Below are 243,778 nucleotides of genomic sequence, written 5' to 3' on the forward strand. Positions count from 1 at the left end.
CCTGCTGGTTGCTGTGAGGGCAGCAGGCAGGCTGCCTTCGGCGGCTTGCCTCTGGGAGGTCCACCGGTCCTGCGGATTCGGCGGCAGGTACACCGAATCCACAAGACTGGCAGACCTCCTGCAGGCGCATCGCTGAATCTGCAGGACTGGGGACCTCCCGCAGGCGTGCCACCAAAGGCAGCCTGCCTGCCATGCTTGGGGTGGCAAGAAAGCTAGAGCCGCCCCTGGTTGGGAAGGGCCATATTGGCTCATTTTAAGACATTCCTTTTGTCTTATCTAAACCCATCTGCAATCACCCCTATTGGTCAGAAGTCTTCTTTGTAGAAACTTCCCCTTATCTCACTATCTTTGAACAAGACATCCTCCCTACTTCATTCCTTCTGGCCTTGTAATTTATAATTTTCAAGGCCTTTTGTCTACTTGCTAGTCAGGACCTTTGTTTACAACACATATATATTTCCTTACCAAACTAAGATAACTAATTTTTTAATTTCATATTTAATATTTATCCTACACCTCCTGTCCATGTTGCTGTTAGTTTGTACTTGTAAAGTGCTTTAAATTTATAAAGCTCCATGTGGTGTTACTTCATGTAGGCTATTAAGTGAGAAATAAACTGGGGATGCACATTAGTAGGAGGGATGTATAATTGCAATATAATAAATTAGTTTTTAAAGAACAGTTATCACCCAGCATTTAACCTCTTCTCGTATTATAGAGTAACCATTAGATGTAATCATAGTTTATTGACTATTCATGGATTAACTGAGATGGAAAAAGCATGCTGACTAAGATTCCATAAGGAACAGATGACTTGGAGATAGTTATTTTGTAAAGGGAAAAGTTCTATCATACTGCATTACAATTAGAATAATAAATCCTTTTTGACTGTGTTTTATAACTAGTATAAATAGAGATTATGTTAACATTGTCCCTGGATATCACTAGAGAGAGATGCCTAACTATGATGAGCTCTATAATATATTATTTCACGCCTTTTGATGTTGGATAAATGGATTACATTTTTAAGGTGTGATCAACCCGTGCAGAAAGAAGAACCTAAGACTAATTGTAGATTATTGTTCAGAAATTGTCACATTAGAGTAGGAGGAATAGAACTGACCTAATCCTCCTAAGATATCACAATGACACATCTCCATGTTTACAACCTGACCCTGTATTCCATTGTACAGTCACCAGTCTGTTGCGAGTGGATCCAATCCCATATGCTTTCATGCCAACTGGGTTTGGGTCTGGTCTAGTTACTGTTGCTAGCTCTGAAACAGTAGAACACACTCCCAGGCTCAGACATCTTGTATGACACTCTTCTTTAGGATGTGGGGCACTGCCAGCTAGTCACAGTAGACTCCAAAATCAGTGTCTGAGACCTTCCAGGGTGCTTCCCCTGAGCTCAATTTAGGCTGTGGGCACTCAGTGCTTTTAGTTTAACCTCTTTGGAGACAACATGCCAGAAGGCAAAGGTTAGTGCCTTAGCAAAAGGAATTTCTTAATCACAGTAACAATACTCTTAAAGCACTTGAGAGTCATAGCTCTTTGAAAACAAGAAAAGTCCTGAGATGCATGCCGTGTCTGATCTCACACCTTCTGTGAGTTGGAGGTTTGTCATCATTTGAGCCTGGGTAGAGCCCCCCCTTCTCCTGAAAGTCCTTCTTCATTTGGTGATGGTCAGATACCCCTGCATAAAGCACAGCCCTGCTCTTAAATAGGGTGTCTCCTCTGTGTCATGTGCTTAGATGAGAAGCTCCAACCTCCCCACACCCCCTCTTCCAATATTGCCATATTTTCCCCATCTGTGGGGTCCCAGTGTAGGAAGCTGTTGTTTGGCAGAAGTAGGCCAGCGGTTGAGAGGCAGTCAAAGTTGATGGCTCCAGATTGCTGTCTTGATGGCATCTCAGTGATAGTCCTTCAGTGAGGTCAAGCACGTTTCCTGGGCAACACAGCTGTCTGGTATGCAGTACAATACGTTGACTGAGGGCTTGTGTTCAACACATAGTACAAACTGGACTTCATAATTAAATACAGATGTATCCCACTCTGTCACATGAGGCTCAGAATCCTTGATGGCAAATCAGATTCTTTCTTTTATCTAGCTTGTTTGTGGGGGTTTGTTTGTTTTAAACAAGCTGCATTAAATCAAACCCCTTAATTTCTTAAAAGTTAGCCACTAGGTGGCTCAAGACCACAGATATTTAGTTCTTCCAGAGCTGTTAACTGCCAGTAAATATATTGTATCCTGCAGAAATACACAAACTACATGGAAAAATTTATACAATTTAAAAATAAAACCAGAAAAAATTGAGAAGTCAGGTGATCCATACGTGAACAATAGTGAATGTGTTCAGATCCAGATCTAAGAAAGTTGCTTGTTATAGCTGGTCCACCACAGAATAAAATGGTTAAAATCCTGAAGTGTCTATGTAGCTGTTGTTCATAGATAGTACCAATGTACTGTAAATGTGATTTTGGCAAGAAGGGCAGCTATAATTAGAATTGTTCAAATTATTGGTTAATAAATTTTCAAATTGGTTGGAAACAGAAGATAATTTCTGCTAATGTATTCATTACTTGTAAGTATTCACCAACATTCAACCTATGGGTTATTCATGAAGTATTAATTTCAACTATTCCCTATTCATGTGGTGTGAGTTGTAACCCAGCTACATTGTATTTATTGGTCCATGACTAGATGGCAGACATTTAAAACAGAATGACAAACAGCTGGCTCCAAAATGTTCTTATTGGTGCAGTAATACACTGGTTCACATCCAAACAGGAGTATTAATATTAGCCATCTCCAAGCATTCTCAATTCTCAGCATTAATCAAATGTTTGAACATACCTGAATTAAACAGCACTTTGGAATTTGAAAACAGTTTTGCAGTACTCAACTAGTTCTAGCTGTGATATGATAATTTGAGCATAGAACATGAGAAGGTATGTCTTCTGTCTTAACTACTTTCAAAGGAGATGTAAAACCAAGGTCCTGACAACTTATAGCCACTAAAGGGCCCATGTATCAGAGGGGTAGCCGTGTTAGTCTGGATCTGTAAAAGCAGCAAAGAATCCTGTGGCACCTTATAGACTAACAGACGTTTTGGAGCATGAGCTTTCGTGGGTGAAAGCTCATGCTCCAAAACGTCTGTTAGTCTATAAGGTGCCACAGCATTCTTTGCTGCTTTTAAAGGGCCCATGGAACTGCTTGCAAAGGTGGGGGGTGATAATGTCTCAATCGTGGCCAAATTCCATGTCTGTCTGTCTGCTATAGTTTCCCCAGCAATTTTAACTGGATACAGTGTTCTTAGTTTGATTTACAGTTCTAAACTGTTGTGTAGTGCATGTTTTGCACTGTTCAATAACTGCATCTCAACTCCAGCTGGATTTTGGTGATGGGTAATGTGAGCTCTTTGTCCCTTAACACTATCTCAGAGCAATTTGTGAGGCTTAATATCAGTAATATTTTGCACTTAGCACTTTTTATCCTTACATTTAAAAAAATATCTTCTTCACAAGGGTGGATAATTATTACCATTTTACAGCTGAGGAAACTGAAGTAGAATAGACAGAAGAGACTTACCTAAAGTTGAGCACAATGTCAGCTGTAGAGGTGGGACAGAACCTATATCTCCTGTCTCCTATCAGCTGGCCTACACTGCCTCCTTGCAATTACATGAGCACAGGTGGAGATCCCCGGTGCTTGTGCAGAATCCCCATTGAAGTCAGTGGTTTTCTATATAGGCACAGGGGTCCATGTGTCCACCTCTCATTGCATGATTTCAGATCTGTCTTGGAAACATACTCTGAGCATCACATGTAAACTCAAGGTGGAACATTTTGTTTAGCATAAGTAGTTGTTACATATTTCAAGGGACCATTCAAAGTGAAGTGGCCCATTAACACCCTGCCAATCATAGGTGGAAAGTTAGGGAGGAAGGCAGTTGGAGCGGGGGTTGTTAGTGGGATACGGAACAATGTTATGTGGAGGTGAATGAAGGAGAATCATTATGAAATACTCAGCTGCCGTTGTTAAAGTTTCACTTGTCTGATCACCACACTTCAAACTGTTATGCAGCAGTAGCTGCCTCTGTAGTCCACAGATGATGGGAGAGGCAGACATAAAATCAGTGCTGGTGTTAGCCCACTGGGGACCCTAAGCAAAATTATTCTGACCCACCCCCAACACATGCTCATAGGAGGTGCGCTTGAGATGGTCAGGGCCTAAGCAATTACCAATCTGCGTATGGCTGGTGCCTGCTCTGTGTACAATTGCCTATGGCAGTGGTCCCCAACCTTTTTGGGGCCAGGAGCACATTCATGTTTTCAGAAGATTGTGGCGGATGCCAACAATTTTTCAAGGCTTATTCTGTATTTGTACATTAAAATAATACGACAGTCTCTACAGAAAAGGATAAATGGACACAAATCAGATATTAGGAATGGCAATATACAAAAACCTGTAGGAGAACACTTCAACCTCCCTGGCCACACAATAGCAGATCTTAAGGTGGCCATCCTGGAGCAAAAAACTTCAGGACTAGACTTCAAAGAGAAACTGCTGAGCTTCAGTTCATCTGCAAATTTGAAACCATCAGCTCAGGATTAAACAAAGACTTTGAATGGCTTACCAACTACAAAACCAGTTTCTCCTCCCTTCGTTTTCACACCTCAACTGCTAGAAGAGGGCCTCATCCTCCTTGATTAAACTAACCGTGTTATCTCTAGCCTGCTTCTGGCTTGCATATATATACCTGCCCCTGGAAATTTCCACTACATGCATCCGACGGAAGCGGTTATTCACTCACGGAAACTCATGCTCCTAAAGGTCTGTTAGTCTATAAGGTGCCATAGGACTCTTTGCTGCTTTTACAGATCCAGACTAACACAGCTACCTCTCTGATACTTGACATCATATTTAATATTACATAATATATTAATCCAGAGAGAAGCTGTGAGGACAGAGAACACTAGCGTCCGCAGCCTGCAGCCCTGGAGTTATCTGTCCCTGGCAGGCGCAGGGCTGCAGCTTGTCTCCCCTGCTGGGCACTAGGTGGGTCCAGCACCTGCGCCGAACAGAGAACACCGCACCCGCAGCCTGAGTTCTCCATCCCCGTCAGGTGTGGGGCCACAGCTTCTCTCCCCTGCTGGGCACTAGGTGGGTGCACATAAATGCCCCAGCGGGTGCCATGGCGCCCGTGGGCACCACGTTGGGGACCACTGGCCGATGGTAGCAGGGAGATCTGCCGCAATCCCAAATGTGTACACGTGCTAGCAGCCGTGGTGTCCTGTCCACGGTTCACCCCTCACAATACAAAAGCGGACCTGTTCTCACACGCAGCGTGATCACTACCACAGGAGGGGCATAAAAGACCTGCTTGAAAACGAAAGCCGTAGCCTCTGCGGTAGAAAGGCTCCTGCCATTAAGGCCTGGCCCGCCTCAACCACAGTGCCTGGTGTATTTTATACCCATATGCACGGCTCATGCAGTCCCGGACAGTGGGCCCCGGGGAATCCCCGCTCCGACCTCGGCAACAGCCCTGGGCGCGGCTGCGCTGGCCAGTGACGGCGGGGACCAGCCCAGCTGCCCTTGTTTTACCATCGCTCTCTGCAGCGGCCACACAACGCACCAGCCTTGTCCCGATTGGGGCAGGGGAAGCCGAACCCGCCCCGGGGCGGGACGCGCGAGGTCCCTCCCGCCAGGGGGCTGCGCTGGGCGGCGGGACCGCGCCCGCCAATCCTATGGCGCTGGGGACAGCGGGGAGCCCCGGTAGCCGGGCAGCAGCTAGAGCGCGGGGTGGTCGGGCTGCTGCGGGCAGCGATGTGAGCCGGGGCGCGGGCAGCGGCGTCTCCCCCCCGGGGCTGAGGCGGGACATGGCGAATGTCAAGGTGGCCGTCCGGATTCGGCCTCTAAGCAAAAGGTACGGGGGGCTGGGGGGCAAAGCCGGGCCGAGCTGGGCTCCGTGTGCACAGCGGGCGCCCCAGGGTGGGGCTGGGGCTGGGGCTGGGGCTGGGCTGCACGCGTGAGCCGCGGCGTTGTGCCTGTCCCACGCAGGTGTGCGCTACGCGGGTGGTCCGTGTGTCTTCTGTCTTCTCTAACCGGGTACGCCTCGGCCGTACTGCTTGCGCCGGCGGAGAGCGGTTGGGGCCCCTGTACCAAGGCGAGAGATTTGTCGGAGGCACTTCAGCCGTGTAGGTGTGTACGCTGTGTCTGTGTCTGCACGTGTGTGTGTGCTGCTTAAGTGCTTACCAACAGTGGGTGTATATGGCGTGTGTACGTAGATGCACAGTACTGTATAAATAGCAGAGGGAAGCAACCATATAGATCCAACAAGTTAAGAAGGAATTGAGAGAGGGTCCACGGGAAAGCGTGAGAGTGTTTAAGAGAGATGCTGTGCACCTGAATGTCCAAATAATACTGCTTCAGGCTGGTAGGAAGGGGGATGATGAGCGTGAAGGTGGAGACCATTTCTTCCACCCCCCGCCCCGCGCTGGCTCCTTCTCTGGCTGTGAGGCTCTGCTAGCCAGTCCAACTCATGAAATGCGTGTCCCGCTCCTCTCATTTATATGTGCTGTATTGTATTTCTTCTCCGTTGTACTGTTTGCTAATTACCCAGTGACATGGCAGCTCGGTAGCTTTTCTGGGTTTTGGCACTTTGAGGATGTTAACAGATACATCACTGATATTTTTATATTCAGTGTGGGTAGTGGCTGAAGGGGCAGTATTCGACTATGATTCATTTGCTTGTGTCTGAAGAAAAGAAATCCGGTTTTGAAAAGTTAGATGTAAGGCGACAAGGAAGATGACTGAAATAGTCCTGTTCAGATCACCAGGTCCCTGGAAGGTCGTCTTAAACAAACAAAAGTGGTGCTGTTTATTTGACTTGTTCCCAACAGAAATGGGGCAATGGTCAGTCTCTGTAAGACGCCTCCCTCTTCCATTTCTTCCTCCCTCCCCGCTTTGTTGTTGTTCTTTTTTTCCCCCGGTAGGCTGAAGCCGGATGTTCAGAATGTCACTCATTCCCTAGGGCTTGTTTGCTTCCAGAAGAATTCTTATAACCTCACTCAATACTGTGATTGCAAGTTTGTTTCCCACAAACGTGAAGATGCTGTAGTTAGAACAGATTTCTAACGCGACCTATGTGTATAATACACAGTATAATCAAAACCATGTGTACTGTGGAAATTTTGGGAGGAGGGGAAAGAGAGCAAGAAAGCACTGAAGCTGTGTGAAGTATGGGTGGCTAGTAACTTACTCTGTGTCAGGAGAAGGGGGAAAAGCAATATAGCATAGCAGAAAACTGGAAAACTGCCATGAGCTCCCTCTCTGAGTCTTTGTTTTGATGATGCCTTTTTTTTTTTTTTTTAAACTTGAGTCTGTCATGTTGTCTCTTGGCTTCATTGACCTGTAATAAATAACCCTTTTATGTTGTAGACAAGATTTTTTTCTGGAAGAGTTTCCCATCCTGAGAATTAATCCATTCATTTTATATACAATATAGTAGTACATCTTGCACACTTACATTCATGGAAGAGTTGCCATGGCCTTGATACGTTTAGTTTGAGTTTATAACTTAATTTAAAAACTTGCTCTCAGTTTCAGCTAATGCAAAAGGAAGTCCTTTCTCTACATCAGTGATGTGTCAGGGAGGGAAAAGGTAGGTAAAAATAAGATTTGAATAAAACAAGGTTAGCAGTTTTTGTTTAAGTTGTAGTCATCTTCCCTCCCCCCTTGCACAAACTTACAAGTTTTTTGGGTGCATTTTTGTCTTTATCTCAAAAGCAACTGTCATGTGAAATCCTTCCTGTTTAAAATCAAATTAAAATAAATGTCCAAATAACATTATAATCCTGACATTAATTCATGCTGTTATACTGTGGGGAAAACTGCAGTAGCAGGAGAAGGCCAATTATGACTTTTTGAATTATTTAGCATTGTTTTAATGTTACTGAGAGGTTCTTTGTATTTGCTATTTCTTTGGTGTTCAGACACTTTCCAAAAATGAAAAGTAAGGGCCAAGTAACCGTAGCAGTTGGTAATAACTGAAAGGCTCCAATCTGTAACATTTTAGTTTAAATCATGCCCAGATTGTTTGGAAACTATTTTCACTCTGCATCTTACCATATCTGTCATTGTACTTCGTTGTGTGATATATCACACATTTGTATCTTGCATAATGAATATTCCAAAAAGACTGCCAAACCTCTGTTACGATTTGGTGTTATCCCAGCTGCTTGTGGATATCAGTGACAATTAGCACCATTGTGTGTGTGTGTGTGTGTGTGTGTGTGTGTGTGTGTGATAGTTTGGAAAGAGACACCAAGGAATGGATGGGCAGGGGCTGTGATCTTCCCCTCTTACCAGGGTGTAGCAATGGGAGAAATCTTGCACTTCCCTTGTCTGTGCTGTTTCTGACTTTATGGGTGGAGGATTTAATTCAGTTGTGCTCTTGATCTGGCATCTTTCCTAAACCCTACGTTAATGTAGGAAAAAGAATTCTATCAGAGTGTACAAGGATTTTTTTTTTTCTGGGTGTTCCTTAGTGCAGGGGTTCGTGAGGTTATTACATGGGGGATCGCAAGCTGTCACCCTCCACTCCAAACTCTGCTTTGCCTCCTGCGTTTATAATGGTATTAAATATATTTAAAAGTATTTTTAATTTATAAGGGAAGGGTGGTCACACTCAGAGACTTGCTATGTGAAATGGGTTGCCAGTACAAAAGTTTGAGAACCACTGCCTTAATGCAAGTTCAGTTGTGGTTTTTACCAGTTCATTCATCATTACTCTCATCAAATAATTGCAAAGTCTTCCATTGGGAGATCTGTCATAGATTAATTATAGTTCCTCACCCATCCTTCCAGTTTTTAAGGCAATGATAGTGGAGATCAACAAATAATGCATGCTAAAAGTGTGAGGAAGTTGGAATTCATATACAATGTAAATAACTTTGTGTGTGTGTGGTTTAGAGTAACTTTAAAGGTTGGGAAAAGCTCCTAGTGAGGGGAATACAGGGCGTTGTAAAGTAAAAGGAGAAAGTGAGTCTGCAACCCTTAAGGGGGAAAGAAAACCATGATAAAAATTCATTTATTTCAAAGCTACCTGTTTAAACAATATTACTTAGAGTATGTCTACACTGGCAGAATTTCGGCACTGGGAGTTACAGCACTGCTCAGAGAGAGCTGAACGGAAACCGCTGTTGTGTGTTCATACTGTCAGCTGCCTGCACAATAGTGTATTCACACTTGCGGCACTTGCAGCAGTATTTGGAGCGGTGCATTCTGGACCACTATCCCACAGAGCATTTCTTCTTCTTCTGCCACTAAGAGTTGTGGGAAGATCAAGGGGGTCATGGGACATCCTGGGTCCTGTCACAATGTCCATAATAGCAGCAAAGAATCCTGTGGCACCTTATAGACTAACAGACGTTTTGGAGCATGAGCTTTCGTGGGTGAATACCCACTTCCTCAGATGCATGTAATGGAAATATCCAGGGGCAGGTATATATATGTGTGCTAGCAAGCAAGCTAGAGATAACGAGGTCAATTCAATCAGGGAGGATGAGGCCCTGTTCTAGCAGTTGAGGTGTGAAAACCAAGAGAGGAGAAACTGGTTCTGTAATTGGCAAGCCATTCACAGTCTTTGTTCAATCCTGAGCTGATGGTGTCAAATTTGCAGATGAACTGAAGCTCAGCAGTTTCTCTTTGAAGTCTGGTCCTGAAGTTTTTTTGCTGCAGGATGGCCACCTTAAGGCCATCCTGCAGCAAAAAAACTTCAGGACCAGACTTCAAAGAGAAACTGCTGAGCTTCAGTTCATCTGCAAATTTGACACCATCAGCTCAGGATTGAACAAAGACTGTGAATGGCTTGCCAATTACAGAACCAGTTTCTCCTCTCTTGGTTTTCACACCTCAACTGCTAGAACAGGGCCTCATCCTCCCTGATTGAATTGACCTCGTTATCTCTAGCTTGCTTGCTAGCACACATATATATACCTGCCCCTGGATATTTCCATTACATGCATCTGAGGAAGTGGGTATTCACCCACGAAAGCTCATGCTCCAAAACGTCTGTTAGTCTATAAGGTGCCACAGGATTCTTTGCTGCTTTTACAGATCCAGACTAACACGGCTACCCTCTGATACTTAATGTCCATAATGTATTGCTTTGCATCCCAGGAATCCCCGTTCTTCCATCTGCATTTGGTGCATCTTTCAATGGGTTGTGTACTGCATGCTCTGTCTCTTCGGACTGCAGGAATAGATCCCTAACTGTTGACCAGTATGCGGCTCGCTCTGACCAACACATCACGAGTGGCAGTGGAGTTATTCCTTAAACTACAAAGGCAAGAGGAGTGCGACATTGATCTCGCCATCCTTAGTAGCTACAACATGCGATTGCTGTGGCATTCATGCGGGTGCTGACCACACTGGAATGCCGCTTTTGGGCTCGGGGTAACAAGCACTGAGTGGTGGGATCACATCAGGATGCACATCTGGGATGATGAGCAGTGGCTGCAGAACTTTCGGATGAGGAAAGCCATATTCATGGGACTGTGTGATGAGCTCGCCTCAGCCCTGTGGTGCAAGGACACGAGAATGAGAGCTGCCCTGCTGTTGAAACGTGTGGCAATTGCATTGTGGAAGCTGGCTAGTCCAGACTGCTCCAAGCGGGGGATTGCCTGGTCTGTGGAGCAGGCATGGCCATCTGGAAAGATGCTCTGAGACCACTGCACGCATCACTGAGAAAACAGGAAGGGGACTTTAAAATTCCAAAGGAATTTACGGGGTGGGGATGACGATTAGTCACCTGAGGGCAGAGCAGTAGAGTTCAAACCAATGACCAGGAAGGGGAGAACAGGTATTATGGGACACCTCCCGGAGGCCAGCTGCAGTGCTGTAATCTACCACAGTGTCTACACTGACACCACAGCGCTGTAGCCCTGGCACAGAAAGCTCTATGCTTTTTGGTGGTTGGTATGTTTTTGTTGGGTATTTTTTCAGAGCGCTGCAACTGCACTGTTTCTGCATACTAAGTGGCTTGGCAGTGTGTACACCTTGGGAGTTACAACCCAGAAAGCTGTTTTACTGTGCAGAAACTTGCCAATGTAGACAGGGCCTTAATTAATTAATGCAGATCCTACGGAAGCCTTGTCTGATGTCCTACTCTATACGCAGGACATTATGTAGCATGTACAAATCAAACAAATATATGAGAAACAATTTATTATTGCCTTCATGAGATTTTGATTGTACGGTATATGGCAGCATATTCCCACACAGCAACATGTAATTTTAAAATATCAGTGTTCAAAGTTCTAATGCTTTTAAGTATAATATAGTGAAAGAAAAGAAGCTGCATTACACTTAGAAAACATTTTATTGGCACTTTTGGAAAACTTCAGTGAGGCCATAAACTATGTGGAGGAATTATTTTGTACTGTGAGATCTGGAGAGTCCGAATATGAAATGAGTAGATTCCTTTTACTAGTCTCTGGAATTTAGGTCTCTGAATGAGCCGCAGTAGGTGAGTCCCTCATTTTTCTTCGAGCAGCTTCTGCTGCTACAGCTGGCTCATCCATTATGGTGATATAGAGTAATAAGAAGGAAAATGAGACAGTCATCTGGGGGTGGACTCTGAACTTCCAAAACCAGCTAAGTAAAATTATTGCTGTTTTGTTTTTTTTTAAGACCAAGATTGATCTTCCCTGAAAACGGAGGGTCAAGGTGACTAGACGAGTGATTTAGTAATGAGTAAACAAACAAAGCCACAATAATAAGATCTCTCCTGCATCCCACTCCCTTCTCTATTGTGGGAAGCAAACCATCATTTGTCTGCATTTGCCTTGTGGCAACAGGGGTGTTTCAAACTGCAGCAATTCCCAGTCTAGTTCTCCATACATTATGCAATGGCAGAGAAATAATCTGATCAGAGGTGTGTTTGCCAGACAGTGGCAGGACACAGTATTTTTTGTTCTGTTTTTCCCTTGAGGGTTGGGTGACTTGAGTTTCTTTTTGCCCTTTCCTGTTACCCGTGGCTACACTATGGGCCATACCTATGCATCTTTTTAAAATTTATATTTGTGTGTGCGTGTGTGCGTGCGTGCGTGCGTGCCGAACAACATGAACAATTATTTTAAAAAGTTTACAAAGTTAATCTTGCCTGCTGCTGATTTCAGGCTGAGGGTATGTCTACATCTACAATTTTGTAGCGCTGGTTGTTACAGCTGTATTAGTACAGCTGTATAGGGCCAGCGCTGCAGAGTGGTCACACTTACAGCAACCAGCGCTGCAAGTGGTGTTAGATGTGGCCACACTGCAGTGCTGTTGGGCGGCTTCAAGGGGGGTTCGGGGAACGCGAGAGCAAACCGCGGGAAAGCAGGTCTCCTTCCCCGGTTTTGCTCCAGTGTTCCCCGAACCCCCGAGCAAGCAGGTCTCCTTCCCCGCGGTTTGTTCTCACGTTCCCCGAACCCCCGTGCAAGCAGGTCTCCTTCCCTGCGGTTTGCTCTCGCATTCCCCGAACCCCCCTGAAAACGGCGGGGAAGGAGACCTGCTTGCTCGGGGGTGCGGGGAAGTAGACCTGCTTGCACGGGGGTTCGGGGAACGCGAGAGCAAACCGAGGAAGGAGACCTGCTTCCCCGCGGTTTGCTCTCGCATTCCACGAACCCCCGAGCAAGCTGATCCCCTTCCCTGCGGTTTGCTCTCACATTCCACGAACCCCCCTGCAAACGGCGGGGAAGGAGACCTGCTTGCTCGGGGGTGCGGGGAAGTAGACCTGCTTGCACGGGGGTTCGGGGAACGCGAGAGCAAACCGAGGAAGGAGACCTGCTTCCCCGCGGTTTGCTCTCGCGTTCCCCAAACCCCCGAGCAAGCTGATCTCCTTCCCCGCGGTTTGCTCTCGCGTTCCCCGAGCCCCCGAGCAAGCAGATCTCCTTCCCCGCGGTTTGCTCTCACGTTCCCCGAACCCCCCTGCAAACGGCGGGGAAGGAGACCTGCTTGCTCGGGGGTGCGGGGAAGGAGACCTACTTGCACGGGGGTTCGGGGAATGCGAGAGCAAACCGGGGAAGGAGACCTGCTTCCTCGCGGTTTGCTCTCGCGTTCCCCGAACCCCCCTGCAAACCGCTGGGAAGGAGACCCGCTTGGGGGGGGATTCGGAGAACACCGGAGCAAACCGCGGGGAAGGATACCTGCTTGATTACCAGAGAGGCTTCCTCAGGTATGCTGGGATACCTGCTTATTCCACGGAGGTCAAGAAAAGCGCTGGTAAGTGTCTACACTTGATTACCAGCGCTGGATCATCAGCGCGGGATCCTCTACACCCGAGACAAAACGGGAGTACGGCCAGCGCTGCAAACAGGGAGTTGCAGCGCTGGTGATGCCCTGCAGATGTGTACACCTCCTAAGTTGCAGCGCTGCAACCCCCTCACCAGCGCTGCAACTTTGTGATGTAGACAAGCCCTGAGTTGCTGCAGCAGTTGGTTGAGCCAGAGGCGTAGGGATGTAGATGAAGAGGGTAGATAACTGGGGGAAATGTGGTGATAAGGACATCAGGAGGGAAGTGGACTGGATGTAGACTTCTCAAGTGTCTCAGATTTTGTGATACATCTCAAACTTTAAAAGACTCAGACTCCCTGTTGTACAGTATTACCAAGCCAAGAGGTGTTCCCAGGTGGCAGGGTAGTAAGAGATTCACTGTCCAAATACTCTTTGGCTGAGAGTATGGTGCCAGGAAGTTGTATTCTAAATTCACCCCTTCCACTGTTTATATTTCTATGTATTTCAAAATCTGTACTATTGAGTAAGGCTTCATACTCCATACCATCGGAGAAAGGTAAGTTTCATCCCCTACCCCCTTCCATTTTGCAAATAGATCAGAAATTGCCCAAAGTCATTTGTAGCAGAAATGAGAATGAAACCCAGGTCTCTGATATGACCGATCCAAGTCTCAGCCACACTGCTTTCAGATTGAATATGCCGAATTTATGTACTTGGTTACCCCATCTGCAATCACTAGACCAGGGGTTCTTAAACTTCATTGCACCCTGACCCCCTTCTGACTACAAAAATTACTACATGACCCCAGGAGGGGGAGCCCAGCCAAGCCCCCTCCGTCCTGGGTGGGGTGGGCCAAAGCCCAAGCCCCACCACCTTCGGCAGGAGTCCAAAACCCAAGCCCAAGGGCTTCAGCCCCAGGCAGGGGCCTGTAACCTGAGCCCCACCATCCAGGGCTGAAACCCTTGGGCTTTGCTGGAGCGGAATCCTGATCCTAACATTCTATTGCTGTCTGCCAAATGGTTACTGAACTATTTGCTAAAATGTGTTACTGGCTGGTCTAGTACTTTGGATCCGTGTCCTTCCTGGCTGGTGAAGGCTAGTATGGAAGTACTAGTCTTTTATTTGGAGAAACTGTCAACACCTTAAAGGACAGACTGCATTTTGCTTTGAAGGAATCAGTTGTGTGGCCTTGCTCATTAAATCATTGCTGGATGCTGACAATCTTGCAAATTATCTACCAGTGTTGAATCTTTCTCTTTTTTTGGGAAAGATTGTGGTGAGAAACTCAGTGTCTAGATGCTATTGATCTCCCTTGTCCGTCTGTGTATAGACCTGACTATGGCACTGAGACTGTATACATCAATGATCTCCTGACAGTGGATGAAGACCAGGTGTCCATGCTGGTATTATTAGGTCTATTTGCAGTCTTCAGTACTATTGATCACAAGGTGCTGGTGATTTGCCTGCAAACCATGGCTGGAGTATACAGGGCTGCTCTTCTGTGTTCTCTTGGAGAGATCTCAACAGATAATTGTGGGGAATTGCTTCTCTTCCTAAAGAGCTCTCAAGTGTGCTGTGCTGCAGGATGCCATTCTGTCACCTCTCCTGATAAACTTGTATATGAGGCCGGTAGGACAGTTAGTAAGGAGGCATGGGGTGCAGTGTTGTCAGCATGTTGAGTACAACCTACTGTATGTTTATATCTTTTCTGATTCGGATGATACAGTTTAGCACATCAGCCAGTGTTTAGTTGAGATTGGGGTAAAATGAGAATGAAGTAGCTGAAGCTCAACTCAGATAAGAGTGATGTAGTGATGGTGGGTTGGGAGAAGCAACTGGAGGAGATGGCAGAGGTAGTATTGAAACCTTTGATTGTTTGAGTACATCTACTATTAGTTAATAGTGTTTGCAATTTATGGTGATTTGAGACCCACAGCTGCTGTTTGACAATCATATTACAGCAGTGATCCAGTCAGCTTTTTACTATCTGTGTCTGGTTAGGAGTTTGCAACCAGATTAGACTACTGCAATGCACACACTACATGGGGCTACACCATTGGAGATTGAAGTTGGTGCAGAAATTTCACACCTTAAAATTCACAGAATATGCGAAGTTAAAAAAATAAGGTACTGGGAGATCATAAGATCCTGCTTGGTATTCAAAAAAATGATTTTAAATATAGTATAATATTAGCCTACTACTGTTTTTTTTTTTTTTTTGGTTAGTTGCTAAATAGTAGCTTTTTTGGGCCAGGGACCATCTTTTTGTCATGTTTCTAAAGTGAATAATTAATTACATAATAATTAATAATTAAATACTGAATGTACCGTATATACTCGTTCACAAGCTGAATTTTTGTAGTAAAAAGGGGAAGCACCAGAGAAGGGAGTTGGCTTATGAACGCGTATAGAGAGGGAGAGGTGAGACACAGCCCCTCCCCCTAACAGAGAGAGCAAGGAGAGGCAGCAGAGCTAAAAAGGAAGAAGTGGGCCAGAGTCTCTCCACTTCTGGCCATGCTGCTCTCCCCCCAGCCTCCAAAGCAGCTGCAGCTCTGGGGCTGGCAGGCTGTGGCCATGCTGCCTGGCCCGGCCCGCTGGGGCAGGCTGCGACCGCACCAGAGACATCCCCCCTGGCCCTCCCCAGATAAGGTGGGAAGAGATGGGATGGGGAGAGTGTGGGAGTCCCGGGTTAGGGGTGGGGTCATGTGGGGGTGGTCACAGGGGTTACTCCTCTGACCCCCAGCTTCTACCCTCCAAAACATCTCCCCACCAGTTGCTGTCTTGCCTTGAAGGGTAAGCAGCTGGCATGCTGGGACACTTCATTTACTTAGGTTTACCTCCATGCCTGCGGATGCTCAAGGTAAAGAAACCACGTTGGCCCACCAGCAGCTTATCCTGATGGCCCGGGAGCCAAAGTTTGCTGACCCCTGAATTATAGGGTCGCCTTATGAATGGGTCATAAAAATTTTCCATTTTTACTTATCCATCGGGGGAGGGGGAGTCGGCTTATAAACGAACTGGCTTATGATTGAGTACATATTTTAAAATTTCTATGTGCCCTTGCAGAAACCTAAGCCAGTTTATAATCAACATATTTTAGAACAGCAAAGGGATTCATCATTCTAATTCTGTTAATGAAATTATTCTTTGGTACCAAAATATTATCCGAGGAGAAAACTTAAAGAATGCTGATGTAACTTAACGTGCCCTGGAACTAGGTTTTTGTTTTCAAAATATAATAAGTTATATTAAAAAATGTTTATAACAATTATACCTGAGTACACCTCTAACACTGTATTTCCTTTTTAGAACAAAATTAGGAGGCAGACAAGTTGAGTAGGCAGTGTAAGTTGGAACGGTGATAGCTAATGTTGAAGCATTATATGGCTGGAGGAACTGTTGAAATCTTAATTTTTCCAGACATTCTGAGATTGGGATTTTTTTTTAGCGGTGTAGAACTTTTATAAAGGAAGGGAAATATTATTTTATTTATTATTAGCTGGATACCATTGAAACACGCTTTCAGTCTTAACTAAGTACTGTACTTCTTCTTTTGTGCTCAGTGAGTGGTTTAACCTTCTGCAAGGTTCTCTGATATCAGAGTAGGGCTTAGTGAACCAAGGCAGTAGCTGGGTTTCCTAAAATAAGTGGGCACAAGCACCCTGTTGATAAGCATGTTATTTGGAGAGAATAAGGTCCCTTTCTGTCCAAACAAGTAATGCCAGGTCTCCTCAGCACCATGATATCATGCACCCTGCTGGTGCATCCAGCGCTGATGCATCCAGCATTGGTGATCATAAACTTTGCCTTTATGGTCATCAAAGGCCTGCGTAATGCTTGAGTGGTATCCTTTGCCATTGACATATTCATGTGCTCCCCTGGTGGGCAAACAATGGGCACGTGGTCGCCGTCAGTGGTCACAGTGCAGTTTGGTAACCCCATTCTCTCAAATCCTGCTATTATTTCAGACACATAGTAGGTATGTTCAATGCCTGGGGGTAGACCAAAGCAGTCATTGTCTCACAAACCTCCGCTGCTACTACAGTATTGTCTATTAACTTGCTCCCATCAAACTGTTTAGTTACAGACCTGTAGCAATCAGGTGTAGCCAGTTTCCAGATGGCAGTAGCAAATAGCTTCTGGACTGGTATGGCCTCTGTCAAGGTTCCTTCCCCACTCTGAACCTTAGGGTACAAATGTGGGGACCTGCGTGGACATTTCTAAGCTTAATTACTAGCTTAGATCTGGTAACTCTGCCACCATCCAGAACTTTCAGTGTCTGGAGCACTTCTTGTCTCCCCCCCAAAACCTTTCCCTCCCTGGGCAGCCTTGAGAGGCTTCACCAGTTCCCTGGTGAACACAGATCCAAACCCCTTGGATCTTAAAACAAGGAGAAATTAACCATCCCTCCTCCTTTCCCCCCACCAATCCCCGGTGAGTCCAGGTCCAATCCCCTTGGATCTTAAAACAAGGAAAAATCAATCAGGTTCTTAAAAAGAAAGCTTTTAATTAAAGAAAGAAAAGTAAAAAAATCATCTCTGTAAAATCAGGATGGAAAATACTTTACAGGGTAATCAGATTAATATAGCCCAGAGGAACCCCCTCTAGCCTTAGGTTCAAAGTTACAGCAAGTAGAGGTAAAATCCTCTCAGCAAAAAAAGAACATTTACAAGTTGAGAAAACAAAAATAAAACTAATCTGCCTTGCCTGGCTGTTACTTAAATTTTGAAACATGAGAGACTGATTCAGAAAGATTTGGAGAGCCTGGATTGACATCTGGTCCCTCTTAGTCCTAAGAGTGAACAACACCCAAAACAAAGAGCACAAACAAAGACTTCCTTCCACCAAGATTTGAAAGTATCTTGTCCCCTTATTGGTCCTCTGGTCAGGTGTCAGCCAGGTTTACTGAGCTTCTTAACCCTTTACAGGTAAAAGAGGCATTAACCCTTAACTATCTGTTTATGACAGCCTCCTTTATTGGTGTGTCCTGATGCTGAAGGGTTGGGGCTAGCTCTGTATTGGCATTTACCTTTCTGCAACACATCGGTCTCTGCTGGAGAACTGGCAGGGTTTAGAGGACAGGGTGGTAGAGCAGCTCTGAAGATGGACAGGACTACTCCGGTGCCTCTGAGGGAGGGCACTCATGCTCAGTCAGGTAGTCTTGTCCATGCTCTGGCATCGGCTCAACGCCCCGGCCCCGGATTTCTGTAGTTTTTTTTGGCCAGGACTGCACTGGGTCTCTGTGGGGGTCCTCCACCTACTCCTGGAGGAGGAAGGACAGGGCTTGAAGTGCCTGCACACTCAGGTCCTCGTCTTTCACCTCCAGGCCCTGCAGAGGCTCCTTTATGGTGCAGGTAGTCCTACGTGTAGCGTATTGGCACACGCCTTCCTCCGCCGCCTCCGTGGGCTCTGATATGACCGGCAGCTCCTTTATCTCCATCGGAGTGGTCTTCCGCGAGACCTCTCTGGGCTGTCGGTCTTCTACCAGGACCTCCTCCGGACCTGGAAACTGGTTTTGGCCACCAGGTCCGTGGCGGCCGCCAAGGGGGCAGATCTCCTTGCGGAGCCCCTGCTACACCACACCCAGCTTTGTGTGCAGGTGACGGAGTCCCCCTCGGTGTGCCAGAGGTTGGTCCTGGCAGAAGTCACCAGAGTCAGAGACCTCCTGAACTACGACCAGGGAGACTGGCTGGATCCCCTGACACTCGCTCAGTGCGTGGGGCTCTCCAGACCTTGTACTCCCTGGTGTGTACTTCAGGAGGTGAGGGCTGCTTTACCACCCACTGCTCAGGTCTTCCTCGACCGGGTCCCACCCACCCTCCACCCCAGGCACTCCTGACCTTTTCATCGGGCCCCTGCCCTGGGGACTTGCCAGGCTATCCTACCCCATTACCGTGAGCTATCTGCACGAGTTGCATCCGGTCCAGTTCCAGACCGCGCCACGAAAACATTTGTACATTCTCGTGCTCAACACCCCTCATGTCCTCACCCTCGCGTCCCATCCCACGAAGTGGTGGGACTTTCTGCCACCTCTGGAGAGTGAGGAGCCTCGGTGGGCCAGCCTATATTCCACCCTGGTTCTGAGGCCCACCGGGGACGTCAACTGGCAGATCCTTCAAGGAGCTGTGAGCTTGGGTGTGTACTTGGCATGGTTCACTCCCCTTTCGGACACCTGCCCCTTTTGCGACGTGAGGGAGACCCTGGCGCACATATACGTGGAATGCGCCAGGTTGCAGCCCCTATTCCGGCTCCTTTTGGATATATTACATTTTTAGTTGCACTTTTCCCCTCACCTGTTCATCTACACACTCCCCATCCGTGGCCCCACAAAGTTGCGGGTCCTCCTTGTCAACCTCCTCCTAGCCCTGGCTAAAATGGCCATCTACAAAACCAGGGAGAGGAGGTTGGCCGAAGGAGTTTCCTGCGACTGTGGGGCCTATTTCCGCTCCTCGTCTGTTCACGCGTCTGGGCAGAGTTCCTCTGGGCAGTGTCCGCTGGTTCCCTTGACACCTTTGAGGAGCAGTGGGCACTGTCCGGGGCTCTCTGCTCAGTGTCCTTGTCCGGTTCCCTTCGTTTAGCCCTGTGTCCTCACTCCCATTCCTGTTATTTCATTGTCCCCATCAATTATTTGGTATCACGGACCTGTGGATCCTCCCCTTAGGCTGAAGGGAGGTCCTTTAGCAGTGGGCAGGCTCCTCTCACCTACTTTCTGGATACCAACAGGACGAGGTGATCAGGTCCTTCGTGGGCCCCCTGCTGGAGGCCCTGTGGTCCTACCACACCCTGACCCAGGAAAGGAGCAGCAAAGGTGGGTTCTCTAGGTCTATCTAGAGAGGCTGCCTAGAACCAGCTAATTAAAGCCCAGCAGGCTCAGAAAAAAGGAGCTGCAGGGCCTGCGAGCACTCAGTTTGTGGCTGAGGCCAGAGTGCAAAGTAGGGGTTCTGCTGTGGCCACCGGTGTGTGACAGGCTGCACTTACTGCTGGGAGGGAGAGGACCTGGGAACTGTAACCCTAAGGTAGTGGATGAAGAGAAAGGGACAATGGGGATGAGGGGGAAAGACCCAGGGAAGAGCAGGAGAGAACTAAAGGCAGCGGTACATACCTGCTGTTTACAGTGTCCCTGACTTGGGGCCTGGAGTAGCGGGCATGCATGGATTCCCCCAAAAGCCAGTGCTGGAGTGGCCTAAGCCCCAGAAAGGGGGTACAGCTTGTTTAAAAGCCTGAGAAAGGGGCCAGATTCAAAGGGCCCAGAGACAGGGTTGAAGACACTAACAAGGGCACATGATGGTCCTTGTCAGGGCTTAAATTCTCAGAGAGAATCTCCCGGAGCCCCCACGCTGCCCCCAATAATTTATAAAAACTCCAGAGAGTTTGACTTTTTTTTTAACTGGAGCTCTGTTCTGAACAGCTCTGGTCCTCTTTGGACCTTTGTTAACCCCGGAGGGGCGTTAATAGTTGACTATGTGGCTGGGCTAGAGGGCTGAGCCTGCCAAATGAAGTGAACAACCTACAGGGGATGCCAGGAGGAAAAAAGATTGAAGTGCCCCACACGGCCCTTAGAGGAGGCATGCAGGAGAACTGAATGCCCATGTCACACCCCCTCATTTCTAGACCAGTTTTTAATTTTTTGTCTGCCAGGTCTGTTTGCCTTCATTAAACAAACTTTGTTCTTGTAATCCTTAAGATGCAAAGACAGCTAAAAACCCAACAACCATATCTTAAACAGAACTGGGAACAAACAAGTATCATTTAGCCTTTCTGTTCCTGTCTCCTTCCACAGTTGTCAAATTATTGCCTGTTATTCAAAGTTGTTTCCAGGTGGCATATTATTTAGGTGAATAACTGGTTAAGAAGTTAAAACTGGTTAAGTCTTAGCACAGTTCTCTAGAGACTGCTGACCATCATTTGAGTAAAGATTACCTCCGATGTAATAGTGGCTAAGAGGACTATGTTAATATTAAAATCCTCATTACCAGATTAGTCTGTCTACCTGAGTGACAAAAAGATAGAAGGGAGCAGCTAATTAATTCCATATTGAGGTTACTACTAGTTGGAGAAATTCAGTTTTAATGTAGAATAATTGCAGTTTCGTTTTTCACATTCTAATATCTTTAAAATGGCTGTCTGGAATGTTGCAAACAAAACAGAACCCCCTCACCTCCCCAATACCCTACCTCTGAACTGTGAAAGGGATAAACAGTGAGGTGGCAAAGTTTGCAGATGATACTAAACTGCTCAAGATAGTTAAGACCAAAGCAGACTGTGAAGAACTTCAAAAAGATCTCACAAAACTAAATGATTGGGCAACAAAATGGTAAATGAAATTTAATGTGGATAAATTTGAAGTAATGCACATTGGAAAATATAGCTCCCAGCATATTGTGTATATATAGTTGGGGTTAATTTAGCTACAACTAATCAGGAAGAGATCTTGGAGTCATTGTGGATAGTTCTCTGAAGACGTCCACGCAGTGTGCAGCGGAAGTCAAAAAAGCAAACAGGATGTTAGGAATCATTTAAAAAGGAATAGAGCAAAAGATGGAGAATGTCTTATTGCCTATTTATAAATCCATGGTATGCCCACATCTTGAATACTGTATACAGATGTGGTCTCCTCATCCCAAAAAAGTTATATAGGCATTAGAAAAAGTTCAGAGAGAGGCAACTAAAATGATTAGGGGTTGGAACAGGTCCCATTTGAGGAGAGATTAAAGAGGCTAGGAGTTTTCAGCTTGGAAAAGAGGAGACTAAGGGGGATATGATAGAGGTATATAAAATCATGAGTGGTATGGAGAAAGTGAATAAGGAAAAGTTATTTTCTTGTTCCAATAATATAAGAATTACGGGCCACCAAATGAAATTAATGGGCATCAGGTTTAAAACAAATAAAACGTTCCTCATCACACAGTGCAGTCAACCTGTGGAACTCCTTGCCTGAGGAGGTTGTGAAGGCTAGGACTATAACAGGGTTTAAAAGAGAACTAGATAAGTTCATAGAGGTTAAGTCCATTAATGGCTATTAGCCAGGATGGGTAAGGAATGGTGTCGCTAGCCTCTGTTTGTTTGTTACCTGTTAGATTCACTCCCTCTGGGACACCTGGCATTGGCCACTGTCGGTAGACAGCATACTGGGCTGGATGGATCTTTGGTCTAACCCAGTATGGCCATTCTTATGTGAACAAACATAAGAAATCATGCACAGGCTGACTTCTTTAGAAGTGCCTGAAACATGGGGTCTGAAAAAACCTGCTTAGCTTCAACTAGTAATTCTACTAGGTGCACAGAAATAGTGATTTCGCTGTAACCCCACAACCTTTTTAATTCTACAGTAGTAGTAACTTAAGGATGGCAGACATTGCCTGTACTTGGACACAACTCCCATTGAAGTGAATGGGAGTTTTCCTTGAGTATCAAACAACCGTGTTTGACCCCTAGCAATTTAAACTGTTTCTCCCTGATGAAGCATCCTAACCTGTTGAAAAAAAAAAAGTCCTGAAATGTAATGTAAATGACCTTTTGGACACAGCTGTCAATTTGGGATTGTATGGTAAAAATAAAACAGCACAATAACTCTCTCAAAATACAATTGGATCAACTTTTATAAGAACATCTGATTTACAGATATTCTGGCCATAAAACTTTCAATGTATTGATACTTGACTGCATTTTTCAGTGGATCTTTCAGCAGTTATATGAAGTGCCTGCTTATAATTAAAAAATATATATATTAAATGTATCAACTTGTTTGCTTCTAAAGTAAGGTTCTCCAGTTATGTGAGCTGTGGATTGTCACTTAAAAAAAAATGGAAGTGAACTAAATTCCAAACAGTGTAAAATACTTATTTTCTTAGCTGTGGTTTTTAAGATTTATGCTGAAACATTTTCATGAGTCTGGTGCTCTTTGCTACTTTTTCTGACTGTAAAGACACTAGACTACAGAGCTACAAAGATTTCTTGCTGCCATGAGGGAGTTTTTATAAATTGAATTGTCTGTCAGTGTTAGACTTAATCATACAAGTTGCTCTTAAGGTTTGTATTAAATATTAGATTTATGAGCTTGCAGTACTACAGTTTAGTGGTTTTCTGTATTTTAACTGATTTTTTTTATCTGTTTCCAGAGAGAATGCAGAAGGGGGAAGAATAATTGTAGAAGTTGATGAAAAAGTGGCAAAAGTCAGAAACATAAAGGTAAGGGTTTTTTTGTTTTTTGTTTTTGTTTCTGCTTCTCAAACTCTGATGGTTCTAGAACAGGGGTGGGCAAACTTTTTAGCCTGAGGGCCACACTGGGGAATAGAAATTGTATGGCGGGCCATGAATGCTCACAAAATTGGGGTTGGGGTGTGGGAGGGGGTGAGGGCTCTGAGGTGGGGCTGGGATGAGAAGTTTTGAGTGTAGGAGGGTGCTCTGGGCTAGGACTGAGGGTTTCAGAGAGGGATCAGGGCTGGGACAGGGGTGCAGGTTCTGGCTGGAGGTGTGGGCTCTGGGGTGGGCCTGGGGATGAGAGGTTTGGGGTGCAGGAGGGTACTCTGGTCTGGGATCAAGGAGTTTGGAGAGCGGGAGGGGGATCAGGGCTGGGGCAGGGGGTTGGGGCATGGGGAGAGACTCAGGTATGCAAGCTCCAAGCAATGTTTACCTCAAGCAGCTCCCAGTAGCAGTGGCATGTCCCTTCCCCGGCCCCTACGCATGGAGTGGCCCCAACCTTTGGAACGGGGCCATGCCGTGTTTTCCGAAAGCCGTGTGGTGCGGCCCAGGACCCGGCTGGAGTCCCGGAGCGGGGCCATGCCACATGGTGCAGCCCCCAACCTGGTGCCCCGACTGGAGCGCCGGAGCGGGGCTACGCTGCGTGGTATGGCCCTTGACCTGGTATCCCGGCTTCAGCTCACGGGCCGGTTTAAAATGGCCGATCCGGCCCACGGTTCGTAGTTTGCCCACTCCTGTTCTAGAATAATGATGAAATTCTGTGGGATTGTATAGCTGTATTTTTATTTGGCCATTGGATCATCCAAAAAGCAAGCTTACAAATAAAACAGGAAGGAAATATGAAGAAAGAATCTTTAATTAGCACAGATACTGTGTTGTTTTAGAGTTTCCATGAACATCTGTGTTCTTTGTAAGATAAACAAAGAACATGTAGCTGTTCTTCTCTTGCTTTCTGTATCTATCAAAGCTTCAGTACTGTGGCTGCATGCCATGATTCAAGGCTGTCAGTAAATTGTTAGTAACAGTAAGATAATCACAAAATCCCAAACATCTGGAAACTTTCTCTCTTTCCTTTTCTTCTTTCTCCCACCATTTGCACTCAGATGCAATTGCAACTAATGTGTGAAATTGAGCAAAATGTATTCAGCCACAGTTAAGGCTTTGATGGGTGACTGGGAACACTGAAAATTGACATACTGCACCCTCCTTCCTTTCCCTTTGGGATTCTTGGAGGCTACCTGCATGGGACGTGAACCAGAGCTGTGTTTAACACACTGAGGCTCTTTAATGCTGCTATGCTACTCAGTAAATTAGTAAAATGGGACCAAAGTCTGTGTTTCCATGCTCTTTCCGCTTCAAAAGGCAAATGAATGAAATGTAGAATAGTCTAGATAACTGGGGAAATTCTAAAGGACCCATGTTTTCTTTATTTCTTACTTGCTTTTTTGTTTATATCTGCATGTCAGCCCAATTATTTTAGATGACTTGTTCAAGAAAACTAGTATTTTAAATTCCTTAGGAGGAAGCTTGGCACAGATGAGATGAATAGATTTGTGCCTTTTATCCTCTTGTTCTGGCTGCTAATCTGGGCTTTATCCTGTTACGGTAGCAGTTGATAGTGCTCAGCAATGCCAGAGATGCTTTTTTCTTCTCTCTCGCAGGTGTGAAGGGGAAAGGTACTTCTCAACTGCTGTATAATTCCTTTCTTCATGTATAATATTATGGCCCCAATCCTGTAAATTGTTCCGTATGGTCCAACCTTGAGTCAGTTTGGCTCTGTGCAGTTGCAGGGCTCTCCCCTTGTGGAACAGTTTGCATGATTAGGGCCTAGGGACCTATGGAAGTATTTCCTTTTGCAATACTTTAAAGCTTTGCACCTAAAACTGACATAGGAGAAGACAGTAAGACTGTAATTCTAATTTAAATATTTGAATAACCATTGCTCCTCTACCCTCTAAAATAAATAAGGTCAGATTAAGATTTCCTGGTCTACTTATCTAGGGACACAGAGACCTAGAACTGAAGCAAATTGAGCTAATGTTAGTAGTCTAACATTTGTTTCAACAATAGAGTTCTGGTACCTTACAAAGATTTGGTTCCCTTTGTCATGCCCATTTGACAATAAGTGAGAAATTATACTGGTAATTTCATAAGGTAATTAAAGTAAATGTACGGACAGAGCAAATCTGAGGTCACAATAAGATGACAGAAATGTTGAGTTTGCAGAGATCAGGTGGTTCTTGGTAGTTTTTGTATTTTAATTGTTTTACTAATGGTTATATGCATCAAAGGTGTTCCAGAGTAGCCTTACAGTTCCATCTTCAAGAAGAATCTGAAGTGTGTGTCACAAATTTAGAGTCTTAGCGAAAGGATTCCTCTGGAATAAGCCTAGAGCATAGATAGATTGTAAAATGGATGACGAGTTTAGCAGGTTATAATGCTCAGCTAGGCTACAGCATAGTTAACAATCAGTATATTTAATATTAGGTCATTTTAGAGAGGTTTTCCGTATATATGTTGTGTGTATTTCTGTGTGTCAGAGAAAAGGCAGAAATGACCTTAAAGCTTAGCATGTGCACTCATAGTAATCCATGTAAACAACTTCTATGGTACAGAATTATCTGGTGATATGAGAAGAATATCTTTTGAAGGCAGAAAATATGCTACAGATCAGACAGTAAATATCACAGCAGTCAGATTAAGCTACTAGGCCAGGATTTCCAGAAGTGACTACAAAGTTTGTGTGCCCAACTTGAAACAACTGAAAGAGGACGGATGTGCAGCGTGCAGGTGCTCAGCCCTTTCTCAAGCATGCAAGAAAAATGGGAGCTTCCTTACCACATGCCTCACTTGTGTGGTGAGTTGTTCCGATGGTCCCTTTTCTCCCCAGCCATCATGTCTTTTTGCATTCTTGGGGGAATCTCTGACAATCAGGATAGTGTTGTGGGGATTTGGGGATTAACCTAGTCTAGATTTGCTGCTTGGGTTTATCAAGTCCATCTGGGAGTCCCTCCCTGAAATGATAGTAACTAGGAAGAAGCCATCTGTAGGCTTCAGATGTGCCACTGAACCTAGTTAGACTGACCTTTTGAGAGAGAGCCATGAAAGAAGTACTTTGCTTAGGAACAGAGGGATAGAGGGGCTTGCTTACTTCCTCTGGCAGGGAGTTCTGGAGCCATAAGAGCTGACCTGTTATATTTTGTTTGATATTTCAAGACTATTAAGTTTTATGAAGGAAGAGACGTTGCCTTGTCTACATACCAGTTTTACTGCTTGTAAATATACCAGTATGTTAAAGTGGTACAACCCCCAATACGGATAGTTATCAGTATAAAAAGTGCTTTATGCCAGCAAGCTATTCCTGTGCAGGAGGAGAATAAGCTATAAGTACATAAAGCACCTATACAGCAGCATAACCATTTCTACACTAGGGTTGTACCAGTATAATAATTCAAGTTTGGGGGGAAGAAAAAAAAACCCAATGTACCCCTAATGAAAATAATTATACCAGTGCACAAACTGTGTAGCTGAAACCTTTACGTTAATAGAGATTTCTTTTGTAGCCTGTCACTTTAATTATAAAATTGAATTTGCAGAGATAAAGTACCGTATTCATTTTATCTTGTTGCAATAGGCAGTCAGGGCTCCTAGTTAGCCACAATCAGCTACGGCAGAAAACAATGGAGAGTTCTCTTTTAGGTTACAGCACTTATAAGGCTTCTGAATAAACCTCATTTATTGAAGATAATCCTTTTGAATTAACTGATCAATAGACTAGCTTACATTTTAACACTAGCCAAAGGAAACATCAGTTGGAGTTAATTCAACATGACCAGTTTAGAATCATGTGGGTTTCTCCATACATGAGGTCCTTTTTAACAGCAAAGAGGCTCTTTTAGATGGGCTTGTATAACAATTTCCCCAGTAATCTCCATAAATTATGATAATACTTACCATTTACAGTGCTTTTCATTCATAGATCTTAAAGGTAGCTAAGTGTTATCACCGTTTTTCAGCAATAGTGGCTAAGTGGCTTGTTAATGAGATATTTACTGTTCTAATTAATACTGAATTTAACTATTTTTGTTTTCTACTTATGCTATTGCCAGATGTCAAGTTTGCTAATTCTGTTGCTGCTAATGTCAGTGTTACAATATGGATCCAGCTATTTCTGGCTCATGTGTGACTCAAGGTTTCCTCCTTTTGATTTGGGAAGGAGAAGTGTTTGGGTGTTTGGAAAATGCCTTGCTCGCTTGCTGTATCTGTTTGCACTCAGCATCTTGTTTAGAATCAAACAATGACTTGTGTAGGAAGATCTGTTTGATTTCCTTAACTTCTTGAGTCACCTTTGTAAAAATAATAATTTTCATGAAAGCCATAGGCATACATGGCACTTCACAGCTCAAATAAAAAGACAAGCTCCTGCCCTTAAAAGTTTATGATCATAAATATTAGACCTGATTCTGCAGTCCTTATTCATAGGAGTAGTGTCATTGACTCTTTAATAAAACTTTACTAAATCCTTTAAACAGCTTTTTCTAATATCAAGAGACTGACCTCATCTTCAAACCCTCCCCCTGGAAGAATCTGGATATGGGAAGTGTGTTTAAAAACAGATTAAAAAATTCTAGTAGCGTGTTATCCCATTCTTTGCACAGATTAATTTAATGTATGGCATCAGACTTCTTAGAATCAGCGATGAAAGCTGAAATAATTAATAAGGTTAAAATATGTATATATATTTTTGGAAATTATGTACATTATAAAGTAGCACTGGGAAATTTTGTTTTAATAACTGATGGCTGTTTAAACTAGAGCTGTATAGACCAATAATGGGTATGTCTTCACTGCAGAGTTAGCCTTGCCCCAACTCCCTTCCTGTCTACACACAAACTTCTCACTTGTATTTAGTCGTGCTTTCAACCTGGGCTAATTGGCATGTCTCTGGGTATGGATTAAAACTTTGTAGTGAGAACTCTAAGATAAACCACTCAGGAGCTGATAGTCGTCCAGTGCCTTCCCAGAATTCCCCATGTGTGCCTGGAAGGGACAGACAGGTTCTTCTACAACTTAATGTGAAAGAATAGTAGAGCCATGGGATATGTCCCTACAAATCCTAATGACACATACAGATGAGTGCAGCACTAGTGAGGTTGTAGTAATTCAGGTATGGCTTTGCAGTGTGGCTACCGACACATGGGCTAGGCCAACTTAGGTGCTCAGACCTGAGTGCCAGTCACCCAAGCTATATTTTTAGTGAAGACATATATCCTAAGTGAAATATTTGAGTAAGGAAAAGAAGTAGCTCCAACCTATGCTATGTCTGGAGGGTTTGGTCATGATTACTGGTTAATCAAAACTCAGGATTTGCTATGGCACTTTGTAATCCATAACACACGGAGGAAGGAGAACTGATAAACTGTTAATACAACAAGGTACAGAAGGAGAGTAGATAGATTTGTGGTTAAAAGTAATACTTGGAGTTGGGAGGTGTGGTTCATATTTCTGGCTCTACCATAAACATAGCCATTTAACCTCTAGGATTCAGTTTCTCCATTTGTAAAACAGGGATAATGCTTTCTCACCTAAAATGGATGCTGTGGATTAACTCAGTAATGCTTGTAAAATGCTTGGAGATCATTGGATGGAAAACTGTTAAGTGCACTGTACTTTTATTGAAGCAGGAGAGAAGTGGTGAATGAACTGCTCAGTGAAAGTTTTACCCTTGCAGCTTTGTGATGGATTCATCCATATTTTTTCTTTGATTTTTGTGCAAGAAAATGAAAACAGGATGAACTTGGAGCCATGAATATTTGTGTTGTGAGAAGGGGAAAAGTATATCCTGGACAGACTTTTAAAATGATGCTCTTTGGTAATCCTCAAATTCAAGTGCTCTTTCTATCTCTTCCCCTCTCACCCCCCACTCAGGTAGACAATAGGCTTGAGGGCCCATGGGACACAACAGAGAAGATTGTGGCTTTTGGCTTTGATTTCTGCTATTGGTCAGTTGATCCTGAGGATCCTAAATATGCATCTCAGGAAGTGGTGAGTAATGTTTCAATTCTCCATGTGTGTCGTTTTTTGTCCTTTATTATTGTGTTTGGTGAGAAGGTGAGGAGGATATAAACCCTCAGTAACCAAGTTTGAGATTCTAGTATTTGATTTATTTTTCCTAGGATCATCTTTTTCTTATCCTGTTGATGATATAGCAGTACTGTATCCCCACTGTGGTAACATCACAGTCGTTAATTTAAAATAAAAAGTACTGGAGTACTCTTTGTACTAGTTGATAGACATCACTTTGACTGTGTCATCAGCTTTCTGATAAGTGCTCATGATCTGAAAAGACAAGAAGCCCAAGGGACTCCAGTTAAAGCAATGAAAAATAATTGGGGTCAAATTCTGGAGGGAGAAAATGATGGTACTCTATATAAGTGCTGAACACAATCCCAAACTTAGTCCACAGAATCAGAGTAGCTCGATGTTTCTACTGAAATGATCAGCATTGAAGTGACATTTTAAACGGCAGCATTAAACTTCAATGTTAACACCACATTGTTCTGAACAATACCAGATTAACTCTGAGCTTTTAATTAGAGAATCAGAGATCTGTTATACCAACCAGCACTTTTCCTAGTTTGATAGTCCAAGATTTGTTTGGTTAAATACAAAGGTCATAGGAGTATGTGTATTAAAAAAAACAAAAAATGATACGGTTCACTTTCTTTTTTTCAGTAACCCAGAGGTTCTTGTAAAATGACAAGTAATTATGGGACAACAGCCCCTGCTTTCCCCAGACGTGCATTCAGTGCTATCTGCGCACAGTAGTGATTAAAACATGTTTTTACTGCTCTTTGCTACTGATAGACTTGAAGAGCCAACACATCTAAGAGGTTGCTGTATCTATTTGATCTTGTCCATCAGTAGAATTGTTTAGTAAATTCCAATCATTATACCTGTGCAGGTCAGTTGAAGACAATGGAGTCACACAGGTGTCACTGAGGACCAAATTAGCCCTGCAGAACCTATTCTATTGGTGATGATGTGCACAGTACCTAGCTTTACTCTGAGTCTATGCTGAATTTGCCAGGTGGCAGTTATAAAAAATTATGGATCTGCCAAGGAGAAACCTAGCACAACAGGGTGGGAGGAGGCTATTGGATATTTCGTTACAGCTCCTTGATTCTCTGGGTGGCCCTGTGCTGGCTGCAGCTCTAACCCAAATTGGAGCACCGTGACGATTGTGCCAATCTTTGTCAGCTTGCATTAGTCCCCAAAGAACTGTAATACAGCTAAAGATAGCCAGAGTGCCATGCCTCTAACATTCTCCCTATCCACTTGCTACAATCATAGAATCATAGGACTGGAAGGGACCTTGAGATGTCATCTAGTCCAGTCCCCTGCACTCATGGTAGGACTAAGTATTATCTAGACCAATGGTTCTCAACCAGGGGTTGGCTGTGAGCTGCTTTCAGGGGGCCACAGGCTGAAGCCTGGCACCCCAAGTCCTGGCACTGAAACCAGGAGTGGAGCTGCAGGGTGCCCTGACCCCCAGTGACCCCCACCCCTCCAACTGGGGCTAAAATTCCGAGCCTGGCACCCCCCATGGTGCTGAAGCCTGAAATGTGGGGCTGAAGCCCTGAGCCCTGGCATCTCGGCGGGTCAGAAGCTGGGAGCATAGCCATGGGGCTGAAGGCCAGAGCCCTGGTTCCCTTGTGAATCTAAAGCCCAGAGTCCCAGCGTCCTGCAGGGCAGAAACCTTAGCTCCCCCACAGCCCTGACACCCTGTGAGGCTGGAGCCCTGAGCTCCCCTCCACCCCAGCACCCTGCGGGACTGAAGCTCTCAGTTCCTCCCCACAGCCCCGTCACCTCCCACCTGGTGGCTGAAGTCTGGAGCTCTGAGGCCTACCTTCCCCTTTGGCTGAAACCATGAGTCCTAAGGTCGTCTTCCCCTCCCCCCCCGTGCCATGAAATTTTTAGGGGCGGGGCGCTGGGGCTCAGAAAGATATGGGTTGAGAACCCCTGATCTAGACCATTGCACAACCTCCTTAGGCAATTTATTGCAGTAGTTAACCACCTTGACAGCTAGGAAATTTTTCATAATGTCCAACCAAACTGTCCTTGCTGCAATTTAAGCCCATTGTTTATTTCCTCAAAAGTTAAGGAGAACAATGTATCTTCCTCCTCATTGTAACAACCTTTTTATGTGCTTGAAAACTGTTATGTCCCTGAAAACTGTTATGTCCCCTCTTAGTCTTCTGGTCTTCAGACTAAACAAACCCAATTTTTTCAATATTTCCTCATAGGTCTTGTTTTCTAGGCCTTTAATAATTTTTGTTGCTCTTCTCTGGACTTTCTCCAATTTGTCCACATCTTTCCTGAAATGTGGCACCCAGAACTGTACACACTATTCCAGGTGAGGCCTGAGTAAAGTGGAAGAATTACTTCTTGTGTCTTGCTTACAACTCTCCTGCTAATACATCCCAAAATGATGTTTGCTTTTTTTGCCAGTGTTACACTCTTGACTCATATTTAGTTTGTGATTCACTCTGAGCCCCTGATCCCTTTCTGCAGTACTCCTTCCTAGGCAGTCATTTACCATTTTGTATGTGTGCAACTGAAGGTTCCTTCCTAAGTGGAGTACTTTACATTTGCCCTTATTGAATTTCATCCTATTAACTTCAGACCATTTCTCCAGTTTGTCCAGATCATTTTTAATATTAATCCTATCTTCCAAAGCACCTGCAATCCCCCCGGTATCGTCCTTAAACTTTATAAGTGTACTCTCTATGCCCTTATTTGGGGTTAAGTGGTGAGTTGGAGCAAGAGCTGGGTCAGCTGACCGCATGCCACTATTTTCCAGGGTGTTTGCTCTATCAGAGCAGTGTTGATGGGCAGAAATGCACCAGAGAATCTGACTCTTAATCTTTTTCTGTTTGAATTAAGCACTTGATATAGATAGACAGACAGCAAACAAAGCATCCAGGATGCCCTTTTACAACATCACTATTCAGAATAGAGCCACACTTTAATTATTGTTAGGGGAAAGATTTAAATATGAAGGAATTTAGAACTGCTGGGGTGTTGTCTAGGTTATAGTCCCCAGATCTGACCCTTGGCACAGCTGCTGTAATGTAGTGCTCTTAATGTATTCTCATATTAGACTCCCAATCCTAATTATATTAGGAACTGTCTGTGGACTCATTGAAACTTTGCCCTTACTTGCAAATGGAATGGGAGATGGAGTCAGTTCAACATGCCTTCCCACAGATAGGGAAATTAAGCCATTAAGAGTCCCCTTACTCTTTCTCCTGAGAGGCTGGGTGTTGAAGGCAGCTACCATTCTGCTCCTAAAGAGGAGAAAGCCCAGTCAAAGGTTTCTACTGAAGATCTGTAATCAAAGTAGGGCATTTTGGCAGCTGAGGAAGTGTGGAGGCAATACAAGCAAAAGGTCTTCTACATCTGCCCTTTTCTCTAAAATGAATTTTAAGCGACCTTTGTTTCTACTTTAAAAGTTAAAATTTGATGAGAGATGTCTCATTTGTTAATGTTGTTGTTTTTTCCCCTTAAAATTGACCTCTCCAACAATTATACTGGGCAGGAAGGAGTTTCTTTTCTGTGTGCCTTGCTGTGAACACTGACTTCTGTTTCCTCTCATCTTTATAACAATACAATAAGAAACATTTTCTTGCTTAGAACTGTTATCAGTGTAGTTGGCTTTACATCTAGGATGCTTTTGCATAAGCATTGATAAATACAACCCACTATGTCCTCTTTATCTCCACTGGTGAAAGTTTGCCACATGAATTCAGAATTGGCTAGGGCAATAAAGTACTCTTCATTTTTCTAAAACAATATTACAAATAAAGGAGAGTTTAAAATGTACCATAAAGTGCCCTTGTGTAGTCACTGAATGTACCTGATACTCAGGGTTAAATAGATATTGGCAGGGCCATCCCTAACCATTTGGGTGCCCTATGCAGCCCCCCTTCCACGGGCCGAGGCATAGGACTGGTCACCGGAGCTGATGCTGCCACATATGCAGCACGCAGCTGCCTAGGGCACCAGGAAATTGGGGGCAATTTGGTGCCCCCAATTTCATGGTGCCCTGCGCGGCGGCGTATGCTGCATATGCCTAAAGATGGCTCTGGATTTTGGGTGCTGCTCCATGTACCTGTTATGTCACTTGCAAACCAGTGGAATGCCTGGCTTTTAAAAGAACAACACTGTATTCAGCAGCAAGGAAATGCAAAATGAATGGGTTTAAAGATGGGTTGGTGCTCTGAGGGACTTGGGACAGTGAGTGAATTTCTGTCACTAATTTCCCCAATGGTTTTAGGATGTTTGTAGCACATGTAATATATAGTTCATAAACAGGTGCTGGAGAAACGTGCTTACTTTTGTGAGTTTCAGACCCCTAATATTGTTGAATGAAGTTCTTTGTATTTAATTCCATGTTTTAAATTAATACTGTATCACTGAGTACATACAGATTTGGTTTCGTAGCAGCTTCCTTATTTTAGTGATATTATCAGCTACTAAAGGAATTAAATAACACTGCCATACAGTAAAGCTTTCTTTTATAAGTTTGCCTGCAGTCACTGTATTTCCTTACAGTGAAGTCTTGTTGTGCCAACTGTTATCTCAGGGGCTTGTTTTATTAGCTGAACGATGAAAATACTCTACTTTCAGGCATCTTTCCTGAGAATACTGTCTCTAAAAAAGCGGTGTCCCTTCTTGTCTTCCAGATGAGGTGTCAAAACAAGTTCCTAACAGCATCTAGTCATTATAGAGATCCAATGGCAATGATAAGTGTAGGGGTATACGTCCCTGTATCTAGGCCAAATTCCAACTCTTTCCATTTATAATCTACCTCTGTAAATTTCTCCTGCTGTTACCCTTGTATGCGGTATTCATTTCAGGTTCTGTAGTATTAAACAATTGCTGTGTTGTGCTCCAGAGATGGCTACACTTCATAGTATTATTATATTATCCCTGTATCCTTTACTTTCTTCAAAGGTGGTTTTGAGAGACTTAAGGTGTGTCTACACTTCCATCTGGAGTGTGTGATTTCTAGCGTGTGGAGACATACTCATGCTAGCTTTCATGGAGCTAGTGTGCTAAAATTAGAATGCAGCTGCAGTAGCGTGAGCTGTGGGAGGGGCTAGCTGCCCCAAGTGCATTCCCATCAGAGATGCTAGGTATGGATTTAAGGTGACTAACCCCTCTTGCTGCTTGTGCTGCCACAGCTACAGTCTATTTTAAGGTGTCAGAGTGGTAACCGTGTTAGTCTGTATCAGCAAAAACAACAAAGAGTCCTTGTGGCAGCTTAGAGACTAACTATTTGCGCATAAGCTTTCGTGAGCTAGAACCCACTTCATCAGATGCATGCAGTGGAAAATACAGTAGCAGGTATAAATACACAGCACATGAAAAGATGAGTTGCCTTACTAAGTGGGAGGTCAGTCTAATGAGACAATTCAATTAACAGTGGGATACCAAGGGAGGAAAAATCACTTTTGTAGTGGGAATGAGAGTGGCCCATTTTAAACAGTTGACAAAAAGGTGTGAGTAACTTGCTTACTATTTTTAGCACGCTAGCACAAGGTTGGTCAAACTACAGCCCTCAGCTCACACCAAGGAGTGGGATCAGGGGCTTGCCCCACTCTGCGCGGCTCCCAGGAAGCAGCCGGCATGATCCCCCCTCCGGTTCCTATGTAGTACGCGGCTCTGTGCACTGCCCTGTCTCAGGTGCCGCCTCTGTTCCTCCCAGCCAATAGGAGCTAAGGGGGCAGTGCCTGCGGACAGGGCAGTGCGCGCAGAACTGCCTGGCTGCGCCTCTGTGTAGGAGCCAGAGTGGGGACATGCTTCCAGGAATTGCTTGAGATATGCACTGCTGAGAGCCTGCCCCACTGCAACCCAATTGCTTGCTCCAGCCCTGATCTCCCCCCCCCACTCACCGAACCCCTTGATCCCAGTCCGTAGACTCGTCTTGTACCCCAAACCTCTTATCCCTGGCCCCATCCCAAAGCCTGCACCCCCAGGCAAAGCCCTCACCCCCTGCCATACTCCAACAGCCTGCCTGATCCCAATGCCCCTCCTGCCCTCTGAGGCCCTCTGTCCTGGCCCAGAGCACCCTTCTGCACCCCAAATCCTTCATCTCCAGCCCCACCCCAGAGCCCGCACCCCCAGCTGGAAACCCCCCCCACACACACCAGCTCCCTGCCCCAGTCCTAATCCCCCTCCCACCTTCCGAACCTCTTTGTCCCAGCTTGGAGCACTCTCCTGCACCCCAAAGCCCTCATCCCAGTGCAGGCCCAGCTCCAGGTTTTTTGCTGCCCCAAGCAAGAAAAAAAAAAAAGGAATGGGACAGAGTGCCACCGCTGAAGCAAAAAAAAAAAAAAAAAAACAAGCCAGAGTGAATGCCTCCCCTTGAAAAGGGCCGCCCCAAGCAGATGCTTGGAACATTGGTGCCTAGAGCCAGCCCTGCCCCATCCCAGAGTCTGCACCCTCAGCCAGAGCCCTCCCTCATGCCCTAACCCCCTGCCTCAGCCTGGAGCCCTCTTCCTCACCCTGAACTCCTCATTTCTGGCCCCACCCCAGAGCCTGCACCCCCAGCCGGAGCCCTCACCCCCTCCTGCACTCCTACCCTGAATTTCATGAGCATTCATGGCCAGCCATACAATTTTCATACCCTGATGTGGCCTTCAGGCCAGAAAGTTTGCCCACCCCTGTGCTAGCTCGATGAAAGCTATCTTGGGTGTCTCCTCAAGCTAGGAATCCCCACCCACACACACACACTCCAAGTGTATACATAAGCATTATCTAATTAAGGGTATGTCAAGTGCTATAAAAACCTTGGATGACAGTTGCTAGAAAGTGTAAACTTGTTATTTGAAAAACACTCTCAGCTGGGTTCCTTTCCTGACTTGCATTTGTTACCACCTGAGCTGGAACTAACCAGGATTGTACCAGGTGAAAGGATTGGGCCCAGATTAAGACAGAGTCTAGTCTGTGAAAGAAGCTTGTTGGAACATCTCTGAGGGCGAGATTTACCTGTATTCAGTTTCTTAAATGTATTAGGCTTAAACTTGCATGTTTTTGCTTTATTTTGCTTGGTGACTTACTTTATTCTGTCAGTTATTACTTGAAACCACTTAAATCCTACTTTTTATACTTAATAAAATCACTTTTGTTTATTAATTAACCCAGAGTAAGTGATTAATACCTGGGGGAGCAAATAGCTGTTCATCTCTCTCTATCAGTGTTATAGAAGGTGGACAGTTTGAGTTTACCCCATATAAGCTTTATACAGAGTAAAACAGATTTATTGGGGTTGGGATCCCATTGGGAACTGGGTGTCTGGGTGCTGGACATAGGTGACTTGCTGAGCAGTTTTTGGTTAAAGTTTGCAACTTTGTGGACGTGGACCAGACCTGGGTCTGTGTTGCAGCAGACTAGTGTCCTAGCTAGTCCTGAGTCCTAAGCTAACAGGAAAAACAGGCTCAGAGGTAGTTTCAGCACATCAGGTAACAATCCCAAGGGGGTCTCTGTGACCAAACCTGTCACAATGGGGAAAGACTAAACTATGATTTCATCAGTAATTGGGCATCACTTGTGGATTTGATAGCAATATTTTGAACTCTGTAGCTCGCTCCTCCTTTAGGAGGATATCAAAGTGCTTTACAAAAAATAAGCTTCACAAAAGTCTTTTGCGGTATATCAATACTGTGTTACCTTTACAGATGGCTTAACAAACAAAAATGGTCTGCAATTTTGGTTGCTTCAGTTTTCGAGTGGCCAGTTTGAGGCGTGATTTTTTGAGGTGCTGAGTGTCTGCAGCCACCACTGATTTCGGTTTGAGTTGAAGGTTTCCAGCTACTTTTACAGATGGTTAAGGCACAGGTTCAATTCTTGTTGCTGCCTTAGACGTTGCAAAAAAGAGTCAGAATGCTTGGAAAAGCAGGAGCCATGGTGACTACTATTTCTAGGGACTGTTCCTGTGTAAGAGGAGGAGAAGACCCAAGAGCTATCCTCTGAGATGAGCCACCAGTGGGGAGCAGGAAAGGAGACGTTCCTATGTCCATTATGCTGGAGGGTATCTGGAGAAAAGGACGAGGTCTCTGGGCAGCATGTCCAGAGAAGAGTCTGTCAATAGTCTATCTGAGAGTGAGCCTCCCCACCCCTATGGCCACAGGCTCAGTGGGGCTTGCCCTGGTATGCTAAAAATAGCTGTGTAAATACTGCTTTGATGTTGCAACTAAGGTTGGAGGTCAGGCTCTTAAATCTGGGGGCTGGGCTCAGTATCTTGCTCCCACAAATGTGTAGACATACTCTAAAGGTATGGAAGCATGAACAGGGGGAGAGGAGGACCAGAAATGAAAAATAAAGGGAAACCTATTTTTCTTTTTCAAAAAATGTGATTAAAAACAGCTAAAATACATGCATACTTTCCTCATCTTACACTGCCATATAAACAATTGCTGTAGCTGCCACAGGGATATTGTGCAGTTGTAAGTGGGAGATGTCTTTTGAGATGTGGTTATACTGTGGAAAAAGTTTGAGAACCCCGTTTCTAACCAATACCACATTCCTTCTCCTTCTATGCCTATTCTGATATTGCTCACCTGGGGCAGACCATGTTTCTCTCTTCTCTTTGGGCTCAGTAAGCCTTGATAGCTGCAGACTTAGTGTGATTGCATGTGGGAGGAGCCTACATAGAGGCTTGGCACCCCTGGGTAGAGAAGCACAGTTCCACAAGGTCTCCCTGCATTCCCATGTGAAGGAATTATTTGGGAATAGTCCAAGGATGATGATTCATGACTATGTGGATCCAACAGCCAAAGCCCCTTCCAGCATAGGGGGAAGTAACAGCTGGAACAGCTACTGCCCATTCTTTGTCAACCTCTGTAAACCTCCCAAGCATGCAACTTGAATAACCAGGTTGTGCGTTGCATTCAGGCTTGACTATTGGAGTAAGAGAGGAAATAAGCTAACTGATAGAGAACTCTCTAAAGAGAGGTAAAAGGTGTTCTCAGAAAACTCCCATCCTTGCATTCCATTCCAAACAAGGAGGGGATGAGGTTTTTAGGCTCTTCTGTGGTGGATAACACCAAAAATTCAGCCATCATTGGTAACTGTGTAATGATTAGGGTTGTCACTTAATAGGAACAAATCATGTACTGTACCTTCCATTTTCTAATGAAAACACATGCAACCTTATGTAGTAATAACTTACTGTTTACGTTCTGATGTCTTTGTAACGGAGTCTGACAAGTATTATGGACAAATGCTTGTAGTCCCTCTTTGTCCGATACTTTACACAAGCAAGTTCAGGCTTGCTGCTTAATTTTTATTGTTTAGCAATGAGTACTTTCAGACCTAAATTTTAAATATTTGTTTACAAGACACCTTTTTAACAGTGGTATTTAAATTGTAATGGATGTCTATGCTAGTAGAGAGAACGGTGCTTAAGTCTCATGGCTTTCATTTAAAGCTCTAGCAATGAGGAATAATGAATGTTTCCTCACATGCATCATAGCTCAGTGAGGGCAGGGAAAACACTTAACAGTTGGGTAACTTCTGTAAAAGCCTATTTATGCACAGACTGCAGAAAGTGACATCCAGCTTGGTCATATGCCAGGCCATTTTTTTTTTTGGTTTAAAGAAACAACAGGATTATACTAAAGACATGTTGTAGATGTGCAAGGGGATAAGAAGCAGTTTCTCTTAGGTATTCCTGGGAATTGGGAAGCTCTAGATCCTGAGACAGAGGCTGCCTATGGGCAAAGACCAAGTAGGATCCCAACTGGGAATCTGTTAATGAAAGTCAGGTTACTGTAGTCATTGTTATATCCAAAATTGATGATCAAGACACCATTATTAACTGTGCTGAGGGATATGGAGCAATGTGTTTTTCTGTCAAGAGAACAAGATTTAAATTTTTTTTGTCTGGCTTACTGTCCAATTATCCATAACCATCAGAGGAGAATAGAGCCAACTTCGTAGAAAGACAAGTAAGAGGAATAAGTTGGAAGCAAGATGTAGCAGGGTGGTTACCCCGCTCCTGCCCTGAAGGGCTTAAAACAGCCCTGGGCGAGGGCTGGGGCACGGGAAAAGCTGGGCTGATTGGCAGAGCAGCCGCAGCTGGGCTACGCCCCAATCAGGCCACAGCTGAGCCAGAGGCCCAAGAGGAGTCTCTCTCTAGGCTGGGAGAGAGCAGGGCCTCACTGCCTGCAGAAAGGGTACTGGAACTGAAGCAGGGCTGGGGAGAGACAGAGAAGCAGGGGAGCTCCAGGCTGGCAACTGCCTAGCCTGCAGGGTCTGGTGCAAGGCCCGTAGAGGTACTGGGAGGCAGAGGAAGGCAGCAGGTCCAAACCCAACCTTGCCTGTGATGAGTAGCTTATACTGCAGTGTGCCCCAGGGAGCGGGGGCTAGTTGGTGACCGGCAGTAGCCTATGACTGAGGTGAGGTGGGGATAGAGGGTGGGGGTTCCCTGGGGAGGGGAGACCCTAAGAGTGAGGGGATAACGGGGCACCTGAGTCCAGGGAGGGACGTGGGGGCCAAGCAGCTGCGAGACACCGGCCTGCAGAGGGTGCTTCTGGGTCAAAGAACTAATTCCCAGGACGACCAACAGGAAGCGCCGCAGCAGTGAGTCCCATACCTTTACAAAGGGATATTGTACATGCCTAAATTGGAGGTTATTTAAAGACAAAAGGCAGATTTGGGGGTATCATTACCTTATCAATATTCCTGGAGAAGTCAGAGATGGAGTGCTGCTCCTGAAAATCCTAATGTGTAAAGGAATTGAGTAACTTGTTTGTTATCAGGCAAGACAAGTTTTGAGTTTCCTGGGTGGTATTTCTTTCTTGTATTTTCTTCTAAAACTTTTGTGTCTTACATCTTTTACCGTGTTTGAAAGTAGAAAGATATATTTACAATATCTCGCCAATAAATGTAATTCTCTGGGTTAGTCATTGCAAGTAGAGAAATATTTGAACAGATATTTGAGGGTGAATATTTTAAACCATTTTAAAAATGAGGAGCTTACTGTGACCTGATAAAATCTATATTCCCGACTTAAAAAGCTTGCAGGGTCGTAGAGCAAAACCAATATTTTTTTTGTTAAAAGGAAGTTGTTTGGATGACTAGCATCAGAGAGGAAGGATGATCTAGAGCAGTGGTTCCCAAACTTTAACATCCTATGAACCACTTTCATTAAAATGTCACGTCTCAAGAACCCTCTTCTAAAAATGAATATTTACAGGGATTTTTTCCTTTACCTCAGTATAAATTATAAAAGCAGTGATCTTGGAAATATAAAATTTGTTTTATGACATGCTTATTACATACTATTTATTAATAATTACCATTTGTCATTACAGTATTTTTATTACATTATGAAAACGGCAACACTCTACTAAAGTCTCACTTTTGTAGTTTGTATCACTTTGAATAAGCCTGTTAGAAGACAAGGCTCCTGTCATAAACAGACAGTTAAGGGTTAATGGAACAGGAGTACTTCATGTCTCTTTTGCCTGTAAAGGGTTAACAAGTTCAGTGAGCCTGGCTGTCACCTGACCAGAGGACCAGTCAGGGGACAGGATACTTTCAAATCTTGAGGGAGGGAAGTTTTTGTGTGTGCTGTTAATTTTTGGTTGTTGTTCACTCGGGGGGCTCAGAGGGACCAGACGTGCAACCAGGTTTCTCTCCAATCTCTTTGATACAGTCTCTTATATGTCCAGAATAATGAGTACTAGGTAGATAAGGTGAGTTAGGCTTATGTTTGTTTTCTTTATTTGCAAATGTGTATTTGGCTGGAAGGAGATCAAATTTGTATTTTGCTGAAAGGATTTTACTTTGGTACTTGTATACTTAGGCTGGGAGGGTGTTCCCAGTGTCTATAGCTGAAAGACCCTGAAACATATTCCACCTTAAATTTACAAGGATCATTTTTACTGTTTTTTCTTTCTTTAATTAAAAGCTTTTCTTGTTTAAGAACCTAATTGTTTTTTTTATTCTGGTGAGACCCCAGGGGACTGGGTCTGGATCCACCAGGGAATTGGTAGGGAGAAAGGTTAATTTTCTCTCGGTGTTAGGATTACTTTCTCTCTCAGGGAGAGTCTGGGAGGGGGAGAGAGAAGGAGGGGGGAAGGTGAATTTTTCTCTCTGTTTTAAGATTCAAGGAGTTTGAATCACAGTGATCTTCCAGGGTAACCCAGGGAGGGGAAGTCTGGGAGAGGCAATGGTGAGGGAAAGGGTTTACTTTCCTTGTGTTAAGATCCAGAGGGTCTGGGTCTTGGGGTTCCCGGGCAAGGTTTTGGGGGGACCAGAGTGTACCAGGCACTGGAATTCCTGGTTGGTGGCAGCGCTACAAGTACTGAGCTGGTAATTGAGCTTAGAGGAATTCATGCTGGTCCCCCATCTTTTGGACGCTAAGGTTCAGAGTGGGGGTTTATACCATGACAGCTCCTTTGTTTCATCAAGGAGTATTGGATGTGTAACAGCATGAAGGTATTTAAGAAGCCAACTCAGAGTTCCTCCTACTCAAGCATTCAGGTCTTGAGCAGTCCAGGCAAACAACTCACGTTACAACTAAGCTTAAAGTTGTTGTTCTTAATAATTTTAAAAACAATACTAGCTGCCTATTTAATTTTAAAAACAGCAAAAAATATCCACCTCCCTTTCCATTTCTTATAAGAAGTCTTCAAGTTTAAATCTTCTCAGTGTGATAGATATGCTTGCTTTGATCTGTTTAGCTCTTGGAAGTCCAGGGGCTCCAGGCTGCTGGCCCCATGCTGCCCGGGGTCCCTAGGGACAGCTGTCCGCCATTAGGCAATTTTTTCCCAAGAACCCCCATAACATTTTGTGAACCCCCAGGGGTTCACGAACGCCAGTTTGGGAACCACTGATCTAGAGAGGAATAGCGGCCTTGTGGTTAAGGTGCAGGTTCAGTTCTTGTCTCTGGACTTCCTGTGGGACTTTGAACAAATCCAGTCACTGGGTCTCAGTTCTCTGTCTGTATAATGGGGATATGTTTTCCGCATCCTTTCTGTCTTAGTTATGTGGATAGGAATGTTCCCTTACTGTGTACTTGTATGGAATCTACCACAGTAGGGCCCTAATTTTGTTTGGGGCGTCCAAGGTACTATTGTAATAAGTCCTTGGCTGCCTTTGAGTGAAGTGGAGGAGAGGAAATTGACAAAGCACAAATTTAATATGATACTACTACAGTAGAATCTCAGAGTTACGAACCCTTTGGGAATGGAGGTTGTTCCTAATTCTGAACAAAATGTCACGGTGGCTTTTTCAGAAGTTTACAACTGAACATTGATTGATTTAATACAGCTTTGAAACTTTACTATGCAGAAGAAAAATGCTGCTTTCCCTTAATTTTTTTAGTAGTTTAACACAGTACTGTATTTGCTTTTTTTTTTTTTTTTTTCTTCATTTTCTTTTGTCTCTGCTGCTGCCTGATTGTGTACTTCGAATTCCAAATGAGGTGTGTGGTTGACTGGTCTGTTCGTAACTCTGAGGTTCTACTGTATAATTTACAAATAATTGGATGATATTGTAGGTTTAAGGATCTTTTTCAAACGGATGATATTCTTTTGTAACTCAGAAGGTATATTCCTATCTAAAAGACCAATATTACTGTCAAAGTTCCTGAGATATGGCCAGTCTATTATAATGTATAGTGTGTGTGTGTGGGGGGGGGAGGGAGTATAGTCTGATAAGAGGCTATTCTTTTAGCATCTGAGAAATAGCAAGGATATAAAAGTAGTTGGACTACAAGGGCCAGTGCTTACCTCTGGTTTCTTAGAAGCAAAGTGCCTTTTTTCTGAAACAGATTCCTTCACATGAAGGAAAATGATGCAATCTCCTTCCCCCCCTCACCTCCCTTAGGCCGCTGAAAGACTCATGTTGTTATCGTCATGAAAAAGGAGTTCCATTTTGTTCCTGTCCTTTCTTCTGTCCCCCTCTACTCCCTACCCAACTCTTTCCCTCCCTCTCTCCCCGTGAACCAGTGAGGATTTTACAGAAGGCACCTGCTGGTAGTCCATAGCTCACTTGAGGTATGCCTTCACTGTAGAGTCAACTTGGGTAATAGGCACCTGATCTGAGCACCCAGGATCTGAGCCTGTCTTGAGTTTGAGCGGCAGCAGTGCCAAGCCACACTCTAGTTACTGCCTCTACATGCTGCACTCTACTCATGTGGAGTGCTAGGTCTTTGGGGAGTCCTTTGTGCTGCACTAAGCTGAGCTGCTCTGATTCTTTCCCACTGAATAGTGAGAACGTATGTGTGTTTCTGAGCACACATGGAGAATCACGGGAAGGCACTGGAGGACTCCCAGCACTTGTGTGCTTTAGCTAGCATCCTTGTCGCAAAGCGGGTGTATTACCAGCCCAGGAATTAGCAGCATGAAGGCTTTAGCCCAGCAGTGGACAAACTGTTTGGCCCAAGAGCCACATCTGGGTGGGGAAATTGCATGCAGGGCCTTGAATGCAGGGCTGGACCAGAGGGTTGGGGCGCAGGAGGGGGCTATGGGCAGGGGATTGGGGTGTAGGAGGGGGTGTGGAGTGAGGGGATGTGGAGTGAGGCAGGGGGCTAGGGGGCTCAGGGCAGGGGGTTGAGGCACAAGAGAGGTGCGGCAGTGAGCTCAGGGCAGAGGATTGGGGTGTGGGGTGCAAGAGGTGTTCGAGGTGTGGGCTCCAGCTCGGTGCCGCTTGCCTTGAGTGGCTCTAGGGTGGCAACAGCACAATGTGGGGCTAAGGCAGGCTCCCTGCCTGCCCTGGTCCCACAACACTCGTGGAAGCAGCCAGGACCGCGTCCCTGTGGCCCCGGCAGCGGAGTGGGGGGGCAAAGGTCTCCATGCACTGCCCTCGCCTTCGGGTACCTCCCCTGAAGCTCCCATTGGCCACAGTTCCCCATTCCCAGCCAACGGGAGCTGAGGGGCGTGGTCCCTGCCGGCGGGGGCAACACACAGAGCCTTCTGCCCACCCCTCCCCCAGAGGCTGCAGGGACATGGTGCCGGGGGCAGGCATTTAGCCCCTCTGAGCCATGGGGCTGGCAATCCAGCTGGCTGGATCCAAAGCCCTGACAGGCTGGATCTGGCCCGCGGGCTGTAGTTTTCCCACTGCTGCTTTATACTGTGCTTCAGGATGGACCATCTGGCTCTGGTGTAAAGCAATACCACCCATGGGTGGACATGGTTTTGTATGTGAATAGGAGTCTGATTAGGGAAATATGCAGTTAAGGGCCCAAGTTAACTCTGCAGTAAAGACAAGCCCTTGTGGATTCTCAGTTGGTGGTTACCCCAACATATTTCCAGATAGAATGGTAATCTCTCTCTTTTGGTCAACACTTTTGTGGCCTTCAGAATTTTGTTTTTAAGGTGGAGTATGCAGAATATAAGAATTTGTTAACCTTTAATATTACATTTCTAAGTAATGAACACTCCATCCTCCCTTGAATTATACTGAGAATGAACTTGGCCCACACAAGATAACTACTAGAAATATTTAAGTGTTATGTTTTTAATGGTTATTGGTGATTATAAGTAAGGCTACGTTTTAGTCACAGGTATTTTTAGTAAAAGTCATGGACAGGTGTCATAAACAGATAGCTAAGGGTTAATGTCTCTTTCACCTGAAGCACCTGACCAGAGGACCAATCAGGAAACCGGATTTTTTCAACTTTGGGTGGAGGGAATTTTGTGTCTGAGGTCTTTGTTGTCTGTCTGCCTGTTTTCTCTGAGCTTTGGAGAAGTAGTTTCTGCTTTCTACTCTTCTGTTTCTAAGTGTAAGGACAAAGAGATCAGATAGTAAGTTATATGGTTTCTTTTCTTTGGTATTTGCATGAATATAAGTGCTGGAGTGCTTTGATTTGTATTCTTTTTGAATAAGGCTGTTTATTCAATGTTCTTTTAAGAAATTGACCCTGTATTTTGTCACCTTAATACAGAGAGACCATTTGTATGTATTTTCTTTCTTTTTATATAAAGCTTTCTTTTTTAGACCTGTTGGAGTTTTCTTTTCTGGGAAATTTCAGGGAAATTGAGTCTGTACTCACCAGGGAATTGGTGGGAGGAAGAAATCAGGGGGAGATCTGTGTGTGTTGGATTTGCTAGCCTGATTTTGCATTCCCTCTGGGTGAAGAGGAAAGTGCTTTTGTTTCCAGGACTGGAAACGGAGAGGGGGAGTCACTCTGTTTGGATTCACAGAGCTTGTGTCTGTGTATCTCTCCAGGAGCACCTGGAGGGGGGAAGGGAAAAAGGATTATTTCCCTTTGTTGTGAGACTCAAGGGATTTGGGTCTTGGGGTCCCCAGGGAAGGTTTTTCAGGGGGACCAGAGTGCCCCAAAACACTCTAATTTTTTGGGTGGTGGCAGCAAGTACCAGGTCCAAGCTGGTAACTAAGCTTGGAGATTTTCATGCTAACCCCCATATTTTGGACGCTAAGGTCCAAATCTGGGACTAAAGTTATGACAACAGGTTACAGGCAGTAAACAAAAATTCATGTCCCGTGACCTGTGCATGACCTTTACTATATGCTCCTAACTAAAATGTGGGCTGGGGGGCAGTGAGAGCTCGGGGGGTTGGGGACTGGCCGGGGAGTGGTGGGCCAAGACCCTCACAGGTATGTGGGGGAGGTGGGCTGCAGCATGCAGCCCAGGATCTCCGCTGGAACTGGAGAGGTGTGGGCAGTGGCACACAGCCTGGGACCCCTGCTGGTGCTGGGGGGGGGGGGGGCGTGGTCCCCTGCTGTTGGTGGGGAGCAGTTGGTGGGGCTGGCAGGTTCCCTACCTGGCTTTGACCAGCATGTCCCTACAGCTCCTGGGCGGGCAAAGGAACTCCACACACTTCTCCCGCCACAAGCGCTAGCCCCGTAGCTCCCAGTGGCTGGGAACCACGGCCAATGGGAGCTGTAGGGGCGGCGCGCAGAGCCCCTCCACCGTGGAACTGTAGGGATATGCTGGGGGCAGCCAGCACCAGCTGCTGCAGAAGTCATGGCAAGTCATGGAATCCGGGACTTCTGTGACTGACACGCAGCCTTAATTATAGGCCATATTCTTGCCATTGTGATTTTACCACTCCCCAAACCTGTGTACTAGCACACTCCAAAAGCTGTGCTAATGTGCAGCTATCATCTGTATGGAGGCTAATTGAAGCAAGACTATTCCTGCTAGGAGCTAGAATATCTGCATAGGGTTCTTTGTCCTTATGTGAGATATACTAACAAATGTGGAATTTGTCATTTGATTGGTAGCCCCTGCTCATTCAGTTGCAGCTGTACCGGAGTGTTTGAGGTGTCGTCTCTTTTTGAGTTTGAGGGAGCCAGAGTTGGGAAGATTATGTTCCCCCCCTGTGCACTTGCAACTACTGGTGGGCATCCCTAAACAGCGTGTGCCAAAATATAGTCCTACACTTGTAAAGCAGCTCTGCTAGAATCCTATTAACTAGCTGTTGTTAGTAAAATTTACTGTTAGAAAATGTTGCCTCGTGTTCTGGTTTCTACTATTGTCTTACAACTCACCAAAATGTACACATGAAACACCTAATAGTGACTTGACTTGTGTTCGGACAATAATGAAAACACTACAGTTAAAAGAGGTGGCCTGCATTGTGCAGGAGGTCAGACTTAGATGATCATAATGGTCCCTTCTGACCTTAAAGTCTTTGATTCTAAGAACAAAGGAAGCCATGTTTAATTTTTAATGGGACACTAAACTTCATTTGGCAGTTTATACTATCTGTCCTTTTCTGTACAAAGTTTGGGCGGTGGGGGCAGGAAAGCACCCACTGATACACAATTATCTATCTAATGGAGTACATTATTGATGTGTTTGTTTTTAAATTGTTCATTGAAGATTTGTTTTATTTTGCACCCAAAGGACAGAAATGGCCATTACTGAAGGCAGGCACATAGTGATTCAGCACAGATTATATATGAAAACAAAGAAATCATACAAACATTTGTGAAAGTTAGTTTGAGATTTTTACGCTCCTCATTCTGTTTTAAAATGATTGTGCTAGTTTTGACCAAACTTCACATGCCCAAAAAGCACGGCTTGGTTTTGTGTCCTAATTCTAGCTAAGCAAGTGGTGGGGGCAGGAGGCAAGATAATTCTGCTCCCTTCCCTCCAACGCATAATTGAAGCCTGAACAGAAGAGATGCTGTTTGCCTCACAAACCCTCCTATTTGAAGCCATGTACAAGACGTTCATTGATATAGCAGGATCTTTTACACTGCTACAGTTTAGATATAACTTGCATATTGAAAGAATGTAGAAAGTTAAAAATAATATCTGGAAAACACACTGATTTGTTTAATATTGTCGTCCATCCTCAATAGTAGGTCACTAATCAGTTTTTGTTTTTGTCATGACACCACACTCGTGCTTATATGGAACTCTCATTGAGAAATTTTTCACTTCTGAATAAGTTATGAGGTTTTTTTATCCATCCTTTCATTCTGTGTAAAATGCACCTTTGTAGTTCTTGTAAAATCTTAAGATTAAAATGCATGTCCTCTCTGATTTGTGCTTTTAAAACTACAAATTGTATCAGAAATCAAGAGCTTTCAAATCCTTCTGTTTTGGGGGGTGAGGAGAGGAAGAGAGAAAAGAGTGGACTGTGGGTGTAAATGGCATTTTCACATGAAATATTTGCAAAGCAGTGAGCATTCTATTCCTGGCATAGTTTTGGTTGGGGGAAACAAACAGAAGTGAAAAGGAGAGCATGATATAAGAAAAGGGCTTTTTGTGGAATAATTGGATCAGTATGTAATGAATTGCATTGGAGGGAGGGAAATCACCACCATGAGAATTTTAGTTATGTCTCCTCTGCCAACAATACAGCTGCTGCGTTCAATAGTCATTTTATATGGCTTGGATTTTAGAGGAATAAGGTCAATCTTCTGGCTATATCAAGCTGTCTTCCCTCTCCAGAAAATTTAATTGAGAATTTTAATGAATAATCTTGAAATTCAGAGAAGATTTCATGAAGGACAAAAGCCTTTTTGTAATTTAGTATCAGGGTGACAGTATTTCGGGGTTATGAAAGGAGGGAGAAATACAAATGGAAAAACATTTAGTTGCAAACAGTTTATGAAGCTATTAAAAGAGGAAACAATCACATGGAAGTTTGCATACAAATAGAAATAAAATGCATGCATTTCAAGATATGAAGTATAAAAAGGGGAAATGGGGGTATGGAGTATAAAAGGGGAACAAATAGAGAATCAAACTGTCATATCATCAGTGATATGAATATTCAGAAAAAATGGTCTAATACTGCAGTATTTGCATACAAATACAAGTATTTACAGGCACTGACTATTGATTATTGGATGCCTAGATTAAGCCAGATGCATAGATTACACATAGGAGAAAAAGTCAATAATGGAGTTTTTCCTGCTGCTTCCAGTTCTAGGCAAATCACCTTACCTCCCTATGCCTCAGTTTCTGATCTAGAAAACACTGACACACACTTATTTCATGGGTGTTTGTGAAGATGAATTAGTTAATATTTACAGAACACTTTGAACCTGTGAAGCACTATAAGTGCTATATGTTATTCGTAACTTTTTTTTTTGTCAGCTGGACATTACAGTATTGTCCACAGATGTGAAACGGTTGCTTTTGTCACCAGCCTCCATTTTCTGAAAAGTGTGAGTGGTAGTTGTTTGTGTTGCTGTAATATATGAGAGTTGAGGCAAGATTGTACTAGGGCCTGTAAAAGCATACAACAAAATCATGATTCTTGCCCCGTAGAATTTATAGTCTAAGTATCAGCATTCAGCTGACTGGAGAGAGAGAGAGCAGAAAAAGAGTATCTAAGAAGGAAATCAGGTGAGGAGAAGGCACAGAGAGGTGGAAATAGGTGAAGGGGGGCATCACTATAATGAAATCTACATCATCTTGTCTGTCCATAACAGGTAGATGCATAATAGAACAATCCTACTGAAACTAACTTCTGCAGCCTGACCAATTTACAGTCTGAATAGGTCAGTGGAAAACTGGAGAAACCTGCTCCCTAAAAGGCACAACATTACAGGGACTACAACTTGAAGTAATTAGGTATTTGGCTTCCTCACCTAAAGTTGTATTCCAGACAAAGTATATATAAGATTCAAGACAGGTTACAGTGAGTCCATTTCTGTAAAATACCAGAAGAGATTCATCATCTCAGATTTCAGTGTATGATACATTCCCTGTAACAGGGTGGTAGGATTGTTTTGTTGACCCACTGTGTTACCAGGTAGTAGAACCCTGCATAAAGCTGTAGGAGTTCTGCTGAGACATTGTGGCCCATTTGGAGTATTAAGTCTACCCTGACATAAGGGAGGTGTGAGAGTGGCTGTCTACACAGAGAAAGCAAGCAAGCTAGCATAGGAGGTTGTAGAGGAGAATCCAAGTGCAGCCAAGCTTGTGGAAGATTGTGTGTGATTAAACTGAGGGGTTTTTTTTGTTGTTGTGGTGATATTTTGAGTTGCCGGTCAGGCTAAACTCCAGGAAGGAGATGAGCTGGGCATCACAGTGGGGCTGTGCACTCTGTTGAGGAGTGGATAGGCCTATTCACAATGACCAGCCTTGATTAGTAATTTCTCTTTAAAATAGCTTCCTGAATTCTACCCTCTTCCTTCCCAGGTAGTTTTCATTTACAAATATAACCCAGGGGCAGGGGGAGGGTGAAGCCAACAGTACCAACTGAAGGTAAGTCTGCTACTGCTTTAAACCTGAGAAGCCTGAAGAAGATGAGAGCAGTGGATGAGTGAGAAGTGGCAGCCATTCCCCTTACTAGCCACCTGTTAGCCTACAGGTCAGGGAGAAAGCACGGTGACGCTTCCAAAACAAATGGAAAGCTGGGGGAGAGGAACAGGGTAGCAGACAGATAATAAAGGTAGCCAATTGCTGAGCTCTCTCCCAATCCTCTTGCAGAGATTGGAGCAGTTGCCAGGGCTGACTCTGCTTTTCCTGTTCAGCCCTTTGATCTGCTGCCAGTAGGAAACCCTAGCAATCCCTTCCCTCACACAAGGCAAAACTGTAAATGGCTTTGGGATAGTCAGCCAAGCACGTCAGCTACCTACTACTGAAGGGTTCTCTATCTGCCTGTGGGTACATGAAATGAGAGCGACTAGAGCGGGAATTGTAGGATTTCTTTATTGCAAGTTGTTTTGTATGAACTTCAGCTATATCACTAAGCCCCATAAATATCTGCCTATGCTAGTTACTGGTTAGTATTTTAAAAGTATTGTATAAAGTACTGGCTTGAATGTAGAGTTAATTGCATGAGCCTTCTAGCCTATTGGGGATGCACTACTGATGGGATTTTACAAGTAAACTGCCAGTCTTTTTTCTTTTTGGGCAGCTGGTTTATGAAAGGTCCTGTTGGACAGGTCTATGTTAACATTGAATAATGGAAGACATTTATTGTAACAGCTGCAGTCTAGTTCAATACAGCCATTTTGTTCAGTTCTGAAAATGTGCTGTGTTTCTGGCATGTTGCAGACATGAGACTGGACTTGAATGAATAAGTAATCAAAACTGTAGAGACCCAGATGGTGCTGCAGATATTGTGTGACTGCTTATCAAAGTGTCAGGGTACGAACAGCAAATATTTGAATATATTTAACGAATACCAAAACTCACTTTTATAGTTACTTGCACGTATTTTTTTTCCAGTAGCTATTTCCCTACACACCTTTTCTTTGCCTAAAATTGTTTTGCCTCTGACTGAAATATGTGTGTGGCCTTGGAGACTGAGTGAATCATCTTTTTTGTAGGGCCTCACAGCCATTGTGACCCAAGTCCATGGTGTTTCTGATCCAATAAAAGTTTGGTAAAAAGTAAAATTGACTTGCATCTTTTTAGTGAAAATTGATTCTGTTTGTGATGCCTCTGAATAGCATAGAAAGGAGGAGTGAAGATAAATAAAATTCATTCTTTTAAGTGTCCAGTTATACTAGAGAGGTTAACTATATGGAATAGCATTTTATAACTTCAAATTTTTGAATGTACTGTTTCCTGATAAATTGTGTTGTGTTTTTTTCCCCTAAATTTGCTTTCTATTATGGAAAGCTCTCACTGTTTAATATTGGAAAAGTGAGGAATTCATTATTTGTGTTAATAAGGTCATAGATTAAGACCAGCAAGCACCACAGTGATCATCTAGTTTGATCTCCTGCATAACATAGGCCATAGAACAGGGGTGGGCAAACTTTTTGGCCTGAGGGCCGCATCAGGCTATGGAAATTGTATGGCTGGCCATGAATGCTCACGGAATTGGGGGTTGGGATGCGGGAGGGAGTGAAGGCTCCGGTTGGAGGTGCAGGCTCTGGGATGGGGCTAGATGTGAGGAGTTCAGGGTGTGGGAGAGACCTCCGGCCTGGGGTACGGGGTTGGGATGTGGGAGGAGGTGAGGGCTCTGGGGTGGGGCTAGGGGTGAGGGGTGCAGAAGGGGTCTGCGGGTGGAGCAGAGGAGTTCAGAGTATGGGAGGGGCTCCAGGCTGAGGCAGGTGGTTGGGATGTGGGCTCTGGGCTAGGGATGCGGGTTCCAGGGTGGGGCCAGATATGAGGGGTTCAGGGTGCGGGTGGGAGCTCCGGGCTGGGGCAGGGTTTGGGATGCAGGGGAGGGTGAGGACTCTGGCTGGGGGTGCAGGAGGGTGCTCCAGGCAGGGACCGAGGGGTTCAGAGGGTGAGGGGGGGATCAGGGCTTGGACAGCCTGTTGGGGCATGGGAGGAGGTCAGGGGTGCAGGCTCTGGGCAGTGGTTACCTCAAGCAGCTTCCAGAAGCAGCGGCATGTCCCCCATCCGGATCCTACTTGGAGCCATGGCCAGGCGGCCTTGTGCACTGCCTCGTCCTCATGTGCCACCCCTGCAGCTCCTGTTGGCCATGGTTCCCAGCCAATGGGAACTGCAGTGCCAGTATTTGGTGTGGGGGCAGCATGTGGAGCCCCCTGGCTGCCCCTATGCATAGGAGCTGGAGGGGAGAAATGCCACTGCTTCCATTTGCTGTGCAAAGTGGGGCAGGCCCTCGACCCTGCTCCCTGGCAGGAGCTCAAGGGTCGGATTAAAAGGACTGATAGGCTGGATGCATCTCATGGGCTGTAGTTTGCCCACCCCTGCCATAGAATGTCCCTGCAATGATTCTTGTTTGAATATAACATATATTTTAGGAAAACATCCAACCGTGATTTAAACATTGCCAGTGGTGGAGAATATGCCATAATCCTTGGTAATTTTTTCCAGTGGTTAATTACCCTTACTATTAAAAATGTAGACCATATTTCCAGTCTGAATTTGTATAACTTCAACTGACAGCCATGAGATCTTGCCTGCTGATTGATCAATACATTCTCAAATGTTTGTTCCTCAAGTAGGTACTTACAGACTGTGATTAAATCAACCTTTAACCCTCTCTTCATTAAGCTAAATAGATTGAGCTCCTTGAATGTTTCACTATGTGGCTTGTCTGCTAATCCTTTAATTATTCTCCTGACTCTTCTCTGAAACCTCCAAATAAACATCTTTCAATTATGTACACAAGAACTGGACACAGTACTCTCGCAGTGGTTGTTCCTGAGACAGACAGACTCAAAAAATCTTATTCTATAATGCATTCTATTCACTAGTCTGAAAGGTAAAATATACTATTATACTTAAGGTTGTCGAGCCTCTTTGGAGGTTCACACATCTGTTGTATACAGTTCAATAATTTGAGAAGAACCATTATTGTTTAGGAATCTACTTGATAATCGTGCTTTGGTTGATTAGTTTGTATTTCTGAGATGCTGGACGGTAGCTACCAAAGAAAAGGGAAAATCTTGCTGGCCACTTTGTGGCCTCCTTTCTTAGGAAAAGGTCTCTGCAGAGAGATGTCTTGCCTTGTAGTCTAAAAGGTGAGATGTGAACTTATTCCGATCTCTGCTCCAAGGGAGTTCTAAGATCAAAGGTTCTCCAATGAAAATGTCTTTCTTCCAAAGTTTGAGAACATAATTAGGTTATGTCAGCAGAAGCACTCTGTGCTCGTAGTAGTCTTTGTGGGTTTTGTGTGGAGAGGAATCTCTGAGGTAGCCAGGTCCTAGTCCTTTAGTGGGACTGAAAATGAAAAATAGGGCCCTGTGACAGTGCGGACTAGGCCCAGACTCCCACTGCTGGAAGTCTCAGGCCTGATCTATACTATGATTTTTAGGTTGAATTTAGCAGCGTTGCCTCAATTTAAGCCTGGACCCGTCCACACGACAAAGCCCTTTTTTCGACTTAAAGGGCTCTTTAAATCAATTTCTTTACTCCACCTCTGACGAGGGGATTAGCGCTGAAATCAGCCTTGCTGGGTCGAATTTGGGGTGGTGTGGACACAATTTGACAGTATTGGCCTCCGGGAGCTATCCCAGAGTGCTCTATTGTGACCGCTCTGGACAGCTTTCTCAACTCAGATTCACTGGCCAGGTAAACAGGAAAAGGCCCACAAACTTTTGAATCTCATTTCCTGTTTGGCCAGCATGGCAAGGTGCAGGTGAGTGCAGATCTCATCAGCAGAGGTGACCATGATGGAGTCCCAGGATGACAAAAGAGCTCCAGCATGGACCGAACAGGAGGTATGGGATCTGTTTGCCGTATGGGGAGATGAATCTGTGTAAGCTGAACTCTGTTCCAGTAAACGAAATGCCAGAACATTAGAAAAAGTCTCAAAGGGCATGAAGGACAGAGGCCATAACAGGGACACAAAGCAGTGCTGCATGAAAATTAAGGAGCTAAGGCAAGCCTACATAAAAACCAGAGAGGTAAACAGCCGCTCTGGATCAGAGCCCTGAACATGCTGCTTCTGTGATGAGCTGCATGCCATGCTAAGGTGTGCAACCACCACTACCCCAACCCTGTGCTTTGACTCCGTCAATGGAGAATCACGCAACATGGAAGCAGGTTTTGGGGAACAAGGACGATAGCTCACAGCAAGGAAGCAGAGAAACCATTTTCCCCAACAGCCAAGATATGTTTCACCCTGGACCTGGAGCCAGTAACTCCCGAACCCACCCAAGGTGTGCTCCTGTACCCTGAAGGTGGAGAAGGGACCTCTGGTCAGCGTACCTTTTGTAAATATTACGCATGGTTTAAAAGCAAATGTGTTTAATGATTAATTTGCCCTGGCATTTGCGGCCAGTACAGCTACTGGAAAAATCTGTTAACATGTGTGGGGTTGGAGCAGAAATCCTCCAGGGACATCTCCATAAAGCTCTCCTGAATGTACTCCCAAAGCCTTTGCAAAAGGTTTCTGGGGAGGGTGGCCTTATTCCGTCCGCCATGGTAGGACACTTTACCACACCAGGCCAGTAGCACATAGTCTGGAATCATTGCATAAGAAAGCGTGGCAGTGTATGGTACCCTTGTTTGCTGGCATTCAAACAACATCCGTTCTTTATCTCACTGTGTTAGCCTCAGGAGAGTGATATCATTCATGGTCACCTGGTTGAAATAGAGTGCTTTTATTAAAGGGACATTCAGAGGTGCCCGTTCCCGCTCAGCTGTTTGGCTGTAGCTGAACAGAAATGTTCCCCACTGTTAGCCACATGGTGGGGGGAGAAGTGAGGCGTGAGTGATCTCTCACACCAAACGGGCAAGCCCTCAATACAAGAGGCAAAATGCAACCTTGTAACGAAAGCACATGTGCTGTGTAATATGAACAGCAAGGTTTAACGTGAAAGAGTGTACACATTGTTCTCTAAAAATGTGTCTTTTTAACCACTCTCCCTTTTCCTCCACCAGCTACAAATGTTTCTCCTTTGCAGAGGCTAGTGAAGATTAGAAGGTGAAAAAAATGCACTTGGGATGAAATGTTCTCTGAGCTCCTGCTGTCCTCCTACACTGGCAGAGCACAGCAGAATGCGTAGAGGCAGACAATGTCAGAGTGCAGGAAAGCACAATATGAACTCAGGGAGAGGTGGCGGGCTGAAGAGAGTAAGTGGTGGGCTGAAGATGATAGGTGGCGTCAGCTTGCCGACAGAAGGCAAGAGTCGATGCTCAGGCTGCTGGAAGATCAAACTCATATGCTCCAGCATGTTGTTGAGCTGCAGGAAAGGCAGCAGGAGCACAGACCGCCGCTACAGCCCCTGTGTAACCAACAGCCCTCCTCCCCAGTTCCATTGCCTCCTCACCCAGACGCCCACGAACGCAGTGGGGGGGCCTCTGGCCACCCAGCCACTCCTCCACAGAGGATTGCCCAAGCAACAGAAGGCTGGCCTTCACTAAGTTTTAACTTTTTTTAAGTTTTAAAGTGCAGTGTGGCCTTGTCCTTCTCTCCTCCCCCACCCCACCTGGTGCTTACCTCCTCCCCCACCCCTCCTGGGCTACCTTGGCAGTTATCTCCCTATTTGTGTGATGAATTAATAAAGAATACGTAAATGTGAAGGAACAATGACTTTATTGCCTCTGCAAGCGGTGATCGAAGTGGGGAGGGGAGGATGGATAGCTTACAGGGAAATAGAGTGAACCAAGGAGGTAGGAGGGGATTCATCAAGGAGAAACAAATGGAACTTTCACACCGTAGCCTGGCCAGTCATGAAACTGGTTTTCAAAGCTTCGCTGATGCACACCACACCCTCCTGTACTCTTCAAACTGCTCTGGTGTCTGGCTGCGCGTAATCAGCAGCCAGATGATTTGCCTCAGCTTCCCACCTTGCCATAAATGTCTCCCCACTTACACTCACAGATATTGTGGAGTGCACAGCAAGCAGTAATAACAATGGGAATATTGGTTTCACTGAGGTCTATCCGAGTCAGTAAATTGCACCAGCGTGCTTTTAAACGTCCAAATGCACATTCTACCACCATTCTGCTCCTGCTCAGCCTGGAGTTGAACAGCTCCTGACTACAGTCCAGGCTGTCTGTGTATGGCTTCATGAGCCATGGTATTAGGGGTAGGCTGAGTCCCCAAGGATAACTATAAGCATTTGAACATCGCCAATGGTTATTTTCTGGTCTGGGAAGAAAGGCCCTTCCTGCAGCTTTTGAAACAGACCAGAGTTCCTGAAGACGTGAGTGTCATGTACCTTTCCTGGCCATCCCATGTTGATGTTAGTGAAACATCCCTTGTGATCCACCAGTGCTTGCAGCACCATTAAAAAGTACCCCTTGCGGTTTATGTACTCGCTGGCTTGGTGCTCCGGTGCCAAGATAGGGATTTGGGTTCCGTCTGCCCCACCACAGTTAGAGAATCCCATTTCAGCAAAGCCATCCACTATGACCTGCACATTTCCCAGAGTCACTACCCTTGATATCAGCAGCTCTTTGATTGTGTTGGCTAATTGGATCACAGCAGCCCCCACAGTAGATTTGCCCACGACAAATTGATGCTTGAATGACTGGTAACTGTCTGGGATTGCAAGCTTCCACAGGGCTATCGCCACTCACTTCTCAGCTGTGAGGGCTGCTCTCCTCTTGGTATTCTGACGCTTCAGGGCAGGGAAAAGCAAGTGACAAAGTTCCATGAAAGTGCCCTTATGCATGCAAAAGTTTCGCAGCTACTGGGAATCATCCTAGACCCACAACGCTATGCGGTCCCACCAGTCTGTGTCTGTTTCCTGGGCCTAGAATGGACGTTCCACAGCATGAATCTGCCCCATTAACACCATGATGTGCATGTTGCTGGAGCGCATACTTTGTGAGAAGTCTGTGTCCATGTCTATGTCCTCATCACTCTTGTCACCACACTGCCCTCGCTGCCTCGCCTGGTTTTGCTTTGGCAGGTTCTAGTTCTGCATGTACTCCAGGATAATGCGCATGGTGTTTACAGTGCCCATAATTGCCACAGTGATCTGAGCGGGCTCCATGATCCCAGTGCTATGGCATCTGGGCTGAAAAATGGCATGAAATGATTGTCTGCTCTATTGGAAGGAGGGGTGACTGATGACATGGCTTACAGGTGATTAAAATCCACAATGGGGGTGGCTTTGCATCAAAGAGAAACACAAACAACTGTCACACAGAATGGCCCCCTCAAGGATCGAACTCAAAACCCTGGGTTTAGCAGGTCATTGATTTCACGGAGGGAGGAAGCATATGAGTACAAAACAAATCTGGTCTATTTCTTGTTTTGATCCACTCCATCTATCTTTTACATCTTTAGGCTGGCAGCAGACAGTGCAGTTTGACTGCTAGCCATCATCTCCTGGGTGCTCGGCAGAAGATGCTGTATTACGACTGCTAGCCATTATCATCTGGATGCTCGCCAGAAGACAGTGCAGTAGGACTGCTAGCCATCATCATCTCCTGGGTGCTTGGCAGAAGATGGGAATGACCTGGCTGAGTCACTCCCACGTCTGCCCAGGCGCCCCTGACCGACCTCACCAAGGTTGGCTAAAAGAGCACCCAGGAGTACGATGACGATGGCTACCGGTCATAACGCACTGTCTGCTGCCAAAAGGCAATGAGCTGCTGCTGTGTAGTAATGCAGTCCCACGTCTGCCAGCATCCAGGAAACTTATGGTGACGGTCAGCCGTGCAGGCTCCATGCTTGCCGTGGTATGGCATCTGCACAGGTAACCAAGGAAAAAAGGCTCGGAACGATTGTCTGCCGTTGCTTTCACAGAGGGAGGGGGGAAAAAGGGGAGCCTGATGACATGTACTTGGAGCCACCCGTGACACTGTTTTTGCCCTATCAGGCATTGAGAACTCAACCTAGAATTCCAATGGGTGGCGGAGACTGCGGGAACTGTGGGATAGCTACTCACAGTGCAATGCTCCGACAGTTGATGCTAGCCTCGGTACTGTGGACGCAGTCCGACGACTTAATGCACTTAGAGCATTTTTTGTGGGGATCCACACAATCGACTATAAAAAGGATTTCTGAAAAAACGACTTCTATAAATTTGACCTAATTTCGTAGTGTAGACATACCCTCGGTGTCCTGCAACATTCATCCCAGAGAAGAGCAGAAGAGAAGTTCTCCAAGTGGCTGGGAGTGCAGACTCAGAGGGTGGGGCTGGGAGTTTGGGTTGCAGCAGGGGGCTCAGGGCTGAGGCAGAGGGTTCTGGGGTGGGGCCGGGGATGAAGGGTTTTGGGTGCAGGCTGCCCCAGGGCTGTGATGGGGAGAGAGGACTCCCTTGCAGCCCTCTCTCGCTGCAGCGGGCTGGGGGAGAGGTGCTTCTCCCTGCCTGTGCAGCCCTTGATAGAATGTCACACAGCTGTGCGGCCACACAGCTTAGCGGGAACTTAGTTGGACAGCAGTAAATCCCCAGAAGGGGACTGAACTGTCAGAAGGCCCAGCTGGAGAACAGACTAAGAGGGTGAAACCATTGCCTCCAGGCAAGAAGTCCTGGGAGTGTGACCCGATATCAGCTGGGACTGGTTTAAAGACTGTAGACACCCAGCCAGAAGAGAGCGCTCATGAGAGGTGGGTGGCACACCGCTACAGGACCTAAAGTGAAGCTTGCATTTTGTGGCGATGCAGTACAGAGCACTGGTGTGATGTCGTGTTGCTGATCTGTTCCAGTCAGGAGATGAACTTTTTCATATGGGCCCTCTCAGCACAAGGGTATGGACACAACACACAGTCAGCCTGTGGAACTCCTTGCCAGAGGTTGTTGTGAAGGCCAAAACAGGATTCAAAAAAGAATTAGATAAATTCATGGAGGATAGGTCCATTAATGGCTATTAGCCAGGATGGGCAGGGATGGTGTCCCTAGACTCTGCCGGAATCTAGGAATAGGCAACAGGGGATGGATCACTGGATGATTACCTGTTCTGTTCATTCCCTCTGGGGCACCTGGCATGGCCACTGTTGGTAGACAGGATACTAGGCTAGAGGGACCTTTGGTCTGACCCAGTATGGCTGTTCTTATGTTCTTGAGATCCCTTCCATCCCTACAGTCCTATAATTCTATATTCAACCAGTAGAAGTTTTCATGTTGCCCTATGGTTCCTGTTTTCGATGTAATTGTCATAATTTATCTTGAGGTAACAACAGTGGCTGTTGTAGCTAAATGGGCATTAGTCCGTTATCACAAAAAGTGGCATAGTTTCTTTAATAGCAAGTGGAAGAACGTATTCATGGGCAGTGCTGCTATCTGGAAATCTAGTTGTAGAGATAAGTTAAGGAGGACTCCAGAGCTGTTACTTTTCAATCAAAGGGCATTAGATTGGGGGTGGGGGAGGGTGTCATGGTTTCTGCCAATTAATCAAAATGCTTTCGGTTTTCTCCCACCTTTACTCCAGTCTGCCTTAGTTAGGCCTGCTTTTTACTTGTGCATTTATTTATTTATACAGACGGTGGGGTAACTGGGTGACACCATTAGGCAAATAGTATGTTTTGCCAATTGTATTCCTTTTAGGCAGATCCTTACTGTGTTTCTGCCTAAGTTTTATCTTAGCATTTGCATCTCCCATCCTCAGTTAAGATTAAAGACGTTAAAATCAAGCTAAAATGGGCTAAAATCAAGGATAGCCTCAATTCTGATTCATTCTTTTGGGAGATTATATATACTGCATTTTCATTTCAAATACATACTTGAAAAGGAACTGCTGTCCAGTCTTCCTCGACTTTTAATTATTAGTGGTATGTTTTGTTTTTGGAATATGACTAAAAAGAAGAGGAGCTCAACCTATTACTGCAATGTTTTGGGTTTTAGTTTTTTAATGCCTTTTTGACTAGTAGCTTAAATCTTCTAAAATCATGGCTTTCTTGAGGATCCTGACAGATCTGTTAACTTGAACAAAGGACCCTTTACAATGTATTTGGATTGCATCTCTTTGGAACAACATGCAGAAAAGAGATTACCGCTTTGAAAGCGGTACAACAGGTGGCTTTTCTTGTATTCCGTTGGCTCATGTTATCTTTGGTGCTGGCAATAAATGGACTTTCTGTCAACTTATATTCCTGTCAGTAGTTGACACTTTCTTTTTTTTTTTTTTCCAGTGAGTCAAAAGTATGAAAAGAGCAAAAGCTTCATAAATTCCAGTAATATTTGTTCTCTTCCTCCACCCTGGAAGAGAGATCTTTCCTAGCTGATCACTTTACCTCCAGAAGCCAAACAGCAAGAGGAAAATCATTATCTCATTCGATTTTTTTTTGCATGCACAGGCTCTTGCAAGCCTCTCTCTGTACCACTGAATACACTGCTGGTGTTTAACAATTAAAAATAAGATCTACAGTAATTTATGTGTGTGACTTATTCTTCCTTCTGTGTTTTTGTTTTTGTTTTATTGCATGTTCTATCTTGTTTTCTAATATCATACCAGTTGCGCTTCTGAGCTGTCAGTTACCTGAATTCACTAACCAGTTGACTGGTTAAAGTATTTTCAAACATTTTTTCTCTTACCCTTCATATTTTTCTTTTAGCTGTGGTGGTGGTTTTTAACCAAGAATATTTTTGCAAAGTTACTTTTGAACAAAAACTCTGGTGGTCTGATGTCTTTCACCTAGAGTACTAATGAATATGAACATAAGTGGCTGATTTCTCTCTGGTCTGCAGAACAATCCTTTTTTTTTTTTTTAATTAAATGATAGTGATCACTGGAACCTAACCAGAATTTTAAAGCCAAAATCTTGTCACTTCTGTAATCGGGAAATCTCCTTTTCATCTGTAGAGTAGAAATAACTGATATTTTATTTTTTTGTTTGGCCCATTAATTTTATGCAATCTTTACCCTTTTAATCAATGTGTTTCTATATAAGACATAGCATAAAAACAAGAAAATGATAGGTTTCAGAGTGTTAGTCTGTATTAGCAAAAACAACGAGGAGTCCTTGTGGCACCTGACAGACTAACAAATTTATTTGGGCATAAGCTTTTGTGGGCTAGAGCCACTTCATCAGATGCATGAAGTGAAAAATACAGGAGCAGTTATAAATACATGAAAGGATGGGGGTTGGTTTACTAAGTGTGAGCTCAGTCTAACGAGATACATCAATTAACAGCAGGATACCAAGGGAGGAAAAATAACTTTTATAGTAGTAAGAGAGTGGCCATTGCAGGCAGTTGATAAGAAGGTGTGAGTAACAGTAGGGAGAAATTAGTAATCGGGAAATTAAGTTTAGGTTTTGTAGTGACCCAACCACTCCCAGTCTTTATTCAGGCCTCATCTGATGGTATCCAGTTTGCAAATTAATTCCAGTTCTGTATCTTCACGTTGGAGTCTGTTCTGGAAGTTTTTTTTGTTGAAGAATTGCCACTTAGAGGTCTGTTATTGAGTGACCAGAGAGATTGAAGTGTTCTCCTACTGGTTTTTTAATGTTATGATTCCTGATGTCAGATTTTTGTCCATTTATTCTTTTGCATAGAGACTGTCTGGTTTGGCCAGTGTACATGGCAGAGGGGCATTGCTGGCACATGATAGCGAGCCTTCAAGTAATACTGTATTTGAGCAACATATGGTATTTCTTCTAAATTTCTTTCAAATTCTCTGGAATTTAGAAATAGAAACTGGGGTGATTTAAGTGGCTTATATATCTTCAAGTGTAATTAGAGTCTATCAATCCAATAGTAGCTCAAAAGAACTACTAAAAAATATAGCTGCATTTACTGAACAGCATAAAGATTTCAGACTATAAAACTAGGCTTGTTTCAGTTCCTCCCATTGCCTTCCTTCACTCTTAGCCTTGCCATTTCTGTCTCTCTGACTTATTTTTTTTTTTGCTCAGCATAGCACAATGCAGTAATTGTTTCACATCCTACTGTGTGTAATTTGCATAAATTTATTCCCTGATTACAGTATATGGAATGTAATCTTTTCTGTTCCATTGGATATGAATTTGAAAGGCTTTCTGCAATTGAATGTCATGGGGAAGGAGGGGGTGGGAAATGGAGCAAAAAAGTCAAAAGATCCTTCGTTACCCATCAGCTCACTAATTTGGAATTAATAGGTGTTTCCTTTCCTCAACTGAAGGATTATTTTTGTAATAATAATAATAATAATAATAATTAATAAAAAATAATAGTAGTTCTGTAGCAAAGCTCATCATTGATCTCAGAGTATTTTTAAAAACAAGCCTCATAATGCCTCTTCGGAGGTACTTAGGAGGTCTTTAGGCCTGATTTTGCTGACCACTGTAATGCATGCCAATGTGGGGTAGAATACAGTTGCTGTTCAGCAGTGTACAATGCTACGTAATACTTTAGGGACAGGGAGTGCAGAAGAATAGTGTTCCCAAATGACACATCAGAGGGAATTTAGATGGACAGAATGTAACTATCCGAATTGGAATGTGGCCTTGACACAGAGATAAAACTCTTACTCAGAAAAGCACCGTTTTTGTTTTTTATAATAACAAGGCCTTGGTTTTTTTTTTTATATATCATCCAAAAAACAGCATCTCTATCAGCAGAATGCATCCAAACATTGCACTGGTGCACTGACTCACAGGAATTAAGGGCTTGTCTACACGAACAATTAGTTTGCAGCAAACTGGGTGTAAATCTACCCCATGCTAGCCTGCCATGTGCTATCTGTCCCACCTACATAGTCTCTGTCATTGTGGACAGAAACTGGAGAAAATCAGCAATGATTGCAGCCTCCGTTTTTATTTGTAGAGCCCCTAAGTAGTTGCCTTGTGACTGAGAATTGCAGCCTATAAGAACCATCCATTAATATGTTAGTTTCCCAATTCTTTCATATTGGGAATGCAAGAAAGCAGCTGACCTGGCTAAGGAGTAGGATTAGCAGTTTACTAAAACATTGGTTCTGGCAAACTTTGTTATGCATTAAAAAACCAAAAGTTCTCTTCATGAACTCACAAGTGACCTCGAATTACTTCTTGTTTTGACTCAGATTCTACAAGAAACTGCTTAAATCATATTAGTTAGAAAAGTCCTTATTCTCAAGGAGCCTACCGAGCTTCAAAGCAATTTTTCATTAAGCGTGTGGGAAATAATGTGGAATGTTTGCTTTTTTACATAGTAACAACAGTGAATTGCAAAACAGTAATATAACAAAAGTCTTAAAGTGTTAAACCAGACTGCAAAAGAATATCCTGCTTAGCAGCTTGGCTGCTGCTTCTATCGACTAGATGTTGGATGTCTCTTTGAACCAGGGGCCATGGATTCTTCCTAAAAGTGTGGGCGGATGAGGCCTGCCCGCAGCCAGACTGATGCCTGGGTGGGGAGCCCAGGCCCCTTCACCTCCCTGGCTGGGGGGATGAAGAGCAGTACCTGTCCTGTGTCCCTTCCCTCCAGTCCTCCCACGCTGCGGGGAGAGAGGGTGGGCCGCTGCCCAGGCAGCTCTTTCAAGGCCAGGCTGAAAACTGGAACCACATCAGGGTAAGAGCCATGTGGGCAGCTGTGCGGGGCTGCGGACCCTCCACCTGCCCTGGGTGCGAGGTCTGGAGGACAGGGACATGGGCCAGGGGGCTGCTCTCGGGCCCTCCTACTCCAGGCTTGTGGAGGGTCTGCAATCCCCATAGTTGCCTGGGCTCCCTTGCCACTCTTACCTGGGCCAGGCTCCAACTTCTGGCCTGACCAGGGGGCAGGACCTTGGGGGAAGAGGTGGGGCGGGGGGGGGCCATGCTAAAAAGTGGATAGGCTAGGCTGTTTATCAATTCATGTCTCTCCTCCCATTCCAACACTCCTTCCCTGTCCCCATTCAGGGACCCTTATCATGAGAACCTACTTCATCAGGAAATATATCATTTGTTATGCATTGGGGTCATTGAACCAGTCCTGGTGCAACTCAGGAGGAAGGAGTATTACTTTCATTATTTCCTGATCCCCCTAGGCAAAGTGAGGATGGAGGCCCATTCTAGATCTAAGGCCATTAAACAAATACAGGAAGATGCAGACATTCAAGATGGTTACATTAGTAGCCATTATTCCAGCTCTAGAGCTAGGAGATTGATTTCCAGACCGCAACCTAGAAGATGTCTACTTCCATATCTCAATACAACCATCTTACAGGACATTTCCTACGGTTTACCTTTGGGGCAGGATCATTATCAGTACAGACTGCTTCACCCAGGGTTTTCTCCAAAGTTTTCTTCATTGTAGTGGTGCACTAATCCCAATACAGCAACTGGAGTTTATCAGCACCAACCTTGATGCAATTGCAAGCACACATATTCCTCCAGCTACACAGACTCACCACCGTGGGGTGGATGCCTCCCTAATAGGCTGGGGAGCTCACCTACACAACCACAAGGTTCAGGGCAAATGGCCTTCCACAGAAGTGACCTTCCATATCACTCTTTTGGAGCTATCCGGAAGGGAGTTGGGGTTTGGGAGGAGGCTCAGGGCTTGGGCAGGGCGTTAGGGTGTGGGAGGGAGCTTGGGGTGTGGGCTCCAGGTGGTGCTTACCTCAGGTGGTTCCCGTGAAGCAGTGACATGTCCCTCTTGCTCCTTGGCACAGGGGCGGCCTGGGGGCTCCACGCACTGACCCCTCCTGCAGGTGCCACCCCCAAAGCTCCCATTGGCTGTGGTTCCCAGCAAATGGAAGCTGTAGAGCTGGTGCTTAGGGCAGTGCCTGCACCGCAGGCAGGGGCAGCGTACAGAGCCCCCTTGGCTGCCCCTATGCATAGCCACTTCTGGGTGTCAGCTACTGCGGCCAACTGGACTTTTAATGGGCCCAGTCAGCAGTACTGACTGGAGCCGCCAGAATCCAGATGTCTGGCCACTCTAGTGGGCCAACAATTTTTACCCAAAGACACTTAATCTTCAACTGTCAGCAACTCTCCTCAAAGATACATGTAAAAATCACACAGTAAAAGGAATTGCTTACAGGTGATCTGAAATGCTTTTTTAATAAAAAAGCAATAAAAAACTGTTAAGATCCTAGATTATAAACAGAGTACATGCCTAAACTTAAATCACGAGAAAGCATATTGCAGAATACAGTTGAAAACCAGTCCTTCCTTTAACTGAGCCGTCAATACCTGAATCAAAGAATATGACTTCCTCTTGAAAAAGCTGATGTATGACCAAGTGGAAAGCCGTACATGGCAAACAGCTGACTTGCTAGCGATGTCTTCAACTGTTGCATGAAAAACACATAACCATGAATCATAAACTTGGTAAATAAAAAGGTTTTCATTTCACCTTGACGACACAAGTATTTGTATCTTTTTAAAAGGGTCACCAACTTAAATTGTGCTGCAAACAAAAACTTTTTTTACATCTCCTGTTAATAATACCTTAAATTATTAAAACTGAAAATTGAAAAGTACTTCTTTATTTTATATATTTCTTTAAGCTTAAATAATGAAATCCATGAAGTTCAGTTTCATTTTGATTTACAGGCAGGTTAACCTTTAGTCACTTAGTTCTGCACTGTTTGGGTTATTACACTCTGCAGAGGAATATTTATTTGTTTATTAACAACTTTTTTACTGGAATTAAAAAAAAATTATTGAACACTTCTGTTTGTTTTAGCTTGCTATTTTACATTTTGGGCCAACTTTAGGTTAGGCTGACATTATTCTCCATGTAATGGAAATTTCCAGAGGGAGGTATAAATATGCAGGCAAGAATCAGTCTAGAGATAAGGAGGTTAGTTCAATCAGGGAGGATGAGGCCCTCTTCTAGCAGTTGAGGTGTGAACACCAAGGAGGAGAAACTGCTTTTGTAGTTGGCTAGCCATTCACAGTCTTTGTTTAATTCTGAGCTGATGGTGTCAAGTTTGCAAATGAACTGAAGCTCATCAGTTTCTCTTTGAAGTCTGGTCCTGAAGTTTTTTTGCTGCAGGATGTCTATCTTTAAATCTGCTATTGTGGATACAGGGAGATTGAAGTGTTCTCCTACAGGTTTTTGTATATTGCCATTCCTAATATCTGACTTGTATCCATTTATTCCTTTACGTAGGGACTGTCCAGTTTGGCTGATGTACGTAGCAGAGGGTCATTGCTGGCACATGATGGCATATATTACATTGGTGGATGTGCAGGTGAATGAACCGGTGATGATGTGGCTGATCTGGTTAGGTCCTGTGGCGTAGATATGTGGGCAGAGTTGGCATCAAGGTTTTTTGCATGGATTGGTTCCTGAGTTAGAGTTACTATGGTGCAGTGTGTGGTTTTTTGCATAGATTGGTTCCTGAGTTAGAGTTACTATGGTGCAGTGTGTGGTTGCTGGTGAGAATATACTTAAGGTTGGCAAGTTGTCTGTAGGCGAGGACTGGCCTGCCTCCCAAGTTACTTCTATACCTCCCTCAAACTATTGGCTGAGGCCATGTCTACATCTAAAATTTTGCAGCGCTGGTTGTTACAGCTGTATTAGTACAGCTGTATAGGGCCAGCGCTGCAGAGTGGCCACACTTACAGCAACCAGCGCTGCAAGTGGTGTTAGATGTGGCCACACTGCAGCGCTGTTGGGCGGCTTCAAGGGGGGTTCCGGGAACGCGAGAGCAAACCGGGAAAGGAGACCAGCTTCGCCGCGGTTTGCTCTCGCGTTCCCCGAACCACCCTGCAAACCGCAGGGAAGGAGACCTGCTTGCTCGGGGTTCCGGGAACGAGAGAGCAAACCGGGAAAGGAGACCAGCTTCGCCGCGGTTTGCTCTCGCGTTCCCCGAACCACCCTGCAAACCGCAGGGAAGGAGACCTGCTTGCTCGGGGTTCCGGGAACGCGAGAGCAAGCCGGGGAAGGAGACCAGCTTGATTACCAGAGGCTTCCTCCTTCCACGGAGGTCAAGAAAAGCGCTGGTAAGTGTCTACATTGGATTACCAGCGCTGGATCACCAGCGCTGGATCCTCTACACCCGAGACAAAACGGGAGTATGGCCAGCGCTGCAAACAGGGAGTTGCAGCGCTGGTGATGCCCTGCAGATGTGTACACCTTCAAAGTTGCAGCGCTGTAACTCCCTCACCAGCGCTGCAACTTTCTGATGTAGACAAGCCCTCAGTTGGGGTATGCCAAAGTGTAGAACTTGATGTGCATTCGAGTTCTTATGAAGTATGTACAGCACCCTCAAGAGGCCCATTCAGACTAAACAATGCCAAACACAGGAAATTCACTTCCAGCAGTGTGAGCTGGAGCAAACTTGTTTCTGCTCCAAATAGACAAGAACTGTGCTACAACTATTAAATTTAAAAATGGAAACCCTGTCTCATAGGACTTCCTTACTATTGTTTGTTAAGACTTGTTTACGTGACAGTGTTTTTTGTAATCCTCTCTTCTCCTTTTTCTACATCTTACATATCTTATTTCTTTACAGCAGTGCCAGCTGATCTAGTTTGAAGGGGGAGAAGCCAGTTTGTAACTATGAATGTATATTTTATAGGGTTAAGAGGTTTTTGAGTGCGGTAATCTTGCATCATCTGAGTAAGGAAAAAAATTCACTATTGACAACTGAAGTAAAAAAAAAGCTAAAATGGGGTTATTAGTTTGATGATAATATGCTGAATGGTGCTCTGCTGTTGCTTGAGGATTACGGATTGTTCAGATATTTACAAAGGATAAATATTTGAACAGTTTGGATTAGTATATTTTTGTAACAAAGTTAAGGAATTATTAGTTTTTCCAACAAAAGTAGCACACAGTGATTTGATTATGGTGTTTTATTTTTAGCTAGCTCTGTTATGTTTGTTTAGTTTTATATATGCTTGCTTATGTTTATTAATAAAATATATAAAAAGTCCATCTAAATTTCAACGGAGTCATGAAGCTCTTCCTTAAGTTATGATCTATGGGCTTGTCTCTAGCTGATGGTGAGACATGTTTTCTTTTTTTCTTTGTTCACTTTGTGAAAATTAACATGAACATTTATAATGGAATTTGAGGAATTACGAGTTTTCTAACTTTTGATTTATGGAGCTGGTCTTGTCTGTCATGTGGTGAAAAGCCAGTTATTGATCCCTTAAGCCATTTAAACCCATTTTTCCTCCCTTTATAAAAATAAACACAATTGCTTGAGATGTTTTTGAAAAGTATTCTATTTATGGAAGTGATTACTTACATCATTTCCCTGTTACTTTAACTTGTATAAGGTCATATTGCTCCCCTAATTTAAGCCTAAATTTTTATAGAAGAAGCAGGTTGCTTTCAGCAAGTTACTCACCACTATTACTGTTTACAGAATACATAAGTGGACCAGCAGTGACTTTTTAAAAACTGATCAAAATTTTGACTCTCACCTCTCACCGAGTATGTTACACATAAGTTCATTGCCTCTTTGAAATGTCTGCAGTTTGTGAGGTAGATTAATTTAGTGCACTAGTGAGATGTCCTGAAATTCTCATTGTATCAGGTGCCTGACAATAAGTTAGGGCTGATCCCGGCAAAATGCTAAGTTGTACTTTAAGCAAAATAGAAGTATAATTTACCATAGATAACATGGAGTTAAAACAATCCTGATTGCTCATAGTATTCCCCTGGATCTGCAAACTTGGTTTTCAACACTGTCTCTAAAGATCTACTACATTTTTCTTCCATGATGTTATTCTGAGATTTTTGGCTTATATTTGGGTATGATACTTTGAGATACATACAGAGCACCTGACATACAAACCATTTTTTTTCCAAGAGACTAGCTATTGTAGTTTAAAGCACTTGGCTCTTTTCCCTTTTGTAATTCCAATAATCTGCTTTTAAAGATCTAGTTGAGTCAGGAAAGAAAAGATCAGCTGTCTCATGGTTTTAAAACTCATACTATCAAGACTGGATACACTACTTAGTATCAATCATCCTATTAAATTGGCCAAGAATTACTTCAGTTCATTTTAATACAATGAAAAGTGAGAGGATATAGACTACAGAAGTTATTCATACATTGCTGGCTTACTAGTAATCAAGACCACAGTAAAGACAGAGTGATGCCTCATAATATGGCAGGATAGTGGGAAAATATAATTATCCAGCAAATGTTTACAACACATGTTTACAAAGTTAAAGTAAACATTCAAATTTTGTGGGTATTTTAATGAAGAAAAGCAGCCTAAACATCTTAAGGCTAGGCAAAGGCCTCAGTAGAAAAATACAAGTGTCCCACTTGCTCTCAAATTATTAGGGTTGGTCTACACTGGGGGGGGCTATCGATCTAAGATAGGCAACTTCAGCTACGTGAATAGTGTAGCTGAAGTCGAAGTATCTTAGATTGATTTACTTCCGGGCCTCACGGCGCGGGATTGTCGTCCGCGGCTCCCCGTGTCGACTCTGCTACCACCGCTCGCTCCGGTGGTGTTCTGGAGTCGACAGGACCCGCCGATACAGATCGCTACCTGCCGATACAGCAGGAAGTCTGGACATATCCTTACTCTTAACATTAAATGTCTATAACTTTTTGATGTCGGATTGGACACTCTCCATCCTAGATTCCATGTCTTCTAGGCACCATTCCAAAAATATATTGATACGCATTGCAGAAGAGAATACAAACATGTTCATTATATAAATACTTAAGTTTTGCATGATAGAGAATGCCATGTTCCAAAGCCAAACATCAGTGTGTTTCTTAGTATCTTGAAAACTCGTTGCTTTTTTTTTGTTTGTTTTTTAAAGAAAGTCATAGTATAGTCACTATAAATCTGGATTTTAAATCCACTGCAAGAAATTTTCAAGACCTTGCCTCCTTGGAAGATTTTTAATTCTCTTGTCTAGAGTGGAAAAAGAACAATAAATGAGTTTTGTGCCCCTTTTTGACTATCCATTTTCTAGACGTAAAGGTGCCTTGTTAATTTTAGGCTCAGATGGTTTGGAGAATTTTATAATCCCAGTTTCCAAAAGTGACATCTGTGTCATACAAGTGTTCTAAATGTATAGAGCCAAATTAATTCCCTGGTTCCACCAAAAGCAACCTTGGTCTACGGTGAAAGCTTCTGCTGGCATTCACTTGGGAATTATTATTTTTTAGCCAGTTGGAGTGAGTATAAGTAAAGTGTCCTGGTACCAAATTCTGTATCAGTGCTTTTGTGTCCTGCACCAATGAGAGAGTGCACTTGCAATCAAGAAATTCAATTTGTTCACTTAGGTCCAACTGTGGTAAATTTTGTGAAGCTTTGTTGCTTTTAATATCAGTGGAAGTCAAAAGGCTAAAACTCGTGCCTTTGTTGTGAAAAGGTTCCAAAAACTTTGCTTCAAATTTTCTTCTATTTCTTCAATTTAATTTTTACTTTTCAAGTAGTACTGTTAACGAATCCAGATCCTTTTACCAAGACCAGTTTGATGTGAGAAGATCAGTTATGCTCAGACTGTGGTTTGTGTTCCAAGTTTCACTGCATTTTGTAGTCCCTCATTTCAGACTCAGCAGAGATTTAGGCATCCTTTTTATAATGGAGCATCATACAGACTTGCAATATGTTTGTATTCAGAAGGATGGCTTTATGCATACAGTACAATGCATTTTTTAGCCTTCCCTTTTAAAGAGGAGTAGCTCAGCAGTATATCATTAGGCCTCATCAAATTAGTCATGTTTTTTAAATTAATTTGCAGAAAGAACAGCAATGGAAGCCTGTACTGGCCTAATTTTAATTAATTGTTTAAATACAAACAGAAAGTTCTATAGTTTTGGGATGATTTATCCTCCGTTCTTTGAATATGAATTATATACATGAATTATGTTCAGCAGTGTGAAGAATATGTTTACAGCTCTAATATTCATGTGAACTTCCTTGCATGGTTTTCCTTCATTATTTGGGCAGGTGAATTAAATGTGCCAGGGCAAAATGTATTTATAATGCACCAAAACCAACCAAACAAACAAAGCCCTGGGATACCCTGGCGTAAAAAGAGTACAAAGAGGAACTGAAAAAAAGAGATGATAACCTAAATTAATAGGCATCAGGAAAGAGGAGGCACAGATGAAATATTTAGGGCCATTTCCTGCAGTCACAGTTCAGGTTAAAATTTCAATGACGAGATTAGGCATTTTGCATGCATAATCTAGTCTCTGTATGGCAATGTATTTAAGATATTTTACAATACTGTTGAGTAATACAAAAGAGTCTTAGTGTCAGGTTACTTATGTATAAAAGGGAGACAAACAGATTAAGAGGCAATTTTAAAAGGTGCAAAAAGGAGTAGTGGGGCCTAACTTTTCTGTCTTCAAGAAAATTCCTTTGAAAGTCTGCTGATGATATTTTGATTAACTGGACCAAGAGGTAGTTACTGCATGCCTGAAAGTCAGAGAGGTTAAAATTGTCCTTTTAGATGTCTTTAAGATTCTCCTACATATATGTGAAAAGGAGTTTCCAGGCACATTAGCTAGTCAGAATTCAAGATAAACAGTGACATAGGATTTGATTTTGCTTTAATGATTGGCTGACATCAGCATCTGTTGTTCTCATTAGTATTTGGGAAATGGCTCCTGGAAAGAGATTTTTGCCTAAAAAATGTGCTTTTAATATGTGCAAATTATTATATTCTAGATCGATTATAGTTTGGCATTTCTCAAACTGGGGTCTGTGGACCCCTGGGGTTCCCCTAGGGTACTCCAGGGGGTCTGTGGGCCTCGCTGATCAGGGCCTCCCCCTCCCTCAACTTCTCCCTCTCCTTCTATCTCTTGGCGGCTACTGAAGCCAAACTGGGAGATTTTAGGGGCTAAAAGTCTGGCAGCGTAGCGGGACTAAGGTAGGCTCCCTACCTGTCCTGGCCCCACGCCAGTCCTGGAAGCAGCCGGCACATCCCTATGGCCCCAGGAACTGCAGCCTATGGGAGCTGCAGGGGCAGCACGTTGAGGGACCCTGGTCCACCCACCTAGGAGCCACTGCCGGAGAGATGTGCTGGTCACTTTTAGGAGCCGCTTAAGGTAAGTGCTGCCTGGCTGAAGCCTGCACCCCTCCCCCTCCACCTTTGTCCCAGCCCAGAGCCCACACCCAAACTTCCTCCCAGAGCCCTCACCCCCTCCTGCACCAGAACCCCCTGACCCAGCCTGGTGAAAGTGAGTGAGGGTGGAGGGGAGCGAGTGATGGAGGGAGGGAGGATGGAGTGAGCAGGAGGCAGGAAGGAGTGGGGCCTTGGAGGAAGGGATGGAGTGGGGGCAGGGCCTGGGGCTGAGCAGAGGGCTTTGGGGGTCCCCAAAATTTTTAAAATCAAAATGGGGGTCCTCAGGTTGCTAAAGTTTGAGAATCACTGTTACAGATGATAAAACTGATTGAAAAAATCGTCCAGTTGATGACAGTTTCAAGTAACATCAATTGGGCCAAATTTTTCTTAGTAACATCAGTTCTAATGGAGTTACTATGAATTTACTCAAGACTGGATGTCTTTCTGCAAGCTGCGCTCTAGCTCAACCAAAAGTTATGGACTTCATGTCTGAAATTACTTGGTGAAATTCTGTGGCCTGTGCCATGCATGAGGTCAAGACTAGATAATCATAATGGTCCCTTCTGGTCTTAAAATTAATGGATCTATGAATACCCTGGTGTAACTGAATGCAGAATTAGTTAATTTGTGTCTTGATTTTAAAGTTGCCCTGGAGCTGCTTTTTTTTCTAATATCTATGCCAGTGTGTTTAACAGTAGATAGCAATAGTTCAACTGTGAGATAAATTTAACAGGAAGGAATATTCTTCAAAGCAGCAACTACTGTTTATACTTGCTTGTTTAACATCTTGTGAGCATGTGTGAAAATGAGAAGAAAAGAAAAACAAATCTTAACAGAAATATAAGAAAAGGGCAGAAAACAGTTTGAGAAGCTGGAGAGAGACTAGCATGCAGATCAAGGGGGAAGAGGCAACATAAATTAAGAAAGGGAGCAAATTCATCTCAGGTGTAGCTACTGAAGTAGATAGTTTCAAGTTATGAATTTGGCCCTGTATTTTGAACACAAAGTGCTGGATTTCAGCTTCAAAAATTCTATTAAGGAATTCTTTGTCTTTAAACCTTGTATGTTGAGTTGAGAATATACTCCTTAAATCGAGTTAAAAGCAAGTTTTCTTTACTGGTCAAAGTTTCCCAAAAAATATTGTACAGTTATGACAACTGTTGTGATGTGTTCAAACCTCTTTGGTTAGAAGTTTCAACAAATATCAGCCACTGATGTAGGGAATTCTAACACAAGATATATTTTCTATTTAGCAATGTTCCCCCCTCAAAAATGATCATTATTTGTAATATGTTATTCACAAAATAGTTATTTTATAATCCTGGATAGCTACTGTGATTTTTTTTTCATGAAAACATAAGATTTAAGTTTGTAAAGAGCCATTTTATTTGGACTATATTTGATGAGAATTAATAGCCAATATATAAATAAATCCACTTGTGAACTGTAAATCTGTTTGAAAAGAGAAACAAGATATTTAACTTATCCTTTCATTGTTGAATAATATTTAGCAACACAGTTGCAAACATATATGCCAGGGCTGTTATCACTAACTAAACTTACTGCTTATGAACCACTTGACTTAAAATTATTGTTGGTGTCTGATGAACCTTGCGTCTGATACTACAGAATTAGGAGAGATTCTTTGGTCTTGTAGTGGTTGTTTATTGGAACAACTTATCTGAAGAGAAGTGACACTAAAGAGAGGTGTGTGTTTTTTTTTTTAATTTGTTTCTGTGATAACTGTCTGAGGGTGGGTTTTAGTCCTTTCAAAGTTAACAGGCAAAGTGTTCATATCTATGCAAGCTCAGGATAATTTGCTAAATTGGAACTCTGACAAATGGCACACTTAATTGAATACCTTTGTTTTCTACATTAACCCCACCCTCCTTTTTAAATTTTGGGTAATAGGTAAAAACTAGCTGTTTGTAGTGGCAAACACAGACTACTTATAGAAAAGAACACTGTGTTTATATTTCACTTGAGAAATTACTAATATTTATTGTTTTTATATAATTTATACAGTATCTAAATGATGCTGGTCATTTTTTACACAACATTGGAAGGAAATGTCCACTGCTGCAAAGCCTATAATCTAAGGACAGACCAAACATTACAAACTAAAGAAGATTAGAGGAATATGTGGAGAGGAATTGTGACCACAGGCTTATGGGGTGGTATTTCTTAAACTTTCAATTTATTTTAAAAAATAAATATTATGAGTCAGAGCAAGCGGAAAAACGAGGGGTGAGCTAAAAAATGGCAGGAGAAAAAGATGGAAGGACAGAAAGGAATACAATGAATAAGAGGGGGCAATGATGGATGTGGGTAGAACACTGGGAAGGTATGCATGGTGACTGACATGATGTAGAGTATGCAGGTCCCAGAATATTAGAGAGAGAAGGTGGATGAGGTAATATCTTCTATTGTATCAACTTCTGTTGGTGAGAGAAACAAGCATTCGAGCTTACTGTAACCTCAAAAGCTTGTCTTTCACCAACAGAAGGTTTGTCCAATGAAAGATATTACCTCATTCACCTTGCCCTATGATATAAAGTGTAAGATGAAAAATCCAAAGCATTCATTGGATTCTGCCACAACAGTCAGGTGAGTGCTGCTCCAGACAAAAATTTTATATTCCCCCCCCCCAAAAAGAATGTTGAATAATATTTTTGTCATGATCCACGCTTCACCATATTAGTTAACATTTTTATACCGTGCCATAAGTGTGCATGTTGCTTTTCATAACAAAGACACAGTCTTTGTGCTGACTTACCTACCATCTTAACAGTATAATTCCTATAATCTGCAAAGAAATGTAGATTTTGCAAGTCAGAAGAATAGTGCCGTAGAAACTTAGGGTACTGAATCACCCCAGTTAACTCTCTAGCATCTTGAGGGCCCACCTGTCTGCAGGTCTAGGGAGAGAGAGAGAGAGTGGTTCTGGCTTCTGGTAGGTGGGGCTAGCTTTGGACTCTTGGGAGGAACTAGGTCCATCCAGTTTGCACCAATTTCTCCTTCCATCCCAGGTTGTGGCCCTGACATGACCCAACCTCCCAAATCAGGAACTAGCAGAGGGAAGGTATTAAGATCTGAAACTGGGAATGAACCACGTGGAGGCAGCAGATTCTGCAGGCACAAATACAAGCACAAGAGGTTTGTGTGGAATAAGCTCGAGTGTGAATTTAAAGTGCAATAGCTATTCGACCCTAACTCTTCACGTGGACACTTTTATGCTGCACTAAAAGTATCTTTGTGTACTTTAGCTTAGTTCACTTTCTGACTGCTTGGGAGGCATGATCTGTTGCTCAGTGGGAGGTTGTGTAAAGGTTAAGTTGGCAAGAGAGGACTTGTTTAGAAAACGGGAAAAACAATGAAGAGTGGAGAAATGGGTCTTGCTGTGAAGGGAGGAGGAGAGAAAGAGACAAGATTGTTCTTTCTAAGTGTAGTGGGAAACAGTGCATGTTAAAAATTCAATCCACACTCTTGAGTGACGTAGTTATACCGACCTAACTCCTATATGATCTAACAGGAGGGCTTCTCCCATCAACATAGCTACTGCCCCTTGAGGAGGTAGAGTATCTACACCCACATGAGATGCTTTCCTGTGAGCGTAGGTAGCATCTTCACTGAAGGGCTATAGTGGCGCAGCTGTGCTGCTGCAGCCTTGTAAGTATAGACAAGCCACTAGTTAAACTGATGCAGACCCCTAATGTAAACACACATATACTACTTAAACAAGATGTAGATTTAAGTTTAAAATGGTATATCTTTCTAGCATAGACAAGGACAATTACTTATAACTCTCTCCCAGCAGGTGGTTAGTGTGTCCGGGTTTCTGGTTGTATGCTAAGTTAACAGCTAAGAAGACTGGTGGCTGCTTTAAGCCTTTCTGTGTAATAGAGTTTGTGCAGTCAGGTTGTCCTTTTGTTTTCTTAAGGGCTGTTGCAGTCTTACTCTCTGTTTCTTGGGAGCAGTATAACTTCACACATAAGCTTTCATCGTGAGGATCACAAGATTTACCTGGTATTCAAATATTTAAAGTTTCATCTTGTTTTGTACTTTCAAATAGGGCCTGGAGGCTTTTGAGATGTTTAGATAATCGGTTCTTATGCCACTCAGTAAAACATCAACAACTCTTACTTCAGCTCTCAACCCTGGGTATCTTCAGAGTTTGACAGGGCCTTGACATTGCTGTAGAAGCAGCACATTCAACCCCTAGGAAGGAGAATATCATTTTTGACCAACACTTTGTGGTCAGTATAAAGTGAGCTCTTCCCCAGGCCATGTTCACCATTCCTTGTTTGGAAGGACAAATTTCCCCTAAACTAGACCTCAAAATGGGGGTGGGCAAGAGCAGATACATAAGAAGAAAAAGATTGGGGGGAAGGGGAGGAATCCCAAAAAGATCTCTGTTATTTTACCTGTCAATAAAAAATCAAACCAGACCCATATTTCCATTAGCAAGGATATGGAGGATTGCTAAATGTGATGGGCAAGAGTGGAAATAGGGTGTGCTTCCCAGATATTTAACACTTGGTCAGTGTATAATTTTAGTACAAAAGGTTAAGCACATTTTGACCTTGTGAGATTGATCTATAGGCCCTGTCACATCAAGGAGCCTGCATTAATTTCCTACCATGATGACTCAGGCCTAGAATCACAAATATTATGGGTTGACTTGTGATCATTAAAACTCAGATGCTACAAATAATTGTAACTTTTTAGGGAAAAAATGGCCTAATTTGTATTGTGCTGATGTAATGAGTCTACAAACATGGAGCCAAATTCTTCCTTCAGTGCTTGACAGAAATAATGAGATTACAACAGAGCATCTTAGAGAAGAATTTGGTTTACAGACTTTTTTAGTCAGCTTGTTTAATAAATAGCCTGCCTGAGATTGATCACTGTGCTCTAAAGCAGAGGTAGCTAACAGTAAATCAAACATTCTATGCTGCCATGATCCCAAGTCAGTTACTTCCAAGTACTTCTTTAATTAGAACACTGTTGGAGCTGTTGCTGAGCAATTAGACCTAAATACAGTGATTCTCAGTTCAGAAAACACTTTGGTGAAATCTAGAACTATTTTAGAACACAATAGGGATACATTTCGCATCAACCACTTTCTAAGCTGCAACAGCACTATGGTTAAAGAAACAAAAACATGTCACAGTTGTCAAAGCACAGCAGGACTATCAGTCAGCAACTATTGCTATATCAGAGTTTTGGGAGACTTGAAGTACTTTTCTATTAGTAAACTATTGTTCCCTGAAGCACATACAGGGCTCAGTTCTGCATTCCTTACTCTTGAGCAGTCCCCTTGAAGTTCATAGAACTGACAGTGCGAGGTAAGAACTGCAGGATCAGACCCATATTCTGATTTGATATTTATTTAATTATATTTAGAAGAGCATTGCCTTTTCCATAGAAACCAGCGAGTTAAATAAAAAACAGATGTTGAAACACTAGTACAAAGCAACTTCCAAGAATACTCTAACCTCAAACCAAACCCCTCCCGTTATATTTTCCCACACCTCAAAGAAGGCCTCATGGGCAAAATACTGCCTGTGATCTTATTTTATGTTTCAAGTGTGTGTGATTGATTACAAGGAGCAAATTTTTGAAAAGCCTAGTGGTGTCTGGGTTCTTTTAGGAGAGAACAGTGCTACAAGAGAACAGTTTCCCAGTGCCCTGAGAGAATATGAAGTTGTAACTGCATTCTGCTGGGCAAAAAGAAAATATATTTTTAATAGAGGAAAGGATAATCATTAATAACATTTATACATCAGTGTTTTTTACAGACATCAACAGAATGCGTTCTCTGCCCCGAATAATTTACAATCTTTATTTAATAAAAAAAAAGTGCAGGATAAGAGACAGGACAGCAGTACATGAGTGGGTGAAATCCTGTCAATTAAGTCACTGGGTAAAATGTCCATTGACTTTAGTGGCACCAAGATTTCACCTTCTAAGCAGGAAGAAGACATGGAGCAGAGACTGGAAAAGGAGGCTAAGGGAATGGGAACAAAAAGGGAAGGAAGAAAAAATTAGAGCAGAGATTACAGAGGGTCTTGTAGGTGAGGATAAGGAGTTTGCATTTGATGTGGCAATGGGTAAAAAAAACATGCCGTTTCAGCCTACTGGATGACGGCAACCTGTTCAGCATAGCTGTCTTGTCCATCATATTAAAGTGTCTGCCTGTGTTTTCACTATGCTAGGTTGGTATATGTTGGTAAAGGTGTTATATGTTGTTAGGCAGGTCTGTCTTCCTATTTACATTGTACCATGTTTGAACCTTCCAGCGGCTGTCATTCCTGACATAAAATACTTTTATTAGACATACTGCCATTTATCCACCAACGATGAGCTGACATTTGACTTCTGGCTCAGATGGTTTATTATCAGAGAACACAAATAGCCAAGTTGTTCTTGATTAATGAAATGTGTGTATATAGTCTCAGCCTTCAGTGGAGTTGGAACTATAATGAATTTTCTGCAAAAAATTGGCATCTGTTGTGATTTGAACTGCAAATTAAGTCTCAAGAGTTTATTTTTGATAGCTCTGATTGTTACCCTTGCTTGGGATTGGGGTAAATTGATGTGTTCCCTGCAGTATATTTGTCGTCTTTATTCACCATTGCTAAATTTAGTACATATACCTGTCTGTGAAAGAAACAAAGGTTGGCTGAGTCTTTGCAGAGTATGGTATGTAACTGTGTGTATATACAGGTTAACTTTCTACCTGAATAGAAAATATTTTTATGCTTATAATATTTTCTTTGAAAGACTTCAGCCGTACTGAGTTCATTTATCCTGTGCTGGAGGGCTTAGCAGTTGACAACCAATACAGAGGGGACTCCATAGCCCAGCGTACTCAACAGAGGAGATTACTACTCTTTACACTGCTGTGGAGTGGGTGTTTGGTATGTTGGAGATAGGGTCAGGGGTTTTGGGCGCAGTCCAGTCCAAAAAGGAAAGAAACAAAGTAGGAACCGAGCAAAAGGTAACATCTGCTACTTTCTGCCATGCCTAGCAATGGCCAGCTTTTGGCCTTGAGGAATGTGATGCCCAGCTCCTTTATTAATTTATTTGTATTGCTGTAGTGCCTTGGAGCTCTAGTCATGATCCAGGACACCATTGTGCTAGGTGCTTCACAAACACAGCACAAAAAGACAGTCCCTGTCCCAACAAGCTTACAATCTAAGTATAAAACAAGAGATAACAGATTGGGGAAACAAGGGGAATTCAACCTTACCCAAAGAGCAGTTAGCAGTGGTTCACTGTCACACTGGCTGGGTCCTGCAGGGATCTGTCCTGGGTCTGGTACTAGTCAATATTTTTACTAATTACTTTGATAGTGGAGTGGAGAGTATGGTTTTAAAATTTGCAGATGACCCCAAGCTAGGAGCAGTTGCAAGCACTTTGGAGGACAGGATTAGAATTCAAAATGACCATGACAAATTGGTTGAAAATGAGAGACAAAATTCAATAAAGACAAGTGCACTTAGGAAGGAAGACCGAAATGGACAGTTACAAACTGTCTCTGTTGTAATACTGCAGAAAAGGATCTGAGGTTAGCGGATCGCAAGTTGAATGAGTCAATGTGACACAGATGCATAAAAGGCTAATATTCTGGGGCATATTAACAAGAGTGTCATATGTAGAACACGGGATGTAATTGTCCTGCTCTGTTTGTCACTGGTGAGGCCTCGGCTGGAGTATGGTATCCAGTTTTGGGCAGCACGCTTTAAGAAAGATTTGAGCAAATTGGAGAGAATCCAGAGGAGAGCAACAAAAATGTTTTAGAAAACGTTTCGAAACCTATCCTGTGAGGAAAGGTTAAAATAAGTGGGCATGTTTAGTCTTGAGAAAAGGAGGTGGGGGTGGGCGCTGGTTACAGTCTACCTTTTTTATCTTGTCCACTTTCCACATGTTTATTAGTCCCATGAAATAAGTCGATACACTAATGGGATAGAATTTCTTATCATTTTAGACTTGTGAAAAAAAGACTAAATAATGTTTGAATGGCAGTGCGTGTTTCCAAGGAGGGAATGACTCACTGAGTGCATTTTTTCTTTTGATCGTTCCAGGTTTTCCAGGACCTCGGCACCTCAGTGCTATCTGGTGCTTTTAAGGGGTACAACATCTGTCTTTTTGCATATGGACAGACGGGTTCAGGAAAAACGTACACGATGATGGGAACTCCAGTGAGTCATAGCCTTGATTACACTCTTTTTTTTTTTTTAAATCTGTTTGTTAAATTGAAGTTCCTGATTAAGATCCTAATTAAGCAAAATGTTTAAGCACATTTTACTAGGGATTACTTGTGCTTAAAATTAAGCACATGCTTAAGTACATAGCTAAATAATGTAGCACAAGCTAAAATCATAAAAGTATGGATGTGTGTATGTATATATGTATAAAAAATAAAATTCCTTTTGTAAACTGTGCTCTTTGGATGTTGCATATGTGTGGTTTACCTTTTAATCCAAAGAAAACAAGTTTTCCACCATGAACACTTATTGTTCTTTGTAGCAGTCAGCCTGCCCTATACAAAATATTTTAATGTCACTTTCTTTGACAATCAGACAACCATGTTGAAGTTAAATTAATTTTACTAATTAAAATTTTGAATAATTATTTGTGCAGTCTTTTCTGCTGCATTTTTGTGAGAAGACTTTGCTGTCAATTAGGGAACAGTCTGAGGTGACCATACTTGCTTCATTTCCAATTACTAAATGAATTTGAATGGAAGTTTTGGGGGTGAAACATTAGCATGTGCTCCTCAAAGCCAGTCAGTTCTAAGATATTTGTTTATGGGGCCCCACTTAGTGTGCCTTTATATGTTAAAGCATCCAAACCAGTAAGTGCTTTGAAAGGGTTACTGACTTTGCTGATCCAGAGGGAAAGGTAGATAATCTCTCTGAAAACCTATCTAAATCGAAGGGGAGTGAATTGTCTCTAAAGCAGTGATTCTCAACCTATTTACCATTGTGGGCCGCATATGTGTTGTGCGGGCTGCATCCAATACTACCTGTATGGCCCTAAGGATGTTACATGGGCCACAGCTCTGTGCTGAATGGGCTGCAGTCTGAGAATCACTGCAAAAGAGAGAACCATTTTTCAAGGAGACAGCAAGAGCAAGTCACTACTTCCTGCCCCCTGAGAGGACCACTGATTCAGGTAAAGGATGGGGAGAGAGAGATACTCTTCAAATAAAATTTTTTTAACCTATAAAAATGGTTAAAGTTTGGTCTGAAATTTGATTACAGTTTCTATTTGGTTCTTATTTTTACTCAACTGGTTCTCCTGTCCCTAGAATGACCGTATTAACTTACTAAAGGCACCACCTGACAGGCATCTGCAGGGAGATTTTGCCCATCTGATATCTTAAGACCTGATTCTCTTCCTGTTTTAAATCAAGACTATTGCCATGGAAGTCAAAAGAATTATACTGATGTAAAACTAATGTAAGTGAGAGGAGAATCAGGTCACTGGTGTCTGATTATCTTGGAAGTATAATAGCAGTTTATAATGACCATATCTTAAAAATCATTACTAATTCCTATGGCACTTTCATTGTAGTAATGTTGCTGCTGGATTCTTTGGTAAGAGTGATTTGTGCGACAGGAAGAGTCCCACTTTGATCCACTACTTAATAATTTTCATTTATTGTACTACATTATTAGCATTGTTAATAGCTAGAATATCAGCCTGCTTGGTCTGTAGAGAACTTCCACATTTACAAAAAATGCATTTATTTAGGGAAAGCTGTTTTGTTTTTGTTTTTTTTCCCCCTTAATTTGTTCCATTTCAAATATACCTTCTAAAAATCTTTGCATCCTACTGCAAAGAGATTCCGAGTGGGAGGGGCTGAGCCTGAAGGTAGCTCCAAGTCTTTATGTAAGCCATGTGCTGTAGCAAGTGGAGTCATCTTAGCCTTGAACTCTTCAGCATCCACTGCCTATGAAAAATGCCCTATGATGACTTCCAGTGAGGGTAAGATTGACAGTTATGGGTACAGTCACCATTCTAGCCAGAGTATATCATCCCTTTAAGTCAGGGGTTCTCAGACTGGGGGTTGGGACCCCTCAGGGGGTCGTGAGGTTATTACATTGGGGGTCGAGAGTTGTCACCCTCGACCACAAACCCTGCTTTGCCTCCAGCATTTATAATGGTGTTAAATATATAAAAAGGTGTTCTTAATGCATAAGAGGGGGGTCACATTCAGAGGCTTGCTATGTGAAAGGGGTGACCGGTACAAAAGTCTGAGAACCCCTGCTTTAAGTGATTACTTCTAGAGATGCTGCAACTGGAATAGTTGAGTTTTCAGATCTAACACTGAGAATGCTCCAGGACAGATTGTGTTGTGATCTCCACAATTACTGCTTGTGTCTCTTTCCATGTTTTAGTGGGAAGTTGATACTGGAATAGTTGGGAATTCCCCATAGTTTTGTTTATATTTATTAAAATGACTTCTTACAAGAGAAACTGGGACTGTGATCATATCATGTAATTGTTCTTTTGTTTGTTTTTCTTTTGTTTAAAGGCATCCATTGGGTTGACACCTCGTATATGTGAGGTATTTCTTTTATGAACTTGAAATTATTTAAACTGTTCTTAATTTTCTTTTCTTTTTTATTTTTTAAGAGAAAAATATTAACTTTTGGTTTATGCAGGGCATTTTTTCAAGGGAGGATGATTATTCAGAGCAGCCAGCATCTTGCAGAGTAGAAGTCAGGTAGGAGTGTTTTATTATTTTTGGCCATATGTTTCTAAATACTTTCAAATTTGTATTTCCGTAGCAAAAGCACACAAATGTTATTTGATAAGTTTATTTCTCTTTCTCAGGGCTGTCCATAATTTTGCTGGGGTGTGAAAAATCTTGCAGTTCGGTTTTCAATCCAAGTATAGTTCCTTGGGTGCTGTTTGTTCACTGTTAGATCCCAAAGAATATGCATCTAAATAATAGTGGGTTAAGAGTCCATGTCTTGCTTGTTTAACTGTTCAAAATTTGGACCCTATACTGCATTCAGTTCTTATTCATAAACAGCATTAATTTTGTGGAGTTTTGTGCTCTGAACAGTTGAAGAGTTGGGAACAACATTAATTAAAAGTGCAGGAAATAACGCTGTGTTGGCAATACAGATGATTTATTGTCAGCACTATTTTGAACCAGCCAGCAGCAGGGGACAGCTGTTTTCTTGCCTCATGACAATTGATTGCTTCTCAGCTCCTTTCTAAGTGTCTGTACACACAACATGTAAGAAGAGGTAATTTGAGAGGTAATGAAGATGAATGCTTTAGTTTTTGATGTGGAATATCTGTGCCAGGCTGCAGGTGCAAATTTTCATTATCCAAAGAACAACTTTAAATAATTTTTTTTTGTGAATAGCGGATGCCAGAAAGACAACATTTTATTTGCTTTTCTTCAGTTTCCTTGAAATCTATAATGAGCGTGTCCGAGATTTGTTAAAGCAATCAAACCAGAAGAAACCTTATACGCTTCGTGTCCGAGAGCATCCTGAGACAGGTCCATATGTGCAAGGTGAGAGTGAGTTTCTGCATGGGTTATAGAGGAATGCCTATGTGCCTATTCTGAATGTTCACTTGCATTCCTAACATGCTCTTTATTATTTCCACTCTTTCCAGTTGTTAAACAGCCAACATGAAATGTGTAGTTTGAGGAACTCAAAATCCTCCCAGCAAAAATATATGGCAGAACATGGAATCTAATTCTTAATATACGAAGAGGGCGAAATTCTAGAGGAAGGACTCATTTCGTGTGTGTAGTGAATGTATTAAATAAAAATATAGAGTATAAGTTTTGCTGTATTGGATCAGGCCATTCATCTGTCTAGCCTGATAATCTGCCCCCCAACAATGGCTGCAATGAATGTTTCATGAGAATGTAAAACCATACTGCTAAAAGCAGAAAGAAATCTCTTTCCTATTAAGCATAGCAGAAAACAGGAGTAACCCCTTTTCCCCCTACTAACATGGCCTTTTAGTTGATAGCAATTTGCCTGTAAATCCTCAGAAGCTTCAGATTCCTGTCAGAAACTTTTTGTGAAACAATGTACTTGTTTCCACTGGAATTACTAGATTAGAGACTTCTAATCTGCCGACTTTCACATGGATGTTTGCTGTAGTTATAAAAACATTCTAATGCAGTTTTACTTTGTTTCCAAATTTACATCTTTCTGTAAAATTGTTTCTTCCATTCTGTTTTCCTCTTTTCAGTCCTCATCTTTTCTCTTACCTGTTTTTGCCTTTCCAATGTTTCCTCTCCCTTTTTTCTTTCCCTTCCCCTTTGCCTCTGCCCTTTGTCAGAAGTGTAACATCATTTTAAAGTAAACTCTCTCAGTTGTCGGTGCTTAAGTCATTTGATAGTGCATTATACTGAGTTTGCCCTCTGAAAAACAATACATTTGGTCAGTGATTGACAGAAAGTGGTTTCTACAGAATCAGCGCACTACAGGCATAGAAGTAACTGAGTAAGTGATTTTAAAAAACTATAAAACATATTAATGGTCAGGAATGAAAGAAAAGATCTTTCCAAACTGATGCAAACTTTAAATATGGGTGGGTTTGTCTGGAAAGTAAATACACCCATTTCCTTTTTAATGTGCTGCTAAACACTATGTCTACACATTGGGCAGGACTCCAAATTGCCTCTGGAATTACTGACAGTGCCAACTCTTGTCTATTGGCCAAGTGGATTGTAACATGTTTGACACCTACAAAGTATTCCTTTGATGTGTAAAATGCACATAAGACAGAATTGTATTGGTGGTGTCATGTCAGATCAAATATTAGCTTGTTCTGCTTTTAAAACATCTCCATTCCGTTTTGTAAATTTCCTTTGTTCTCCTCTACCCCTCCACCGCTGTTTGCCATTATCGTGCCACCTGGCTTATTCAGGTGTTGTTGTTTTTTTTAGGAGAGGGAGGGAAAGGGAAAATCAAGATAAATACTGTGGCTGGATTTTTGAAAGCTGGATAATTTTAGAACTATTAACTTTTGTAGTCAATTAACTTGGCTTTACAAGATATAATAATAGTACATAACATTCTTCATCCAAGAATCTCAAAATGCTTCACAAACATAAGTTAAGTCTCTCAAAAGCTCTGAGAAATATATAAATGGTATTCATAATTTACTGATAGTGAAACTGAAGAGAAGAGAGGTTAAGTGACTTGCCCAGGTTTATCCAGTGACAGAGCCAAGTAAAAGAAACATGAAATCCCGATGCCTAGTTCCCCGCTAATCAATATGTCCTGTAATATTGCATTTAGCACCTGATCATTGTTTTCAGTTTTCATGTCTCAGAGAATAAACTGATCACCAGCAGAGCCAATAGATTTTACACACAAACCTCCTACACAGGATTGGCCAGGTAGCATTCTGGTTATTTTAACTATGACTTTCTATACCACCAGCATCCTACTAAATTCAGGATTGGAAAATAAATGAATTGATGGTCTGATCCAGTATGGCAAACCTGTAATCCTTTGAAAACTAGGAGAAGCATACACATTTGGCCTTCACTCTGGCCCTTTCTGGGTTCCTTCCCTGGCTCCCTCTCAGCTGTTAACCTCATTACAGATCTGACCCAGAGCCTAGTTACTGCAGAGCCCCACAAGGAGTTGCTGCTTTTTCCTGATCATTGCCCAGATTGAGAAGAGTGCCGCAGACCAGTGCTTCTCAAGCTATCTGATGTGGGGGACTGGCAATTTTTTTTTCCAATGTGCCAGGGACCTGTGCCATATTATTATCCTATTCAACACTTGTACGAGGAAACTCACTGCGGACCGGCTGCTGATGGCTTGCGGACTGGCACTGGTCCACGGACCACCACGTTGAGAAGCACTGCTTTAGACTGTTTCATTCTCTATTTGCTGTGCTGTCAGGCATACACCTCCAGTGATTCCTAGGCTACAAATCCCAGAATTTTCTTGATCTGGGAGGAAACCACGTCAGATCTGGGACGTAAATCTCTTAATGTCCCAACTCAGCCTGTGATACTGTGGTAGGAAGTTATGCAGTTGTTCCCAGATAAACTCATTTATCTCATGAGGAACTGTCTTCTAGTTCTGATATTATTTTATATTTATTGTTAGTTCTTTAAAGAAGAATTCAATACCCAGATGTTACCTAGAATATTGTTTGTAATTAAGATAGTGACGTTATAATGTTGCAGTTCTGTGTGCCATTTCAGGTCACATGAGAAAATCCAACTTGGACATTCTGTTAGCCTTACTCCTGCCATTTTTGTCCCATGACAAACACATACATTCCTATAAAAATCTCTGCAAGGAACTTGCAGCTCTTCTTATAATAAGTAACATGATTCAAAATTTTAGAAAGAAATGGCTGGATGAGTTAAAAATGAAATAGCTACTTGTCTGAAGTGTCATGTGATATCATTACAGTGCTGTTGTTGTACCACATGAATAGAATTGATACTGATGAATCAGTGTCATGGGGTCTGTAGTCAGATGACATAATTCTGTATGTGTATGATACTATGTGTGTTGTGTGTTTAACAACTATAACCATTTATGTCAAATGTATTGCATTTGTGTATGTGGTTTGTTTCTTTTTGGGAGGTGGCATTATTTTATTTTTCTGGTAGGAGATTGATAGAGGAGCTGATCACATGGATTCCCGCAGAAGTGTGCTTATTTGTTAGCTCACATGTCAGATGAAGGGTGAGAGAGTTCAAACATTTTTCATGCTGCAGATCAGTACAGGTGGCTTGTTTTAAAGAACTTCTAACTCAGAAGATAAAGTGGTTTACACCTCTGTGGCTGCTTACAGTGTATTGCTGAAACCAATAATTGCTGAGTTCAGTAATGTACTGTATGATCCTGCAGTCTTTCTATGTGAGCCCTTGTCCTTTGAAATCCACAGAAGTTTTGCATGTGGAGTCTCTGCAGGATCATGCCCTAGGAATCCTGTTACTGATAGCTGGATGGCCATGTGCCACAGAGTGAGCACAGACTCTCCCACTTTTGTGCCTGCACCCTGTGTTTAGGCTGGTTTAATAAAGAGCGTTCACTCTCTCTTTTGTTGAATCACTCCAGTGTCTTTATCTACAGTGCTCATGCAGTGCCTAGATCCCCCAACAGTTAGTGCCCCATTGACCCTCCCCAGGGTCTCCTGGCCCTTGAGACTTCCTTATTGGCAAGGAGACAGAGATACTGCCCTCCTGTCTCCTTCCAGGCTAGTCTCCCCACTGAGGTTTGCCCAAGGCTTTTACAGCCTTCTCTTGCTTCAGCCCAGCTGTCACTACTTAGCCCAGCAGGTTCATCTGAGCCAGCCCTCCTTAGGGCTTGCAGCTGGGCTCCCTGTTGAGTACCTGCATCTCTACCCCTGGCCTACCGGCCAGAAAGCAGACTATAGCCAGCATTTTGGCAGGGCTTTAAAGGGGTTTTACCCCTGCCCTGCCACACCATGTTTTCTGAATTACATCCATATAATTATAGCCTGTAGTTGCATAGGAGGATGGTTTACTTTGCACCCCTCTACCAGGCAATTTGCTCCATGGGGAACAAGTGAGTATTGTTAAACTGATGAATATAGGCAAAGTTCCGAGATTTCCCATTATCTCACAGCACATTGCAATATGTCAGTATTTGCATCTGTACTTGTTGCGCATGAGCAGTCACCAGTTTAGGGGTAACAAAAAAATTTGACTGTTGGGGAAGGGCTCCCTTGTATACTGAACTTGTCACTTCCATAGTTTGTTTCAATAGTCTCTAGTGTATAGAAGCCAATACTTGGTTGAAAAATAGACAAGGCGGAGAACCAAAGAGGAAACCCTTTAGTGTTGCCTAGTTACTTTCATATTAGAGGTAATGTATTTTCCATTTGCAAGTCCAGTCAGGAAATCCAAGCACTAAGTATTTTGAATAGTTTCCAGACTATCATTTTTTGGATGCAAAGGTTGCACGTTTCTAGCATTTAAAATGCTGAAAGTGTTTCAGTGCTTCAGTTTGGAATGGTTTCAAAATTCTCTCTTCCAGATGGTTGCACTGTTAAGGAATCAGCCTCTTTTAAATCAGGAAATGATGCAATCTATATTGTTACTCTGAGACAGATTGCTGAGGCAGATTCTGTCTTAGTTTGAGATAGATTTCTGTTCCAGACACAGGTTTTTTGTGATCTTTCTGTGATCCTTGAAAACAGACTTTCTTTTTCCAAGTAGCAGAGAGAGCACTTAATGGCATTCCTTTTCCAACAGCATTAATAATTTTTCTTTTGCCTTTTTATAATAAACCTTTGTGTGTTGTGATCAACTAGTTACTATTGCCTCCAGTATAGAATCAGTAATAACATAGATGTAATGGTTAAGAACTGTGGAAACTTTATAATAAATATAACTGTGCCTTCCCATCACATAGCTAGTTTTATATTCACAAGATTACAAACCCTTGAAAGTGAGTTAGAGAAACAATATAAGGCGCTTTTTCCATACTCTGTAGATTTGCAGATGCTGGTACTGTTTGAACAGTAATTGGCTATTGTTTTTCAGACAGGAAAATGTCATTACATCTTTTGGAGTTCAATGTATAGCTAATACAATGTCAAACAGTAGAATAAATGCTTTGCTTTGTAAACTATCTGTAGTTTTGCATGTTTTTAGGCCACAGCTGAGGCCTGGTCCACACTATGCAGTTAAATCGATTTTAACGTTACTCCTCTCGTTGGGGAGGAGTACAGAAATCGATTTTAAGAGCCCTTAAAATCGATTTAAAGTGCATTGTAGTGTGGACGGGTACAGCGTTAAATCGATTTAACGCTGTACCCGTCCACACTACAATGCACTTTAAATCGATTTTAAGGGCTCTTAAAATCGATTTCTGTACTCCTCCCCAACGAGAGGAGTAACGCTAAAATCGATATTACTATATCGATTTAGGGTTAGTGTGGCTGCAAATCGAAGTTATTGGCCTCCGGGCGGTATCCCACAGTGCACCAGTGGCCGCTCTGGACAGGTAACTGAACTCTAATGCACTGGCCAGGTATACAGGAAAAGCCCTGCGAACTTTTGAATTTCATTTCCTGTTTGGCCAGCGTGGAGCTCTCATCAGCACAGGTGACCATGCAGAGCTCATCAGCACAGGTAACTGCAGTCTCCTGAGAATAGAAAAAGAGCACCCGCATGGACCGCACGAGAGGTACTGGATCTTATTGCTATATGGGGAGAGGATTCAGTGCTATCAGAACTGCATTCCAAAAGACGAAATGAAAAAACTTTTGAAAAAATTTCCAGTACCATGAGGGAGAGAGGCCACACCAGGGACTCAGTGCAGTGCAGAGTGAAAGTGAAGGAGCTCAGACAAGCCTACCAGAAAACCAAAGCAGCAAACGGCAGATCCGGATCAGGGCCAAAAACATGCCGCTTCTACGCTGAGCTGCATACAATTTTAGGGGGCTGTGCCACCACTGTCCCCCCCCCCCCCCGTGGATTCGAGGTGGGGGTTATAATCTCAACCATGGATGAGGATTCAGCGGAGGGGGAAGATGACGAGGAGGAAGAGGAAGAAGAGCTTGCAGAGAGCACACAGCACTCCATTCTCCCCAACAGCCAGGAGCTTTTTGTGACCCAGACGGAATTACCGTCCCTGCCCTCCCAAGCCACTAGCCCAGACAGTGAAGCCATGGAAGCGACCTCTGGTGAGTGTACCTTTGTAAATATAAAACATAGTTTAAAAGCAAGCTTTTTTTAATGATTAATTTGCCATGAGTGTTTGGCATGCATTAGCAGGCATTAAAGCTACTGGAACAGTTTGTTAACATGTCTGGGGATGGAGCGGAAATCCTCCAGGGATGTCTCCATGAAGCGCTCCTGGAGGTACTCCAAAAGCCTTTGCAGAAGGTTTCTGGGCAAGGCAGCCTTGTTCCGTCCACCATGGTAGGACACTTTACCACGCCATGCATGTAGCAAGTAATCTGGTATCATTAAATGACAAAGCCTTGCTGCGTAAGGTCCCGGTGATTGCACGCATTCAAGAAACATCCGTTCTTTATCTCGTTCTGTTATCCTCAGCAGAGTGATATCGTTCATGGTAACCTGGTTGAAATTAAGCTATTTTATTAAGGGGACAGAGCTGGCCATTCCTACTGGGCTGTTTGCCTGTTGCTTAAAAGAAATCCTTCCTTGCAGGTAGCCAAGCGGTGGGAGGGGAGGGGAGTTAATGGCGCTGAGCTTTTTAGCATTTGGCCAGCAGGAATCTTTCCAGCTACCAGCCACGCGGTGGGGGGGGGGGGGAAGGAGAAAGGGGGAGTGATTAGCAGTGATCTGCCATTAAACCAGCCATGCGGTGGGGGGAGGGGTAAAGCAATTCCAGCGTTAGGGTTAGGGTTTGGCATCTGCTGCTCCTTGTAAAAGCAGCAGCACAGGGAGAAGCTGTATGCCTTACCATGACCGCATGCAAGCTGAATTGTGATACCCGGACCTGCGTCTGTGTTGATCTGTTACACCACAGCCTCAGGCACTCAATTCTAAAAGAATCCAAATGCGACGTTGTAGTGAAATCACATGTGCTATGTAAGGTGAATAGTGTAGTTCACTGTGAAAGAGTATAACCATTGTTCTGTGAAATGTATCTTTTAAAATCCTTCTATCACTATTTTCCCCACTCATGCAGCTGCAAATTTTTCAAGCCTCCCTACTCCATCCCGAAGGCTAGTTCAGATAAGGCGGAGGAAGAAGAGGGCACGAGATGAAATGTTCACAGAAATCATGGCAGTAACCCACAATGAAAGAGCTCATCTGGGGGAGTGGAAGGACGTGGTAGCAAAGTACAGGAAAGATGCCAGTGAACGTGAGGACAGGAGGGACCAACGTGAGAATAGGAGAGACACTCGAGATGAGAGGTGGCGGCAGGAAGATCAGCGGTGGTGGGATGCAACGCTGGAGCTGCTGCGTGATCAAACTGACATCCTCCGACGTCTGGTGGATCTTCAGGAAGAGCAGCGGGGTCACAGAGTGCCGCTCCAGCCCATGTTTAACCACCCTCAGTACTCACCATGTTCCATATCTTCCACACCCAGACGTGTAAGAATGTGTGGGGAAAGGCTTTCTGCACCCGCCCACTCCACCCCCATGGGCAGTCCAACCAAAAGGCTGTCATTACATTGAAATGTCCTTAATGGCCTTTTTCTTCCCTCTTATCCTCCTCCCAAACCACACCCGGGATACCTTGTTAATTCTCTGCCTCTTTTTATAATTTACATGCTTCTTAAACGATAGTAACTTTATTTCCATAAGCAAGCTGTAATCGAAGGGGGAGGGTGGGTTGCTTACAGGGAATGACTTTTAATAAAGAATACATGCTTTTTAAACGATAGTAACTTCATTTCCAGAAGCAAGCTGTAATCAAAGGGGGAGGGTGGGTTGCTTACAGGGAATGGCTTTTAATAAAGTATACATGCTTTTTAGATGATAGTAACTTCATTTCCAGAAGCAAGCTGTAATCAAAGCGGGAGGGTGGGTTGCTTACAGGAGGAGTCAATAAAGGGGGGGAGGTTCATGAAGGGGAAACAAACACAACAGTCACACCGTACCCTGGCCTGTGATGAAACTCATTTTCAAGGCTTCTCTGATGCACACCGCTTCCTGGTGAGCTCTTCTAATCGCCCTGGTGTCTGGCTGCGCATAATCAGCGGCCAGGTGATTTGCCTCAGCATCCCACCCCGCCATAAAGGTCTCCCCCTTACTTTCACAGAGATTGTGGAGCACGCAGCAAGCAGCAATAACAAAGGGGACATTGGTTTGGCTGAGGTCTGAGCGACTGAGTAACGTTCTCCAGCGGGCTTTTAAACAGCCAAATGCACATTCTACCACCATTCTGTACTTGCTCAGCCTGTAGTTAAACAGCTCCTGACCACTGTCCAGGCTGCCTGTGTATGGCTTCATGAGCCATGGCATCAAAGGGTAGGCTGGGTCCCCCAGGATAACTACAGGCATTTCAACATCCCCAACTGTTATTTTCTGGTGCGGGAAGTAAGTCCCTTGCTGCAGCCGTTTAAACAGAGCAGTGCTTCTGAAGATGCGAGCGTCATGAACCCTTCCTGGCCATCCCACGTGGATGTTGGTGAAACGTCCCTTGTGATCCACCAGTGCTTGCAGCACCACTGAAAAGTAACCCTTGCGGTTTATGTACTGGGTGCCCTGGTGCTCCGGTGCCAAGATAGGGATATGGGTTCCATCTGTCACCTCCCCACAGGTAGGGAATCCCATTGCAGCAAAGCCATCCACTATGACCGGCACGTTTCCCAGAGTCATAACCTTTCGTAGCAGCAGCTTAATGATTGCTTTGGCTACTTGCAACACAGCAGCCCCCACAGTAGATTTTCCCACTCCAAATTGATTCCCGACTGACCGGTAGCTGTCTGGCGTTTCAAGCTTCCAGAGGGCTATTGCCACTCGCTTCTCCACTGTGAGGGCTGCTCTCATTCTGGTATTATGGCGTTTCAGGGCAGGGGAAAGCAAGTCACAAAGTTCAAAGAAAGTGCTCTTACGCATGCGAAAGTTCCGCAGCCACTGCGAATCGTCCCACATCTGCAAAACTATGCGGTCCCACCAGTCTGTGCTTGTTTCCCGGGCCCAAAATCGGCGTTCAATGGGTAGAACCTCCCCCATTACCATCAGGAGCTCCAAAGCGCGGGGGCCCGCGGTTAGGGAGAAATCAGTGTCCAGGTCCTCATCACTCTCGTCGCCGCGCTGCCGTAGCTGTCTCCTCCTCTCCTGCGTTTGCAGTTCATGGTTCACCATAGACAGCACGAGAATGCGTGAGGTGTTTACAACGTCCATGATCGTGCTACTGAGCTGAACAGGGTCCATGCTTGCTGTGCTATGGCGTTTGCTCAGTTCACCCAGTAAAAAACGCGCGAAATGGCTGTCTGCTGCTTTCAGGAAGGGAGGGATGAGGCTGTACCCAGAACCACCCGCGACAATGATTTTTGTCCCATCAGGCACTGGGGTAGTAACCCAGAATTCCAAGGGTCAGGGAAGACTGCGGGAACTATGGGATAGCTACGGGATAGCTACCCACAGTGCAACGCTCCGGAAATCGATGGTAGCCTATGACCATGGACGCACACTGCCGAATTAATGTGCCTAGTGTGGATGCATAAAATCGACTTTATAATATCGGTTTTATAAACCCGGTTTAAGTTAATTCGAAATTATGCTGTAGTGTAGACGTACCCTGAGATTCTTTTAGTTTGGGTGAATGTGAAGGTGGTGTGAGACTTTGTTTTCTTTGGGTCAGATATTAAAGGGCTAAAACAAATCACCTATCTTTGGGCTAAATTCTGACCTCATTCACAGTCTGTTTATCTACTAGTATCTAAGGACAGACTCTGTCCCACTATCTCTGAAATAACCCTTTGAGTCTTGCTGAGCTTTTAAATTATTGACTAGGGTAAGCAATTGATATTAACTTGATAGTTGATAGGAAAATCATTTTAATGAGAAAAATTAGACCTTTTAGAAGGGTGTCTCTTTAGAACGTGTGGAATTAGGTGTTGATACCTATCACTGAAAGTCTTTGTTTCCTGCAGATAAGATGTTCCAGTGGAACTATATACTGTTTGTTTTTCATGGTGCCAACAGGTGTGTATCTGTAAATTTGCTAGCATATTTAAATTAGTCTTAAGAAACGATATTCTTACCATAAATTATTTTCTGGTAACAAAGTATACCTTTTCCTCACTTCCTCTCCCTCTCTTCCCCTCCCCTCCCATACACATTCCTATGGCACATATTAAAAAGAAAACATGTTTCTTTTGAAATACTAGTGAAATACAAAAAAACTGTGAGGAGCACTTCATTCTACCCCAATTTAAGAAAAGAATATTTTCTATAGCGCCTTGTACAGTTGCCACCCATGATACTAGAACTGCCAAAAGTAAGAGAGTAAACGTGAAGTCAATTTCATCCCAGGAGTAAGTCCATTGAAGCCAACTAAGGGCTAGTATACACTGGCAATGCTAAAGCACTGCCGTGGCAGCGCTTTAACATGCCTTGTGTGGTCACGGTGCAACACTGGGAGAGCTTTCCCAGTGCTCTAAAATACCTCCACCTCTGCGAGATGGGTGTAGCTCCCAGCGTGCTCCCAGCACTGATGCATTGTCTACACTGGCACTTTACAGGATGGAAACTTGCTCCACTCGGGGTGTGTGTGTTTTTTTACACCCTTGAGCCAGAAAGTTGCAGCGCTGTAAATTGCCAGTGTAGACAAGCCCTGAGTGTGTGTGCTACAAATTTACATTTTATAAGATGCTAGTAATGAAGTTACACCATAGCACATACTGCCCTCTAGTGGGGGCCACATTAGTCACTGCCACTCATTTGCTCCAGTTGTTTCTGCAATGCAGGATCTCTTTCATTCCTGTCTAGTGGACTCCTCCCCCCTTCATCCCTTTTGTTTTGTTTTGTTTCCTCAGGGCAGCTACATTAATGCTTGATTCTTTCTAGGATCTAATCAGGATGCACTTTGGCGTGGAGTAGGGCACAGAATTTTATACAGGGTTTAGTTTACAGATAAATGTCACAGGTTCACAGTATGGTATTTAGCTCATGAAGTGTGCATCACAGACTCCAGACAGAGGACTTCCTCATTCTCTGATTCATTTGGACTGAACCTTATACTTTACATCTGCAGAATCAATGGCTGAAGGATTGTCTACACACAAAAATTGTATACCTTTAACTATGATTGTGTAGTTAAAGTGACAAAAAATCAACCTCATGGGGATGCAGTTATATTGGTATAAAAATGTTTATGCCACTCTAAATTATTCGCATATGGGAAGAGGAATAAACTAGACTGGTATAGGACATTTTTATACCAATATTACTGCTTCCACACTAGGGGTTGTACCCGTATAATTAGTTTGGTTTCAAAACAAAACAAAACAAAAACCCCACTGCTAATCAGAATAGTTATACTGATACAAAATGTGTGTGTAGACCAGGTCTAAGTCTCAGACAGAATGTTTGTACTCTCCAGTTGTAGTAGTAACCCTATTGCATAGTTGAACCAAGAGACTAGAGTGAAACAATATTTCCTGAGTAAAACCTGTTTTTTTTAATCATCTCTCTTTCACTTTTTAAACCTCTGACAGGATTGTCTCAGCATTTAGTTACAGACTACAAACAAGCCATAGGACTTCTAGAAGAAGGAATAGCCAACAGGTATTTTTTTTTAATCAACCTTTTTTCTGTATCTGCTGTTTTTCCCAGTTTTGACAGCACAAATACTGATTTTTCTGGCAATGTTACATGTTTGTCATTTAACTTTAAACAGAAATGAAGAATGATCTATGTGATGACATCAGGCTTCCAAACTACTCTCTGAAAAAAACTATATATAATAACTTAGCTCTTAAATCGTTGTTACAAGGGCTCATTAAAAGATTATTTGCATAGATATTACTACAAAACTGATTGTATCCTGACTTACACATAGTATATGCATAATATTACTTTGATATAGGATCAAAAGTGAACCACAGGGAGATGTTTTGCTCTAACCAAGTAAATCTGTATGCTGCATATACTCCATTCTTCAGATGGTATAGTTTTCAATTGAATTTCAGCATAGCTTAGTTTGTGACTACTGAAATCAAAACACATTTGTGCTTTACTACAAACTGTTTGATGTATGTTTATCATGTGGTTCAGGCTGACTCCAGGGTAGAACTATTGTAAAAACAGGCCAGAAGCCATTTGTGCCATCCTTTCCTATGGGAAACACCTAATAAAAACAGCAGAAACTTAAAATTATGTTGGGTTAATGTCTTTAATATAAAGGGACACATTTTCAAAGGTCCTTAAACTAGCCTCTAAAATTATGATGCAGTGTTTGTAGACAAATCAAGCAGCTAGGTGTAATTACCTGATTTGGGAGAAAACTCTGGAACTTTTGCATGCAAAAAAATAGTCATAGCAACATTTTCAAGCAAAACTGTAGGTGCACAGAATTGTGTCTGCAAAAATCCTAGGTGTATAAAAATGTACCCACAATTTCTTGCTGAAATGTTTCCATAACCGTAGGGTGAATTTCACCGCTGTGCAGAGACCACAGCTAGCCTATATACCACATAAATTGTATTTTGAGGGTTTAATTGGGATTTAATTGGTGTCTAGGCTAGGGTTCTTTGCATGCAGCTGTTTTTCACCCATAGTGCATAAATAATACAAAGCTAAGTGCGTTTTTTTTGTTGTTTTTGCACAGGATTTTTATTTATTTATTGGGTGGGGTGCAGGGGATAAGGTGAGGCTTGGTTAATATTGCTACTTCAACTTACTGAAGTCAGTGGTTCATTAAAGTTAATTGGGCCTGGATCCAACCACTGGTGGCTGCATTTGAGAAACACTGGGCTAAAACATCAAGGACATTGCACACACTTTAAGCACTGTAAATAAAAAATTTAAAAAGGATATTACTGAGCCAAAGAATGTGCAGTGGAATTTAATTTTGCCGCTCAAGACTTGTAGTAAGCATTAGATATCATTTCATGATCAAAAGGAAATTTCCCAAATAAATCTTCAATGAAATTCCATTGTATGTATTTATCAATGCAATCAGAGCATAGTCTCACCATTGCAGAAACACAAATAAAACATTGTACTAATAAATATATTTAATAAATTGTGCTAATAAAAATGTAACTTGAATGCAAAAAAGAGAATTTACTGCTAAATTTAAAAAATAAAACAGCTAAAATTGTCTGTCAAAAAAATTAAATGTAACAATAAGCTTACTCTAAAGTCCTAAATATCTAAAATGCAATTTTATAAAATAATCAGCAGTAAAACATAATGTTCTTCTTCGAGTGATTGTTCACATCTATTTCAGTTGGGTATGTTGTGCCACATGTACACACATCGTAAACTTTTCCCTTAGCAGTTCCTGTAGGAACAGCAGGGGAGCCCTCTAGAGTGGCACCCTTATGGCGGTGTATATATTACCGTGCCGGCCCAACCCTCCTTGAGTTCCTTCTTGCTGTCTGTGGCAGCGTTGGAACGTTCTCTCTCTCTCTTGCTTGCGAGTGATGCCTTAGCCTTTCAGTCTTCTAGTTAGAGTTGTTCTTAGATAATTATCAGTTAGTTAAATACTATTGTATTCAGGTGTCTAGAAGCTAGTTCCAGCACCAGCCTTGGGCTGTGGGGCATGCCGCAAGCCCAGGGTTTCAAAGCTTGTGCCACATGCCGCAAGCCTGTGCCTAACAGCAACCCCCATGACTCCTGTCTCTGGTGTCTGGGAGAATCTCATCAGGCAGAGCGCTGCAAAATCTGCAAGACCTTCAAGCCACGGACTAAGAAAGAGACTTTCGCCTTAAGCAGTTGCTCATGGAGGCTGCATTGCAACCACCAGCACTTGACCGACTGGCACCGGCTTCCTCGGAGTGAAGTGCCCCAGCATCTGTGTGCGACCCGGCACCACCCAGGCACCGCAATCACTGGCACCAAGATGGGATGACCAACCTCGGCGCCGGTTGGCCTCTCTGGCACCAAGTGTCACAAGAAAGAAAGAGGGCGCTTTCCCGAAGAGCTACTAAGCTGCTCAAAGAAGCCCCCAGCATGTAAAGACAGATTGCAGACCCGAGCCAAGAACTGGCACCATCGACTCCAGCGCCACAGGCTCCATTGAGTCCGGTACCCAGCGGATTCAGTGCCGACGAGTGTCTGGAGGAGGTCCTTGAACACCCCTCCATGCCCGACACTTTCGAGGCAGCAAAAGATCTCATTGAGTCGTTAGCGCCAAACCCCCTCCCATGCAGGGAGAAGCCTCCAGCACCACCCAAAAGGGTGCCATCCAGAGGGAAGCCGGCAATAGTGCGCTGCTCGAGGTCACCATCTTGGCACCGCTCCCGTTAGAGCTCGGTGTTCAGATATTCCCTGGAAGCCGTGACCCAGTGTAAGGTTATGGCACTGGAGGTGAACCCACCAGTGGCACCCGCAGCAACTGCTCGCCAGTCCATGACACCATTGGTCGCCCAGCACCAGAGTACAGCACCAAAAACCTCACCAGCACTGAGTGTGAGACACCGGTCCTGGTCCCAAGATTCCTGGTACTGTTCACGGTCCCAGCCAGCCAGGTACCACTCCCCAGCACCCTGTGGCCGCTCTACGCTCAGCACCGCCCTGGTCCTCTCTGTCGGCATCATCCGGCTCCGAGGCTGACTCAAGTCAGTCTAGCTACAGCAGACATCGAACCATAGCCAGCAGAGAATCCCAACCAGCATGGCAGCCACAATAGCCTCCTCCAGGCCAGTGTGTCTTCTGGACCCTATGGGCCTACCACCAGCAACAGATCATGTCCTCCAGAGCTTCTAGGTACAGGCAATCTATGCAACACCATTCCAGGTCGCCACACAGGCACACATCAAGGACAAGGGAGGCTACTTTCTCTAGGCCGCCCCTGGACCACCAAGAGCAACTGGTGCTCTCAGGCCCAATACCTGAGGCAGTGCCAAGCACTGCGACACCCCAAGAGGTGACCCAGGCATATGGGGACACACAGGAGGCTCTAGATGAGGGCAACCTACAGCACCTCACTTCCTCCTCTTCCCCAGATGAGAGTGGCAGGCAGATCAGTTTTAGGACCGCCACCAGTTGACCACAGGGCTCACCAGGAGCTACTCCACAGGATCACCCTCAATATGGGCCTCCAGGCGGAAGAAATGGTTGAGCACGAGGATCCGATGGTGGACATCTTGATGCCAGAAGATCCCTCCAGGATCACGCTCCCTCTCTTAAAGACCATACAAACGAATTACAACACTGTATGGAAGACCCCAGCCTCTATCACGCTGACGGCCAGGGGGGTAGAAGGGAAATACTTTGCTCCTTCCCAGGGCCACGAGTTCTTGTTCTGACATCCAAATCCCTGTCCCCTAGTTGTTTCAGCAGTCAATGAAAAGGAACGAGAGGGCCAACAAGCCTCAGCCCCAACGGCCAAGGATGCCAAGCATTCAGACCTCTTTGGTAGGAAAGTCTACTCCTCCGGAGGCCTCCAGCTACGCATAGCCAACCAGGAGGCGATTCTTTAATAGATATAACTTCAACTCTTGGATGGCCGTGTCCAAGTTCAAGGATCGCCTGCCCCAGGACTCTCACTCTAAGTTTGCGACTTTAATTGAGGAAGGAAAGGCGGTGGCTAAGACTTCGCTACAAGCCTCCCTCGATTCAGCTGACTCTGTGGCCAGAACCATTGCCTTGGGGGTAGTCATGCAATGCTCAGTGTGGCTCCAGGCACTGGGCCTCCCTCCAGAGGTACAGAATACCCTCCAAGACATTTCCTTTGAGGGCTCAGGCCTTTTCTTGGAGCAAACAGACTCCAGGCTGCATGGCCTTAAGGATTCTAGGGCCACCTTGAAGTCACTAGGGATGCATATGCCGGCAACCCAGAGAAAGCCCTTCAGGCCTCAGCCTCCACAGCAGAGGCAGTATCAGCCCCGCCTCAGGCAGGAGCCATGTCTTAGGCGGGGCAGAAATAACAGATGTAAACAGAAAAATGCACCTAACAAGGCCAGAATAAACCCCAGCCTGGAAACAAGCAAGGAGTTTGAAGGCACACCTGAGGAATGCGTACCAACCCAGTTCCCGGATCCATCCCCACGGTTTTTAAACTGGCTATCTCACTTCTACTGTGTGCGGTCCCATATAACATTGGACCGCTGGGTCCTATGCACAGTACAGGTGGCAGAGGCCCTGGAGGTTTTTCGCCTTCCTCTGCAGCGTGGGGCATGGGTCACTTGCTGGTGGATTCTCTGCAGCTTGAGGTCTTCAAACCACAATTTGAAGACTTCAATAACTCGGACATAGGTTAGGGGTTTGTTATAGAAGTGGATGGGTAGGGTTCTGTGGCCTGCTTTGTGCAGGAGGTCAGACTAGATGATCACATTGGTCCCTTCTGACCCTAAAGTCTATGAGGTGGGATAGTTTTTCCAGTTCTCCTCCTTCCCTCCCTCCCCTGCACCTTCCCCATCCCTCTTCAGGGACCCTTCTCACGAGCAACTCCTTATGCAGGAGGTTCGTTCACACCTTGAGAAAGGTGCGGTGGAGGAGGTTCTACAGGAGCTAAGGGGAAAGGGGTTTTACTCTTTGTCATCAAGAGCAACAGACAGTGCCCTCAGTTCTGCTCATTCCAAAACCACAGTCCAGGCTCCATTGCTGATGCATTCTTAATACCATGGGGCAAGGGTCTGAAGTATGCCTTCCCTCCTATCCCGTTCGTCCACTGGGTCCTCCTCAAATTCGCAGAGATAAGGTGACAGTAATCACGATCTCCTCATCTTGGCCCTGACAGCATTGGTACACAACCCTCCTAGAGCTGTCTGTAGATGCCCCAATTGCCCTGCCCCTCCATCTGGATCTGATCATGCAGGACCAAAGGCGCCTCCATCACCCGAGCCTGCAATCTCTCTGCATCTCATGGTGTGGAAACTCCATGGCTAAATCCCATGGAGAGCCAGTGATCTCAGTCAATGAGACGTTCTCCTCGGCAGTAGGAAACCTTCCACTTGGGCTACCTACCTGGCAAAACAGAAAAGGTTTTCCTGTTTGGTGTGAATCCAGGTGCCTTCAGCTACTCCAGGCTCCCATCCCAGTTATTTTAGACTAACTCCTACACCTTAAGCATCAGGATCTATCTCTTTCCTCCATCAGAGTACACCTGGCAGCCATTTCAGCTTTCCATTCAGGGGAGTCTGGGCGCTCGGTGTTTTCTAATCCCATCATGGGGCGATCCCTCAAAGGGCTGGAGAGGGTGTTCCCATATTCTTGCCCGCTAGTCCCAACCTGGAACCTGAACTTGGTCCTCTTCAAACTCATGAGCCCACCGTTTGAGCCCCTGGCCACTTGTTCCTCCTCTACCTTTCTTGGAAGGTGGCGTTCATGGTGCCATTACATCAGCAAGGAGGGTGTCCGAACCACCGAACTCACCTGCGAACCACCTTACATGGTGTTTCGTAAGGACAAGGTGCAGCTTAGACCACAGCCTAAATTTCTCCCCAAGGTGGTCTCCCAATTCCACATGGGACAGGACATTTGCTTACTGGTATTCTTTCCAAAACCCCACACAAGCCCAAGACACCGCAGTGTACACACGCTGGGTGTCCGGAGAGCTTTGGCGTTCTACATAGAACGCACGAAATCTTTCTGCAAGTTGACCAAATTTTTCGTCGTCATAGCTGAGAGAATGAAGGGCCTTCCTCTCTCTGTGCAAGGTATATTGTCCTGGACCACAGACTGCATTCGTACCTGCCACGAGCTGGCCAAGGTCCCAGCTCCAGCGATTATGGCCCATTCAACCAGAACACTTGCATTGAGCATTGGCCTGCTAAACCCAGGGTTGTGAGCTCAATCCCTGAGGGGGCCATTTGGGGATTGGCCCTGCTTTGAGCAGGGGGTTGGACTAGATAATCTCCTGAGGTCCCTTCCAACACTGATAATCTATGATCTATGATCTTCTGGTTCAGGTCCCTATCCAGGAGATCTGTAAAGCAGCCACCTGGTCTTCAGTGCACACATTTACAGCCCACTAGCTGTTAACCATCAGGCCAGAGATGATGCAGCAGTCGGGGCAGAGCTGTTCTTCAGTTAATTGTTCCATGACTCCTACCTCCTCCAATGGTAAGCTTGGAAGTCACCTAATTGAAATGGACGTGAACAATCACTCAAAGAAGGAAGAACCGTTACTTACCTCTTATAACTGTTCTTTGAGATGTGTTGTTCTCGTCCATTACAATACCCACCCCCCTTCCCCTCTGTCGGAGTCAACGGCAAGAAGGAACCGAAGGGGGGACGGGCCGGCAGGGTAATATATACACTGCCATGAGGGTGCCACTCTAGGGGGCTCCCCTGCCATCCCGATGGGAGCTGCCAAGGGAAAAGTTTCTGATGTCTGTGCACGCGGCATGCGCACACCTAATTGTAATGGATGTGAACAACACATCTCAAAGAACAACAGTTCAGAGAGGTAAGTAACAGTCTTTTGCTAAAATATGGCAACTGCCAAAGCCCAGGTCAAAAAAGTTCTCACCTGTTTAAAAAAAAAATACACCAAAAACACTTCTTCAAGCTTTCATATAGAAATAAATATTGAAGTTTTAAAATGTGAGCAACTTAAATACATCAGCTGCTCATAACTTGCAATTTAAAAAAAAAAATCTTCCAAAAGTATAAAACCGATTAAAAAACATTCAAAAGCTCAGAAAGCAAAGCTAAGCCAAGCAACTTTAAAATATTTTAGTCTCTTGTAATAAACTATTTACAACATAACAAAAAACCCACAAAATTAAAAACAATAAGAAAATGTATGGATAAAATAAATTAGCTTTAAAAAAAATCCACTAAAAATCCATCTAAATCTTCAATTCAAAACTGCAAAGCTAACACACATACTTTTTGGGCAGCAGCCATCGTCTTGTGGCAGTCTTAACTTTTATGCAGTGTAGTTGTAGCTATGTTGGCCCAAGGACATTAGAAAGACAAGGTGAATGAGGTAATAATATCTTTTATTGGATCAACTTCTGTTGGTGATAGAGACAAGCTTTTGAGCGTCTGAATGTCTGGCTTTTGAAGGTCTGAAGAAGAGCTCTCAGTGGTTCAAAAACTTCTCTCTCTCCAACAAATCTGATCCAATAAAAGATTTTTACCTCACCCATCTTGTCAGTCTTAACTTTGTTAGTTAACCTTTTGAGTGTCTCAGTGCTTTTACAAAGTTTAAACATTTAAAAAAATTAATTATAAATATTAAATAATAAATAAAAACCCAACATACTAAAAAAAACCATTTCCCTTTTCATTAATAAAACAGCTAAAAAAGCTACAAAAATATTAATATATCATTAAGTAAATGTAACAAATGTAATATTATAATGAAGGCTCTATTTGATCACTTCGCTAAGTGGGCTAAGGCAAATGAGGCTATGAATGTTGCCTTTCTAGTTGTCATCATTTTAGCCAGAAAAGGAGGTGAACCAGGGGCCTTTTGGCTGATCCTCCTTGCACTATCTTCCATAGAGACAAAGTTTCCCTTTAATTATACCCAAAATTCACCCCCCAGAGTAATCTTGGAATTTCATCACAGACGACTCACTTACCTGTGTTCTTCCTGAAGTTATGTGCCACCACTGAGATTAGGAAACTTCACTGTCTGGATATCTGTCATGCTCAGACATTTCACCTGCAAAGGACAGAATCCTTTAGGAAACCACCTAGTCTATTTGAATCCTTTGTGGAATGTATGAGAGGGGAAGAGCTCTCTTCTCAGAGACTTTTCCAAATGGATTTCAGGGTGCACGTTGCTTTGTTATGAGTTATCAATGACCCCTCCCCCACAAGGTTTCAGGGTCCACTCAACTAGACCTCAGGCTGCAGCAATAGTCTCACTTCAAGATGTGTCTCTCCTGAAAATCTGTAAGGCAGCATCATAGGGCTCTGTTCACACTTTTGCAAAACTTAATATCCTGGTTCAAGCTTCTACAGCTGATGCATTCTTCAGAAGAGCAGTCCTCCGATCATTGATCCAGCATGGTTCCTTACACCCTCCTTCTCAACGAATATTGCTTGTGAATCACCCACAGTGGAATACAGATAGGGACCATCGCTTAAAGAAGAAAGGAAGATTATTTACCTTGTGCAGTAACTGGAGCTCTTTGATATGTGTGGTCTCTATCTGTATTCCACTATCCGGCTGCCTCCTCCTCTGCCACGGAGCCTGTGTTATGGCTATTTGTGGTAGAAAGGTAACTGGAGAGGCGATTGGTCTGCACCTCCCCATATGCCCAGGAGAAGGAGCAGGGTGCAGGTGTGGACCAATGGATACTGCTATCAAGAATCTTCCAGTCTCAAGCACCTGTAGCACATGCATACCTCACACTGGAATATACATAGGGATTACACATCTTGAAGAATTTCAGTTACAGTACAGGGGAGTAACCTTGCTTTATACTTTCAAGCTGTAATCCGCTCTTATTTAACACCATAAAGATGTACTTGAAGACTGTTCTAATTTATGTCCCTCAACTGCCCCCTGGATCAAAATGCAAAGGTGGATTTAATTCACTTTTGCCCTCCACCTTCTCAGGTGCTGTACTGGGCACAGTTTGGCCAGATCTAAGAATCTGGCCACTGTATTTAAAGCTACAATTCTTTAATCTTAGCCTTCATTAATCAGTTGAATCTTGTATTTGTACTTCAGAAACATGAACTGTCCCAACTGAACGTTTTTTGTGCACTTTTTTATGTAGAATCACAGCAGCTACTCATGTTCATGATGCCAGCAGCAGATCCCATGCCATCTTCACCATTCAGTACACTCAGGTTAGCTAAAAATTCCAATCTGCTTTTTTTCCCTCTCCCAAAGAACATTGTTTAGCATACTGTACGGAGTTTGTTCTGCTTTCAGTAACCTTGGTAGAAATTATGCTACTTAATTCCTTTGGATCATACTGCAAATTTTGTTTCACTTCTTACATCAACTTGAAGGCTTTGTACTTGTTGAAGTTATCTTGTTTCCTTGTGCTATCTTATGGTTAGGAGTGAAGCCAAAGGCTCCTCATGAAAGGAAAAAATAAATAAATTGAAAACTGATCTTTATATTGCAATACCACTCCAACAATGTTGTGAAAATTCCTGTGTGGTAATGTTGGCAGTTCCACTACCTTTTGTACTCTGTAGTTACTACTTACCGATTAGGATCTTAATATAGAGAGTAGCATTTTAATGACTCCTCTGCATTATGATCTTTCTGGGATTTCTGTATTCACTTCCTAAGCACCTTGGTGCATAGTGTGCTGTATCTGATATAATACATCCTTTTTCTGGGGGACTGTATCCTATACTGTCAGGAAGATGGTCTCCAATGATCCAATAGATCTTTTCCATCTCACTCTTCTAACATCCTGTAATTTTAGAACATTCAAGATATTTTTCAGTAGTTGCACAAAAGAACCTTGGAATACAGTAATAGTGATTTTGTCAGGTCTAGAAGAAAATCTTTTCATACAGTCATGAGTGAGTGACATTTGCTCAAGAGAAAATGATCATAAGAGTGGGCTTTGCATGTAAGTTAAGAGAACTACTGGGTTGATGTTTGACTGTACTGTATGGCCCAAGGTCACATAATAAGTAGAAGTGCCAGAAATACAACTCTTCAATAGAACCCGTAGCCTCTTGTATTTTCATAAGTTTGAATTAAAAATTTTTGATTTATTTTTCCTTCAGGCTATACTGGAGAACAATCTCCCCTCTGAAATTGCAAGCAAGATCAACCTGGTGGACCTTGCAGGCAGGTAATAATGAACTGAGGGGGAAAAGCTCTATTAAAATATTAACTGCTATGTTCCATACGATTGATGATACTGATGATTTAAAAAAAGGAAATTACGTTTAAAAAACTACATTAAAATAATGCGAAGTATGACTTCTGTATAGGAAAACAAGGAGGATATTGAGCTAAAGTTATCAATCTGTCATGTATCATTTTGTTTTGGGAGTAGAGTTTCACTGGACCGATATCCATTACGAGCAATGCATTCACCAAAACCATATGCAATAACGGTGAACTAAGACCAGTATTCTCCCCACTACCACACAGCACAGAAGGGAGAAAAAGAGGAAGTTACTCACCTTGTGCAGTAATGAGAGTTCTTCAAGATGTGTGTCCCCCTGTGGGTGCTTCACGTCAGGTGTCTGTGTGTCTGCACCGCAGATGGGAGATTTTTGGTAGCAGTGCTCAGTCGGGGCATGTGTGCCCAGTAGTAGTCTCGCAGTGCTGTTGGCACCTCATGTAGCACGCGCACGACCTCAACTGTCCTCGGCTGCAGACAGAGCTCCATGGCAGTGCTGCCTCTTTGTTTTATTCTCTATAGAAATAACTAAATTAATTGTAGTTTAGTAAGTCTCGTTTTCTTAGATAGATACTCTTTCTCCCCTCCCACCCCAAAATTCTTTAATTGTTCTCTTCCTCCCCCTTTTCCCGGTTGGGAAACTTCTATCAGCTGCGATGTCTGGCTCGCCTGACTTTAAACGCTGTGACTCTTGCTGTGAGGCAGTGCCAGTCTCTGACAGCCACTCGTCATGTATCTGTTGTTTGGGGGAGACTCCTATCCCTCAGAAGTGTGCCTGCTGTAATAATCTGAAAGCCAGGGCTCAGCGTGACAGAGATCTCTGCCTCAAGATGATTTTAATAGAAAGGTCCCTTCAGCGTACTTCTCAAGGACCAAAATCAACACCAGCAGATGGTTCCCCAAGCAAAACCTCTGCTAATGGGAGTGCTCAGTCTTCCAAAACTTCCAGGAAGCAAGCCACTACTTCGTCATAGGGACACTCAGAAAAAGAAGAGGTCCCCGGCGAGGTCACTATCCTCAGTGGCTCAGTGCCAAACAGGGTTGCAGGATGCACTGAGGGAACAAGAAAGTATGTTCTATGTTTCTCCACCACTAGCCACTTGCAGCGCCATTGTTCTGTTTCTATCTCTGCTGAGCTCTGCATTTAAAAAGGGTACATGTGGATGTGGTGAGAGTGGAACTTTGAATTGCTGCCCTTTAAGAAGTAGCATAAGAGAAATGTATTTTCTATAAAATGCTCAAAGCATATACTGTTTACTTCTGAGGCTTTAATTCCTCCATTCTTGTACCTGAGGAGAACATGTTCTCGCTCAGGCCCATTGTGGTATGTGTTAAATATTAAGTATAGTCACACAGTTTGTATTTTTTTTTCCTGATATATGTCTTAGTGAAAGAGCTGATCCCAGTTATTGCAAAGATCGAATTACAGAAGGTGCCAACATTAACAAGTCATTGGTTACTCTGGGAATTGTCATCTCCACCTTAGGTACGTGTAATAAAAATAATATTTTTTTAATTTTGGAAGATAGTTATGCACAGTACCACAAGACCCCTTATTGTGTGCTGTATTTGAAAATTGTGTTAGATTCAGAATACTGAGCTGAGGAGAACAGCTCTGTCGCCCCTTCATGTACAAATTTGACATTATAGAATGAAAATAGCCATCATTAGAAAAAATGTAGTGATATGTAAACTGATTTCTAGAAAAGCGTTTTCGAATATACAATTGATAATGATTTAAATACGTTAATATCAGAGGAGAGCCAGCAGGATAGTGTAAAATACAATACTAATTATATTTTTATTATCTCAGCCAATTGGGATGCAGAATTGAGAGTAGTAAAGACACACCAAATGCAGAAGACAAGAAATTACTATCTGAGCCCATTGAAGAAAATGTCTATTGTATTACCTACAGCACAAAATTCTCAGATGTTCAGCAGCTGCCAGAGCATAAACAGCATAACTAGTGAAGGGGACAACCATGCGAGCAGTCACTCTCCAGGCAGTGTCAGCGGGACTAGGCGTCAGGCTTATATCCCGTACCGTGACTCCATTCTCACCTGGCTTCTGAAGGACAGTCTAGGGGGCAACTCCAAGACCATCATGATCGCCAGTGAGTTCAGCTCTCTGTTCGCTTTATATGTGGTATGGCGTACTGAAAAATAAGCCACTACTGTGGTGTGAGGTCCATTGCATCATTTGGGCCCATGCTTAATTTCATGCGCAGGGAGTAATCTCATTGAAGGAGGTCAGTGGAACTAAATTTAAGCTTGAATATGTATCTTTCTAAGATTGGGACTTTGATCAGCACTATTATAGGATGTGTTTATAAATTAAGGGATTTTGAAAGTCATTCTCTGTGAACTTGAGATAAGTCCCTAAAGATATTTTAAGTTTTTAATAAATTTACTCTCTTTATAAAAACAGTAATCTCTTTAAATCAGTTTTTGTTCTTCATTTAAAGCCATCTCTCCTGCTAGCTCCAGCTACAATGAGACTATGAGTACTTTGAGATATGCCTCAAATGCTAAAAACATTATTAACAAGCCCCGGGTGAATGAGGTGAGACACCGACTTCTGATTTTATTTCATTTTTATATATGTTTTAAATGTATTCAGCATATCCCTCCCCCAATAGAAAATCTCAATTTTATTTTAATGTCCTTTCTGAGGAGTTGCTTTGAAATAACCATCTGTAAGGAAAGTCGTTGTCTTCTTTTACTAGATTATTATTTTTAAGTATGATTAATAATCATCTCTAAATGTTTCAGGATGCAAATGTAAAACTGATTAGAGAACTACGAGAGGAAATAGATAGATTAAAAACTATGCTGATGAGCTTTGAACTGGTATGTATGAATTCTTATCTACGTGAACCCTCAGTAGTGCTTTTGCTAGCTATATAAACATAATTTTATCTTTTACACCTTTCTTTACATTTGTTGAATGAGACTGGGAGGGAATGAATCTATTAATTCTTTGAGTGTCTTTATCATGGTTTTGCACCAGCTGCACCTCTGCCAAAAAGGCTACACTCTCTGGTATTGTTTCTTAATGACCCTTAAGCGTAAGCTGTTAAGCAATTATTAGAAAGGGCCTCCTCTCTATCTCTAGGATGGATAGGCTGACTTGGCTACCCACGCAGACCCCTATGGTGAAATATACATTCCATTATACAGTACAGGAGCACCAAGCTAGTAACAAAATCAGGTACAATATTAATAAAGAGCACCCCACACTTGTCATCGTACTTTTCTAAGGAAGTGACTAATAGGCCTTGAGTAGTTTAGGGTTAGAACGTAGCCTGCACTCCCTGAGAGACAATGGGAGTGAACTCTGAGACATAATATACAGCTAGCATTCTTAGTTTTCCTTCATATTTCCTGCTTTATTTGGACCAGCTGTGAGCTTTAGCACATTTGTGTCTCTACTCCTCTTGCAAGTAGAGGCCAAGACTACACTAGCCCTAAGCTTCCTCACACAGAGATGGGGTAGTGCAAAAGCAATATTAAACTATTCTCTCACAGTATCATACAAGCAGTATCTAGCTAGAAGGTATTTCCTGAGTAAATTTGAAGGGTAAAATCAAATGTCTGCCTAGATTATCTTTACTTCTCTTGCTTCACTTCTCTGAAATCAGAGTATTTGACAAAACTTGCCTGCCTGAGTTGTGAGTAAGAAAACACAGAGATGTCTGTAATATTTGTTTGTACAGAGGAATTCTAGCCCTTCTTGGAGTGATGACAGAGATGGAAATCTGACAGAATTGGTTCTTCAGAATGAAATGAAGGTGGGTATATTTTATTAGTCTCCCCTCACACACACTTTGATAGGGACACTGACACATTTTTTTAAACAACAGTGAAAATGTTCCCATATTAATGCTTTCATGCCTGCTGGTGGAATGTTCATATTTTTCAGCAACAGTCTTTCATAAAACTTCCATTCTACTGAATGGCAGGTATAGTGCATCAATTTACAACAAGCATTTAAAATGTCCTTAATAGTACATTGTATATTTTTCATATCTCTGTAATCTGGCCATTTTAGAGTTTTCTGTAGCACCCATCACTGTAGTAACAATGTGCTTCTCAGGTAAATTAGATGTATGAGTTGAGGTACCAAGTGGACTTCAAGGAGAGTTTTCTACCCTTCTCTCTGAAGTGGTTAGGAAGACAGAAACAATGAAAAGTGAGAATTTTGTTGTCGGGGGCTGGGAAGGAGGGGAGTCAGACCCTCTCTCCCCTGCTGTGGCCTTCCCCAACCTGGAGCTGGGAAGGAGGGGGGTCTCAGCTTGGAAGGAGGGCCCTCTTTCCCCAGCAGCCCTGGAGTTGGGGAAAGTCACCTCTTTCTCTCGCCGCTGCAGCCCTGCACATCCCAAATTCCCTCCCCCACCTCCTATTCTCACCCCATTTCCACCTACCCTCTATGCCTCCCAAGGCGGCCACTCACTGTACATGTGCGTCTTCTCCAGGGTCCAGGTGGCTCCACTAATTAGATGGGTGGCCCTTCATTCTCTTGTGTGCGCCTGCCCAGGTGCGCACCTTAGAGGGAACTATCCATGGACTACCTGAATGGAGCTTGCAGACCACTGGTAGTCCACGGACCACAGTTTGAGAACCTCTGAGCTAAGTCCCAGCTTCCCCTTGGAGTGGTGCAACGTGCACCTGCATTTTTGCACACCTGAAATACATTGCAGGTGCAATTCTAATTGCATGTCTAGTTATGTGCTTTTCACCTAGAATTGGAAGTATCCAGGTTTTCATCTACAATTCAGTGGAAGATAGAAATTTTGCAAGAGTAAATTGCATCTGCAAAAAGGAAGCTGTCCTTTTGGGAAAAAAATGATTTTTGAGATATACCTAACTTGCTATGTAAATAAAATCTTTAGTGTTAACTTCCTTTTCTGACCTTCCTTAAGATTGAACAGCTAACCAAAGACTGGAGCGATAAGTGGACTGACAGAAAAGTCATAATGGAAGAATACAGTGTGGACATCAACAAAGAAAAAGCTGGAGTAACAATAGATTCCAATTTACCTCATTTAATGGCAGTGAATGATGATATCCTCAGTACTGGAGTTGTGTTTTATCATCTCAGGGTGAGACATAATCACTTGTTTCATTTTGTCTGACTTTCAATAGGTGTCTTTTCTTTGGGAGTAGAGAACCAGATTGGGTGGCATTATAAGAGCAATTATCAAACAGCAAAAAGCTGTATTGCGAGTCACACACCAAAAACTCTACAAAAAGTCAGTCACATTGGTAACAGGACAACAGTAAAAAAAACAAAGGGGAAACCATCTGTTCTCCACAATCTGTACAAAGCAAGATGCGTTCAGCTGAATATTAAGATGACCTTTATCAGTGCATATACAAAACTTACTGAAAAATGTATGTGCATGCATGCAAAAGCAAACTAGATGTCCAGCTGCCCAAATATGCATACAAGTAACGGTTTGCACACACAGAATGGGTGCCTTTCACTCTTTGTGGGCTCAGTCGCAGTTCAGGGCAACTGCTCTTGTATTCTCCCTCCATGGTCCAGCATGGGCACCCATTCTAGGCTCCAGGCTCCTCAAACTGTCACCTCTCTTGGACAGAGACCCATGCTTCTCTCCCTCTTGACCAGTTTTTTTTCCAGGCTGCACAGTTTCCTGCCTGCATTGTGATATCCCCAGCAAGTCAGACTGCCTAAACAAGCCAACATCTGCATTTTAGCATAATTGCCAGCAGTTATAAGCTATCACACAGCCCCTTTTAAGGAAGCACTTTTATTCTTAAGGTGAAAGTGTTATCAAAAAAACATATAGAAAAGAATAAAAGTTCTTGTGTGTGTGCTAAAAGCTTTCCAGAGGTTAGCCATCAGTTTTATGGGACCTTAGTACGCCAAAGTCCTTCCCGTTTTTCCCAGGGATTGGACCCCCTGGAGTAGAAGGTTCTGTCCATTTGCTGGATCAGAACAAACCCCTGAGTCAGTCTGAACTCAGGCTATTTATTCAAAAGTCTCTTCTTTGTTTATGGGTCTCTGCAGAATCAACTTTTGAAATACTTTATATGCCCCTGTCCGGATGTTGGTACTTCTCTGGAGTGAATTTGCCTAATCACCCTCCACTGTACTTAGTTTCTGGAAGGCAGTAGTCACCCTCCCCCATGGTATTACATACAATCCCTGGTGCACAATGATCCATAAGCTTAATACAATAAGATTTCCCTAAAACATTGCAGGAAATTGCCATATCTGTCACAGGATTAATTGTTTGCATCAAAGTATGCATGCAGAAGCTTAAAATTTGCCCAGCTGTTCTAATATAAACATGTTATTACAGCCTTTACATGGAATGAGTGATGTGTAGTAGCCAAGAGCACCGGAACCTGTATAGAAGTAGGAGTAGGTGGTACCAGTGCTAGAACTGTGGTCCACCACCAGCACCTCCTCTTCTTCCTGAGGCCCTACCCTCTGGCTAGGCTGGAAGCCAGAGCCAGGCTGTGGTAAGAGCTGCGCAGGGAGCCCAGGACTTTGCTTTGGAGCAAAGTCTCACTGCAAGTCCTCCCAGTAGAAAACATTTTTTAAAATGGGACTTAAGCTTCTAGGTCACTCAGGTCAGATTTTGAAAAGTATTTAGGCACCTAAACGGACAGATAAGCGTCTGGTGGGACTTTCAAAGTGCCTAGCACCTAGCTGCCATTGACTTTTATGATTTCCCATTGAAACCAATGAGAGTTATCTACCTGGCTGCTTTTGAAAATCCCACTGCATCTTTAGGTCTTAAATATCTCTAAAAATCTGATCTATAGGCACTTCTGAAAATTTTACCCAGTCTTTTAGACACCTGTTTTTTTGGCTGCAGCATGCCACTTTGTTTGATGCCACAAGCTAGTACTGGCATGCAATGACATGGCACATCTAGCTTGCCTGCTATAGACAAAAAGCCGGTTTGCAACATGCATTTGTTTTACTGTCATTTATCTTTATGACATAAAATGCTGCAAATCCTCCTCCTTTTTAAGAATCCTAACTCTTTTTTTTGTGACAGTAAACGTGACTTGGAGATCAAGGCAGCACAATGATCACAATTATTGACCAGGGCAATGTTTTTTCCTTTGTGTGACGTTGTGGAGAATATTGTCTGGGATAATTCATCCTTAGAACAGCCTGTCAGGTTATCTGTTAACCTGGTTTTCCAGCACAAACAAAAGTGTGTTTGAGGGAAGCGTTACTGGCTCTCTTGTCCTTTAATGTTATCTCTGTGGTCTAAATATTTTGCTCCGTAACACTAGTTTTATGTCTCCCTCTCTTTGATTTCAACCATCTAAAACTGAAATTCAAAACCAAGCATTATGGTAACTGCAGTTGTTGTTATGGGAAACAATGGTGTAGACTTTGAACTGTCATTCAAATTACTTATTTATTACATGATTTCTTTTCTTATTAAATGTATTAATCCAGTTGTCAAGTCCAGCAACTGTCCCTGAGAGCTCCCATAAAAGAGTGCTGTATGCTGGGATTCAGTTCAGGAACAGTGTGCAATATCTGTATTAACAATTCCTATGAGCAATGTATTTTTCTTCTTCCTTTTCTAAACTAACTCCTTCATTGTCTTAAACTAGCTTGTGATCAACAGGCCATTTCAAATGGCTAGAACATTTTGTAGAGGCAAGGTGGGTGAGGTAATATCTTTTATTGGACCAACTTCTGCTGGTGAGAAAGACAAACTTTTGATCCACAAAGAGCTCTTCTGACGGTCTGAAGATAGCTCTGTGTTGTTCAAAAGCTTGTGTCTCTCACCAGCAGAAGTTGATCCAATAAAAGATATTACCTCACTCACCTTGTCTCTCGGATATCCTAGGACCAACACAGTTACTATTTCACCACATAGAACATTTTGTGTCATTCACATACTGTGAATGCAATTATGCTGTGCTGCTGTGTGTGTTAATTGCCATGGAGGAAGAATATATTGCTCCACTGGAGCAAAAACCTGCTTTAGATGCCTATGAAACTTGTTTCAGAAAACAGAAAAGTACTGTTAGTTTAAAATGTGATTTTGACTTAAAAATAGTATAGTTTTTAACTAGAGCTGTAAATTAACTGCCATTAATGCACAGCGCAATTAATGCGTTAATTTTTTCAATGCATGTTAATCGCACACCCTCTGGGTGGGAAGGCAGCATGAGCTGCTCCGAAGAACCTGTCTGGTCAGGTGCAGTAACACAAGCTGCCACCAGAGGGCGGGAAGAGGCGGCTTAGAAAGTAAGGTAGTTCTCATCCCTGCGTTTTTAAAGTAAAAACAGGACGGCCAGGGGCTTGCTGGAGCGGCCCCCGGGCTTGCAGGGCTCACCTGAAACGCCCTCCCCATGCCTCCCGGGGCTGGAGCACGATTAATTGCGAGTAATTTTTTTAATCGCTTGACAGCCCTACTTTTAACATCATCAGAGCCATAGAAGGCATCAGGTCGCACCTCTGGTGGAGTTCCTGAGGAGTTCAAAATTTGTATTAGGTGAGATTGCAGTTGCTCAAAGTAACTGTAACTTCAGTTACTCTAAGTATAGGACAACTGAAAAAGTGGCCAGAACTGGCTAGAAAGGGAGCCTGGTCAGGGCAGCCAGTGTGTGCTCTGATTCTGCGCCTCCAATCAGCTTTGCATTGATGGACTGGTGATGGAAATTAAAGCTGCCCCATGCAGAAACCCTACAAAGACAACAGTATAAACAGTGCCTGCACTCCACAGGGGTAAATTACTCATGAGGCACAAAGGGGTATAGTTGGTGCAAGGAGGTATAACTTACCACTTTCTCTGCCAACTTTTTTTTATATTTGGCCCCTGATTGTAGTTGCAAGACGGTTTAGGTTAGTATGTTGTTGTTCAGCATGAGTCCTGCATTTAATGGCCATGCCCTCTCTGCACAGTGTTCTTTGTGGAACAAATTCAGATATCAAAGACCAAATATTTAAATTACCTTTATATGTGAGCCTGCAAATACCGAACAGATACATACAGATCAGGTAGTTACATGGAGTTTTGTATTCAATTTGCAGGTGTAGGTTTGGGGCCCTTTTGAAAAATTGGTCTAGGAGATTTCTTTCTTGCAAAGGTACATCTTTCAAGATTTCTTGTTCTTTGCTTTGACATTTTTCTTATTTGGAAATAGTAGCATTTGGAATTTGTGCTTGTAGATCTTTTTAGTGATTCATTCTCACATTTGGTCTGAAGTGCCTGATTTTCTGGCTGAATGCTTTTATTTGAACTAAATATGTAGACATAACCCTCTCTTTCATAGTTTAAAAAAAATGGTAAATTGCATATCCGCAACTTTGGTGCTGCAGTCCAAAGGCTGAGTTTTATTACTGCTATGAAGGTGCATTACCAGTGAGGTGAATGCAACTAAAGGTCCCCTCCACTGAGTGGCATAGAATACATAGATATTGTCACTGGCACGTAGTCTATGGAATTATTTTTGTTAGCCATTTCAAAATAAAGTATTAGTGATGCAGCTGTAAATGTCAGTGTTAGTAGACAATCATGTTGAATTTTGACATTAATCTCAACTGTATATAGAAAGTAGTCACTACTACTGAAAGCACACTTTTTTTAAAGCTAGTCCTTCCATATTATTATATACTGATTTGCAAACAGTGGAGTATTTCACATGCTACTTTTGACAAAACCTAAAATGGTTAACAGAACTCCATTTTAATGGAGAAAAGCTAGTCGGAAGGCTCACTGATAGGACTCATATAAAGCCTCTTATTAAGTTTGTTTCACTTACACTAACATCTTTGTCCCCTCTTTCTTTGCTCCTAGATGCTGCCTTTTCTTTTCTTTGTGCTTTGCCTCTTTTAGGCTCTGGTGTCTGTTACTTCCATCTGAACAACAAGAAGGTAAAATTTAGTGTTCCTTATGTTTTTGTGCTACAGCATTGCACTATCATTCTGTACTTTTTGAAGGGAAGGAAAAGGCAGCCAATTTTGAATCATATTATGCATGCAGTGTGTTATCCATTATTCTCTTCTTGTGTCCTACTTCATATACTTTTCATATACAGTAGATTTTACAACAGCTCAGCGACATATTGTTACAGCCTTTTTTGTGAAGAGTCTTTCCTCTTGATTTCAATAGCTCATTAGTGTCTGAAGTTTCAATTGATGGATTTATTTGTATTGGTGTAAAAAGGATTAGTCCATTTGTGTAGTAAAGTGTTTTGAGAGATGATGTGTTTTCAAAACTGAAGTGCAAAAATATATTCCCGAATACAGTAAAAGCTGTGTTATCCGGTACTTTACCAGCCAGAAAACTCTATAAACTGGCATTTCTGATCTTCATTCAAAGTCTGGCTTGTAGTCTGGTTGGCGTGGGGCCGGCAGGCTCCCTACCTGGTTCCGTGTGGCTCCCCAGAAGTGGCGACATGTCCCTGTTGCTCCTAGGCGGAGGAACGGCCACAAGGGGTTCTGAGTGCTGGAGGAGATGTGGGGCATGGGCTGTTGGAGGGAGTTTGGGTGCGGGAGGGGGCTCAAGGCAGGGGGTTGGGGCAGTGTTCCCTCTAATTTTTTCCATCCATATGCGGAATGAATGTGCATCATATCGAGGTAATATGCGAATGTGCACCACCAGTAGAAACCAAAAGCCTAGATATAATATGTGTTTTTTAAAAGTTACCGTAGGGATAATTACTCCAACAGGACAGGTTAGGCATTTTAGAACTCACTATTCAAAGAATTAAATTTAAGCGTAAGAGAAATAAAAATTATGAAATGCATAGACTAGTAAAAAAAACCTAAAACAACACACTTTGAAAGAAGTATCAAGAAATAATAACAATGCAAGTATGTGTTGGGAAGTGAGTGTGAAAGATAGTGTGCGCGCGCGACGGAGACGTGCTGTGGGCGCGCATATTGCCCCTTGAAATATACTGACTCCACTTTAAGTAGATCAGTTGCCCTTTTAAGTAGGTCAGCAAGTAGATCAGATGATTGGAAAAAGGCTAATGTAGTGCCCATATTTTAAAAAGGGGAGAAAGAGAACCTGGGGAGCTACAGACCTGTCTGCCTCACTTCAGTCCCCAGCAAAATCATGGAGCAGGTCCTCAAGGAATCCATTTTGAAGCACTTGGAGGAGAGGAAGGTGATCGGGAATGGTCAACATGGATTCATCAAGAGCAAGTCATGCCTGACCAACCTGATATCTCATCATAGAAGGCAAACTGGCTTTGTGAATAAGGGGAATGCGGTGGATGAGATAGATCTTGACTTTAGCAAAGCTTTTGATATGGTCTCCTACAGTATTCTTGCCAGCAACTTAAAGAAGTATGGATTAGATGAATGGACTATAAGGTGTATAGAAAGCTGGCTAGATATCTAGTTGGCAGCCGGTATCAAATGGAGTGCCCCAGCGGTCGTTCCTGGGGCTGGTTTTGTTCAACATCTTTATTAATGATCTGGATGATGGGATGAATTGCACCCTCAGCAAGTTCGCAGATGACACTAAGCTTGGGGGAGAGGTAGATATGCTTGAGGGTAGGGATAGGGTCCCCCACACCTGCACAGCAAGTAGGAGGCTTCTGGGAGCAGCTCCAAGGCAGAAGGCAAGAGCAACATGCGGCAGTGGGTGGAGGGACACCTGAACTGCGCAACACTTGATAGCCTGCTTGTAGCTTACAGGGAATTTAGGGTTGGGTGGCTGGCCATGGGGGCTGCCCCAGCAGCAGCTGGTGTGGCTGTGGAAGTCATGGAGGTCCTGGAAAGTCACGGAATCCGTGACCTCCGTGACAGACTCTCAGGCTTGCTTATAGCTTCTTCTCACAGAAAACAAGCTGACAGGGTCACTACCCAAGTGGGCTCTTTCTTTAATGAAGGAGAGTGAGGAATAAATTCAGAGTCTTTGACTGCCAGTTGTCATGCACAATGACCACTTGCTTTGAAATTAGCACTTCATTTGCATTCCACACGGCTTCTTTCTCATTTGATGGGTTATTTAGTTACAGGTGTGTACACAATGGGATATAGATAAGTGAAAAAAATTAAAGTAACATCCCATTCGTTTTCATGACGTTTAAACACCTGATTATTGTCATTGCCCTTCTCTGCACTTTTTCCAAATCTAATGCATCTTTTTTTGAGATGGAGTAACCAGAACTGCACTCAGTATTCAAGCATGGATTTATATAGTGCCATTATGATATTTTCTGTTTTATTATCTATCCCCTTCTTACTGGTTATATCACTCTGTTAGCTTTTGTGACTGCTGCTGCATGTTGAGTGGACATTTTCAGAGAACTATCCAGGGTGACTCCAAGATCTCTTTCTTGATTGGCAACAAGTAATTTAGACCCCATCATTTTATATGCATAGTTGGAGTGATTTTTTCCAATGTGCATTACTTTGCATTTACCAACATTGAATTTCATCTGCCATTTTGTTGCCCAATCACCCAGTTTTATGAGGTCCCTTTGTAAATCTCACCTGTCAGTCTTGAACATTGTATCATCTATACCAGGGGTAGGCAACCTATGGCACATGTGCCAAAGTGGCATTCACACTGCCCAGGTCCTGGCCACTGGTCTGGGAGGCTCTGCATTTTAATTTAATTTTATAGGAACAGTTCCAATTTTGGGGTCTTTTTCTTATATAGGCTCCTATTACCCCCATCTCCTGTCCCGATTTTTCACACTTGCTATCTGGTCACCCTAGGAGAGGCTGATTTAATTGATAGGTTACATACTAGAATTAGTAGTTCTACAATTTCATAGTTCAGTTTCTTCAGAACTCTTGTGTGAATACCATCTGGTCTTGGTGACTTATTACTATTTAGTTTATCATTTTGTTCCACCTTTACTAATGCCTTAGCCTGGAACAGTTTCTGTTATTTGTCGCCTTAAAAAAAATGGCTTGGGGATTTCTCCCACATCCCATGCAGTGAAGACAGATGCAAAGAATTAATTTAGCTTTTCCACAATGGCTTTGTCTTCCTTGAGTGTTTCCTTAGCACCCGGATTGTCCAATGTCCCACTTGGACTATTTGGCAGGCTTCCTGCTTCAGATGTACTTAAAATATTTTTTGCTGTTAGTTTGTCTCTTTAACTAGTTGCCCTTTGCATTCTTTCTTGGTCTGCCTTATTATACTTTTACACTCGATTTGCCACAGTTTGTTCCTTTATATTTTCCTCCATAGGATTTGATTTTTAAAGGGTTTCTTTTTGTCTCTAACCACCTTTTTTACTCTGTTTAGCCTGGGAAGAGAGTTCTCTCACTGCAAATAGTACCTCCTTGTGGCTGCTCTGGGGATCAGCTCTCACCCAGTCTGGTGAGAGCTTCCTTCATCAGTTACTCAAGTTGTGACCCCTCTCTCTCTCTCTCTTTCTCTCTCTGTTTATGACTCAGCCCTCCAGCCAGATCACTATGTACTCCTCCCCTTCTGGATAGCCAAGTCTCTCTAAACCAGCTGTCTGGTTGGCACCTCTCACAATCCTGTGCCACTTCCCAGTGACTGTTAAGGGAACTCAGGCACGCCCTCTACACTGGGTTCCAGCCCAGGAACCCTGTAACAAGCACTCAGGGTCTGCCCCATCCTATCCCTTGCTGCTGTTTCCCTGGACTTTTTCCTACCTTGCCCTCTCAGGCTTCCTTTCGCTATAACTCTTGGAATCTGCCGCCCCAAGCATGAGCTTGCTCGGCTGGTGCCTGGAGCCGGCTCTGCCTCGAAGGAATGCCTCTCTCAACTCCCTCGCAAAACTCCTCTTCGCTGCTCCTCTTCACTAGCTCCTTTGGTTGCTTAGTAGCTGGCCTTTTAAACCCCTTTTCTCCCTGAGGAGAGAGCCTTCAATCTCTCAGCAGAGGGCTTTGTGTATGAGCTTCACCCCCTCTCAGCCACCCAAGTATAAGGTTGTGCTGGGTTGGCAGTTTGGAATTGTTACCCAACCCCTGTGTACAGGGACCCAAGCTGAGATTGTCATCCCCGAGATATAAGAACTTGGGCATCCAAGATGATCCTGGGCCTATAAAATTGGACAGCTGGCAGTATGTACTGAGCACCTTTACAGATTTCCTGGGAGAGCTACCTCAAAAAAGGAAAGTTCCTAGAAAAACTGCGCAGATGGCAACCCTATCTCAGCTCCCTGGGGTGAGAGTGACAATCACCCCTCCCCATCAGATGCTGGGAGACTAGTAAGACATGCTCATGGTTACATGTAATTCATTATTACCCCTTAAGTAACCTTGTCATCTTATTATAAACCTCATCCTTCCTTTTTCTGCCCTTATGGATTGTTGCTTTCTCATGTTGCTTCGTGTTTAGAATTAAATTGTATGCTATTTGGGGCGAGGACCATATTTTATAGACTCATAGACTCTAGGACTGGAAGGGACCTCGAGAGGTCATCGAGTCCAGTCCCCTGCCCTCATGGCAGGACCAAATACTGTCTAGACCATCCCTGATAGACATTTATCTAACCTACTCTTAAATATCTCCAGCGATGGAGATTCCACAACTTCCCTAGGCAATCTATTCCAGTGTTTAACTACCCTGACAGTTAGGAACTTTTTCCTAATGTCCAACCTAAATCTCCCTTGCTGCAGTTTAAGCCCATTGCTTCTTGTTCTATCATTGGAGGCTAAGGTGAACAACTTTTCTCCCTCCTCCTGATGACACCCTTTTAGATACCTGAAAACTGCTATCAGGTCCCCTCTCAGTCTTCTCTTTTCCAAACTAAACAAACCCAATTCCTTCAGCCTTCCTTCATAGGTCATGTTCTCAAGACCTTTAATCATTCTCGTTGCTCTTCTCTGGACCCTCTCCAATTTCTCCACATCTTTCTTGAAATGCGGTGCCCAGAACTGGACACAATACTCCAGTTGAGGCCTAACCAGCGCAGAGTAAAGCGGAAGAATGACTTCTCGTGTCTTGTTTACAACACACCTGTTAATGTATCCCAGAATCATGTTTGCTTTTTTTGCAACAGTATCACACTGTTGACTCATATTAAGCTTGTGGTCCACTATGACCCCTAGATCTCTTTCTGCCATACTCCTTCCTAGACAGTCTCTTCCCATTCTGTATGTGTGAAACTGATTGTTCCTTTCTAAGCGGAGCACTTTGCATTTATCTTTATTGAACTTCATCCTGTTTACCTCAGACCATTTCTCCAACTTGTCCAGATCATTTTGAATTTTGACCCTGTCCTCCAAAGCAGTTGCAATCCCTCCCAGTTTGGTATCGTCCGCAAACTTAGTAAGCGTACTTTCTATGCCAACATCTAAATCGTTGATGAAGATATTGAACAGAACCGGTCCCAAAACAGACCCCTGCAGAACCCCACTTGTTATACCTCTCCAGCAGGATTGGGAGCCATCAACAACTACTCTCTGAGTACGGTTATCCAGCCAGTTATGCACCCACCTTATAGTAGCCCCATCTAAATTGTACTTTCCTAGCTTATCTATAAGAATATCATGCGAAACTGTATCAAATGCCTTACTAAAGTCTAGGTATATCACATCCACCGCTTCTCCCTTATCCACAAGGCTCGTTATCCTATCAAAGAACGCTATCAGATTAGTTTGACACGATTTGTTCTTTACAAATCCATGCTGGCTATTCCCTATCACCTTACCACCTTCCAAGTGTTTGCAGATGATTTCTTTGATTACCTGCTCCATTATCTTCCCTGGCACAGAAGTTAAACTAACTGGTCTGTAGTTTCCTGGGTCGTTTTTATTTCCCTTTTTATAGATGGGCACTATATTTGCCCCCTTCCAGTCTTCTGGAATCTCCCCTGTCTCCCATGATTTCCCAAAGATAATAGCTAGAGGCTCAGATATCTCCTCTATTAACTCCTTGAGTATTCTAGGATGCATTTCATCAGGCCCTGGTGACTTGCAGGCATCTAACTTTTCTAAGTGATTTTTTACTTGCTCTTTCCTTATTTTCTCTTCTAAACCTACCCTCTTCCTGTAAGCATTCACTATACTAGACATTCCTTCAAACTTCTCAGTGAAGACCGAAACAAAGAAGTCATTAAGCATCTCTGCCATTTCCAAGTCTCCCGTTACTGTTACCCCCTCCTCATTGAGCAGTGGGCCTACCCTGTCCTTAGTCTTCCTCTTGCTTCTAATGTATTGATAAAAAGTCTTCTTGTTTCCCTTTATTCCCATAGCTAGTTTGAGTTCATTTTGTGCCTTTGCTTTTCTAATCTTGCCTCTGCATTCCTGTGTTATTTGCTTATATTCATCCTTCGTGATCTGACCTAGTTTCCATTTTTTATATGACGCCTTTTTATTTTGTAGGTCACGCAAGATCTCAAGGGTAAGCCAAGGTGGTCTTTTGCCACATTTTCTATCTTTCCTAACCATCGGAATAACTTGCTTTTGGGCCCTTAATAGCGTCCCTTTGAAAAACTGCCAACTTTCCTCAGTTGTTTTTCCCCTCAGTCTTAATTCCCATGGGACCTTGCCTATCAGCTCTCTGAGCTTACCAAAATCCGCCTTCCTGAAATCCATTGTCTCTATTCTGCTGTACTCCCTTCTACCCTTCCTTAGAATTGCAAATTCTATGATTTCATGGTCACTTTCACCCAAGCTTCCTTCTACTTTTAAATTCTCAACAAGTTCCTCCCTATTGGTTAAAATCAAGTCTAGAACAGCTTCCCCCCTAGTAGCTTTTTCAACTTTCTGAAATAAAAAGTTGTCTGCAATGCAGTCCAGGAACTTATTGGATAGTCTGTGCCCCGCGGTGTTATTTTCCCAACATATATCTGAATAGTTGAAGTCCCCCATCACCACCAAATCTTGGGCTTTGGATGATTTTGTTAGTTGTTTAAAAAAAGCCTCATCCACCTCTTCCGCCTGATTAGGTGGCCTGTAGTAGACTCCCAGCACGACATCACCTGTGTTTTTTACCCCTTTTAGCCTAACCCAGAGACTCTCCACCCTTCCGTCTCCTATGTCCATCTCCACCTCAGTCCAAGTGTGTACATTTTTAATATATAAGGCAACACCTCCTCCCTTTTTCCCCTGTCTATCCTTCCTGAGCAAACTATACCCATCCACACCAACATTCCAGTCGTGTGTATTATCCCACCAAGTTTCAGTAATGCCAATAATGTCATAGTTGTATTTATTTATTAGCACTTCCAGTTCTTCCTGCTTATTACCCATACTTCTTGCATTTGTATAAAGGCATCTAAGATACTGGTTTGATCTTGCCTCCCAGCTTTGCCCTGACCCTCCTTCCTCTCTGCCATTATAGCCCGTGCTCCCTCCTGTTTCCAACCCATCTCCCAGGTCTTGTTCCCCACTTACCTGTGGGCTTTGCTCACCTGTCCCCGTCGAACCTAGTTTAAAGCCCTCCTTACTAGGTTAGCCAGTCTGTGCGCAAATAAGGCCTTTCCCCGCTTTGAAAGGTGAACGCCATCTGTTCCTAGCAGTCCTTCCTCAAATAGCATCCCGTGGTCGAGGAAGCCAAAGCCCTCCTGGCGACACCATCTTCGCAGCCAGGCATTCACCTCCAAATTTTCATTTGTTCTGGTTGGACCACAGAAAACTTCAGATACTGTACAAATAATAATAATTAACTTTTATATAATCTAAACTGCTGATTATCAAGATGTGATTGTGTTTTAATATATTTTTTAAATAATCTTGGTACAAATCAGCTTACTGAACAATTGAAACATAGTGCTAGAAGTAAATAGATATTGTGCCTTGTCAGAACTAAGACATGTCCTGACTTTGTTTTCCTGAGGAATAATACAAGGAACAAAATGGACAGGATGTGAGTCCACTGCCTTTATTGCTAGTTTACATATTCAGAATATTGATTGGCGACCTTATGTTTTATTGACATTTCCTTTGTCAAAATATAATAAATATTAACTCACTTCCATAACTGTACCAAAATTTATTTTTTGAACTGGATGGCCCTGAGAATTTTTTTATGTAACACTTTGTTCTTTCTTTTTTCAAAATTGTGAGTGTATATAATATTTGTTTATATATAGGGACACAAACTTTAATAATCAACAAGAATATTGATTTATTAGAACTTATTCATCCATGGAAAATTTACATATACAGATTACTCTCTGATTGTAGTGAGTTTACTGCATCTGTACTTTGTGTCCAACTCCTTTCAAAGGTTGGGATTATGTCTGTCTGTCTGTCTATCATCTCTCTCTCTCCTTGAAGATTTACATTCTGGGCTATGTTTTCAAAACTGGCTTCTTATTTTGTGCATACAGCTATTTGTGCACGCAGTTATCATAATTACCTACTCAGATTGGGTCACTGGGCATCTGAGTAGCCCATTTGAAAAACTCAGATACCAGTGTGCATGTTTAAATACAGTAATTGTGTATGAGAGCAGCCATGCAAGCAAAACATCTAACTCAAGCAACTTAAAAAAAAATTATCCAGCTGGTTGCAGCATCTGCTTAAGTAACAACAGAGGAAGTACTAAGTGTGATTCGTAGCAATTACAAAGCTGAGGGCAGTTGAGGGTTAATACTCCATACACATTACAACTAATAGCTAAAGTCTGTTCTAATGAACCCAGGAAGGGATAGCTTGTCTGAAATATTTACCTAGATACTGTAGCAGAATTAATGAGAACTTTTATGCATTTTTCATTTTCAATAGTTTACTTTTAATTTACCTCATTTACAATAGTTATTTCCCTCTTTTAGGAAGGAACAACCAAAATTGGAAGATGTGATTCAGACCAGGAGCAGGATATTGGTAAGAGACTGAGATTACAGAGGATTTTATAATGTGTTCTGTCAACCCAGGTGCTTTTGCTTGTCTAGCATAACAGTCTAATAGTCATTTTTCTTCACCAGCAGTCTCCATGTGAGAAGTTGAGAAGAGAATAACTGCTTGTAGGTTTGCTATATAATAAAGTGTTGCTGCTATTTATTGGGTCAAGAAACACCATGAAAGTAATTGAGAATCTACTTAAGTTTTTCCGCAGTAGGGTAAATTTACATTAGGGATTGAAAATTATTGTGGTTCAAAGCCCAGAACTTGCTGTATTCATTCCAGTTTTAACCCTTCCCCCCCAATAAATAAATAAATAAAAATAAAATAAAATAAAAATTAAAAAGTTATAGAGAAGGAAACTAGCAAACTGGCTTTCCTGTGGTTCAATATATTTCTTTCCAGCTATCCTGGGTCATGGATGTTGGATCTTAAAATTGCTTAGTTTTCATTGTCTCCCCCTCCCCCCTTTCGTTTCTGATGTGATTTTTTTTTAGCAGCCACAATTTCAAGAAGCACCAAAACTAGTAGAAACTGACTTTTAATACTGAAATTGGAAACAGCTTGGAATCTCATCTTTGATTAAATCATCAGTCTCTAGTTCTAGTAATTAGTGAAATATCAGCTATTAAAATGTCACAGTTAAAATAGAAAATATAGCATGATTACAGGTCCTGATAGCTTACAACTTGGTAGGGATAGAAACCTTTTGGAAGAACAGTACAAATACTTTCAGACCAGTAAACTTTTCCAAAAACCGATCCTGAACTAGTAATCAGAGGAGAAATTTAGGTTTCTATATGGTGCATAGGATTGTTCTTTGACCATAGTACCGTGTAGTTAGTATACTTACCTGCCCTGGAAGCTTTTGTTCTAAAGCAAATGTGGAAAAGAGTTTTTAAAATAAACCTAAAATATCCAGTAAAAATGACCTACAATTTTTAGTTCTGCAGGGTCAGTGGATTGAAAGGAACCATTGTATTATAGACAACAAATGTGGGATTGTGACACTGCGGCCAGTCCAGGGAGCATATTGTACTGTAAATGGACAGGAAGTCACTGGTGCTTGTCGTCTGTCACAAGGTGAGTCTTACGGTTCCTTTTTGTGGCGTTGATGTAATGATACAAGTATCAGCAGGTGAATACAGTAAAATACTGAGAGAGTTAATACTGTAAATCCATTACTCAGCATTCCTTAGGGTGGAACAATACAACCTAATGACCCTCTGAGTTCAGAAACTAGGATCTACTGAAGTCATACATCTCTGCTAAATGGATGGGCGTACGTGTTATGTTAAAATGAAAGTGTTATGGTAATGTTAAGATTAATTTTAGCTGCAGTAATTCTTATTTCTCTGAAAACGGAAGGCTTATTCAGGATTACTCCTGACCAGTAAGGTAATGGGTTAGGTAGAACTCCTGTAACATGTCCACTGCAAAAGCCATAAGGGCTTGGCTTTCTGTGGTCTGTACTAGAATGGTTGAACTATCTTAGACTTCATTTCTCATTGGAATCAGATTTTTGTCAAAATTGTAGATGTTGAGCTACAGAGTACAGGGGAGTGTCTCTGAATTCAAAGTTAGGGTTAGAGATTTAAGGCAGGGTTTACAAAAGCACCTAACAAACTCTATTGATGTTGGTGGAACAGGCCCTTGTTGTGGTTTCAAAAGCAAACACTGGAAAGCCACTTTTCTTGGCTGCCCAGATCTTCTGCTGTTAGGAGATGCTGCTTCTTTCACACACCACCACCAGACAGTCTTATTCAGCTTACTAGGACAAGTCTTTTATTGGCACTTTTTTTCAGTTATACTTCAAAGTTCCAAGATCATGATGCTGTGGGATTAAAATATGGCTCTATGTAGGGGCGTTTCTAAATTATTCTTTGAATTTTTTTTTTTTTACTTAGTTTGTGCTTTGGATTTTTTTCTCACTTTTTGTAGCATTTTCACTTTAAAGATTTTTGAGTATCTTAATTACTGAGCACTAGGACTTGAAAACTTTCTCTTATGTGCTCCTTGTCATTAGTTTTACAAAAGGTAGATCGTGCCAAACCAACCTGATCTCCTTCTTTGAGAAGGTAACAGATTTTTTAGACAAAGGAAACGCAGTGGATCTAATTTACCTCAGTTTCAGTAAGGCATTTGATATGGTTCCACATAGGGAATTATTAGTTAAATTGGAAAAGATGGGGATCAATATGAAAATTGAAAGGTGGATAAGGAACTGGTTAAAGGGGAGACTACAACGGGTTGTACTGAAAGGTGAACTGTCAGGCTGGAAGGAGGTTACTAGTGGAGTTCCTCAGGGATCAGTTTTGGGATCAATCTTATTTAATCTTTTTATTACTGACCTTGGCACAAAAAGTGGGAATGTGCTAATAAAGTTTGCGGATGACACAAAGCTGGGAGGTATTGCTAACACAGAGAAGGACCGGGATATCCTACAGGAAGATCTGGATGACCTTGTAAACTGGAGTAATAGTAATAGGATGAAATTTAATAGTGAAAAGTGCAAGGTCATGCATTTAGGGATTAATAACAAGAATTTTAGTTATAAATTGGGGACACATCAGCTGGAAGTAACGGAGGAGGAGAAGGACCTCGGAGTATTGATTGATTACAGGATGACTATGAGCTGCCAATGGATATGGCCATTAAAAAAGCTAATGCAGTTTTAGGATGCATCAGGCAAGGTATTTCCAGCAAAGATAAGGAGGTGTTAGTACCGTTATACAAGGCATTGGTGAGACCTCATCTGGAATACTGTGTGCAGTTCTGGTCTCCCATGTTTAAGAAGGATGAATTCAAACTGGAACAGGTTCAGAGACGCGCTGCTAGGATGATCTGAGGAATGGAAAACCTGTTTTATGAAAGGAGACTCAAAGAGCTTGGCTTGTTTAGCCTAGCCAAAATAAGGTTGAGGGGGGATATGACTGCTCTTTATAAATATATCAGAGGGATAAATATTAGGGAGGGAGAGGAATTATTTAAGCTTAGTACCAATGTGGACACAAGAACAAATGGATATAAACTGGACACTAGGAAGTTTAGACTTGAAATTAGATGAAGGTTTCTCACTATTAGAGGAGTGAAGTTCTGGAGCAGCCTTCCAAGGGGAGTAGTGGGGGCAAAAGACATATCTGGCTTTAAGACTAAGCTTGATAAGTTTATGGAGGGGATGGTATGATGGGATAGCCTAATTTTGGCAATTAATTTGGCAATTGATCTTTGATTATCAGCAGGTAAGTTGCCCAGTGGTTTGTGATGGGATGTTAGATGGGATGGGATCTGAGTTACTACAGAGAATTCTTTCCTGGGTGCTGGCTGGTGAGTCTTGCCCACATGCTCAGGGTTTAATTAATCGTCATATTTGGGGTCGGGAAGGAATTTTCCTCCAGGGCAGATTGGCAGAGGCCCTGAAGGTTTTTCGCCTTCCTCTGCAGCGTGGGGCACAGATCACTTGCTGGAGGATTCTCTGCAGCTTGAGGTCTTCAAACCACAATTTGAGGACTTCAATAACTCAGGCATAGGTTAGGAGTGTGTTATTGAAGTGGATGGGTGAGATTCTGTGGCCTGCATTGTGCAGGAGGTCAGACTAGATGATGATAATGGTCCCTTCTGACCTTAAAGTCTATGAGATGGAGGATTCAGAATAAAAAGAAATTTCCAGTAGTGGATTTGCCCCTGACCTCCAGGGTTTAAGTTTTTTTATAAAGCACTGACTGTTGCTGCCAGCATTACTGTGAAGTGTTACTAGGAGTGGTTTACATTGTATGTATCATGGATACACATCAAATTCCAGATGTTTGATAAAATTTATCTTCATAGTTTCCTTTTGTGTTTTGTTTTTTTTTTGAAACAGGAGGTCTTGTTGTCCTGGGCAAGGCTCATAAATTTAGGTTCAACCACCCAGCAGAGGCTGCCGTTTTAAGACAAAGAAGATTGGTAAGTTTTGAGACTTCATATTTTTCTTTCCTAAATTTCTTCATTGGTGACCAACCTCCTTATTTCATTTTAAAAGCAAATATGAAACGTATAATGTTTCTTCATATCTACTTATTTACTTGCCTCATTTCCTCCTTCTTATGGTCTGTAGTAACACTAAACCATTGTGGATAGACACCGGTGCTGTTTGCAGAGTTGCTTAGCAAAAGAAAATGCAGATCCTCTTCAATCATTTAACATGTCCTTGTTTTCTAGTCATGACTTCACTGGGGTTGAAACAATATAACTAAAGGCAGAATACTAAAGTGGAAAGACAATTTAAAAACTTTCCACGATCAATAATATTCTGAGTTATCCTCTTTATGGTATTAGCTCACCGTTCCGCATTAAATACACTAAAAACCATTTTAGATGGCGAAATTATAGAATTAGTATATTGAGTGCCCCAGTATGATTATCCATGTAGGTGTTGTTACAAGTATCAGAGTTAGAGATTGAAATTAAAAATTGATAAAAGGAAATACTTTTTATATGGTGTATAAAAAGGGAACTCACTACTGCAAGATATTATTTAGAAAATAGTTTATTCAGATTTCCAAACAGACGTAGACATCTGTAAGGTCACTGGGACAAGGACCATGCCTCTATTCTGAGGCACATATTAACAGCAGCAATAATAAGCTGAAACCTACTAGGTTGTTTTAATAATCCTTCCTCCTGCTCCCATCTTGTTTTTTTAATAGATTAGTGAAGCCTCCCCCATACTGAGCAGCAAATATTTGGAATGGTTGGACTTGGGTGGAGATTTCACTCCTTCCCTTCCCTATATCTTTTCTCCACTTGAAAAAGAAAGGTAAGTTTAAAAGAAGTATTCACTGGAATGGAACTTCCCTGGCGCCTGGGTTCATTTCATAGAGAAGTGGAATGCATAGGTCCCATCATATTTTATTTACTTCTTTAGATTTAAATTATAATGATGAGTGGAACAGCTCAGTCAGGAGAGATTGAGAGAGAACCACTCTGGTGGTCAGGGCACTCACCTGGGCTATAAAAGACCCAAGTTCAAGTCCTTCAAATCAGGCAGAGTAAGGATTTGAAAACAGGTCTCCTACATTCCAGATGAGTGCCTTAAGCATGGGCTATTGCGTATCCTGGAATACACACACCACCAGTCCCCCAAATATGCTCTATATGGTCACCCCCAACAGTCTTTTGTATGAGGCCAAATCTGATACGCATGCTTGGAGAACACCTACTGGACTGAGCCCTGCAGGTGAGATAGGTGGGTAATGTTCTAAAATCTTTCTGGGGGTTAGGCATGATCTAGGATGCTGAACTGATTAGCAGCGTCAGGACTTCAGTGACTTTGCACATGCTCAAAGCCAGAAACGTAGGCATATTTTCACCAGAAATTTAGTCTTCTAGGGAATTTAGGTACCTCCAGGGAGAGGTAGCAGCTGAGCAGAAATCTTACTTGCTCCTAAATTCCTTTGTGGGTCTAGCCCAAAGAGATTAAGGTCAAAAGATCCCACTGATTTTGGGTGCCCAATCTGAGATGACTAGAATCTGATTTTTCAGAATACTTAGCATAGGTTAGTACATTACATGTTCAAATCACAGATCCCATTGACTTTAGTTGCTACTGTGAGTTCTCAGCACTTCTGCAAATCAGACCCCTGCAGGGTCTCAACTCAGGTGCCCAGAAAATGAGGAACATACAGTTAGTGACAACCAGGGAAGAGTTTGGTTTAAGTGATTTGCTCATCATCGCATACAAACTCTGTGGCACAGGCAGGGATTGAATCCAATTTTCAGGGCATTCAACTTTCTTAACCATGAAACTATCCTTTCTTTTCCTCCAATCCCCTTCCTCATTCACCACATGCCTTCCAACTTCTGCAACAAAGGGGTCCTACACACAGCAGCCTCGTTTACTACACACTTTCGATTCATCCCCAGAGCATGTCTATCGTGTGCGCTGAATAAAGCGGTGGAAAATATAGTATGTGATTGTGAAATTAAAGACTATAATGCATTACAAACAAGGGGGCTGAATTAATGCTGCACAGGCAACTTTAATCCTGGCATTTCCTAACTTTTGAGTCCTTAACTTTGCAACTTTAATGTTCTTTTAAGCTAATGTTCTTTTAAGCTGAGTGTAATTTCAGTTATAAAGAGGATGCAATTTGGTGTATTTATAAAATGGAATATAACCATTTACTACTACTGCTTGAAGAGCTGTCTTGCAATGGTGATTTGTATTTACTTGTTGGGGAAAGAACCAACTGCTTCCATAGTTCACCTCAAGTATCAACCCATTTCTTTGCTAGTGTTATTCTAATGGAATAGCAAAATTCAGCATCTTTTAAATTCTCTTGGAATGTTTTTCCTTCTTATATTTATGAACACGAAGCATTCATCCTTGTACAGTATTTGTGCACTCTTTCTGTGTTACTGGCTCCAGGTGTGCACTGTGTGCTCTTCTTCTCTCAGGATAACATCCTTAGATCCTCGTAAGCTATTTCTTTTAATTTTATACAGAGATACCTTTCTTTAGTATTTATTTGTTTTGTACCATGTATCATACCAGGTCATGTCACTTTTATCTCCCTTCCCCCCAGAATGGAAAAGTTTACAAATAAGACTTTGCTAATGATCTACATGATGCCAAGAGACTCACTACACAGTTTTGAATATAAAAGAGGTAGAAACTTTTGTTGTAGGCTCTCAGTGCTGGGTATCAGATATTGCACACATCTCAAGGCATATAGGATTGTACATCGCTATTTTTTTTTTTTTTTAGCGAGTGTTTGAGTTGCCCTCATAAACCAAACAGGATTGAGGACTATTTCTGACTGATTTCCCGATTATGTATAGATGATAGATTCCTTTAGGACGGGAATATGCTATATTATAGTGTATAATGTTTTCCATTTTGCCATGATTATCTTAAACCGTTACTCTGAAAATGAAACTTTTTGGTGTCCTGCTCGTTTGAATTTTTATTAATGACTATCTGTTACTGAGATGAGATATAATGTGCATGTAGTTTTTATTAGCTGTGTTTTACCTGAAGAAATCCAGCAATCTTTTCTTTTCTGTAGTCTTTCCACAAAGTTAAACAATTTTTTTTCTTTTTCTTCCCTTGCACTAAGTGATTAAGTGTGTCTCTTATTCCAGGTAAGTGGATTTGCTCATATGATTGAAATGTTTCCCCCTAAGAGGGTCAGCACAGCACAAAGGTCTATAATATAGGGCTAAAATGGGACTGAAGTGGTCTGTAGATGTTTCATAGGCCCTCTCTACAGAGCAAATCAATGTCACCTAGTAGAAGTGTATCTGAAATACAGTACTGACTGTAATATATTTCTTCTTTTTTCCACAGTCAAAAGCATGTAGGCCATGAGGAGTGCAAACATTCAGCTGAAATGATGAGGTAAGAGACTAGCTTGAAGTTAGTATACCTCTATCTCAATATAACGCGACCTGATATAACACAAATTCAGATATAATGCAGTAAGAGCAGTGCTCCGGGGGGGCAGGGCTGCGCACTCCAGCAGATCAAAGCAAGTTCGATATACTGCGGTTTCACCTATAACGCGGTAAGATTTTTTGGCTCCTGAGGACAGCGTTATATCGAGGTGAAGGTGTATGTGATAGTACCTTTCATCATGACATTTCTTGCACAGTTTTCCAATCTTTGCAAATGAGTATGCATCCTCATGCAAACTTTGGGAATTACAGATATGTGAGGCTTGGGAAATTGATACTGGTGCAAAGATGCAGTCAGTTCCTTCCTCTGTAATCATTAGGTCTTCATCTCACACAGAATTTCATAGAGCAATAATGTAGTTTAATTGCTTAATTTTCTAGGCTTTCTCAGCTATGACTATCACAAGTTAGAATTATTAGGATCGTGTCAAAACCATGCTGATTTTCTGGCCTCTCTAGCCCTTCCTTTCCTTGTTAGCCACTGTGGGAGGAGGCAGTCTGGACCATGATAATACAAGTGCATTTCATCACATTGAAGTGTAAGAATGGCAAATTTCAGTTGAAGTACAGATGAGACCCTGTTTCTTGCTGCTATGATGCTATTCTTATTTCACATTTGATGCTTTTTTTGCTTTAGTAGCTTGCCAAGCTATTAAATTCAAGTCCCAAGTGAGACCAACCTAACATTCTAATGGATCTAGCCTTAAAGCTGCACTGACCAATCGTTGTGTGTTTTTAATATTGTAAGTGCAATTTAACAAATGGATTGCAAATGACCCTGCAAAGCTTCTTTATCTCATCTCAGGGTCTTTTTTCAGTCAAACTGTAAGTGTGAAAATGCTGCTTTTGAGGGGATAGAATGCTATAAGTCAAATGCTGCAGTTGGAAGGAGCTGTGGAGCAATTGTTGACTAACTACCAACATTATTCCAGCTGACATAGGACTGAATAGTGTCAAAAACATTCAGGATGGGTGAAATTCACACCTGTGCAAAGAGTCAGCACCCTTGTGCTTTCTAAGTAGGGCTTAAACATGACTCAAGCAGAACTCGATGTGTAAGCCATATGCTGGCTTTCTGCCCAGGGCTGAATTTCGCCCATTTGGAATATATAAACACATAAAGAACATCATGCCATTTTCACTTATAATTGTAATATTTTTATGAGTGTCAATTTGGTAAAGTGTTCTCATAAATTCATTTTAGACTTTTATGTGTAATCAGGTCAAGCCTGTACTTTTTGTTCCCTTGATAAGAATAGAATAAGTACAAACATTCACAGTGAAATAATATTAAGGCTCTAACTCAGTCTGACAAAGGCAGGTAATTAAAATGTAATGCCAGATGTGTTTGTCCTTATGTACTGGGCCCAATTTAGCAAACTTTATTCTTGTAAGTAGTCCTTACTCACGAAAGGTAGTTCCACTGACTTGTATGGGACTAATTGCATGTGCAAGGACTAATTATATGATTAATGTTTTGTAGAATTGGGCCCTATGTCTGGTGGTTCTAGGGATCTCCAAACTGTATAGGGTCTGGTACAATATCTGCTCATACTAGGTGAATACTGTGATGGGTTATATCCCAGAAACTCATTGGGAACTGCCACCTGATGTTCCAAGACTAATTCTGCGCCTGCTTTCCTGCCCTGGCAGCCTAGGACTCCAGCACCCTGTCTTGTTGAGCCAGACATGCCTGTCTGCTCCAACACAGAACCAGGGTCTGAACCACATTTCCCAGAGCTGCAGACTTAAACTGAAAGCAACATACAGAAGTGTTCCTGTCTTTAGCACTCACATGCCCAACTCCTAGTGGGGTCTAAACCGCAAATAAATCTGTTTTACCATGGATAAAGCATGTACAGCAGTGGGTCTGAAACTTTTTTACTGGTGACCCCTTTCACATAGCAAGCCTCTGAGTGCGATTCCCCCCAATAAATTAAAAACACTTTTTAATATATTTAACACCATTATAAATGCTGGCGCCAAAGCGGGGTTTCGGGCAGAGGTTGAAAGCTCACAACCCCCCATGTAGTAACCTCGCGACCCGCCTGAGGGGTCCCGACCCCCAGTTTGAGAACCCCGATACACAGGGTAAAATCATAAACAGTTTGCCCTCTATAACACTGATAGAGAGAGATGCACAGCTGTTTGCCTGCCCAGGTATTAATACATCCTCTGGGTTAATTAATAAGTAAGAAGTGATTTTATTAAATACAGAAAGTAGGATTTAAGTGGTTCCAAGTAATAGCAGACAGAACAAAGTGAATTACCAAGTAAAATAAAATGGAACACGCAATTCTATGTCTAAGAAACTAAATACAAATAAAACCTCACCAGTTCCAGTAAGCTTCCTTTTACAGAATAGTCTCCTGCTAGTCTGGGTCCAGCAATCACTCACACCCCCTGTAGTTACTGTCCTTTTGTTCCAGTTTCTTTTAGGTATCCTTGGGGGTGGAAAGGCTCTCTCTTTAACCAAATGAAGACAAAATGGAGGGGTCTCCTGGGGGTTTAAGAAGACTTTCTCTTGTGTGTGGAGACTCCCTCCTTACTCCTATGCAAAGTCCAGCTCCAAGATGGAGTTTTGGAGTCACATGGGCAGTCACATGTCCATGCATGACTCAGTTTTTACCAGCTATGCCACATTCCTGGGAAGGCTCAGATGTGGATTGGCATCTTCAAGTTCATTGTTGGTTTAAGTGGTTTTTGATTGGGCACTTAATTTGCACCTTTCTCAAGATGCTGACCAAATGCTCTACTAGGCTAGTTAAAATCAAGCCAGTACACAGCCAACATTCATAATTTCGAGTACAAAAAATGTACATGCATACAAATAGGATGAATATATTCGGTAGATCATAACCTTTACACAGAAATGTTACATGGCATATGTAGCCTAAAACATATTCTAGTTATGTCACATATACAATCATAAGCATATTCCATAAAGCCATATCGGGGCACCGTCACAAATACTGGTTGAACTACCAATACAATACATATAAAAGTTAAATCCTGGTGCCACTGAAGTTAGAGAGAGTTTTACCATTGACTTCAGTAAGGCCAGGATTTCACTGAAAGAGAAAGAAAGCATGTTACTTTTTTACTAAGAAAGGGCCATAGGAAAGCAAGTCAGTCTGTTTTTAAAACCCTAATAAAAAGTAGCTTCAGAATAATGCATTACATAAATACTGTGTATCAGAATTAATGGATTTAAAACAAAATCTATGCTTTATCATTAGGGGTCTCAGATATTCAGATAATCACAATATATCCCAAATTTCCTTGATAAATTGTGCTCTGTTTTGATGAGGAAGGGATGGCATTATAGAATAAAGTGTTTAAGAAGTCCAACTGTTTAAGATCAAAATCAGATCCATTTAAAAAAAATACAAAAAACTAGACAGTGAAAGAAGCAGCATCCCAGAAATATACACTGAAGTTGCATTTTAGTTTCTTGGAGAAATAATCAACTTTTATATAACACCTCCAAGCTTCGTCCTTTCTCTTTCTTCCCCTCCTCTGCCTCCCGCCTCCGTTTTTTTAATTACAATGGTGGTGTTTTTTCATCCAGTTTAAAAGAATTAAAAAAATTGTTTATTTATAGCTATTGGAAGACATTGTAATTCATGTTAACATACTTAATCCATTGCAATATGGTGAACATGGAGAATTTCCTCGTAATAGTCTCATAATACTATTTTAAAATTCTAACAATGGCTCCCATTTGGACATCTCAGAGCTTTATAGTTCTGAAGTACGTAATGGATCACTTCACCCACCTGTGAAATACTGTCACATCTAGGGTGGGATACAGCAGCTGAGTAACAGTGCACAGCAACATTATATAGCACTTCAGCACACGAACTGAAGAATGCTATATTCAGTTGAAATCACAGGCAGTAGTTGAGATAGAGTATAATTCCAGCTGAGCTGGAATTTTGCAGAGATACCACTGTCTTCTGTGGAGCATATGTTGTGTGTTGACTTACAGGAGTCTTGTTCTGGCCTAGGGAAAGGACTGTACATTTGTTCTCCTGATTGTTCTCCTGAGGCAGTGTGTGTATGTCTCGTTGCTGGTCAGAGGGGTAGGGCTGTCTTATAGAGATGCTCAGATGCGTTGTCGGTATGTCACTCCTGGCTGGTGGTGTTGTGTCTGCATATTTAGGCAGTAGGAGGAGTTGGTCATACTCTTAAGAGGAGAACCTAAGACAACTGAACAATCGCACTAGTCAGCACACTTTTTTTTTCTTTTAAGCACATCAGCTTGTCAAAGAGCTAAATGCTTGTCTTGCAGGATGATGATTTCCCTTCTCTAACCTTTAGGGATTTCCCTTTATGTGCTTGTTTTCAAAGGTCACATACGGCTCTACTACCATTTTTAATTCATTTTCTTTCTGTATATAATTGTATAACTTGCAGTATCTCAAGAGACTAAGGAAGGAGATAACACAAAATGTTCATAGCCATTTTATCACTTTTCCCTTAAGAGCTAGTAAGTTTTTTTTAATTCTGTGATTTGAGTAGATAGATAACTAGTTTCCTAGGGTGGTCCTGTGCAGTTGCTGTAATCCTCTACTTGCTCTGTGTTACTCTGAGGCTATGGTGTGGTGTGGGACAGGAGCCTTCTGATTGGACAAATGTGCTGGGGAGGGAATATAGTAGAGAAAAATGCAAATCAGTTGATGGGCTAGAAACCTGGACTTGTAGTTGCTTTTATTGCCAGCCTGTCTTGCTTTGCAAACATGCAGTGAAAAAAAAAATCTCCTTTTGGTTTGTATGTTTGTTTTTTTTAATTTAAATAATAAAGAAAAATTTAACTGGAATCTAGATCGGCAGTAAGAAGGGAGAAAACAGTCTGATTTGAGTGATGGTTTTTCTGTTTTTAAATCAGTAAAACTGGTGTTAAGGGGCAGTATTTTTTTTTCTTTTTCTTTTGTAATACTACTTTGCTTGAGTTTCTTGTTTTGAGCCTTAATATTAAGTTGCAGGAAGCACTCTGCTTCATTACAGGGCTGTCGCTGCCATAGTTACTGAAAACTGCATTATGCTGTAGAAGCCTCCAGCCTCTGCATCAGCCTTGGAAGTGTTTGGGGAAGAGGGGAGGGGAATTACACAATAGGACTCCAGAAAGCTGACGACAAAACAGGCTGGAGAAAATGCGGATCTATAGCAGGTTCATTTAGTGTGCCTAATGCAAACTTTGTGGATAGAAAGATGAGATGAAAAACAATCCAGCTTTGTTACAATATGAAGATTTTCTCAGAAATTTATTAAATTTAGGTTAAGGTTGGTATTTTTTTTTTTTTGGCTGCTTACTCTAATTGTTTTAAATGTTTACTTGGAGGAAGAGGAACTGTTAATATTTCTATTGTATTTGGCAAATCTGGGGTGTGTCAGTGTGTGTACAATTCTACAAAGGGAAACCGCTGTCATTTATTCTGAGCTTGCTTTTTGACATGCTGTGCACCACTAAATGCTGGTGTTGTCTATCTGGGTTTCTGTTTCAGAGATAGATGCTCAGCTCTGCAGAATTTAAACTGCTTACCCATGCCTGTCCTGATGTTAAATTATTTTATTTCCTAATAGTGCTGTGTGAACTGTTTATATATGCATGTGCATTTGGGAGAGAAGGGGGGATGCAAGCAATAGAGGGAACTGATCCCTGCTTGAAATACATAGATTTGGAATATCTGAAACAAGATGAAATCTTACTGGAGTGTCCAGTTCAGGGTGTGTTTCAGTGGACCAATGAAACAAACACCTGTACTTATCTCCAAATGTGCTAATTTGTTTTTGTAACATAAGATGACCTTCATTTTAGTTAATCATTCAAATGTATTTTGAACATATTAATTGGTCTTTAAATCGTCTGTTTGGAAAATTCAGCTACCAAATATGTTAGCATTTTATTTTCTTGTTTGCTAATGTCACTCATTTGTAACTTCACTTTACTCTATCATGTTCACAAACCAGCAAGGATAATTCGAGGTGACTGTAAAACGTTCAAAAAGTAAATGGGAAACATTTTGCATTCATATCATTGTTTTTAATCACTGAATGCGAACTGACAGATTTGAATCCCAAATCCAAGCTAATCATATTATACTCAAGATCACAAGCCTCATTGTCAGTGGAAAAATACTCCATGTTCTGCCATACCTGTATTATGTAAGCAGCAGTCTGTGAATTTTCATTATCTTTTTTCTCCTCCTCTTCCTCAGAGAAACTGTTGTCAAGCTGTAAATGTGTAAAGACTGGTTGGTGCTCAGTCCTAGCCTGCACATGGGTACTCAGGCCTTTCTTCATTGCCATGTCTGACTTTTATCTTATACTACTAAAAACAGAGAGAGAAGGCAGAGACACCAATATAGCAACAGAATTGTAACTAGCATGTATGTCTTGCTCTTTTAGCAATAATAGGACAGTATTCCCTTCCACTATTACAGAAACAATAACCTCAGAGAGGTAAAGAGCCATAGCTATTTGTCCACATAATGAAAACATAGGATTTTAACAGTATGATAACAATTGTAGTCATGGTGTTTTCTAAGTGTTGCAAAGCATTTTTTAATGCAGTGGGGTATGGGTATACTTCTGTGTACTGTGTCTTTCAGGGACGTATTCCTAGTACAGAGCTTTCAATAGTGTAAGTAGGTTTGGCTAGTATTGTCCTGCTGAATGTGCAAACTCAAAATGGTTAGCGTTGGGCAGGATCAGTAGCTTCATGCCAATTCAGCAAAAACAAACTCATGTGAGGGGATATGCTAGTGCTGCTGGTACAGCAAAACTATCACTACATAAAACTTTTAAAATGTTTTCATTGGGGGGCATCAAAGGCTCTTTAAAGCTTTACAGTTTCCTTTAAAGAGAGCAAAAATGTCAATCTTAGAAATGGAGGTCTGGCAGGGACTTTTAAAAGTTATCCAGTTCAGCCCCCTGTACTGAGGCAGGACCAAGTAAACCTAGACAATACCCAACAGCTGTTTGTCCAACCTGTTCGTACAAACCTTCTGTGATGGAAATTCTACAATCTCTCTTGGAAGCCTGTCCCAGGGCTTAACTGCCCTTTATAGTCAGAAAGTTTTTCCTGATATCTTACCTAAATCTCCTTTGATGCTTGTCCTATATTCAGTGGGCATGGAGAACAATTGATCACAGTTCTTTTTATAACAGTCCTTAGTATGTTTGAAGACTTATCAGTCACTCCTGCCCCCCAGTCTTCTTTTCTCAAAACTAAACATGCCCAGTTTTTTTAACCTTTTGTCACAGGTCAGGTTTTCTAAACCATTGATCATTTTTCCTGAAGTGTAGTGCCCAGAATTGGACACAGCACTCTAGCTGAGGCCTCATCTGTGCTGAATAGAGCAGGACAATTACCTCCAGTCTTACGTACAAGACTCCTGTTAATGTACTCCAGAATGATATTGACCTGTTTCACAACTGCATCATATTGTTGACTCATTATCAATTTGTCATCCACTATGACCTCCAGATCCTTTTTAGCTTTACTGCCACCTAACCAATTATTCCTCATTTATAGCGGTGCATTTGATTTTTCCTTTCTAAGTGTAGCACATCTCACTTGTCTTTTTTGAATTTCATCTTGTTGATTTCAGACCAACTCTCCAATTTGTCAAGATAATTTTGAATTCTAATTCTGTCCTCCAAAGTGCTAACACCTTCCAGTTTTGTGTAATCTGCAAATTTTATAAGCATACTCTCCACTTCATTATCTGAGTCATTAGTGAAAATACTGAATAGTACCAGACGCAGGCCTCACCGCTACAGAGTCCTTCTAGATACACCCTCCTAGTTTGACAGCGAGCCATTGATAATTATTCTTTGAGTATGATCTCTCACCTTATAGTAATTTAATCTAGAGCACAATTCCCTAGTTTGCTTTTAAGAATGTCATATGGGACTGTCTAAAAAGTCTTACTAAAATCAAGATATATAATATCTACTGTTTCCCCTCTCCCCCCACAATCCACCTGGCCAGTAACCCTGTCAAAGAAGGAAATTAGGGATGGTTTGTCATGATTTGTTCTTGACAAATACCTGTTGGCTATTCCTTATAATCCTCTTATCCTCTAGGTGCTTACAAATTGACTGTTAAATAATTTGTTCCAGTATCTTTCCAGGTATCAAAATTAGGCTGACTGGTCTATAATTGCCAGTTTCTCCTTTGTAACCCTTATTGAAAATAAGTACTATGTTTGCATTTCTCCAGCTCTCGGACATAACATCCTCCCAGCACCCTCAACGATAATTGTTAACAGTTCCAAGATTGCTTCAGTTAGTTCCTTAAGTGCTCTAGGATGTATTTCATGAGGCCCTGCAGACCTGAATACATCTAACTAATCTAAATATTTTTAACCTGTTTCTTCCCTATTTTGACTTGTGTTCCTTCACCCTTGTGGCTAATATTAATTGTATTGTATCTGGTCACCATTAACCTTTTTAGTGAAGACTGAAGCAAAATAGGCATTAAACAGCTCAACCTTCTTGATGTCATCAGTTATTCACTCTCCTTCCCCATTAAATAGAGGACCTACACTTTTCTTCATCTTTTTCTTGTTCCTAGTGTATTTAAACAATTTCATCTTAGTCCATTTCATGTCCCTTGCTACGTGTAACTCATTTTGTGTCTTAGCCTCTCTGATTTTGTCCCTGCCTGCTTGTGCTTTTCTTTTGTACTCCTCTTTAGCACTTTGTCCATGTTTCCACTTTTTGTAGGATTCCTTTTTGGTTTTCAGGTCATTAAAGAGCTCCTGATGGAGCCATATTGGGCTCTTACTATTCTTCCTATTTTCCTTCGCATCAGGATAGTTTTCAGTTGTGCCTCTAATACTGTCCCCTTTAGAAACTGCCAGCTCTTCTGAACACATTTTTCCCATAGATTTTCTTCCCAAGGGACTTTACCTGCCAGTTCTCTGAGTTTGTTTAAAGCAGGGGTAGGCAACCTATGGCATGGGTGCCAAAGGCGGCACGCAAACTGATTTTCAGTGGCACACTCACTGCCCAGGTCCTGGCCACCAGTCCGGGGGGCTCTGCATTTTAATTTAATTTTAAATGAAGCTTCTTAAACATTTAAAAAACCTTATTTACTTTACATACAACAATAGTTTAGTTATATATTATAGATTTATAGAAAGAGACCTTCTAAAAATGTTAAAATGTATTACTGGCATATGAAACTTTAAATTACAGTGAATAAAGGAAGACTTGGCACATCACTTCTGAAAGGTTGCTGACCCCTGGTTTAAAGTCTGCTTTTTTTGAAGACCATTGTCCTTATTCTGTCACTCTCGCTCCTTCTTTCCTATCTATCGTTTAATGAACACTTTCACCCAAATTGCTGTCCACCTTCCTATTCACTGCCAATTCATCCCTTTTGGTCAGAATCAAGTCTAAAATGGTTAAATTAGCTATAGTTTTGTAAATAAAAGTTTTAGTCTTTCCTAAAATGAATCTGTAAAAATGGCATTTTCCGTATTTATTCTTTTTCAATGTTTTACACATTTAATTTGCTAAGTTTACAAGTAAAAAATGTCAAGTATCAGAGGGTAGCCGTGTTAGTCTGGATCTGTAAAAGCAGCAAAGAATCCCACGAAAGCTCATGCTCCAAAACGTCTGTTAGTCTATAAGTAAAAAATGGTTTTCAAAAGCAAAAATCCAAATGTGGTTCATGTATCATTCCTGTAAATATTCTGCAGTTGAACCTTTATTGTTAATTGTATTGTTGATGGACAAACCAGAATGGAATCCAGCTCCCTCTTTCATAACTATGAGTGGCTTGACAGTACTAATGTAAGTGAAAGTAGTAAAAAAATATTTTGGCATATCTTGAAATGCACTCTGAAGAAGAAGTGTTCATGTGTTTTGTTTAACACAGTCACCTTTTTGGCCATAACTGCACTTAAAATATAGAAGAAGCAACCTTATCTAGTGGTTAGAGCAGAGAATTTGGTGACAAGATCTGGGCTCTTATGTTGACTCTATTAGCGACTGATTGTGTAACCTTGGGTTACTTGCTTAACCTCCCTAGGTTTCAGGGGGGTTTTGGCCTGTAACAAGAGAATAATAATAACTTGCCACTTTTGCAAAGTACTTCGAAATCTTCAGTTGAAAGGCGCACAGCATGAAAAGTATTTTTACATATTTAAAAGAAAAGGATCTCCTTATAGGATGACTTTAAACAAAAATGATCAGTGACAATATTAACAAATTACCTTTGCTATTAACTTTCTAATGATGGGATCTTCTGTTTTACCATGAGAAACCTCATGTGTGGTAGCTTTTACTGATTTATATGGGATTGTGACATATTATGTATGACATCACATATGCAATTCCCTTAGCACCATACGATCTTGGCATAATTTTCTAGCTCTTGAATGTGTTTGATTGTACACACAAATAGCTTGAATTTTGTCTGATTTAAGGATCTAACATAAAGAAACGTGTCTTAACAAAAAATTATTGTTTGTTTCTTGGTTTAAAATCATTGTCAACATTTCTAACAGCAGAGAGAGAGATTCTGTGCACGAAGAGTACAAGCAGAAGCTGAGAGATCAGGAAGCTTTCCACAGGGAACACATTCAACAGCAGCAGCTCTACATTGAGGATTTAAAGCAGCAGATCCTGTCAGGACAGATCAAAGCAGAGCGGGAACTAGAATATGACCAGGCACTAATCAACCAGCAGATCAGAGAAAGTGGGTGTAATTCTCTCTTTCTCTCTCACTTCCCTTCTTTTACTGCATTCCTTCATTGCTGTTTTCATTTTTCTCCCCTTTTTACATTTTTGGACCATTGGTGGAGTCTTTGATAGTTAACTAGTTTTCTCCTATAATTGTCCTCCTTATGAGGACAGTTATCAAATTTTTGCTAACAGAGGACGAAATGGAGTTCATTAGCACCTTGTCTGCAGCAGTGGTTTATTAGCTTTGGGGTTCACTGCTGAGTGGTGGAAGTACTACTATTCCTAGGGGAATTCTGTGCTGCTGTGCACTACAGAATTTGCATAGAAATTACTATTCTGCGCAGAATTTCCTTTTCCCTCATAGAAATGGACTGCTGTTGGACCCTGCAGAGCCCAGCTCGCAGATACAGTAGAAGACACTGCCTGGGGGAGGGGAAGGGAGCTGCAAGGTTCCAGGCAGCTGCAGTTCCCAGCATGTCCTGAAGGAAGGAGGCAGCATGCAGGAAACTCCACAGAAGCCCAGCACCCAGCATCAGGCTGGTCTCCCTCTTGATCTCTGGGAGAGTGTCGGCTGGACTCTGAGGAGTTGAGTGTGTGTGTCTGGGTGGGAGGTGGAGGAGGAGGCATGGCTGGTCTCTGTGGGGGGTAGGGGATGCGAGTGTCTAGGCTGAAGGGGTGGCTGTAGCTGGGTTTGGCCCACAGCTGGGCTCTGGGTGTGTAGGGGATGAGAATATCTGGGTTGTGGGGGTGCCCCACAGCTGGGCTCTGAGAAGAGGGGATGTGGGTGTCTGGCCCTGTAGCTGGGCTTGGGGAGGGGGGAGGGGCAGAGAAACAGGAACTTGGTTGTCATAGGGGTTTCTTTAACTCTCTGCTCATGGGTTTTGGTTTTTCTTTTGTTTGTTTTTTGGTCTGTATTGTTGGGAGGTATTTTGAAATGAATTACCAAAATAATTGAAACTGGCATGCTTATATAGCAGGGGTAGCCAAACGGTAACTCGCGAGCCACGTGCAAGTCTTTTGCCATTAAAGTGTGGCTTGTGGTGCCCCCCATACCTCCCCCATTCTCCAGGTACCAGTCTGGGCCTGGGGTGGGGGGGGGAGCTCGGGACCTCTGCTTTCCAGTGCAGTGGTGGGGTAGGGTCTTCTGCCCAGCAGGGAGGAGGGGTCTCAGGACTTCAGCCCTGGGGGGTGTACCTGCCAGGGCTCAGGGCTTTAGTAGGAGTGAGGCTGAAACCCCAACCCCTGGCTCCTGGCAGATGTGCCCCAACGCTCAAGCTTCTAAAGATTGGCATATGTGGCTTGGCAGGCCAGTAATTTGCAGAATTTTAAAATATTGTGTGCAGATTTTATAATTTTTTGGCACAGAATTCCCCACAGGAGTAGTACTACTTGCTTTATGGCATGGAGCTGAATGCCTCTCCTGATACTTCTGGTCACTGTTTGTCTTGCATGGCTCTATTTAAGAATTTAACTCAAGTGCCCCTTATGGCAGTGTGGAATGACTTGGCTATCTGGGCTTTTTTCTTTTTTTAAATGTCTACCTGCTATCTCTTGAATTTATCCTGGGAAGTTGAAACCCAAGAAGGCCTTTCAAGGCTGAGATAATTCCTGATGAAAGGCATGTGGGGAGTTACCCTTTGGAGATAGACAGTTATACACACCAACACACACTAATGCAACAACTCATGCTTGCAACTGCAGTAAAGATCTGTGGGTGTTGTATCCCTGCTCACTTTGCCAGCGGTATCACCTGTAAAATGGCATAGATCATATTCACCCACTCATAGTCAATTTCACTCTCAAACTGATGTTCACAGTAAAATGTTGTGTATAGGCCCATGGCACTGATTGAAATCATCTGCGAATTCCGTGTGAAACCTAAACAATGAAACCAATTAAATACAGAGAGAACCAAAAATGACAAGAGGGACAAACATGAAAAAGAAGGGAGACAATTTGTTTAAAATCTAGGTCAACACATAATATATAATACGAAATTTACAAGGGACACTCGAGTTTAGGGGGAAGATCATGGCCCTGCTGAAGTAAAAGTGAGTTTTGCCATTGACTTCAGTGGGACAAGAATTTCACCTAGGTTTCAAAAATTTGCTTGATGGCTGCTCTGTACAATAATTCATTTTGTTGGACTCTAAAATTATTAATTTTGACCTTCTCTAAATGTGATTGATGCCTTCCAGCCAAATGCTTTCATATCTTTGTCAGTACTGAGCAAGAAGTGTCTTGCAGTAGTTAAAGCAGAGTCTAATTAATTATAGGTTAAAACTGCAACATTACGGTCTCTTCTCCGTCTGTACATTCAAATGGAAACTACAATGGAAGAACTCAGTTTTTTAGGGTCTTGATTTACGGATCTTCAAAGATGGCCTGGTGGTCTGTAATCATAGAATCACAGAATATCAGAGTTGGAAGGGACCTCAGGAGGTCATCTAGTCCAACCCCCTGCTCAAAGTAGGACCAGTCCCCACACAGATTTGTACCCTAGTTCCCTAAATGGCCCCCTCAAGGATTGAACTCACAACTCTGGGTTTAAGCAGGCCAATGCTCAAACCACTGAGCTATCCCTCCCTACTGCATACATGGCATATAAGCCAGCCTGAGAGAGAGACTGTTACAGGAATATCACCATTTCTGTTCTGTTCATCAGGTGAAAGTGATTTGTTGACTGGAGGATATTTTACTGATGAAACTGCTCTGAGCGTATTCACAACTATCCCTAAATGACATGTCAATGATGTGGACTGGGAAGAAGCTGGTTGTTGAAGACAGACCTAGGTTTTCTGGCCTTGTTGACAAATTAGAATAAGCGGTGGTGAAGACACAAAAAAGTTGAAAAAGGGTATTTGAAAAACAAAGAGATGGGCAAACATCCCTGAGGTGTTTATAATGCTGAGGTTCTGCTGTATTATCAGACACAAACCAGGTTGTGGTGATCTACCCATTTGTAAACTCCGGGGTTGATTATTGCAATTCATCATATTGGAAATGATGCCACACACCCTGAAATAGCTTCAGCTGATACAGAATGCTGAAATCCTGTCTGCTGAATAACACATCAACTGAGTGCTCTGTTTTGGTTCTCCATTGAATACAAAATTCATGATCTCTGTTCTGATATTCAAAGGCCTCTATTGGAGTGTCCTCTAGCCACCTGTAAGATTGCCTCTCCCTTTGCAACCATAGACTCATAGGAGTGGAAGGGAACTCGAGAGGTCTTCTAGTCCAGTCCCCTGCACTCAAGGCAGGGCTAAGTATCATCTAGACCATCCCTGATAGATATTTCTCTAACATGCTCTTAAAAATCTCCAATGATGGACATTCCAAAGTCTCTCTAGACAATCTATTCCAGTGCTTAACCTCCCTGACATGAAGTTTTTCCTAATGTCCAACCTAAACTGTCCTTGCTGCAATTTAAGCCCATTGTTTCTTGTCCTATCCTCAGAAGTTAAAGAACAATTTTTCTCCCTCCTCCTTGTAACAACCTTTTATGTACTTGAAAACTTATGTCCCCTCAGTCTTCTCTTCTCTGGGCTAAACAAACCCAGTGTTTTCAATCTTCTCTCATAGGTCATGTTTAAGGCTACCATTTAGGCATGAGTATTTTTAGTAAAAGTCACAGACAGGTAACGGGCAATAACCAAAAAGTCACAGCCAGTGACCTGTCCATAACTTTTATTAAAAATACCCATGCCTAAATCTTAGGTGCTGGGGGCAGGTAGGTTCTCTGGCAGTCACTGCTGCTCGTGTGGGTAGGGTTAGCCTAGGGCCCCGCCACCACTACTGCTCCAGGTGGGGGGTGGCTCATGCTTCACAGCCTTAGTTATGTTTTCTAGCTCTTTATTCATTTTTGTTGCTCTTCTCTGGACTTTCTCCTATTTGTCCACGTCTTTCCTGAAATGTGATGCCCAGAACTGGACACAATATTCCAGCTGTGGCCTAATAAGCGCAGAGTAGAATGAAAGAATTACCTGTCTTGCTTACAACATTCCTGCTAATACATCCCAGAATGATGTTTTCTTTTTTTTCTACAGTGTTACAATGTTGACTCATATTTAGCTTGTGGTCCACTATGACCCCCAGATCCCTTTCTGTAGCACTCCTTCCTAGGCAGTCATTTCCTATTCTGTGTGTGTGACTGATTGTTCCTTCCTGCATTTGTCCTTATTGAATTTCATCCTATTTACTTCAGACCATTTCTCCAGTTTTTCCAGATCATTTTGAATTTAATCCTACCCTAAAAGCACTTGCAACCCCTCCCAGCTTTCGTATCATCCACAGACTTTGTAAGTGTACTCTCTGTGCCATTATCTAAATCACTGATGAAGATATTGAACCGAACTGGACCCAGAACTGATCCCTGCGGACGTCACATGACAGATACGTTCCACAGGGACAATGAAGCAGTTGACTTATGAGCACAGGAGACAGAACTTTCAGATCTGGAACTAGTTTATGAAACTCATAAAAGATAAGAATGACCATGGAACTAACCACTTTCAGAGCTAAATGCAAAATCCATTTTACTGACTTAGCTTTCCCTCACTTTAGATGCACATACACGTCAGCATAAATGAGCAAAACAAAACCAAGAAATATAATACATACATTAATTAAGTTGTTTCTGCTACAGGTTGGGAAAGAAAGGAGAATATAGAGAACTATTATTTTCTCTATTTTTAAATAATTTCAAAGCACTCAAATACTATGGGGATATGGACTATAGACAGAGGAGCTAGAGAGTTCGTTTGTTTAAATGCATATACTTTCAATGGAGTCACTAAAAATCCAGGAAATTACTAGTTAAGACAAGTCAACATGTAAGCAAAACTCAATTCCCATATCTTACTAGCCAAAATGTATCACCCAAATGCTTTGATGGGCTGATGGGCACCCTGGCTCCAGAACACACTGCCTTTCAGTTCCATCGTCTATCTACCCACAATGCACATTTTCAGTTCCTTAAAATCACACATACAAACCATAATCTGATCTCAGAAATTTTGGTAGAAGTATAGGAAGTTTCTTCCATTTTGAAAGACAGTACTGTTGACGACATACACATTAAATGAGGAATACCAGTAGAACTTGGTAACACCTCTCAAACCAGCAGGAAACGTTAAGTGTATTCACTGCATTTTAAGGTCAAAGTTTGAATGATTTTTTAGGACTCAGATGTGTAGATGCTTATCCATATAGAAGTTACTTGCCATTGCAGCTTCTTGCTAGAGAAACCTTATCCTATCAGCTCCCTTAGTTTTAAAACCAACTCCACCACTGATGCAGCATACTTGTACTCAGCTTTCCAACTCTTATCCCAGATGGAGGTCTCTCCATTACTAATTCAGCACAATGCTGCTGCTAGAGGGGATGTGACATATCCACTTTCTCTAGCTTCATTTTGGATCATGAGTATCCTCCATTGGTATCCAGGAAGTACAAATCAGAGAATGCCTTTTGTCTGGTTGCCTGCTTCTGTCTTTAATCTGGCTACCTGCTTCTGTCCCATCTGTATACCATTTAGACTTCATATCCTCTACCTTAGAGAAGGAAGGGATCTTAGAATTAAGAAAAGCAGTGGGGGTAGGCCAACAATATACTGAGGCAAAACAGAAGAGATATCTGATAGCAGCCATTTTAAATATTCTGGTCTGGTTTAAATAATTCATATGAAGTCTTAATGTATAATTGATTACACTCTTCAAGTGAGTCTTTGCTGCTGATTGAAATTAGGAACAGGATAATAATGACATTTTCTAATATTTTTCTTTTATGATTTTGCTTATAGACCAACAGTGGCTTATTAATGAGAAGAAACGACTGGCTTCCCTCCAGCCGCAGCAGAGGGAGTTTGCTGTGCAGACAGAATCTAAGTCATATGCAGAAGCTGAAGTGCAAAATACTGTGGATTTGGAGATCTGTCCTTCCCTGGTAGAGCAGAACAGGAAGAGATTGGTACAACTGGAGCTTTTGCGGAGATACTCTTTAAAGAAAGCTGAAAGAAACATAGGGCGGAAAAAGGTCAAGTTCCAGTTGGAGAGGATTGTCAAGAAGCAAAAATTATTGGAAGCCAAGAGAAACCTAGAGCAGCTAGAGGCCAGCTACTGGCTCAGTGAGGATAACCTGAAACAGTCCCAAGTCCTGAACCAAAATACCACAATTACCTCCTGGGATTACAAGTTGCAGAGGAGAAGGAAGTCATTGGGTTCAAGTTCCTTGCAACACAGAAGGCATTCTTTTTGTAATCTTTACCCACCACATGTACCTATTTACAGGTAAGTAAACTTTTATAGAATTTTCCATATTTGTTCCAAGTTTAAGAAATATTTGCTGCCCTAGTATCAGGTAATGTACTACAAACATTTTTATAAGGGTATATTAACCCAAACTTTGTATAAGTCAAAACCTGTTCCATTTTATAAAAGCAGTTGCACCACTATCACTTCCCTTTAAGTCTCCAGACTTATTTTATGACATATTTTCAAGCGGTTTGTCCTTGTTTTTAAGCCACTGCACCCCGCCTAAATCTTTGACCTAATTTTCTTTCACATCGCCCCTGCCTCCAGGGCTGCCCAGAGAGGGTGGCAAGTGGGGCAGTTTGCCCCAGCCCCCCACAAACTATATTCTATAGTATTGCAACTTTTTTTTATGGAAGAGGCCCCCGAAATTGCTTTGTCCCAGGCCCCCTGTGTCCTCTGGGCAGCCCTGCCTGCCTCCTTGATACCCCTTTCACTGGCTCTCACACATGCCTCTACACCTTTTTCATACGTTAGAATCCCTTTCCTGGACTCTTGGTCAGAACTCCATTTTTGCCTGATTCAAACCACTCCTAAAAACTCACTTCTGCAGTGTCACCTTAAAAGATGAGTAAGGGTACCCTTAATCACTCCCAACACACTCACAACATTTGAACCACCAAAATGTATATATGCTTAAATTGATTAATCACAGTTAACTAACGTGATTAACTCAACAAAATTAATCTTGATTTAAATAATTTATCGTGATTAATCACAGTTTTAATCGCGCTGTTAAACAATAGAATACCAAATGAAATGTATTAAATATTTTGGATGTTTTTTACATATTCATATATATTGTATTTTGTGTTCTAATTGAAATCAAAGTGTATATTTTTTTTACAAATATTTGCACTGTAAAAATGATGAGTATTTTTCAATTCATCTCGTACAAGTACTGTAGTGCAATCTCTTTGTCGTGAAAGTGCAGCTTACAAATATAGAATTTTTTTGTTGCATAACTTCACTCCAATCGCTAAGACAAACAACTTTGTTTACATTTACAGGAGATAATACTGCCCTCTTCTTATTTACAATGTTTCCAGAAAATGAGAACAGATATTCAGCATTGCCAGGTATTTATGTGCCAGATATGCTAAACATTGGTATACCTCTTCATGCTTTGGCCACCATTCCAGGGGACATACTTCATGCTGATGACACTCGTTAAAAAAAAATGTGTTAATTAAAATTGTGACTGAACTCCTTGGGAGAGAATTTTATGTTGCCTGCTCTGTTTTTTACCTGCATTCTGCCATATATTTCATGTTATAGCAGTCTTGGAGGATGACCCAGCACATGTTCATTTTAAGAACACTTTCGCTGTAGATTTGACAAAACACAAAGTAGGTACCAATGTGAGATCTCCAAAAATAGCTACCGCACTCAACCCAAGGTTTAAGAATCTTCCAAAATCTGAGAGGGATGAGGTGTGGAGCTTGCTTTCAGAAGTTTTAAAAGAGCAACACTCCAACGTGGAAACTACAGAACCCGAACCACCAAAACAGAAAATCAATCTTCTACCGGTGGCATCTGACTCCGATAATGAAAATGAACATGTGTCGGTCCGCAGTGCTTTGGATTGTTATCAAGCAGGACCTGTCTTCAGCATGGACGCATGTCCCCTGGAATGGTGGTTGAAGCATGAAGGGACATATGAATCTTTAGTGCATCTGGCACATAAATATCTTCCGATGCCAGCATCTATAGTGCCATGAGAATGCCCATTCTCAGTTTCAGATGACACTGTAAACAAGAAACGGGCAGCATTATCTCCTGCAAATGTAAACAAACTTGTTTGTCTGAGCGATTGGCTGAACAAGAAGTAGGACTGAGTGGACTTGCAGGCTCTAAAATTTTACATTGTTTTATGCTTGAAAGCAATTGTGTTTTTTGTTGTTGTTTTTGTTTTTGTTTTATTACACATAATTCTACATTTGTGAGTTCAACTTTCATGATAGAGATTGCACTACAGTACTTGTATTAGGTAAATTGAAAAATACTATTTCTTCTGGGTTTTTTACAGTGCCAAGTACTTCTAATCAAAAATATAGAGTGAGCACTATACACTTTTGTATTGTGTTGTAACTGAAATCAATATATTTGAAAATGTAGAAAACATCCAAAAATATGTAAATAAATGGTATTCTATTGTTTAACAGTGCGATTAATCGCGATTAATTATTTTAATCACTTGACAGCCCTAATATATACATATGCAATCTGATTGTACATATAACCCTGCATCATTCCCTTTTCCTTGATATTTTAACTTGATTGAGAAGTCTCTCACTAGACTGTACGCTCTAGAGTTCAGGGACTTGTCTTCTGTTTGTTTTCCTATGAAGCACCCAGCACTCTTGTGGGCATTCTGAAATAATTTATTAATAGTAACAGCATTGCTTTTTGCCCATCACTGACTAAAGTGCTGTATCTGGCTCAGATTTTGAAGCTGGCCAGCCATTACTAAACTAGCTGGGAATCTCCTAAGAGGGCTCTCTGAAATTTGGGAACCACAGGGTAAGGGTAGGGGGCATGACTAGACTTGTGTTAAGTGGATTTCAGTAACTCAGGGCTATAGTGTGATTAACAGTGATTACAGCTACTGAGTCTCCATGGGCCAAGGACATAATATATACTTATATAGTCACACAGTGTATGATAGCCTCTGATTTTTTGTCTTGGATTATTTTCACAGCTCTTTCCTGAAGAGGGAAACCACCTCTGAATCATCTACCTCACCAAATACCTATAAATGGCATGAAGGCAATGCACCACGGAAAACGCTGTCTCTAGAATATCTACCCAGAACAATTAAAGACAATTCCAGGAGAGATGACCGTAATGATGAGAGGTATAGGTCCTTCACAACACAGAGACAGCTAACTAAAAAACAAAAGACATCACTGTTTGGAAATGAAAAAGGACCAGAAAAAGACTGTAATGATCCCGTTATCATATTACATATCAACAAAGATAATAAAAAAATGGAAAAATTAGATGATAGACTAGTACAAACTGAACCTCAAAGCCAGACCTCTAGGAACCTCTCTCCCAATCAGCTTAAGAAGAAAGGTGAACTTGAAACCTTTATTACAGGGACACAAGTGACCAAAGTGAAGGTATTAGGAGATTCAAGTCAGCCTACAGGGAAACAGCTAGAAGAAAGTGAAGCCCAGGCATCTCATAAAAAGTCTAGAATGGATTTAAGAGGAGAGCGCCAAGATTCACTTCCAGAAAACTTTATTAAGGAAGTGAAAAAATCAATAGTGCTTGGAAAGCCACCATCAGGTTATCTAAGTCAAACAGCAAGGAACTTGAAAAGAGAGCCAAAGTCATCCTTGCCAAGTCATGATAGGCAGTTAGTGGAAAAGCAGGAGTTTCTCATGACAGCTACTTCAGTAGGGAACCTTAATAAGATAAACATCCAGACACCACTCCGTTACATTGAAAAAAAATGGCACAGTGCTGAGGTGTTGAGTGTTGGAATCTCAAAAACAGCCACAGATCTGCTAGGGAACTGGCAAGAGGATGATGAAAATGACTTTTCTGATACTGATAGTTCCTACTCTGTGGATTCTCTCTCCTGTGCTTATGCAAAAGCCTTGACCGAGCAACTGAAACAGGAAGATTCAGACAGGAATAAATGTATCACCAACCCAGAAGATTCCGAAAGTGATGATAGTCAGATGTCTCAAGACTCTCTGATAGAAAAAGAAAATCAAGCCAAAAAACGAAGTAAAAAACGTTTTCACAAATTAATGGTTCACCAAGAGCCAGTTAAGTTTTACAAAGGCAGATATGACCACCATATCTCACCTTTGGTGACCTCATCCACATCACGCAGTGGATTGGGAAAGACTGAAAGAAGCTTTTCTCTGGATAGCTTAGCCGATGCAGAAGAGGTGTCAGCAGAAGATCTGGTAGAAGAATCCAAATCTGATTCATCCGATGAAGTGCCTGCAGAGATATTTTGGAGGCTGCAGAGTCCTAGGTCCCCAGCCATACAGACTGAGGAATACCAGAAGCCTGGAACCTGTGACACAGATGTAAAAGGAACAAATTATGATCTAAAACAGAGCAGTTCTTTTTATCTGGATACTCAAACACAGTCCATTTGCAATAAGACTTGCAAACAGCCATTGAAAGAGATGGTTTGTTTTCTAGAGCAAGAAGGGTCTGTTGATCAAAGACTTAATTCCACAGGTGGAAACCCTTTGACGCTCACTGATGCTTTGTCTTCATATGACCCAAAAAGTGAAATCAGCAGCCCCAGAATAGCTGTACCTTCTTTTCATAAAAATTTACGATTTCGTGGTGCTCATCTGAGCAAGCTGGAATGTTGGCTGAAGAAAGATGACCTAAAGCAGTCAGCTGCTGAAGTATCTTTTGTCTCTGGCTATAAGCAGTTACATAGTATTTCTCATGTATCACATGGCGTAAATGAGATAAATGCAACTTTCTCCTCTGATGGATCAGAAATACCATTACCAGAAACAACACATTTTGAGATAGATGAAAACAAAGTTCCTGAGAGTGGATCTTTATTAAGTAAGATGGTCAAAGAAAATGCAAATTCTGATGAAAATTCTGTCTTAGAATCTCAAGGTGTTAGGTCATTGTTTGTCAGTTCAATAGGACCGAGCACTTCATGTGTTCCCATTTCAACATTTTCAGCAAAACATGGTTATTATGATGTCAAGTCAGTTCATCCTAAACACAAACAGCTTACTGTATCATCTACTTATGGATCTACTGTTGAATACACACAGCAGTATAGCTGTTTGAAAAAAACCTCCATGACAGATTGTTTGTTACCAGTATCTGGAACAGAAGAGGGCTCTCTCCCTACAATTTATCCTGAACTGCCCAAGGATCAGGATTCTAAAAAAATATCATTAATTTCAATACCATCTACATATGTTTTACAGCAGAGAAATGATCATGGAAATTCTGATTTAGAAGATAATGATTGTGATAATTTGATAATGGAATCAAAAACAATAGATTCAAACACTAGAGATGCATCTGTCAATGCAGCTACCAGTGGATTGTCTAAAGGGCTGTCTCCTGATTCAACTTCAATACCCACAGTAGGAACGTCTTCAGAAAAACAGGGAATATATGAAAAATATGGCCACCTCTTTGCAAAAGAGGGAACATCAACATCCCATGATGAGAGTTTCTTTCTCAGTGACCTGTCAAACAAGAATAGGAATACTGGTATAAAAAAAAGTTACACACTTCAGACTTCTGTTGAACAAGGAGAAAATTCTGCTGGTAAAGTAGGTCTACTCAGTTACAGGGGGAATAATTTTGAATCTGTGCAGAAGATGGATTACCAACAGTTATCTGCAGGAGAAATAACCATAGACAAAGATTTTTCTTCTGAAAGAAAACCCTGTCACACTGGTTCTGCAACCTTTCCCCAGGATGCTAATTATGACCAATTCACAATATCAATAGACACTTTTCAGAAGGAGTTGGTCTGTAATACAACAAGTAGAGATATCCTAATTGAAACTGCCTTGGAGGCCCCTTCATTCAGAGATACTGAAGAATATGAACAGAATACAGAAGAAAATCCGTGTTCACAAAATAATTGTGAAATTCAAAGGAAAGTTGTTTTAAAGAAGGATTTTCTTGAAAGTTTACAGGCTGACAATCCTGAAAGTTGCTTATCCCTACAGGTTTTGGGAAACACCACATTATGTCCTGAGACTATAAGAAAAGAAAGCAGAGAAAGTAAAGAAGAACATAATTTGAGTTCTCACCCTGTAGGCCAGGAAAGGTCTTCATCCAAATATAGAAATTTGGTGGTAGATGAATTAAGATATCTTAATGTGAATTTAAATGGAAAAAACACTGCACTCTCAGCTGCAGCTACTTGTGAAATTAGAGATGAATCCACCTCACAGTCCAACTCAAATGAATTTTACCATGACACAGCAAAAACTAATCTTTTCCTACATGCTTCTGAAACTGAGAAATATAATACACAACTGCAGGATCTTACAGCGATTAATGAAATTTGTGATACCAGATCTAATCTCAGTATAGAAAACAATGTTGAAAAAAGTTGTTGTTCTGGTACTAATTCTAATTGCCTCTGCACAATGTGCTACTTAAAATCTGAAGAGCAGAAAAACAATATGTATAAAAAGGCTGAAGGTTTTGTGGGATATGATGCAGCCGTTCTCTCTGATGATACCCAGACCAAGAACAAATCCTTTCCTGAATCAAGAGGAGAGAGTGAAACTGCTTTTTCTTGTATGGTTCGTAGTGAAAGTGATTTCTCAGGAGAGGTTTTGTTTGTTGGAGGAACCAGTAATTATGTAAAGACAAACTTTGGAAAAGTGCTTGAACACAATACAGTTATATCAGACACTGCTTTCCAAGAAGGGAGTCCAAGTGTGAATAACAAATCTGAATGCCCAAAGAAGGCATCTGATCCTGAAGATGAAATTATCCTGGAAGAGACTCTGGTTCCCTATCAGAGTAAAAAAGTAAACACCACTGAGGAAATTGCTAAACTGGTTAACAGTGTCATCAAGTTGGAAAGCAATATTTTGGAAATTAAAGCTAGACAGACTGAAACCGTACATAACTACTCAGTAGTTGAAGCCCAATGTGATATTGGAGAAAGGAGCAGAAATAATTTGGAAAACAGTAGTCTAGTTCAGAGATCAAAAGAGCCCAGTGATCTTGTGGCTTGCAAAGATCACCATGAGTTTTACAAAAAGCTGCACACAACCGTACTGCGTGAAGAGGCAGAGAAAGAAGAATCAGGTGTATATAGTGGTGGTGGTATAGGACACACTGTTGAATCAAAAACAGAGGAGATTTCTGACAGCTGCATTCAGAAAAGTAGCTTTCATGAAAATAAAAGGAAAGCAAACATGAAAATAAATTATTGTTCAACAGAGACTGAAGCTGCTTCTAAAAGCATTCCTTCATCAGTGTGTTCCAGCTCTTCACATTTCTCTGAGAATACTATAGGCTTCCTTGATACTTATGAGGAGTTGAAGCAGACTAACAGAATAATAGAAAATGTGTTGAATACTAAGAGTATAGCCAGAACAATATCAGGTAGTTCTGGAGAAGAGAACTCTTTAGAAAACGGTGAAAAGGAACAAAAAAATGCTTCTAGTGATACAAGTGAAATTTGTATAACAGACTGCTTGGTGATGGCCCATGAGAACTTTTTTCAAGAAAACAGAGTTGATAGAAGCATAACTAACTCCAAAATGATTGAGAGTGAGGACCAAACTAATGTAAAAGACCGTGAGATGTTGGTTAGCACGGGGAGAGGTGAACTGCACACAAATGTAAATGTTTCATTTACGCAAGAGATTCCAGCTCTAGATCAGATGTATTCTGACAGAGACAACAGTGAAAAATTTATAATTGAATCTGAGATCCCAGAAAGATACTTTACAGCTTCCAACTTAGAAGAACAAGATGTTTTGTCAGTTGATACTTCAGGATTGACAGGAGGTAGCCATGATGCAATTGAAAAGAAGGGCAAGACAGATCTAATGAATAAATTGGTGGAAGACATCAATAACTGTTGCAGTTCAGTTGATGATAGGGCAGTAATTGAGAAAAATGTAATCAGAGGAAAATCTGGAAGACTTATTAAAGAGAATAGCAATACAGATAAGAGTTCTTATTCCGAGTATGGGGTGTCTGAAGATTTGGATGTAAATTTTATTGGAAACAGACCTGATAATTTTGAATCTGATCCAGTGTGCTTCATAGCACAAGAGAAGGAGAAAACACATCAGATAAAACTGGAACAAATGGCTAAAGCAGATATAATAAATGAAAGTTTGAAAACATACAATGCATCTGTTTTTAGAACAGATAAAGAAAGGAAGGCTTTCAAAGAAAACATTGAGAGTCGAGAACTGACTGCTTCACAAAATCAAAATGAAGTTCCACCTGAAAACAAAGGCAGCCACCAACTGGCAAATAATAAATTAAATGAGATTTTAAAAGAAAGTCATTGGGTATCTAAAGATTGTTCTAGAAATGATGCCAGTGTTTCCTCAGTACCTAATAAACAACCGCATACCCCAGAAACTAAAAAGTCTTCTGAAGAAACTCAACAGTGTTTGCTTAAAGTCTTTCCATGTCAGTATTTAAATCATCCTTTATATTTTGGAATAAATAACAGCACAGAAGTTGTGCAGAATGATCCCACTGTGTTAAGAGGACATGTAAAGTCATTTAATAGCAATGCTGGTACGGGAGTTGTTCTTCCTTATTATGAAACATTAATGGAGAATGATGTGCATGTTGGAGCACCCAGTACACTTATCAAAGAGAGAAGAGATGAATCATTGTCTGACAAAATGCAAAATAAAGACCGTGATTTTCTGCTAACGATGGTCATGCAGAACAAGCAGAGGGAAGGACACTTTGTATTAAACAACACATCTAAGTATGCTGTATCTGGGCAATTTCCTGATAGGGATGACATAAATTCAACTTCCTCTATTGCAGAGTGTCATGAATCCATAATTGTTACACCTAGTCAAGGCGCAAGAAATAATTCAGTTTCCCTGGGAGGGTTAGATTCTCCTGAAGATATAATTCAAAACGTGAGCAATTCTGATGCAGAGCACAGCTTAAGCACAGGCTTAAGTGTGGGAGGAAAATCAAAAGTTCGTTTTAATTCCTTAGATGATATAGTTCAAGAAGGAAGTATGGCTGCATCAATGGATGTGTCTGGTCCACAGACTTCAGATAATGAAAATCTGCTTTCCTCTTCAATGTTGAAAGATAATGCTATGAGAGAGAAAAGAAAGCAATCACTACCAGAGGTCTGTTCTCAGAAAGGTTTTCAAAATATTAATATAAGTCAGAAAGAATTAGCACAATGCAATCAGACAGAGAAATGTTCAGCTGCAGACTATATTAAAACAGACTGTACAAGTAATAGTGAAAGGATTCCTGATGTATTTGGATATCAAACTGAACCCAGTGAGATTCAGGCATATGGGGCTTCTAGAGATCTCTGTGTGGGATATCCAGACAACTCTGCAGTTGTTTCTGAGACCCTTTTAGAAAGTATTAATCAGCCCTTGTGGAAAAATGCTCATTATGATGAACACTCTGCAAGATATAATATGAATTCTTGTGTTTCTAAATATTCTGCTGGTCTGCTGAAGAATAGCCCTGCTACACTTGCAAATGCGTTGGTAGACAGCAGAGAAGACAAATGTAAAATTGATGCTGTTTGTTTTGGAAAAACAAAATACTTTGAAAGTGAATCAGTAGATTTGGATGTGCCTATACTTGTTTCTGATGATCTCTCTGTAAATCAGAAAGATGATGAAAGCAAAATTTGTTCTGCAGTTGGAGAGAGAGAGAGAACAGACACACAGCATGATGAAATCACTAAAGAGGTAGTTGGAGTAGATCAAAAGCAAGAACAAAGTCAAAATTCTTTCCAGATTTGCCATGGTATAAAAGAAAAAATATTGTGTTTATACCCAGAAGACTATATTGGTAGCTCTGGCATGAAACTACCAGAGAAGAGCTTGCTTACTTATCAAAGTCTTGAACAAATTAGCAATAAGGAAACAAAATCTCTTACCTTATGCACTGTGGAAGATGTTCCAGCTTATTCAACATTTAAAAGTTCCAACAAGCTTAGTACCTTTGAAACCTCTAATTTGCCAGAAGATTCAAAATCTCTGAAATTTAGGCATCTTGATAACTCATTGCAAGACATTTCTTTGACTGACCGGTTGTCATCTACTTTTACAAATCCTCATTCTCTACAAGAAAATCAAGAGAGAGAGTTTCCTCGAGCATTTCCAAAAGTTTCTTACCCATCATTAAAAATGTTTTCAGAATATCCTCTTACTGCTGACATTGGTTACAGTGAAACTAGCAGATACGATGTTTCACATACAACTACTTCAAACTGTTCTGCATTTGATGTAGTACAAATGCAAGAGAGTCAATCTGATGATGCTGTGATATTTGACCAGCAGCCATCTGCTTCAACCAGTATTGTAGTTTCTCTTACAAATGAAAAGGGACATTTCCCAGTACCTGATACAAAATCTACCTCTCAAAGATATCCTGCTGAAGATGGAAAATCAAAAAATAAAAGTAACTCTGAACAACTCAACAATGAAACAGAAGTTGATAAACAACCCTGGGATAAAGTTTCGCTACAACAAGCATTTTTAGAAAACTTAGGGAAAGTAGAAGATGGTGTTTCTATGTCATCATCATTAGCTGTTGGGGATGCTAGAAGAGCAACTCTTAATAAACAAGAAAATATGAGAGAGAGAATTAGCAGAAATGAGAAGGAATTGCATTCAAACATAGAGAAGGTACTTCCTGCAACAGACAGGAAGCAGAGAAGAACATTTTTAAGAAAAGATCCTGTTGAAAATCAAGCCATAGCGCCATCAGTTTTTGCCAATGAGTTAATGGACCCACAAATTACAATATCGCAAAACCCATGTTCAGGAAACATTGGTGTGGATTCCAGGTACATGTACAATCTGTACGGGGGAGTATGTCCCACAAATAACAATGCTGCGGATCCCAAAGAAACATATTACACTGCCTCAAATTTTGAAATAAATTCTTGTGCAGATTTACAAGACAATTGGCAGGTTGGGCATGCCAGGGAAAAAGATCAAAGGAGAGCAAATGTAAGCAGTGGAAAAGATATGGTACATTGCAAAAATAATGCATGTTCAAATGTTGATAGTCCTGACAATTTTCAGATAGTAGCAGATAATATAATGAAGATTAAGCAAAAGACTTCAAAATCAGAAAGGCAAAATCTTTCTGTCATGAAAAATGAGAATATGTCCTTCAAAATTTTACCAGAAAACAGTTCTTTGCCTCCACAGGAACCCAAGTTGGTATTACTTAGGAATGAAAAATCATACTTTACTGCACAAAATACAAAGCATTGCAAACAAGATGAGCAAAGAAATTGTTTACAGAATCACATATTGTCAGCCCCAGCTATTTCTGCAATCCCTGATCTTGAATACACTTCCGAAGTTTCATCTAAGGCACATCTTTCTTTGTATCTTGCCTCTAAATCTTTACAAGAATTGAATATGAGTGTTGAACCTCCATCTCCAACTGAAGATGATCTTCATGGAATTGAAAGATTTTCAAAATTGGAGTCAGATAATTTCATACTGGCTAAATATAAACCTAGATTGCAGCAAAGATTGGTACAAACTCAGAGACTTGCTAATTATGATCCAAAAAGCTCACAAAATTATGGGGAGAGAAGCCGAGGCAGCAATTCCTTAGAGCCCTCTGCTATTCACTATTCAACTGCTTTGGCACATAGAGCTGGTCGTTCCATGGATATAGAAGCAAAAAAACATTCAAATAATACTACTTTACCACAGTGCAATGAAGAGACAATTGAAGAATTGAGAGATCAACCAGAAGAAACAGATTTATTTTTACAGGACAATAAAGATGCAATGCATTTTAGTTCAAGTGATATCAATCCATACATTCATCCATGGCAGCAAGATGGACTCTGCAAGATTGGTGGAAGCAATATGTTTTGGTAGTGCAAGTGATGTCTCTTGCAGTCAGCCTCCTGTAAGCCTGGATAATCATAAGGTTATGAGATGCTCCAGTGTGGATAATGGACTGAACTCTCAAAACTCCCCTTTTCACTCTCATCTCAGTTCTTATGCTAATGCAAAAGTACTATCAAGCACTTTAAGCAGCATTGAAGACCCCCAGGGATGGGATGATGCGAGACAGGGTTTTGAATCTACATATTCAAGTGACAACAGCAAGCATTATGTAAATGTATCCAGTGAGATACTTGAAACAAACCCCCAAACCAGAATTTCAAAATTTGAGAATCCTTCTGAGCAACCTGGAAACACCTTCCATGCAATTTGACGAAATTGTACTCCTCTACCTTCTGAGTCAGAAACAGCCTCCAAAAAACACAAGGCATTACTTGTGAGCAGGGAACACAAACAATGGCTACAGGAAGGTATAAAAGACAGAAAGGCACCGGAGAAGTTATACAGATGTTTCTGCAAGAAAAACAAGATGCAAGTAGGAGTTCATTTCAGCGACCTTCTTCTTGGGCGAGCATGCAGAATCTGTCCATGCACCTATCGCAGCTTCTTCATAACACTTCCGAGCTGCTGGGAAACCTCTCCCAACAGAATGTTCTAGATAACGAGCAGAATGCCAAAATCAATCAAAGAGGAATTGCTGAAGAGATTGCAAGGGCTGCTGTTCAGACAGTTGTACTCAAACTACGGAGATGTAGGCATTCAAGCTGATATTTCAGAAACATCCACAAAGCAAAAAACAAGAAAATCTATTGCAGGCAAAAATTGAAAATGAATTGATGAAAACTCAGGAAGTGAATGTGATTGTGAAAGTGGTAGGTTCAGATACTGTATGTAAGTCTCAGGAAAAGAAAGATGTAGGTCTGACTGTTCAAGCGAGAACTCCAGAAAGCATTGAAATGAGAATGCAGAGCATGCCTGACTTCAGTGATTCTGCTGCTAATATTTTGGGAGATTCCTTTATGCATCTGCCTTCGTTAGCCAGAGCCTCCACTCCTATCTTAGATTTTCAGAAACCACCATTCAGCGCACAGCAGAATGTTGCTTTTGGCAGTCCCAGAGTTTCTCCTGTTGTATCATCTTCACTGAGTTCAGGACAAGATGAATCTTCATGCACAGTAGTTAGCAGCTCTACTTCTAGTACGTCACAATCTCCAGCACATTACACTCAGGATAAGAGAACTGTTGATGAATCTGATATTGCAGTAGAAAGGAAGCTATGTTATAAAAACACCTTATTAGTTGACAGAGCCTCTTCCCCTATTCTGACACTTAGTGCAAAACCAAGCAACCAGGTTACCTCTAGGAAGTCCATTTGTTCTATCAAGGGATCTGTGGAACATCCTCTTGATACTTCAAGTTTGCTTAGTAATCAGAAAAAGCAAGGATCACGTTCATGTTCTGGCTTTGGCACCTTGGAGCCTCATGTAGACAATTCTTCACAAACAGAAACAGACAATGAATCTACCACTTCTAGAAATAGCAAGGAAATGAGCAAGAAATCCGGAAGTTTCTCAGATAAGAACATAGCTAAAGAGTTCTTAGGAATAGGTGTTTCAAAAGAATTGAAAGAAAAGCACAGATTCACTGTTGACGCACACACTACAATTCGTGCAAAAAGACTGTATCATTCAAGTAGTACTTTAGAGGTTTCTGGCCATGGGGAATATTTAGTTGATGATCTCAAAGAGCATGTTCCAATGGAACGTTCACTACATTGTATGTATGTCACCAGAAGAGGAAGAGGCTCTTCAGGAAGAATCAGATGTGACAAAACCAGTGGAAGTTCTGATGCCTCTTTGATTAAAAACCACTCTCAGACTTCTTTTGTTGAGGAATGTAGACATTCCCCTCCAAATTCTGACTTGCTTTTTAATCAAGAAATTAGCACATGTTGGTCAAGCAAGACAAATGCTGATGGATCTCCAGAACATCAGATACAAGCCTCTTCTGCACAGTTCCACCATTCCTTTTGGAAAAAATCAAAATAGTCGCCTTTTTCCGCTTTCTAAAATGAGTGACATGCATGTATCCCTTCAAGATGACGATGCAGCATCGGCTTCTGCAAGTGAATGTAATACTGAAATTTTACTAAACGAGAATGCCTCCTTAGTGAAGACACACAGGCCACAAAGCTATAGTCTTCGTGACTTGCCCGTACACAATAAATTTATCAACTGGTGTGGAGTGAAGGGCAGTCCTCCGTCCTCAATAATTAGCTTGACTGGCAGTGCTGCTGATTTACAAAATCAAATGGAAAAGAAGCCAGTCAGCAAACAAGGAACTGGAAACAGAAGGGAAATCCGAGCCTTGGGAAAGTAAAACAAGAGAAATTGAGAGACTTCGAAGAGAGCGTGCCCCAGATTATGTCTGGCATACATCTGGATATGAGCAGCACCCTCTTACTGTAGAGCTTACTGAAGCAAAGCTGAATTATGGAATTGGAGAAACAGATGCACTGCTGAGAATTCTTCAGAATGGAACAGGGGAGGATCTGACTTCAGTTCCCATAAAGCAGCAACTTTATGAAAGGTAAATTACTTAAAATAGTTTTGTGTGGAATCTCATGCATTTTAAATACACTTTAATAATAAGCATAACAAGTGTTAAATATTCAGTTTATTAAGAGATCTTAACTGGAAAACAGAAAAATTTGTGTGAACAAGTGTAACATTAAGATTCTCTTACCCATAGTAAATGATAATTAAGAACAAGGCTTTTGCTGTAATAATGGAAATAGGAAGAAGTACAAGCTACAGATTATTCAGGTCTAACCTCCTCCTCCTACTAAGTTAACCAAAATCATTAGCAGCTCTGAGAATCACACGCACATATCTCTGCACTGTGAGCCATCAGAGTAGGATTCTGCTGAGTTACTGCAGTGTAAAAAATTTGACACCTCAGTATTTTTATAACAATATTTCATTCTTGTTTCTGTTAGCAAATACTGCTATGTGAAGGTGGCAAAAACAAATAATAAAAAGACGATGGTGGAGAAACTAGGAAAAATTAAGCCCTTTTTATAGGATTCTTATAATAGGGAAATATTTGTATTGAAAATCAGGAAGTTATTATAATCTATAAGTTTAAGACCAGTATTGAGCTTATCTCTTGATTTTCCCCCTTCTCTCTGGTTCTTAAAAACATGAAAGTGAGTTCTAATTCTTTGTACTCATTTCTTACTATTTTAATGGTTTAGCATTTCTGCAGCTCCTGTGATCATGTCACTGAGAGGGGCTGTGCAGGAGTCCTGTGCAGTGGAATGTATCACTCTGGAAAACTGAGCTTTGTAACTTTACCAGGTGCATACCTTGTAACTCTGACCTTGTACCCTTTAATAGGCACATGAAGACAATTGATGCCCTGAGAAAGCAGAGAGAGGAAAGGCTTCAGAGCTTTAGGAGAACCCGTAGTCTCAGTCCACAAAAGCATCTGAGCCTGATGCAGACGTTGGACACAAACCAGCGGGATCTGGATCTCCCCAGCAAACGCCGAAAGTACTTGCAGCAACTGAGAAGAAATGTAGTAGAAAATACTAGGTAGGGACACACAAACTTCAGTTTTGGGAACCCGTGCTGCTCTCAGGTGTACATGCGCAACTCCCATTTTATTCAGTAAGGTGGACAGTCATGTGTCTGTGGTAGAATGAACACACAGATTCTCATATGGAATGCCAGATGTAGAAGAAGTGAACTTTGGGGCAGGAGAGTTGTTTATTATTTTGTTCTAGAGAAGGCAAAAACTTCCTGTATAAGTTTTGGTCAATTTGATTTCACTTTTCAAACTATTAACCTAGAAAATATTCTCAGAACTTAGGGAAAACTAAGATTCCCCACTCCAAATAAAATGCCGCATAGTTCATATCTACATAGTTTTAATTGATAGTCTAAAGTAGTAAACCATGGACTTATTTTTGCACATATACAATGTGTAGCAAAAGACTTTCTTAGAAGCAAAAGCAAGATGGCACCCCACTTATTATAAATTACTCACCAACCTCTCCTTTTACTCCCCACCCAAAGGGACAAGGAAGAGAGATGAGATTTGCATTATGCTCTAAATATCAACAAACTTGGACTCTGTCAGACCAGTGAGAGAAGTGAATTCCACGGTCTAAGGGCTGTCTGCTGGGAACCCCAGCCCCAAGTTGTTTGAATTTAGAAACTTCCCCAGCTGAACTTTGCAGCCCTAGTGGTAGATGGGGAGAGAGGCAGTCTAATAGATAATTGGGACCCTTGTTTTATTGAGCTTAATAGATCAAAATCAGCATCTTAAGTTGCTCCTATATGTTAATAGGATGTCACAGAGGTGTAAGTATTCTCACTGTGGTGAATACCAGACATGCACCCTGAATCCAATTTTCAAGTTCAGTGCAAAGGAGATGTGAATGTGGTGATTGTACAGGCTGGGAACTGGGGATAGCAGGTGGGAAAGGATAAGTGATGCAACTCATGCCAAGGCTTTCCAGGTCCCTGTGAGAAGATCATGTCAGGGGTAGTCATTGAATTGACTCACCGTGGGAGTTCCATGCTGCCCATTAAGAGAGAGAGTGAAAGAATTAGAGGCATGTGTTTGGGGGAGAAGGGGTGGGAGTGAGGGGTTAACCAAGAAGCAAGAGGGGGCATAGTGGGGTGATGAGATGGGGCTGTTTCAGTAGAACATGTATTGGTGAGTTTCGTTACTGCTGCAGATACAATTCTTCTTCACACATAATCATACATATTGAAGATATTGTATTTAAATAAAGCCTGAGGTGACCATGTGCGCATTTTTCTTTAAATGTTCAGCAGGGTGGAGAGAAGCGAGGTGGCTATTCAGAAGCTCTTCCGTGAAGCAGGGAGAGACTATATTTTGTAGGAATAATCCTGTTTTCCTTATTATGAAGTTCCTTGTTCAGTGTTGGAAGAAAGCAACTCTTTCTGTGATTCTTTACCATTGTCCCATGGCATTGTATCAGACATTTCTTAGTGTGTCTCTTTCCCACTCCCAATCTTTAGAGTCCAAGAACCAAAGAGGAGGATTGCCCAGTATCCTTCAGAGATTGAACTACTACTTCGAGACTATCAGAGGGCACGAGAGGAGGCCAAGACTGAAATTGCAAGAGCAAGGGACAAACTTCGGGAGAGAGCTGAGCAAGAAAAGAGACGTATACGAGAGCAAATATTTTCTCATCTACAGAAGGTGAGCATTAAATTACTGTAGTTACTGAACTGTTCTGCATGACTCATGTTAATGCAATTTCTTTCTTTCTTTCTTTTTTTTTTTAAGTAACCCTGATGGTGATTAAGCCCAAGGCAGATCTTTTATCTTTAATTTTGTCTATTAAGGAGGTAAAGGTAGTAAGGAATAATCTTGTTAACTTGTATTTAAAAACAAACAACCCCATACTGATTCACTGGTGGTGGTTCTGGCCTACCTTTGTGCAATAGTGTCATTTTATTGACAATCAGTATGCCAAGTCCCCTAAGCTTCACTCACTGTATGAGCAGATGTCTTTAAGCCCCGAGTGCTGGATATGAATGCATGTAGTGACTCTACTGATACAGGCTTAATGTGGTTGAATTCTGTACGTTAAAATGACAAGATAAAAAGAAAATCTTTTGCCATCCTTTTTAGTCTGCTTCTCTCTTTCTCCTTAGTCTGGTGTGTGTGTGTGTGTGTGTGTGTGTGTGTGTGTGATCCAGGGGCTGTGTGTGTGTGTGTGTGTGTGTGTGTGTGTGTGTGTGTGTGTGTGATCCAGGGGCTGTGTGTGTGTGTGTGTGTGTGTGCCTCTTCCATTTGTTTTGTATTTTGTCACCCTTATTGTACACGTGAGAGTTTTGCTGGGGTGTTTTGTCTGACTTTGGAATGGTACCATGTTACCTTCAGGTCACTCTGCCTAATTTGTGACCATATTTTCCTATAGCAACTGTTTTGTCACCTCTTCTGAGCAGAAGCTGCAGTAACTCTCTGAGATGTTCCCCAGGGTACAATCTGGACTGCTGAGCAGTAGTGTTTCCTTAATTCTCTAACCTGGGGTGCCTTTTACACTGCTTTGGGGTCGGAACAGCCACCCCTGGCCTGCTCACACATCCTTCAGCATGTAAATTCACTCCCAGCGAAATACATGAGCACTCTGACCAGTCACTCATGAATTACATACAAAGCAACACCTGCAAGCTCTCCAGTCTCAGTCTTGTTCCCCTAGAAATGTGTATCTTGTACTGTCCAGCACACTACTGACCAATGCATGCTCATAGAAGGCCCATCATTTTATCAAAGGAAAATGGTATATGCACCAGCCTTGTTATCCCAAGTGGAGTTTTCCACACACTTGAATTCAAATGCTCTGGTTAAGATAAAGCAACAAGATAAATTTATTAACTACAGAAAGATTTTAAGTGGTTACAAGTGATGATGCATAAAAGTCAGGATTGGTTACAAAAGAAAATAAGAGTAATAGTCAAGCTAATACCTAACTTAACAAGCTAGGTGAACTTAAAAGCAAAGATTTTGTGTCACCGTACACTGTTGTAAATTTCATAAGCTAGGTCTCCTTTCAGCCTGGAACCACTCCCTCCTTAGCTTAGTTCTTTGAGAGTCGCTGATGTCATGAGCAGAGATGAGAGAAGGAGAGGTGAAGTCAAGTGTTTTTCTCTCCCTTTATAATTCAGTTTCTTGTGCTAGAAGCGTCCTTGCTGAGTCATGGTGACACACAGTTCATTGTGGATGTGAGGTTTGAGTCATCCCTGTGATGAAATGTAAACTTGTTGTTTACATCTTCCCTACCAGTGTGTTGTGTCAAGGCAGGGACTCACTTGAAGAGATGCAAAGAGGAACAATTGGAATTTCAAGGAAACTGTTTTTTCTCTTTTCCCCCCGCCCGCCCGCCACACTCTTGACCTAGAGTGTCCACATGAATGGTTTTTATGGTCATTCAGTCTCCATAATCCATACAGTCTTGGACTTTCTGCTGAATTTGCCAACTTAAAGAGTAGTTTTCAATGGTATGCTGTCAAACTGGGGAAACTGGGTGCTGCACGGGTTCGTCCCGAGTCCCATACTAATCAATATTTTCATTAATGACTTGGATAATGGAGTGGAGAGTATGCTTATAAAATTTGCTGGATGACACCAAACTGAGAGCGATTGCTAGCTCGTTGGAGGATAAAAATGACCTTGACAAATTGGAGACTTGGTCTGAAATCAACTAGACGAAATTCAGTAAAGACAAGTGCAAAGTACTACATGTAGGCAGGAAAAGTCAGATTCACAGCTATAAAACAGAATAACTGGCTAGGTGGTAGTACAGTTGAAAAGGATCGGGGGCGGAGGGATGTTATAGTGGATCACAAATTGAAAATGGGTCAACAATGTGATGCAGTTGTGAAAAAGGCCAATGTCGTTCTGGGGTGTATGAAGAGGAGTGTTGTGCGTGAGACACGAGAGGTAATTGTCCAGCTCAACTCAGCACTGGTCAGGCTTGGCTGGAGTACTGTGTCCCGTTCTGGGCACCACACTTCCAGAAAGATGTGAACAAATTGGAGAGAATCAAAATAAAAGTAACAAAAAATGATAAAAGGTTTAGAAAACCTGACCTGTGAGGAAAGGTTAACAAAAACGTAGCATGTATAGTCTTGAGAAGACTGACTGAAGGGGGCGGGGGGGCAGGAGTGTGTGGGGAGACTTGATAGTCTTTAAATAGGTTAAGAGCTGTTTATTAAGAGGACTGTAATCAATTGTTCTCCATGTCCAGTGCAGATAGAACAAGAAGCAATAGGCTTAGTCTGCAGCAAGGGAGATTTAGGTTAGATATTAGGAAAAACTTTTGTACTATAAGGATAGTTAAGCACTGCCATTGCAGGGGTCTCAAACATTGGTGCACCTCCCCTCCCTCCTGTTCTCTGCCTGTGGCACATAACAGTCTAGTCTCCAGTGGGCTATAATACTGTGGTCTCATTTCAGCTGTTGAATTTACTGTGTGGGTGGTGCTGGTGGCCTGTGATACACAGGAGGTCCCTTCTGGGCTAAAACTCTTGACTGTGACACTGGAATAGGCTTCCAAGGGAGGTTGTGGAATCCCCATCATTGGAGACTAGGCTAGACCAGTGGTGGGCAACCTGTGGGCCACGCACAGCCAGGCCACGAGACAGTTTGTTTACATTGACCATCCGCAAGCACAGACGCTTGCAGCTCCCAGTGGCTGCAGTTTGCCATTCCTAGCCAATGGGAGCTGCAGGGACATGCTTCCCATTGGCCGGGAACGGCAAACTGTGGCCACTGGGAGCTGCAGGCGGCCGTGCCTGCAGACGGTCAATGTAAACAAACTGTCTCACGGCCTGCCTGACGGGCCGCAGGTTTCCCACCACTGGGCTAGACAAACATCTGCTGCGCAGGGGGTTGGATTTGATGACCACTTGAGGTCCCTTCCAGCCTTACATTTCTATGCTTCTAAGAATCAGGGTGCTTGTTAGTGTTAGGAGTAGTCATATTTTTTGTAATGTGAACCATCACCCACAGAGCATTGGATTTAAATCACCAAATAAGATCACTCTTATTTCATTTTGCAGAGCTACTGTACACTTGTTTATTTGGCTAGATGCTAGTGAAGGTAGACAACTCCTACTTTCTAGTATGTTTTTAACACTGTGGCATCCTTCACAGGAAGAAGCAAAGCTGAAGACACTTGTAAGCACAAGCACTTTATGTACAGATTCCAGCCTCAGTCTTTCCTCTGGCCCAACATCTGGTTATAACAGCAGCAATGCTGCTACTTATGCTGCAAGTAAACTCAGCAAACAGGAAGCACTGGTGAGAGCAGATTGCTGACGGGTTGTCAATGAGGGTAATGCCTTTCTGATTCTTTGGTGGTGAGAGGAGGGATGCAATAGTAGGTGGCTTTGTTTTGGGGAAGGTTAATGGTCAATCAGGGATCTCAACCTGTCGAGGTCCAAGTGTGTGCCATGCTCCGAAGATGTTAAATGCAGGTCACCACATTATAACTGCAGAGGAAAATGACTGAAATGATAGTCTTCACTTCTTTAATATGACCCAAGATTTGTATAACTTTGATTTCAAGACACTGCATTACACTGTTAACAACTCTAACAATTTTAGCTAAAAGTTAGGTAACCAGAGCATTCTCAGAGCAAAGTGGAAGGAAAGGGTCTCCCTAAACTAATATGTAGATACCAGCTTTGTAAGAAGGTTTTCAGGCTACAAGCATAGTACTTGTTTAATTAGGTAGTTTAATTTCTTTTCCTAGTCCTCACTACAAACTATTTTTGCCCTCTTTTGAATAACAGATTTCTCCTGGAAGTGCAGAGCTCCCAAGAGGAGATACAAGAGGTCGCTCAGCTGTTAGAAATAGTCAACTTTATGTGTTAGAGCAACTAGAAAAGAAATCAGAATGTGGTAAGTAGAAAAAATACATGCTTAAACTGGGATTCACATCATAAATCTGTGTGGCTTTATTATCTGTGCAATCATCCAATTTTGATTTGATTCTAGCTTTTTGAAGCTGTCTTGCTACTATGCATCTTCAGAAAAATCTTGACTATCAGTGTCCAGAGTCTAAAGTGAAATTCATTGAAAACTGCAATAGGATGTATTATTATTACTTTATTTATGTATTTACATTTCACGTAGAAGTTAGGAGCCCCAGTGAGGGGACCAGAATCTCATTTTGCTAGGCACTGTACAAACAGTTCCCATGTTAGTACTTGGATATAGGTAACAACGCAACATATTCAGATAGGAGGACCAGAGTATAAATGCCTTGAAACAAAGAAGTTTGAGGCTATATTTTCAAGTGTAGACTTGCAAATTGCATTATACACACACTGACTTGTGTGCATAGCTATTTTGCGTATATATGTATCGATACCCTTTAACCAAACTAGCAACTTAATTATGAGTGGGTGGTCTTATGGGCAGAGATGATACAAACAAGATGTGCATCAGTAGTTCTTGCAATCCCTCCTATCTTGCCTTGCTACATTTATGGAATGAGTGGTTAGAGATTAAGAGTTAAATGGGTTCTGTTCTCAGTTCTGTTCCTGATTTACCTCTTCTTCTTCAATCTACCTATTTGCACAATGGACCTAATAATACTTATCTTAATAATACATACCGGTATCACAAGAAGCTCTATTTTAGTGAAAAGTATTAATAGCCTTTTGGTTATTTCTAAGTTATCAGCCCTTCTTGATTTTTAGCCCTTCTGAGTTATCAGCCCTTCTTCAGTTACTGATTTTGATGGACATTCTCCAGTTCAGATTTAATCCTCTCCTCTTTGAAAAGCTGCAGGGAATGAAATCTTTTTCCCTAGCATGCTGTCTTACCTTGTTAGTTTCCAGTATTCAACTGAGGTTTGAAAAAATCTGCAACTAAGGCCTACACAACTAAAGGAGAACATGCAGATGTCAACACACATATTTTAAAAGAAGTGAAGTCTAATGTGGGCTAAACTTTTTGTAGTAGAATTCTGCTTTAGTGTATCTGCCAGCTCATGAGTAGCTCTGCCCGCTACTTATTTCTTTAAATATTTTCAGCAGCATTAGGAGTGCATTACGCACAGTCAGTGAAACCAGCACAAAATAGGTGAGATCATCCAAGAAAATCCTGACATATTAGGCCATAGCCTTAGTTTGGACTAAATTAACAGAGTGCAAATCGGGGTGGTGTGGAGAGGAGCCTTAAATTCTTCCTTGACACTGCCCAGGTCCTGGTGTTGTCTCTCCATGGTGACAGCCCCTGTGCTGTTCTAGAGCATCATGAGGGCTATTCTAATTTACATCTACCTTTAACAGCTGCAGGTGGATCAACATACAACCCAAGATTCTAAGAGTGGTCATTTAAGAATAATGTCATTGAATATATATGTGGAGTGAATCATGTGACGGACGTTTCAGAACTGGATAGATATCAAGGTAGTCAGTTTTAAGGCACAGTTCCCTTTGCAGTCTCTCTTTTTTTTTTTTTAAAGAGTATTTTTGTGCCTTTCATAACTTGTAGCGAAGTATACATCTTGTTGCTATAGGAAGTGAGATGCTGAAGAACCACCACCTTCCCCATCCCTTTTGTGTTCCAAGAGTAAGATGCACTTCTTTGCCATTGCTGATATAAACACATCGCACAGCACTCAGATTATTTTGAAATATCTACATTCAATTTTCCCCTTGAGAAAGCTGCACATGATAGTAGTCACATTGCTGAATGTATTACTGTGAGGTACTTGGGTACCACGGTGATGGAGATGGTATAGTAGCCTGAATAGAATATTTTTTTCCTCTCCATTTCAAAGACGTCTCCTTTAACTTCTTCACTTTCCACAGAGAGCAGCAGAGTTCAGCCACCACTTCCATCTGCTAGCATCAGCCATAGGTTCAGTCCTGGACTAACTCTTTCAGTCAGCTCCTCTCCTACAAAAGAATACCAGGATTTGTCCAAACACATTTTGGTTAATGCCATCACTGAGGTGAGTAAATGAGCATGGTCATTATCATTCTGTATTTCCTAACAGAGTGTGCGGCAGGTTTCCAACAACACACTCTCTGGAACATCTGTTGCACTCCTTGCTCAGCTATCTAGAAAGCTGATTTGACCATGACAGCTCACTGTGGCCTGCCCTTTTTTATTGGTCAATTGTATATAAGGATGCGCAGATAAATTGAAATGGCAGAAGTGAAGCAAGCCAGGTTGCAGCCATGGGGTTCTGACTGTTGTGTATTATTTAGAATTTTAAAATAACAACCACCAGCCTACATTGGTGAGCACCATAATGGTGAAGGTTTGGCGAGGGCAACAGGCTGTAGTCTTACAGATTTTGTAACATGCTTGTTCTCAATCATTCCAGGCAATTGTACAAGTTTACCAGACTTAAACTTCATTGTAGCACTGTAGCTGACCATTTCAACATTACTGGGATGGGGATTTTAAACTAATGCTTTTCTCCCCAAATTTCAGTTAAGTTTTAACACTGTGCAAAGGATACATACAGTAATACTAGATCCAAGGAATTTCTGTCTATCCATCTTGGACTCTTCTCTGAAAGCGTTCTGCTTTCTGCCTAATGCTTCCTGGCTTATTGACCAGGCTGTATCCAGCATGACTGGAATATGCATGCGTGCACGTGCATGCAGAGGGTGGGAGAGCCAAACTTGACATACCTCTGTTTGGAATCACACTGGGAGAACATCAGCTGTGCTCCAAGTGGAGGGGCAGTTATATACTGTCCTGTCAACCCTCCCACAATAGGCAATGGGGAGGTGTGGTCTTACTACTGTGGCATGACTGGTTGTATACACTTAATTCACACGCAAACAGTTAAGACTTGCTCTTCAGTCTGGCTGAGGCAAACTGCTGTGCTGCAAGACAGATGAACACAATTTATAGATCAGGCACTTTCCCTTGATTACATCTCTGAATTGTAATTTTTAAGGTTATGGCAGCCTGTTCAAATAACCTGAGGAACTTTTACAAATGCCAGGCAGCAGCTGGTTGGAAGTAAGTATATGCCAGATGTTTTCCTTTTTGGGGTACTTGGACACATTTCTATGTTGTCTTTAGTGCAAATACCTGAAGCGTGTCTTTTTTCTTTAGATACCAGTGTACAGAAAAAGAGGTACTGGTTTATTACAAAGTCTTCCCATCAGCAACTAAGCATGGGTTTTTGGGAGCTGGAGTGATTGAAAGACCCCTTCCCAATGTGTGGTGCATGGTGAAAGACCCTGACAAAAGGCATCTATATGACAAAACCATTAACACAGCTCAAGTACATAAGAAAGTAATGAGCCATATTCAGCTGGGTGAGTTATCAATTGGGATTGTTGTGTGTAAGGGGAACTTTATGGCAATTGGTTCATAGCTGTCTCTGTCCTCTGAAGAAAGTTATCAATTCCCATTGCTAGCCATTTTATCAGAAGAGATGAGGTTGAAAAGTCAAAGAATAAATGTAACCTACTGTAGTGAAAACCACATCATAAACTGAACAACAGACACATGAAGTGAGATGCTTTTGGTAAATACCCACTCTGATGCTGTACATGTAGGGCCAGATCCTCAGATGGTGTCAATTTGATGTAGCACCATTGATTCATAGAGACCCAGGACCTTTTGAACCCACCTCTTAGAGATCATAGAAGCTCAATAAATAAAGGAGACAGATTCACCCTTATCTCAGACCCTCTGTAATGAAGAATTTCAAAGCCAGAACCTACGTGTTACTTTAGAATGTTACTTGTGTTTTAAAAAGTTCATCATATGCTCAGTGTGCCCAGAATATTCACTATTTTATTGACCCACTGTAACATACTGGCTTCTATAGAAACAATGAGCTGTTTGGAAAACAAATGTTTTGCTACTTTTAAAAATACATATTATTACCTCTTGGAAGATCCTTGGAACTATTATTATTAAATATTCATCTATAGTACTACTGGTGTGCATGGCTTTTGACAGAAAAAATAAAGACATGGGCTTGAAAGTTATGAGAATAAATATGTAACAAGGGGCTTTTTAAATAGCTGATTTGACTCATTACAGTTTCATGTCACCAACTCCTTAAGGAGCTGGCTTTCCCCTCAGTTCTAATCCATAGATATGTCTCAACATTTCTGTTGGACAGAGTTCTGAACTCAGTCAGCAGTGGCAGAAACTGTAGAAATTGGGTGCAATAGGTTGTCTTTTGCACTAGTCTATGCTGCTTTTCAGCGTGGACAAGTTAATATACAGGCATTTGTAAGTTTTGAAGGCAGTGGAGAATTGTACAGATGAGGAATAAGTTTCTTCTAAAGAGGAAACATTCAAAAGCACGTAGCCATGTATAGTTGCTGTAGTGTGATTTTTTTTTTCCTTTCACCCCCCTCAATTTCTTACAGTATATTTGGTGAGTGATACTTCATTGTGTTACCTAAAGCAACCACGGGATTTCTGCTGCATCACCGTAGAGGCCAAAGAGGTAAATTTATCAGTATTTTCCAAGATGTAGCGTGCCGGTAATCTAAATTGTTTAAGATTACTGTTCAAGAAAAAGATGGGGTATGGGGAAGAGGGTCCACAGTTGTACACCCTTATGAATTAGGTGCGAAGACAGATTTGCTTGTGCTCCTGGAGTCCTTATTGGTGTTGAGAGTTCAGATGCTGATTCTCAAATTCTAACCTGATTCCTTATATTACAAGGTAGATTTATCAGAACATAAGAATAAAATAACTCGGGTTGCATCCTGAACAGCGGGTATGGCCGGTGCCTTGTAAAGTTGTCTGTAGAATACAAGAGGGAAGATTTTTCCAGACATATTTGCTGATGCACAATGTAAAATGCTTTGGCAACAAACCGCTCTGGTATTCATCTGGAAGGGGTGAGCAGAGCATGGAGGTGCTGCTTATTGGCCCAGCACAAAGATTTTATACTTCTATTGATATGGGAGCATGGTTTGTGGAATAACCCAGCATAGCGAGGATGCCAGAGCAAAGATGCAAGCAGAAGTATTGCCATTAGGATTGTTAAAGAATCGTAGTTCAAAAAGCTTCAGTATTCACACATGAAAATAATGCATCAGTAAAGAGAGCAGTGTATAATATTTGGAACTACAGCAGATTTTATCTCACACCACATTTGGAGTAAGGAATGCCTGAACAATGACCCTTAGGCCATTAGAATAAATAAATATGAAAAAAGTAAACTAAGCATCTAGTAACATTTCATAGATTCCGAGGCCAGAAGGGACCATTGGTTATGTTATCAGCTGCCCATATAATGTCTCTCAGGAACTTACTGAATTTCAGGTTATTTAGTTAAAGCATAGACTTAAGATACCTTAAATTTTATTAGTGAAAATACAATTTAAAAACACAGAAGTGTATATGATGCTGTTTACAAACTTAAATAAATGAAACTTGATACAAGTCCTTTTATCAATTAGCATTCAAGTAACTTATTTTTATATGCACTTGATTTACTAGGGCCTCAACAAATGCAATTTTAAATTTAGGTAATAGCTTAAAATGGAAATGTCAGTTCAAAATGGCCTTCCTAGATTATTCATAGCCATGGTTCCTCTTTAAAGACTCACACACTAATACCAAGTATGCACTTAGGCTGCAGTCCAGCACCACATTTAAGCACAGGAGCAGTCCCATTGACTTCAGTTGGGCTACTCAAATGCTAAACATTAAGCACATGCTTAGTGAGTTGCTGGACTGAGACACTAATGATTTTAAACTAGCTTTACTTTCTCTGCAGATTCACCAGTAGGTATAAAAATGTAACCTCTAACCGTAACCTACTTCAAGTTTTGTCACTTTGTTATTTAAAAATTTGGTTAAATTGCTCTCAAAGAGCTACATGGAGTCTTAGTTTGCAACAAGTACTAGTTTACTAGTTTGCCATGCACTAACTGGCTGTGTGGACCTTGCTTCTGCGTGCCAGAAGTTCAGTAGTATACTCTGAAATATGTGGTAGCAGACTCCCTATGGCAACTTTGCTGAGGAAGGCTAGGGCTGTGTACATTCACACCCTGGCTGGCTAAGACCTCTGTATGCATGCATTCAGTTTCCTGTTAAAAGTAATGCTACACTGATCTATTGTAATACATTTTCCAACCCAGTGGACTTAACTTTTTGAAGCTGGGAATGGGGAGTGGGATGGATCACTTGATTACCTGTTCTGTTCATTCCCTCTGGGGCACGTGGCATTTGCCACTGTCAGAAGACAGGATACTGGGCTAGGTGGACCTTAGGTCTGACTCAGCATGGCCGTTCTTACGTACTGTCTGTGAGTCATACAGAAGACATGACATACCAAAACTTGAGTAAGCTCTAGGTGTTAGCTTGCATTCATAGTTGACATTTATCTCTGTGAGGAGTCCCTTTCATCAGCAATGCCTTTCTCTTTTCTGCCTATCACAAATTATTCCCCATTTCAGAATGTCTTATTTTCTAGGGTGCACTCTACTCCCATCAATCTAACATATCATTGTTTAAACTGCACCAAGATTAGGAGCAATATGGTGTTTCAACTTGGGGGGGGGGGAAGGGTGTTTTTTTAAATCTAGTCGAGACAACCCCCTAGTTTTTATTTTTCTTTGAAGTGTATGAAACTTAGTTTTTTCCCTTCCCTTCCTACCCACCTCTCATCTGTATAATGAAGTCCAGGATCCATAGCTGCTTGACATTCAGTTTTAGATGACCTGATGTTGCACATTTTTGTTTACCTATATTCCAGCTGCAGGAGACTGTGGCATCCACCAGTTGGTTATTATAAGTGTCTTACAGAGGTTGGCATTCTTGTCCAGGTTTCTCCTTCTGCTTTCACATTCTGTAAAAAACTAGGTTAAGCTAACATTTAAGAACTACAGTATTTATGTATGAATCATTGCCTCGAATCAACAGCACATGGTGTTGTTTTACCTTTAAAATGTATCACACATTTTATATTGCTTATGTTAGGACTGTGCCTTAACAGATTGAGCTGTCTGCACTGAAAGGTGAGTGAATTTAGCTAACTTTATTGTAAATGATTCAAATCAATGGTATCTTATATTGTAAGCAGATTGTCACTTTTCTTCTCTCTGGCTAGAGGGAAGTGGGATTCTTAGAGAGGATCCCCTCACAGGTAACAGGACCCCCCTAAGAGCATTTTTTTGTTTATTAAATGAATGGGTATGAGCTGGTTGAGGCATTTCCTTTGCTCAGGACTAATAGGTATCAGTATCCCTTTGGACCAGACTTTGTCTCAGTGTAGTGTGTCCAAACTATTTCATCTGTGTAACTTGTACTGTGCCTTCTCTATGGTAAATAAATAACTGGTTTTGGCACTCTATTGTATGCAGGAAAACTTGTCGATTTTAGCTATTCAGTCTATCTACGATGAGTCCATGCCTCGTCCTTGTAAAGAAATGGTACGAGGAGAGATTCTGCCAAGTGCTTGGATATTGGAACCTGATAGAGTAAATGGAAAAGACATCACCAGAGTCATTTACATGGCACAGGTGAGAGATTCCCTGCAAATGTTTTGATTCAGTTACACATCCAGTTGAGTCTAAGCATTTTTTGATGTATAATACTCACTGCAGAAATGGGTTAGGGACAACTAACATTAGTCTCAATATACTAGCATGAGTACTTTGCCAGTCTTATGTTGACAGATTTTAAATCATACTAAATTCAGTGAGATTGTTGTGAGCACAGTGGTAGCCTGATTACAAGAGACTTAAGTTCCAGCCTGTATTACATATTGGAACACTGTTTAAGCTAGTATGAAGATAACCTTGTTACAATCATGTCAGGGCATCTGATTCCGTATGTAATGTAGATAGATCCCTTTATTGATATTACAGCATCTAAAGACTGGTTTACACAAGGTGTTGTCATGTGTTCACTATAAGATTTTTAGTGAGCAAAATCTATACAGCACATACTTGCAATGTATTGAGCTCCAACAAGTGCCATCTGTCTAGGGTTAGAAAGGTAATGGTGTCTAATAAGTCCCAGAATCCAAGGTTATAGTTTCCACTCTCCTAATGATTGTGTCTCAGTTTCTCCAGTTGTAAAATGGGTATAATACTTACCTAGATGTCAGAAGGCTAATTAACAGGTTTGAGAGCCTTCCATAAAGGTGACTTTATATGCAAACTGTAATTTTTCATTTGTGTGGCTCTGCAACTGAAAGTAAACAATCACCACAGTAGTCTGTGTATTTTCTTGCAGCTATTATAAATAAAATGCCAAAATGTATAAAGAATGAGATTGAAAATAATACAGTTCCATTGTAATACACTGCCATTATGCAAGACCTCCATTGAGCGTATGATGTTCATTTCAGCCCCTATCTCAGGCAGAAAGGGATCAGAGCCAGGTGATGAAAGTGAGTACAGGAGAGATGACAAATTAGAGGAGGTCACAGAAGGTGGTTTACAAGTTAGTCTTCACTCTTTGAGATAATACAAGAGCAAGGGGGAAGTCAATGAACCTGACAGACAATAAATGTAAAAGTGAAAAGGAAAATTACTATCATAGTTGCATCTTCCATTCTTACAGCATAGGACTAGTATTATGGTGCCAGCTACAAGGAAGCAAAGAATTGTAAAACTCAATCCCCTGTTGCCAAGTTGAGTGAACAGACTAGGGAGTATTTAAAAGAGAAAACAGATCTCCCTCATTTTGATGAACTGTGATACAGAAGTTTGTGTTTGTTATGCTCTTAGCATCCAAACTAATTCTGTTTTTTCACCTGCATGTTAAAAATAAAAAGGAACGGGACTGTGTAGTAATGTTATACCCTGAGAGCTAAAATTTAATGAAGCTTATATTTTTTCCTCAAAGAACTTTTCATCCCCATTTTTCAATTGTCTGTTCTATTGTATAATGCTCTCCCTATATTTTAATGTAAAATCATTGTTTACAGTACTTTCAGTGACTAAGGGCTTTAGTTTGCCTACTTAATTTTCTGCAGTATAGTATACACTGAATTTGCATAATTTGTCAGAGGAGCTTGTTCTTATGAATTTGAAGCTGACTTAAAGTCACAAGCTATAAATCAAACCACAAATTACATTTGCTCAAATCATACCTAAGCACTGCAGTTGACTGTCTCTCTTATACAACACAAGTATGAAGTAGGCAGACTTAATTTTAACTTCAGATTTCAATCATACTATTAAACACTATTGCCTTTTTCCTGAATCATCGTTATTTGTGGCCTGCTGGCACATTCTGTGACACAGGGACTTTACTGGGTACTCTTACACCATTTAGCCATTGGAAACCCACACTGGAAAAAAACTGTCTTGACTCAAGAGCACTGACAAAAACCCTTCTATTTTAATTTCTGCAGGTCGATCTTGGCGCCCCAGCTATCCCTGCACAGCTTCTGAGCTCCATTGTTAAGCGGCAGCCTCTGGTGATTGCTAGGCTAGCACATTTTTTTGCTAGTTAACAATGTTAGTTAACAACAGAACCAGACACAGTTACAGTGGGAGACAGCTACTAAGTACCAAGGAATGGATGTGAAAGTCTTTATCTTCCAGACAAAGTAACATTTCGGCTTAGAAAACATGTCCCACTTCAGAACTGGAGATGAGACACCACAGGCTAACCAGCCATGGGCAAAGCTATTACTGAAACAAACAAATGGAAGATCAGCAGCTCCAGGAATCACTGTTCAAAGAGTAAACATTTCTGGGGTACTTTTCCTTACCAGAGGTAGGTCCCTAACTGCACTTGCTGTTCAGTAGTGGGAAAAAGTACTGCCTGTAAAAGTTCTGTCAGCAAAGGCAGAGAGCGGTCACCTTGCAAGCAATCAACCTCTATATGCAGAAATCTGAAATGGCTGTAACCTGCCTTTTGCACCCAAGCAAAGTGCAATCCTTCCAAGAAAAAAGAAGTGGTGTAAGAGTGTATCATGGCCGGAGGCTTTTTACAAGCCCTTATATAGAGAAACAAATCTGTCGTACTGCTCCTTGTAGCATCTGACAAGAATTATGCTTACAGATAGAGGCTTCGTAATAAACATTGTAGATAAAGTCAGCTTGCCCACCTGGAGGAGTCACTTCATCTTGGCAGGGTTAAAATGTTAACAGCATGACAAACTAATCATTCTACACCCCGCTTGAATGAAGAGCTAAATCCAGTATATCAAACTGTCACTATTGAGCAACAGTGGCAAAAAAACATACCTCAGGAGATGCAATTTATTAGTGCGCTACTACATGATCATCATAATGCAGAATTAGGTGCTTTGAAGTGGAGAAACCAAATTGACAGTTGTAAAGCAAGACTATTTATTATTTTTAAAATAGAACCAATGATTCAAGTTGTTTCTAGAATTAAAATCCTGCAAACATGAAAAGTTTAGCTTTGTGCTGATGGCTGTTCCATTCTTTTTCTCACCTGTACCAACTAGATTCTCTAGCCTGTGACATTGGCTACAATGGGACAGTTCCTAAGGTACAGAGCCTTTCTGTTCACAGTTCCCTTGTAGCATTACTTATGAGCTCATGGCTGGGAGAAAATCTCCAGCTGAGTTTTGTCTTAAACTCCTGCTTTAAAGCTTTATATACAGAAAACCCTCTTCCTATAAAATTCAGTCATGAAATTCTTTTAAAAATAATTAAGGGACTAGGTGTCATTGAGCTGTATTATTATTATTTTGGGTAAAGCTCTTCAACATTGCTATAGCAGAGAACCACTTAAGGCATTTTATTGCTTGTAAGGGGTAAAGGTCCCTGCTGTCCAAGGTAGTACTGCACTTTAAATGTGATGAATGGGTGCCTATATAAAGTATTTAACTTAGACAACCAGCCTTAGGGGCCATGTTGGGGTGAAAAAAATCATGGCTGTTTTTCTTAATTTCAGCAAGTCCAGTGCACCTTTAGAATTGGAGGGCTCAAGTCTGCGCCTTCAGTTCAACTCTGCAATCCACCAACTTCACTGAGGGTGCACATGCCTAACAGGACAGAATCCAGTCCTTAAGCTCAGTAAATTAGACACCCATTTGTGTCAAATGCTCCAGAAAATTAAAGTAAAATATTCAGGTCAAATTTTTGTTCTAGTCTGACAAGGATGAGTGATTGCTTAGCACCTACTCAACGACTGTTAAGTTTACTTCATTAATCACTCACCTGCCAGAGAAAACAAATTCCAGAAATAGCTTTCAGCAAATGACAAGCCCCCACGCTGCACTCCCCAACCTTTAAAGGGATAACAACCTATTTCCTGCTTTCCACTGAAAAAAGCCATCGTGTATTGATTTGTTACTTGGGGGTGGACTTTAAGTGCACGGAGCAAAATTCCTCCTCCTGGCTCTAAGTACCCCAGAACCCTTCAATTCAGACTTAGGGTATGGCTACACTCACACTTCAAAGCGCTAGTGTGGTTGCGGCACCAGCGCTGGGAGAGAGCTCTCCCAGCGCTACAGGTACTCCACCTCCCTGTGGGGATTAGCTTAACAGCACTGGGAGCTGCGCTCCCAGCAGTGGGGCAGTGTTTACACTGGCGCTTTGCAGCGCTGTAACTTGCTGCACTCGGGGTGTGTGTTTTTTTCACACCCCTGAGCGAGAAAGTTGCAGCGCTGTAAAGCGCCAGTGTAGCCAAGGCCTTAGCAGTAGCTACAGCACATTGCAAATCGGGAAAGTGCCAATAAGCTATTTTAATGCAGCTAGACAGTGAAAGGTATGAAATCTTCATATAATCCATAAAATATTTGCTGTTTAAGTGAAAGGTTTGCTTGTTTTCCATTATTTTGGACATGGCACTCTGTTAATGAGAAAACCAGTATTTTCAGGAACAACATCTAGGATGACTCAAGGAGGTCAGTGACCGTGCCTATTGAAGGATAATGTCTTATTGTACAGTGCATCAGATGTTTATTTTTATAAATACATATGATTGTTTTTTCTATGTTTACAAATTAAGTTATTTATATATATGCGCTTATTTTGAAGTTTTTTATATGCTGATGAAGCTAATTTTTATTTTTACTGATATCTATCTAATTAATAAGCTTTTTTTAAATACAATTGTCAATTGATACTAAATAGCCCTATTTATACAAATGTTTTCTTTTGCAAATAACATTTTATGATACTGTTAATGTGTGGGATTGGTTTGTTTAGAAGAAAAGTGGGACAAAAGCTAGCTGATGTATTTATGAAGACTAGGCAAAAGCTTCCTGTCAGTATTTTACTATCATAGCAGTAGATTTGAATGATGGTGAATCAAATCAAGTGTACTGTATCTCTCATCCCATCTCGCTCTCAGCAAGGATTGCTCTTTTCATATCCATAATAAACGGTATTTTCTACGTAGAGAAGATGCTCCAATTGACATTCATGGTCTTGACTCAACATGCTCTGTCTACTCAGCTCCTCACAAAATGTGAGTTAATGGTCATTAAAGTGATTTAGGAAATAACTAAAAGGTTTACTTGATGATAAAATTCTGTAGGGCTTCAATATAACATCCTCTAATGAGAAGTTACTTATTAACTTCTATAAATTATCTAATTCTCTATCAAAAATACAAACAGCACAAGACACTTGCAATTCCTTCAAAGCATTATTACAGCATTTTCCATACAAAGCAACGCCTAGCTGTTAATTTGGAGATACTGAAGTCAGGAGTATAGCACTGAGTCTTGTTCAGACTTTTCAAGATGCACTTTACAGTATCAACCCTAACAACTTCCTAGCTGACCTCCACCTGAGTAGCAGCTAATTTTCACATTTTTTGGATGGCCACTGTTTCCTACAGAAGGGGAGGGAAAGCTTCTAGCTAGTGGGATTTGGTAGGAATGAGTGCTCCCTCCCACCTCACATGACCCCTTTCCTCCCCCACACTAGTTCCTAACCTCTCACCATCAGCAGCAGCCACTAGAGTAGGCATAGAGTAGGGGTCTCAAATTCATGGCCCAAAGAGGGGAGATACATGCAGACACCGCCCCCTGCAGCTCTCAGTGGCTGGGGGAGAGGGACAGAGATACCATCATTAGTTGCCAGGCAGTGTCATTTTTTTCCACAACGAATATAAACGAGTCAAAATACTCAACACAACTATCTGATGCAATCCTGAAGGTTTCAACTGCTCAGTCACTGGGGCCAAACATCGACAAACTGACAACTGAAATGTTGCCGTGTGTCTGGCAAACACTAAAAACTCTCTGGTAGGCGAAGAATTGTATAAAGTTATATGACAGTTTCATTATTTCTAAGAAATTTGAAATAAAAAAATACAATATGAATTTTTTCTTTTCTGAACACCATCTTTAGTGACATTATTGGCCTGCTGGGAGGATTTGAGGACTGGCATTGGGCCTAAGGTAAATGGAGTTTGAAACCCCTGGTACAGAGAGAGCCTCCACTGCCTGTGTAAGGAAAAGTGGAGAGGGAGAGAACAGGACATTCCCATGCTTAGCTAGACTCAGAGGAGGCAGAAAGGGTTCCTCCCAAGAGAAGTATACACTCCTCTCCCCCCTTGGCACCTCACTCCAGATGGATTCACTTGAGTAGAACACACTTCATTGGGAACCAGAAGTACACAATCAGGCTTTAGCAGAGACCGCCCCCCCTGACCCCTCCCCCCCAAAATACAGTGCAGTACTGTTAAATGTAAGCTACTAAAAAAAAATCCCTTTCCCTTTAAAAAAGATTTGACAAGGTAAAGGAACTGTTTCTGTACTTGTTTCATTTCAATTAAGAAAAACACTGCTTTTAAGTCACTGTTCCATTGTAAACTTTTGAAAGAACATTTCAGAGTTACACACAGCCTCCAGTCCCGGGGTGCTTGTAATTGAGGTTCTATTACAACACTGAAGATGAGGACCCTGCTTTCAACATAATGCTCAATGGATGATTTATTTAATCTTAAACTACAGAAAAACTAGATGTACCCCACTAGAGAGCAGACTGAAAATTGAAAGTCTGTTACCTGATTATTTCTTTTCTAGGCCAGGCCAGTCAGAGGCCTGGTCTACACTACACGTTTACACCGATTTAACGCTGTACCCAGCCACACTACGAGGTCCTTTATATCGATATAGAGGGCTCTTTATATTGGTTTCTGTACTCCTCCCCAATGAGAGGAGTAGTGCTAAAATCGGTATTACCATATCGGATCAGGGTTAGTGTGGCAGCAAATCAACGGTATTGGCCTCCAGGCGGTATCCCACAGTGCACCACTGTGGACAGCAATCTCAGCTCGGATGCAGTGGCCAGGTAAACAGGAAAAGCCCCGCGAAATTTTGATTTTCATTTCCTGTTTGCCCAGCGTGGAGCTCTGATCAGCACGGGTGGCAATGCAGTCCCAAATCCAAAAAGAGGTCCAGCATGGACTGTACGGGAGATACTGAATCTGATCGCTGTATGGGGAAACAAATCTGTTCTATCAGAGCTCCATTACAGAAGACGAAATGCCAAAGCGTTTGAAAAAAAAATCTACAGGCTACACAGTGCTGGATGACAAGCGTAACGGGAAGCCAGAGACGCAAACGGACACTCATGGAGGGAGGGGGTACTGAGGACTCCAGCTATCCCACAGTCCACAGCAGTCTCTGAAAAGTATTTGCATTCTTGGCTGAGCTCCCAATGCCTGTAGGGTCAAACACATTGTCCGGCGTGGTTCATGGAATAGCTTGTCAATTTACTCCCTCCCCCACCCACGTGAAAGAAAAGGGAAAGAAATCATTTCTTGACTTTTTTCAGTGTCACCCTATGTCTGCTGAATGCTGCTGGTAGACGCGATGCTGCAGCAGTGAAAAGCAGTATCCGCTCCCCTCCCCTCCCCTCCCCAGTGGCAGACGTTACAATATGACTGATATCCGTCATCACCATCAGCCCATGAGTGCTCCTGGCTTGCCTCAGGTGAGGTCAGCTGGGGGCGTCTGGGTAAAAATAGGAATGATTCCTGGTCATTCCCAGTAGATGGGCCAGAATGGCTGGTAACCATCCTCATCATAGCAACTGGGGGCTGAGCTCCCTCAGCCCCCTCCCTTTCCTGTGTAAAGAAAAGACTCTGTACTGCCTGGACTATCATAGCAGCGGGATGCTGGGCTCCTCTCCTCCGCACTGCTTAATGTCCTGCCTGGACTGTCATAGCACTGGGAGGCTGCCTCCCCCTCATTTTATCTCACTAACAAGTCACTGTTTCTTATTCCTGCATTCTTTATAACTTCATGACATAAATGGGGGGGGGGAGGGACACTGCCACGGTAGCCCAGGAAGGTTGGGGGAGGAGGGAAGCAACGGGTGGGGTTGTGGTAAGGGCACCCCCCATGAATGGCATGTAGCTCATCATTTCTGCGGGATCTGACACGGAGCAGCTGTACTCTCTGATACACTGCTTCTCTAGTACACTTGCCCCAAATTCTAGGCAGGACTGACTCTTTTTAGAAACCATAAAAGAGGAATTGACTCAGAGAGTCATTCCCAGTTTTGCTTTTGCGCCCCTGGCCGACCTCAGCCAGGGGCACCCATGATAGCAGCAGACAGCACAAAAGGACAGATAACCGTCATCTCATTGCCAAATTACCCTGGCAGCAGACGGTACAGAACAACTGGTAAGCATCTCTGCTATCATGCAAAAGCAAATAAATGCTGCTGTGTAGCGCTGGAGTATCACCTCTGTCCGAGGCATCCAGTACACATACGGTGACTGTAAAAAAAAAAAAAAAAAAAAATGCTGAACTGGCTCCATGGTTGCCATGCTATGGCGTTTGCCAGGACAATCCAGGGAATAAGGGCACGAAATGATTGTCTGCTGTTGCTTTCCCGGAGGAAGGAATGACCGACGACATTTACCCAGAACCACCCGCGACAATGATTTTTGCCCCATCAGCCACTGGGCTCTCAACCCAGAATTCTAAGGGGTGGGGGAGACTACAGGAACTATGGGATAGCTACAGAATAGCTACCCACAGTGCAACGCTCTGGAAATCGACGCTAGCCTCGGACCATGGACGCACACCGCCGAATTAATGTGCTTAGTGTGGCCGTGTGCACTCGACTTTATACAATCTGTTTTATAAAACCGGTTTATGTAAAATCGGAATTATCCCGTAGTGTAGACGTACCCAGAGAGAGAGTTAGGCTGTGCCTATCTTCCTGCAAATACTGGATGCACTTCAACTTCTTCACAGGGCTTGGCCCTCCTAATAAGAGCTTCTAAAACTGTATAGGAACACAGTCGTTACTACATACATTCCTGAAAAATATAAAGTATGATAGTGATGGACTACATGGACTCTCGGGAAGCCATGGAACAGATACCCAAAGAATGTACTTTGGGCAGGGAGGGTGAAATCAGTCCCAGAAAAGAAATAAGGACATTTTGCAGAGGCCATTGGAACATGAACAATGATGGTGGGGAGGGGAAGATGCAGGGCAGGACAGGAGAGAAAATCTGCCCCATCCCTAAAGTAAATAGTAGTCACTGATGGTGGCAGTGGTGGTCGTTGGGATTCAAGGAGACCCTCACATAGAGGAGGGGGTAATTGGCACACAAAAGCCGTGAGAGTGGGGGAGTTGCAGTAAGTTCCTAAAATAGAAGGGGATAAGGTGGTGGAACCCAGGGTACTTGTAGGGATGCAAAGAGTTCCTGGTATCTGGAATAAATTATCTACACAAGCTACAAGCGTAGTCTCTCTCTGTTTGCCAGAAGCTGAGAATGGGCAACACGGATGGACTGCTGGATGATTACCTGTTCTGTTCATTCCCTCTAGGGCACCTGGCACTAGCCACTGTCAGAAAGGATACTGGGCTAGATGGACCCTTGGTCTGACTAGTAGGGCCATTCTTATGAGGTATCCGAAGATCATGTCCTGATTAGCATGGAGTCTAAGAACAGGTATAATTAAATTCCTAGACTCCTCACCCAGGCCGGTAGCATTGTCACTGCCCTGTGGATTAACAGATAAAAGAATAGCATTTTGTACTGACAGGAGCAATTGCTGTAGGCAAACCAGAGAAACTGCCAATGACAGCCTCTGATGGGATTATGCAGATAAACCTCTTCCTGGTCCAACAGTAGAAAAGGTCTCCTGGAGAGATTACGGGGAGAGAAGCTAGAATGCCTATTGTATGGATCATCCTTGCTGACCACGCTTCTTGAAGTCTAGGATGGCCCAGTCTCCTCCTAACCCTTTTCTCACTAGGAAGAAAGTAGAGCAGTGCCCTGAATCTCTTTCCTGGAACAGGTTTTATTGCCATTAGCTCTAGCAGATGTAAGATTTCCATCAGAATGGCTTAATGTTTTCTTATTCCTGGAGTTTGGAGAAAGGATGAAGGAAGCTGAGGAACCTGGCATTCCAGAGAGCATCCATATTGCAATGACACTCATGTCCACCTGTCTAAAGTTGACTGGAACCATCTGCCTGGGAAATGAACCAAGCAGCTCCTGAAGTTTATCGCCATATGAATGCAGGCTCTGTTCAGTTATACTGACTATAAGATGTCTTGTGGACTTACCCAGGAGGAGCCTAGAGAAAACAGATGAGAGGTGGAAAAGATGATGTTGCTTGTTATTGCCCCAGAAGAAACTTTAAAAAAATCAAGAGGCTAAAGGGCAAGGAAGAAGGCCTGAACTACCACTCTGTTTCCACCATCAGCGGCAGATAATCTGATGCCATGGCACAGACAAACCCTGGAGGCGAGGCCTCCAGCCTTCGCAGGAAGAGAGGTGCAGCCCAACAGTTCTGGGCTGGGGAAAGTTCAGAATAAAGAACTGATTACAAGTAATGTGAACACCACGACACACCAGCCAGCGCAGGGACAACATGTTGGCAAAGTCATTGTTACACCTGAGTTGGCTGAAAGAGACCCAGCAACTTCACTATTGCAAGAAAAGCCTGGCAGAGTGTTTACAGGATGAGTGCAGCTCCCCAGCCATGCTTCTTAGAGAGGGGAATCCTTGAGAGCTTTGCTTTGCATCAGTTTAAAAAAAACCAAAAACGAGTGACTCTGCACTTCTAGCTTTATATACTTACAGTTCAGAAACAAAACAGGGCTGCATTTAGGTAATCTGTTTATTATAGCAAATCTGGCAGCTTCACTGAGATATCAACAGTGAAATGGTCCTGTTATACTGAGCCCTGAAGAGCGAGTGTGCTGTAGCATGAAGCACACCTGTTCTTTCAGTTCATACTGCAGCAGCTGTTCCTGTCCACACACTTTGTTCACATGATAATGTTATTACTGAACATCAGCCTGAGCATGATGACAGCAAACAAAAAACACTGAAAAGGCAGATACCTCGTATCTGCAGTCTCCTTCAATCCAGCATCCAACGGTCTGAGTAGGTGACAAAACTACCCAAAAAAGTTGCAACATGCACATTGTCCTCTTTGGTTTCCCTCATTTTCTCTGTGTCCAGTAGGCTTTAGTAGTAGCCAGATTTATGTAGTTAGTCTGATTTTTAAAAACAATTTAACTGCTTGACATTTCATTTCCTACCCCAGGAATTCCTACCCATACCAGCGAGAGATAGGCTAATTAGCAATAGAAATGGCCTTGCAAACAGCCTAGGATTTACCTTGTCTAGCTGTTTGTTTTTGAATAACCTGTATTTAGTGAGGAAAAGACACTCCATCAACCTGTTAGGCAAAAGAAAAAAAATCCTTCCTTATACAGGGAGGCAAATCCTATGCAAAACTCTCTGATGGGGACTGGATTTTAGCAACATATTAGTCACTCAACACTTGGAACATTGTATTTAAGATACTGGCAGTTCCCCTTTTAAGGTGAATCCATGAGGATAGACATGCCATGAATAGGACTGCTTCCTTCCAACATCCTAGTGATGCTACTTCATGGGAGTTCAGTTACATTTTTCAATCTAACTACTCTAGTCTGAGCTTATGAGACACAAATATTTCTATGGAAGAACCCCAAACTCAAGGCAATACGGATTTTAAAGACAGAAACAGATACATGGCATTTATGCTCACACTACAAAAACAATGCCTCTTAAAATACTGTCAGCTCTCTCCAGTAAAAAAGATAATCAGATAATCTCCCCCTCAATTCTATAAAAAACATGAAATACAAGTGCTGCTTTTGTTAAGTGAGACACAAACATAAGCATGAATGTTCTTTAAAATAATATCTGATCCAATGCTCCAAAATATTGTTTTTGTGATTTTACTTTTAAAATGAGTCTTAAAAACTTTAAAAAACAAACCTTCAAGCTTGAGCTCATGGTGAAAAATAAATATCCGTTCATCAACTTGGGCTATAGTTTGACCTCTTCCCTCTCCTGGTAGCACAGTGTATTTCCTAAAAGACACTATAAAAACCACACTAAGTTAAGATAAAAGATAGCACCTTGGGAAACCACCAGAAATCTCGCCAGCAATGTAGCAGGTTTTGTGCACGAGAACGGATTCCAAATGCTGTTCAGAGCCTCTTGCTGCAGGAGTACATGATGTGTTTCCACTACAAGTGTAGAGCATCAGCTGTGAACCACAGTCAGGTTAAGAGTTCCAAACTTAGAGAGCAACTTTTAGAAGCATTTCCATTTGCAGATGTAGGGATGTGTGTTCCTGTCACACCTAGTGACCCTCCTTCGAGGAAAAGTTTGATGCAGTTTTTACACAAGTGACCTTTCAATGCATTGCAATCCAAGCAAGGGGCTTACTGCATGGACTCAGCAGCATTATCAAATTTCACATGTCGAGTTCTCCTCAGTTTCTTAATCCATACAGAGATTGTCTGCACTAGCTTTGTGCTGCCACAGTACCTCTTGGTTGTCTCACCAATTCACAAGGCCTAGTCCTGGGTTCTGCAACATGATACTCGGATATAAATATTCTAGAAATAGTTTCCAATTCTTCCAAGAAATCCTGCAACAAACAATGCAAATCAGAGACCATCTTTTAAAAGTGTGAACCAAGGGATACAAAATTCTTTTGAATAATACAAAGTTGAGATTTCACAGGCAAAAATGGGGTCAAAGTTTTGTGTTGTGATGTTAATACGATACAGGCTAGCGACCGCAGCTGCCGAAGTGATAAGATACACAGATTTGCACGCCAAGCCTTCCCTTTGATCCCTGTGCCCATCTTAGTTTATATACGAACCTATCAGCAGCTAAAAATCATTGCCTGATTCTTAAAGGTGCTGAGCATCTGCAGTTTCCATTAACTGCAGTAAAATTTATGGGTGCTGAGCACATCAAAAATCAGACCACATTTGTCAGAAGACTAACTTGAGACACCCACATTTGACACATCTGGCCAGCAGGCTAGATTCTCTGATGCATTCTGGTGATGGCAAACAGGCTGAAAAGCAGCTAGATCTTGCCAGCTGAGAATTTCCCCTGGCATAGAGAAGTTCTGAGCTGGAGCAGAGCCAACATACCCAGCCCCGTTAGCCTGGCCAGGTCAGGGGATGGCCAGAGTGTGCTGCACTTCAGCTGTCCCCAGCTAGTTTATGGTTTCTTGGGGACCACTGTCAGCTGATACAGTGGCAGGTTTTCTAATCTATGCTGGAGCAGGGCAGGCACAGATCCAGCCTAAGACAACCCTACACACATTATATTGCACCAAGCCGAAACTCTGCGTAGACAAGAATCTGGGCCTAGGTCTTTCAGAGAGTAGTACAAAAAACTAAAGCAAAAATGCCAAACTGACACAGCATCCTCATAGTCATGCCTGAATATTAAATGAAACATAAATAAATACTTACTGAGGACCAGAGAAGTTCCTGGAGGCTATGCAAGCAGCTCTCTATCTCTGCATTTCCCATCAGACCATGGTCAACAAGACCATGAAGCATAAAAAGGAACAAATCCCACTGCAAAAGGAACAAGGAGTGTCAAGTTCCTCAAGATGGGCTATGGCCTGCTTCTATTTACTGCTTTGTAAGAACTCTGTACAAGTTATGTTTTGAATATACTCAAATCTGTATTATGGAGAAAAAACAAAGGTGAAAGGAGGAAGTAAACACTGTCCCTGGGTTCTGGGGACAAGCTGCACCTGGTAGATATTGTCTACCATTCTGAATGATGTAAATGTCCCTTGCAGCTCATGTAGTCTATTCTACAATAAAACAATCACACGATGTCAATATTGATAAATGCAAAGTAATGCATACTGGAAAATATAATCCAAATTATACATACAAAATGATGAGGTCTAAATTAGCTACTACCTACCACTCAAGATCTTGGAGTCATTGTGAAGCATTTTATTAAAACATCTGCTCAATGTGCAAAAACACTGACAGAATGTTAGGAACCATAAGTAAAGGGATAAAAAGAAAATATAATAATGCCGCTATATAAATCCGTGGTATGCCCACATCTCAAATACCGAGTGCAGTTCTGGTTGCCCCGTCTCAAAAAAGATATAGTAGAACTGGAAAAAATACAGAGATTTGGAATAGCTTCCATATGAGGAGACATTGAAAAGGCTGGGACTCTTCAGCTTGGAAAAGAGACGATTGCGGCAAGATATGATAGAGATTTATAAAATAATGAATGGTTGGGAGAAAGTGAATAAGGAAATATTATTTATCCCTTCACAACAAGGAAAGAATCCTGTGGCACCTTATAGACTAACAGACGTTTTGGAGCATGAGCTTTTGTGGGTGAATACCCACTTCGTCAGATGCATGTACTGGAAATTTCCAGGGGCAGGTATATATATGCAAGCAAGCTAGATATAATGAGGTTAGTTCAATCAGGGAGGATGAGGCCCTGTTCTAGCAGTTGAGGTGTGAAAACCAAGGGAGGAGAAACTGGTTCTGTAGTTGGCAAGCCATTCACAGTCTTTGTTTAATCCTGAGCTGATGGTGTCAAATTTGCAGACGAACTGAAGCTCAGCAGTTTCTCTTTGAAGTCTGGTCCTGAAGTTTTTTTGCTGCAGGATGGCCACCTTAAGGTCTGCTATAGTGTGGCCAGGGAGGTTGAAGTGTTCTCCTACAGGTATTTGTATATTGCCATTCCTAATATCTGATTTATGTCCATTTATCCTTTTCCGTAGAGACCGTCCAGTTTGGCTGATGTACATAGCAAAGGGGCATTGCTGGCATATGATGGCGTACATTACATTGGTGGACGTGCAGGTGAATGAACCGGTGATAGTGTGGCTGGTCTGTTTAGGTCCTGTGATGCTATCGCTGGTGTAGATGTGGGCAGAGTTGGCATCGAGGTTTGTTGCATGGATTGGTTCCTGAGCTACAGTTACTATGGTGCGGTGTGCAGTGACTGGTTAGAATATGTTTCAGTTTGGCAGGTTGTCTGTGGGCGAGGACTGGCCTGCCACCCAAGGCCTGTGAAAGTGTGGGGTCACCAACAGGACTCCATTGGCCATCACATACAGTCCCCAGCTAAAATCCCTCCAACGCATCATCAGGGATCTACAACCCATCCTGGACAATGACCCCACACTTTCACAGGCCTTGGGTGGCAGGCCAAATCCTCCCTGATTGAACTAACCTCATTATCTCTAGCTTGCTTGCATATATATACCTGCTCCTGGAAATTTCCAGTACATGCATCTGACAAAGTGGGTATTCACCGACAAAAGCTCATGCTCCAAAACGTCTGTTAGTCTATAAGGTGCCACAGGATTCTTTGCTGCTTTTACAGATCCACACTAACACGGCTACCCCTCAGATACTTCACAACAAGGGTTATCCAAAGAAATTAACCGGGAGAAAGTTTAAAACAAATCTGAGGAAGTACTTCTCTTCACACAATGCACAGTCAACCAGTGAAACTCCTACTTCTCGCCTTCGCAACATCCCCAGGCAATAACTGAGTTAAATAAAGATTCCTTAAGTTCATGGATGATAGGTCCACCTATGGCTATTAGAAAAAATGACAGGGATGCAACCCCATGCTCCCAGTATCCCTAAACCTCTGACTGCCAGAAGCTGGGACTGGATGACAGAGGATGGATCCCTTGATCATAGAATCATAGATTATTAGGGTTGGAAGGGACCTCAGGAGATCATCCAGTCCAACCCCCTCTGCTCAAAGGGGGACCAATCCCCAAATCTGTAAATGGCCCCCTCAAGGACTGAACTCACAACCCTGGGTTTAGCAGGCCAATGCTCAAACCACTGAGCTATCCCTCCCCCCAATTGATAAATTGCCCTGTTCAGTTCACTCCCTCTGAAGCACCTGGCTCCGGCCACTGTCTGAAGACAGGATACAGGGCTAGATGGACCATTGGTCTGACCCAGTATGGCTGTTCTTACATTCATTTTCAGTTCTGGATTCCCAGTTGGAAGTAGAATAAGTGTTTCCTGCCCAGCTCAAGAAGAGGTTGGGAATGCCTGTCTAATTTTCGACAAAAGCGGATATCCTGGTCTGGACCTAGACAGGAAAATTCTTCAGACCCAAAGTTAACCATGGGGCGATTTACGTTTACAGTCCTATAATCTCTCAGGTTGATCAGCGATTTTATCATTTGTTCTGGCATTAAACTGAACAAATTCTAGTGTCACTTGCATCTCCCCAAACATAAGTATTACAGTCTGCCTTCTTGACAACATTATACACTGCTCTTACTTTTCCGCTGTCCCTAAAGAAACTCATTGGCAGCTGAACAGAGAGAGCCAAATCCTGCTGGCCTTACTCACATGACAGTCTCAGAACTCCACTGTGAGTATGGCGAGCAGGATTGGGCAGCTGGTTCTGGAGAGCTAAAGAAGTCCCACCTCACGCTGCTCAACTTCTGCGATGTAGCCGACATTCTTCCTGCTGAACATCAGCTGAACAGGAACAGGTGTCCAAAAATCTTCCTTCCAAACCAACAGCAGCGATTTCAGAAGGCCATAGACAGCATTCTTCTTCCCTCGCTGTGTTTCAGGTTTCTTCTGGGTCTGAGGCTTAAGGCCCTGGATAGGAACACGATCTGAAACTATGGGACGGAGGGGATGGACCAATACAGTTTATTACTATTACATTTACAGTCATCTTGGTACATGCAGCACATTATTAGTGACTGACAGGCTTGGATAGCACCAGTACAAACACCAAGGTGAAAACACTCATGAAGAGGCAATGCAGAGCAGCAGTTTCAACTGAGGAGGTTTGGGGATAGCTCAGTGGTTTGAGCATTGGCCTACCAAACCCAGGGTTGTGAGTTCATACCTTGAGGGGGCCATTTAGGGAACTGGGGTAAAAATCTGTCTGGGGATTGGTCCTGCTTTGGGCAGGGAGTTGGACTAGATGACCTCCTGAGGTCCCTTCCAACCCTAATATTTTATAAATCTTGGAACATGCAAAATTCTGGGTTCTGCACCCAAGAAGAAGACAACACCACAGACAAAAAATAGAAGTCTGTTCTGAAGTTGATTAATGCTTCTCTACTGGCCTATTGCCCACAAAATTTGGGAGAAGACAGACTAGTAGCTAGTTTTATTGCTAACAGAATGGGATGTAGTTGTCACTCCTACAAAAGGCAGTGGTTACTTTAGCTGAATAGAACATTTAAATAAAAAAAATTGTACACTTTACATTAATTATTTTACTGGTAGATTAGTAGATCCCAGATTTATGTGGGGCTGCTGTACTCTCACTTTATAGTGGATGAACTGTTTTCTCTAAGGACAACATATTCATTTTTAATTATTCTTATTACAGTACTTCTAAATACAGCTAAACAATGAATCCTAGAAAACTCTCAGACCTTCCTTGGAGTCTCTTGTCATCTCATGGAAAGACAGAACTGCATTTCCAGCCCCAGAAAAGAGTTCAGTGTAAGCGTTTCATCCTCTAAGGTACAGCAGACTGCTCTCTGAAAGGGGAATATTTCAAGGGGAGCCCTACTCCCTCTGAAGTCTCTAGATAGCGGAGATTAGGAGACTGGCCAGGGGGAAAGCTCTGCACCCACATCATTAGCTAGAAGTGTGTGAGGTGTAGATGCACATCAGGTATCAGAAACCATAATGACACATTTAGCAAGAGGGGAAATCACACACTGTAGATGGCTGCTGCCAAGAGATCGAGTGTATTGCACTGGCTGAACCGGCACAGAGGAGTCACTGATCCACATGAAATGAGCTACTGACTTTCTCTCTCACAAATGAGGCATGAAAACTGGAATCAAACATTACATTTAGGAAAATGTTCAATTCCAAAAATCCAGAGACAGGGATCTCAGAGCTGGCTGACTGTCTGAATGAGGGGGCCAAGAACTGGGAGGGGAAGAAAGGGTGAATGAGGTAAATATGTAGTTGAAGGAGGGTCAGCTCAAAACACTGATGTTTGTGAGGGATTTTAAGAACACTATCTCCCAGTAGTCACCCTCTGGGTTTTGCAATGAAACGTCTTTGCAGATTCAGTGACACCTTTGTTACAAGAGATACAACAAAACTCTGAATGAAAAGCAGGGAGACCTAAGGGGCACTCAGAGGTGAGGGGAAAGCAGTCAGCATTAACAATGCACAGGCATCAGAACTGGCTTACCGAGGAGAGAGGCCAACTCTACAGTGCACCTAGCCAGCTGCTGCTCCGATGTGGGACACATGAACTGAAAACATAAAATTGGCATGTCACAATCAGGGAATCATCCCAGAACCTGCAGCCTCTAGTTCAGACTGATCAGACAGGAGCTTTGCATTAAAAATAATTAGGAAAGACACAAGCAGCAACAGCAGGAACCACAGAGCTGCTGATTCAGGGTCATTAAAGGCGGCATTGTTGGAAAGTTCCAAGAAATTCTCCACGAAAATAATCAATCTTCACATACCCCGCATATCACATGCAGATATCTAGGGTCAGAGAATGAAACTTATCTTTGCCACGTCTGAGCTCAGATGAAAGGTATCCCCCTAACACAAGCTGAGACAGGTTCATTATACTAGCAGGTATACAGATGGCTCAGAAAGCACTGCGTACTTTTTTATTTCTACCTTTCTGCACTGAAGCGTTTGGCTCAGTCTTTTCAGCAAGCACTCCAGCTGGACATAGAGAATTCCTTCATCTTCATCCCTGGGTCCCACAGCAATACAGAGCACATCCTAGACGAAAAGGCAACAGCTCATCTAACAACTCATACTTTGCATTTCTGGAGAGACCACTGGACTGAAGATTAAGTGATTTACAACCATTCCTTAATTTTCACACACACACACCCACACGCCCCCCATGAAGGAGGTTAGTATTATCCCCATTTTACAGACTAGGAAAGGGAAATAGAAATATTGCCACCATTTTTTTCAAACTTGGGTGCCTAAAGCTAGGCACCTAAATCTATAGGCATATAAGTGGCCTGACTTTTGCCAGTAGCTCTCACTGATGTCAATAAGGGCAACAACTTCTCACCACCCTTGCAAATTACATCACTTATTTAGCCACCCAAATTTCAAAGTTTTGGTCTAAATGATTTGCCAGAAGTCACAGAGAGTCAATGGCACAGCTGGTAACAGAACTCAGGTCTTCTGACCCCTGCCTCCATCCACCATCTTGTGTCTCAGCCACGACATCATCTTCTGCCTCATTATGAGACAACGCCATTATTACATGGAGCGCTATATCACACTCAAAACAAATGTATAGCATTAACTGTCTGGTTCCTTGGATCATATTTTTCCTGATGCTGTGTGTGGTTAACACCTAGCATCATTAGTGACTTACCAACCGGTACTAGTATCCTTGAATGACAACTAAAGGGCCAAACTTCAATTAGAAGACATGGAAACAACTGTGTTTTAGAATTTCAAAAGGACTATGTCAAATCTAGTCACTCCAAATTTAAGCTGTGTAAAAAGCAAAATTAAAAAAAAAAGATCTTCATATAACTTTCCATGATTTTTTTTTTGTAATTCCAGTGGAAATGCTTGTTTTTTTTGTTTTTTAAAACAAAAACAAATTCTGTTGCAGTTTTTGCAACCAAAACATTGGAGGCAGTGGCCTAGTACATATAAAACTGATAGGAATCTGACTACAGCTACTCTACTTTCAGTACCCAGGTAAACAAATTAACTCGGAAAAAACAAGCAGAACAAATAGTGAAAAGCAGATGAGATTATTAATATTCTTTCACTTAATAATTTCACGTGATGGTGAGAGAACTGTTTGGGGGTTTTTAATTATATAATTTCTAGGAGAACAGCATCCATTTAACCCTGGGACAAGAGAGGTGGGAAGGCATTTTATATCAGTTCTAACAGGAAGGAAATCTGGAGAAATCAAGCCACCTGACCACTCCCTTCTTTCTCTCTAACCTCAATTCCCCCTAAATCTAGTTAAATGCAGAGGGAAAGCTGGGAGAAGACAGACTAATAACTAGTAGCTAGTTTTATTGCTAATAGAATGGGATGTAGCTGTCACTCCTACAAAAGGCAGTGGTTACTTTAACTAAATAGAACATTTAAATAAAAAAATTGTACACTTTACATTAATCATTTTACTGGTAGATTAGTAGATCCCAGATTTATGTGGGGCAGGCAGGCAAACCCCTTCCCATGGATTTGCATTGATGTAGCTGACTGGAACTCAGCAAACAATTCTGTTGGTGCATAAGAAGAAACAGAATCCAACTAGCTCCGCAGGGCTGATTGGGATAAAGACCAGGAAATACTTATTTTAGTCCCTGAAGTCAGCAGAGCTCACTGGAAAAAAACTCAGGGAGCAGATCTGCAGTGTAAGGAGGAACCCATTTTGACATGGTCACTCTTCATAACAGAGTTGCACAAAACTCTCACTGTGGCAGGATGGCTCTTACATCCCTAAAACAGGGACTGTGGACTTATGCAAGTGGAGTCAGATGGACATCTCCCTCTCACCCCACAGCCATGTCACCACGAAGACTGTATTTGACAGGGCTCCTTGAGACCAGAATGCTGATCTCTAAGCAGCTACTGGAAGGGAATGAGAAGCAACATAGGCACACCCGCCTCCACTCCCACCCCACCCAGGCTCAGAGCTTGTTCCTTGGAACTGTGACAGCTTAACTGTACCCACGAGAGGAAAGTCAAAAAAGTATCAATGTAACCAAGGAGACAGTGGAAGTTCTGTACTTTAATCTCATTGATGATCTGAGAGGGGAACGGAGCATGATGCTGGCAGTTGGGGGGACAACCTTTCCTCTCCCCCTGTGTGTCCTCACTGAACAAGGAAGGACCCTGGACTCTCAACATCCGATTAAAGGTAGTTCTCACTTCTCTTTTGATCAGTGCTGTAAGGAACAAACAACAGGGCTTATTACATTCATATTTTTCACACAAGGGGTATGGAGAAAATGGTTTCCAGAAACCACAATATGGGGTGTTCCCTCAAATCTTTCTCCATTGAGTGGTGTCTTAGGACCAGCATGAGGAATGTGTTAGGTTTCCAACATTCCAGCCCTCTGAGCTCCTATTCCTTCGTGTAATCACAGGTTCCCGAACCCAGGCACAGGCAGAGCCAAAGCTGCACCCACAGCTCTTCTCAGAAGTATAGGTTAGTGGTAATACCTAGCCCATCTCTTGAGCCTTCTATTAGAGGATCTCAGTGTGTCCTATGAACATCAATTAAGCAGGAGATAAACTAGCATCACTCTTAGGTAGTGTTTACACTAGAAAGCTGAACTGGTGCGTTGTGCCAGTTTACACATCAATGCTTTAGCATGGCTGCACTAGCCATCACATCAATACACGTTCTGAGCCCAGCGGCCACGCTAGTGCTGTTCTAAACCATTTTAGCTGCAAGACCTACTGGGTACCTATCCCATAGTTCTTGGCACAACTCCCAGAAGCAATGACTTCTGCGAGATTCTGAAATGCTACCAAGGCACTATGGGACAGTAGCTGGAGAACTCTCTTTGAATCATTTCACTGCCATCAATGCTAGCAGTAAACCAATGCAGTCTGAAATGGTTCTGATTAAACTGGTGTTCTACTGAAAGCAATTCCAATTTGAGTGGTACCTGTTCTGGAGGCAAGCCCTAAGAAGTAGTTGTTGGTGTGGACACAAGGTATTTTAGAAGCACGCTGAAGGGACCAAGCAGATCTTAGCGCTGTAAATGTCTAGTGCAGACAAGACTTTAGCCCAAGCGACAGATTAGGAGGAAGCCTCCCATACTGTAGAATTCAGCATGCCCCAGACAGACTCCTGACCTCAGATCCTAAAGTGACCTAAATGCCAAAGTCTGAGAACTCAAAACCTTGTAACATGCACTTAAGGTTGGAAACCAGATGGGTGAGGACAGCAACCCCTTCCCCTGCTTCTAAACAGGTATGGATGGGCAGGACAAACCTTTGACAAGAAAAGCAGGGCCAGCATGTACTTCATTACACAGGAAAGACCTCTCTGATCTAACAAAAGTCCCTGCCTTCAAGTCAGGAGCAGCCACAGTGCAGAGAGCTGAGGCCTACCTGTGATGTTGGTTGACAGCCAGGTGCAGGCCTTCTCAGTAGCCAGTCCCACCGCAATGTCTTCTGCACTGTTCAAAACCTTTGGAATGGATAAGCAGCAGCATTACAGTTACTGCCATTCACAGGACAGCCCTGCCCTGGTGGGCAGGGAGAGACAAAGGAACAAACTCTCTAGGGAAGAGTCTTCATTTCAACATACATCGTGTTCAGAGTCAACATGTACATCTCTTGATAAACTCAAATGGGACGAGGCTGCTGTCATGGAAACTAGGTTCTCAAATGACCAAAAGGGCCCCTTTACACACATTCTCTGTGTGAAGCCCATTGACTCAGGCAGTATTTTGGGCCAAGAAAGATGTATTACATTAATGATTAACAAATCACATTAATTGTAACAGGAGTTAACTATGAAGTCAAATGATAATGATGTAAACAACAGTTAACTATTTTGCTTCTGGATCATTTTGACAGAAATGCCCAGTTAACCTGGGCAGGCATGAGGCTCAGAGTGATTTTACATCCATGTGTCAGTAAATTCGACCGTCCTATCACGGAAGGGTTTAAAAGTGGCAGCAATGGCGATACAGGGATACCGATCAGGACTGAAAGGCAAGGCCTGTAATAGACACGGTACATACTGCTGCTGATGTCTCCTCTGGCAGCAGCACTCTCACAGCCTCAGGCCCTTTCAACCTGCAAAATCTGCAAAGAAAAAATGGCAAAGAAAATATACTGTTGTGTCAGCCAATGCTCTAGGCCCGGGTTCTCAAACTTGATTACACTGAGACCTCCACCCTTCTGACAACAAAAATTACTACACGACCCCTGGAGGAGGGATCGAAGCCTGAGCCTGCATGAGTCCTGTTGTCCTGGGTTCAATGGCCAAAGCCTAAGCCCAAGGGCATCAGTCTCAGGCAAGGGGGCTGTATCCTGAGTTTCGCCACCCAAGGCCAAAGCCCTCTGACTTCAGCCCTAGGCCCCAGCAAGTCTTAAGCCAGCTCTGAGGTCCTGACCCACAGTTTGGGAGCCACTGCTCTAGGGTGACAGTCAGAAATGTCCCTGCAGAGACTTCCGCCTGCTTTGTTACATTTCACCACTTGAACATCATAGTGGGACCACAACCAGACAGAACCAGATAAGCAAAGTTTTAATTACAGGCTCCTGCTATAGGCAGTTGAGCTGTAACATCCAGGATTCCTTCCTTCCTCTCCCAAAAGAGGGGAAAATACAATGACTGGAGCTTAAGTCAGTTTGGAGCTGAAGGCAGCTAGGGTACACAGGACTATATCCTCCTCAATTTCTTTCCAGGAACAGGAAGCATCCAAAGGGAAACTGAGCTCAGGTTACAGGGATCCAGCTAAACACACCAGCGTGTCTGAAGCAGATGTTGGGAGTTTTAAAAATACCAGTGTAATCTCAAAGCCTGCACATCATTAAGGATTCTACAATGAAAAGGAAGAGAAATGACTCATTTAAGTAGCTTCTCCTGCTTACTCTCTGCCTTTGTGGAGAGCCTGCGCCCCTTCTTCATACAGCTGAGCGCACACCTCGTCCAGCAGTTTGCTATGATTAGCATCCTCTTCCTTTACCTTATCCTGCAGCATGACCTCTGCCCTTTTGACCAGCTCTGCTACCAGTGTTGCCCTGTTACAAGCCAATGAGACAACAGAGAGAACAAGCCAGGAAATCAGTATATAGTCCTTATATCCTGCTTCCAGAGGCACCATTTTCCTTTAGATCACAGGTGAAACAAAACACTGAGATTAAAAACGCCATCACATTATTTTATTAATCTAACCCACCCCACACCATGAGAGAGTCTTATCATCTCAAGCTCATTGGAACTCATTGCCACAGGATGTTGTTGAGGCCAAGAACAGTGAGATTCAAAAAGGGAGTGTAGGTTTCTATGGCTAACAGGAATATCCAGAGTTATCAGTTATAGCTAACACATTTTGGAAGGGCCTAAACCAATCTCTTAACTATTAGGGTTTACAATGATACCCAACATGAGGGGTAGATTATTCCACATCTGCCTATGGTGACGTGTCTTGAATATTCCTCTGAAGCATCTGGGTGCTAGCCACTATCAGAGATACGACACTAGGCTAGAAGGACTACAGGCTTGATCCAACATGGCAATCTCTATGTTCACTCCAAGCAAATATAATCCAAAGTGACAAGGGATACACACCTCTCCCCTGAAGATGCTCACAGAAACACCCTAGGACACTAAGCTCTTTTGAGAGTGCTAGAGCAGACAGGACTTCAGGCAGCCAGTCACCAGCACCCTGCCTAGACTAGCAGTCAAATTAGTTTCCACCAGGAACTTGCAGTATGGAACTCAACAGGCAACTGAAAACCCAAATACTTGGCCTCAGAGATTAAAACTCAACAGGCAAGCAGGGATTTTCAGAGATGCCCAACCCAGCACTTACTTGATATGCTTAACACAGTTGGATCCCACCCTCTCTGCCACAAATTCCACTGTTCTCCGCAGGGATGGAGGCTGGTTGTGGAAGAAGGCCTGCTCCAGCTCCACCTGCTCAAGAGGAAGAACAAGCGCTACAAACAGACCAGGGCACTCCACACCAATCCTCCCCTCTGCACTACAGGAATAAACAGGCCCAGGGCACATTGGTTTTGTTGTGCACCATACACAGTAAAGGCACAAAACTTGTTTATACTAGAGCATTTTATGACCACAACCCCGGCACACCCTGTAAAATGCTTATGTCCAATCTTCCTCTCACCTTTTAGCCCAAAGCTTATTCATTTTGACTTGAGAAACTGCAAAACAATTGACTGATAAAGGAGGAAGGAAAAACATGGATAGCTCTGTCCATTCTGAGAGCAGCACCTTTTCACAGCAGGCTGCAGCTGGGAGCACTGTATGACAATGGTGTTGCTTTATCCCCTTTAATTACAGAATGGACAACACTGTACCACACACAGAACCCTCATGTGTCCTACCATGGTTATAGGGGAGTCAGTATAGGGGAGTCAGAGCAGTGTAAAAAGAAAGTCAGGAGGTACACACCAAAAAGAAGAGGCAGGAAGAAAGACTAGGTATATAAGAATCAGCTGAGCGTTTGACAGGAAAGGCTTGTGCATTCAGGTTCTCTAGAATTTAGAGACCACCCAGTGTCAGCGCCAGAAGATTTAACAAGCAGACAGTATATACAACTGTTAAGCAAGAGATTCCCTGCTGCCTATCCTTGTGCTGTCCCCCTCGCTTCCCTCCAAATATAGTTTTAGGCTAACACTGTGCATCCTGCCCTCTTGTGAACACTCCCTCCCTTTGCATATCTGCTGTGAAAAGCCACTTCACCATGCTCAGAGTATTTCATTACATGGAAACAGAGTGGATCCCTAACTTGTGCAAGGAGTCAGTCCACAGCTCATCAGGTACTCTCTACCTGCAATTTCTGCTGTGTGACAGAAGGTTTAGGTGTCAAGGACTCTGCAGCAGTTGGGGTTATTTTCCTTATAAAGCCACCATTCTTTGCTCCACTGCCAGCCACAAAGGAAGCCAGCAGCTTCCGTAGTTCACCTGTAAAGAGAAAAACAGGTGTGAAGAGTAGTCCCCACATATACAGTCCTGACAGTGGGTAATAACGCCAGATGTGCATAGAGAAATTCACTGAACCAGGTTCTTCAATAGCAGAGAAGAGCAAGTTTGGGATCCAAGGAGAGGCCAGCGCAGTCCCAATATCCCACATACCCAGGTGGTGAGGAAAGCAGGCTGCAAGCCTCGACCTTTGCAGGGTGGCAAGGCACCCCCAGAAACTGCACTCTCAGCAAGGAACAGAAGGCAGCACACTGCTTCCCAACATTCAACAGTGATCCTTCAGGAGGATTACAGAGTAGTGACTCGGACAAGGTTTACACGACAATCCCACCCAGTCCTCCTCAGACCGTAGGATGGGAAGTGGCAGCTCTGCAAGGGCAACAGGGTTTTTGGGAGAATCAAGGACCCTCAGCACTCCAGTGTCATTACCAAGAGAATGCCGGAGGTGAGTTCAGTGCGGGGGATTTCAACCCTTCAAATTCTGGTGCACATTTCTCACGTAAGAATCATTGCACTGACTGTACCAGCCTTTCCTGCAGCCACATACACAGCAGTGCAGCCCCAGGAGGTAAAGCCTCCCACTTTCATCTTCAAAGTCAGCACTGGCCCTCCACAATGGGCAGGTGGGCGCCTCCGTTGTATGAGTGCACAGCCACCAGGAGGCAGTCTCTCAAGGAAACAATGCCAGAGGGTCACTAGCAATCCCGACAACACAAGCTTGACAGTATATGATGTCAAGGTACAAAGGGATCCCTCCCCTCTGCCTTCAGTAAGTGTCAGCCGAGAGACCAGGGTACTGTCACAATCCAAACCCTTCCCATTTAAACACAGCATGGGACAGCCTGGCACTCCCCCATTCAAATCTGACTTTACATGGAGAACAAGACTCCCCCTCTCTTGTGAATCACTAACTCTACACAGCCAGATCAGTCAATCTGCAGCCTCCCTGTCCCCGAGAGGTACTTCTATCACTTGTGGTTGGAGTATCCATGACTTGGTCTTTTCATCAAGGTCAGAGTATGATATTCAAGGTTGTGGGAAGGGGTAAGAAAGATGACCTGACTCATGGGACCAAAGAATGCTGGCACTAACATCAATACAATACTCACCAAGGAAGGGACAGCAGGTATAAAGTAACTGCTGATCCACCAAAGGCACAGAATCCTGGTAAAGGAAGAAAAGGAAGCTGAAGGACAGAACAGCTGCAAAAGGGCATCATATTTAGAGGATTAGAAATCCCTTATGTATCACGCAGATGTCTCAGGGCACCTTACCCCCCAAAAATGGAGCTAATCACAATCCAGATCAAGTGCTTCTGAAGGGAGATATAAAATGTGAATACCCACAGAGCTCATTCCTGCCCTCAAATGTGCAGTGAACAGTGACACATTTCAGAAAGACCTGCCATTGCCTGAGCTTTAGTCCTGATCCCTGTCAATACCCCACTGAGAGTGGATGGCTGTAAAAAGGGATTAGGGACCCCAGTGGAGGCCTGCTGCCCTCACTGCCGCTGACTGGGGGAGAAGCCCAAACTAGGAGGAGGGTAAAGAATACACAACTATTAAAAATTAAAGCTCTACCACTGCTTCCATCCAGACACACAGAATCAGTCTACTTGACTTTAGACTCTAACCTATGAAGTTACAGGACCACAGACACACACCCGCCACCATATTATCACCTGGCACAGCCAAGCAGGGTGGGGATCAAGGGAGGGCCTAGCATCCCATCATTGCGGGCAGTGTATATTGTACATATTTAAGAGAGGCTGCAATGGAGTTCTGCATCTCCCTTCTGTCACTGGAGGTGCAAATGGCACATACTACACTGTAACAAGATACTCTCATATAGCGGTGAGACAGACTGGAGGCTCCCACACACAGCAAGGGAGGTGGGATCTGAAAACTGCCTATTTGTTGGCTTCAATTAGTTTTACCCTCTGAAGTGGTTTTGGTTCAGGTGCTAAATACCCTTTGCCAGGCCAGGTGGATTGTAGGGAATCCCAATACAGCAGACTTCTTTAAAAAACAGATCTGAATCACCTATTTCTGGTTTCTGTTCTGTCATCACTCCTAGCACATGGGACAGGCTGTAACTCTCACACAGACACTGCACTGTGGATAGTCTATCAACAGTAGATCAGAGTCTGTAAATAAACATGCTTGTGTGCCCTAGCAAGGCCTCATCTTTTTGGCAAAGCACCCCCAGTTCATACTGTCCACGCTTTCTCCAGTTTAGAGTCATACTGGCAGTTTACCAAAAGCCCTGAGGGGTAATTTGCATAAAACAATCAGACTGCAGCTGCCTGTGTTTCTAATATTGAAGTCCAGCCCATGGAGACTACAAGTCTCGGTATAAAATGCAATCTGACCAGTCAGACAAGTTGAAGCATTGCATGCTGGAGCCTACAGCGTCAACACATTTGCACTGAAGATAAGCCACTAAACACATTGTTGAAATCCAGAGGCTGCACTTGGCCCGCAGGTCACCCATGCCTCAGTCAATCAGCAGCAAATATTAAAGCAGCTACTGTTACACAAACTTACCAAAGCCTGAGCAGATGTCATAGTGTCCGTCATCAACCCCTCCTGTTTGACTTTACTGGTGAAGAACAACTCCTCTGGGACCGAGGGGACCTGGAACACAAACCCTCAATAGTTGCCATGCACCAGCAGTCAGTGAGTGAAATACAGTCTCAGCTATGGGGTGGGACAGTCTTTCAATGTTCTAAAAAAATATATCCTGCCACTCAATCTTCCATACTCCACTAGACCCACCACGACACCAAGAGTTTATTACCCTACATTTCACATATCCCAACCTCCCACCGGGGATCTTTCATATCTCTCACCAAACTTCAGGGGTCTCTCATTCCCATTAAAGCAGTCACCATTCTCCCAACTGAGTACAGAATGGGTCTCCCTTTGGAGTATCATCAATGCCATTTCTTAATCAGCTGGACAAGCTCTCTTTTGATTAATGCAAAGCACTGCCACCTCCCCGCAGCATTCAGCACATTGCCTTTGCAGTGCAAGACAATTTCCAATTTCAGTGGGAACTAATGTGTGCACTTGTAACAGACAAAGCCCTTTGCTTTTGAAGAAAAGTACTATATGGTTTAATGAAGATGAGATCTATAGAAATAAACTAGGGAATTATACAGGAGTGTTCAACTCTCTACAGAAAGGATCTTGTGTTTATTTTATCTCACTTTATTTATCTCATTTTCAATTGTTTTCTATTAACTTCTATCACACTTTTCCTCCAGCCCTTTACACTTCCAGCTTCTGTACCTGAAAAAGCCAGCCCAGCACGGCAAGTATCAGTAGCTTGTTTAGGAAACTCATCTCCTTATCTTCAGAAAGAACCAGGCACCTGCCGCGGAGAAAGGGCAGTAGAAGAGACCATTAAACCTCGGCTGCATTAATAAGAAAAAGATATATATTCTCGCTATACTGTAACTTGTCTCCATGTTCTCCATTTCTTTGACCTGTTCCCTGGCTTGTCTACCCTAAATCTCAGGCTCTTTTGAGCAGGGAAGGTGTCATAGCCTGTGCATGCGTGAGTGAGTATGTGTGGGTGGGTGGTGGTATAAAGTGCATTGTACATTTGGTCTGCAGAAGCCACGGTTTGGTGACCTTAGGACATGCCACAAATCGCATTTCTTTGCACTGTTTTTTATGGAGGGAAGAAGAATTGAGAATATTTGGGCAGTGGGGAACTTTGTGGAGGGACTTAAGTTTATATTTTGCAGCTGCACACTGCTTGCAGACACATGGGAAGTTGTATATATTTGGTCAAACTCTATTTTAATCAAGACTCAAGTTCCCAAAGCTTGGGATGGACTCCTCCTAATACAGTATAACATCAAAAGAAATACAAATGTTTTACAGCTGTAACAGGGATAGAAGAATTAAGTGATTTTTATAATGGTCCCACCTGAGGGCCAGCATGCAGCCTCACAGCCACCATTTTGGAAGAAGAGTGGGATGTGATTATCATTGCAAAGAAATGTTTTCAAGCAAGTGCAGGTATCCTTGCTCAGTCTCTCACCTGTACAGCTGCAGTAGGAGGGAAAACACCCTCCCATAGTAGTCAAGGAATGGAGCAAAATGGTCCACAAGGGAAAGGAACTCCACAATCCAAGGAACGGTAAGGATAGTACGTCGGTTCAAGATAGATCGTCTCAGGAGCTTCAATACATCCAGTACAGGCAGGGTCTTGATGGGCAACACAGAGTAAGTCAACTTAGTAGTTTGAGGCTAACTTTTCACACTTACTTCAAAAAGAAAAATCCACATCTACCTTATGGTTTTTCTTTCCATGATTTAACTCTTTGTACAATTAAAGTGGTAACAAAATGGCAAGTGTTTATATCTGTAACTTCCAGAGACTGGAGATCTATATAAAATTAAATATCCAGCTAGAATTAGCTAACGGAGATCCCACTGTAGCTTTGAGAAGATGGTCTTCTGGCTAGAACCCTGACCCGGTATCAGGAGATCTGGGTTCAATTCTTACAGACAACAAAAGGCAATTTTCATTTGGTTTGACATATTAGTGGAAGTATTTAGCAGAGACCTGAGACACTCCTGAAAGTGTTTCTGGCAGTAGAACCTGACACAATGCAAAGGAAGTCTTTCCAGTGTATTCAGGTCTTCAATACAATGGCCATGCTTCAACAGCATCATCAAGAAGTTCAACGCTGCACCACTTACTAACACTTCCCTCTTCCTATCTCATACGCTCTTCTTCACCCAACAGGACACACACATAGGAGACAGGGCACAGCACAGTTTGGAATGTCATTTTGAAGTCTGTTCCACCTCATAAAATCCTGCTGCCAGAGGCAGCAGAGAAATATCTGCCTCATCTGGGGCAAAGGAAACTTACTTGCCAAGCAAAAGCACAGGCTGGTTCTCTAGCAGGTTACTTACTTGGTTCCTTAATGTCACCGCAGACTCCTGCAAGTCTCTGCTTGGTGGTTCGACTGTTTGGTATGGCAGGAAAACAAGAAATCCTAGAAACTTTGCCAGGAGTCGGAGAGTCATAAGGGCCGCAGTGAAACGCTTTTTTTCATCCTGAAATGAAGAGAAGGATAACTGGTCAGGGACACCACCATACCAAACTGGGAAGCAGTTATCTACCAGAGTTGTCCTCTTCATGCATGGGAAATGCCTCACAGCTTCATCCTCCCCACCACTCTCCAAAATACTCTTTCCCCTAAAACACAGAGAAGGGCACTCTGCAATATTCAAGTCTCCTTCAAAAGAGGAGTTCAGCAATCAAGTGCACTGGTAAGAGTTCTAAGGGGGGAGTTTACAGGACCTGGCTCTTCTCTTCAAAGCCCTGCATGGACAGAGGCTGAGCTATGTGACCTCATGTCTCTCTACTTTTCTTCATGGTAGCTGGGTTCCACAAAAATGCTTCCACTGAGAGTCCAGATTTCAGTTTAAGAGCGTTTTCAGCAGATGACCCTCAATTGTGTAACTCACTGCTACAAGAGATGAACCTGAGCCCACCTCTTCCAGCCTTCAAAGTCTCACCTCTTCCAGCAGGCATTCCCTGAATCACATGGCAATATAGCCCCAGAAACATGCTCCGGGGGCATGCCACTTAGACCTACAAAAGCAGCTTAGAATTGAGTGCAAGTGGAGACCTGGCTCCTCCTCCAGAGAGACCAGTGGAGTACATTTCATCAATATAAATGTAACTAGATATTGTGGTGATGGGCACATTTAAATTACATACATAAATGGCTGTACACAGCTCCTGTCTTCACTGTTGCACCGGCTACTCAAGGGATAGTCCCACTATTGCCATAAGCAACAAATGAATCCAAGATCTTTTTCTTAAAAAAAAGAAAAGAAGCTGCTCAAACGGTCATACTTCCGTATTACTAATCTTAACCTGATATTCCTGCACTCCTCCATCTCTGGCAAAGAAGCAAGAGCAATCAGCACATAGCCAACATCAGCTGAGTAGCAGCTGCAGATCTCTTGGAATTTAGAGAGCAGTTTCATTCTGAAAAGTGACTTGGTGAAGATGGCAGCCTGGGGTCCTACATGTGTTCTGTCTCAGTGACTCCAGACTGTTTGCTCATCTTAGAAGCTGTCGGCACCACAAACACACCCTGGGATCTCAGCTAAACTAAATTTGTGGTTTGTGCAACATGATCATCAAAGATCCTGCGGGCCATATTCTGCCCTCTGTTAGATCTGTGCAACCCTCAGGATTTTAGTGGAGTTGCACAGGTATAACTAGGCAAAATCTGAGAACAATGGGATTGCACAGTTAGCCTTACAAACATAGGTATGTTAGCGCCACAGGGTTAACATGATTTTTTTTTAAAAAAAGTTAAAAGTTACTTTATTTGTACTGCAGTCAGACCATCAGACTCAATACACAGTGAACAGACCTGCTAAGACATCTTTTAAAACACAAAACTTGACCCTTTTCAGAGTAGAACCACATTTTAAGAGTTGCTAAACACCGAAAGGCGCCATAGTTTCCATAGCTACTGCTGTAACCATAACTGAGCACATGTAAATGGTAGCAGGATACAGAGGCGGAGTTAAAGTGGCTACTGGAACCTTAGTGGAGAATTTCTTCACTTCCAAACATACTGATGTAACTTAAAAAAATATTCTAAAATACTGTTTAAAGAGGATAATAATTGCAACTATAACAATTTTAAACAAGTCTTCTTATTATTTATATCACCGTAGCAACTAGGAAACCCTCATCATGAACCAGCTCTTGGACTGATCCAATGAACAAGTTCTTAGTAGGTGTCTGGAATATATTACTTACCTGTTCATCCATATCTGCCTCCCCATCACTAGGTTCATGCTCTACCAAAGTAAGGCCATCCAGCTCGAGTATCTTTAGACACAGGCTATCCATCAGGTGTTGGTTGAACTGGTAGCTTCAGCAAAAGATGAAAAGTCATACTGAAAATAGCAGTGGAATCTCAACTAACATTTAAGCCTTAATCACGGAAGTTGGGGATGGCCAATACAAAACATCAACTCGTTTAAAGGGAGGAACTCCAAGTGCAAAGTGTGGCCAAGAACAGCACTGTTTAACAGCCAGACAGAGCCTGGGCAGACTCCATACAAGTCTCGCCACACAGCTCTGTCAGTGCACTAACCAGCTTCAACATTGACTAACCACCTTTTCCATTCTAATCTTGGGCCTCTCTGGAAGAGAGACTCCTCTTATTCTCCAACAGCTGCTGGTTCTAATGCTGCGGCTAAACATTTCTAGAGGAGACTGTGAGGTCCCTAAACTCATTTCAGGTGCAGTCTAAGGGAGATCAGAATCTATGCTTTGGAACATGAAAGGCTAACCACAGAACAGCCTCAAACTCCACCGCAGGGCACTGACCACCACCCTGTAAGGAACACTTCAGCTGTGCACAGCTCCTGCTGTTCGCTGCTGCATCACCTCATGGTATTAGGGGACTATGACCCCCTCTGGCAAGACATTCAGTTTGATTCTGTAGTAAGCTAACTAGGAACTAGCCTGATGTAGCTCTTAGGAGAAGAAGATGGATTGTTCCAGTGGATACAAGAGCAACTTGGTAACTACACCAGCCAGGAGTACTTAATGGACAGTGCAAACGGCAACCTTCTTCAGAGTTTGAAAAGGTCCCCACTTGGGCTCCACTGTCCCAAAGAGCTGGAGTTCCAAGACCAGTTTCTGAGTTGACTCCCCAACTGCAGCACAAGCCAGTGGTATTAGCCAACAACCATCCAAACTTAGCCGAGGCATAAGCAGTGATATGCAGCTAACCTTCCTGCACTGAGAATGAAGTCCCTGAAGAACTGCTGGCACCCTGGGAAGGCAGGGGGCGGGCAGGGCCCTCTGATGCTCTGAGGAACGACAAATCTCTCCTGTAGCCTCTTCAGCCGGCTCAGGTTATCGGAACCCAGCATATTAAGGACATCCTGGTCTGGGGTATCTCCCCAACTTGTGCCACCACCAATAGGACCTTTACACATCTTCAGGAGGGGGAAAAAGGAGGGAGATGGGAAATTTATAAGATTTTCTTTTATCTTGCCCCACCCACACTCTGCCCCATAAAAAGACTTTTGGTGTAGGAGCTTTCTATCCAATGCAAGGAACTGAATGTGGCTCCCTATAGAGCCTATGAATGCTACTTCCTTCAGCCAATCAAGGGAGAGGAGAACATATGGAAAAGCGTACAAGGCCAACACATGCTACCCTCCCAGCCTAGTGGTCTCAGGAATGGAATCCAGATCCCACATATTAACACTAGGACCCTAGGTTGCTGGGGCAGCCTGCCTTCCTATTACACAGAGAATATAAATACCATGGATAAACTGTACAACCTGCATGAACCAGAGTTCAGTCTTCCACGGTTTAGCCCACCGCTCAGGGCTATTTAAGACTGTGCTTTTCTCACTGTCATCTACTGCATGTTCCTGGACCAGACTGTGTGGGGCTCCCGGGTGCTTTACAGATTTTAAGTATTATTTGCAGTGACTCATCCACACAGAGAGCTACAGCTCAACACTCAAAGGAAGAGGTCTTCAAGCCCTCAGAACTAATCAGGTACCTAGGCACCTCAAGGGTGCAACTTTAAATCCTGGCACCACACTGAGAAGTAAACTCCTTAAAATACAGTATGGTGAGGTTAACATTTATTGCGTCTCAATAATTCTAAACTGAATATACTCAAGTTTACAAAGGAAAATCATTTTACAACTGCCAACCCTGTAAATTCACCCTGGGCTCTGAGAATCAAGTTAGATTCCTTCCTGCTCAAGTATCACAAATCTCACAAGTCCAGCAGGCCAAGTTCTGGTCAGTTACACTCATACCTCATTGCAGACAAAACATTTTCAACTTAAGTCTTCAGTTACACCTATGAAACCCTATGGTCTTCAACAAGAATGCAAAGATGTAACTGAGGGAGAAATCTGGCCTTGCAATTGGAACTTAGTTAACACTTTTTTAGATGATCCCAGTCTCTTAGCTACGATGGTTCTGCAAGGCTAACAAAAGTAGAGAGCAGTTTTGCTCACTAAAGTCAGCAGATGACAACTGTGGAGACACACAGGGAGCATATTTTCAGAATAAGATGCCATTTGTACAGTCTCTTTTCAGATTAGAAATACACTGAAAAGGTGGGATTTTCAGCGGTGACTAAGGAAGTTGGGTGCCCAACTTGCAAACTGGGTACCTAATTCCCTTAGTCTCCTTTGAAAATCCCAACCTAAAGGGACATTGATCTCAAAGTATGCACTGAAAATAGTTTCAAGTACTACACCTTACCAAGCCTCTCTGACAATTTTTTGCGGTTTAGATTTTTTTTTTTTTTTTAAATCTCTCTCTACAGTGCTGTGTGAAAGGAGACTCCCTACAAACAAGGGAAACTGATCAACTATACAGGATCAGCAATGGAAATGACTACACACAAAGCAATCGAGCAGAAAATTCTCTCTCACAGTGATCTCACACATTACTTGGAACAACAGCAGGCAAAAAAATTAGATAGAACAACAATAATGCATCAGACAGCATCGAGTCTTCTTCTGGGCATAAATAAACCAAAATCAGGTGCCATCATATCCAGACCAGGATCCAGCAGCGACAGTTAATTCCACTGAGAAACACAACAAACATAACCAGGCAAGTCTGAATCAGATACACATCAACGTCTAACCTTTTTTTTAAAATTTCCAAATGTGTGAATTTTTATTGCTGGTAAAACATGCCAGGTGAACAGCTGTTGAGACCAAAGCCCTCTGTAGTGACAGCTCCATACACAGCCCTATTAGTGTGCCATAAACCTGACAGAAAAATCATCTCTAAAGTAGAAAAGATTAAGTAATCCAATCTCCATCATCAATTAATTCCCTGGTATGTCTGTCCATTGTGGTGTGGACACATGTCCACTAGGAACTGTACTGGGAACAAACTTATTTTACACAGCCCACTCTAAAGTTATTAGATAAGCGTAGCTTTCTACTGATCTGTGCCGGATTTGAACTAATAAAATTATCCCTGGGAGATATCCATTTTCCCAGCCCCCTCAAATAATTCTATTCACTCCGGAAAGGGTTCAATTACAGCAAAAAGTATGTGTACAAATGTATAAATACTAGGTTACATTTTGCTATAGCTTAGCAAAATTGCTCTGTTTATGGAAAATATAATAAATTATTTACCTGGATAAGCTGTTTCTGAAAGAGCCTGGCAAAGTGGCTGTGATTATAGGCTGCTGTGAGGTGATTCATCATAGCCCTGGGAAACAAAACAAACTGCTAAAACCATAAAGAGCCAGTCAAAACAGAGTCTACATACAGCTATAGCAGAAGCACAATGTGATTTCTTTAAAAGCCAATGCCTTCCAACGTCATATAAATAAGAAAACAAGGAAAGAAGAAGTGGGACAGCTAAACACTGAAGATGGGGTGGAGATTAAAGATTATCTAGGCATGGCCCAACACCTAACAAATATTTGCCTCAGTTTTTAATGAGGTTAATGAAGAGTTTAGAGATAGTGGAAGGGTGACTAATGGCAACAAGATATGGAGGTAGAAATTACCACATCCGAGGTGGAAGTCAAACTCAAACAACTTAATGGGACTAAATTGAGGGTCCCAGATAACCTCTAGCCAAGAATATTAAAAGTGGTGGCACATGAAATTGCAAACTCAATAGCAAGGATGTTTAATGAATTTGTAAACTCAAGGGTCATACCCTAAGACTGGAGAATTGCTAATATAGTTCCTATTTTTAAGAAAGAGAAAAAAAGTAATCCAGGAAACTACACGTCTCTTAGTTTGCCCTCAAATGTATGAAAGGTCTTGGAACAAATTTTGAAAGAGAAAATAGTTAAGGACATAGAGGTGCACAGTAATCGGGACAAAACACAACATGGTTTTACAAAAGGTGGATGATGCCAGACCAACCTGATCTCCTTCGAGAAGATAACTGATTTTTCAGAGAAAGAAAATGCAGTAGATCTAATCTACTTGGATTTCAGTATAACATCTGATACAGTTCCAGATGGGAAATTATTAATTAAATCAGAGACAATGGGGCTTAATATGGGAACTGAAATGTGGATATGGAACTGGTTAAAGGGAAGACTACAAAGTGTCATATTGAATAGTGAACCATGAGGCTGGAGGGATGTTACTAGTGGAGTTCCTCAGGGATCAGTCTTGGGACCAATCTTATTTAACAGTTTTATTACTGATGTTGGCACAAAAAATGAGTGTGTACTAACAAAATTTGCAGATGACACAAAGTTGGGAGGTGTTGCCAATACAGAGGAGGATCAGAATACCATACCAGAAGAGCTGGATGACCTTGTAAAATGGAGTAATAGAAATGGAATGAAATTTAATACTGCAAAGTCATGCATTTAGGGACTAACAACAACAATTTTTGCTGTAAGATGGGGACATCAGTTAGAAGCGACAGAAGAGGAGAAAGACCTGGGTGTATTAGTTGGTCACTGGATGCCTATGACAGTGTGATGTGGCGTGAAAAAGGCCAATGCAGTCCTAGGATGAATCAGGAGAGGTATTTCCAGTAGAGGCAGGGAACTGTCAGTACCATTATACAAGGCTCTTGTGAGACCTCATTGGAGTACTGTGTGCAGTTCCTTTCTCCCATGTTTAAGAAAGATGAATTCAAACTGGAAGAGGTGCAAAGAAGGGCTACTACGATGATCACGGAAAGAGAAAACCTACCTTTTGGGAGGAGACTCAAAGACCTTGGCTTGTTTAGCCTAACAAAAAGAAGGCTGAGGGGAGATATGATTGTTCTCTATAAATCCGTCAGAGGGATAAATACCAGGGAGGGAGAGGACTTATTTAAGTTAAGTGCCAGTGCAGACACAAGAACAATGAATATAAACTGGCCATCAACAAGTTTAGGCTCAAAATTAGGCAAAGATTTAATCCCCAATGGCTGGGGACGGCAAACTAGATCGGGAGGACTGAGTTATTACAGAGAATTCTTTCCCTGGTGTCTGGTTGGTGGGTCTTGCCTACGTGCTCAGGGTCTAACTGATCGCTATATTTGGGGCTGGGAAGGCATTTCCCCCTGGGTCAGATTGGCACAGGCCCTGGGACGGGGGTGGGGGTGTGTGTTGCCTTCCTCTGCAGCAAGTGACCCCTTGCCCCATGAAGGTGTACATTAGTGTAAATGGTGAATTCTCTGTAACTTGAAGTCCTTAAGCCATGATTTGAGGACTTCAGTAACTCAGCTATAGGTTAGGGGTCTATTTCAGAAGTGGGTGGGTGAAGTTCTGTTACCTGCTACATGCAGGAGGTCAGTAAGACTAGTTGATCACAATGGTCCCTTCTGAACTTAAAGTCTATGAGTCTATTCTGCTCCAAAACATGAGACTGTAAAGCAACATCATCTTTATAATTAGCTCTGTGCCTTCTGTGCATCTACTGGCTTCAGGGACAAAAATAAGTTTTTACTGGATTTCCTATTAGCAAACCAGAGCTGCAGCACTAGTCTCCTACCTGATCTTGTTGCCCAGAACTCTTTCAAAGTCCCAGCCTGGTTTTTCATGGTTATCCTCCCACTCACGCAGCAATTCATAAAAGATGTCCCTATTGAACAAAAGATGCAAACATGTCAAGTCCTCGGCCTTTAGCATCTGAGCCAATAGCAACTGATGCCCAGCCAACAGTTCACAAGATATCCCCTAACTGAATACACTCCAAACTGAATAAAAGTCACATCTCCAAAGCCTCACGTATCCTATCATTTTGCAGCAGTGACCATCACTACTGAGATTATTAGTTTCAATCTGCAGCCCACCACTGACAGGTGCTCTGCCTGAGCTCAGGCATAATGACCAAAACACTCATCCCATTATTAGATAGGGTAAGGGTCAGATAAGCAGATGAACCTGTGTGGTGGATCCCTCAATGAAGCAAAGAGAATAGGAACCACATGAAATTACTTCTACAAGAAAAATAGAACAAGTTGAGAGGAGACGCTCCCCTACTCTCCCACCACAAAACAGAAAAGAGACAAAAGGAGTAGCTCCAAAGGCTGAGCTGAACCAGCACTGCGTTGTGCTGCACTTTCACATCAACAACTTCTGCAGAATTTAGGCTTCCATTGTTTAAAGAGATTAAGTCCTTACTCCCTGTAAATAGTAAAGGCCTGTGTTTTTAGAGCAAAACATCCCTAAGTCTATCCTCCCTATGTTGTATATATGCAGTATAGCTGGATGTTATGTAATCCAGTTGTTCACAATCATGGATAGAACATACCCCCCACGCACTAAAACTGGAGGACATTTACCTTTGCTTCTTAAATATATGAAAAGCCCTGTCACTTGGAAAGTTAGAACGATTGTCCGTTTCTGGCTGGAAAGAAACGGACTGGACAGATGAAGGCAGCAGGAGGGACACCTATTGAACATATAACAGAGTCCATTAGTATAATGTAATTCTCTGATTTGACATACAGCCTAACAGTAAGAAGGGTAAAAAGAAATGAACGTGAACTTAGATATTACCAGAGTCAAGCTGTTCAGACACTAACCATTTCCTATCCACTAATGAGTAACTTCTGGTCAGCACTAGTGCAGAAAAGGCATAGACACAGTCACTCAGTAGGATGGTAAGGGGGCATCTCCTATCACTTTTGAGGAATTCTCCTGAGACCAGGAGAACAGAACTAGCAGGCGCATGCCCTGGAGAAAGAGCCCTGGGCAATCATTTAACGTGTCAGCTCAACACAGGGATTCTGAGAAGGTGAGAGTAACAGCTGGCGATTCCTATGTCATCATCTCTCCTCCCCTCTTCTGAAAGAGAGAGAATCCCTTCAATCAGTAAAACAGCTGCTACCTTTATCTATATGGCCCTCATCACATAGCATTTTACAATCATCAGTTGATTTTATCCCCACAACACTGCTTTCAGGCAGGGAAGTACAACTCCATATTCTAATTTTTTTAGAACAGACTGGGGTCTGAGGCACAGAGTAGATTAAGTGTTTTGCCCAAAACAACACAGGAAGTTTGTAGCTGAGCTGTGAAATGAACCCAAGCCTCCTGAGTCACAACCCAATGCCATATCCATTAGGCCAGCCTTCCTACCTCCACACTCACCACAGGGAAAAGGGTAAGAGTGAAATCCTGGCCCCACTGAATTCACTGGGAGTTTGGCCACAGACTTCAATGGAGTCAGGATTTCACCCTAATTGGAATACAAGTTAAAGGAATCCCCAGCTACAGGTCATTGGCCCTAGCAATGCACAGGCTCAATCTGGAAAGGAAAGGGTCATTTTAACATAGTCTCCCAATAAATTGAAAAACAAAGCCCCAGAGCAGGATGAACAGGATTTGATATCAGAACCATCAAACTCACTGTGGCAAGGGAGAGATGGGCAAGCATATTACTGGCAACCCCTTGGAATTTCATACATTCAACTTTCTAAGGACTATTCATATTTTACCTTGGCTGTGCTGCTTTCATAAGCTTTCATAAGCCTCGCATGCAAGCCAGGGGAAAAGGATGCAATCCGCTCATTCTCAGCCAAAAGTTTCAATGTCCCCCTTTCTAAATGAGAAATAATTCTGCAAAGAGAAGACACACGGAACACAACACAGAGAGCAAATCTAAATAAAGTGTACATTTATTTTACAAAAAACATGCAGATTTAACCACTAGCCTCCTGTAATCTGGATCCTACTGGCATCAACAGGACACACTGCAAATGCCATAGTCGCACGGAGGTGACATGAAGGAAAAAGTCCACTGAGTTTTTCCTGTTCTGGTGGCATCTGAAGCAAAACACCAGTCCTACCAAATTCCAACTGCATTTTGGATGTGTTACCTCATAACCCACCATTTCCCTGTGGGACACTTATACTGAAGCAAAATGATGTAGAGGCCACCACAAAGAAAGGTCCTAGTTTTCTAATTCAATTGAGTCTTTAACTTAGTGCATGACTTTGCACAAACTACTCAACACCATGCCCCTAAAATGACCTCAGTGAAATCCAGATGCATGCTCTCTCGCCCCCTCACACAACCCACCTACATCCAAAGAAAGAGAAAGGTTCAACTTACTCAAACTGACAATCCAAAACCTGCACAGCGAAATAAACACAGTTGTGTACATTTTGAAAATGCTGCCGCTCTACTGCATCTGAAAACAAACCGCATTTAACAACAATTGGTGGAAAATTCAGAAGCCAAATAGAGGGATGTAGGAATTACCAAACCCAGTCACATCATTGGTCCATCAAGACCAGCAGCCTCCTTCCATCAGTGCCCATTATCTGACATGTAACATGAAGGCAAAACACCCCATTCTAACATGGTTGGCCAATTGTGCAATGTTGCATGAGAGGGGAGGATTCTTCCTGATCTCTGAGGCAATTATCTGGAGCCTACTCTGAAGCCTGATATTTGATTGCCCTTATTCTGTGCAGATCTGGTCACCTCATCTCAAAAAAGATAATTGGAATTGGAAAAGGTACAGAAAAAGGCAACAAAAATTATTAGGGGTATGAAACGGCTTCCATATGAGAAGAGATTAATAAAACTGCGACTATTCAGCTTTGAAAAGAGACAACTAAGGGGGGGATATGATAGAGGTCTATAAAATCATGAGTGGTAGAGAAAGTAAATAAGGAAGTGTTATTTACTCTTTTACATAACACAAGAATTAGGGGTCACCAAATGAAATTAATAGGCAGCAGGTTTAAAACAAACAAAGGGAAGTATTTCTTCATGCAACACATAGTCAACCTGTGGAACTCTTTGCCAGAGGATGTTTTGAAGGCCAAGACTATAGCAAGATTCAAAAAAGAACTAGATATGTTCATGGAGGATAGGTCCATCAATGGCTATTAGCCAGGATGGACAGGGATGCAAAACCATACTCTGAAGTGTCCCTAGCCTCTGTTTGCCAGAAGATGGGAATGGGCAACAGGGGATGGATCAGCTGAAGAACCTGGCATTGGCTACGGTTGGAAGACAGGATACTGGGCTACATGGACCATGTTCTGACCCAATTTGGCTGTTCTTATTTGAATCGGTATAACTATCAGCATTCTTGTTGGACAAAATTATCCACCTTTTCTAGTTAGTAGTGGGTAATCAACTAGATCAGGTCATGTTAACACCTTAAATCTCAGCCTTGGACAAGAGGCTGCTTCTCTCTTAAGGGTCAGTCCTACAAGTAATGGAATTTCCACTGATGTCAATGGGAGTTAGACATGCACAGGGCTTACAGGAGTGAGCCCTTACAAGACAGATGTGGACTCCTGAGACAGCTTCAATGGGATTCTACCCATCCGCTCCTTGATGAAACAATCAATTCAAACTGATTTGGAACAAGATGAACACATTGGCAGCACTATGTCCACAGATTGCCAACTGTGGGCCAAAACATCGAGCAAATACAACCAATTATTAGACTCCTCCAGACAGTGGCTGGGGTGCACTGTGCTACCAAAGTCAAGACCAACTGGGGTCCTCCAGATCTCCAGGTGACAGAACAATAAGAGCAGCCAAAAATGGAGCCTTTTCCTAACAGACAACAGGAGCCATTCTCAGCTAGAAGTCACTCTTTGCATACCTTACCCAAAAATCAAGATGCTGACTAACTTAGCGTAAGGTCCAAATCTGCCAAAAAAAATGTGTACAATTCCCACTGATGGGAACTGCACACGTGTCCCTAGGCAGAATTAGACCTTAAACTTACAATGAGTTCAACAGTATTTCTGCGTTTGAAGGAAATGATGGGAGGAGCAAATCTGGTGAATCACCCTTCTCTCTGAAAATTTGTTTTAGCAGGTAAATATGGAAACCAGCCTACTAGATTATAAAACAACCATTCATTCCAAATGTCAAACTAATTTGGTGACCTGGTCTATAAGCTGTGGGCTACATACCACCTTAACTCCACAGTGGAACATCCCCTCATATCAACAGGAGGGTTATACAAGATGAAGGATAGACACTGATCTTTTTGTAGTAACTAAGCTTTTAGGGTTCTTTATTTGTTCATATTCAATACCACTGAATGCCATATTCCATACCACTCACTGAGATATGCTAATGCAACTTAATGCAGGCCTCAGAAGTCTTCAGTGTAATGACTTTTGGTCACTAAATCCCTGAAGCTGGATTTGAACCCCTTGAATGAGAGGTGATATGCTCTGTATCCCATTACCACACCTGGGAACAATCTAATCTCCATTCAAGAGCATTGCTGACCTTTACATTCTTGATTGAATTCCAGGTCATTCTCACCATCTTCCGAAGAAGTTGTTCCCTTGGACGTTAGCAGCTGCAGGACAAAGAAGAGCTCCAGGAAAATATTTGGAACCAGATTTTCTGAAAGAGGAAGTGAGATAAAATGGTTAGATACTCAGCATTCATCAATGTTAATAAATCAAGATAACAATAAGGATAATCAAATCTCAAGCTTACAGTCTCAGCTGATCCATACAGGACTCAACAATGCTGATACACAGCCATGCGCATTTGGGTAGGTGCATTATAGAAAGCATTTTACCTCCTTTCCCCCAAAAGTTAAACCATGGGTAACAGTTTAAAACAGCTTATAAACCACTTCAACCTCATAAGCATGGTCAGGGAAGAGTCCTGGCCTCTGGTATTTACTTTTCCAGTTGGGCCAATGCAGTTTGAGTCTCCTGAGGGGTTCAGGGAATTGTGTAGGGCCCATCTCATTTTCTAGGCTTCTGTCCAGTAAGGGATGGATATACTCTTTTGAGTAGGACGGAGGTTTCTGTTTATTTTTCCAGGCAGCACTCACTCATATTAGGTCATCCATGCATTCTGGAAATAATAAGTATTTAAAGAAGATATTCCACACCATGGTCATTTCACTACTCCCAGTTCTTTACCTGCTATACAAGTTGAATAGAGCTGAGCCAGCTGTTCCAGCTGTTTCTTGCAGGAAACTTTACTGAGATCTGCACAGGTCACTACCTGACTATCAGTAGTGAGGCTTCCATTCCAACTGTAATTAGGCTTGGTAGGTGTACTGGGATCCAGAGACAGGCCTGCAGGAGATGATGTTTGGTGCAGCAACTTGCATCTGAAATTCAAAGTCAATGACTTACAGAGGAACTGAAGATGACACACACCACATTCAACACAGGAAGATTTCTTCTTCTTCACTGTATGGTTTGCTGGGATTCCTACAAGAACTGATCACAACATTTACAGAATCTAATGCAGCTTCCATACAGGAGGAGGGTTAAATAACCCAATACCCAATTTCCGCCTAATGACAAAAGATTGTGGTTAAGGCACAGAAAAATGGAATTCAAGAGAACTGAGTTCGAATTCTAAATCTGCTGTAGCTCAGAGTGTGATCCTAGGCAAGTCACTCAACCTCTCTGTCCTATAGCTTTCCCTTTCCTAAAATGGGCTGATAGGCACTGCATTACACCTCTGCGTACTCTACTAGCTTTCAGTAGGTTTGCATAGGTAAAACAGAGCCTCATCTGAAGACAATGGTGTTACATAGGTATGTTCGAGGGTGCAGTCTGACCCACAGAACTTTGCATTAATGCAATAAGGAGCAACTGAAATACAATAAATTCAGGACCAATATGATGCCAGAGTCACTTTGCAGAGTAGAAGCACACCTTTAAGTGAAGAGTGAAGGCTGAATCTGAAAACTTGTTAGTCTGATACCAGGTTCATTTTCATCTCATCTGGTTTTAGGTCAATTTTTGATTAAACAACTAGTATCTGGTCTGGATATTTTCTGTTAATTTACAAGTTCTTATTGGCAATGTCCTAATAAAGGGAGAGGTATGAATCCCTGCAGATATGTTCCCACCCCTGTTCATTCTGTACCGTTCTTTCTTCAGCATCTCCCTCTCCTCTTGAAGGCTGCTCCCTGTTATGGAGGTAACATTCCCTTCCTGGATGGCAGCAAAGGTCTCAAGACTGGTCCCAGATGGAAACCGAGCCGCTGGAGACTGGCTGACTGGCGTGGAAGTAAAACACATCTTAGGTTTTGAGTGGGAGCGCTCAGAACTCACTGGAGTTGGGTTGATTCGTCTTGATGGCTTGCTTTTGCTGCAATAATTTAAGAGAGGCTTCCTCTTAAATGAAGCATAAACAGATCAAGAGAGAAAATAGCAGTCAAATCCATCAAACTCTTTCAGAGCATTTTGATGCCAGTGTAAAATTGATAAGGAAGGAGAGAATCACAATACAGTGCAACTGTAATCGCATCTGGCAGGGTGGCAGATTTTACCCCGGTCAGGAGACAAAGAGTGGGTATATCCTACAAATATAGACTTCAATGATCCTGATGAAATACAACTTATTTCCTGCTACTCCACTGCTGTGACTTAAAAGTAACTATGATCACTATGGGGGAAAACGGATGAAAAATGAATACTACTCAACTTATCTACCCACTTGTCCTACATTGTAAGACTGCTAGCCTAGGATATACCAAGTTCTGGCTGCTCATCAGTTCATCACATAGTCCCAAAATGTTCATGAAAGCATGACATAGCGGCCAAAGAGGGTCACTGGAATCAGGACTCCGAGATTTCTATTTTTGCCTCTGCCACCGCCCTGCTTTGTAACCTGGACAAATCCTAATTTCTCTGCACCTCAGTTTACCTATTCATATAATATTGCTTACCCACCTCACGAGGGTGATGCGAGGCATAAGATTTGTAAAGTGCTATGAGATTCTTGGGGAAAAGGCTCCGTAGAACAGTAATATGTCATTTTAAATGAAATGTAGAAATTATGATAAAAATCAGTGTTCTAAAACTGACATCTCTTTTCCCAATGAATCTGCTGCCTGCTACAATGTTAGCTGCTAGGGACCTCAAAAGACTACTTATACTGTTACTTCCAGATTTATATTTGACCGGTCTCCTCACACTTTTCACATCAGTCACACTCTGCAGAGCTTGAAACTTACTGCTTGTGATGGAAATGCACCATATCCTGCAGGCCAAAGCCATCTAACAGAGCATCATAAGGATTTCCCATCTTTAAATACCCACCCTCCACGTGGGACCCTATTTCTCAGGAGAACCAAGAGTTCTAACCAGCTCTAAGATCACTTCAATTAACTGACGTTAGAACTGCGCAGACCAGGCAGCAGAAGCTTGACTCTCCCTGCAAGGTGGTTACTTGTGGGTGTGGGGGAAGAGGTGTAGATGGACCGGGTCTAACAGTAATTGCTAAGTACTGATTCAACTGTAACTATACCTCCTTGAAAGAGAGCAGATACTCCCTATCCCACCCCTCACGGAGAAAGAGACCACTGACTCACAGGAGAAGAACTCTGGCAGTCTATACTGTGGCATGGAGAGCTGTGCATCAGCTACTGTAGCAACTGTTCGGAATTCTGAACCTATGTACTTTGAGGTCTACTAAAGGGAAGGAGAGTAAAGGTGGCTAAGATTAGTGGGCCAGACCTACATTACATTCAGCTAAGTCTAGCTGGAGAAGTCCCTGCCTTAATCTGAAGAGGCCTTTCAGAATCACACATCCTTCAGATTTTCACAGATAGCCACGACCTAAATTTTTAGAAGTGATTTTAGATGGTAAACATGAGAGACCTTAAAGGGCCTGATTTCTCCTTTATTGAGACCTAGCAGTGAATCTTAGCTTTTATTAAAAATAAAGAGAGAGAAAGAACCAACAGCTTGTACCACCAGGAAGAGCTGCACCCCTAGACAGCCCAGCTAGAAGAGATCATTAGCAATCAGGGGAAACTCATGCACTTCAAGAGCCAAACAGAACCCACATGCCATCCATCCACCCACCCAGCCCATTACCACAGGGGACCCACTTCCCTCTAACCGCCACCACAGAGCCAGAGACATACGATGCCTCACCTGCCAATGCTGTTGCCACCAGCGGTCTCAGAATGCCTGTTTGCCATCCTGGCAGCTGTTCCAGACAGCTGCAGCAAAGTAGAGGAGCCACCTAGGATTTCATACGAGGATAAGCCCTATCATGTTTAAATACAACTGTAAAGAGTCAAGTTAATGCTGACTGACTGTGACTCACTGGTCATGGCAAACAAGGACAAAGGTGTGCTCAGCATCACATTACCACTGTCTCAACTCTTCACAACTGTGTTTAATGGTAAGACTTCCTAATGAAGATGAGCCCCTAGAGGAGCTTCAGAAGGATACTGGGGAGGGGGAAGCATGGTAAGTTGAGAAACATAGGCTGCACAGCATAGCAACAGCCCCCAATCTGCAATCTATTACAAAATCTTTATAACTGAGACAGTATAAGACCACCTATACATTATTACCTGTGAGATAACAATGTCAGCTGCTCCCAATAAATAACCTGCAGTACTCAATGCTGCCAGCACGATCAGAAAAATAAGAGTGCAACAAGGAAGACTTGCTCTTACTTTGTCAAGCCAGAAGCAACACTCATTGGTGGGAACTCCTCCAAGTTGTTGAGGTTCAGCTGATCAGGTGGGGAACTGGCTGAGGTAGGACCCACCTCACTCCGTTTCCTCCTCCCGCCACTCAACGATGCGCTGTCACCCTTCCCATCCTCCTCTTCAGTGAGGCTTCGCCCTATGTCCCGAGCCACTTGCCGGCCAGCGGCACTGGCAGAATTGTTGCCTTTTCTTCTGCCTCGCCTCACTGGCTGGACATCTGGTGTGGGCATAAGGAAGCTGCCCAAATTGGCCTTCTGAGATGAACGTTTCTCGCTGTGGTTGAGCACAGGGCTGCAACCAAAGCTTGGGCTGGTGCTGGGGAAATCACTGCCGGGGCGAGATAAGCTTGACCCAGTAAAGGCAGAAGAGCCACATGATGCAGCAGAGGAGGGAAAACTAGCATCTGGGGTACAGGAGCTAGCTGGGGTCCTCTGGGAAAAGAGTTGCATTCGGCTGCTGCATGATCCTGCTGAGTTGCCTGCCCTCCTTTCTGACCCTGTCTTTTGGCTCCCATGGCTAGCTGAGCTCCTGAGGACCTTAGAATTTGGGGTTTTAGCAGGGGTAGAGGGCCCATTGGTCAAGATCTGACTAGTCTGTTCCCTTAAAAAATTCAACAGGAAAGGCACAAAGTCTTTCTGAAGCAAACTATGAGGTACCAGCTTGTCATTGACATGGTTCTCCTGCAAGGAAAGAGAACAAAACATTAATAAAGATACCCGTGGACTTACTCCAATCTGTTTCTTTCTCTCATATACTGGGCACAAATTCATCCTCATCATGGATTCTAACACTTAAGTTGAGGGAGTGTCTCTAGTAGTTACAGCAAGGAACAGATTCAGGAGTTCTTGGTTCTACAGAATTCCCAAGTCTGACTATTATTCCTCAGGGCCAAATTTTCAAAAGCAGCCACTAATTTTGGCTGCCCAGCTGGAAACAATTGGGGGTCTGTCTGACAGAAATGCTTAACACTCACCACTGCACCTAGTCATTGAGAGCTGTGGGTGATTAGAACCTCAAAATCAGACCCCTTTAAAATGTTTCAAGTAGGGTGCCAAAAAGTTGAGGCAAACAAAATTAGAGGACAATTTATTAAACCTGTAGCTTCTCTGTGCTCCAGTTTCCTACTAATACCCTCTCCTTCCTCAGAGGGTGCTCCAAAAATAAATGATTGTTTGTATAATGCTTTGATATCCTCACATGCAGGACACAACAAAAGAGAAAAGCTCTTACTACCTTTTAATAAAGTCATATTATTCACTTGAGAGATCACAGAGCTCCAAATATAGTACGCTACAACTTCTATGATGCACAAAACTAATATTCAAGAAAGCGAAATAAAAATGCAACATTAATATATTTTAAATCTTCATGGGAACATAATCCTTAAAAGGGTAACATCTGTAAATTATCTGAGAATTCTACCACTGGCTTTTAAAAATTATTATAATACTGTAAAACTTTGTATGCAGTGTAAAAAAAGTCACTCTGCTCTTTCAGTGCATCACATTTCTATTTTCCTCACAAGAGAACTAGGCAAAGTTAGACACAGTGCCAGAAGAACTCTCTTGGATACTAATACTTTTTTGTACTGAGACCTGGCAACCACATTGTCATACTTGTGGTCTCCTCTCTTAGGCCCTATCCAAAGAGGAAAAGCTTTATTTCCCTAAGTGAGACCCTGGTGAAATGGAAAGCAGGAATTTCAGAAGACAGCAAGTACTTTATTTTTATGGAGCTTTTTCTTGAGAGAGGAGGTAGCGGAACCACTATCTTCCTTTGCTTCATATATGTGCCCCTTCAAGAAACACATGCTGGGAGACTTGGCTGAGAATGCAAATGAATTTCAGTTTCCCAGCTCAAGTAAGAAAAATCTGCAGTCTCTCTCTGCTTTTCCACTGTTCGTTGTTTTCCAAAAATGGCCCTACTAATTAGAGCACAAAACAGACCTGGATTTTATCAGCTCTGATGCAGACTTGCTAAATGCCCTTAGACTCAGACATTAAGGCCAGAAGCATCCATCGTGATCATGTACTCTGATCTCCCGCACACCATAAGAGACAGAACCTCACCACCCACTCCCGTAATAGATCCATAACCTCTGGCTTAGTTACTGATGTTCTCAAGTAATCATTTAAAGACTTCAAGTTACAGAGAATCCACCATTTGCTCTAGTTCAAACCAGCAAGTGCCCATGCCTCAAGCTGCAGAGGCAGGCAAAAACCTATCAGGGTCTCTGTCAATCTGAGCTAAGGAAAAATTCTTTCCCAACTCCAAATATGGCGATCAGTTGAACCCTGAGCGTATTGGCAAGACCTGCCAGCCAGACAGCTGCAAAAGAATTCTATGCAGCAACCGAGAGTCCTCTCCATCTAGTGTCCCATCGCTGGACAATGGGGATATTTGTTACTAGCAGTCGCAGATAGGCCACATGCCATTGTAGGCAGTCTAATCATCCCATCCCCTCCAGCATAAATTTATGCTCAGTCTTGAAGCCAGTTAGGTTTTTGCACCCCCCTCCTCCCTCGGAAGGCTGCTTCAGAACTTCACTCCTCCTTCATTTCATTTCATAGGTGCTGACTCTGCGCGTGCTATGGGGCTGGAGCATCCACAGAAAAAAATAGCAGGTGCTCAGCATCCACTGGCAGCCGTGCTGATCAGCTCGTCCCCCTCCTCCACAGTGCCTCTGACCCACCAGTGACCAGCTGTTCAGCACCATACAGGAGGCACTGGGGGGTGGAGGAGCAGGAGTGGGGTAGTGGAGGAGGAGCAGAGGTGGGGTGGAACAGGGCGGGAAGAGGCAGGCTGGGGTGGGGAAAGGGGTGGAGTGGAGATGGGGTCGGGGGGGGCAGAGGGTGTTGAGCACTCCCCAGGGAAATCACAAAGTCCATGCCTGTGCTTCATCTAATTTCAAGCCTAAACTTGTGGATGGCCAGTTTATACTCATTTGTTCTTGGGTCAACACTGGCACTTAACTCCTCACTCTCCCTGGTATTTATCCCTCTGATGTATGTACAGAGAGCAATCATACCTCCTCTCAGCCTTCATTGGACAAAAGTCAACATGGTTTCTGTAAAGGCAAATCATGTCTTAATAATCTATTAGAGTTCTTTGAAGGGGTCAACAAATGTAGACAATGGGGATCCAGTGGACATAGGGTACTTAGATTTCCAGAAAACCTTTGACAAGGTCCCTCACCAAAGGCTCTTACATAAATTAAGTTGTCTTGGGATAAAAGGGAAGGCCCTTTCATGAACTGAGAACTGGTTAAAAGACAGGGAACAAAGGGTAGGAATAAATGGTAAATTCTCAGACTGGAGAGGGGTAACTAGTGGTGTTCCCCAAGGGTCTGTCCTAGGACCAATCCTATTCAACTTATTCATAAATGATCTGGAGAAAGGGGTAAAAAGTGAGGTGGCAACATTTGCAGATGGTACTAAACTGCTCAAGATAGTTAGGACCAAAGCAGGCTGTGAAGAACTTCAAAAAAATCTCACAAAACTAAGTGATTGGGCAACAAAATGGCAAATGAAATTTAATGTGGATAAATGTAAAGTAATGCACATTGGAAAAAATAACGCCAACTATACAATATGATGGGGGCTAATTTAGCTACAACAAATCAGGAAAAAGAGTTGTTGTGGATAGTTCTCTGAAGATGTCCACACAGTGTGCAAAGGCAGTCAAAAAAGCAAACGGGATGTTAGGAATCATTAAAAAGGGGATAGAGAATAAAATGGAGAATATATTATTGCCCTTATATAAATTGATGGTATGTCCACATCTTGAATACTGTATACAGATTTTTTTTTAAATATTTTATAATGGAGATATACCTATCCCCTAGAACTGGAAGGGACCCTGAAGGGTCATTGAGTTCAGCCCCCTGCCTTCACTAGCAGGACCAAGTACTGATTTTGCCCCAGATCCCTAAGTGGTCCCGTCAAGGATTGAACTCACAATGCTGGGTTAAATTAACAGGCCAATGCTCAAACCACTGAGCTATCCCTCTCCCAAATGTGGTGTCCTCATCTCAAAAAAGATATACTGGCACTAGAAAAGGTTCAAAGAAGGGCAACTAAAATGATTAGGGGGTTGGAACAGATCCCATATGAGGAGAGATTAAAGAGGCTAGAACTTTTCAGCTTGGAAAAGAGGAGACTAAGCGGGAATATGATAGAGATGTATAAAATCATGAGTGATGTGAGAAAGATAAGGAAAAGTTATTTACTTATTCCCATAATATAAGAACTAGAGGCCACCAAATGAAATTAATGGGGAGCAGGTTTAAAACAAATAAAAGGAAGTTCTTCACACAGTGCACATCAATTTGTGGAACTCCTTGCCTGAGGAGGTTGTGAAGGCTAGGACTATAACAATATTTAAAAGAGAACTGGATAAATTAATGGAGGTTAAGTCTACTAATGGCTATTAGCCAGGATGGGTAAGGAATGATGTCCCTAGCCTCTATTTGTCAGAGGGTAGGGATGGATGGCAGGCGAGAGATCACTTGATCATTATCTGTTAGTTTCACTCCCTCTGGGGCATCTGGCATTGGCCATGGTCGGTAGACAGGATACTGGGCTAGATGGACCACTGGTCTGACCCACTATGGCCATTCTTATTTGGTTAGACTAAACAAGCCAAGCTCCTCAAGTCTTTTCTCATAAGGTAGGTTTTCCCTTCCTCTGATCATCCTAGAACCTCTTCTCTGCATCTGTTCTAGTCTGAATTCATCTTTCTTGAATACGGGAGTCTAGAATTGCACACAGTATTCCAGATGAGGTGTCACCAGTGCCTTGTATAAGGATACTAACATTTCCCTATCTCTACAAGAAATACCACACCCGATATATCCCAGGACTGCGCCCTTTACCAAGACAGTTACCCTGTCAGACCATCAGGTTTCCCAGCTGTAAAATGGACTCACAATGCAAGAGCAACTGGGTGAAATTCTAAGGTCTGTGTTACACAGGAGGTCAGACGAAATGATTGAATACTCTCTTCTGGCCTTAACATCTAAGAAAATGGGAATATTACTTGTCTGCCTTACAGGGGTAGTGTCTTAATGAGTCAGACAGCTGTGAGGGTTAGTTAATATTTGTAAAGCACACTGACGTCCTTAAGCAGAAAATGCTATAAAGTGCAAAGCCTATTTTCAAATACAATCCCAAAAAAACAATCACGCACAACCAACATTTATTATTTGTATTACAACAGAACTGAGAGGCCCCAACCAAGACTCATTGCTAGGCACTCTACACATACAAGGAGACACAGAAAGGCAGTGGGAGAACCAGGGATATAATCCAGGTCTCCTGATTCCCAGTCCAGTGCCCTTTCACTAGACCTCTAGTCTCCCTTTTAAGCAATATTCTTCTAGCTGGCAAAGCTGCACCAACAATGACTTCACAATATCTCTCAATTTTCTCTCTTTCCCTTTGCTTTAATTTTTATTTCAAAACTGCAGTGATCATCTTTTGATTTGACTTCTTTTCCACAGGATGTAGATTTTTCTCCCATGGTGGCTTTTATTTACAATCACATAATTAAACTACATTTATACAGTTCTTTTCTTCCCAAAAAGATTCTAAATACATCACAAACATAAAAGTATTTAACAATTACTATCAATTCAGCTCCTTGATTCACAGTAACTGTTGCATTAGAAAGTGGCACCTGCTCAGCAGCAATGCTATACAACAGGTTTAGAAAGGAAGCTAGGAGAAATAGTGCAGTTACCTGAGGTGGCCTTTGGTAAAGATGGTGTTTACCACCTCTGACTTATGAGAAATGCCAAGGTGTTTTAATAAAGCATTTTACATCTCATGCAAGAGACAGCACAGACAGCAGCACAGTACACACAAGCACTCCACTGGAGCAATTAGTCAGTACTAACTCGGAGGGATCAGTGCCATCTATTAAAAATTGCCACTGTCCTCCTGCAGCATTCTGAAATTCTGAATTTCTTTGGAAGTCTCCTATTCAAGTAATAACCAGGCTAGATCTCACTTAGCTTATCAGGTTGATGAGAAGATGTTATAACAGAATGTGCCTTTAAAATAGCGTTTGATAACAGCTTGCTGCAAAACCAGCAGATGGCGCTCACAAACTACAGGGACAGCCATATTTCAGGAATACAAGAGAATGGTGTGAGGGTTCTGTAATACACTTGGCTCCGCAGCTCAGGCTGAGTTTATCTGGATTCCTTCCTCAGCTCTCACTCGGCCAAGCCTTCCTCAGCGGCTACAGACCAAAACAATAACCAAGCAATTTTGTGGGTCACACCAGGCCTGGCAAACTGACAGAAATAAAAAGCTGTACCTAATTAACGTGAGATGTAACTTTAGCTACCCTGCTCTTAACACAGCTCATGGAAACTGCGGACAGTGCTGAAAGCGGGGGGATGTGGAGGGCGCAGGGGATCACACCCATCTGGCACTTTATTTATACAGGTATTACTGGGGCTGGGCTGCTGAGGAGGGACACGCCCCAAGCGCTTCTTCACCAGCGCCGCTGCTCCTCCCGCATCATTTTCCTCCTGCCTGTTGTAAGCACTGGCCACCGCCAGGGCGCAGCACACAGGGTGGCAACTTCATGCGTTGCCCTGCGCCGTGGGAGCCCCGGTCCCCGCCTTGGCCCCTCGGCTGTCCGGGCTCCCTCAGATCAGTGCTGAGCAGGACACGAGGTTCCCTCCCCTCCAGTGACGCTGCGCCCGGAACGCCTGGACTCACGCCGGGCCCGAGTGCGCAAGGAGCCCGGCAGCCCCCGGGAGCAGCCCGGCGGGCTGGGCGTGTGGCCCAGAGACCACCCCGGGGCAGCCAGGCTGCAGCCCAAGACGCCCGTCTCCAGGCGCCCTCGCCACAAGGACTCCTGGCCCGGCCGGGCCGCGGAGTCCGGGCTGCAGCAGGCCCCGGCCCCGCGCTGCCGGGCTGAGCGGCGTCACACAACGCTGCCGGGCTGCGCGTTACCTCGGCTGGGCCGTGGCTGGGGCCATGCTCGAGCCACCGCACCACGGCGCTGGGCGCCACCTCCTCCCGCAGTATCAGCTCCAAAACAGCCGCCATCCCCGGCCCCGGCCCCGGCCGCCCGCCCGCCCGCCGAGCAGGCGCACAACGCACGTCGCGGCGCGCGGAGAAGAGCGGCAGCGGGTGGGGTAGACCCTGCCTACCCCCGAGCGCCAGGGACACCAGCTGTGGGCGGGGCTAGAATGTTGTACCACGCGGGCGGGGGAGGGGTGGTGCCGCCAACAGCCTACTCAGAGGGAGAGGGGAGGGATTGGGATCAGATTTGCGCCGTGGGGTGTGATTGTGACGCCAGAAAGGGGCGGGGCCAGGACGCTCTGTGCCGGTGGTGGGCGGGTCTAGGTGGGGCGGACGCGGGTCGCAGCGGGGATTCCCATTGGGGAGCTGCGCGCGCCGGCTCCCTGCGCGGGCGGGGTCGCCCGGACACCGACTCCCGCCCTCTCCCCATGTCAACAAGCGGGGCGCGGGGCGCCTGCGCCGGGGGCTTGCGCGTCCCCCGCGCTCGTGCGCGGCGTTGGTCTCCTGAGCAGGGCCCGGGCTGGGGCCTAGCGGCGGCCTCGCAGCGATCGCGGTGGCCTGCGGGCCCCGCCCGCCGGGGAGGATGATGGCCGAGGACTCGCCCAAGCGGCGCAAGGCCAATTTCAACGAGGCGGAGACCGAGGTGCTGATCGAGCAGGTGCTGAAGCACGAGCAGCTGCTGTTCGCGGCGGGGCCGGGCCGCGCCTCCCCGGGCCAGAAGCGGCGGGTCTGGGAGCTGATCCAGCACAAGGTGAACCCGGTGGCCGCCTGCCCCCGCGACGTGGAGGATCTCAAGAAGCGCTGGAGGGACCTGAAGCGGCGCGACCGCAGCAAGCTCTGCCGCCTGTCGCAGGGCTGCGGCCCCGCCGGCCACCCCGGGGGGCTCGGCCTGCTGCTGTGCACGGAGGAGATGCCCCAGCCCGCCCCGCAGCCCGACCACCACCGGGCCTACGGCTCCGCGCTGGGCCCCGCCGAGGCCGTGCCCATCGTGGGCGGCATCGACACGCTGGACCTGCCTGGAGCCTCCGTGGTGGACATCGGTGAGCTCCGGGGCTGGTGAGGGGGGAGCGGGGCCCCATGCACCCCCGCCGGTCCCGCCTCCCACCGCCGGTCTGGGCCTCCGGCGCGCAGGAGTCGGCGTTGCCATGGAGCCGGGGGATTAGCCCCTCCAGGTCACTTGTCTTGAGCAGAAGAGCGGATCGTCCCTCCCGCAGAGAGGCCAGCTCAGCCTCTCTGTAGCGGCCGGAGGGCTCCTCATTTGGGGGGGCGGGGTGCTTATTTCCCCCCGTTGGACGCGGAGAGGGGGCGCCTGTCATTAGCTGGGAGCAGCAGCTTTGGTAGAACGCGTCTTCCTTCCAGCCCGCCCGCCAGTGACCTGGTTCATTCTTAATGATTTATTTTTTTGCCCTGTCGGTGACCCCGTGTGATTCCTTCCCTCACTTTACGCGCTGGTACATGTTGGTCTGCAGCCTCTCCCTGAGGTGCAGCCTAAGAGACAGATCCAGAGCAACACTGAGACCCCCCCCCCCGATACCCACCCCCACAACTCCCCTTTACTCAGGACACACCGCAAATGACACAGATGTTAGAGGGACTTACCCCAGGCAGCCTTGGGCTTGAAGCTTCATGTGTTTGCTTATGCCAGTCTCTGTTCCAGTGTGCCCCCCCCCCTTCCAGTGTTTTAGGGGCCAAGATGTATATCTTGATGTGAAGAATTAATTTACAGTATAGGGGTTTTTTTTATTTGTGTTAAATCTGCTTCTCTGGTGTTCAGCACATCTAGTTGCAAAGTGCACTGTTAGTCTCTCAACTTGCAAATACTTATTTACCTGCTTAACTTTATTCCTGTAAGGTGTCCCATTGATTTCAGTGGGACTACTCTTAATAGTCAAGGTAAGCAATGTAAGGATCAGAGTCTTAAGCAGTATCAGTTCACCTTCTCATTCTGTGCCTCCAAGAGGGGGAAAAAAATCTCATAGAACGCTATCTGGCGTTATGGGTAGACTGTGTAAAGTATCAAGTCAAAAGTAATTATAGTTATCAGAAGAAAAGAACACAACATGAGTGGAGAAGCAGATCCTTGTCTTCAACAATTAAAAAAAAAAGTCTTCACTTACTTGCTGATTCGCCAGAGGTCCCAGTTGTGTGCAAATTAGGGATGCTCTACTGTACAAGCAGCCAATTTTTTCAAAATAATTTCTGCTTATAGTGGTTTTCTCCTCTCACCCAAGTCACATAGATGCTGAACTGTTGGCAGGTTTTGCAGATAGGTTGTGAAAAATGAACGGACATATTTTGGATGTGGTGCATTAGACCCAGCTGTATATGTGCAAATTTGGATCATTCCTACCACTCACTTGCATTCCACCATACAAATTCCAGCCTTTGTAAGCTGCAGCCAACTGGTAAATTACACCCTGTTGTGCATGGGTCTGCAAGGTATGAGCTTTAGTGCAGTGAAACTTACTTCAAGCAAGGAGGAGTAATTCAGATAGGATGTTGCTTTATTTCTGCCTTGCAGATACTGTGCTGAACTGGGGGAGAGGAAAATAGGAGCTTTGAATGAACTTAATTTCTTCTGTAGCAAATGCTTGGGGAGTAAGTGATTTCAATCTGAGATTTGCAACGCCTAGAGCTATGTCATTTACCGTGAGCATGTTTCAATTTTTTTCCCTACCAAAGGAGATGATACCTATGCTACAAGTTTCAGGGATAATTCAGTACAGGTCATCATTATAGGGTCTTGACAGCAGAAGTACTATCTACCGCATAAATGCCTATAGTGCTCACTGGGCAGGTAGAGGTTTGATTGACCACAAAGATAATGAAGTCTGATGACTCGTTTCTGGTTTTGTGTTTTTCTCCCTCCTCCATGCCCTTTTAGGGTTTACAGATGATCCTGGTCCATCCCACCAACCCTGTCTTGAGAACATGAACTTAAAAGAGGAAATAGTAGTGAAGGTAGTAGAGCCAGAAGAAAGTTCTGAGGACATGGCTGTGGTTCCACCTAGCCAAGAGCAACTGCCATTTCTGGGAACAGCTGGGGGTGGCTTGTCTGGGAAAGTAAAAGCCAAAACAAAAGGCCGGTCTCAGACAGACCAAAGTGAAATTACTGAAGAGGACCTAATGCAGATCCAGCAGAACCAGATGCAGGTGATCCAGTCTGGCTTTGACAGTGTCAACCACAACCTTCGGCTGCTGCAGCAAGGCATGCAAGATCTCAGCAACAGCCTCAGTATTATGGCACACACTCTGGTGGCTATCAAAAATGTTTATGTGAAAAACAACACTGGCCCAACCACCTACGCCACCACCTCTACTCAGACCACAGCAGGGTACCTGAGTCCTGGGTCTCCCCAGATCTCCCCAGCTGAGGACAGAGGCAGAGCACAGGTGGCTGGAAGCAGCAGCAGAAGCAGCAGCTGCAGTTCCAGCTCTATGTCTCAAGAACCAGGCCCTTCAGAATTTCCTAGACCACCCCTGAGAACCATTAAGAAAGAACATCCAAATGGCTGCTACTATTTCTGTTTTGCAGATGTTTAAAACTTGAATATGTGTAAAGTGACCGATGTTAGAGGTGCTGTTGTATGCGCTGCTCCACGTTGTGACTATAATGGAGCAAATAGGACTTGCCTCCTGCTTTTTTTTCCCCAGTGGGGAAAGTTTCACAGTAGGTGGCATTTGACACTAACTACCAATCTCTCATTTGTTAACACTAACTGTTGCAGTTGGTTAATGTCTCTCTTCTGTTTTCTTCACCGTCTTCTTTCAAAAAAAAATCAAATTTATTTTGACTAAGACTCTTGTCTGTATCCTCTTTGGGTTAATGTGACTTTTTGAACATAAAAGGCATGATGAAGTGGGGTGCAAAGGTAATGTTACAGTTATTGAATAACCGAAGCAGAATCTGTTAGTTACGCAAAGTATGTATTTTTTTAAAATCCAACTGAAAAAATAGTTGACTTTAAATTTAGTATCTGCTATTTTTATTGTATTTTTAAAAAGACTTTAAAAAAAACTGAGCTGTGCAAGGTATCACAAGGGTTTGGCAACTTCACCTCCTGGGGGGACAGGATAGAACTAGGCCACGGAGCTGCTGATCCATGAATGTGCTGCTCAGATTTCATCCAGCATTGAGCCATCTGATCACTGTTCATTTCCAGCTCTTCAGATGCACGTTCCCTGCAGAAGCATTTTGCTTAACTGCAATGAAAGTGGAGGCTATTTGTCATATCATTTTTAAAAAGAGAAATATAACCAAAAAAAAATCTTCTAGTGAGTGATGCCTGCTCTCAATATGGAACAATCTTTGCTGGTATAGCTTAGCACCAGGTTCTGTCTTCAACAGAGCCAGCATGCTTTCTGAGGACAAAGGTCACTGTTTGAAAGAGGTAGAAAAGAAACCCCTGTCCTATATTGTCCAGAACTGACAGCAGACTTACTTCTCAGAGTATACTAGTTAAGGTTTGGCTTAGGTTGGGGAAGAGCAAGTGCTCTCTCCTGGTTCTTGAAAGAGTTCCATCTGCTGGGCTTATGTTTGGGTGGAAGTGATAGAAGATCTTCCATTCCCTTATCATTATATCATAGCACTTAGGAACCCCAGTCATGGATCAGGACCACCTTGTGCTAGGCACTGTACAAACATAGAAGAAAAAGATAGTTCCATACTACATTCTGAGGGAAGAGAAAGGATGGGGGCAAGGAGAGTCAGAGGAGAAAACAATTCCTAAATGCCACCCCAGGAGCAAATAAGAGACAAGGAGAGCCATTACTTTGACTGATATTCAAACTAAATGCAGATGACAATGTATTTAGTTTGAATATCAAAATAGGGAAAACTATTGCTATTTAACACCTTTTCTTAAATTAATTGTGACTTGTACATATGCCTGCTCTGTACACATACCCAGAGTCCAGCTCTCTCCACTCCTAGCTGAGAAAGCATGTGGCTCTGTTAAGACATCGTTTTTACAATCAGTTGTGACAGTAGTGTACTGCACTTTAAGGAGATACCTTTCTGTTAATCCTGAGGAAATGAAGAAGCCATTTGCTTTAAACTATGATAAAGCTGAGAGGATATCAACAGCTTCCAGCAGTTGGGAGTGGTGCAAGGATTTTTCCTCGGGCTCCAAAATAACATCCCCTTATTACAGACTCTGAAACTGCAACTCCAGGTGAGCAAGTTGAGCAAATCTCAGTCACGTAGCCTGTACAGAGTTCCCACAACCAGCATTTGGGACTAGCTATGTAGAAGGGGGCCTGATCATGTTGAGAGCTCTGTGATTTTAGTTGGCAGCTCCTCAGGCAGGAATTGCTGAAGAATGAATCTCAAACAAACTATCCAGACAAAGAAATATCTGAAAAATTAAAAATCGGCAAGAGCATACAGTGTCAAAATTAAATACTCCCATCGACATTTTTTCCAGCTAGTATTATACAGAAGGGGGAGAGGGGGACTTAGCGAACCTTCTGTCCCCCACAATAGTTACTGTTAGCAGTTACTTCACTTTCTACAGCAGAAGGAAAGAAACCAAAGGTTGAGACAAGGATGGACTGACCCTACACCAGCAAAAAGATGTGTGCTACCTGCTGGCACCATGGTTGAAGTAGTTTAGACTTTGGAGCTTAGAGGTATTCTATCAGTATTAGATGCTAGGATCACAAATGCAAAAGTAAGGTTCTTTTGTCATCACCTTTGGAAACTATTGCGTTACTTTCTCCAGCTCATTAGTTTCCCTTTACTTCTGATGAAAAGATTCCCTTTTATTCTCCTTTATATTAACTTCAGCGCGTGTGTGTATATATATATATATTTTAAATCTAGCAGCTGCTCCCTAATTAAAAGCAAACCTGCAGTAGTAGTATTGCTGGGATGTGTTCTTCCTCATTGCCCTAGTCTGTGTACAGTATGCACGATTATACTGTAACACAAGCATACAGTACATTTACAATGGGGGTTAATACACTCTAGGTGCCTTCTATGAAGGGATAGTCTGGCTTCTGAGAAGTTTTACTTCACAAAAGCAGTTGCTGCAGGTGATTGGTATAACTATTTTACTAATCACTTACCAGGTTTTCTTAAACTGACCCAGTCCAAAACTAGTTACTGAGGCCTGTGATATTAAAAGCTTCCTATTGCTTGGGAATAGCATAGGATTCCTGTTTGCCTGATGTGCACATATCAACATGCTGGGGGTTCGCATATTCAGATTCCACTCATTGAGATGTGGGCTTCATCAAGTTGTATTTCCTTTAACTGAAAAGCAGCCTTCGCCTCTCTTCTGTTCTTTTAGTACAAGTAGTGATTAATGCTTCTGTAGCATTCAGTTAGATTAGTGAAATGTTGTGCTCTAAAGCTCACCTAATCATTCTGGGCAGTGACTGCCAACTTGTCCAGACTACAGCAGCCACTTCTTCACTGTTCAACATTCTTTTGAGGCCATTTCTCCAATTGTTGAATTGCTGCATTTGCTCTGTGGCAACATTGCTTGGTAGAGCCTAGCTTGAGCCTTTATCACCCTGAAGTTTAAGTCCCTGCTATGAGCAATTGGATTTTTCAATTCAGAAGTAGCTAATGTTTGTAGATCAAGTGCTGTGGAATTCCTGAGACTCTAGGAACAGTAGGTGGACAAGTACCTCCAGTGTGATCATGACCAAGGCATACTGAGAGACACTATAGTAGTTATGTCATTTACTTCCATTATTCAGGGGTCAGATTAAGACCAAACACCTTCACTTGTGATATGATCCACTTTTAAACCAAGTTTTTGAGCAGTGAAAGATCTGTACATTAGCAATTCTATACACTTTGTACTGGAGCCATTTTGACCTATCATCATATGCCTGAGCGGTCATTCCTTTATGTACTCATCTGATCTAATACACAACATCCAAGATTTTCCTTTTAGCAGGCCTGCCTGGGAAACTTCTCCCTCCTGAAGCATGCCACTAAATTCCTTCCTGCTTTTAAACCAAGACATCATTTTCTGGGATTATTACTGTGTAAATGAATTCCGGATTTATGCTTCCTATCGTGTAAAGTGGCTCGAGATTATTTGCATTGAAGAAAATAGGTGAGGGCCTGTTCCAGCTACTGTGGAAGCCAGTGGAGTATTACTATTGACTTTAATGGGGTCAGGACTGGCCTCTTAATTTTTGTTACCATTACCTAGCATAGCACTGGCATAGCATACCAGGTGGTATTATAGCTGTAATAGCGCTGATTGAATTGTTCCCTGCTGCTGTGGACTTCAAAAATATTCCATTTTGCCATGTAACAAACCAGACATATAGCATATAGGGAATGAGAAAAGACGGTTACTCACCTTTGTAACTGTTGTTCTTCGAGATGTGTTGCTCATATCCATTCCAGTTAGGTGTATGTGCCGCGCGTGCACATTCGTCGGAAAACTTTTACCCTAGCAACTCAGTGGGCCGGCAGGTCGCCCCCTAGAGTGGCGCCACCATGGCGCTTGATATATACTCCTGCCGGCCCACTCGCTCCTCAGTTCCTTCTTGCCGGCTACTCCGACAGTGGGGAAGGAGGGCGGGTGTGGAATGGATATGAGCAACACATCTCGAAGAACAACAATTACAAAGGTGAGTAACCGTCTTTTCTTCTTCGAGTGATTGCTCATATCCATTCCAGTTAGGTGAATCCCAAGCCTTACAAAGGCGGTGGGGTCGGAGTGAAATGTGGCAGAATAAAACTGCTGAGCCAGAGGCTACAGCCTCTCTTGACTGCTGAACCAGGGCATACTGCGAAGCAAAGGTATGGACCGAGGACCAATGGAGCTTCGCGACAGATCTCGTGGGTAGAAACACGAGCCAGCAAGGCGGCAGATGAAGCCTGAGCCCTGGTAGAATGCACGGTGATGTGGCTTGGGGAAATATGAGCCAAATCATAACAAGTGGGGATGTCCGCCATCACCCCAGATGAGATCCTCTGAGAGGAAAACAAGCAAGCCCTCCCTTTGGCCCGTTACCGGGACAGAGCTGGGGCACCTTAGGAAATGGTTCTGTCAGCACAATATAATGCGAGCACTCCACAGATGTCCAAGGAGTGCAACGGTTGTGCCCATTGCGTTGAGCTGTGGGTAACATGAAAGGCCAAAACCACCTTAGGGAGGAAAGCTGGGTGCGGTCATAACTGCACCTTGTCTTTGTGAAACCTAGTGTACGGCGGAACCCCTGTAAGAGCTCTGATCTCAGAGACCCGTCTGGCCAAGACTAGGTTGAGGTCCCAGGTCGGGGCTGGGCGGCGCACCCGAGGGTGCAAGCGCTCCAAGCCCTTGAGGGACCTCGAACCCATAGAGCGTGAGAACACTGAACGTCCATCTTAGCCTGCTGGAAGGTAGAGATGGCTGCTGAGTGTATCCTCAGCGATGATACCGCCAGGTCCTGCCGCTGAAGGCCAGAGGCAGGCCAAATAGAGGGGATCGAGACCTCAGCAGGAGCAAGATCGAGCGTATTGCAGCTGTAAAAGAAACGTTTCCATCTGGCCCGGTACGTTGACCAGGTGGAAGGCTGCCTGTCACCCCGACTCAGGTACGCAGCAGCCACCGTGAGGCGAAGAGGCTGCAGGTCCGAGTGACGAAGCCTGTCGTTGCCCTGAGTGATGAGGTCTGGGCTGACAGGCCGAGCAACGTGGTATGTCAGTGCTGCCTGGACCACTCTGGAGTGATCATGATGATGCGCGCTCTGCCCCTGCGGAGTTTGAGCAGGACCTAATGAACCAGTGGGAACAGTGGGAAGGCATAATGCAGTTGGCCTTTCCACGGCATCAGGAATGCGTCCAAGATCGATTCCGAGGAGAGACCTAGGAAAGAGCAGAACACCTGGCATTTCCTGCTCTCGCGGTGAGTGAACAGGTCTGTGTGAGGAAACATCTCCACTTCCGGAAAGCGGGACGCCTCACATGGGGCAGAGCGATCACTCGTAAGACAGGAAAGACCTGCTGAGTCAAAGAGTTAAGACGTTCCGAACGCCTGGGAGAAAGGATGTCGCCAGCTCCATCGAGTGGGCCATGCAAAAGACCCGGAAATGGATGGCCTCCAAAAAAAGGGGAGAGGACTATGTCCCCCCTGAATACTTATGAAGCACCTGGCCGTTGTGTTGGCTGTAAACACCGAGATACAACGGCCTCGCAGCTGCCGCTGGAACCCCTGGCATGCCAGGCGGACTACTCTCATTTTTGGGGCATTGATGAGGAATGCCAGCTCCCTAGAAGACCAAAGGCCTTAAGCTCGGAGGTGACCATGAGCACTCGAGCAGAGAGATGATGCGTCCGCCGTCAGGGGCAGTGAGGGCTGGGGCGGATGAAACCGCATCCCTGTCCACACCAAGGAGGGAGTTAGCCACCACTCTAGGGAGCCTAAGGCGTTCGAGGGAACGGTGACTACCATGACCATTGGCTCCCTGTCCAAGCGGTACGCCGAGGTGGGCCGGACTTGGAGAGGACGGAGGCGGAGCTTGGCGTGTTTGGTTACAAACTTGCGGGCAACCATGGACCCAGGAGACTGAGACAAGAACGAGCTGAGGTCGTTGGGAAACCCTTCAGACCTCAGATGATTGTTGCCATCGCCTAAAACCGCAGTTGTGATAAGCAGGCTCCGGCTAGGTAGGAGACCAGGATAGCCCCTAGGAAGCCCAACCTCTGCGTGGGAACCAGAGTGGATTGCTCTATAGTAAACAGCAGGCCTTGACCTGTGAATAAGACCGTGACGATGCCCACGCGCTGAGTGGTTTGTGTCTCAGAGTCTCCTCGGATAAGCGAATCGTCCAGATACGGAAAAACGCATATCCGACATCAGCGACGGTAGGCGGCGACTATGGCCGTAAACCGGGAGTATTGACCGTTGGCTATACAGCGGAGGCATCTCCCGTGCGGAGGGAAGATGGCATTGCGAAAGTACGCGTCCTTCATATCCAGGGCGGCACAGTAGCCCCCAGGAGGCAAGGATGGAATAATGGTTCCCAGGGATACCATGCAGAACTTCAACCTTATCCTAAACCGGTTGAGTCCGTGCAGGACCAGGAAGGTCTGAGACCTGTGTTCGAGTGGGGGACTAGGGCATAACGGGAGTAAAACCCCTTGCCCCTTTCGTCCGCTGAAGGGGGACAGGGCTGGAGCAAATTAAAGGTGGTACCTATGCTCCATCGTGCGCAGGACCCAGCGATCTGAAAGTAACTGGGGCCATGCCAGGAGAAAGCGGGATCGGGATCCCGTCCTGCGACTGGTACACCGCCCTCAGGCGAACCTTGGAAGGTCCGTCTTTGGTCCCAGTGGTAATTGCGAGGGACCTTGACTTTGGCTCTTTAGGGGTCCTGACGTTCGTCTGCGACCACCTTGGCCTTGCCGTTTGTCAGAGTTCTGCCTCTGGCTAGGCACAGAGTATGGCGGCTGGGGCCAGAAAGGCCTGCGTTTGGTCGCTGGCGTATACATGCTGAGACGCATTAGGACCCTATTGTCCATCAGGCTTCGCAGTCTGGGGCTGTCTCTGCCGCGAAGATGCCTTTACCAACAAAGGGTAAATCCTGAATGGCATACTGCAGCTCCGGCCGGAGGTTTAAAACCTGAAGCCATGAAATGCACCTCATGGTGACACCCAAGGCCAGAGTGCTGGCCGCAGAGTCTGCTGCGTCCAACGAGGCCTGGAGGGACGCTCTGGGAACCTTCTTTCCCCCGTCCTCCAAGACGGCAGCGAACTCCTGATGGGAGTTTTGAGGGAGAAACTCCTTCACCCAGGTGCTATAATTATCGCAGCTAAGCAAGGCTTGTTGCTTTGCTACCCAGAGCTGCAGGGCCCCTGCAGAGTACACCTGGCGGCCAAGCAGGTTCATTCGCCAAGCCTCTTTCTGCTTCGGGGCTGGCGCCCGCTGGCCATCATATCAGGATCGTGGTCCTGAGCATAAAATCTGCGCATATGGGATGACACGGATGCGTGTTCGGACGGCCCTGGAGGTACTAAAAGAAGGCACAGGCAGAGTCTCTGACTCATTCGGACCTTGCCCAACTCGGCACCGGGGACCGGCACCAGGAGGCGTATCGGTACCTGGAACGAGATCCAGACCCGCACCCAGAACGGTGTCGGGAGGTCGACCGAGATCTCGAGGCTCGGGGAAAGGCTACAGGAGTTAAGGTACCTGCCACGGTGCCAGGAGTCGGAACGGTGCCGATAGCGGGTCGGCGAACGGGATACCGACCGGTGCAGCGAGTGCGACCAGTACCGAGGAAAACAGCACCGGGACTGCCAGTGGTGTCCGGCGTGCCGACAGGACTTGGAGTGTCTGCGGGACCGTGATCATGAACGGTGCCGCTCTGCTGTGCTGACAGAGGACAGTCACCTGAAGAGACTGTATTACCCGCACCGGCGGTGCCGGGGTCAGGCAGCATTGACTCTGTCATGGCACTGAGAGCCCTCGCCGTTGGTAACGTCTCCGGCGTGAAGGGAACAGCAGGCTCAACCACAGTGCATACTGGGGAGCTGTCAGGCACCGGATTCGACGGCCCTCGTGGGACCGGGATCAACGGTACCGAGGTCATCAGAGCTTCGGTAGGTGTCGGTGCCGGGCGATCCGAGTTAGATAAGCTGTCTGGCTGCGGTGCCGTCAGCACGGAAGCAGCGGGAGCAATACGCTCAACCACGGCGCGTGCCGGGGAGCCGTCGGGCACCGGATTTGATAGTCTTTGTGGGACTGGAATCGATGGTGCCGACGTTGTCGGTGCCGCAGCAGGTGTTGGTGCCGGGCGATCCGACTTAGACGAGCCCTCTGGCTGCGGTGCCGCTGGCACGGAAGCAGCAGGAGCAGTAGCTCAACCACGGCGCGTGCCGGGGAGCCGTCAGGCACCGGATTCTACGGCCCTCGTGGGACCGGGATCGACGGTGCTGACGTCATCGGTGCCGCAGCAGGTGTCGGTGCCGGGCGATCCGACTTAGACGAGCCCTCTGGCTGCGGTGCCGCTGGCACGGAAGCAGCAGGAGCAGTAGCTCAACCACGGCGCGTGCCGGGGAGCCGTCAGGCACCGGATTCTACGGCCCTTGTGGGACCGGGATCGACGGTGCCGACGTCGTCGGTGCCGTAGCAGGTGTCGGCGCCGGGCGATCCGACTTAGACGAGCTCTCTGGCTGCGGTGCCGCTGGCACGGAAGCAGCAGGAGCAGTAGCTCAACCACGGCGCGTGCCGGGGAGCCGTCAGGCACCGGATTCTACGGCCCTCGTGGGACCGGGATCGACGGTGCCGACGTCGTCGGTGCCGGGCGAACCATCTTAGACGAGCTCTCTAGCTGTGGTGCAGTTGGCACAGAAGCAGCAGGAGCAGTAAGCTCTACCACGGCGCGAGCCGGGGAGCTGTCAGGCACCGGATTCAGTGGCCCTGGGGGACTGGAATCGACGGTGCCGATGTCATCGGTGCCTCTGCAGGTGTCGGTGCCGGGTAATGCAACTTAGGCGAGCTCTCTGGCTGCGATGCAGGTGGCACGGAAGCAGCGGGAGCAGGGGGCTCAACCACGGCGCGTGCCGGGGAGCCGCCAGGCACCAGCAGGAATCGTAGGCTTTCTCGACCTTGGAAGAAGGGAGCGGTGCCGAGTCGACA

At 43.0% G+C, this 243,778-nt stretch overlaps 3 protein-coding genes across 15 annotated transcripts; 2 read left to right on the forward strand and 1 right to left on the reverse strand.

Moving 5' to 3' along the window:
- The first annotated feature begins 5,802 nt into the window (after positions 1–5,802).
- On the forward strand, positions 5,803–181,223 carry STARD9 (StAR related lipid transfer domain containing 9). The gene is given in 43 exon segments (XM_030559592.1): positions 5,803–5,933; positions 23,404–23,473; positions 29,414–29,530; positions 80,248–80,364; positions 82,707–82,739; positions 82,837–82,898; positions 83,593–83,705; positions 95,303–95,372; positions 104,441–104,513; positions 105,417–105,484; positions 106,930–107,027; positions 107,460–107,657; positions 108,009–108,106; positions 108,316–108,393; positions 109,260–109,334; positions 110,466–110,645; positions 124,219–124,270; positions 125,234–125,371; positions 128,151–128,233; positions 128,977–129,086; positions 131,619–131,669; positions 142,252–142,442; positions 148,233–148,719; positions 151,442–160,297; positions 160,299–160,702; positions 160,705–160,770; positions 160,773–160,810; positions 160,812–161,007; positions 161,010–162,325; positions 162,327–162,632; positions 162,634–162,705; positions 162,707–162,734; positions 162,737–162,878; positions 163,688–163,885; positions 165,344–165,527; positions 168,990–169,136; positions 169,631–169,739; positions 171,662–171,804; positions 172,768–172,832; positions 172,929–173,134; positions 174,206–174,285; positions 177,158–177,316; positions 179,161–181,223. Coding segments are annotated over 43 exon segments (15,426 nt in total). The 5' UTR covers positions 5,803–5,886; the 3' UTR covers positions 179,263–181,223.
- Positions 134,554–231,246, reverse strand: CDAN1 (codanin 1). Of its 13 annotated transcripts, none has more exons than XR_004000014.1 (29): positions 224,109–224,923; positions 221,558–221,782; positions 220,594–220,787; positions 219,941–220,060; positions 217,784–217,862; positions 217,167–217,287; positions 216,009–216,118; positions 215,216–215,305; positions 212,894–212,969; positions 210,492–210,700; positions 209,508–209,622; positions 207,632–207,775; positions 206,748–206,914; positions 205,988–206,069; positions 205,241–205,330; positions 203,804–203,858; positions 202,543–202,676; positions 201,562–201,665; positions 200,618–200,767; positions 199,762–199,825; positions 199,124–199,202; positions 197,789–197,946; positions 195,680–195,787; positions 195,234–195,297; positions 193,481–193,683; positions 190,499–190,606; positions 189,137–189,654; positions 137,885–138,059; positions 134,554–134,796 (listed from the first exon to the last, which is right to left on the reverse strand). XR_004000014.1 is itself a non-coding variant. In XM_030559600.1 (28 exons), exons 1-28 carry the CDS (start codon positions 231,206–231,208, stop codon positions 189,529–189,531), a joined length of 3,951 nt encoding a protein of 1,316 aa, XP_030415460.1. In that variant the 5' UTR covers positions 231,209–231,246; the 3' UTR covers positions 187,822–189,528. The 13 variants fall into 13 exon arrangements, 7 of the variants coding, with proteins under 7 accessions (XP_030415460.1, XP_030415459.1, XP_030415463.1 ...); XR_004000013.1 differs by having other exon boundaries at positions 134,554–135,937; XR_004000016.1 differs by lacking the exons at positions 134,554–134,796; positions 137,885–138,059 and adding exons at positions 169,932–171,748; positions 172,496–172,693.
- A 490-nt stretch (positions 231,247–231,736) lies between these two features.
- Positions 231,737–235,157, forward strand: LOC115650137. The gene is made up of 2 exons (XM_030559606.1): positions 231,737–232,224; positions 234,069–235,157. The coding sequence occupies exons 1-2, from the start codon at positions 231,768–231,770 to the stop codon at positions 234,725–234,727; spliced, it is 1,116 nt and encodes a 371-aa protein (XP_030415466.1). The 5' UTR covers positions 231,737–231,767; the 3' UTR covers positions 234,728–235,157.
- Positions 235,158–243,778: the final 8,621 nt, after the last annotated feature.

The sequence above is a fragment of the Gopherus evgoodei genome, chromosome 4, assembly GCF_007399415.2.
Source record: "Gopherus evgoodei ecotype Sinaloan lineage chromosome 4, rGopEvg1_v1.p, whole genome shotgun sequence".
Taxonomy (NCBI): domain Eukaryota; kingdom Metazoa; phylum Chordata; order Testudines; family Testudinidae; genus Gopherus; species Gopherus evgoodei.

What these genes read in the sequence shown, in the direction of transcription:
- LOC115650137 (XM_030559606.1), top strand. Translation starts at nt 231,768, where the DNA reads ATGATGGCCGAGGACTCGCCCAAGCGGCGCAAGGCCAATTTCAACGAG. An exon ending in AGCCTCCGTGGTGGACATCG is followed by an intron (nt 232,225 to 234,068) that starts GTGAGCTCCGGG and finishes ATGCCCTTTTAG; the next exon opens with GGTTTACAGATGATCCTGGT.
- CDAN1 (XM_030559598.1), bottom strand. Translation starts at nt 224,923, where the DNA reads ATGATGAGGATGAATTTGTGCCCAGTATATGAGAGAAAGAAACAGATT. An exon ending in CTATTCAACTTGTATAGCAG is followed by an intron (nt 220,061 to 220,593) that starts GTAAAGAACTGG and finishes TTCCTCTTTCAG; the next exon opens with AAAATCTGGTTCCAAATATT. An exon ending in AAACGCTTCAGTGCAGAAAG is followed by an intron (nt 195,298 to 195,679) that starts GTAGAAATAAAA and finishes TTATGTTTTCAG; the next exon opens with TTCATGTGTCCCACATCGGA.